Here is a 239,975-nt window from a genome sequence, read left to right as displayed (position 1 = left end):
TTGGTGGCTTGCCTCTTGCCTTTACTAACAGTTTCTTTTAATAAGTAGAATATTTTAACTCTGATGGAGCCTAAGTTAATGTTTTCTTTTATGTAGAGTACAATTTATATCCCATTTAAGAAGTCATTACCTACCTCAAGATCATAAAGATTTTCTTCTATGTTTTTTTTCCAGAAGCTGTGATATTAACCCTTATACTTAGGACTATGATTCATCTCAGATTAATTTTTGCACATGGTGTGAGTTGAGGGCCTAGGTTCATTTTATTTATGTGTGTGTGTGTGTGTGTGTGTGTGTGTGCTATAGATAGATATGTACATATGTAGGTTTCACACCCAGCATAGACCCCAACACAGGGCTTGAACTCGTGGCCATGACACCAAGACCTGAGCTGAGATCAAGAGTTGGACACTTAACCAACTGAGCCACCCAGGTGTCCCTCTTTTTTTTTTTTCTAAATATTGTTCCAACACTGTTTATTGAAAAGACTCTTTTCCTCATTGAATTGCTTTGGTGTCTTTGTCAAAAATCAATTGAACTTACATATGGAGGGGGTTTTTTTGGACACTGTATTGTGTTCTGTTTCTCTATTTGTCTATCTTTATGCCAGAAGCATACTGTATAAGTCACTGTATGTTTAAAATAAGCAGTGATACCAAATACCATTAGTCAAACTTTGTTTTTTTTTTTTTTCAAAATTATCTTGGTTGAGTCCTTTCAATTTTTGTATAATTCTTAGAATTGTGAATATCTTTTTAATTTTTTTTTTCTTAATTTTTTAAATTTATTTTTGAGACAGAGAGAGACAGAGCACAAGCAGGGAAGGGACAGAGAGAGAGGGAGACACAGAATCGGAAGCAGGCTCCAGACTCTGAGCGGTCAGCACAGAGCCCAACGCGGGGCTCGAACTCACAGACTGTGAGATCATGACCTGAGCCGAAGTCGGATGCTCAACCGACTGAGCCACCCAGGAGCCCGTGAATATCTTTTTAAAAGTTACCAGGAATTTGATTAGCATTACGTTCAATCTATAGGTCAATTTTAGAAGTACTGATGTCAACGTTATTGAGTCTTCTTTTTTTAACGTTTATTATTTTGAGAGAGAGAGTGGGGAGGAGGGGCGGAGGGAGGAAAGAGCAAGAATCTCAAGCAGGCTCCATGCTGTCAGTGCAGAGCTTGGTGCAGGGCTTGAGCGCATGAACCATAAGATCATGACCTGAACTGAAACCAAGGGCTAGATGCTTACCTGACTGAGCCACCCAGGTGCCCTGTTACTGAGTCTTCTAATCCATGAACATAGTATGTCCCTCCATCCATTGCCTTATTTAATTTCCTTGTGTTGAGTACAAAGATCTTACCTTTTGTTACATTTATTCCTAAATATTTTATATTTTTATGCTGTAGTATTTTTTAAATTTAGATTTCCAGTTGGTAATAATTTTTTGTTAATTTTTTTCAATGTTTATTTATTTTTGAGAGACACAGAGAGACAGAGTGTAAGTAGGGAAGGGCAGAGAGAGAGGGAGACACAGAATGGGAAGCAGGCTCCAGGCTCTGAGCTGTCAGCACAGAGCCTGATGTGGGGCTCAAACCCACGCACTGTGAGATCATGACCTGAGCCGAAGTTGGACGCCCAACCGACTGAACCACCCAGGCGCCCCGGTAATATTATTTTTAAACTGAGTGTTCAGTTATTTGTTGTTAGAAAGTGGAAATAAAATCAATTTTAGTATAAGGATCTTTTGTCCTGCTGCCTTGCTAAATTCACTTATTGTAGCCAATCCTTAGATTCTTCTGGATTTTCTTTAGCAAACTATCATGTCATCAATATATAAAAACGGGCATCTGGGTGGCTCAGTCAGTTAAGCATCCAACTCTTGGTTTTGGCTCAAGTCTTAATCTCACAGTTTATGGGTCTGAACCCCTGTTGGGCTCTGCACTAACAACACGGAGTCTGCTTGGGATTTTTCTCCCTCTATCCATTCTCTCTCTGCACCTCCCCCACTTGCACTTTCTATCTCAAAATAAATAAAGTTACAAAAAAAAAAAATTTTTCCAGGGGTGCCTGAGTGGCTCAGTCAGTTAAGCATCTGACTTCAGCTCACATAATGATCTCAGGGTTCATAAGTTTGAGACCCACATCAGGTTCTGTGCTGTCATCTGGAACCTGCTTTGTATCCTCTGCCCCCCCCCCCCGCCCCTCCCTCTTTCACACTCTCTCTCTTTCTTTTTTTTTTAAATTTTTTTTTTTTTCTTCAACGTTTTTATTTATTTTTGGTACAGAGAGAGACAGAGCATGAACGGGGGAGGGGCAGAGAGAGAGGGAGACACAGAATCGGAAACAGGCTCCAGGCTCTGAGCCATCAGCCCAGAGCCCGACGCGGGGCTCGAACTCACGGACCGCAAGATCGTGACCTGGCTGAAGTCGGACGCTCAACCGACTGCGCCACCCAGGCGCCCCCACACTCTCTCTCTTTCAAAAATAAAAATAAACATGTTTAAAAAAATGTCCAAATATCTTTTTTAAATAGATAAAAACAATTGTATTTCTTTCTTTCATTTATTTTTTCTTGCTTGATTGCACGAGTCAGGACCTCTAATACGATGGTGATGAGACTTGATTAGGGTCAACCTCCTTGCCTTATTCCTCACTCAGGGAAAAAGTGATGTTAACCGTAGATTTCTCATAGATATTCTTTATCTGATTGAGGAGGTTTCTTTTTTTCTGTTTATTCTGTCAATATGGAGAATTGCTTTGATTTATTTATGAGTATTAAACCAACCCTGCATTTCTAGGATAAACTCCCCTTGCTCAGGATCTCATAGCCTTATTATGTATTGCTGGATTTCATTTCCTAATATTATGTTCAGGATTTTTTAGTTGAGGGTAGAAAAGGAGAGAAACAAGAGGAAAATGGAAGTGGAATAATTAAGATACCAGGAACATAGAGCACAGCTAGCACAAACTATTTAAGTTCGGTAGAGGAGGTAAGAGCTGATTAAAAGTCAACAGTTTATATTAAACACACTTGTTGTGTCGGTGACCAGAGAGAAGGATGTGATGAAATACACTTACCCTGTTCGATCCTACGAAGTCAGTGTCACTGGCAGAATTTCACAGCCAGGAGGCCTCAGGCAGTGGCCGCAGACTCGCATCAGCCACGGACAATTCTCTGAAGTGGGTCGGGGCGTAAGCAGTTAGTGGCTCTCACGGATTTGGGTTTCGGTGCAAAGGGAGATAAGGCAGGCAGATTCACAACAGAAGGCAAAAGAACCCGAGGCGTGTGCCCCCGGACTGGACCGATTCTTACAGGGGCCAAACCAGCTGAACACGTGAGCCATTTGCGGGAGATGATGCTGGGAATGACAGTCTCCTCTGCTGGCTAGGAGATAAAGCTCTCGGACCCCGGGGAAGCTTGTTTGGGGCAGAGGAACTGGGCGAAGACTGGACGACGTCGTGGGAGAGAGAGTGCATCCAAACGCTGTGTGTGCGTGTGGGAGCGCGCTGGGCTGACTGGTCTCCCCACTCGCAAAGCTCCCCAGGCTCCCTGAATCCGTGCCTAGGAAGGTTTGAGGACGTGTCTAAGGGGCAGCAACTTTAAAAGCTGAAGCGATCCATTCCAGAGGCCTGCCTCCCTCATCCTACCATTTTCTCGGGTGATGAGGTGGAGGAAGGGGAGCCCCTGGAAATACCAGGATCCTCAGGGCCACGCCTGCTCTGCTGTCCGAAGAGAGGGTGTCGGATCACAGCCCCTCTCTCAGGGGTACTGGGAGGGCAAGAGAGACACGGGCGGTACAAAAGCCCAGGAGGCGCTGGCCGGCCGGGTCACGCACCTTGGTCCTGGCCTCGGGCAGATGCAAAGTGTGCACTGAGGCGCCTTCCCAGATCGGGAGCAGGAGAACCAAGATTTGTTGTTGAAACGGTCCTGCAACCTCTGAACTGAGGGGCGTAAAATCTTCTCCAAACGAAACAACCTAAACCGTCTAGGGAGCCGGAGGCCTACTTGGCGAGTCCGGGGCTTGAGGCACGCGGAGGGAGCCGTGGCAGAGGCGACGGCAGGCCCCGGAGGGACAGCAGTGCAAGTCTGCCGCTGGCTGTCCGGCTGTGGACTCCGCTCTCCCCTCCGTAGCCACGTGGCACCACGTGATGCAGACGTCACCGGCGCCCAGCCCAGATCCCCTCCACCACCCTGTGCACCCGAATCCCAGAGGCACCAAAGCTGCTAACGGGGACACCTGTGACCCACCTGGAGCATTACCCCCGGTCGGTGTGAGTCTGAGACCACGACCACAGCTGCTGCCACTGCCTCCCCGCTCTTCCCCTGTGGACCCGGGGAGGCCAGACCCTGTCTTTGTTCGGCTCACTCTCCCTGCTGGATGCTCTCCCCTCCCTTGCCACAGGCTTCCCTGAAGAGCAGGACACTTGACAGATCCCGTGGCCCTGAATCCCCGTGCCAGCCTCTGTTGCCAGAGAGCCTAACGGAGTGGTGCCTGGAGTGAGTCACCCGCCAGGCGCCCACCTGCCCTCAGCTACGGGGGCACACAACCCTCCAGAGTGTTGTCGGGAAAAAGTGGGCTGATGTCGTGAGGCACTTAGAAGAGTGTCTGGCCCACAGAAAGGGCTCGGCCACTTTAGCTCTCATTATGAGAGGTTGGTGCCGTCGGATATAAAGATAGGGTGGTTCTTCATGATGATCTTCAGAATGCCCGATCAGTACAGTTGTTTTAGGACGGCTGCTTCTCAGGCCAAGTTCATGTCTGACTTTTACCATGAGTCACAAGGAACACGGTACGTGGCCTCTGTGGTTCAGAACCCACCACCCCACCTGCGAAAAACAAACCCAACGTGCATCCATACTAAGAAGAGGAAAATACACAGCACGTGTATGTCCCTCCCCCAAGTCTGTCAGTAGAGCGGTAATCAAATACATGATGTTTGGACCATGGAACATCGTACGACTGTAGAAAAAAAGTAAGTTGCCTCACAGAAGCAAACTCAAGTTCTTTCTGGAGGAATGCAACCTCAGAATGGGTCTCAAAAACCCACCGATAGAGCCGCAGTGAATATGAGCCTCCATGTAAGGGTCGTAAGACGTCCAGAGTCATCAGATGCAAAAAAAAAAGTACACCCAATATGTTTATAGAAATACAAGAGGGGGGCCACCGAGTGCTCTGTTGGTTAAGCGTCCGACTCTTGGTTTCGGCTCAGGTCATGAGTTCGAGTCCTGCATCAGGCTCTGTGCTGACAGTGCAGAGGCCTGCTTAGGATTCTCTCTCTCCCTCTCTCTCTGCCCCTCCCCTGCTCGCTCACTCTCTTTCTCTCAAAATAAATAAATTAAATAAATATTTTTATTTTTATTTTTATTTATTTTTTTTACGTTTATTTATTTTTGAGACAGAGAGAGACAGAGCATGAACGGGGGAGGGGCAGAGAGAGAGGGAGACACAGAATGGGAAGCAGGCTCCAGGCTCCGAGCCATCAGCCCAGAGCCCGACGCGGGGCTCGAACTCACGGACCGCGAGATCGTGACCTGAGCTGAAGTCGGACGCTTAACCGACTGAGCCACCCAGGCGCCCCTAAATAAATATTTTTAAAAAAAGAAATGAAAGAGGGAATTGAAAACATGGGTAAGGAGCAGCAGATTATAAAAAATAAACAGGCAGATTGGTAAAAGGACAGGACAGCACCTCCAGAAACTGAAAAATAATCACTGCATCGAAAACCATAATGAAATCATTAAACTGCTGACAAAGAGATAATGAACGAACTTGATACACAACCTGTGGAGACTGCAGCACAGAGAGACGAAGACACCAAAGGTTTGCCTAATTCCAGAAAGAGAGAGAGAGCAAAGAGACAGGGAAAATCCAGGATAAAGATGCAGTGGCCGAGACTTCCCCAGAAATTTTCAAAGACTCATAGCCCCAGATTCAGTGATTTAAGGTGGCAATTGCTTCATTAAGCCACAGCCAAACAGAAACGACCAGTGAGTATTCTGGAACGGAGGACTTCCAGACATACTTGAAAAGTCCTTTCCAAATGCCAATAAGAACCTTGGTTTTTTAGGAATGTTCTCGGAGACCACTTCTGGACTTACCTTGTCGGTCCATATTATCTCTTTTAAGGCAGAGGTGATGTAACAGACTCCTTGTAATCAACGCGAAAGAACGGGCTGATGAAGTAAAACACAAAAGGATGTTGAGAGAAAAGAGCAATGCTCTTGTTTTAAAAAAATTTTTTTAATGTTTATTTATTCTTGAGAGAGAGAGAGAGAGAGAGAGACAGAGCATGAGCGGGGGAGGGGCAGAGAGGGAGACCGAGAATTTGAATTGTGCTGACAGCTCAGAGCCCGACGTGGGGCTTGAACCCACAAACTGTGAGATCATGACCTGAGCCAAAGGTGGATGCTTAACCGACTGAGCCACCCAGGCACCCTTTGATTTTTTTTTTTTTTAAGTAGACTTCACACCCAGTGCAGAGCCCAACGTGGGGCTTGAACTCACGACCCTGAGATCAAGACCTGAGTTGAGATCAAGAGTTGGTCACTTAACCCACTGAGCCACCTTGACTCCCCTATTTTTTGTTTTTTAATATAGCTATTGTAGATTGCATTCTTTGGCAAGGAGACTTTCAGGTGGAGACCGTGTGCAGGTGGGTTATGGGACGTCACCCTCAGAGATGACACCTTTCAGCTCCTCACTGTCCCCTCAGAGGTCTTCCCCTGAGCACTGCCAGCAGGTGGCACCCCCAGAGCTGGGGCAGTGAGGGACTCAGCGCTGGAGGCAGATCTGGACACCACAACACATTCACCATGATGGCCAAGGAGGAGAAGGCTTGCTGTAGCCACACATCTCCCCTCGACTTGAGGAACGTACATTCCAGAAAGGTTAAAGGTTCGAGAAAAAACTAACCACAGGAGATGGGTAGCCAGCAGAGCATTCATTCGTTTGACAAATATTTAAACTAGACCTGCGGTTGTTGAACTTTGCACAACAGACCGCACAAGCAATGAATGGTAGACGGATGGCCCTGACCCGTGTGCTGAAGCCAGGGGCTGCCTGCTGGTGAGGGCCGGTCATAAGGACCTCTTCCCAACTCCCAGTGATGTCCAGCTGGTAGCAGGAAATGGACCACAGTGGAAGAGAGCCAACTGTTAAACACGTACCAGCAGGATAATGCGCCTCACTTCTGGGCGGATCATTCGACAGAATGTAAAGGTTTAAAACCGTCCGCTCTGCCGCTTGGGGTGCCTGGGTGGCTCCGTTGGTTCAACATCCAGCTTCAGTTCAGGATGTGAGCTCATGGTTTGTGAGTTCAAGCCCCACATCAGTGCAGAGCCCGCTTCTGATCCTCTGTCCCCCTCTCTCTCTGCTCCTCCCCCGCTCACGCTCGCTCTCTCTCTCAAAAATAAATAAAATGTTACCAAAAAATAAATGAAATTGTCCACTCTGCCTCTGGTTGCACACACCTCGTACGTATAAAAGGGAGGCTATCAACCAGAGCCTTAGACTCACGCTGTCCAGTGGAAATATGTGAGCCACATACATAATTTAAAATTTTCTACTAACCATATTTTTTAAAAAGTGAAAAGAGTGAAATTGTCATTATATATTTTATTTAACTCAACATCTCCAGATTGTCATCGCAACATGTAATCAATACAAAAATATTTCGTATTACCATGTATTTTATAGTGCATTTTCAAGATCTATATGCTTACAGCACATCTCAATTCAGATGCTAAATTTAGGAGTTGGGAACACGTGGAGTAGAAGTACCCTAGGCTCACCTTGAGAAGAAAAGCGAGTAAAAACAAGAAAAAAGGGGCCAGCCAGATGCGCAAGGCTGGACACTCCCCTTGCAGACTTTTGGCTTCTGCCATCTTGCTTACCTCCTGTGCCCACCGACTGCCTGGGTAGCACCACTGATAAGGGCCCCCTGCCCTTTTTCTTTGTCTCTCAACCCCCTACCATCCCAGCCATAAAAGGAGGCCGACGCCAAGGTTCGGGGCTCAGCCTCTGGTGCGCAATAAACAATCTTTTCTGATTCCCTGAGTGCGTGTGGCTTGTCTCCTCCTGGGCGCCGGGTATTTGCTATAACAGCCTTGCCCCAGGAACACAACTAGGTAACTATCAAACCATCCTAAATATCCCAGATCTCAACCTGAAGACCAACAAAACAAACTCCACAACTAAAGGGAGAGAAGAGCCCACAGTGGAGGAGGTAAGAAGCACAAAGACGTGGTTTGGGGAGAAACATCATAGGAGCTGCTGAGGGGAGGGAGCCGTGGTGGAGAAGGGTGAGAGACAGAGGAACACACGGGAGAGTGTACGGGGAAAACGGATCCCCAGAGCAACTGGCTTGGAAAGTGAGAGGGGCTGAATTTCATGAGTTCTTGCCCCCAGTGGGGCTTAAAGCCTGGAGTTCTAAAGTCAACAGGCTTGACGGGAGTGGAGCCCGGCATGCGCTGTGCTGCTCCTGGAGAGAAGGCAGAATAAAGGGCCCACAGACATAATGAATGGAAACAGCCCCCTGAAGAATGCCTGGGGCCCACAGCAGCGAGGTTACTTGCTCATCTCAGAGCATGGCCCACAGAGGCAGCTTCACAGAGAGACCCCTCCAGGAACCAAGGAACCGACCAGCACCATTTCCCTCCCCCACCCCTTAGCATAAGCACAGGCCACCGGCAGGAGCCAGTGCAGCCACACCAGCTACCTAACTTGCATATACCAAGCCCCTCCCCGCCCACCCTCTGGTGGAACTGACCTTCCCAGTCACACCTGCCTCAGTCCCAGGCCCCCTCCTCCAGAAGACTGGCCCAAACCCCTGCCCACACCGCGTCTCCCAACCCAGCACTTTTGCAGGGATTCTGTTCCAGAGGCAGTGGTGACAGGTCTCATTTTACAAGCAGACCAGCAATCGCTAGTTAAAATGCATCACACTCGGGCCAGGGACTAAACACTGCCCAGAGCAGGCAATGAGAGCCTCTGCGGACAACCGGCCTGAAGGATAAAACGGCCAGGACACAAGAGCAGAGCACGTGCAGCACACACTGAAGGGCACTACAGGACCTCCTCCTCATCAGGTCATTCCCCTCAAGCGTAAAAGACGAGGGTGACTTTCTTAACACACAGAAATAGGGAGAGGCAGACAAAATGAGGAAACAGCAAATTATGAAATGAAAGAACAGGACAAAATCATAGCAAGAGACCCAAGCAAAACAGACATAAGTAACCAGCCCGAGAGAGAATTTAGTGTAATGATCATAGGGGCACCTGGGTGGCCCAGTGGGTTAAGCGTCTGACTTTGGCTCAGGTCATGATCTCGCAGTTCATGAGTTCGAGCCCCACGTCGTGCTCTGTGCTAACGGCTCGGAGCCTGGAGCCTGCTTCGGATTCTGTGTCTCTGTCTCTCCCTGCCCCTACCCTGCTTGTGCTCTGTCTCTCTCTGTCTCAAAAATAAATAAACATTAAAAAACAAAAATAACTAAAGTAACGATCATAAAGATACCTGCTGGGCTGAGAAAAGAGTGGAAAACACGTGAGAACACAAAGGTAAGGAATAACAGCAGACATAAAGGGCTCAATAAAAAAATGAGGAACACGCTTGATGGAATGAACAGCAGTCCGGAAGAAGCAGAGAAATGAATTCATGACTGAGAAGAAAGAGTAATGGAAAGTTATCAAGCTGAACAAAAGAGAGAAAAAAGAATTATGCAAAATGAGAATAGAGTTAGGGAACTCAGTGACTCCATCAAGCATAATAACATTCATATTACAGGAGTCCCAGAAGAGAAAAGAAGGCAGAAAATTCAATTGAAGAAATAATGGCTGAAAATTTCCCTAATACGGGGAACGAAACAGAAATCCAGATCCAGGAGGGACAGAGAATGCACCCCTCCACCAAATCAACAAAGGCAGATCCACACAAAGACATATTGTAATTAAAATGGAAAAAGTAATGATACAGAAAAAAAATTTTTTAAAGCAACGAAAGAAGACAGTTACACACATGGGAAACCCCATAAGGCTAATAGGGGATCTTTCAGCAGAGACTTGGCAGGCCACAGGGAGTGGCAGGGTATGTTCAACGTGATGAATGGGAAAAACCTGCATCCAAGAGTACTCTCTCCAGAAAGGCTGTTACTCAGAATAAAAGGAGAGATAGAGAGTTTCCCAGATGCTAAATTTACATCAAAATACTTGAACTGTATTAGATTTCAAAAAATTCATGGTTGCAAAAGATTCACATACCCAAGTTGTTGCATACATACTTAAAATTTTCAAATAACTAAACCAAATACACTTATTTTCTTTTAATATTTGTATTCACATTGACAAAACCATTCATCTTTTCTAAAAATTGATTTTAGAGCAATCAAAATCATGCTTTTTAGAGCAAAAGCATATCGAGTGGCCACAATGCTTTGTAGTTCAGTCTGGGGGGGTATAGGGCCAACACCAAACAAGGAATTGTATTCTTCCCAATCATGGACCCTGTAAGATTTGGATATGTCTTTCATGTTTGACTGAATCTACACAGGGTTCTACAATATGCTACAGTTTTTAGGATTATATAAGAAAACTAGCAAATTGATATTTCTTAGGTTGGCTAATCTGAGAAAAGCCATATTGCCACATAAGCTAAAAGATGGCAGACTTGTGGGGCACCTGGGTGGCTCAGTCAGTTGAGCATCTGACTTCAGCTCAAGTCATGATCTCACAGTATTTGGGTTCAAGCCCAACATCAGGCTCTGCACTGTCCGAGTGGAGCCTGCTTGGGATGTTCTCTCTCTATCTTTCCCTCTCTATCTCTCCAAATAAATAAATACACTTCAAAAAAGTAAGCTTTTCTTTTACTTGATGTTTCAAGGTTTGCTTGCCCATATGCAGTGTGATCTGAGTGAGAACACACAAATCATGCTGCCTGGTTCTGTCTTTGATTATTGACAACTCAGCAAACATCCATGGGAATAAAAGGCACAATACAGGAAACAGTCAGTGATATTGTAATAGTGTAGTATGGCAGCCACACATGTGAGTACAGCATGAAATATAAACCTGTCCAATCACTATGCTGTACACCTGAAAGTAATGCAACATTGTGTGTCAACTATACTCAAATAAAAAAATATATTAAAAAAATAAAATCTTGAATTGGAATAAACAACAATGTAAATCTTTGTAAAATTCCTTTACAAGTCAACCAATGAGCATTGGTAAACAACACAAGACCATCAGATTCAGTTTCTTCTACTTCCCGCAACAGTCCCATCGAGTGGTGCTGAATCACAGCATTTGCATGTATAGATTGAACAATTTTAATAACTGTGTCCTTGACACTTCCCATGAGTCTGATTCAGAAAACTAAGCAAAAATATTTTCACTATGTATCACATGGTAAAACAAAGCAATGAGGGAAACATCAGTCCCTTGTTTTAAAATCCCAATAAATCTGCCTTTTTTTTATGTCATAGCTAGAGCTGTTAGAAGAAACTAATTTTTTTCCCTATTTATCTGAAATCCCTTGATAGTCAGAAAAGGTTCAAATATATCTATGTCAGAGTTTGACGTTTTTGTCTAAGAGTTAACGATACTTCCTCACAGATTTGGAAGTCCTTCAAGATGAAATGTATCCAGGATACTAACTGCACATGATTCATCTAAAACTTAAAAAAAAGTACTTGCAATCTTTCAAATTTTGAATCAACTGATTTTTGAAATTCTTTTTTTTAATTAATGCTTATTATTATTATTATTATTTTTTTTTGAGAGAGAGAGAAAGAGAGAGAACAAGCAGGACAGGTGCAGACAGAGAGAGGGACAGAGGTTCCAAAGCAGGCTCTGCACTGAGGCAGAGAGGCCAACACAGAGCTCAAATCATGAATCGCAAGATCATGACCTGAGCAGAAGCCAGACGCTTAACCAACTGAGCCACCCAGGCACCCCTTGAAATTCTTTAAAAAGGCTTGTGTTTTATGGACGATTGTTTGGTGACTCCACCAAAAGTATTTTACTTTTTATAAAATATGATTTTTACTCTTCTAATAACTTATAACGATGTTTCCATAACTGTAATGATTTCTTTTACCATGTCACCATCTATAAATTATTTTCTTGGGGCACCTGGCTGGCTCAGTCAGAAGGGCATGAGACTCTCGAATTTGGTCAGGGTCATGAGTTCAAGCCCCACATTGGGTGTACAGATTACCTAAATAAATAAAGTTTAAAAATGCTTTTCTTTTCTGTGCAAGAATCTAAGCCATTTAATATCCGGCTACATTGCAAGCTCAGATCCTGTTAAACATGATTTTTAAATATTTCATTGGATATTTATTTCTGATTTCAGGGAACTAATTTATTCTTTTCAAACCTTTTGTGACTGTTAAGTGCAAACATCAAATTCACTACGTATTTGCAGAAAAGGTCCCTACTATTGTCTACTTTATTAGAGAAAATTGTACACCAAGCAAAGAGCTTTTTCATTTTGCTCTGGCACAACAGACTACAACTGTCATTCATTGTGAAATTGGAGGCATCTCTTCTTCCAGTCTTTTTTTTTTAATTTTTTAAAGTTTTTATTTATTTTTGAGACAGGGAGAGACAGAGCATGAGCAGGGGAAGGGCAGAGAGAGAGGGAGACACAGAATCCGAAGCAGGCTCCAGGCTCTGAGCTGTCGGCACAAAGCCCGACACGGGGCTCGAACTCACAGACTATGAGATCATGACCTGAGCCGAAGTCGGACGCTCAACCGACTGAGCCACCCAGGCGCGCCCCTCCCCCCTTTTTGTTTTTCTGCTCTGGTTGTGGGACTGACTTCTGCACTTCAGTTTGATTCTGCATCATTAGGATGCTCTAGTTTTAAACTTAAATTTTTGCCCATACTTAAATGTAAGATTAGAACAATAATATAATAATAATTAAACAGTGAGTATATCCATCTAATTACCAAGTACAGCTTGTATAGGTATCACTATACCTTGCGCCATCCGCATAAGCATTCCGATAATCACGTTACGATGTTACATTGGTGCATAGGAAACAACACTTAGATCATTTTGTTGACACCCACTGGATTGGAGACGTGTGCATGTGTAATCCTAGAAAAGATACCTGCACACAAGGCGTACTACCACATCAAGTAACATTCGCCACGACTCATCACTTACAGTGAAATGAGGTCCTATCAAACAGTAGGGTTCTATTTAATAGAAAAAACTGTTTTACATTGGTTCAATTTGAAATTTTCAACGTATTCGGGCATCTGGGTGGCTCAGTCAGTTAAGCATTTGACTACCGATTTCAGATCAGGTCATAATCTCATGGTTCGTGAGATTGAGCCCCGAAATGGGCTCTGTGCTGACAGTGTGGAGCCTGCTTGGGATTCTGTCTCACCGTCTCTCTCTGCCCCTCTCCTGCTCACACACTGTCTCTCAAAATAAATAAATCAACTTAAAAAAAAAAAACAAAACAGCACAGGGACGCCTGGGTGGCTCAGTCGGTTAAGTATCTGACTCTTGATTTTGGCTCAGGTGATGATCTCACAGTTTGTGAGTTGGAGCCCCATGTCGGCCTCTCTGTTGTCAGCACGGAGTCAGCTTGAGATTCTCTCTCTCCCTCTCTCTGCCCCTCCCCTGGTGTGCTCTCTCTCTCGAAGCGAATAAATAAACTTTAAAATTTTCAATGCAAATTAATTGAAAACTCAGTTCCTCAGCGTGCTAGCCACATGTCAAGTGCTCAGGAGCCCACGCACCCAGTGGCCACCAAATCTGACACCACGGCCTTATGCCACGCTTGCCGGTCCTGACTTGCTTTCCAACCCCCATTTTCTCCTGTTTGCTATGCATTCAATTCTTTATGCCTCCGGTGGACACTAGCTTGGACCCATCTCGCGTCCCTCTCTGCTCGCAACTCAGACTATCAAACTTGGCCCCTCCTCCAGCAGCAGCTACTTGGCTAGCGCGTCTCCAGTCCAGCCTGGCCCCTGCCGGGTCTTGATGGGAACAGAATGGGGCAAACGTTAGTAAGAAGAAAACAGAGGTGAAGATACAAAAGGAGGCTGGAAAAAGCAAGTACCAACTCTAAAAGAGTTTTATTCCTTGTCTTGAACAGATGACTTAGAAAAAAACATGCAGAAGATATTTCGTCGACAAAATTATTTTTAAAAAATCAGGCAAACTAAGAGAACTGAAAATAAGCCATCATTCTCATGTTTAAAAAACGAAAGAAAGGAAATTCTGCAGACAATTCAGAGTAAACCACCATCTGAAGCAAGAGTCTATGATGAATTAGCAGAGGGCAGGACGCACGCTTTCAGAAAAGGAAGAAGAGGTCAGCAATCCTAACGAACCGTCTAGGCCTGACCCACCCACTTCCTGTTATGCTAACTTTCGTAACGCTGTCAGCTTGGTGATGCCGCCCAAGTCTGAATCTCATCGAAGCATCTGGCGATGCCTCACGACGTCTTTGTGGCCAAATGGACAGAAACCGGCTGCGTGTTGGCCTAAGAGGCACTGATTCTTTTTGTAAGTAAAGTCTCCTCTGCCTCCAACATGGGGCTCACACAACCTGAGATCGAGAATCACATGCTCCATCGCCTGAGCTGGCCGGGAGCCCCGACGGGCACTGGTTTTTAACTGATGTGCAATCCAACCTAAGGTTTGACGAAGAGATTCCTTTCTCCCTGCAGCTTTTAATGACGCCTCTAGAGACGTCTTAGCTACTAGCAGCCTACCGTTGACCGGGAGCCATGACATAAAGGGTCGATTAATTGCTATTTCTTGTGTGTGTTATGTACTGGACTCTTACAGTAAAAGTCGGCTAGAGAAAGAAAGTGTGACTCAGAACGTCGTTAAGAGGGACTATGTTCACAGCACTTACTGTACCGCAGGGAGAAAAACCCACGTAGAGGTGGACTCATACAGTGCACACCCGTGTGGGTGGAGGGTCTGCTGTATCTGCCTTGCCAGTGTCCCCACATCGTCCCCCTGTTAACACCAGTGCCTGACTGGTGTTAGGTCTACCCCTCGCCACTCCCGCTCATCGGTAAAGAGAGTTACGAGCTGAGAGCTCGCTAACTTGGGTCTCCCGTCCATACAGGGGATACTTAGTATTGCCAGGATTCTACCCGGCACAGATTACATCTTTCATTCCCCTGGTCTCTGCACTGCAAGGTAAATCTGATCCAAGTGAGGACCTCCTACCCCCAGAGCCTGGGACACAGCAGACACTTAAGAAATACTTGTTAGGTGAATGCACGAAAATTTTGGTTCAATCGAAGAATTTCCTAACCACAGAAGTTTTCAAAACTGAAAAGGACTTCCCCCTAAGGCACCACGTTTCCTGTGAGAGGGGATATCTGCTTACCAGGGGCATGGGCAGTGCACTCAACCGCTAATGGGAAGCAGGGAGGGAACCGGAGAGACTTTACATTTGCAGGAAGTGTGACTACTCCAGCTTCGGGTAAGCGGCCTGAGGCAATCCCTGAACATGGGTCACGATTTACTTGACCCAGCAAAGCCTACAAAATCATGCAAACCAAGAGGTTCAGATCTTGGTGTTCACTTTAAGGACACACGTGAAACCGTCCAGACCATCGGGGGGCGCACACCCCAAAAACCAGCAAGACTCCGAAGGATGTGACTTTGCGGAAGCAGCACGTGCATTCCGGTGCCACGATGGTGGAGTTGGGGGTGCGCCCAGGCCACACAGTGGGGCTGGCCACAGCGTCGGGGGCCCAAAAAGAGCGCGCAAGTTTTACCGCACGTGTTTACAAATGCAGAGAGTGATGCTGGCCTTGAGGGTTGGGACGTAGGCTCTCTGGTCACTGAGTACATCAGGGTGAACAAAGCCCCCAGGGGCAGGGCAGAACTTACGGGGCTTACGATCAGATTAACCCACCCAGGAGCTCTCCCTGCCCCACGGAGAGGATCCTGATGGGAGAAGAGCAGACTGTTCCTAAACCAGAAGAGGAAGTTGCACAGAAGAAAATATTCCCACAGGAAACTGAAGAAACAAAGGCTTATGACCCAGGAGTCAATTCTGCATAAAATAAATGCACATAAAAGTACAAAAATAAAGTGACTATTAATAACGTTAAAAGATAAAGATATATTGGGGCGCCTCGGTGGCGCAGTCGGTTAAGCGTCCGACTTCAGCCAGGTCACGATCTCGCAGTCCGTGAGTTCGAGCCCCGCGTCAGGGTCTGGGCTGATGGCTCAGGGCCTGGAGCCTGTTTCCGATTCTGTGTCTCCCTCTCTCTCTGCCCCTCCCCCGTTCATGCTCTGTCTCTCTCTGTCCCAAAAATAAATAAACGTTGAGAAAAAAAAAAATAAAATAAAAAAAAAATAAAAATAAAAAAAAAAAAAGATAAAGATATAAATGTGGTTGGATTTTTCATAAGCACGACTGATTTCTCTCTCCACTCTCCAGTTCTCTTCACACATGTGCATTTGTCCCTCTCGCGCCCCATCTTTATGTAATCTGGATGTGGCCAGCCGGAGCACCCCACCTCGGCCCTGTCCCTTGAGATCTGGGTCATCCTGAGCTTATGTTTCACGGCCTGGGGGTGTCCAAGATGTCTATGAATTTCTGGAAAGGTGTGTGGTCTCCTCATCTCCGTACCTCAACTATCTCTTCCATCTCAACATGCTATCTCTGTTCAACCAGCACCCACAAAACGTGAAATCCAGCCTTTCCATCATCTTCCGCCAACCTGAGCACATACACCTCACCGAATTGCGGGGTCCATCCAATCACGTGCCGCCCACAGTGACAGGGACACCTCCCTGCCGACCTGTGTGGACTCCGCTCCTTTCCTCTGGAGAGCACTGACCCCGACTACGCCCGGGCTCCGGGGCCCACCACACACCCAAACACTGACCTGGCTGAGGGTCTTTGTTCCAAACAAAAGTAATGGCTTTCCCACGCAGGGCTGTGGCGCAAAGCTCCCTATGATTTTAATTGCCTCTTTTTACTCCTACGACATATTTTGAGCTCATACTATATGACACGCCCTGACTGCATTTCGTTTTTACCCTTTAGCCTGAATCGACACTAACGAACCTAATGCTGGAAAGAATCCAAATGTGGTAACTGATTTCTTCGTTTAGAATAGCCAGAAAATAAGACACTAAAAGAAAGGTATGACCAGTTCGCTTTCTGGGTAAATAAGAATTGACTTACTATTTTTATAGATGGTAACAACTCCTCCCCGGTGAGCTATCTAAAACACAACAACAACAACAAAAGTTTATTATCTTTTCTGATAATACACACATACACACTCATGAAATCAGAAAATACAGACAATTTGGATAATGTAGGACAGCGAATACTTTTTTTTTTAATTTTTTTAATGTTTATTTATTTTTGACAGAGAGAGAGAGAGAGACAGAGCATGAGCGGGGGAGGGGCAGAGAGAGAGGGAGACACAGAATCTGAAACAGGTTCCGGGCTCTGAGTTGTCAGCACAGAGCCCGACACGGGGCTCAAACTCATGGACCGCTAGATCATGACCTGAGCCAAAGTTGGACACCCAACCGACTAAGCCACCCAGGCACCCCGACAGCGAATACTTTCTGAGTACTTGTTATGTGCCGGGCACTGTTCTAAGTGCTTCACCTGTTGTTATGAAGTGTCCCTGCCTCCCCTAGCTGTTGTGGAAACTGAGAGGTACAGAGAGGTCACATTTCTTTCTCAAGACCACACAACCAGAGAATAATGATAACACATAATGACCTTATCTAGAGACCAACTTCATTTGGGTGAGTATTTACCACGATAAAGTCTTACACGGTATTTAAAGGACACCGAGGCGAACACATTATGCATTCATTTTTTGCTCACTTGTGGGATATTTTACCTCGGTATACATTTTAAGAAGCATTGTCACTGAGTTCAAGAATGTGCCTCAGGGGCGCCTGGGTGGATCAGTCGGTTAAGCGTCCGACTCTTGATTTTGGCTCAGGTCACGATCTCAGGGTTCATGGGTTCGAGCCCCCATCCGGGCTCTGTGCTGACAGCGCGGAGCCTACTTGAGATTCTCCCTCTCTCAACCTCTCTCAAAATAAATAAATAAACTTAAAAAAAAAAAAAGAAAAAATGCGCCTTAGGTTATTTTAATACATTTGAGAGACTAAGAGATCATTTTTAAAGTGTATTCCTTCTTTGCGTTACTGTTCTGGATTGAACATCAATAACAAAATTTATGACTAGGTGTCGTCCCATTAGAGCAAAAACAGACTTGTACATGTTGTCTTTTCAAATCAAACTACTATCCATCGATTTTCCAAAAATAAACATATAAATGTATTTCCCCGCGGGCGCCTGGGCTTCTTCATATGGTTTGTCACATTTGAAACTACGTTAAACGGTGAGCTTTCATTTCACAGGGCTGTTGGCACCTTCTAGTGGTAAGAAAGCAAAACCTGCCCGTGATGGTTCAGGTTTGTTGGTTTTTTTGTTTCTTTTGTTTTTTTTTTTAAGTAAAAAGACAAACATAATCTACAGCTTCCTGGTATTTTTACTTTTCTTTCCTTTTGTTTACTTTTCTTTCCTTTTAATTTCACAAAGGCCATGAAATTCCAAAAAAGAGGCTAAAATATTTTGAAGTCAATTCAGAGCACCATTCCGTCGTAAATGTGAAACTTCGTAACGTATTGGTTATAAAAGGTCAAGATAGTTCAGGGAATTTTAGGTGTTTTTGGGTTTTTTTGAATGGTGACTTTTCTCAACGTCTCTGATTGCTAACCAGCACTGGATCTGTCATTGCGTTTGTTTGTGGTTAATGGTTTCACAGCCTCTAGCTCAGCATCACATGGACGGGCGTTTGGACAGACGGGCTGTTGGGAGAGTATTGGGTAAAGCAGAAGAGAAGGTGTGCCAGTGCTCACTTAGTCCCAAAAGGAAGGAGACATGGCCCCACCGAGTCGGGCGAGCGCTGAAGAAGGGGCCACCCTCCTGTTTCTTGCAAAACCATCTCCTACACCTGCATTATGCTGAGACACTTTCACTTCTTGAAGTTTTTTTCTTCTTTTTTTTTTTAATTCATTTAAGTCATCTCCACACCCCAAGTGGATGGAGCTCGAACTCACACCCCCGAGGTCAAGAGTGGCCTGCTCCACCGACCAAGCCAGCCAGGCCGCCCAGTGAGACACTTTAGAACGCCATTTTGAAGGTTTTCTTTTTGACATTGTTCCAAACTCTGGACATAGTTTCCCTCGTGTGGGAAGTCTTGGTACGTTTTTTTTTTTTTTGGTTGCTGAGGGCAGTAAACATTTGGTGAGAGGGCTTCATTGTTCTGAGAGGTGATCTAAGTCTATGGTCGGGCCCACGAGCACTCGCTAAGTCCTTTCCATGCCCAGGGGCTCTCTCTCACTGCTCCTGACATCACGCTCGTCTGTGAAGAACGAGGGACGGTGCAGGGAGTCGGTGGGAGGCACCGTGGGACACGTGGGAGGTTCCCCGAAGGCAGCTTGAAACACACTTTTGGCCGCAGAGAACACGGGAGCCGTGCTTACGGGAGGAGACTTGTCTTCTGGAAGGCCCAGCACAGCTGTTGCCGTGCCCAGACTGTCATCGCTGGTGTCGTGTCCCAGGATGCAGCTCTTCCCCCATTCACTCTAGTCCAGGGACAGGGGTGCAGCCATGAATGAGAGAAGTCCTGCCTTCGGGGAGCTGACCTCGTAGTCGGGGGGCCGAGGCAGACACACAGACAGCGGGCATGCTCAGGAGGAAGAGGAGAGGCAGGCGCAGAGGGCAGGGGCCCTTCTGGACGCGGGGTCAGGGAAGCCCCTCTGAGGCCTGGGCACCGGGCAGCGAGTGGCGAGGCCCGGAGGGGGAGCCCAGTGCCCAGGGCAGCCGGGGCTGAGTCAGCGAGCCCGAGCCGGGAGGAGGAGGGCGAGTGGGAGCGAGAAAGGTCACCGAAAGACGGTAACATTTACAGCTGACGCTTGAGCGGAGCAGGGTTAGAGGCGCCAACCCCCGGGCGGTCCAAACTCGACAGCTGACGCCCCCAAACTTAACCACTAACAGCCTCCTGTTGACCAGAAGCCTTACCAGTAACAAAAACAGCTGACTAACCACATTTCTGTTGTGCGTATTGTACACTCCATTCTTAGGACAGAGTCAGCCAGAGAGAAGAAAATGCTGCTAAGAAAATCACGAGGAAAGCAGCTCTTCCTGCCCATGGGTCCTGTCCCCGTGCTGTAATAAAATGACCTTTTTGCACCAAAAAAAAAAGAAAAGAAAAAAGAAAAAGAAAAGAAAATGACGAGGAAGATGACTACATCCGCGGCACGTACTGTAGTTACTTAACAAAACCCTCAGGTAAGTGGACCCACGCGCTGAACGCCCGTGTTGTTCAAGGGCCGACCGTATCTTACGTCACTTATGATGCACCTTTTATTTTTTTTTTAATTTTTTTTTCAACGTTTATTTATTTTTGGGACAGAGAGAGACAGAGCATGAACGGGGGAGGGGCAGACAGAGAGGGAGACACAGAATCGGAAACAGGCTCCAGGCTCCGAGCCATCAGCCCAGAGCCCGACGCGGGGCTCGAACTCCCGGACCGCAAGATCGTGACCTGGCTGAAGTCGGACGCTCAACCGACTGCGCCACCCAGGCGCCCCTGATGCACCTTTTAAAATGAGATATTCTACGTGGTAAAACAAATATTATAAGACAGCCTCAAAAAAGCACTGATGACTAAACATTTGGGCATCAATAATGAACTAAATGACAAATGTCACACTGTCCCTGAACTATGATTACATTCGTCCTCTGAACGCGTCTGGGATTTAGCCCCTCCAAACCAAGGCATCGTCTGGATAACGTCATTAATGCGCTCAACGAGACGTCTGAGCGCACACAGAATGCTGGGCACTTTGCCAGTTGATGGGCAGATAGTGTTTGGAGTTCCCAGTACGGGGAGGGGGAAAGACAGTCAACAAATAAAGCTGGACTTACACACTGTGGCGCGCACCCTGGAGAGACGTGGCAGGGACAGAGGCCGGAGGGAGGCAGACAAGCCGCCAGAGGGGGGCCGTGAGCATGTCTGGCGCGAGCGCAGACACGTGGCCCGAGTGTGGCGGAGGAGGGCGGGGCAGCCCTAGAAGGGGCAGGGGCAGGGGCAGGGGCAGGGCTCCCCACCCTGTGCTGGGGGCCGGCTTGTGCCCAGGGGGTGTTCAGCCGCCTCCCCGGCCTCCACCTAGTGGACACCAGCAACACTCTCCCTGTCACCCCAGCTGGGACAAACGCACAGCGTCTCCAGGCTGTGCCAGATGTCCCCAGGTGACAAGCACGGTGCCAGAGGCCCCGGCAGGGCCCGCACTGTGTCCTGAGTCAGTGGGAAGCCGTCCAAACGGCCGCTGTCACCACCGCTTTGACTAGAGCCTGCCAGTTGCAAGTGTCTTCCCGGCGTGGGCTCCTCAGCATCCACACGTCCCCCGAGGCTGGCTCCCTGGGGTCCCTTCTGGGGCTCAGACGGCAGCCCCCGCCCGCACGGCTCTGAGCAGGGCAGCTTGGGAGAGCCGGGTGGAAACACACTTTACTCACCCGCAAGGTGGGCATGTCGTCCGTCTCCGAGGGCCGCCAAGCCTGGCGCGGGGCCTGGGCAGAGGAGCACTCACTCTGTGAGTCTGGGAGGAAGCAGAGCAAAGCACGTCTTGTGACGTCTTGTGACGGCTACAGACACGTGCTTCCCTTCGGACCCGCCCTTCGGCTAGTGCCGGCCTCCGGTGGCCACGCCTCCCGGATCTGCGCAGTCCTCCCTGGAGGGGGGCACCGGGGCCCGAGTGTCTCCAGGCCGCCCGTCTCACCGGCAACCCCGGGGTCAGTGCGCCTGTCCAGCAAGCGGAGACCTGTCCCCTGGGCAAGGAGGTCCGAGGCTCCGCGGCCAGCAACGCTTCCTGCTCCATTCTGTTTCTCATCCACACGACTTCCCGGCAAGCCCCCCCGGACTCCTAACTCTGCCTCAGCATTGCTCCCCGAGGCCCCCAAGGACACACTTCCCACGTATGTGGTCTGCACGGTGCTTGCAACTAACTTACAGTCAGCTGCTCCGACCTCCGTGTCCCCACGACACTTGGCTTGTACCCCTATTCCAGAGACGGGAATGGGAGCTGGTATTTACTGAGCACCTGCTGTGTGCTGGGAACTGTACTAAATCACAGATGGAGATACAGATCCAGATCCCGATATATAGATAGATACAGATACAGATAGATATATAGATACAGATATAGATTATATTAGATATTAGATATTAGATATTAGATATTAGATATAGATAGATAGATACAGATACAGATAGAGATTTATCTCCACCCTGAATTTCATACTACCCGAGGACGGAGGCATCAATATTCCTATTTTGTAGACAAAGGCTCAGTGCTACAGCGATCTGTATTTCAGAATAATTTTTCAATTTTTCTGACCAAAAATTCTGCGATTGAGTTTCACTATACTGTACTACAATACATTTCATGTGTTTTATTGATTTCTTGTACTTGATGTGATGGCATTTCAAATATTTGAGGGTTAGAAATACCCTATCTTTATAGACAACTGAGAAGCCTGGTGCTATGCAATAAACACGTAGTAAATCCTTAAGGAACAAATGAGCAAATGAACGGATGCACGATGGCTAGACTCCACTTAGTCCACATCTATGCGAAAAGGTGCTTTTTCAGTAATTGCTAAAACGCACGGGCATGTAACCAACACGGGCCTGGATACAGCAGAGCTGAGAAGGCCTCCAGGACTGTTCAAGGCTAGGATTCCATCAACTAGAAACGTCTGGGTTCCACAGAGGCCTGTGTAATGGGATTTGCAGCTGGGCCTTTCAGATTAAAAAATACTGCCACTTACAGTAAGAAGAAAAGCCAGGTAAACTGGGCCTGAGGCCAAGAGGAGAAAGAAATCAAAATGGCAGACCTATGGATTTGCAGAAAACTCCTCCAGGAGTGAAGAGTAAATGCACCTGCACGACGGGCTTGCCAGGTCAGCAGTGCCGTCTGGGAAATGGGTGAGTGCAGTGGGGCACGTGTGAAATCTCTGCTAGGGGAAATTGTTTTTTGTTTTTGTTTTTTTTTTTTAATGGACAAGTAGCTCGGTGTCTTAGTTTGAGACATCTGAACTAAATCAGCTGCTGAGGACTGAGCCACCACTCTGGGGCTTAAGGTTTGGCAGCCCCCCCCCACTTAGTTGGATTGAAAAATTTGGGAATTGGAAGAGAAGAGATAATATCTAAGAGTACTTACAAAGGGAAAATCTCATGATTCGCTAACCCCTAGCATTTTGGAGGGTTGGTGAGCATGAAAGGGCAGACATGAGAGGCTGGATCACAGAGGTTTGGGCATGTGTGGTTGGTGTGATCCTCCCTTAGAGCCACCTTGCGAGCACAGTTTTGGGGCTGTAAAGAGGCCATCACAGAACCAAAACATTGCCACCTAGTGGCAACTCACGTGAACTTACCATCTACCCACCCATTATCTCCCTCCACCACCCATCCATCCACCCATCCAACAACCCATCCATCCATCCACCTACTCATCCACCCACCCACCATCTCCATGCATCCACCAAGCGATACATCCCTCCACCTACCCAACCACCCATCCACCCATCCATCCACTCACCATCCACCCACCCATCCATCTACCCACCCATCCACCCATCCTTCCATCCATCCATCCATCCATCCACTCACCGTCTATCCATCCACCCACCCATCCATCCACCCATCCACTCACCCATCCTTCCATCCATCCATCCACTCACCGTCTATCCACCCATCCACCCATCCACCCATCCTTCCATCCACCCACCCACCCATCCACCCATCCACCCACCCATCCATCCACTCACCACCCATCCATCCATCCATCCATCCACCCATCCATTCACTGCCTATCCCTCCCTCCATCCATCCATCCATCTATGCACCCACCCATCCTCCAATATTTATGTGTCTTCTATGTGTCAGGTACTGTATACCAGCAAACAGTGAAGGGTTAAAGTAGTCTTAGCCCTGGAGAGACTTATATTCTTTTTTTTTTTTTTTTTTTAATTTTTTTCCACGTTTATTTATTTTTGGGACAGAGAGAGACAGAGCATGAACGGGGGAGGGACAGAGAGAGAGGGAGACACAGAATCGGAAACAGGCTCCAGGCTCTGAGCCATCAGCCCAGAGCCCGACGCGGGGCTCGAACTCCCGGACCGCGAGATCGTGACCTGGCTGAAGTCGGACGCTTAACCGACTGCGCCACCCAGGCGCCCCAAGAGAGAGAGACTTATATTCTAATGGGGGACAGACAGGCCCCAGACCCCACTGTGGTGGTACAGCTCTCTGCAACTGATTTAGTTCAGAAGTCTCAAACTTGGAAGCCCAACATAAAGGTAATACACTGAGCTACTCGTTCACGTTTTTTTAAGTAAAAATTAGGGGCGTCTGGTTGGCCCAGTTGGAAGAGCACGTGACTGAGTCTTGATCTCGGGGTTGTGGGTTTGAGCTCCACGTGTGGAGTAGATATTACTTAAGTAAATAAAACTTTAAAAGAAAACAGAGGAGTGAAAATTATCTTTTAATAGAGAAAAAAATGGACACATTATATGCGTGTAAAGCAGCTTCTGAATGAACCAGCTTGACCTTTTCCCAGGTATTTTTTAGCTACTTAGTACTACATCAATCACCTGCAGGGGAAGGGCAGACAGTGAGAGCGACACAGAATCCGAAGCAGGTTCTAGGCTCTGAGCTGTCAGCACAGAGCCCGACGTGGGGCTTGAACCCACGAACCGTGAGATCATGACCTGAGCCAAAGTCAGACGCTTAACAACTGAGCCACCTGGGTGCCCCCAGAATAAGCCTTTTCACACCCTCTCCGTGTGGACATGCCATCGCCTGTCTAGGGAGCCAAGTGTGGGGGAGGGAAGGGTCCATCCGACCTCCCACCTCTGTGTAGTGGCCACGACAATTCTATTTTTTGAAACAAATAAGAAAATGTGTTATAATGTGTACAAGCACCCTCAGGGACGCCAGCGAGGTAAGATAAACCCCATTCCACATCCCCCCTTCCCCAGGACTTTCTCGGCCTCTCACAAGCTCCCCTCCTCAGTTTCACAGATGCAGGGAGGAAATACATCACCAAAGCAAAGATGGCCCTCTTTTCTATTTTACTAAAAATACCACCCACAAACACTATTACATTCAGTGACTAAAATAGGTCAAAACACAGCAACAAATAGATTTAATTAACATGTCAGGAAAGAAAATAGTTGTGAGGAGGGCACACATTATGATGCGCACCGGCTGTCATACGGAATGGGAACCATTACGTCCTACACCTGAAGCCACTGGGATTTAAATAGAAAGTAAAAAAAGAGGGGGAAAAAAAAACAACGAAAAAATAAAATGCCTGTGTGGCTTTTATTCTATAATTTCATGGTTCCAAATACAGAAAGTGTGAAATCTTTGGTGTGGATTTTCACTGAAAACTCTGGTCTCTGTTGCATCCACTCTATTTTGTCTTTCTTAGGTTTAGGGCCACAGATTTCCAAGCCACGTAACAGAAAGTAGTAAGAGGAACATGCAGAATCGCATAGAAATGCCAGCATTTCGTCTGCACCTGCCCTGGCCCCTTAGCTCCACCCTCCTAGAGCTGAGAGCCAAAGTCCTGGTTCTCACAGTGGGTCCACTGGCACTTTTGGGTTTTTAATGTTTATTTTTGAGACAGAGAGAGACAGAGCATGAACGGGGGAGGGTCAGAGAGAGAGGGAGACACAGAATCTGAAGCGGGCTCCAGGCTCTGAGCTGTCAGCACAGAGCCCGACGCGGGGCTCAAACCCACAGACCGCGAGGTCACGAGTCGGACCCTTAGACTGAGCTACCCAGGCGCCCCGGGTCCACCGGCACATTTTAGCATGCTAAGGTTTACCCATAAAACGCAGACTGCTTTAAAATCCGTTTTGTGTTCCTCGCCAATGATTTCAGGATCAGAAAGCTTCAGGAGATGTGGTCATGTCAGTGGGCGGCGTGTGAGAGGGGATGTGATGTGTAAGAGCACGCTGCCCTCCGTGGGGTTTAATCTGCAAAGACTGCGGCATCGTGCCAGGCTCCTCGGGCTGCGGAAAGTGAGCTGCGTTGGCGCAGGTGAACGAGAGGATGTGGGTTTGCCCTGGGAGCCGGCGGGAAACAGGACCAGAGGCATGGACACGGCTCAGCCCCACAAGCCCCTCTCGGCATCGGGGGTTCAAAATTCCACGTTTCTTAAACGGCATCAACAGCGGGACGGGTCGGTCCTCCGAGCAGCACGGCCCCGGTGCGAGGGCTTCTGGAAAGGGCAGGATGGTTCTGAGTGGAGCAGCATCCTGCCCAGAAGGCCCCCGCCTGCTGCACGCCCCTCCACAGGTTTCCTGCCTTTCTGTCACGGGACACAGAGGGAGGACGGCTGTCGCGTCCGACAGCTCCCTTCCCGTCCCGAGGACGAGCACGTGCGTGCCTCTGCGTGTAGTCGAGCTGCTCCCTGTTCACACCGTACCCCCAGCAGGAGTCTGATGACGCGCCTGGAGTTTCACGCTCACCTCTCAGCGGAAAGTTCCAGTTTCCGGACGGGACAGGCCAGCACCTGTGCCCACAGGACTCAGCAGTCCTGGTGATTCTGCATCCAGCACTGAAACCACCCCCCGCCACCCCAGAAAAGTCGTGTCCAGCTGGAGCCTCGGAACGTGGCCTCCTGTGGAAACAGGGTCTTTGCAGATGTCACTGAGGTAGGGACTGAAATGCCATCGCCCTGGGCTGGCGTGGGCCAGGCATCCACTCACAGTGTCGTTACCAGACACAGAGTGAGGACACGTCCCGAAGCATGGAGAACAGGAGGCCAATCGGGGCATCGGGCCTATAAGCGGGGGATTGCCTGCGGCCAGGGACACATCTACATGTGGCGCCTAATTACTTGAAGGAGGCTGAGCAAACAGCACAAGCAGGACAGTCACCAGGACCCTTGTCCCCTAAAGCAGATCACAACACCGCCCCCCCCCCCCCACCGTGAGAGGCGCCCACACACCCCTGTCTCCGAACACAAAGGGACGGCAAGAATCCAAACCCACAGGCTGTGCCAGCGTCCCCCCGGACGACACGGCCCGTGTCACTTCCCCCTTCGTCACACCCACGGGAGACACTCAAGACAGCATTTTCTCACGGAGGCTCGCGGGTCACATGATGCACGCTTGACAGGTCTGCCGGCCTGTCCTCGATTAGTCGGCTTTGCGTTCGGATCCAGCCCAGGCCACGCGGGCAGGGGAAAAACTCTGTGGGCCCTGTAGCAGCCACGCGTGGACCCTGGGACGGAGGCCCCGGCACGCTTTCTCCGCCCCCCCCCCCCCGCCCGGAGCTCCCAGGAGAGGAGCCCGCCCCGCTGACCCCCGATTTCGGACTGGCGGCCTCCTGGAGGCCGGAGAATACACTCGTGTGGTTCTGAGCCACTCGCTCGGGGACACTTCCCTGTGACAAGGCTGGGGAGTCGGCGTCCACAAGTGGCTTGTCCAGAGTTCCTCAGCTGCTCTTTCGGACGCTGCGGGTCACCCAGCTGGAAGGCAGCCTCCCTTTGCCAACAGAGAACAGGCGTCTTTGGGCGGGCGACACGCCCGTCCTCAATCCTACGTTTCCCAGCCAGGGATGGACGAGGACAGACGGGCGGAGGGCACCGAGAAGGCTCTGCAGGGGAGAATGGATGGCGTCCCCCACCGCGGCCAGCGGCACAGGTGTCACGACTGGGGACCCTGGGGCTGGGACCCGAGCTCCAGGGAGGTGGAGTAAGGGGAGCGAGGGGCCCCGGTGGCTGCAGAGTGGCCATACCAGCCCCGGACCCCCGAACACGATAGAGGAATAACGAGCAACCAACACTTCGTCTCCGCCACCGGGCTCCAGGGGAAACCTGAACCAGGAGCAGGGTCTGAATGGAAACGCACACGACGCTACGATCTGACATTCACTCTATGACCTCACGGCCGGGAGCGCAGGTGTGGGCACCAGCCCGGCTCTGCCTCCGACGCCGTGTGCCGTGAACACTGTGCACGACCCGTGTAACGTTCCAGGCGCCGTGACAAACGCCACACACAAAAGTCCCTGGGAGCGGAGTGTCCCAGTGAGGGGGACATACGGCGTTTAAAAAATATATGGGCGTAGAGCACGTGAGCCGGTGTTGAGTGCTGTGGACAGCAATAGCCCAGCAAAGGCGGCCCAGAGTGCCGGCAAGGAAGGCTCGAGCCTCTGTTGGGGGTCGGGGTAGGCACCCCCCCCCACCCAGGAAGGTGACATTTGGGCCACCGCCTGCAGGAGGCAAAAGCAGACAGAAGGACAACCAGAGGCAGCGCCTTCCAACCCCAGCCCCCAACCTGCGACACGAGATGACCTGACAGGATAGTCTGGAACATTCCTTGCACATGTGATGAGTGCTGCACATATCTGGTCCAAGGACTGGCTGGAACCTTGCTTGAAAACACCCCCCATCCACGAGGAGGTCCCAAATGGAAGCTTCTATGCTAGAGTTTCTCTGAGTCCGATGGCTGTTTACGGGGGGAATGGACGTGGAGACTGTTCCCAGGTCAAGTAAGCTTGGGAAGCTGGCTGAAAAAAGTGAAATAGGATTTACTCACTGCAGGACTTCTCAGGTCCTTTAAAATGCCAGTGTAGACAACGATTGTCCAAAAGCGACTTGTGGCCCGCTGACTCAGACACACTTCTCCAACCGCGGGAGCCGTTTCACACGCAGGGTACCAGACTCTTCCATGGAACACGCTTTGGGAACAAACGCTGTACTCGAGAGTCTGGCAAACACCTTCTGTAAGGGACAGAACAATCAATATTTTAGGCTCCGGGGGCCCAACGTTCTGTTGCAGCTACGTGACTTGCCATTGCAGCCTGAAAGCTACCACGGACAGCGCGCGGATGCGAACGAATGGCTAAGATCCTGCAATTTCGCCTCAGTAGAACTCTTGCCTGTTACGTTACTCGTTTTGATTTTTTGAAACCATCTAAAAATGTCAACCGTCCTTAACTCGCTGGCCCTACAAGCACAGACTGGACTGCGCTGGGCTTGTAGGCCGGATTCTGCCAAGTCGGGCTCTAAACGAACGTGCTTTTATCCTGTGTTTTCCGTAACTGGTACATTTTTTAACGCATCGCTTCAAGTCACATGAAGTCATCCTGGTCAGCAGAAAACGCGGTTGTAGATCACATTCCCAAGTGTATTTGAGGCAGAAGATGGTTCAGAAGAAAAATCACGTGTTTAGACATGGATCCTTTATGATTTCTTCTTGATAGAAAAATAGAGTCTCGGGGCGCCTGGGTGGCGCAGTCGGTTAAGCGTCCGACTTCAGCCAGGTCACGATCTCGCGGTCCGTGAGTTCGAGCCCCGCGTCGGGCTCTGGGCTGATGGCTCAGAGCCTGGAGCCTGTTTCCGATTCTGTGTCTCCCTCTCTCTCTGCCCCTCCCCCGTTCATGCTCTGTCTCTCTCTGTCCCAAAAATAAATAAACGTTGAAAAAAAAAAAATTAAAAAAAAAGAAAAATAGAGTCTAACTCCGCACTTAGATTTTAAGCCTACTTGGATTATTAGGAACTATTGGGGAAAAAAATTCGCGTGTATTTTTCTAGTATTGATGTTTATTTTCCTCTGCCTAATTTTTGAAAATCTACTTATCACTCTTTCTCTAGAAGAAATTCCAAATGCTTGTTGAAGGAATGCATCATCCTTCTGCTGGAAGGAAACGTTCGCATTCAGCCTGGTCTCGGCCAGAATTGAAGTTAAAGTTGTCTTCAACTTGCTCGCCTGCCTCTTTTCCTTCCATGTGGTACATCTACTTACTTATTGCTGCTTTTAAACCAGCATTTCCGGGGCGCCTGGGTGGCGCAGTCGGTTAAGCGTCCGACTTCAGTCAGGTCACGATCTCGCGGTCCGTGAGTTCGAGCCCCGCGTCGGGCTCTGGGCTGATGGCTCAGAGCCTGGAGCCTGTTTCTGATTCTGTGTCTCCCTCTCTCTCTGCCCCTCCCCCGTTCATGCTCTGTCTCTCTCTGTCCCAAAAATAAATAAACGTTGAAAAAAAAAATTAAAAAAAAAAATAAATAAACCAGCATTTCCCCTTTCCCTCTCTTGCCAAAATCTAAATACCTTCACGCTCTTTCCTCTTCCACGTTTTGTTTAAATCTGTGCTCAGGATAAAGAAGAGCCTGGCTCTCCCTATGGTGCAAATGACTTATACAAGCAAACAGTTCTATTATTCTGCTGGACATGTTTGCATTTTAGTGGAAGGAATGGAGCTTTATGTCTGGCACTCAGATCCCGATGGAGCTGGCAGGTGACAGGACCGTGTCTTCCAGGACCTCAGGGAAGTTTCCACTCCCGAAATCACCTCCCTGGCCCTCGAGGGGAGACACTCCCCTTCGAGCGGGTGGTGGAGTCACACGTGGTCCCAGGCTGAGGCCCTACGCAAGGCTAGCCTCCCGGAGACGGGGCTGACTGGGGCCAACAGTGCCCTCCGAGAGGAGCCAGAGAAGATCCGGTGTCACCCTCCCTGGGAGGACGACAACTAGTTTTCCTTCAACTCCTCTGAACTGGTGGCTGACACCCCCGTAACGAGGGGGAAACATGAAGAGGTCCGCAGACGCGTCCCCCCACACTGGTGGGCAAGCTCCCTGAGGCGACCTGAGCTACCAGTGGAAACTCCAGCAGCAGCTACAGACAAAGAGCGGTGTGTGGGTGGGGACAGGCCACCGAGAGAGGCCACGAGGCCGGCACAGGGGTGGCCCCCTGCAGACGACACCGTCTCACGGCCGGGTCACCCTCCTCCCGCATGCAGACAAGGGTCCCTCACGAAAGGCTGACTTCTCTGTTTGCAGGACGTCTTCTGCAGCCACTGTCCCCCAAAACGACCAGCGCGGAAACATCCTTCTGCCAAGCAGTGGGATGTGCTGGCCGTGGCACCGGCGCCCCAGGCCCGAACGGGACGTAGCCCCCGCCCCCCGCCCCCGCGGCCCGAGTCGGTGCTTATTCCTTAAGTTCTTCCCAGCTTCTCGCTGAACTCGGGAGGATTGTTGGGGAGCGGGTCAGGGCTCCCCCCGGTGCAGGGACCCCCGGCAGGCTCAACCTTTGCTGCCCACCAGCATGAACCCCCCGGCTCTGCCCCACACTTTCCTCAACTAAACCTGGACACCTGCTTAGGACTTTGGGGACAGTCTCCGAGCCGCTGGTGGACTGCCTCCCCCGCGTCGGCCTCACTGAAACACGTTCCTTTCCTGGGATTTTGTCCGAACCTGGCCTGCCCGGGGCCCCGAGCCAGGTGCCCCAGCCACAAACCCTGTCAAAAAACATTTCAAACCAGGGACCTCTCCCCGCTGAGACGGTGAAGCCCCAACACAGAAGGGGGACGGATTGGGGTGCTTGGCCAGCGGGTGACAACGTGGGGCATCAAGGTTTGTGTCACCGGCACTTAGCAGGTCTTCCTTGAGTAAGGTGCGGAAAATACACAAATGTGCATTCAGCCCACCTAGAAGCGCTCTCTGCGTGGCCTGTCCCAGGCTTCGGACCGTTGCCCCCATGATGCGGAGCGGAGGGACTCTGAGATGCACCCGGGGATGTGAAGTTCACCCCGGGGACAGTGCGGCTCAGTCCGCGGGTACGACGGACTTCACGCTTCCTTCCCCCTTCTGTTCAGTCACTCTCCACCAGGGGATGCGATTTCTGCAAACCCCTGCTCTTTACGCGGACGTTTCGCAGGGAGCCGCAGAGAGTAAGGCTGGAAGAGAAACAGGACCTTCGTGTTCTCACGTTACATTGTACTTTCCAGCCGTTTGAAGTCCGCGTAACCTTCCCCAAGTACTTGGCAAACTTTAAACCCTACATCTGTGAAGCTGGGGTTTTTTTTTCCTTCCCGTCACCTTTCACCTACTTTGAAATAAACCACTCATTGTTCTCAAGAGGGAAAACTCAAACTTGTTTTCTTTCTTTTTTTTTTTTTTTAAGTAACCTACAAAGGAGTAAAACATTGCTGGAAGGTTTGCAATTAACTAATTTACTGTGCAATAAATCTGTAAGAAATTGAAGTGAACGACGTCAGGGCCTCTACCTGCTGTTTTTAATTAACAAAGCATAAACTCTCCTTTAAATTAGAAAGGTACATGAACCCCATGCTCCAAATGTTTAAATTACACAGAAACTTATATAATCAAAGGGGAAGAGGACAAGCCCACTTTCTTGTGTATCCTGATTTGCTTTAACATTAAAATAATGACAGCAAATGTATGGAAATGAGAAGTGTGTTTGCAAATTTTATTAGATTTAACTTTTACTTTTACCTATATTTTCCCAGGTTTTATCACTAAGAGACGATAAAAACTATTTTTTAAATCATCAAGACATTACATACAGGGTGCCACAGAGAAGAATAAGGCAGGACGCAGGACTCTAGGACAGACGTGTATGGGATGAAAGGGACACCTCCTATTTTGCCTGCTAAGGCCTTTCGTGATCTGACCGCCTGGTTTACGCCGCTCCGTGGACCTGCCTTGCCCTGGAACCACGGGAAGCTGTCTGCAATTCTCCAAACACCCTCACCCCGCCCAGCCTTTATGCCTTTGCAAACACTGACCGCTAAGCCCTCTCCCCTGGGATCGCTTCGTGAACGTCTAGGAGCCCTTCAAGTAGCAGCTCAAATACCATGTAATCTTAGTGACTTCCAGGCCCCCAGTTACTCCTTGGACCCTGAAAGGATAGCATCCAGACACAGTTACATCCCATATGATCATCAAGTTGTTTCTGTCCAGAGAGCTTCTTGAGAGGAAGAGTCGGGGTGGGGGGGGGGGGATGTCTCATCTTTATGCTCCCAACAATCATCCACCTGGCCCAACGCAGGTGGGCGATAATGCCAGGTGGTGGAAACACCAGGGACCGAGCGACTCTGTCGCTGGCTGCAGGGAGGCAGGCCTGTGCTGAACTGTGGCCACGAGTTCCCCGCAAAGCCAAGAAAACAGCAGGCGCAGAAGCAGGCAGACGAGGCTCGCCGAGTGGTGGTGACGAGCCAGAGACCCCACCCGACAACTGTCAGGTGTGGGTTGGGGCAGAGGCAATGCGGCCGGACCGGGGGACCACGGCTCTGCGGCGGGGACGAGAAAGACTGTCTGGGGGCAGAACTGACGCTTGACATCCTGGGGGGGCTGGGGGTCAAGGGAGGGTATCGAGCCTGCGGCGGACGAGGACAAGGTGCTGGAGAAAGAGCACCGTGTGGGGGCAGGTGGGATCTGGGCCCCACAGGGGCCAAGGCCATGAGGAGCAGAATCCCGGCCGGCCATCAGCCACGTTGCACGTTCAGGGGATGCTGGGGGCCTGCCCGTCGACTCCGCCTTCAGGTGCTACCTATTTCCAACGGAAAAGTGATCTGGATCCTAAAGTGAGTTGCAAACACTTCCTCGGAAGGCAGCCCACACGGGGTTGGGACTGCTATTCGGAGGCAGCGGGTACGGGCAGCCGGGGCCAGGCCAAGCGAACTGCGCAGTCCGGATGCACCCGCGACGCTGGGCATCTGGAGAAGGTACCACTTTGCTGCATCAAACGAGTGTGCTTTTCTACTGCTAGCAACTGATGCCCGCCAACTCTCACCAAGCTTCCTGGGCCTGGAAGTCCAGGGGTCCGGGGCCGCGCATTCCTGGTGAATAAGGTCAAGTGTGTGGTGACGGGAAGTGACAGCAGCTGTGAAAACGACACTCCGGTCAAATGAGGTTACAACTTGAAGGCAACGCCTCCCACTGACTTCAGGACAAAAAAGAGTATTTGTCATCACTGCACAAAACAGCATCGTGAGAAGGAACTCTAGCTACAGACGCCGTTTACGGCCTGCCCTGCGGGCTCCCGGCTGCCAGCAGTGATCTGTGCTCCCGGGGTTTATGCACAAGGCACAGGCTCCGGGCTGCTTATCCGGCTGCCGGGGACGTGGCCGGCGGGCGGTGCTCCGGATGGGGACAGGGGTGACCGGGTTCCCGGGACGGTTTCTGGAATCCAGAGCTTCTTCTGCACCTTCCAGGCCCTTCCTCTCACAGCCTAGTGGCTGAGGCAGGCAGGGGCCGCCAGGGCGTTGGTCTGACGGTTGTGCGCAGGAGTTTCGGAGCTGAGGGCGGGAAAGCACCACACAGACAACGTCTGGAAGGTAAAGTGCAAGTGTCTACCAAAAGGGAGAAATGGAGACGTGCAGAGAAGGCTGTGTTCAAGCCACAGGAGGAGACCTGGACCGTGCACATGGACAGGCCCCGGGCAGGTCACAGCCGCTGTCACGATGGGCCCTGGGCATGTCACAGGTGCCATCATGGTGGCCCCAGGCAGGTCACAGCTGCTGTCATGATGGCCCCGGGCAGGTCACAGGTGCCATCATGGTAGCCCAGGCAGGTCACAGCTGCTGTCATGATGGCCCTGGGCATGTCACAGGTGCCATCATGGTAGCCCAGGCAGGTCACAGCTGCTGTCATGATGGCCCTGGGCAGGTCATGATGGCCCTTGGCAGGTGATGTCGCGATGGGCCCCAGGCAGGTCACAGGTGCCATCATGGTGGCCCCAGGCAGGTCACAGCTGCTGTCATGATGGCCCCGGGCAGGTCACAGGTGCCATCATGGTAGCCCAGGCAGGTCACAGCTTCTGTCATGATGGCCCTTGGCAGGTGATGTCGCGATGGGCCCCGGGCAGGTCACAGGTGCCATCATGGTGGCCCCAGGCAGGTCATAGTTGCTGTCATGATGGCCCCGGGCAGGTCACAGGAGCCATCATGGTAGCCCAGGCAGGTCACAGCTGCTGTCGTGATGGCCCTGGGCAGGTCATGATGGCCCTTGGCAGGTGATGTCGCGATGGGCCCTGGGCAGGTCACAGGTGCCATCATGGTAGCCCAGGCAGGTCACAGCTGCTGTCATGATGGGCCCTGGGCATGTCACAGGTGCCATCATGGTAGCCCAGGCAGGTCACAGCTTCTGTCATGATGGCCCTGGGCAGGTGATGTCGCGATGGGCCCCGGGCAGGTCACAGGTGCCATCATGGTGGCCCTGGGCAGGTCACAGCTGCTGTCACGATGGGCCCTGGGCATGTCACAGGTGCCATCATGGTAGCCCAGGCAGGTCACAGCTGCTGTCGTGATGGCCCTGGGCAGGTCATGATGGCCCTTGGCAGGTGATGTCGCGATGGGCCCCGGGCAGGTCACAGGTGCCATCATGGTGGCCCAGGCAGGTCACAGCTGCTGTCACGATGGGCCCTGGGCATGTCATAGGTGCCATCATGGTAGCCCAGGCAGGTCACAGCTGCTGTCATGATGGCCCCGGGCAGGTCACAGGTGCCATCATGGTGGCCCCAGGCAGGTCACAGCTGCTGTCATGATGGCCCTGGGCAGGTCGTGATGGCCCTTGGCAGGTGATGTCACGATGGGCCCCGGGCAGGTCACAGGTGCCATCATGGTGGCCCTGGGCAGGTCACAGCTGCTGTCACGATGGGCCCTGGGCATGTCACAGGTGCCATCATGGTGGCCCCAGGCAGGTCACAGCTGCTGTCGTGATGGCCCCGGGCAGGTCACAGGTGCCATCATGGTAGCCCAGGCAGGTCACAGCTGCTGTCATGATGGCCCTGGGCAGGTCACAGGTGCCATCATGGTAGCCCAGGCAGGTCACAGCTGCTGTCATGATGGGCCCCGGGCAGGTCACAGGTGCCATCATGGTGGCCCAGGCAGGTCACAGCTGCTGTCGTGATGGCCCTGGGCAGGTCATGATGGCCCTTGGCAGGTGATGTCGCGATGGGCCCTGGGCAGGTCACAGGTGCCATCATGGTAGCCCAGGCAGGTCACAGCTGCTGTCATGATGGGCCCTGGGCAGGTCACAGGTGCCATCATGGTAGCCCAGGCAGGTCACAGCTTTTGTCATGATGGCCCTGGGCAGGTGATGTCGCGATGGGCCCCGGGCAGGTCACAGGTGCCATCATGGTGGCCCTGGGCAGGTCACAGCTGCTGTCACGATGGGCCCTGGGCATGTCACAGGTGCCATCATGGTAGCCCAGGCAGGTCACAGCTGCTGTCGTGATGGCCCTGGGCAGGTCGTGATGGCCCTTGGCAGGTGATGTCACGATGGGCCCCGGGCAGGTCACAGGTGCCATCATGGTGGCCCTGGGCAGGTCACAGCTGCTGTCACGATGGGCCCTGGGCATGTCACAGGTGCCATCATGGTGGCCCCAGGCAGGTCACAGCTGCTGTCGTGATGGCCCCGGGCAGGTCACAGGTGCCATCATGGTAGCCCAGGCAGGTCACAGCTGCTGTCATGATGGCCCTGGGCAGGTCACAGGTGCCATCATGGTAGCCCAGGCAGGTCACAGCTGCTGTCATGATGGGCCCCGGGCAGGTCACAGGTGCCATCATGGTGGCCCAGGCAGGTCACAGCTGCTGTCGTGATGGCCCTGGGCAGGTCATGATGGCCCTTGGCAGGTGATGTCGCGATGGGCCCTGGGCAGGTCACAGGTGCCATCATGGTAGCCCAGGCAGGTCACAGCTGCTGTCATGATGGGCCCTGGGCATGTCACAGGTGCCATCATGGTAGCCCAGGCAGGTCACAGGTGCCATCATGGTGGCCCCAGGCAGGTCACAGCTGCTGTCATGATGGCCCTGGGCAGGTCATGATGGCCCTTGGCAGGTGATGTCGCGATGGGCCCTGGGCATGTCACAGGTGCCATCATGGTGGCCCCAGGCAGGTCATAGCTGCTGTCATGATGGCCCCGGGCAGGTCACAGGTGCCATCATGGTAGCCCAGGCAGGTCACAGCTGATGTCGCGATGGCCCCAGGCAGGTCACAGCTGCTGTCATGATGGCCCTGGCAGGTGCCATCAGAGTGGCCCCAGGCAGGTCACAGCCGCTGTCATCATGGCCTCAGGTAGGTCACAGGTGCCATCAGGGTGGCCCCAGGCAGGTCACAGCTGATGTCACAATGGGCCCCGGGCAGGTCACAGTTGCCATTATGGTAGCCCAGGCAGGTCACAGCTGCTGTCGTGATGGCCCTGGGCAGGTCATGATGGCCCTTGGCAGGTGATGTCGCGATGGGCCCCGGGCAGGTCACAGGTGCCATCATGGTAGCCCAGGCAGGTCACAGCTGCTGTCGTGATGGCCCTGGGCAGGTCATGATGGCCCTTGGCAGGTGATGTCGCGATGGGCCCCGGGCAGGTCACAGGTGCCATCATGGTAGCCCAGGCAGGTCACAGCTGCTGTCGTGATGGCCCTGGGCAGGTCATGATGGCCCTTGGCAGGTGATGTCGCGATGGGCCCCGGGCAGGTCACAGGTGCCATCATGGTAGCCCAGGCAGGTCACAGCTGCTGTCGTGATGGCCCTGGGCAGGTCATGATGGCCCTTGGCAGGTGATGTCGCGATGGGCCCCGGGCAGGTCACAGGTGCCATCATGGTGGCCCCGGGCAGGTCACAGCTGCTGTCACGATGGGCCCTGGGCATGTCACAGGTGCCATCATGGTGGCCCCAGGCAGGTCACAGCTGCTGTCGTGATGGCCCCGGGCAGGTCACAGGTGCCATCATGGTAGCCCAGGCAGGTCACAGCTGCTGTCATGATGGCCCTGGGCAGGTCACAGGTGCCATCATGGTAGCCCAGGCAGGTCACAGCTGCTGTCATGATGGGCCCTGGGCATGTCACAGGTGCCATCATGGTGGCCCCAGGCAGGTCACAGCTGCTGTCGTGATGGGCCCTGGGCATGTCACAGGTGCCATCATGGTGGCCCCAGGCAGGTCACAGCTGCTGTCATGATGGGCCCTGGGCATGTCACAGGTGCCATCATGGTAGCCCAAGCAGGTCACAGCTTCTGTCATGATGGCCCTGGGCAGGTCACAGCTGCTGTCACGATGGGCCCCGGGCAGGTCACAGGTGCCATCATGGTAGCCCAGGCAGGTCACAGCTGCTGTCATGATGGCCCCGGGCAGGTCACAGGTGCCATCATGGTAGCCCAGGCAGGTCACAGCTGCTGTCATGATGGGCCCTGGGCATGTCACAGGTGCCATCATGGTAGCCCAGGCAGGTCACAGCTGCTGTCGTGATGGCCCTGGGCAGGTCATGATGGCCCTTGGCAGGTGATGTCGCGATGGGCCCCGGGCAGGTCACAGGTGCCATCATGGTGGCCCCGGGCAGGTCACAGCCGCTGTCACGATGGGCCCTGGGCATGTCACAGGTGCCATCAGGGTGGCCCCAGGCAGGTCACAGCCGCTGTCATCATGGCCCCAGGTAAGTCACAGGTGCCATCAGGGTGGCCCCGGGCAGGTCACAGCCGCTGTCACGATGGGCCCTGGGCATGTCACAGGTGCCATCATGGTAGCCCAGGCAGGTCACAGCTGCTGTCGTGATGGCCCTGGGCAGGTCATGATGGCCCTTGGCAGGTGATGCCGCGATGGGCCCCAGGCAGGTCACAGGTGCCATCATGGTAGCCCAGGCAGGTCACAGCTGCTGTCGTGATGGCCCTGGGCAGGTCATGATGGCCCTTGGCAGGTGATGTTGCGATGGGCCCCGGGCAGGTCACAGGTGCCATCATGGTGGCCCCGGGCAGGTCATAGCTGCTGTCATGATGGCCCTGGGCAGGTCACAGGTGCCATCAGAGTGGCCCCAGCCAGGTCACAGCCGCTGTCATCATGACCCCAGGCAGGTCACAGGTGCCATCAGGGTGGCCCCAGGCAGGTCACAGCTGCTGTCACAATGGCCCCAGGCAGGTCACAGCTGCTGTCATCATGGCCCCAGGTAGGTCACAGGTGCCATCAGGGTGGCCCCAGGCAGGTCACAGCCGCTGTCATCATGGCCCCAGGTAGGTCACAGGTGCCATCATGGTGGCCCCAGGCAGGTCACAGCTTTTGTCATGATGGCCCTGGGCAGGTCACAGGTGCCATCAGAGTGGCCCCAGCCAGGTCACAGCCGCTGTCATCATGACCCCAGGCAGGTCACAGGTGCCATCAGGGTGGCCCCAGGCAGGTCACAGCCATGTCACGATGCCCCAGGCAGTCCAGGAGAAACCAGCTGCTAGAGAGGCTCCATCACACCTGAGGGGCCGGGCTGGCAGCTTTCAGGCCTCAGGGCCCTGGGACGTTAAGGCAGAGAAGGCGGGTTTACAGGGAGACAGGCACGAACGACGGCAGAAAAGCGCTCACAGGCACTCTTGTTCCCCAGTCCCCGGACAAAACCGTGGAAATGCAAACCCGATGACCGTGTGCAGCTGATGGAGGGCTCAGTGGCCAGCCGCCGGGGCACTGTGGCCCCACACAGCCTGCCTGAGTGACGAGGGCCATGCTGCCTTCCCAGAGAAGCCACCTCGGTCGCTGACCAGATTGGGCCCTGCGCCCACACCCCTACTCAGGACGATCCCGGAGGCCCTCCTGACTTTAGGGACCCTGCTTTGCTGCTCAACCCAAACGCCCTTCCTGCCCTCCTCCCCTCGCCTCTATAGGAAGTGACCCCAAGAGCCTGCACCGGTTACCTACTCTGTACTGACCGCCGGCTCCGAGTGGGCCTCCTGGGGACCCCAGCCCACACTGCGTGGTACCAGAAGGACCAACAAAACTGGGATGGGGGAGGGGCTGGACCGGCCACCACCCACTCGGAAACGGGGACCCCATCCGTGGAAGTTGAGGGTACACACACAGTCCAGCACGGGCAGTAAGTGGACCAGTAAAAACTGGCACCAATAACAAAAGGGAATGGGTTTTATAGATGGATGTGCACTAGGTGTGACATAGCAGGTGTTCAAGAAATATGGGGGAAATAGTCACTTACAGGCAGCTCTTATGAAGCAGAAGTCGGGCTTTGGAAAGAGAAAACAAACGGCCAAGGGTAACCAAATGCTTACTGTGAAAACCAGAGGGCCTCGTTGGCAGCATAGAAAGAGGCTCGCGCTGCCCGCAGGGGGACCGGGGACAGAGCCAAGGACCAGACTAGGACCTACTCACAAGAGGAGAAGGCAAGTGGCAAGATGAGCGGGGAGGCCAGGGAAGCCTGACGCACTGAGAGTTCCAGAAAACTCAGAGGTAACAGAACACAGCCTCCTAACGGGCAAAATAGATGCGTAGCCAGAAAGTCTCTATACAGGACACACTACTCTATCTGTACAGTCAAAAGAAATCAAGGATGGATAAAAAGGAAGTGAAAGCCAGCCGCTCAATAAAAAGTCACAAATTCTTTGCCAATATCTCAATCTGAACCAGTTTTCCAACTTGGAAGCCAATGACCAAAAGAGAAGCCGGATCCCCAAGAGGAAGCTCCAGGAAACACCACATCTACACGGTAAAGATCCCCCCAGCCCAAGAGACCAGCGGCCGTGGACTTACCTAGCTGCGTGCTGGGGAAAGGGAATGACCAGATACTTGAAGAATCCTCGAACACTGGGTCTGACATGAATAATGGAGACCTGAGGTGACAGCACAGGTCCCCTTACAGAGGGCCGCAGAGGGTGGAGGACAAGTGGAGGCCAGCTCACAGGGGCCCGCCCGCTCTGCAGGCCACCTCAGCATACACGTCCCTCATCCCCAAAGGGGTACCTCACGGTGGGGGCTTGGCCTGGGGGGGGAAGGACCACTTTCGTGGGGAAGTCGGAATATGAGCCCTCTAAGCTCCCTCCCTCTGCTCCCAGCCGAGACACCGAGTCAACGCCGGCACGTCGGCCCCAGGAAAGCGGGAGAATGAATCAGGGCAGGAAAGGAGTCCATGGGAAGGTGACCTCGAGCCAAGACTTGAAGGATGTGAGGGTTGGACGGGAAAGAGAGTAACAACTCCAGGTTCTGGGTTGAGCGTCTGGACAGCGTTGTCGTCTATGAAGATGCGGACGCGAGAAAGCGGGTTGGGAGGCCAGCTGGACCCCTGAGCGTGGACTTGTGGAGGGTCCCGGGCTGGACACAGGCGGCGTGAGGGCTGAGCGGTGACAGCAAGAGCCTGAGGGCACTGCACACAAGGGAACCAAACCCCGACCTTTGGGATGGAAGTAAAAGCAAGGGAAGAGGGAGAGAGGAGCCCAGGAGGCAGGAGGGAAACCAAGAACCTTGCGGCGTCTGGAAACAAAGTCGGGAGAGTCTGTCCACCGTGTGGGGCCGACGACAGCCCTCCGGACCCACAGGGCGGGTGTCACTGGGGACCTCCACAGAAGCGCTGCTGAGGTCCAAGGCCTGACTGGGACGGAGTCAGGGAAGAAGGGGAGAAGAGTGTGCAGGACGGGCTGTAACCAGGGGAAGAAGGGGAACTCGGGGTTTCCGAAGAAGGGACTTCAGTGGTGCACATGGGGGAGGGAAGACCGCGGAGGGAGGGTGTCGCATCCCCGCGGGGATGGGGGACGGGGACACAGTAGGGGGCGAGGGCAGGAAGGGCGGAGCACGTGGGCAACAAGCAGGTGCGTGTGTGGTGGGGCAGGAGCTGTGACACTTGTGTGCGGCCACAGAGGAAGACGCGGCCGGTGCAGCTGGTCCACTGGGACGCGAATGTGACACGAAGAGGTACAGAACCAATGATCCGGGGTCTGGACGATGGGAAGGAAGTGACATGGAGCAGAGATGCTGCGGGGACACAAGTACGGTCAGATTTCCTTAAAGCCCCCCCATTTCCTAACCCGTGTGCATGTTTCTGCAGGGTACAGACTGTCACCTGACCGTATAATTTCCTCTCGCTTGTAGATGGTGTCCCTGACTGGACAACAAAGAGTGGGAGTGATGTCAGGACACAGACTCGGTCTTGTTGTCTGTTCTGGCTCCACCCCCGGTGAGTGCTGCCCGGGACCGATCGCCTGGCCCTGGTCCCGCACCTGCCAGCGGCGGCCGGTAGTGATCGCCTGGCCCAGGTCCCGCACCTGCCAGCATGCCCGGGACCGGTGGCAGCTGTAATAAACACCAGCTGGACGAAGGAGGGACGTGAGGTACAAGGTACAGGAAAGGGTCTGGGATCAGCTCAGAGCCCGGCCTTGGTGCCTGGGGAAGTGGCGGTGTGCAGACGGTGACAAATTCTGCAAGTCCATTCGACCTTGAAGTGAGAAGGAAGTGAACTTGGAGCGGCTGGGAGGCCTCGCAGCTCAGATGCGCACAGACAGCTTCTGTCTGTCCGTGCGGCCTGATCCCCCGGGAATCTGGCCGAACCACAGTGCCGCCTGGGAGATGACACTCCGCGCCAGCTGAGACGTGACCCGGGGCTGCCGCGCGGAGAATGCTCCCTGTGTCCCAGGCGCGTCTCTCGTCAGTTTACACGTCTTACCTCGCTGGATCCCGCAAGGAGAAGGCAGAATGAGACACGACGAATATTTCCTGTGGCTGCTGCTGGGAGGGTGTGGGCAGGTGTGGGCAGCCCGGCCACTCTTCCTCCAGGGCCCCCGGCGAAGCTCCGAGGCCCCTGCACTCATGTGGTTCCTGTTGGCGCGTCTCCTGTGGCAACGCCACGGTAACGGCTTTCGTGTGTAGGTCATGTGCCCTTGAGGGAAAGGAGTACTTTTTGTTTTTCTTTTCATCCTCGATACCGCTGTTGAAAGGGAGAAGCCACCGAACGAAAAGCCGAGCTGACGGCTTGTTAAGCAAGGGAGCGTGCAGTCTCTTCGAAACAAAGCGTAAAGCTCATTTGTTTTCTTTATTGAGGTCTACGTGACAAAAATCACTTCCATACATGAAGGCACACAACTCGGTGTTGTGATATGCGTCTCCACTGCAAAATGATCACATCAAGCTAGTCAACACCCCACATGGTTCCTCCCCCCCCCACAACTTACTCTTCTCTAGAAGCTGGGGAAATATGAACTTCAGGGACATGTGCAGGGATTGCCTGACCTCCAGCTGTACAGGTGTGCTCGTGGGAGGGACACCAGTGGCTTGCGGGCCTCACAGGTGCGATGCTGTGACCAGCCTCTGGTTTGCAGAGCTCTGGTCCCTGACGCTGTCGTGGATTAGCTGGGGCCAGTCTCACACCGGGCTGGCATTACTTGCGCGACGAGCAGAGAACAGGTGGGCCTGTCCTGGGAGCCTTTTACTCTCAGTGCCTAACACGGCATCTTCTTCAGTTAGCGCTCGTTTAGAATGGGTAATAAAATCACTTTGTTCTCCCACTTCATCATAAACAATACTCCTTAAAAGCCCATAAAATCAGTATCTTAAGGGGCGCCTGGGTTAAGCGTCCGACTTCAACTCAGGTCACCATCTCACGGTTGGTGGGTTTGAGCCCTGCCCGCGTCGGGCTCTGTGCTGACAGCTCGGAGCCTGGAGCCCGCTTCACATTCTGTGTCTCCCTCTCTCTCTGGCCCTCCCCCGCTCACTCTCTCCTTCTCTCTCAAAAATAAATAAACATTAAGAAGACAGATTTTACACAAAATAATATCTTAAAAAGACAGAACCAAACAATCCAAGCCATCTAAATGTCTACTGATAACATAAGGAAACTATGATTTTTTCAGCCAGGACATTATGAGCCCTCTGACCATATTGCAACATGAAAGTATGTTTTTGGTAGAATAAGTGAAAGAAAAAGATACAAAATTTTAAAAAGAAGCAAAAGGCATACAAAAAAAAAAAATACACCAAGATGATAACATGGGTTGTAGTTTAGGGAAGGTGGAATTAATGATTTTTTTAAATGTTTATTTTTGAGAGAGAGAGAAGAGAGAGACAGAGACAGAGAGAGAGAGATAGAGACAGAGGCAGAGACAGAGACAGAGAACGAGCTGGGAGGGGCAGAGAGAGAGGGAGACACAGAATCCAAAGTAGGCTCCAGGCTCCGAGCTGTCAGCACAGAGCCCGATGCGGGGCTCGAACTCACGAACCACGAGATCATGATCTGAGCCGAAGTCGGATGCTCAACCAACTGGAGCCACCCAGGTGCCCGAGGGAAGGTGGAATTATTAGGTGATTTTCGTTTTATTCTTTCTATTCTGTAAGTGATCTTACAGGTGTCAATGTTACTTAAAAATAAAGTAATCTCTACATCCAACGCAGGGCTCGAATGCACAACCCCAAGATCAAGGGTCCCGCACTCCACTGACTGAGCCGGCCAGGGGCCCCTAACTAAACATTTTAAACTGTACTTACTGTCTTCTCACCGTGGCTCCTGGAAACAGAGCAGTGGTGTGAACGATTTCACACTTGGTCTGGCCCTACTAATAAACCTGTCATCATCACCACCATGCACGACACTGCCCCAGCTCACTGATGTCAGAAAAGAGAAAGCAGGTCTGGACAGAAAAGAAAGATGAAGGAACAACTTTGCATAAATTCATACGTTCAGTCTCCCCTGAGAATGTGAAGGGAGACAAAAAATAAGCATGAGTTGCTACTCCTCACCTTCTGTTCCCCATCTATTTAAATATGGCATGTTTCCCAGTGAGCCTGGGGGGCTCCATCGGTTGAGCGTCCAGCTTCGGCTCAAGTCATGATCTCGCGGTCTGTGAGTTCGAGCCCCGCATCGGGCTCTGGGCTGACAGCTCAGAGCCCGGAGCCTGTTTCAGATTCTGTGTCTCCCTCTCTCTCTGCCCCTACCCCACTCGCACTCTGTCTCTCTCTCAAAAATAATAGACATTAAAAATAAAATAAAATAAAATAAAATAAAATAAAATAAAATAAAATAAAATAAAATAAAGTAAAATAAAATACAGCATGTTTCCCATAGTCCCTCTTCCCTTCCCTGTTCTCACCAAAACTCTGGCCTGAATGGACTCCCAAACCAGGGAACGTAAATTCAGAATGTGCTCCCTAGACCTGCAAAGACTGAGACTTATTACTCGTAGGTCAGTCACTCCTCCTGGAGTCTCCCCCTCCTCACAGCTTGGCTCCCATGTCCTGACCAATCCCTGGATACCACCCATCCCAGAAGCCCTTCCCTTCCCCCGCCTCCACGCCCCTGTGCCCAATGTGGGGCTTGCACTCACAACCCTGAGAATAAGAGTCACATGCTCCACAGACTTAGCCAGCCAGGTGCCCCCACACCTCGACTTTTAGCTATGATCATAGCAACTATGCGTAGTGCTAATCAGATGTGAGTATATGAAACTGTTAAATACACACATATTTATATATAAAAAACACATAAAATTGTCACATCCATGACTGATAGCTGTATATATAACACGTACAAAATTTACACATATAATTTAAATACATAATTTCTAAAATAAATTATATATATACATACACACACACACACACACACACACACTGTCTTATTTAATGTGGGAAATTTACCAATTAAAAATGCAAATTAGTAGGCAAAATAGATTTTAAAGATGAGGATCATGAGAGAGGTATTAGGAAATGGATCCCTTTGGTGGGAAAGAACTTAAAATATATTGATAATCAATGGAGAATGTTAGATATCTTAGATTCTTTTTGAAATAAGATGGAAAAGGGGCACCTGGGTGGCTCAGTCGGTTAAGCGGCCGACTTCAGCTCAGGTCATGATCTCACGGCTCATGAGTTCGAGCCCCGTGTCAGGCTCTGTGCTGACAGCTCAGAGCCCGGAGCCTGCTTCGGATTCTGTGTCTCCCTCTCTCTCTGCCCCTCCCCTGCTCATGCTTTCTCTCTCTTGTGTGCACAAAAATAAATAAACATTAAAAATTTTTAAGAAATGAAGTAACATGGAAAATTAGCAAATACAGGCGATACTGGTATCCAAAAGCAGCCATCTAAAATGAACTCTAACAGGAAACCAAAATTGCACAGAAAAATAAGTATTTTTGCATGTTATTTTGAAAAACACAGTGAAATAAAAATAAGTACCTTGTCTCTTAGTTTCGAATTCCAAAGAGTCAAGAATTTACTGTATTATTGGCATCACTCTCTGAAAACCTTCATCATATTTGCCCTTCCCAACATCATCACAGAGAGGATCCTTTGTATAAAAACATAAAACGGCTTCTTGAAATTTTCCCCAAGGTCTGCATGAAATCTGTTGCTAATTAAAGCACTTACCTCATCACCACCCCGGCTGATTTTGCCTTGTTTCCAGGTAATTTCATCCAGCTCAGTTCTCGTTAGTCAAACACTTTGCCATCTCCAACATTACCATGGTCAACTTGGTGTAATCCTGTCAATTTGACAAGATTTAAAATTTCACTTAGAAATCAATTTCCAATGACAAGAAGGCCTGACAGGCAAGTATGTAGATGTAAACAGGTGTTTGAGGAGGAGGGGTCACTGGATTAGTTTCATGCTCTGCCCTCAAGGGCAGGGATGTGACAATGACCGCTCCGATGACCCGCTCCGCCTAGATCAGGAAGGAAAACTTCCAGCATTTGGTCAAACTCGCATTTTAATTTTTTAATGTTTATTTTCCAGGGGGAGAGAGAGAGAGAGAGAGAGAGAGAGTGCATGAGCGGGGGAGGAGCAGAGAGAGAGACACACAATCCAAAGCAGGTTCCGGGATCTGAGCTGTCAACACAGAGCCTGACCTAGGGCTTGAACTCGCGAACCACAAGATCATGACCTGAGCTGAAGTTGGACACTCAACTGACTGAGCCACCCAGGCGCCCCTCAAACTCTCATTTTATAATTCAGCCTTAGGGAACTGAACGAGTAACCCCAGATCATGCAACAAATGAGGAATAGCTCAGGGTAAATTCCAGATCTGCACTGTGTCCTATGTAATCAACCAGGTGGAAAGAAAGCGGATTTGATGTTGACAAGACTCAATCTCTTACAACACCCTCCCCCAACCTGGAGAAACCAAATAGTTCATCCCCAAACCTGCTCAGTCACCCTCCCCATGCACGGCCAGGGCTAGGCCCACAGGGCCCAAAGCCTGTGCTGAGCAGCGTGGGATCAAATCACTGTTCACTGGGTCTAAACAAGGGCGACAGCATGGTTATTAGCTAATCCTGAAAACTGCTGTTTCAAAAGCAATATTCAGGGGCGAATCACTGAAATCAAAACAAAACCAACCAACCGACCATCCACGCATCATCTAACAGGAAACAAAGGGAGAGGAGCAAGCCGGCTTACTTAGGGCTTCTAACCCACCAAGCCAGGCCTCAAATCCCAGCCCGAAGCCTCAGCCCGGCCCAACCCCACCCTGTTCGGCTTTCTCTCCAGAACATCTTTAGGGAGGGACTGGTCTTATGCAAGGCGGGTAGCACCTTTCATTGCCTCCTGGCCTCTGGAACTCAGCAGTAAGGAGCGTGGAGGAGAGCGAGAAACCAAATTTACACAGAGGCAGTTGAGCAGGTATAAAACTTTTACTTCTTTTCCCGCCTGAGGGATACAGTTCACGGTGGAACCACGGTTGGTTTGTAGAGGAGATACTATAAACCAGCTCAATCTGGTTTGTAGAGGAAAAACCAACAAATCCTTGCTGTCACTTGTGAACTCAGGATTACAGGGCCTGACCTGAAAAATTCCAAATAGTCTTTTCAACGCTCTGGAAGAATTCTTCATTTGGCCCCGGAAGCCGCTAACGGCGAACCTGGTGTTAAACTGCACTTGCATGGACCTGATCCAGGGACTCCAAGAACCTTCCTAGAGTCCAAATCGGACTCTGCTTTAGACCATTCGGTGGTTATTCTTTGAGGGCTTCCTCAATACAGCCTCCAGCCGCACCTTTCCAGCGGGTGTGAGCTCCTACCAGCGCCCTGGTCCTCCTGCTCAGCCCACCTCCGACCCACTGCAAGCCTGCCTCCCTCCACAGCCCTCTCCACTCGTCCATGGCCTTCTGTTGTTTCTTCTTGCGGGAAGCCCTCCTGACACCTTGAACCTGGCCTAGAGGCCTCTCTCAAGTGGCCCGGGAGCAATTCTGCCATCACAGCTCTCCCCGCGGCCACCTACTGGTCCCTCCTCTCCCCCGCACAGGCTTCTTGAGTGTTATTTTACACTGTGTCTCCAGTGCCTGGAAGCTAGTGGACGCTCAGCGGCCGGGGGTTGAATCAGATGGGGTTTGGAAAGAGATTAATGCCAATGAGAACCTACCGGTGCTAGGCACGCCGGTAATTTAGATACATCTTTCTTTTAACCCTCAAACAGCCCTGAAGTGGCTCATTCACCCCATTTCGTGGATAATGAAATCGAGTCTCCAGAGTTCACTTTGGCAAAGAACGCACGGGGTACGATGGAGCGGTCAGCAGCCACAACGCCCTCTTGCCCAGTGGACCAGCCACTTTGTGCAAGCCTGGGAGCAGGTGTCAGAGCGCAGCCCCCGCCCACTCTGCCCAGACCCCGCCCACCACCCGGATGTCCCACCCACTCCTGCCCAGGGCCCTGTCATCACCCAGATGCCCCGCCCACCACCTGTGTGCCCCGCCCACTCCTGCCTAGGGGCCTCACCCCCCCCAGGTGCCCCGCCCACCCAGCCTGAGGTCCCATCCTCCCCTGAGTGCCCACCCACCTTGTCCAGGTCCCGCCCACCACCTGGATGTCCCACCCACTCCTGCCCAGGGCCCTGTCATCACCCAGATGCCCGCCCACCACCTGTGTACCCCGCCCACTCCTGCCTAGGGGCCCCACGCCCACCCCCAGGTGCCCCGCCCACCCAGCCTGAGGTCCCATCCTCCCCTGAGTGCCCGCCCACCTTGTGCAGGTCCCGCCCACCACCTGTGTGCCCCGCCCACTCCTGCCCAGTGCTCTCCCCACTCACCCAGGTGCTCCGCCCACCCGCGGGGCCACCCAGGGCAGTAGTGCTTCCTCCACACCCTGGGCTGCTTCCGTAGGAAAGTGGTCGCGCGCCCTAGGTGTGCGGCCCGGAGACCGTGGGAAAGGTGGTCAGCAAAGAGGGGTCTCCCGCGGCCTGCCCCGGGAACAGACGCGGGCGCGGCTGGCACCGTCCGGGACGGCAGCATCTCCACCTTGTTCGAGGGCGGTCACGCTCTGACGGCCACATTTCCCCGACAGGGGCCAGCCCTCGACCAGGCGCCCTGGGGGGGGGGGGGGGGTAGTGCAGCTGGACACTCTGCCCGGTGCGAGGGTAGTTGGGGATGCCCGGTGCAGGGCTGGGAGCAGCTGGGCGCTGTGCCCTGGCGTTGGAGGGGGAGGGCAGGTGGGTGCTGTGCCCTGGAGCGGGGGGAGGGCAGGTGAGCGCTCTGTCCCGGAGGGGGAGGGGAGAGGGGAGCCGGGCGCTGTGCCCGGGGGTCGGGGGTGGGGGGCCGGCGCAGGGCTGTGGGCACAGTCACCCAGTCCCCGGGCGTGGCCTGGTTCGCACATCTGCGCTCCTGGGCACCTGCCAGCGGTGCACTCTGATGTCCTGCTCTGAGCCCGAGACACACATCTCTGCACACGTCCCCCTGGGACACGGAGTTCGCGGGGTCAACTCACCTGTGGCGCTGCCTCCCCGGAGACGGGGAGCTCCTTAGGTCAGGGCCTGCTCTGCTGTCCCTGCGTCAGCACGGTCCTGGCACTCAGAGGCAAGGCTGTAGGACGCCCGCGTCTCTCCAACGGTCACCAGGGAAATCTTCCAAGCGCGTGAATTGTCCCGTGGCCCATGCAAGGCCGTGTGGGGGACACCAGAGAGGAAGATCAACCTAAAGGAAGAGGCGTTGCAAGCAAGCAGGTGAACGTCTCCTTCGTGTGACCTTCTATGCATCCAAGCTACTCAGCTAGATTCTGAGGCAAACAGCTGGAAATTAAAGCATTTTGCATCCAGCATCCTCTCCTCCCCATTTCTAACCCACGCTGACAGTACGTATAAATTACCGTGGGAATTCAGAAACGGTCATATCACTTGCATTCATGGAAGAGATTTTTATCTCGATCGACCCCATCCTCCTCCACCTGTCCCTATGCAGAAGGAGCCCTGGGCAGTACGGGAACTGGGCGCTATTAGTTTCAATGACCGCAGAGGCCCAGGTATGATTTTTCACTTTTCAAAGGAAGGAATTCGTGCTTAACCTCATCTACAACATTCATTCGGTTACAGATGCTTACATTTTAACTTAAATATTCAGATAAGTGCTGCCTTCTTGGGAGGAGGCTATATGTTTATTTAACAGTGCTGTCATTTCTCAAAACATTTTCTGACATGTTTAAAGGTCATGAGAAAAGCAGCCTTGTTTCGTTGGGGTAATACCTCAAATACCTGGGATTCTGAGCGCAGGACGAGCAGGCTAGAAACCTTTCTGGTCCCCACTCCCCTCCTAGTTTCTTAAATTCACAGTTAGTGTTCTTTCAACACAAACAGACGAAAATGCCTTTTCTGAAGCAAAAAGGAGCATGACTGACTGACCTTCTTTCACCAGAGGAAACACATGGGGTCATGGCTCCAAATCCCTGAGGATACGCGTTCACTTTCCTTACTTTCCTTTTCCTTGAAATTGTTTCGGGTAAGTTGCAGATTCTCTACCCTAACCTGTCGATCTCAGTCAGAGCTCAATAAATGACCTTCAGGAGAGCTGGGTAACTGTGACCTTGGCTGTGTTGGTCTTCATCATTCTAGTTCTCTCCACCCTACCTCCCACCCTGTCCTGTCCCATCCTACCAATGTGTGTCCTTCTGCCCCCATGTTGTCCTTCTGTCCCGTGTGTCCTTTGCTCTCCTATGAGTGTCCTTCTGCCCTATGTGTCCTTCTGTCCCCATGTGTGTCCTGCCCCCACATGTCCTTCTGTCTCCTCTGTGTGTCCTGTCCCCTGTGTGTCCCTCTGTCCCCGTGTGTCTTTCTGTCCCCATGTGTCCTTCTGTCTATTTGTCTATGTGTGTCCTTCTGTCCCTTCTGCCCTTCTGTCCCCATGTGTGTCCTTCTGTCCTTAATGTGTGTCCTTCAGTCCCCTATGTATGTTAACAACAAGAGGCTCATCTAAAGCTCACAGTAACTTTTAAAGGGTGTCTCTTTTCTTAGGCGCCCTTGAGGACCAAAATTATGCCAAACTGTTAAGAATTCTCTTTCTTTTCTTTCTTAAAAATGTGTCTATAAATACCTAAGTATTGTGGGTGACACTCATGGTTTCAGATCATGCTGTCTCGTATTGGGTGTCCCTTTCCTGACAGTGTCAATTCTCACACAGCCACACTAGTCTGTCCCAGTTAGCACCCCTGCCCTGACCCTGTTTACGCAGCCCTGCACTCTCTGCAGCACTGCTGGTCACCCCTCCATCTCCTTTCTGCGGACGCCCAGCTGCCTTGCCCTCTTTCCTGTGGAGACAAGAGCTGAGAGCCTGAGCTGATCTCTGCTGCAGTCTGCTAGGCAACTGCTGCGTTTCCCCCCTTGGCTAGGGGTGGACACAGCTCACGACGCCCCTTCATATCATCGTTAAGCCCTCCTCCTCCAGTTTTTGCACAAACCTTGAGAAAATCTCAAGGGGAAACTTTCTAAAATCTAAAACTAGGACCACGTTCTAAAAATACTTGGAATATGAATAGAGATGATGGTCTGAAGGGTGGATATAGTTGACCCTTAAATAATGTGGGGGTTGGGAAGGCATCAGCCCCCACCCAGTCGAAAACCCACGTCTAACTCTGGACTCCCCCCAGAACTTAACCACGAATAGCCTACTGCTATCCAGAAGCCTTAACAATAACATATACGATCAATTAACCCATATTTTATATGTTACATGTATCATACACCATATTCTTAATCCAAACTCGACTAGAGAAAAGAAAATGTTATTAAGAATCACAAGGGAGGGGCGCCTGGGTGGCTCAGTCGGTTAAGTGGCCGACTTCGGCTCAGGTCATGATCTCACGGTCTGTGAGTTCGAGCCCCGCATCGGGCTCTGTGCTGACTGCTCAGAGCCTGGAGCCTATTTCGGATTCTGTGTCTCCCTTTCTCTGACCCTCCCCCGCTCATGCTCTGTCTCTCTCTGTCTCAAAAATAAATAAACGTTAAAAAAAAAAAAAATTAAAAAAAAAAAAGAATCACAAGGGAAGTACTGTGTGGCTCAAGGATCAACTCTACTGTTAAAAGCTAACAACCACTCCCACAGCCCCCAACATGAGACCAGGTGGGGCCGGAAGGACTGGTCACCGAACTCTGTATGCTCTATTCTAGGGAATCAAGACTCTAGGGAATCAAAAGGCAGCATCCAGGAAGAGAGCAGATAGGCCCAAGTAGAACCATCTCTGGGCAGATGTATGGTTCCCGCGTCCACCGAATACATCGTTTACAAGGAACAGGCAGCCAGGCCGGTGGAAAGTGCAGAGAACACAGGACCGGGGACCGGACTCTGAGCCTCATCAGTAACAATGGCCCAAGTCACGTTTCCTTTCCGAATGCACAGTAACTTAATGCTGGGTCTTGTAAGCATGCAATGAAGTCATACCAGCACGGGGCAAAAGTTTTAACTTAAACACACGTGATGCATATTAATGGCCTAATGTGACATCAAAGCAGCAGTTTGAGATTATTTTCTTTCTTTTCCCAAATGGGCTTCGATCTGGCTCCTTCTCTCACATCGTCAGGCTTGGTGTGATGTCTAGAGGTTCAGTGTTAGAAACAGACTGTTACTTAAGGACTCGCCATGTGGCTGTGACTGCCACTCGCTAAGTCCAATTTCCTGCGCAGAGGTGGGACCACGGTCAGCTCTACCTAAAATAAAACAAAGCAAAATGAACTCAGGAAGCCTTAGGATATTGTACCAACAAATATCAAGAGTAAACCTTTCTTTAAAGAGTCTGTTTCTATCACTTTATTTTACAACTGCTGTTTTTCAAACATTTTAACATACAAGAAATAAAAAACATTTTGAATTAATCTGTGTAAAATCTAATACTTGAAAACGGGATACGTTCTGTAGATCAGTAAAGTACAAAGACAGAATAAAATTTAATAATTTGATATTTAGAATCTTCCTAACCCCTACTGTCGTATTTGGGGAAAATACAGAAAGATAAGCAAAAACGCACTGTAGACCAGTAAATAAAATGGAGACTTTATAAAATGTTTTTAATGTGTATTCATGTTTAAGAGCGAGGGCGTGTGAGTGGGGGAGGGGCAGAGAGAGAGGGAGACGCAGAATCCAAAGCAGGCTGTAGGCTCCGAGCTGTCAGCACAGAGCCCGACGTGGGGCTCAAACCCACAAACTGCGAGATCATGACCTGAGCCAAGGTAGGATGCTCAACCTACTGAGCCACCCAGGCGCCCCTAAAGTGGAGACTTTAAATGCCCCTTTTTTAACACTGAGGGGCTTGAAAGAGAAATTTCTTCTTTTTGTAAATGGCAATCGATCTCCTAAGCCGAGCTGGACACACACTATTCCTTTTGGCTTTCCAGCCTCTGAGCAGTAGGTGCTGTATTCGCAGAAGCCCCGTGCGCACCACGAAGCCTGGAGCGCTGGATATCTGCTTTCTGGGTCTACTGTGTGTCCGGAGAGGAGGCATGTGGCCAAAGTGTTCCCAGTAGAAGTCCTCTCCAGGACTCTGAGTTGGAAACCAGCGACACACAAAAAAAGAGACCACTCTGACTCCGTTCTGGCACAGGTGGCCACGGAGGTGGCTGCTGTGGCCACTTCACAGGGGCAGCAGTGACAGACACTTTGTGTCCTGGTCCAAGCTGGGTGAGCCATGGAGGTGGCAGTGTGTGCCCAGCACACCCCCTCTAGGGCACGTCTGGGCATAATTCCCAGCTCAGCGGCAGCCTCTAACTCTGATGGTCTGGCTCCTGCAGTCTGTGACCTACTCGATGTATATTTTATATTATATATATTTTTTTATTTAAAAAGTATATATGTTTTAATCTGTTTTCTGCAGAAAATAGCTTAAATTTGTTTTTGCTGCTGATAACAAGAAACCGAGGACAGGAGCAGCTACAGGCAGCAGGCTTTCAGGAAATCACTCGAATCTGGGAGTCCTCGTTTGGACTCTGGGGACAGCAGGAAACGTCCAGCTAGTATAAAGGACAGAGCTCTGGACACATAGTGGCGAGCTATTAACCAGAAACGCGTCTCAAGTGCTCATGAAAGGCAACACTATGGAGAAACGGCGGTGACCCACACAGAACAGTATGAAAGCCACAAGGAATGCATCTATGGGAGTGGGTAGTGGCTGCTGGAGTCCTACATTGTTGGCCACGGGCCAGCTGAGAACAAGAGCCTTTCTATGATGGCCCTGAAAGGGAAGTATGTGTCTTCCAGCGACTGGGCTGAGGCGGATGAAGCCAGACTCGAAGCTGATCTTGCTGGTTGCTGCATTAGTCGAATTCAGAGTCCCCAGTTCTAAGAAGTGAAAGTCAAAGCTCCGGGCAAGCATGTTGCCAAAGAACTGAAATGTGTCTCCAACGTATCGTGAGCCTCCCTTGCTAGAGGACGTTGCCTGGCCTCCCTTCTCACGAACTATCTCACCTGCTGGCTTGCAGGCCGTACAACCACATCACCTGTGTGACCAGTTCTGCGTGTGCCCTGTCCCTCCACCGCGTGACAAGCCGTCGCCAAACCCAGAGCCCAGCGCGCCCTGCGTGGTCGGCTACGGAGTCAAACCGATGGGAGATGATCTTGCCAGTTTACGAGAGGAAAGAAAGAAGAGCTTAGCGGTGCTCTGATGGTGTAAAAATGGAACCTTTAGGTTAGACTACGACAGTCAATGTGGGTGAGGTTACCCGAGATCCTGCCATCACTGGGCTGGATCCGGCAGCTGGGAGCCATTCCAAATGTGCTGTTTTTATAGTAAGCGCTGCGCTGCTGGGCCCGCTCCTGCCCAGGCCTGCTACAGTACAGTTTCTCACAGGCCCAGCAATGCAGAAAGCCATGAAAATAGCAGGAACCATATCATATTTCTGCAGTTGACTAAGAAATTCCTTTTATGGACATAGGTGGACCCTTGAGTGATGACCTGGGCTTTCCTTCTTTCAGCCTAAAGCGATATGAAAGGCAGCTTCCTGGGGTGCCTGGCTGGCTCAGTGGGTGGAGCAACTGACTCTTCATTTCTGCTCCGGTCGTGCTCCCAGGGTTGTGAGTTCGAGCCCCGTGTCGGGCTCTGGGTGTGGCGCCTGCTTGGGATTCTCTGTCTGTCCCTCCCTTGCTCGCTCGCTCACCAAATAAATAAATAAACTTTAAAAAAGAAAAGAAAGGTGCCTACCATGCTTCTATATTCGGACGACTTGACGAATTCGTTAACTGTGTGAACACTGCGGAGGGTACCGAACTTAGGCTTCACCTCTGTGATTAACGGGGAGGGGGGAGGTAGGCTGAGGCGTTTGTCTACGCACACCAGCTTGTACCCTGAATGAACTGTGTACGTTCTGAAGCAATTGTAAAGTCAAGTCTTAGCGAAGTCTCAGCTGCCATTCCCGGGGCTGCAAAGACACGGACCTGCCCATGGGGTCCGGCCCAGCTGACCCGGGCTCATTGCCCTTGATATGCTAGCGATTCCCTGGTGTAATGGGAAGGAAACGAGTCAAAGACCTGGTGGGGGTGGGAGGGCTGGTGAACTGCTCACTCTTCTCCCGGCTATGTCCCTTGAAGGGCAGGAAGACACCATTCAACAAAACCCTGAGAAGTAGCAGCAAGCAAAGGACCGGAGCCTCGCGTAGGGCCAGAGTGGCTCTCCGGAATGACCACACTTGAAGTGAGCGCCCTGATTTCCACAGGGAGGACGATCCCAGGGCAGAGGCGAGAAGTGTCAGATGCACAGCGAGTGTCACGACAGAAGTAGGCAGCAGGGTCGGGCTCATCGTCAGAACCATCCAACCTACAGGAGCAGCCAGGGACTGAGTGAGTTCCCTGCGGCCAAATGATACGGCAGCCCAGGCAGGTCCTGCCTGATCCACATAACAACAAACAACAAAACACCAAATCTCTAGGTCTGGTGAACAGAGGCGTGGCGTGAATCACTCTTCCGGTGAGTTACAGGTTCACAGCTGGTAGGACCCGGTGAGGAGGACCCAGACACCTCAGTGAGATGCCTCCGTCCCCAAAGGGTGGGTAAATCCCACATGAGCCCAGGGGCTGACGTGATGTTCCAAAGGGTCTACAGGTCTAGAGCACATTGGCATATTCTCTCCTAAGTAAAGGTTAAGGGATTAATAAATACACCTGTAAAAACAGATATTCACATGTTAACGTAGTATCTTATGCAAAGTCAGAAGACTAGTGATAAATGGGGGAAATTTTCTGTGACTTTTGTCAGAGACAGAGGGCTAATTTTCCATAAAGAATTCCTTTGTATTCATGGCGGGGGGGGGGGGGGGGCGGGGAACCCAGCCACAAGAAACCACTGACTCAACAGAATGGGAAAACGACCCAGAGGACAATTCAGCGTAAAACAAACACAAATGGGTCTTAAATATCTGGAAGATGCTCAGCCTGATTCACAACAAGTGACATGCAAATTAGGATCACAGAGATACCATTTCTTACCGAACGAGGTGCCGAAATGCCACGAGGAAGACGTGAGGCTCTGTTGGTAAGGTGGGTGCAAAACCGACACTCTCACCTATTACTGGCAGGAGCATAAAAGTGGAACTTCCGTGCTCTGCAACGTGTCTGTACTGATCACACTACAAGGGCACACGCCCAGTGATTCGGCGTTCTCACCTGGAGGACTCTGTCCGACAGACGCACCTGCACACGAACAGGGTCCTGCACGGACCAGTGCGTTTGCTGCAGCATCACCGGGAAATGGCCCGAGACTGGGAAGGGCACACGTCCACCGATCGGGGCTGCTGCACCAACCACGCGGTGTGCATACAACACAACATCGTGCAGCTGTGAAAACACTCGCGGCCTTCAGTGCTGATAGAGGAAGTACGTAGGTTACATTGATCAGTGAGAAAGCAAGGGACAGAAGAGCGTGTGCGACGCGCTACTGTCTGTGTAAGAAAGGGGGTGGGGACAGGACTGTGTGCTGCTGCTGCTGCTTCCAGACTCAGCTGACGGCAAGGAAGTACGTGTGCACACTGCCCCGTGTACGGACCCACGTCTGCACGAGTGTGCCAACAGCTGTGTCCACATTGAACCAAACCCGAGTTCGTGCCGATGTCCCCGGTCTAGCCCGGTACCACACACACCCTCGTCTTGCGTATACAAGCCCGTGCTCCAGCAGCGGGAAACCCGGCCCTCGTCACTGTCATCCATCTGGTTAATCGCTCAGTTCCAGGGCACAGGAGCAGGAGCATCGGAAGGGAGCAACATTATCGAGTAGACCGCGGGGCTGTGCACAGACTTCCCTTCACTTCTGAGGCTACTTAGGTCAGCAAAGTTTCCCCCACCCGCTTCAGAGAGGGAGTTTCAAGACTTCTGGATTCCATCCTGGGACCCCCTTAAACTCGTAAATTTAAGCTTGTAAACTTAAATTTGTAAATGGTCTTTTACAAATGTGCAGACATTACGGACAAGTCTTTGTGATTCACAGTTCTGTGGGTTTTGACAAGCGCGCCATGTCACGTATCCACCGCTGTAGTATCACGCAGACTTCATCATCCTTGGAAATCCAGACGTAACATTTGAAAAACAGCTTGAGAAGCTACAAATCACGTGTAATGACCAGGTTTCAGACTCGAGTTGCATCCTGTAGGAAGATAAATTCTCTCCTGCAGGAATAGTGTCTACTCAGACGTTCAGATTGTAGAGACTTATAAATCACAAGTCCGACACTTTTTCACTGATATAGCGAGGCCAAATAAGGATTTTAAAATAAAGATATATATTTTATACCCACTTCCTTCAGCATCTCCGATTAATACCTTGGATATATTCTGTATTATATAGACTCGATCTCCACGGCTGGGTTATATTCTAAGAACTCTCTGCCAGTTGCTTGTTTGGAACCAGAATGAGATTAGCCATCAAAAGCAAGGTAATGAATACTTCTCAGTCCCTAATTCAGCACATCAGGTCTGTCTGATTTGTGGTGCAGCTGCAATATTAATGAGGAGTTCTGTGTTCAAGACCCCAACGCTCACCCTAAAAATTATGCTGGGTTATGGAGAGTTATGCCAAGAAGTGGGGCTCGTCAAGCCAGCCAGACCCCGTCTTCCTGATAGCCACTCCTGATCAGCCCCTCCTGGAGACACGGGCTTCGCTGCTGACCACGGATCCAGGCAGAGAACAGACACCTCCTATGGGGTATGAAAACCTTCATACCTGGTGCCTGGCCCCTTACCCCCAGGAGAGCCAGTCTGACCCTAACTGGCTCGGGCGGGACCAACCAGCAGCTGTGAATCAAAGCAGCCCGATGGGAAGGGAGACTCCCCTTGAACACACTTGCCCAGGGAGAGGCCTCAAGTGGCCCTCTCTCACGGTTACTTCCTCTGACACTTTCTGACCCACAGTATCTGGGTCAGGTGTCCCCACTATGGTTTTCCTTGGCCCACGGGGATGACCCAGACCATGGCACACTGAGCCACCCCTACCACTTTCCATGTCTGCCTCCTCACGTAGCCCAGGGGTTCTCAACCCTGGCTGCACATTAGAGTTGATGCCCAGGCTCTATACGTGTCCAATTAAGGCAAAATCTCTGTGGCGAGAACCCACACATGAAGGTTTTTCAAAGCTCACCAAGGTTAAGAAAATAATCCCATTAAGAGGTGCACCAAGAAGAATGAAATACCCAGAAACAAACTTAATCAAGGAGGTGAAAGACCGGTACTCTGAAAACTGTAAGACATGAGGAAGGACACTGGAGGCGATATAAGCAAATGTAGAGATACACCAGGCCCATGGATTGGAGAACTAATACTGCTAAAAATGTCCATGCTACCTGAAGCCATCTACAGATTCAACACAATCCCCATCAAAATACCAACAAAATTTTTCACAGAACTGGAATAAATAATCACAAGCTTTATATGGAATCAGAGAATACCCTGAATGCCAAAGTCATCTTGAGAAGGAAGAACAAAGTGGGAGATATCATGCTCCCTGGTTTCAAACCATATTACCAAGCTGTAGTGATCATGATAGTCTGGTACGGGCACAAACACAGACACAGAGATCAGTGGAACAGGATAGAGAGTCCAGAAATAGACCCAGGACCATATGGTCAATCAATCTTCCACAAAGCGGGACAGAATATACATTGGGAAAAAGGCAGTCTCTTCAACAAATGGTGATGGGAAATTTGGACAGCCACACGCAAAACAATGAAACTTTCTTGCACATAAAAAAAACCTCAAAAGGATTAAAGACCTAACTGGGAGACCTGAAACCACAAAACTCCTATAGGATAACACAGGCAGTAATCTCTTTGGCACTGGCCATCGCAACATTTTTCTAGATATGTGCCCTCAGGTAAGGGAAACAAAAGTTAAAGAATTGTTGGGACTGCACCAAAACAAAAGACTGTGCACATCAAAGGATACCTTCAACAATACGAAAAGGCAACCCAACAGAATGGGAGAAGATATTTGCAAGTGATCTAACTGAAAAGGGGTTAGTATCCAAAATATATAAAGAACTTCTAAAAGTCAATGCCAAAAAAATGAATAATCCAATTAAAAAATGGGCAGAGGACCTGAATAGACACTTTTTCAAAGAAGACATCCAGATGACCAGCAGACAGAGATGCTCATTATCACGGAAATACAAATCACAACCTCAATGAGGTGTTACCTGATACTTGTCAGAATCACTAGAACCAACAGGACAGGAAAACAGCGAGTGTTGGTGAGGATGTGGAGAAAAAGGAGCCCTCTTGTACTGTTGATGGGAATGTAAATTGGAGCAGCCACTGTGGAAACAGTATGGAGGTTCCGCAAAAAATTAAAAGTAGAACTACTCTATGATCCAACAATCCTACTAGTGGGTATTTTCCCCCCCAAAGCCCCAAAACACTAATTTGAAAAGATACATGCACCTCTACGTTTATTGGAACATTATTTATAGTCACCAAGCTAGGGAACCAACCAAAGTGTCTACCGACAGATGAACGGATAAAGAAGACATGATGTGTATATATGTGCAATGGAATATTACTCAGCCATCAAAAAGGATGAGATCTTGCCATTTACAACATCATGGACAGAGCTAGAGGGCATTATGCTAGCTGAAATAAGTCAGACAAACATCATATGATTGCACTCACATGTGGAATCCAAAAAACAAAAGAAACAAAGAAACGAACCAAAAACCAGACTCTTACGTAGAGAACATACTGGTAATGGCCAGGAGAAAGATGGGTGGGGAGAAAGGGAAAAAATAGATAAAGGGGAGTAAAATGTACAAGCTTCCAGCTATAAAATAAATAAGTCTCAGAGATAAAAAGCACAGCAGAGGGAATAGTCAATAATATGATAACAACATATGGGGACAGATGGAGACCACCCTGATCATGGTGGGCACCGAGTGGAACTGTTGGATGGAATTGTTGAATCAATATGTTGTACATCTGAAACCAACATAACATTGTATGTTAATTACCCTTCAATTTAAAAAAATACATACAGTGAAGATTTTTAAAAAACGGGCACCTGTGGGTGGCTCAGTCGGTTAACCGTCCAACTTCTGCTCAGGTCATGATCTCATGGTTCATGGGTTTGAGCCCCGCATCAGGTTCAGCACTGACAGCTCAGAGCCTGGAGCCTGCTTCAGATTCTGTGTCTCCCTCTCTCTCTGCCCCTGCCCTGCTCATGCTCTCTCACAAACATTAAAAAAAAAATCTTACAAAAGTGGGGTGCCTGGGTGGCTCTGTTGGTTAAACGTCTGACTCTTGATCTTGGCTCAGGTCAGGATCCAAGGGTTGAAATGGAGCCCCACGCGGTCTCTGCATGGAGCCTCCTTGGGATTCTTTCTTTCTCTGCCCCTCTCCCACTCACTCATGCCCTCTCACTCCAGCGACTCTAATATTCAGACAGTATTTGAAACTACTTCTCTAAACAATGAACTGGTTGGAAGCAGAGTGTGGGCTCGTTCATCATTGGTATTAGATGAGTCCTAACACTCTCAGACCAGCGCCCGGTGTGCCCAGCTGTGTGGCTGGCAGCAGCAGTTACCCGCCAAGGCCCTCTGACGGGCATCTTCCCACAGCCCGAATTTGCATGAATCAAGCTACGTGCGCTGAAGACAGAGGAGAGGGAACGAGAGGTTTCCGAGGCTGGGTGGCTGCACGGACCCTCCCCTCCGTGAGCACAGGTCCCAGAGGGATGCGAGTCTGCTGTTCCTCCATCAGGCTGCATGCTGGGTGTCTGCCAAGGTGTGAGCCCTTGCTGTACTATATACACACAATTTGAGTTTTTGAGATTAATTTTGACTCTGATTTTTACCTATGTGGTTACAGGATACATTCACGGGGAGCCAAAAGTCTCAGGTTCTACTCCTGGCTCGACTGCTCTAAAGGCTGTGTGGCTCTGAGCAAGGGTCCCTGCCTCCCTGGGCCCCGTTCTTCTCTGGAGACTTCTATTCTGAGTTTGGAAGCTGGACGCACCCTGTCTTAACGCCTCTCGTCTCGCTCTGAGGCCTGGTGGATCTGAGTCCCCAGTCATGACTGCATGGGCCTCGCCCTTGGCAACCCTGCCGGGGTGCCTCTCAAGACCCCAGGAGGCCTCTCCGCTCCAGGGGTTGGTGAGGGGGTTGTCGGTACCGGCCCGAAGGCCCAGCAGCCGTGGGGCTGAGTAGCCAGTATGGAGACCAGTGGTCATTTACATTGTAACCCAAGGGACAAACACTCTGCCGTACGGAGGGGAGGGCAGACCACAGGTCTCTTTCCCAGGTGCCGTCCTGGGAACAGAGCGCTCCAGCAGGTCTGGCCCAGGCTGCTCTCTGGGGTTTCGCTGGGCCTGACCAAGGGGTCTCTCGGCCCGGCAGCTCATCAGGAACAGGCCCTGCCCCCCACGGTGTCATCAGACACACAGGTGGTTCTGGTCCACTTTAAGACGCAGAGAGTGAACTGCAGAAACGAGGTCTATTTCCGTTTGGGATGAAGTAACCGGATTGCCAACCTTCCCTCGTCACGTGCGTTGCCTTACATGAGACTCTTGGTGGCACCAGGTCTTAACCATATGCAGATGCGTGCTAACGGGGTTTAAAACAGTGGAGTGATGGGGCGTCCGACTTCAGCCAGGTCACGATCTCGCGGTCCGTGAGTTCGAGCCCCGCGTCAGGCTCTGGGCTGATGGCTCAGAGCCTGGAGCCTGTTTCCGATTCTGTGTCTCCCTCTCTCGCTGCCCCTCCCCCGTTCATGCTCTGTCTCTCTCTGTCCCAAAAATAAATAAACGTTGAAAAAAAAAATTAAAAAAAAATAAAATAAAACAGTGGAGAGACAAACGTTTGAAACCACGTCGTGCATCTTGGAGGGCTCTGTGTTGGTTTTGGTTTCTTCGGGTGGTTTTGCTCCGGATTCTAAAGGCACTGTGGACTGGTCTTGTCGTCTGTGGGGTTTCCTGGGTGTCGAGTTCAAGTTGAACGGGGTCAGACACACCAGAGAGTCGCCTTGGGTTAAGGTGGTGAGGTCACTTGCGCCTCGTGACGACCCAGGATTAACACAGAGCGAGCTGCACTTGGCGAATGCTCTCTCCGCACCTGCCCGTCCTCCGGTCACTTGCCCGGCCGCATCCACCTCGGGCTCCCCACACGGTGCTCCGTTTGCGCCGTCCTGGGGGCGGACTCCCCCTCACCGCTGCCTCAAGGTTGTGGGGGACACGCCGGTCCACTTGCCCTGGCCCTCGGTCCGCACCCGTGCTCTGGGTCCCCATGCGCGGCCTCCCTCACTCCCTGACCAGATGAGGGCCCTCGGGCTCTGACTCTTCAGGGGTTGAGCGACCACGGCCGCAGGTGGCCGCCACGCTGCAGGGAGGGAGGCTGCCCTTCGCTACCCTGCCCACGCGCCCTGGAGCAGTGAGGTGTGAAGGGTGCCACCAGCACCGGGCACTGGGGTTCCTGCTCCCTTTGTGGCTCCTCCGCGGGCACCAGCTGGAGAGCTTCTGAGCCACGACTCTCCCCTCCCGGCCCAGCTGCCAGCTTCCTGTCACCACCGGGGTCCACGAAAGCCGGGTGAAACCGAGGTGCACTTGTACGCTAGGCCTGCCTGGCCCCAGCTCACGCTGGTCTGCACGATATGCCCGTCTGGACATAGGGAGGAGCCAGGACCGTCCCCATGCGCCCAGGAGTCGGGCTTTGCTGCCAAGGAGCCTCCCCTGACACGGGCTTGTGGTGGCCTCGTTTTTCTTCACTTGGGGTAAGTTTCACAAGCTAAGAACGTGCTCAGACAGTACCGGCTCGTGTCTGTCCGATGAACAGACTCTCTCCTACGGTAACTCTCCAAACAGACAGCCTTCAAGGTCCCCTCCCGTTCCTGTCCCCCATTTCCCAGGTGAGGAGAACAGACCCAGGACGCGGGGGGAGCGACTCCACCCCACCCACAGTTTACATCTGGGGAGGTGCGTCTGGAAACCCGTGACTTCACTTGTGTGTCAGCCTCCTTCTGTTGCTCTTTGGGTGAGTTCGATCATGACTTTCTTCAGATTCGGTTTGAGAGTCTGCCCTTCAGTAACTTTTGGGAGCAGTATCCTTCTGCGCAGAGGACCTTCCAAGGCCTCCGCTGCTCCTCGGGTGCACACCTCTCGCTGTGGGATCCGACTCGGAAGCGGCGGGCGGCAGAGGTCAGGTCAGAGGCCAGGTCCGGAGCAGCCAGCCCGAAGCAGCACTGGGGTGAGCGAGCACTAAGCCAGTTTTACCTGCCAAACTAGGGCAGACCTTCCGCCACCGGCCTGCTGCCAGGATTCACTAGGCCAGTACGTGGGAAGAGCCTGGCAGAGTGAGCACTCAGTACCCGGTCCTGGCCCGTCCAGCATCCTAAGACTTAATGCCCTGCACACAGCACTCAATTCTATGACCCACTGTCCGCAGCCCGAATTGAAACAGCCCCACCCCCACACGTCCCGAGTTCTCCCTCCGCGCTATGTCCTCTGCCCACACCTGTGCTTCAGGCGGCTCCATCACAGCCCCTCGACGCCAGGTTCGGTCCCACAGGCACGGAGCTTGAGCTCGTCGTCTCGGGAGGAGGGCAACTTCGCAAAGACTCTGCTCTCGCGGCACATCGTGCGGACCGTGCCGGTCGGCACTTAACCTTCTCGTCTCTTCGGTCTCTTAGGCGACGTGAGGAAGGTACTCGAGTGTTACCCAACGGTGTGTTTGCTGAACCGACGTACAGGACTTCAGAGAAACGGGACAGATTTAATGACCTGCAGGACGGAGCATGGTCAGTGTCGCGCGGTCCCTTTAGGACTGTGTCTGCACGGAGAGCAAGTCACAGCTGCAGTGGAGCAGGGAAGCCCAGAACCAAGAAGTAAGGACAGTCGTGAGCCCCAGGGAGTATGACCTCGCGCACACACATTTCCGTTGCAGGCTTCCCGCTCCACTGGTAGCCCCTGTAGGACGACACCACTCAGTTCAGCATGGCAAAAACGCCTGCCTCTTTAAGGATTTGGTACGACCAACGAAGGTAACAGGTGCAAATGTTCCCGTAAGTTATGATTAAAATAGTTACTGAAAACAGCATACTTCTGTAGAACTGGGGAGGGGAAGGGACTCGGTGTGTACACTGATGACAGGGCAGACCTACTCAGATTTGAAGGATTCTGAACGGACCCGTATGCCTCTATTGAAGGGTATGCTGAGAAAGACCACGGTTATGTGAAACAATTTTGCTTTTAAGGGTTAGCAGTGTGCCAGTCATCCTAACGTTTTGTTTTGGTCCTCACGCCCAGTGTTGGGAGCCTGCACAGATTATTCCCGCAGTAAGTGACGACAGGAGTGCATGAACTTGATTAATTTGCTTTTGAAATTTGCCACGTTTAGCAGAACCCAATGGAAACTCTTGTAAATGTTCAGGCCTTGAGATCTGTGCTGTAATGACTTTGGAAGACTGAGAGATTCGGCCAAGAGTTAATTTTTAGTTCAAGTTACTATAAAATTCCCTCAGCAATATTCCAGATCTGGCCAGGGCTTGCCACCCCGTTCCAGATGAACCATGTGTCCTCCCAGGGGAGTTCTGAGCTGGTTAACACACACGTGCCCCGTGAGGCACCGGCCAGGCTCACGCTGTTCTGCAGATCCCCTTGCAGAATCCCACAGAAATTCCTCTGGCCTAGAATGTAGCAAGAGGTACATCGTTGTTCCTGGTGTGGATTATAGAAGATAACCGAGTCTCAAGGCCGAGTTCCCCCCCCCCCCCCCCGCCGCCAACGTACAATCCCATTGTTACCATTTTATAAGGGCGCCCAGAGAAAAACATTGGAGCAAATGTGGGAGCTTTTACAGTATGACTTCAACCTCCTCAACAAATAGGATTCTTTGTACCCTTCATAAAACCTAAGGTCTTGATTCATGGTCACCCTAGTGATCTGAGTGCCACAGGTTGCGAACCTCTCTCATTTAGGTCCTGCTGAATCACAGCCGAGACCCCTGCACCGAACCCCAGTTGGACACACGCTTCTCTCCATCGGCAGGGAGAGGTGCTTAAATACAACTTGCTTCGAGGCTCCCTCGGGGAGAAACAATCTCCAGCCACTTGTCACGATGTTGGCTTGGAGCAGCAGCCTTCGGTAGCTTGTAGGGGTGTTCCTGAGATGACCTTTCCTCAGATCCTGCCACTTGATCCACAGCTTTGAGTAACTTTCAGTCAGCTGGAGCATCTTGTTCAGCCTGTGCAAATCCCTATAACCCAAGAACTTGCTCTGTAACTGAACCAAGGGCCTTAAAAGGGACTCAGACGTGGTCTCCAATATCCCACAACAAAAACTACATCCAAAAGGTGCTGTTTAAGTCGTAGACTCTGTGGAGGTCACAGGAACTAGTTTCATCATAAAATACACATGGGGACAAGACAGGAAGAAGTATGCGGGTAAAGGTGTATCCTAGCCTAAGAAGCCAGCAGGCTTCAGTATCATGCTACCTAAGGGTACCCTCCTGCTTTAGATCCTCTTTGTTTTCTTAAAGAAGTTCCTTTTACTGAGAGTCAAGACCTGTCCACTCATCCACTTGGAGTACTAACTGATCACAAAGTTAGAGTAACTAGTTTTTAATAGTTTCCCCCCCTTTTGGAAAAGGCATTCTAAGCACCAGATTAGCTGTTCGGGGATTTTGCAAAGTAGGCTCTTGGCTCAGGTATCTCCAAATACTGCTTTGAAGAGCAGGCAGATATTCAATTTTTTCCCTTTTTTTCTGGTTGTTGTTTTCTAAACTTCTAACAGGTTCCTAGCAGCTTGGAGGTCAGGTATCCTGCTCCAGAAGTTTGTTTTCTGCTAAAATATGGCAGATTTTAAAATCAGAATCTCTTCTTAATACCGTCTTGTTTTGGGGGCGGGCGCCTGGGTGGCTCAGATGGTTAAACGTCCGACTTCCGTTCAGGTCACGGTCTCATAGGGCATTGGGCTCTGTACTGACAGCTTGGAGCCTGGAGCCTGCTTGGGATTCTGTGTCTCCCTCCCTCCCTCCCTCTCCCTCTTTCGCTGCTCTTCCCCTGCTCATGCTCTCTCTCTCCTACAGAAATAAATGTTAAAAAAGAGTGAAAAAAAAAAATGCCACCTTGTTTCGCCCATGCCTCTATTCTGCACCTGTTTTCAACAGTGACCGTATTATGGTGGCTGTGTTTACGCTCAGGAAGTTATCAATTTTACATAGTTTTTTGTGTCCAGATAATATGGCCAAAAATACTCCATGTGTGATGCGGAAAAACTGCAGTAAGAGATATCATGGAATTCAATTTCAATTTCATTTCTAATTAATTAGATTTTTAATCGAAAAAGACAAACCTTTACGAAGTTTCTTGTGATCAGTGACACAGAGCAACTCCGTGTCCAAAGAGCGGAAGCGAGACGACACGCGGCCGGTTCCCCACAGCACACAAATTTACCTGGCAAGCCAGACTTACAAAACTGAATATAAAGCTAACATAACCTGTGGTTCCCAGGGCAGGGATGGCTGGCTGTTCCTGCAGAAGGTAAGGAGACGTGATGGGGTCCTCGGGGAGGACCTCAGCTGACAGGATGGCGGCCGCGGGCACTGGACAGGACTCACAGGTCTACTGACCACTCCTGCGGTCGTCACGTAAGGCTTACTAGTTACTGTTCTTTCTTTCTCTGGAAAACCATTTTTCTGTTCACCAGCTAAGCAATTCACTTACTGGCATATTTTACTGTAGTTCTGGGTCTATCTTAAAAAAAAAAAAAGAAGTAAATTACTGCACATCGGGTTCTCAGTAAGACACCGAACCCTTCCGCAAACACTTAGAAGGCACACCCTTGCTCTCCCCCTAGAGGCTCTTCTTCCCACATCCAAATTAATATATTCCTGAGTATTGTGCCACACACACTCACTAAACCAACTATTTAAAGATTGTACAATGAGGACCCAGAGGACGCAGAGTGAGGGAAGCACTCCTATCACCGGGCTTCCAGCTGCCGGCAAGGGCATGGCCTCTCAGAGCAGCCCCCGGGGGTCAGGCCATGCTACACACACGAGGCTCGGTTCTGAACTGAGAGGCACAACCACGACACGTTGGACAAGGTAAGGGGAATGCTAAGGTTCCAGGGCCACAAAATTAGGATTCCTCCACTGTCAAGAAATTACACATAACAAAAGATGAAGTTTTCAGATTTCCCTCTGCAATACTGATGTGTGACAGTTTAACTGAAAGATATTACTACATACACAAGCACAGAAATAAATCATTTTCAAGGACAATCACATCTACTTCTTATTCAAAGTTCAGGACCTACCACCTAAATTTGTGAATGTTATTATTTATAAAACAATAACTAATAATTTTCATTAACCTAAGTTTTAAATTTTGGAGACCGTGAGAAAATACCGTGGAGAAAGAAAAACCAAAGGCTATTTTGAAAGACTGCATAAAGCTCCTTTCAGTTTCTTCTGAACACCACCAACAATGGCCATGGTCCATGTGAAGAGCACACAACATAAAATTCAAAGAATTACGTCCAGGGGCGCCTGGGTGGCTCAGTCAGTTAAGTGTCCAACTTCGGCTCAGGTCATGATCTTGCAGTTTGTGAGTTCGAGCCCCGTGTCGGGCTCTGTGCTGACAGCTCAGAGCCTGGAGCCTGCTTCGGATTCTGTGTCTCCCTCTCTCTCTGCCCCTCCCCTGCTCACGCTCTGTCTCTCTTGCTCTCAAAAATAAATGAAGCATTAAAAAAAATTAAACAAACAAAAACCCAAAGAATGACATCCACGCTTCAAAAGGTCCAAAAGCCAAACCAGCCATAAGTTTAACGTGTCTACTGGTCACAAGTATAATCACTTTATATTTCCTTGTCGTTAGGACTTGCTCTATTGGAAGACCAGTAAGAAGCCAAAAGGTCTTAAATATATTAATTGTTAAAAACACCAAAGAAGAGTTTAAGGAAAGAATATATTTGAACCACATAAACAAAAAAGTATTACATAAGAAAAAAAAAATGTAACAATTTATGTAAGTACCTAACATTTGAGCATGCTCTTACATCTAAAACAGATAACAAAAAGGTAACGGGGACTATATATGTACATTTCACAAGTGTGCGTTAAAGAATTCTCTAATATAAAACATTTAAATTGTGGAGAATACGTTTCATGATACAGAAGACAACTGTTAAGACAGGCACACCCACAACCCTTACAAAAACATGCTTGCCGGAGATAAAACACATCTGAGTACTCACTTCTCAGATGTGAACACTCCACGCTCGTCAGTCAGTGGACACCGCTTCTCGCTTGTGCACCGTGAGTGTCAACACTGGTGTGGGGTATGAATTACAATCAATTACCGTTATTTTTCAATGTTTCTGCCAAACTCCCAATAAAATGCACCTATTTAGTATGAATACTAGAAACAATATTATTTGTATATAAAGTCACTTCCTTAATGCTTTTTTTTCTTTTTTAAAAAAGACACTATATTTATTAGAAAATAGTTATGACCACACATAGTGCTTTGGAAACTCTGAAACCCCAAATCAACACGTTCCATCAAGTGTGAGTAGCTCTAAGAAGCCCTAACTGAAAAGAACACAGAAGGTAAAAAGCTGATAAATTTAAAGATTATAAAATTGGTTTATTGTGAAAGCAATTCAAGAATACCCAGTTAAAATCTTATCCCGACGCTACCCGATACAACCAGGAAGCACTTAAACACTTTTACGTTAGGAATGAGGACATACAACAAGAAAGGCCACATCAACGCTGTGATCAGAGGAAGGACTCCTAGGTCTCTGTCAGGTCATCAGTACAGAGGGCATGACAAGGTCAAATATGGCGGCCGTCAGGTGTCTCAGCACCAAGGTGTAACTGGGCGAGCTAAAGTCGAGGCGACAAGAACTCCTATTCCTGTTTTGTGGCTGTACTGAAGTGACTGAAACTTTAGGAACAACCACCTTTAATGACAGCGAGTTGCAAGACCAGTCTTTACGGAAGAAAAAGAAATTCATCAAGTCCCCTACCAAGGTCCCACTGAGTCCTCGAGACCCCTGCCATGCCCCCCCCCCCGCCCCCCGCCCCCGGGCCTAAGCCTACTCTGTGGCTGTTTCAGATGCAGCTTACTGGCAAACTGGGAGTGCCTTCCGAGTAGCTCTGACCTTCAGCACAAGAGAAAAAACAACATGCTGCATCGTCCATTTACTCAATTATGCATTCTAGGTACAATTTCATTATTGCTCTTAAAAAAAAAAAAAAAAAATCAGTGAATCTGCACAGTGGCCATTTCCCCTCAGGTAAGTCAAGATTTACTCTTTCTGTTGTCTTCTTAATAAAACCCTTAGATCCAGTAATTGCAAATGATCAACCTAAGGATCATTATGTACAGCACAGCGACTGCATGTTTGAGCACTGGAGGTACTTAATCTAAAATGTCTCACTCCTGACTTCTGCTCTCCTCTAAACTGAAGGGTCAAAATACTCTGATTTTGTAATTAAAAAAAAAAAATCTATCTTCCGAAGCATATCTTCCATTAACAGTTTTAGCCAGGAAAATAGATTTTTATGTCTGTCACGAGCCCTTGAAAATAAGGGCTTATTCTAGAAACAACAAAAGACCCTTAATCACAGAGGCGCTAGCTGGTGCCACTATAATTCACAACCAACTATTACCTTCATAGCTTATACTGAAGAGTTGATTCATGCTCATTTTGTTCCTTTAAAAAATACTCTTTGGAAACCATTATGACTCCTGTAGACACATACTCTAGTTATATCTCTTCCTGTAAAAATAAAAGTATAATCAGGATTATCTCTATTTCTTTGCGAAACTCAACTACCAATATACATTTCTTAAATCTGATCACTTTACCAGCTAACTCACAACCTCGACAGAATTCTATGTACTGTCCAGGGTCAGTTCTCAGCATACAGAAGTAGGAGCAAGTCTTTTAAGAACTATCTTGTAGGCAATATTTCCATGTAGTCTTTAATGTGTTTGTTACAAATGAGAACTAAGGTACTAGAATTTACTCCCAAAACTAGGGCGAAGGTAAATTTCCAAAGCTAAAGGAAGGAAAAGCACTATGTAAAGCTTACCTCTGTCACGTATATTATGAACCTATTCAGTGATTTCCCATCAAAGCTTAAAATTAGTCCCAGGGATTATCAAGGGGAAAATAAAGCCCTATCTTGTTTTCTTCTTTCAAATTCATCAGACAATACTGTGTGCCAGAGGGCAGACTGTGCTCCTCTCAACACTCTACGTAAAAACAGCCCTTTCTAGAATACTAAACTACCCAAATGTCTGCAGACTGCCCCAACCAGGTTTAAACTACCTCTGAAATATAAACTACTAGTCATGTATTCTAAATGCATACATTCAAAACTACCATTTTAAAATAAATTGGAAAGTAGGGAAACCTTAAAAAAAAAAAAAAAAGATACATTCTGCTATCACACTATTACAAAGATTATAAGTGTGTGTGTGTGGGTATATATAGAGAGAGCAGATAATCATGATTTAAATAAGATGTTAAAAAAATCAGGAAATGTAGATTTTTACCAAAGGCACTACAATAGCCGCCCCGAGATACAACTATAAACAGATTCTTCGCTACTATGGTAATTTGTCTAGGTTGGGGGGTGGGGGTGGGGGCAAAAACAAAAACAAAACAAAACAAAACAAAAACACAACCCAACCAATCAAAACGGAAACAAACAAACAAGAAGCAAACCCACAATAAACCCACCCAAACCTATACTAGAGTATGTGGCAATAATTAATATATTTCTATGGAAAAAACTCTCTCATGCCTTATAAGCTCCTAAAATAAAATCAAGGTCACTATGTGACTAACGAGAACACTAGGAGGGGAAAAAAAAAACACCGAAAGTAAAACAGTCTTCAGCCTCGGTTTCAGCTAGCTCATCAAATCCGCGCGAAGTACGTAACATCAGACCCGACATTCCTGGCCTGGCAGACGAGCCAGTTGTGGTTTTCCACTGGCCACACCACACGCAGCTGAAGAAACAACTGCCTGACAGAGTAAATGCTGTGACACGAAGCATCCGAGTTCCAAGTCTGAGTATTCAGTTAGGGTGATGGGCGAATGTCTAACTGGGCAAAAGGAAAGGCGTCCATCGTCCAAACAGGCTCACTTCCCCCAGCCCCCAAAACGAACAGTAGTTATAGTAGCAAAAGAAACAACAAAAGTCTCGAGTCTTTAGGGCCAACTAGGATAGAGGTCAGCAATATATTAACAGCAGCAACGGACAAGGAAGAGCGAGACAGTGGGCGAGAGAATCTTGCTGGACGTCTGTTCATCGTTCTCTGAATCAGCCACAAGACTGCGACCGGCTATGCCTGGAAATTTCGGGCACATCTCCTCAGATCCTTCACAGATTTGGAATTCGGTCTACCTGAGGGCTCTATAGCCACGTGAGAAAGCTTTCTTTGTCGAGCTTGGTGGCGGCCAGCACGGACTCCATGTCGTTGAGGATGTCTGAGCTCAGGGCTTCCTGCAGACTAGGCATCAGCTCTTCCCCCTCTATGTTCATCCCGTCCCCCTCCAGCGTCCCGAGGTCCACGTTCGTCCCAGGAATGGCTTCTAGGTAGTCTGGGAAGCGGTTCTGCTGAGAGGGGAGGGTGCTTTGGTTGATAGTGTCGCCTAATTGGGACGGAGAGGAGAGAGTCGGATTTGAAACAGCGGACATCAGAGCTGTGCGACGCGAGCCTTCAGACACGCCGGACTCACCCCCGAACCGATGCCCAGAGTTGATTTCAGGCTGAACAACCCACCGAAGACAAAATAATGCCAAGTTTACTTTTGCTTCAACATGGGTTCAGACACTAAAGCCGCAGCTCGACTGCTTGTTACTATGTACTGAGCAGTGAAGGGGGTCACGGGAAAAACCGAAATCCCTTGAAAAACTATCTCCAGTAAGAGAAAGAACACGTACATCACACCCGTGCATCGCTACTGGATGCTCTTCTAGAGAGAAACCACTAAGTGAGATAAATGTAAAAGTCACGGTGTGGAGTGAATTCAAGCACACTTTATGGCAGGTTGAAATCGAGGTTTTCCCGGTTTTGAAACAGCGCGGGCAGCTTAAGCGCTCTTTGACCAAAACTGGTAGCGTGCCTTATTTGAGCACTTAAAACACTGAGGTAGCTGGCAAGGCCCTTGAGGACCCTCTCCCATGACTCGTCATCTTAAACCTGGAGGGAGGCTTCTCTCTGTGATCCTCCTGTTGCACGGGATTCAGTGTTACACCCTGGGGAGCACCAGTGTAAACGGACTGGATGCAAACTCTATTCCGGCCTTGGAGATTCCCGTTCCTCACGGCAAAACAAGCCTCCCAGAAGCCCGTGAATAAGTAACCGTCCCTTGCCTTCCCTCTAAGGGTTCCCTGATGGACCTGGCCAGGAAACCTTTTTCTGAGCATGACCACGTTCGCATTCCTTAGAGCTCCCGGGCACATACCTCCCGGGAAAGCAGCACAGAGCATGGAGGACACAGGGGTTTGGAGAAGAGCCAAGGGGAGGGGGGAGGGGCAGGGGAAGCGCGCTGGGCATGAGATGGGTCTCAAGAGTGGGCACGGGAAGGGGGACCAGAGTCTGAGGGAAGCAAAGAAGGTGGCAGGGCGCACTCTCAGGAGCACTGAAGCCGTGAGCTGGATGAGCGACCCGCCAGCAAGGGAACCGGCCGCTGGAGCCGCCGGGGGGCTGCTCCGTCTCTCGGCCAGTGCACGCCCTGCGCTCGCTGCCAACTCCAGGGCCATCGGTGCTCGCCAGTTCCTTGATTACCCTTCTCGGCTCCTGCAAGATGCCCCGCAGCTATTGTGACAGTAAGCAGGTGAGCCCCGCAGCCTCGTCTTTCCCCCTGGTTTTCTGAGCCCCTAACACCTAAGTTGGAGCAGAACCCTCAGGGAGGGGCAGGTGCACACCGAATCGCATTCGATAGAGGGCGAGCGGATCGCAGACAGAAGTCTCTCTCCGAGATTAAGAACACGAGCCATCAGGACGCCAGGGGGCTCAGTCGGTTGAGCGTCCGACTTCAGCTCAGCTCATGGTCTCACAGTTCGTGGGTTCGAGACCCGCTTCCGATTCTGTGGCTCCCTCTCTGCCCCTCCTCCCTTGCTCAGGCTCTGTGTCTCAAAAATGAATAAATGTTTAAAAAAAAAAAAAGTTGGGGCGCCTGGGTGGCGCAGTCGGTTAAGCGTCCGACTTCAGCCAGGTCACGATCTCGCGGTCCGTGAGTTCGAGCCCCGCGTCGGGCTCTGGGCTGATGGCTCAGAGCCTGGAGCCTGTTTCCGATTCTGTGTCTCCCTCTCTCTCTGCCCCTCCCCCGTTCATGCTCTGTCTCTCTCTGTCCCAAAAATAAATAAACGTTGAAAAAAAAAAAAAAAAAATTAAAAAAAAAAAAAGTTTTTTAAAGGAAGGGAGAGGAGGGAAGGAAAAAAAAAAAGACAAGAAAAGGAAAGAAAGAAACTGAGTCATCAGAGAGGGTCCTCAAAGGCCTTGCCAGCTAACTCAATATGTAAGTGCTAAAATAGGTCACATCACCAGACGTCATCAGAGCTAAGTCGTCCAGGATATTTGAAAACTGGGAAACAGATTACAAAGTGCCATGGAGAAACAAAGCAGGCTTGATCTGAATCAAGTTTTCAGGATTTCAGCTGGTTTTATTTTTTTAAGGGTATTTACTTATTTTGAGAGAGAGAGAGAGAACACGAGCTATGGAGGGACAGAGAGAGTGGGAGAGAGAATCCCAAGCAGGCTCCATGCTGTTGGCACACAGCCCGATGCGGGGCTGGAACCGTGAACCGCGAAACCACGGCCTGAGCTGAAGTGACAGGTTACCTGACTGAGCCCCGCAGATGCCCCTTAACCGGTCTTCTTCCGAACTGCCTTTGCTCAGCTGACAGACCTGCCATGTCTTGCTGATGGATCGCTAAGAATGAAGCACACCCACCTGTGTCCATCTCATCAACACTGTTCAAGAAGTCGTCAGGGGTTCGAGGGACGCTGTAGCTGCTCATGCTCAGTCCGCTGTCTGTACTCTCGTCGCGGGAGTGGTAGGTGCCACTACAAAACAGGACAGTTACAGAGCAACACGAGGGTTTCCAATGATTTCCAGGTAAACATGGAACGCCTGCTGAGGACCAACACGGTTCTCCAAGAGGACGAGTAACCATTCTTGCAGCGTAAGAAACGAGCCCCTCCTCCTCTGGGATCTTACACAGCCCTGGAGGGAAGGGAGGCAGACAAGTCCATCCTTTTCTTTCGAAGTCTGTCTGTCTATGTATTTGAGAGAGAGTGACAGAGACATTTCACGCGTGAGCACAAGTAGGGGAGGGACACAGAGAGTCCCAAGCATGCTGCACTACCATCGGCACACAGCCTGACATGGGGCTCAAACTCATGAACGGTGACATCACGGCCTGAGCCCAAAGCAACAGCTGGATGCTTAACTGAGCCACCCAGGTGCCCCAGACAAGTTAACCCTGACTGAAGCTGGCAGCTTCAAGGAACCCAAACCACTCTGAAGGTCCTGGGTCAGGTGTCAAGAAAAGAAAAGAAGAGGGTGCCTGGTTGGTTCAGTCGCTTGAACATCCGACTTCAGTTCAGGGCATGACCCACGGTTCGTGGGTTTGAGTCCTGTGTCAGGCTCTGTGCTGAAAGTGCCAAGTCTGCTTGGGATTCTCTCTTCCTCTCTCTCTGCCCCTCCTCTGCTCTCTTTCTCTATCTCAAAATGAAATAAGCATTAAGGAAAAGAAAAGAACAAAACGTACAGCCACAGTTTCCTAGATGACAGAAATTCTCTGTGTAGGTATGCTCTCTGCAACCTGCAACGCCATCTCTGTCTGGGGGGGGGGGGGGTGCGCGGAGCGGGTGCACAGTCTGCTTATTTCAAGGTCTCCATCTCCCAGGTGGGACAGCACAGGCATCGAGTCAAAATGCAACTCCGGGTACTGGCGGGACAGGTTGGCACTACACTCAGATCCCCAGCTCGCGCAGAGTTCAAGCGAAGGAAACACCAACCCAAGACAAAGAACCAGAACTCCTTTTGGACTGGGCCAAAACAGACGGAGTCACCGCCGACAAGGTGAGAATTTCCTTAACCAAATCTCCTTGCTTCTGTGTAGGGGAAAAAACCCCAAACACCTCAGCTTAAGACAGGAACCCTTATCGTTCCAGCTCAAGGACACATTTAAGAAAACAACTACAGGGCACACACCCTGGGGAAAAACAGAAAAACACGCATCAAGATTTTAACTTTAGGCTAATGAAGTTAAACACAGCCAGTCTTCATTGCCGACATGAACGCACAATCTCCCCTCACTGCCCGCATGAGCACACAGTCTAGCCTAAACATCGTCACTGCCTGTGTGAGCACCCAGGAGGAGATCTCGCGGCCTGCTCGAGCACACAGGACAGGAGATCTCCTCACTGGCCGCGTGAACAGAACATCGCCCTGAGCTCGTGGCACTCCAGCGGCTGGCATGGACAGCAAAATCTGGGTACTGCTGATTTTTAAAAATCTATGGTAAAGTGGGGTTCCTGATGGTCTCTGACAGGGATGTGAACCGTAACTTTTCTCAACGCCTGGACACTTGGGCAGCTCTTTAGCCCGCACAAAAGTGCACCAAAAAACCCACCTAAAGCTATGAAAACCAGCTTCCACGGTCACTTGGGGTTGAACACCCAATCCCCCCACATTTCCTCATTACCTGATGCAGGTGCTCTGTCCTCCCCCCAACCCTGCACCCCGAAACTGCTGGATTACTCCGATGCTTCTGCCAGATTCTGGCAAGACGCAAAAGCCTCACAAAGACGCAAGAAATCACAGATGAGCGTCTGAGACGGTCTGTGTAAGATACAGCTGCCTTGGAGCAGGCAGGCCTCCCTCAGGATACGCTCGGTTTCCCTTCCACCAAAAGCGCACGCACGCACCACGCACAGGGCACTCGGGGGCAAAGGGCTGACTCACGGGGCCGTGCACAACTCTTCCCGAGGAGGCCGCACTCCCGGGGCCTGCAGCCCACCACCTCACACGTGCTCCCTGGGCACCTGCTCCCACGGGATGGGCCCGAGCCCAGGCCCCTGAAGACAGAGAGGGAACAACAAAAACCTACGAAGGATGCTTTCTGAGAGGCTCTTGACGTCAAGGAGGGAGGTGAACAAACACGGTGACGAATCATACTCCGGCGTTAAGTGAGCAAAGTGTTTTTAGAGCGGAGAGAGGGGTGTGGAAAAGTCTATGGAGAGGACACGAACCTGACCTCCGAGGGTGTCAGGGCAGAGGGGACACGGGATGCCACACGAGGGACAAGAGTCAGCATGGTGGCAAGGTGGGGTCCCAAGTGTTTGGAGCTAAGATACGTTTGAATTGAACACTAGACAACAGGGAAGCCGTCCAGTTTCTGTAAGAGAAATGCTACAGTGAGATGGGTTTTAGAAGCCGGGGTACTTCACCGAGTGGAGAAAGGACTGCCCCCACAACAGCAGCATGGATGATCGGACACCCCGTGACCTTTACCAGGAAAGTCTCCAACTACAGCCCAGCCTTCAGTGAAGTTCTAAGAGAATCTTCACGGACAGCTGCCAGAAGGACACGCCGTCCACCTGCATCCCTACAGTCCAACTGTACCCCGGGGCCAACACAGGTCTCCAAATGGGCCCTGGATTCTACTGATCTGAATTTTCCTGGTGGGGAAACAACAAAGTTCTGGCTTCAACCTTTCCAAATTAACCTCGTTTAAGTTCACAACTGCAATCTGGTGTAAATACACTCAACTTCCGGCCCAACTTTAAACTGGATGTGTCAAAGGAGCCAATACAAACTTGAAATACATTCTCCATGGCCTTCGAAATCAAGCCTGGGAAGCAGGGCACCAGTGCCAGTCTTACCACCAAGCAGACTATGGGATTTCTACGGTACTAAGTCTTTTGGTCACATGAGAGAAATGTTGTTTTTCTAAGATCATGAAGTTTTCAGCCTAGCTGGTGTTGACTGAAAGCACGGTACGATAGCTTTCCTAAAACCAAACATTTTTTAAATGGTTTAAAAAGTGCATTGCTTAGAACTGGTTACACACACACACACACACACACACACAAAACCAAAAGTAAAAGTACACAGACAAGACAGCATTTGTTCCTTATTTTTAAAAACCGAAACTCCATAAATATCTTGCGACCCAGAAGAATGAACCGTAGTCAAGCCTTCGTTGTAAACGGTTTTCCTGGCGCAGAGTGTGACCCGCTTCCATACACGGCACCGACATTTCTGCCGGAAACCCATCTGGGTGAACTCACTGAAAAGGACCTGTGGGCTGCGTGAGTTTGAAGCAGTGTCTTTGATAGCTGTGTGTTTTTACAAAAGGCACAACCTTACGTTTCATGTCCTTGAACTTCCTGTAGCGAAAGCGCAGGGCCCACACTCATGTGGGAAACTCCTGCCCAGGATCCTTCAAACGCAGGCCTGAGGACGTTTAGGACCACGTTCATCTGCTTTCGTGGAAGGGCACGCACGTGCCCGCCGACTCTGTGGTGTTAAGTCACCGTCAGTCAACAGACAGAAGCCAACACGTGACTGGGAAAGTGTCCCCAGGTCCCCACGGCCCATGTCCTCCCACGGGAGCCGGCTCTGAACCTGGAGTTCCACTGTCCTCGCCATTTACAGCAATGCTGTCTGGCGTCCCCCCCCCCCCCGACGCTCCTGAAGCTGCTCCCCTTCTCAGTGGCCGGGAACAGCCCTCACCCACCTGTTAAGAAAGGGATCGGAGCTAGTGGTCGTCATTGTCCTCAGCTCCTGAGACATCCCAGGCGAAGGCACTGGGTTCTGAGTCCCACCTTCCTGGTCCAGTGTTGGTAACTGGCTACGAAGAGCTAATTCCTAGAGAAAAAAAACACAAACAGGATCAGTCTACTGACAACAAATGTACTGTTCGAATGAAAGAAAGAAAACGCACACTAGGGGCCAAGTACATACAAAGTTCAAGTGTTAAACTGTCTACTTCAAAGCTAACAGTTTTCCTGGTCAGAAAGACCAAGTTCTCACATGCATTTCCAATGACTGAAATTTAAGTTGCATAAATTCAAAGTTGATCTAGTCTTATTATCCCCCAAATGTACACACTTTCCTACCTAACTTCATTTTGTTATTTTTTCTTACTCTGGCAGACACTCCCAAGCCCGCCCTACCGGGCACGACGGCAAATCTGGTCTCGCGAAAAAGAATTCTTCAAGTTTACTTCTACGCGCCAACTGTCCTCTGAGTCTGCACCAGGAATAAAGTCAGAAACACGCCATCGGAGGGTTTCTGAGCAGCCGCCATTGTCTCTCTGCTGGACTTGGGGTTGCACCCACGCACCCAGACAAGCCCTGCCGAGGCCACGCACCTCTCTCTGCTGCTCTGTCCTTTCTCCTCTACTCCCCTTGGGTCCCCGCCCTGCCTCTCAAGCTCTCCTAAAGCTCAGGTGTGCAGCTTCCTCTCTCTTGGCTTTCTGGTTTGACTTGAAATGTAGCTTTTGACTCCAAAGGACGCCGCCCCCACAGAGCGCACCCTCCTCCCTCCTCTGCAGTCTGAGCCTGCACCACCTCCCACTGAACCAGGTCTATGCCTGCTGAATACAACAGCCTACGAACAGGGGTTTCTTAACCGGAAGATCATGACAGAACGCAGAGGGTCTGTGAACTTGGGTGAAGAAAAGAAAATGCCACCTTTATTTTTCACCAACATCCAACTGCAATTTAGCATTTTCTTCAGTTACAAATACAGGCAACTAAACAGCAGTGTTTGTTATACCCTCTGGCTTTCCATCGATGGAAAACATGTTCATATCATAATGTAGTTGCAAATATCTTAAATTACCACTCATGCTCATCACTACTTCAGTGCTACTTAGTTATAAGACACGCTGTTATGTCTGGTTACTTACACATCAATTACCAAGTGAAGGATCCGCTCAACAGGACTGCTCCTCAACCTTCCACATTCCAATGACCCACGCCCACCTCCGTCACCCACTTGTACAGCTGAGACTGTGTCGTTCAAGACCAAACCTCTAAAACCTCGAGTCACGTTTGGGACAGTGATCACTGTGTCACCCTGGCTCACACTGGCTCACCCCGGGTCACACCCGTGCACAACGCCTACCTAATCATCTGTCACCAAACTGTTGGATCTCTGAATTGCAGTGAAAGCGACCACCATTGTACTCCAACCCCTAAACCCCTCTGCGTCACCCCGGAGCAGGCACGGACAGTCCTCCCCCAGAAATCTCACACACACTCCTCCTGCCTTCTGGGACCACAAGGGCTCTGCCCACCAGCTTCCTGTGTGACCTCCACCCACCTCCCCTCTCCTCCTGTTCCAGTTGAGTGGCTTCCCCTTTCTCTCCCATTAAAAAAAAACCCTCAGGTGTAAGTAACACACGACATTAATCTCCAGCGTGTAACAAAGACTCAGCGTTAGTACACATTGTGAAGTGACCCCCACAATCACCTGAGTAGATGCCATCCCTACACAGCTATGTTTTTTTTTCTTGTGATGAGGACGTTTAATATTTATTCTTTTAGCAACTTTTAGATATGCGATTATTATCCCGTTAATTATTCACTGTGGTCACCGTGACCTGTTTTATACCTGGAAGTTTGCACCTTTTGGTCCCCATCCCCCAACCCCCGATGTGTTCTCTTTATCTACAAACTTGGCTTTTGTTTTGGTTTTTAGATTCCACTTCGTAAGGGAGACCATGCGGTATGTGTCTCTGACTGACTTCTCTCACTTAGCGTAACACTTTGCAGGTCCATCCGTGTTGTCACAAATGGCAGGATTTACACACACACACACCCCTTCATCCATTCAACTGTCAAAGGACACTCAGGTTGGTAAGTGGTGGGCAGCGAAATGGACCCTTCGACAGATCTCAGGTCTTGGCCACCGTAAGTAATGACGCAGGGATACAAGCCTGAGCTCTGAGCTGATCGTCTGAAATACACAAGAGGCCACCTCACAGCAAACTGCCACCACGAGTCAGTACCACACACGTGCTTCCTCCATTTCTACAACAGGATTGCTAAGAAATGCAGAGAAACACGCAACTGTCCAGACTAGTCTAAATCGATGGTCTCTGGCCTTGAATGGCCACAGTCCCACTCTGTGATGTTCTGTTTTCTCACGTCCCCACCGTCACTGTCCCGCACCCGGCACACGCTCTCAAGCTCGACGCAGTCAAGGTCGTCCAAACGTCGGTCCCACGTCGGTAGGAACGCACAGGCCGTCCAGGCGTCTGGCTTTCTGCCTCCTCCTCTCGCAAAGCTCTCCCCAGTCGCACTCCTCTTCCTAACTCGTCCCCGAGTCTCCCCTGTCCCTGTCGAAGGCCAAGCCACTCTCCCAGCAGCCTCTGGGGACTCGCTGCATCTGTCCCCTGTCCATGCTCTCCACCCTTGCCAACCCCTCCCGCTGAGTGACCAGCACTTCAGAACCGCGAGGGTCTGTAGCACGGCCCTGCTGTCCACACCGCCTTTTGACTAGAGTGCTTTGCTGTCTTCTCTGTTATCTAAGACCCTGTTCCCTTCCCCGGGGAGGGGAGCTCTCTGCCATGATCCCATCTCCATCTTCGGGGAGACTGGACAGAGAGAGGTTACATCTGTACTAGTTTGAGCACAGGTATAACATGATCTTAACACTTATCACACAATATTGTAGTTCCTTCCTCCCTCCCTCCCTCCCTCCTTCCTTTCTTTCTTTCTTTCTTTCTCCTCTGTTCCTTGAGGGCACACTGAATGAATGAACAAATGGACGGTTTTGGAGCCTAATACCTTAACTTCTGAGGCTCTGAAGAATTTATGCTGCCATTAAAACATGAGGATGTACATAGGAAGAAATTTGAAAACGACTAGGATTGTAAGCTCTGGATGAAGCTGATGCTTAGAGTTCTCTGAGGGAGGGAGCTGGAGATCTGTCAGAACACGGCAGTACCTCGCAAATATCGTAAAGAGAGCCTCATGTGCTTTCTACTTCCTATCAAAGAAGGCAGGCACCAGTTTCTGCATAGCAAACACAGGACATGACACTACTCCGACTCGTTACTAAAATAACCAATAAATTGGCTATGATTTTTATGTTAACCAATTTTTATTTTACTTTTGTTTATGAAGTTCCCACTTTTTCAACATCGTTTTATGAAGCTAAAGCTAACTGTCAGGCGCAGATTCTCCATGCTTTTGCTACTCTGGATTTTCCCACTTTGCCGAATCTCGTCGGCTGCGGTCTCTGACAGCTGAACTGCTGTTGTCAGCGGCCGCCACAGACCCGCCGCCAACACTCGCAAAGAAGTTCATCTGGAGATGTGCCTGAAGCCGCCTGAGGGCTACAAGGGACCACGGAGACGCGCTTCTCATCCAATCTGTGCGGGGGCCGTGACAGGGGCCGTGTCGGGTTCATGTGAAGTGAGTCCGAGAGGCTCAGGAGAAAATGCCAGTTTACTGCACTGGTGTCGGTGGGGTGGGGGCGTCAGCATTGCCAGCGGCATGAAAACAAACATAACGTGCTAAGGCCAGTGACACATATACACACAGATCACAGAAACCAAAGCAAGGTAGGAATATTCAGCCCAGTTTTGAAACTTCTAGACATAGCAAAAAGAACAGAGTTGATTAAATGCCCTACGTAATTTCTGAACAGTTTTACTGAGGATAAATGATGTATAAGTACTTATACACATATTACCCAAAAATGGATATTCTTAACACGGCCTAGTATTCGCTGAAGACAAAACTGCTTTAAGTAATTAAAGTCAACTTGGTAGCCCCCTCCCCAAGTCATTAATTCTCAATGTTTGTATTTCCATCTGCTGTTAATATAATTTATTCCACTGGGTTCAATAAGGAAGATGGAAAAATTTTGTTGATATTTGAAACAAACTGTCAAAAACAGGGGAAGGAAACCAAACGCATTTACGCATTTACGCAGGGTAACAGACCAACTTACTTCCCCCTTAACTCATGACTGGGGCTCAACTGAGCGCAAAGAGAACAACCTATGTGCTTCCCGCGCAAACACACGTGCACGCACCACACACCCACACAGAGAGTCCTGTGAAGGCAGGCCTCAGAGGTGACACGGAAATTTGGGGAAGTGCTTGACTCCACGCTCTGCCTCGTCAGATTCTGGAGGAAAGGGCCTGTGGAGTCAGCAGGGACTGATAAATCCTGGCTTTTCACTGAAAGCAAGCTTACAACTGCTTGTACCCTTGGCCAAGAAATGGAAATGTGAAAGTGAACCAACTTATGTAAAATCAAGAATTTTAGCGGTACAATACTGAACCGTGTTTCAGAGCCATATAGACCTTTTGCAAGTGACTTTAGAGAAAAATAATTGTAACTGGATAGGTATGAAAAAAGCTACATAAGCTGAATGTTTTAGTCACAAAATATATTCCATAGAAACCTTTTGTCCATTATACGGCATTTAAAACTACGCCTGCATGCAACGATACGAACCTGTATAGAATAAGCCTGCTCTAGTGCAATAAAGTAGTTTTAGCAGAACTCACTCTGGACAAATATGGACAGTGAATCTGGCATAGACGTTTCAAAACAAGTTTGGGGACATAACTGGATCATCTATAAAAACTGATTTCAGTTGAGACACTTCATGTTGAAAGTTATGTCTATCTCTGAGGAGTCTTTTACTGTGAACAAATGCCTAAAATTAGAATACTAAGCTAAAAATACAAGTTTGTTAAGCTTCTCTTTTTCCCAAAGGTAGTTAGAATAAATAGTTTGACAGACTTTCAAAAACGGAGAAACAAGTTATAGGAAATTTGGCCAAAATTTAATCATGCTTCTGTATTTCAAAGGTCAAAAAGTTCTTTTAGAGCATTTGACTTTTTCTAAATGAAGCAAGTATTTTTAGCTCTTTTTCTTCTGTAATAATAAAAAAATGCGGCAGCTCTTCCCAGCGAGCTTCTAAATCTTAGCTAATGTGGCACAGACACATTGGGAGTCACAGCTATCTGCACTGTGAGTAACACGGATGGTCCCAGCTTGGTCCAAAGGGAACTTTCCGGGGTGGCTTGTGAGGGCAAACTCAAGTTGGCCCTCGTTACGTCGTGGACTTTTATGGACTTGGGGTCTCGCCAGAAGCCACTGGCCCTTTTTACGTTTCCCTCCAGTCGCTTAAATAGCAGTATCCTTCCCCACAGGGTGAAAAAGACACTTTAAGATAATATATATCTGGTAGTTAAAATATTTTTCCCCCATAAAAAATGAGTACTTTGCTTCACATCATTTAGAAAAATAAGGAGAAAGGCAGCAGAAGCAGTCATCAGTCTGGAAACATTTAGAACATTTCTGGGTTACTGACTTCTTAGGGTATCCAAGAAAAACGAAAGCACATGTCTACACAAAGTCGAAATTTGGAACAACCCAAATGTCTGCCAAAAAGTGAAAAGAGAAACAATCATAGGATAGCCCTACCATGGAATACTAGTTAGCAATAAAAAGAAAGAAGACAGAGGTGCCTGGGTGGCTCAGTCAGTTAAGCATCCGACTCTTGGTTTTTGGCTCAGGTCATGACCTCACAGTTCATGGGGGGGGGGGGGGGGAGTCCTGTGTAAGGCTCTTCGCTGACATCGCGCAACCTGCTTGGGATTCTCTCCCTCCCTCTCTCTCTGCCCCTTCCCCACTCACTCCCTCTCAAAATAAATACGTACACTTAAAAAAAACAAGTACGGACACAACACGAGTGGATCTCAAAATAATCACAGGTGAAAAGTTACAATTCCACTTAGAGAAAATTCTATAAAATATAATGTCAACTTCAATTACTTTTTTAAATCAAGTCTGTCTTTAAGCAAGCAAGCACTGAGCTGTGTTAACAGTGCATCCACTTTAGGGTAATACATGGTGCGTGATTGAAGGCGTGTTTTTTTCAGGGTAATCAACTTGTTTAAGGAAGGTTAGTTCAGTGAACCAGAAATCCAAACTTAGAAGTGGAGAGTAACTCTAAAAATATACATCTTATAATAGTTTGTCTTAGTGATAGCAGGTTATGTCCATAATTTTAAAAACAGGGGGTAAAAAAAGGCCATTTCTTCCACTGTTCCAGAGACCTTGCCAGACCCCGCTTCCCAACCCAGCTATAAACACAGAATATTTCCTTACATTTTAAGTGACGAAAACATTCAGTCAATGATTAGAATGCTTTTGGTGTTTTAGTATGTGTGCCATTCACCAAATTATCTTTAGCTGCAGAACATTTTTTACTAAAAAACTGTACACGTGGATCTGGGGCAGTTTGGAGCACTACAGTATGATAACAAAATCTGAAAGGGGTTGTCCAAAAGAGATTTGTAGTCTGGTGTTCCCAGCATTCTCCTGAGATTCAACACTTTTTCTGAAAGATCTCCAGAATTAGGTCTTCAGTAATTTGTTAATTACGGTGTCAATTCAAGTAATACACATTATTTTCACATTCTTCAAATAACAGAAACCTCAGGGCACCTGGGTGGCTCAGTCACTGAAGAAGCATCCAACTTCAGCTCAGGTCATGATCTCACGGGTCACGGGTTTGAGCCCTGAGTTGGGCCTTGTGCTGACAGCTCAGAGCCTGGAGCTTGTTTCAGATTCTGTGTCTACCGCTCCTTCCGACCCTCCCCTGCTCGCACTCTGTCTCTTTCTCTCTCTCAACAATAAATAAACGTTAAAAAAAAATTATAGAGACCTTAATGGGTAACACAAATGAGATAACATGTTAGAATACGCGGGTGTGAAGGATATCAGAATTTTCAACACGCTTATTAAAAATACAATCTAAAAATTGATGAGGAAACACCTAAATGAATTTATGGTTTATTCAGTACTAGGACTTCAAAAAGAGGAGAGATTATCTTGGGCAAAGTCAAGTCTGAAACAGCTTTAACAAGAAAGACAACTTGGAGAAACAAAAAGCCAAATTCTTTACCGTTCTTAAATTCTAGGAAAAAAAGACGGCCATTGTTTTCATGTGACCCTGAGCAGTGGTATTACGTTGCTCCATGTGGCTAAAACTAGGGACATCCAACCCTCTTCACCACTGCAGGCGACCAGTGTGGCGTCACGTCCTCCACACAGACACCGTGGGTCTCACCCTCGGGTGCATCTAGCACTACCCGCAAGAAATGGCAAGTACGCCAAGTCATTAGCGGCAAACTACTTACAGCTATCATTTCCATGAAGACTGAAGCAGCTATTTGCTCAGAAATAAAGCTAAGATACCTACGCACAGCTGTCTTGTTTCTATTTCCTGAATGGTCTCGAGGACTCTGAGAAGGCCACGTAGAACGGGTTTTGACGTCCAGGCCTCAAAGAGGAACGGGACAGTCTCACCGGGCAAGAGGGAAGGGGGATCACTCACGAGCGGGATCAGGGCCACCGGACGCAAGAGTGCACGCAGCCAGCGGGGCGGGAGTCAACAGGAAAAGGCAAAAGCGTCCACACTCGGGGCACAATCTTTCTCAAAATATGTCTTTCAAAAGACCCCGAAACAGAATTGGAACTGAAAACCACAGACCGCGCACACGGCACCGACCCTCTCGGAAGGTCTCCAACCGATGGACGAGAAAGAGACGCGGCCAGAAAAGTGAGCGTTACAGGCTCAGCCTCAGGAGCGGACGTGACGCTTGTAGTTGCAAAAAGTGTTTTCTGAGGATACAAATGGCTTTTCCAACATAAAAACAGTGAATAATCCAAATGAAATTAAAATTTTTAAGTGCTCTGAAGACAACTTTTTCCAAAATTCTGCAATCAAATCCTAATAAATTAAGGTGGTTATTTCCCATCTTTAACTAAGATCTACCAATCCTTTTAAAGTTATCTTACTTTTTCAGAATTCTGCATTAACCTCACGCATACTGTCATCGGTTTACACGACCAGAGAACCCTGCTGTCCAGATCTGTTTAGTTAATCCTATTTGGAAAAAATGAAAGACAGCAACACTGTGAAGTTTGGTACCTTCCCACATCCCACGGCGTCTGAACGCAGTATATGATCGTATGTAAAATTATAAAATAATGACACTGACTTCCTCTTGCTTGGGAACTCATCTGCGCTTAATTTCTATTAGAAAAGTAAAAGAAAACTTTGAACAGTGACTGGCACTGAACTACTGAACAACCCGTCGCCTTTCCTCCACTATTCCTTTACAGGTCCGGTTCCTCCAGACGGGAAAGGTCTTCCTGGCTTTCTTGATCATCCTGGAAACCCTGCAGGAAGCCATCCGCACTTAAGACAAGGCTCCTCTCTGTGAGCTTGTTCCTTGGCTCTATCAGGTCATCTAGAAAACACGCAAGAACACACACGCCTGCTTGACACCAACGCTACCATGTTCTGCGTGTTCTGAGCTATTTCGAATTTAACCCCGTGCCAAATACCTAACATTTATTGACATTTCCACAACTGTCAGGGAAACACAGGGACCGAAGCTCCTGTAACAAATCCTATTTCATCCTCCAGCATATCCGAGGTTGATTTTAAAACACCTCTTCCAGGTTTCTTGTTCTGGCTTAAATAAATCTCAGGCATCAGCTGGCCTTCTTTCACAAACACTGCGGAGAAAAAGCAAGGGCACGGATCTTCTCCTTTTAGAGGTCCACAACCGTGGCCTCCAGGCACACGCGCGAGCAGCGGCTCTCGGGGCAGGATCGTGCTCCGCTGTCGAAGCAAATGTCCTGACTTACCCGCCTCACACAATCTCCTGATTCAAGAAGACATTTGTGGGATAAGGAACCGCTTTCCCTCTCACATAGTTACCTAGTCTCTGGGAGGGTGGTATCCCACGGTCAAGGTGACAACATCCAAACCAAGAGGGGCCCTGCCAAAGCCCGCTTCCGCCGCTAACGCTGACGCAGCGGCCACATGGCCCCTCCTGGTTGCTTCTGCCCACCTGAGACACAAGCCGCGTCCCCTAGGCTTCAGTCCTTCCGATCTCGTGAACCCTGAGCACAGAGGTCTATCTTCCCATGAACCAAACAAGTGCTTGCAGTCAAAGGGACACAGGGCCACAGTCCTGCCGTCCCCGTAAGATGCCTTCTCAACCAGTGCCCTCTGGGGTTCATCAGGGAGAAATGTGGATAATGTCAACAAAGAAACCCAAAACGCTACCCCAGCAGACCCTCCTCTCTTCTGAGAATCGTGATCTTCTTCCTATGAAATGCTCTGCAAAAACTGTTTCTGCTAAGAGCGCCATTATGACTCTTGAGATTTCTTCCAGTGGCCTAAACAGGGAAATAATCTGTCACCCTGTTGCTGTTCTAATGATTAATTCCTATAAATCCTAAATCATCACAAATACTATTTTAAGCTATGCGAATGAAAATCAGGCACACCTGAAGGCTGATGGGATGTGCAACTGAGACATAATACGCTTCAAATGTGGAATAAAACAAGAGTTCCGTGGAATCAAAATGACAACTAGCAGCTTCCTGGGAGGAGTGAGCGGGAAGCAGGCAGCACAGACTTTCCGGGAGCGGCAATATGAACCTAAGTTATTTTGGGAGAAAGATGGCTCAAAAGTTACACCTGAGCTAACGTTCAGTGTGGACAGGCCCCTTGAGCACAAGGATCTCACTTTCCTAATTTAATATCTTTTGTTTCTTTTTTTCAATGCTAAAACATCAGTAAGAGCCTACCTGACATTTTGGAGAATTTGCTGAGCTGGGATTGATATTCCGCATTGCCTAAGAGTAAAAAATAAGATGGATAAAAATTACTTTGAGCCGCATGGTTTGGCTGTGTAGGCTGACTTACAAATTTCATCCAGACACATGACCACAGCACAGGATTCCCAAGCCAGCCCAGGAAGCAGCAGACCGAGGAAGACAGGAGCCGACGGAGTCACAAGAAACCAAAACCTCCCCGAGGACTCAACAGCAAGGACAGGACAGCAAGGCTTGAGGTGTCAGGACCCAAATAAAATGCGAGTTGGTCAGGTAGATTGTTTGCTTCTGAGAATCAGAAGCAGGAAAAAATATATAATTTAATGTTTCAGTGATAAGAGAAACTAACAAATTCACAGGAAGCCAAAAGACTTAAGACATAATGAATTTATACTGATTGCCAAAAAACAAAACCAAAAAATCCTAACAAACGGACTATTAGTATAAGAATAGAGGAGATCTGTCACTTCCACATTAAGAAAAGACAACAACACAGTCAGTAGTAAAGTAGAAACAAAGAAATTACCCATAAAGGAAGCTAAGCTATGTTGGCCAGGACCCATCACCCACAGGAAGAGTGAGAGAGAGACTTGGAAAAACTCTTTGGGAGGAAGAGTTTTATAAACAGCAGCATCGCCCATCACAAAAAAAAAAACAAGACAATACAACAGACAAACAAAAAGCCCAGGCCGATCTACGGAATGCAACATAATGATGGACGGCCCATTTCTAGACTTTAAAAAACTCAGGACACTTTAAAATAGTTAAGACTTTGACACTGGCAATTAACTAATTGTTCTTAGTGAGATTTCTCAGTTTTGATGGTTTTCACCCCGTGTGTGATACTGAGCCTCGTCCTTCCTTGGACCACCTAGGACCCATCAGTGATGGAGTGAAACGCTGCGTTCTTTCTTCTAACAGAGACATGATTACATCCTTGATGGTATTTCCTTGTTCCGAGGATAAAGTTTAATTTAAAGGAAAATTATTTTCCCTTTCCAGTAACTTGTCGGAAAGAGACACAGTGAACTGCGTCGGCTTCCTTTCTGCACCCTCTCGAGGGCAGGTAAGCACTCCGTCCGTCACGACGGCTCCCTGACACCCGCCCTGGCACAGCCCTTGCCATGAGGACCCGCTGTGGGCGCCAAGCACGCTCGAGTTACACGACAGGTCGCGGGCAGCACGGCCTCAAGCGGAGTCTGTCTGGGGCTTCCCCGGCTTAGGTTCCTTCCCCAGGGCTCCAGTTTCTCAAATCACGGTTTCCAGGAACACTGGGAGCGCACGGCCCTCAGAAGCGCCCGCACCCGGGTCGAGGCGGTCACTTCCACACGTGGCACACTGCAACCGCAAGACGAGTAGCGGATGCACGTGTTTCACGTCTGTGAACACGGAGGATGTGTCTGGAAACACAGAATGAGAAACTGGTGGGGACTGACGCCCGAGAAGAGAACTCAGGACACGGAGGAGGAGGAGGAGGAGGAGGAGGAGGAGGAGGAGGAGGAGGAGGCGGCTTTGTCCTCGCGGACCCTCGCCTCCCGCACTTTCAGAATCGCACTCCCTGTCGTGTGGACTGTCACAACAGTTGACGTAAAACTTCAACAGTAAGTGACTCTAAGACCGCATCCCCGGTGTCTGAACCCTGTGGCCTCAGCTCGCCTTCCGGAACAAGGCGGGGCCCAGCGCATCCTGAGGGGACGGACCGTCTGCCCTGGTGGAACACGAAGACCAGCGGCACTTTCTGAAGGGAAACTCCGGGGACAGGTCCTGACAGGTTCCCAGCCATCCAGGGGTAGGCCGCACCCGGGCCTACCAGCGCAGGGACCTTCTCAACGGGGGGCAACGTGTATTACGTTTTAAGTCAAACACCCTGGATTCGGCCACGCCGAATCCCATGCGTCCTCTGAGAAACGCCTTAGTGACCTATCACCCCTGACGGACTTCCGTCTCCGGGAAAAGGGGTCTTCCGAGGGACGCGCCAGGGTCCCGAGGGCAAAACGGTCCGAGCCGCGCCGTCTACGGCTCTGCAGCCCAGGGGGGACAGGCGCCCACCCGCGATGGGGGCCGGGTCGGGGAAGCAGGACGAGAACGGAGCCGGCGCGTCGTCTGCGTCACCCCAGCCGTGACAGAGCGCCGAGCCCCCCGACCCACGCGCGGCAAGCGAAGCCCGAAAAGCGAAGGCTGGCCTCTAACCTGGGGCCTCACCTGCCGGAGCAGCTCCTGCTGCTTCAGACGCAGCCTCTCCTTCTCCATCTGCAGCTGCTGCAGCCGCATCTGCTGGTTGGAGCCGCCGCTGCCAAGGACGCCCCCCGGTGGGCTCTGCGGGGCCAGGGGCGGGGGCTGCTTCGCCGGGGCGCTCTGCCCGACCCTCTGGTTCACGGCTAAAATGAAACAAAACATCGGTCCTAAAAATCTAATCGTAAATGCAAAGGACAGGTTTTCAAAAGCATCTGGGCACAGTCAGTGCAGCAGGAAAGCCACCGACAGGATGACGGTTAGGTTAATTTACTGTTCTCGCTGTCACCCCTGCTGCCGTTACAAGATGCCAGCCAGGTGAGAGCCCGAAACAAGAAGACGCTCTCACCTGCAGCGACAGGGGCAGACGACATGCCACGTAAAAGCAAAGCATGTCACAGGAAGCACAGGACGCGTTACACGCACATCCAGAGAGGATCGAGCGCAGGCTGGGGACCCGTCTTGTCCGCTGCCTCTAGAGCTGGGAGGCTGACAAAGGACTGAGCGGCAGGGACGTCTGTGGTGACTTCTGGAGTGTCAATGACGTGAGCACAGGGTTTATGACAAATATAAAGATGCAAGTCCCACAAAATGACACTCAGCATTCAGAGCAGCAAAGCCCATTAAAATGATCAACCCTTAACACACAAGCAGATTTCCACGACGGGAGGCTCGCTCGTGATCGAACAAGCCCCCGCGATCTGGACAGCAGAGGCTCATCTCCAGCAACACCGCCGTGTCCCCTCACACAGCCCAGGGAGACTCAGGAGCTGGTTCCTAGTTGAACCTGTAACCATGTGACAATCAGAAACGGGTGGATCCTTATTCTACTGGATTTCCCGCGGAGGAAGTTTTATTATGTGAAAATGGGAAGGACACATCACCTTTTCAGACACGCGTACAACTGTTCAAGGTGAGACTTTGGGTCCCTGCTTCTACTAAATCGTTAATACACACTGACCAACAAAACCTCAGGCCCAAACAACTTCACAAATGTTGAATGAGAATACCAATCTCACACCACCTTCTCCAGACAACAGCAAACAAGACACACTTCACACAGCATTCACGAGGCCAACACAATCCTGACACAAGGGCATTCGAAGAAAGGAACGTTACAGACCAACCTCTCTTGTGACCCTCACCACCAAAATCCGACCTAACGTACGCAGACAGCTCCTGCGACCCACTGCTGCCCCAGGCAGGTACCCAACTCCTCATGACAATTTCTCATGCATCCTCGGCTGTGCCACAGAGGCCGCCTGGTAAGTGCCAACTCTGGGAGATCTGAGTGAACTGCCCGGCATTTCGCGGCATCCACGATGCGCTAAGACCCTCGTCCCTCCAGGCGCCAGCACAGGAATGGCCTATGTATCCTCGGGGCTCTGCAGCATCTAGAACAAGGTCGGTGCTAAAAAAACTCGAGTTGAGTATTCACTGAGGCAGAAATGTAAGTAGTCACCCGAAAAACAAATAACCCAGTGAAGAAATGGGCAGAAAACATGAATAGACACCTCTCTAAAGAAGACATCCGGATGGCCAACAGGCACATGAAAAGATGTTCAGCGTCGCTCCTCATCAGGGAAATACAAATCAAAACCACACTCAGATATCACCTCACGCCAGTCAGAGTGGCCAAAATGAACAAATCAGGAGACTATAGATGCTGGCGAGGATGGGGAGAAACGGGAACCCTCTTGCACTGTTGGTGGGAATGCAAATTGGTGCAGCCACTCTGGAAAACAGTGTGGAGGTTCCTCAGAAAATTAAAAATAGACCTACCCTATGACCCAGCAATAGCACTGCTAGGAATTTATCCAAGGGATACAGGAGTACTGATGCATAGGGGCACTTGTACCCCAATGTTTATAGCAGCACTCTCAGCAATAGCCAAATTATGGAAAGAGCCTAAATGTCCATCAACTGACGAATGGATAAAGAAATTGTGGTTTATATACACAATGGAGTACTACGTGGCAATGAGAAAGAATGAAATATGGCCCTTTGTAGCAACATGGATGGAACTGGAGAGTGTGATGCTAAGTGAAATAAGCCATACAGAGAAAGACAGATACCCTATGTTTTCACTTTTATGTGGATCCTGAGAAACTTAACAGAAACCCAAGGGGGAGGGGAAGGAAAAAAGAAAAAAAGGAGGCTAGAGTGGGAGAGAGCCAAAGCATAAGAGACTCTTAAAAACTGAGAACAAACTGAGGGTTGATGGGGGGTGGGAGGGAGGAGAGGGTGGGTGATGGGTATTGAGGAGGGCACCTTTTGGGATGAGCACTGGGTGTTTTGTGGAAACCAATTTGACAATAAATTTCATATATTATAAAAAAAAAAAAAAAAAAAGAAATGTAAGTAGTGAAGACAATGTATATAACTCGAGCAAATTCCACCAAAGACGGGCCACCTGTGCTGTGGCACCAGGTGTGTTGATACGGAGCTGAGGACATCGCAGGAAAGACCGTTACAGGCCAAACTCATGCACAACGGCCTCGTTCAGTCCGGCCTACGGGGTGGGCAGGGTGCAGTAGGTGATGAGGCTCCCGCCTTTTCTCTCCAGGCTTTCTCTAGTTCTTTTTCTAACTTCCTGACTTTAGGTCGTTTAGTTTAAATCTTTTCTTGGAGGACTTAAGTCAATAAATGTACCCTTAAGTCGTGCTTTTCCTGAGTGTCCTACATCTTCAAATAGTGTAATTCATGACTGTTCCATTCCCAATACTTATAGTTTCTACTGAGATTTCCATCTGACTCATGAGCTATTTACTACACTGTAATGCTTCCAAACAGGTTTCAAAGTTTCCAAATAATTTCCACAGAGAGAGAAGTAGAAAAAACACAGATGACAGATCTTCACGTGCTCATCAGGCAGCACCCTAATCCAGGCACATGGAGTCCCTTCTATCCTGCTGTCTCCCCGATTATTCTGAAGCAAACATCATCGCCTTTCATCCAGACGTAATCTCAGTACCTACCATTCGGGGTGTTTACTTGGATTCTGTGATCTTACGAGCATTTTCTCTTATGCTGAGAAACCTGTTAATTAACAACATTAATAGGTATTGCCCTCCCCAGACTGTTAAACTTATGCCCAACAAAATGACTATTACAAGCTTCTAATTTGTCACTGTTGACTCAAAACATTCATTAGGTACATACGGTCACATCACTGTGGGTTAGTTACCTAAGAGTCCCTCTCCCTGTCACACGGCCACCAACTCAATTTACAGATTCACTTGTGACACTGTGCTGTGGAACTGGAGAACCCTGCCCTACTCCCCCCACCCTGACCAGCTCGCAGCCAACAGTCACCAGTGTCTGCAAAATCACACGCAACCACACGCACACTTCTTACACACAGGGCAGCGCGTACGCTAAGGCTACTTTCCTGCTCGTCTCCACTTTGCCTTTTTTGTTATTTCCTCACCAACAACATATCCTTGGGACCACTCCAAAGCAGGATAGAGGGGTTTTCTCTCATTCTCTTTTTAAAATAGCTTATTAGTATCCCGTTCAACCAATTTCCTGTTAAGTTTTCACTATCCTAGAATAAGCTCATACACACATTATTTTGTCTCTTTGTTACTGTATCTTGGGGTGGAGCCCTGGTTGGGAGAGGTGGCTGACTTCATGTTAAAAATGAGTACTTTTGCCAAGTCTCCCTGCTTCTTCCCTCCCACACCAGGGTTGTATCTGGCTGTATCCCTACCAGTGACGTAGGACAGTCCTTTTTCCCCATGAAATCCTTGCCAAGCTTTTGGACTTCTGCCAATCTGAAAAGTGAGAAATGGTTGGTCAATGTAATTTTACTTTGCTACGTTTTATTTCAAAAGTTTGATCCATTTCCCTATTTTAAAGGGCCATTTGCATTTTTCATGCCAATTGTGTCTGTACCTTTTCCAAGAGACTTGCTAGTCTTTCTTTACGTTCTCTATTTCAGATAATCTTTATATACGAGGGGGAGACAGCTGTGGTCACATATATGTTACAAATAATCTCCCTCAGTTTACCATCTCTCTTTTTAGTTTGCTTTTTCCATATAATTGCATTTTTTAAACAAATTTATCAGTCTTTTTGAAATTTGGGCTATGTTTTCCCCACTCCCTGATGACAAAGCAATTCATCAACTTTTTAATTCAAAAGCTATTCACTTTCTTTTTATGTATTTATTTGGCAATTCAATCCACTCCACTCGGAATTTATCCTGGAATATGGAGTGAATAAATCTGATTTTATATTTTCATGCCTATTTGCCCAACACCACCCACATAAAGTATATCCTTCCCCCAAAGACATCTTTATCAGACTAAATTGCCACATTACGTTGCTTCTGGACTTTCTATTCATTAATCTTATCCCAGGTGCCACAATTTTAATCCCAACATTAATGATATGTGTTAATGGCTGGTAGGGCAAACCATATACATTTTTCGAAGCTGACTTTTTTTATCGGGACTATTTTTTTTTTTTTTAACACGTTCATTTATTTTTGAGAAGGGGGGTAGGGGAAGAGAGCAAGGGAGACACAGAATCTGATGCAGGCTCCAGGCTCTGAGCTGTCAGCACAGATCCTGAGGCGGGGCTTGAACTCACAAGCCCCGAGATCATGACCTGAGCTGAAGTCGGACGCTAAACCTAGTGGATGCTAAACCTAGTGCGCTGAACCTAGTGAGCCTAGGCGCCCCATAGGAATCTAATTTAACTGCACTGTAGTTAAAAGAACAGGGTCTGTGTACGGATTGCTGAGATTTGTACTTGATGCGTGGTGAGTCCTCGCTCTTGGACTAGGCCAGGCCCACAGCTGTCCTGTCTCCCTTGTCCGTAACACTCTGAGCTCCTGACATCCTCAGGACCCGAGGCCCCTAAACCTGCCTGCCCTTGCTCACTGTATTATGTGGGTTTTACCTTCTGACCCACAGAGATTATTTTCCCCAATTTATGACCCTAGTCATGTCTTTCTGGTGATCTCTTTTTAGTATTTTGTCTGGCAGAGCAGAGACGGGACGTCAAAACAGGACCTGCCGCTCCATGCTGTTCAAAGCCGGATTAGTTGTCTTATACTGCCCAACAAAAATCATATTTATTTATGATCTGTCTTTAGAAAGAATAAATGGCTTAAAGTTTCATAATCACGGTTGTAGTTTAGCATTTTGTAGGGGAATGGATACAAAAAAATAAGCCGAAATTTTAAGTGCTAAGATCTGCCACAATCTGTATTGTGATTTCCATTTAAATCATAGGCTATTCAGGACACCGTTATGCTTCCAAACACGTTTAAGTCTGGAATCAACAATCTCATTTAATACAACTGCTTACATCTACTTGTCACCAACAGGTATTGTCACAATACCAAACACATTGCCTCTGTAGTCAAACCAACCCCACAACTCAGTCATTCCTCTAATCCTCAGCTTCTTCAACTGTGTCTGGGGATACTGTATGTCCCTTTCGGAGACACTGTGGAGATTAATCTATGCAGAGCACACACTCTGGCCCTGGGGACAAGAGGTGCTCCACAAATGCCACCTTGTTCCTTCCCTGGGGCACTTCTTCCTAAACTTTAAGATTCCTAGTCCTACAGATAATCAGGCTGCCCTCTGCCTTCTCCCACTTTACCAGGCCACTGCCGGTTTGTCAGTACACTACAATTCAGAGATACAAATATTTATCTTTCCAGTAAGATCTAAACGGAAAAAATGGGTAGTGGAGTCTTAACTCAACCCTGAGACATCCTTCTCCTTTAGTGAAACACACTCCTGGCATTCCAGCACAATACTCAGTAGTCGATATATTTCCCCTCAGAAATGTTCTATACATTTGCTATTTCAGTGTGGAGGAGTTGAGGGGATGATCTGAGAACCGATCACATGCAGTGAACACCTCATAAAGTGCAACTTAGAACAAACAGCTATTGGGGTTCCAAGCAATTAAATAATTTAAGCAAGAAACTGCTACGAAATAGCCCATTAATAACTTGACTGATTGCAAAACTGACTCTCGAGCTATACACTTACATATTTCATCTAGTAAGAAGCATGTGAAAATTCAGCTTTCCCCACTGGATTTTTATTAAGAAATACAACATTTAACAAGTTAATATAAATATGTACTGTTGTGAAAATGGACAATAACAAATTGCTTGAAAATAAAGAGGGAAGGATCCTGTGCTTCCCTTCAGTTTTCCAGAATTAAATACTGTTAGCGGTGATCATCAAGGACAGTGAGGGCTGCTGAAGGCTCCTGAATTGGTTGGTAGGCTCTTTTTCAGATCTAAGCTTATTTAACTATTCAAAACCCACATAAAGGGAGAAACAGGAGAGCAAAAGATGAAGGAAAAACAACTCTGCAGAACTGAACAGAAGTTTGCACAAAACTAGCAACAGATATGGTCTCTCTGGCTGACAGTGGTGAGGACTTAATTGTGTCTGCCCAAATGCTGTTACCTGTGGATACAAACAGTGCTACAAGCTTTCCCTATGAAGAGCGTATTTCAGTGACCAACTCAAACAACCCCGCTGATCTACGGAAGCTGGAATGATTCCCTCCAGAAGCATCCTGCTCTTTACCTTCTTAGTATCTCTCGCATTTCGACAAAGCAGAGCAGCGCACCCACAGGGGCCTGGCAGAGACCTCACAAGCAGGGGAGAAACAAAACAGGCTTTGTTTCCCAGGAAAAGGGGGCAGGGCGGCTAAAACAACAACAACAACAACAAAAAAAAAACAGAACAGCACTGCAAAGTTCTTCTCTCCGTGATCAACTACTGAAATCCCAAGGTCTCCTCCATTTTTAATAACATTTCTAGAAGGTAAAGAGAAAAAAAAGTCCTTAAAAAATATGACAGGATTTTAAAAAAATATTCTGTATTTTAAAATTCAGAGTCTGTGCAGCTTGGACTATGAAATAGTAACTGTTTCAAGTTTCACTTAACAAATCAGTCCTGTCAGCTTTATGGTAGCAAGCTATGGTCTCAGCAATTACTGAAAAGACACCACCTTCTCAACACACAGGAGGCCATGCCCCTGGCGGGTCTCTTCCCAGACTTCATCTTCAGGACCTGCATTTTCAAATTTCAGAATGTTTTTAAGACTTCATAATTGCTAACCTCAATCTTGAAATATTACCAAGTATTACAGAACTGACAATCAACCATAAACTTTGGGAAAATACATTCAGTCCTAGTGATACCTTCATTAAGCATAAATTTAAAATTGGAACCAGTGTCTGAACCTTTAAAACGTTAACTTACACCCAGTCCCTCATGACTCAAGAAGGCACGTTTTACTTTGTCTAATATTTTATCAAGTCTCGGACACTGCATGCCTACATATTAGTTTGTTCTTAACATTTAAAAACAAATTTTAGGTTTTGCACATATCTACAAGGATACTCAAGACTATAAAATAATAGACTTGTTAAAAGAAATGAATGCTCTTGATTAAGCTATGTACTCAAATGGCAGTGCTGTGCCAGGAATGATTTCTTAAAAAGTAAGCTTTACTGGGGTGCCTGGATGGCTCAGTCGGTAGAGCGACCAACTCTTGACCTTGGGATTATGGGTTCCAGCCCCATGTTGGGTGTAGAGATTACTTAAAAATAAAATCTTGGGGGCCTGGGTGGCTCAGTCGGTTAAGTGTCTGACTTGGTTTTGGCTCAAGTCAGGATCTCACAGTTCACGAGCTTGAGCCTCGTGTAGGGCTCTGGGCCGACAGCTCCGACCCTGCTTGGGAATGACCCTCTCCCTGTCTCTCTGCCCCTCCCCTGCTCATGCTGTCTCTCTCTCAAAAATAAGTAGACTTAAAAAAAAATAAAATCTTAAAAAATAAGTTTTACTGACCTATGTCACCCTTTTAACAGCTTGTATAGATTCACAGAATTGTGTAGCCATCACCAATTTCAGAACATTTTCATCCCCTGAAAGAGACTGGGTATCCTCAGCACTACACTTCCTGTGCCCCCAACTCCGGGAGACAGTGACAGATTTCCGTCTGTAGATGTGCTGATCCTGGACAGAACGGATCAACAGAGTAAAACAGTACGTGGCCTCTGGGACTGGCGGGTTTCACCGTGCACGTGTTCAAGGTTCAACCATCTTTGCAGTGCGTACCAGCATCTCCTGTCTTTTTGCTGCCAAGTAACATTCCACCATGCGGATGTAGCACCCTTTTCATCCGTTCATCAACTGACGGGCACCTGTGTCATTTCCACTTCTTGGCTGCTGTGAAGGACACCGCGGAGCACTCGTGTTCAGGTGTCTGTGCAGATGCTCGGTTTCCACTTCTTTTGCATAAACACCTAGGAAAGGACCTGCGAGGCCCTAGTGCGACTGTGTGTCCGACTCAAGGATCTGCCAACACCGTTTTCCAAAACGGCTGTATCAGTTTTCAGTCCCCTCAGCACCCAGTGAGGGTTCCAACTTCTCCATATTCCGGTCAACTCTTGCACAGTCTGTCCTTGATTTTAGCAGTCTGACCGGCTACCGGCCGGCATCTCACTGTGGTTTTTTTAGGTGACAGCAGCTCACCTCCTCCAGACCCCGGCTCCAGGCCCCAGCTCAGGGCTTGGCTGCAGGCTCTGAGCCCCAGGGCCCAGGTCTCATCACAGGCAGGGGGTGGGGAGTCCCTCATCCCTCAGTCCCTCCCTCTCACACTCTGTACTTTGCTCCTTTCCCAAACATCAACCCACAGGCCCCAAAACTGGGTTTAAGACTTTAAATCTTTAAACTGTTTAAAAAATACTGACAACAAACCATTAGTTAGGTCAATTCAACTTCTTTCAAACATCTATCAAGAGACTGGCATGAAAGGGGCTCCTGGGTGGCTCAGTCGGTTAAACGTTTGACTTCAGCTTGTGTCGTGATCTCACGGTTCGTGAGTTGAGCCTTGCACTGGGCTCTGTGCCGACAGCTCGAAGCCTGGAGCCTGCTTCGGATTCTGCATCTGCCTCTCTCTCTCTGCCCCTCCCCCGCTGAAGCTCTCTCTCTCTAGCTCTCAAAAAATGAGTAAACATTAAAAGGAAAACATTTTTTTTATAAAGATTTTAAGTTTTAAAAATTCCACATGGATAACTCCCGTAAAACAAAAGATGTTTCTTCACTGTGTGATTGCATCCGTAAACCACCATCGAATACAAACTACATGCAAACTCACTAACACACGTGTGCTCACCGTTGGTGAGACTGCTTTTATCATCATGGATCAAGTTTTTGGGCACCATCCTCCTGAATGTAACATTAAAAAGCAAAAACCAAACATGATAACACAAACCACACGTACACAAATAAAACAGTAAACCTCCGGTACTGAAATCATTTTGATATTCTACAATCTTCGGCGTTAAAACACTCATTTCAAAAAATAGATACTCATTTCACTAAGTGCTGACTTAAGTTTAAAAAAAAGCATAAAATAAGGGTAATAATTGCTAACAATCTCGAACTGTGTTTTAAGTCAGACTTCACTACGTACACAGCCTGGGATATTACTTCACATCAGCTTCCATCAGGCTTTTGCCTTTTCTCTCAGAGCAGCTTTACAGGAGTTCTCCATTTTTGAAACAAAGCATACCAAAGATGCACCATCTTTAAGGCAGCCAAGCTGAACCCTGCTAATGTAAGCATTTTTTTTTTTCAACGTTTATTTATTTTTTTGGGGACAGAGAGAGACAGAGCATGAACGGGGGAGGGGCAGAGAGAGAGGGAGACACAGAATGGGAAACAGGCTCCAGGCTCTGAGCCATCAGCCCAGAGCCCGACGCGGGGCTTGAACTCACGGACCGCGAGATCGTGACCTGGCTGAAGTCGGACGCTTAGCCGACTGAGCCACCCAGGCGCCCCAAGCATTTTTAAACTCCTCTGCATCCAGAGACTGAGTGAGGACCAAACTGTTCGACGCAGAACGGCCTCCCCCCCCCCCCCCCCAATCAGGTCTGTTTCCTGGGCATACGCACCATGGGATCAGGCTCGTCTTTAGGTTAAGGGCTGAAAGATTTCTCTGTCTCCTCTTCAAAAGTACTTCCCAGCTGTGACCGGAGGCCCAAGTGCTAAACTGAGATGATGCAATAAAAAGTCCAAAAGTGTCTCTGAAAACTCACGGGCTTGAGTCCGTAAGGCTGCTGGGGAGTAGCCTTAAGCAAGGGTCCAAAGCAGTCACTGAAGAACCCACAATCTAGCATCTTTATTAAATTTTAATTAAGCGCCAGAAATAATTCTCAAAAAGCATCCAGTATAATCTCATCACATGTAAGTCAAGAGAAGTCAGGTACTCTTCTGAGTGAGCTGGGTTATTCTATGGTACCAGAAAAGCTCAGATCTCGATTCCCGATTGAGCAGGTAACATCTTCTGCATCAGAGCTCACCTGAACTCAGCACATTACGGAATAACCACTACACAGTAAGCGGGAGGCTAGCTACCTTCTGTCCTTCTGTGGATGTGAAAACAGGATGTTTGGAAGGCATACAAAAGTTGAGACACACCCTAATTATCTTCCTCAGTGGAAAACGCACACATAAAAAAAGGACTACCTTGCATGTTACATTTAAAGAGTCAGTAGTAAAACGGTGTCCAGAGAAGGGGAGCGACCTGGTTGAGATCCCAGAACTCTTAGTGCACGAAAGAAAAAAAAAATGGACAAGCCACAGTAGGACAGAGAATGCTTCTGGGATTGAACTGTACTCACAAATCTGACGGGAAGTAAATTTCTAGGTAATAAAGGGACACATACTTTCTGGTCATTAGAACTTTCCTTAAAGAGAACCAACTGCTAAGCTCCTACTCTAGGGAAAGGCCAAAACTGAGGCTGGAAGACAGGCTCTTAAGAACATGATAGAGACGGCATGATAACCCATCCGGACGGCTTCACACTCCGCTGCCATCAGGCCATCTCTTCTGTAACTGGAAACCTCGGAGTAATTTCCTCAAGGTGAGTCACAATAGAAATGCATTAACCATTGTCACCTTCTTCCCTCTGAAATGTCCACGTATCAGTGTTGATGAATTAGGGGTCTTTCTAAAACAGTAACTGCTTGAAATCTAAATTTCAAAACACTTCTAGGTCTGAAAAGATCAAGTTCAGACTCCAGTTCTGTCACAGAACTATAGAACCTTTCCCTACGTCCCAGAGGAACACCTATTTGGAGCAATTCTTCGTATGTCTTCCCCCATTATTTTTTGTTAAGCACGTATGTGTTGGTGTGGGGAGTCAACAGCGACTGAGTGGCCCTGGTGAGTGAGGGCCAGGGATGCTGAGCGCCCCCGGCCCCAGAATACCGCTTTTCCCCGCCCAGCTACAGCTTGACAAACGCGGGTTAGAGGCATTATAAATTTCTTTCCAGGGCCAAATTTTGGGAGGTTTATCCATTGAAATTTTTTCATTAGCAACAGTTCTTCTTACCTAAAATACAATGAATTATCTTTTTCCCTCTCTCCTAAGGAGTGAAAGATGCAGTCTACAACCCAGTATGTACAATTTGGGATCACCAGGAAAGATTTAAAAGAGTGTAAGGAAAAAAAATACTTTAATGCAGGATTATCCAGACACTTGTTTTAGTAAAATTCAAATGGTTAGATGTTGACATTCTATCCACCCAAGACTCCATTCACGGAGATACAGTTCAGGGTCCACGGCCTTCAGTGCATTTTCCTGTGTCCACTAGAGCAGACTTAGGTATTCAGTTGGTCATTAGGTACATTTTCATCAAAAGTAAAGTACCACTTCACTTATTACAACAGCTATCGAGAATGTTTGGTGTTAAAAAGAAAAGGTTAATGTATATCTAAAAAGTTAAAATTTTTAATAAACCTCTCATTATTGATGCAAAAATTTAACCTTGATGAAGAAATATGTGCTTGGGGTGCCTCGGTGGCTCAGTCGGTTAACCGCCCGACTTCGGCTCAGGTCATGATCTCGTGGCTTGTGAGTTCGAGCCCCATGTCCGGCTCTGTGCTGACAGCTCAGAGCCTGGAGCCTGCTTCAGATTCTCTGTCTCCCTCTCTCTCTCTGCCCCTTCCCTGCTCATGCTCTGTCTCTCTCAGTCTCAAAAATAAATAAAACATTAAAATAAAATAAAATAAAAAAATACGTGCTTAACTTTGGCTATGAGTCTTAATAAATTATCTATTCTTCCTTTTTTCATTTTAGTTATCTTTATTTTAGGAAATTCCCTCTCTCTCTCTCTCTCTCTCTCTCTCTCTCTCTCTCTCTCACACACACACAAACACACACACACCAAGTTTTGGGAAACTGAAACAAAGAACCAAAATCAACATCTGGGTTTTAATTACCTGTCACATTTCTGTGCACGGAATTTCTATGCACAGAACTGTTAGGAATTAAAGACTATTCTGTTTTTGCCACACCAGATTGTTCATTACATCGTTTAAGACTCAAAAGATCTATTTTTTAGCCCAAATCTCTAGTTCCAATATTCCATTTACACCAAACATGTTTTTTTCCAGTGGTACCATCAGCACTTATTTCCAGAAACACAAATTGCTAACATTATTTAATATGTCCTTTCATATAAACAGTAAGGACAGTAACATTACACAAAAGATGAGTCCCCTGATTATTAGTGTTTTGGAGATCTTTCATTCTAAAAAGAAATGATATTTTTGTGTGTTTTCATTAGGGCTTTTACCAGACACTATTCGTAGGACCATTACATAACAAGGAAATGTTTAAAACTTGAGACTCTTCATGTTTACAATACATTTACATATTTAAAATCTCCAGGAAAGAGTCATTATATGAAGTAATGTAACAGCCTACATAATATTCAGGCACCAATTCCTAATTGGATTAATTCAAAATTCCTAACAGGAATCCTTAAAACCAAACAAAACCCCTTCTTTTCTCAAAGCCAGTAAGTACCAGGGAATCCTTATTGTCAGTGATGTCACTTCATGATTTGTTACAAATTACTAGTACATTCTCTAAAATAACGTAAATGTCAAAAATGTAGAGTTTTTAAATGTTAAACAAGAAAATCGGATGAAAGAAAAGCAATCCACAGATTACTCTTTACTTTCCTACAGTCACATGGATAATTTATGAACTTTCTGCAGGAAGGAGGACGGACACAGGATTCTAAAGTGTAAGAGGCTGGTGTCTGAAGAAGGGAAGGGATGCCAAGCTCACACAGCTTACACAGAGGTGGACCCTTCTACCAAGAGAAGATTAACTTGACCCAAGCTAAACACACGTAAATAATACAGATTTGGGGAGTACAGGAAAGCAACCTCACAACCACCAAAACAAGAACCCACCGTTTGTTTGTACGCGCACAGCTCAAAGGGTCAGAAAGCGGACAATCTGTATTTTTCTGGCAGAGATAAAACCCACTCCTGTCTCGAACCTCAGACTTCATGAGCACCCCCGCACGCAGCAGCCTGGCTCTAACCGGCAGAGCCCCAGCCTGGAGAAGCCCCCGCCCCCCTGTTACACTGGGGCTCTGACTGAAAAGGTCTGGAACAGATTAAAAGTCAGGCCACAAAATAAAAAGCTCTGGCAGGCTATCAAGCCTGTCTGGAAGACACACACACAGTGGGCCCAAACAGGGAAACTGTGGGCAGTAAGAGAATTTTATGGAACTTTTCTTTGGAATATGCAATTGAATGTGCGTATGCACGTGCTGAAGGCAGGGTGGGAGAACTGTTTTCAAAGACCAAGCTCTGTGTGTAATGGATCTACCTAGGGTCACGGTCAAGTTGCTTTATTTCACTATTTTAACTGAAAGCACTTACAGAAAAAAACAAAGCAAAAACAACAACAACAACAACTTTGTCCCAATTCCTGATTTCTGGAGTTAGCCAAGAGTTAATTATCATCTTTCATAACCTTATGTTGGGGGGGTGGGGGTGGGGGGGAACCACAGACCACTTAAAAAAAGAAAATCTCCAAAATGTGGACAAGGTGAATCCATTTCATTAAATATGACTTAAGGAAACATGGCTGTTATCGCTCCAGTCCATACAAATGGCAACATTTATTAAAATTCTCTACCTTACTTGGCTTCCTATTTCAACCACAAGGCTTACTGAAGTATTAAATAAAATCTGAAGTTGCAAATTATTAACATGCCACATTACTTTTTTAACACCCAAACAGACTTTGAGGCTCAAAAGTCTAACATTGAAGCCAAGCGGCTGTCAAAAGGACAGTCTGTTCTCTGATCCACCTTGGCTTCGTGTGAACAGGGGGTCCCAACTAGCCCACCAATGACCAGTCAGCTTGGGGGGAACCCAGATGTTGGAGGTTTCTGAAGGTATACATACAGACAGAGCCAAACCGTTCACAATGTTTCTGAGAGGGAAGTAATTTTACCCAAGAAGCTCTGGGCAGAGTTTCTTTTCCCCCCAGGATTGTGTTTTGAAGGCATTCACAGAGTTAATTCCTCCTTCCCGTAAGAGTCCCCACAGTTGTTGTTAGGTCAACCCCGCAGAGCTTCAAAAGCCCCACACTCCTCAGGCTGACCTACTCGATGATCTGCACGTTGTTTTCATTTAGCTGTATCCAGTCCAAAATGCAAACTTCAAAACCACAATGCTTTGCTCCTTTTTAGATTCAGTTTTCCGTGGCTTTGGAAGAGTGTCTCAGAAACCCCACTGAAATAATAGAACAGCGGAAAAACACGGGATAAAAAGGCACTAAAGAGGTTGTATATGATTATCAGAATGTGAATGTGTGCTTTTGGGAGGGGAGTGTTCCTTTGTGCAGAGGGTGATTTAGAAGGGAATACGGCTTTGCTTTTTTTGTTTCCTGAATAAAAAACTAAGGAACCTTCCTTAAAAGAAAGAAAGCCAGTCAGAGGGAGAAGAACAGAGAAAATGCCTTCACTGGCGCCTCCCCAGGGTGACAGCTCCAGCCCAGTGGAGGACAGAAAACCAGACAGCCTCCAGCACAGGCCACTCCTCGCTGCAGGCGCACAGAAGCAGACACTGGGTCAGGACCAAAGCCGGCATCCCAGGCCTTAGAGCAGTGTGGCAGCCGGACTAGCACTGCAGTTAGAAAGACCGTTTTACGCACATTCACTGCGTCGCTCAAAGGGTGAAAGGAGCAGGACTCTGGTTAGTAAGCTGCCACAAGCCGTCCCACCCCGCCCCCAGCCCAGGCGCCCAGGCTGCAGAGCAGACTCACACCTGCATGTGTCAGGTGCAGAGTGAACATATGTAAGGAGGTATAAAAGCAGGACTGGAAAAGCTGGCTGGGCAGTCCTCCTGTTCAATACTAGAAAGCAACGCAATTTTATTTCAGGGGATGTTCCCAAATTCACACACACACACACACACACACACACACACTTATCAAAAATATCTAAAAAAGGTTTTGAGTTGAACCTTTACCAAAACGAGGGTCAAGCCTCGGGTCTAGCCAAGAGGTGGTCTTGTTCTTATGGTTTATATAGTAGATTTCTCCATCCTGAGTCATGGCTTGTTCCCATCCGTCAGGCAGAGGACCTATAAATACAGAAAGAAAAAAAAAAAATCACCGTTGGTTTTTACTTGCTAGAAACAAAAAAACAAGGGGGGTGGGGGGAGTGCATATTTAAAAACAAAACGCCACAGAATTGAGCATACGTTCAGAGGAGAAAAGGAAACCTGTATCCCGATTCCGGACCCGTCTCCACCTCTTTATACAAACTACTAATTAACAAATGACTACAAGGCTCTTCGGCGAGGGGAGGGGCACTGCAGTCCACAAGTGTCAGGAAAAGGTGCCGTTTCAGCAACCCAGAAGTGGCTGGGGGAGGTGGGCGAAGAAGGGGGCAGGGTCCCCCATCTGAAAGCTATGGAGAGAGGGAGCAGCACCCGGGAAGGGAGCTGGGAGATTCCTGCACCTTCCTGGGGGGAGGAAGCTACAGGACGGCTGGGCTGTGGGGGCTGCAGCAGGAAGAGGGGGGCCCAGGGCAGATCTGTGAGTTCCAGGTACCTCTGGGCCCACCCGCGCGCCTACCCCAGGATCCGGGGAGGTGAGTCAGGTGGAGACGGGAGTCGGAGCGCTGGCTGGAATTCCACGAGGTACAGGTGTGGATGGGCGGAACCGAGGGCCATTCCAAGTGGATGGTGCATGTGCGCTGCCCGAACCCCCACAGCAGCGGCGCGGACCCCACTCCGGCGGCAACACTGAACCACGACAGGGCTCCGTGTGCTACCGCATCGCACAGCTCACTCCACCCCGCACGGCCTGAGTCCTCTTTTCCTCCACGTACCAGCCCTGGCAGGTGCCGGCCAGCCCTAGGAGTGACCCTGAGGGGGCTCCGTGCATCCCCCCACCGCCCACAGCCACAGGCCAGTCGGCTTCGTGTCTGACACCGGGCACTGATGGGGTCGCACGCACTCCTCAACGGCCCCCCCGCCCCGCCCGCCGGCTTGGGGCACCCAGTGCCAGCCGCGCCCAGGGCAGCAGCTTGCTGGCGGGGCCGGTGTCTACCAGCAGGCGAGTGGGAAGTAACCTCGGTGAACACGACAGACCCAACCGCTTTTCTCAGCGGCAGTCACTGTCGGTGGGCTCGACGCCACTGCTCGGAAGGCAGAACCTCCACAAATGAAGCCCGATGGCTGGGCTCCACCTTTTCTTGGGAAGAGGGCCCGGTGGCAAACTGCTTGTGACATTCCAAGTTCCTGAGCAGCCGAGAGAGGAACGAGTCAGCAGCAGTCGCGGGATGGTTCCGCACACCTCCCCCAACAGGCCCTGCCACCGTCCCCGAGCCTGCCCCCGTGCAGGTACCTCTGCCTTTTCTACCGGTTATGGCTCTCCACCAAGAGCACCATCCTGGACACACACCTGCCTCCCCTGTCCCCTCCACCCGCAGGCAGGCGCCACTGCACCGTCTCTGCCTCGTCTGCACGGGGGTATCGCTAAGAACTCAGCCTCCCAGAGGCAGCAGCTCTTCCTTCACCACCACTGGGGAGCCTCGTTCAGAGCCCAACTTCTCACCACGCCCCCCATTTCCAGGGTCTTCTATCGAACAGCCACCAGGCTTTCCTCCTTCAGATGTCACCCCTCCCATCAGCCTTCCCTGACCACACACGTTAGTCTTCTCTTCAAGGCTGCGTGCCCATGTACGGGACAGAGCTGCAATGACCTGTCTGTCCTGCCAGTGACCTGCTCACCCGGCCTTTAGGGCACAGGCCGGCAGACCCTGCACAGTAAATACCTGAGGAAGAATGGAGGGCCTCCCTTTGAACATTCCGAACCTTCTGTAAATGAGCTTAAAATCACGTAGTACATACACTTCAATGAATAGGTTTAGAAACAAAAACGACGTTATTAAATTCAGTACTTTGTGCTCCTTAAAGCAAACTTTTTCTTCCTAAGCGTATTTATTTTTACAACTCTTTTTTTAATGTTAACGACTACAGAAAGGCAGAATGGAAAAAGACTAAGGAACGCCTGGGTGGCTCAGTCGGTTAAGCGTCCGACTCTGGATTTTGGCCCAGGTCTTGATCTCACGATTCGGGAGTTTGAGCCCGGACAGCATGGAGCCTGCTTGAGATTCTCTCCCCTTTCTCGCTCTGCCTCTGCCCTGCTCGCTCTCTCAAAAATAAGTAAGTTAAGAAAAAAAAAACTGGAAAGAAAAAGCCTAAGTTTTGTGTGTCCTACTCACCAGGGAAAAAACTAAACAACTTCAGTTTCCAGTTTTGTGGTATGTTCTGCATTTCTCCCTCATGCATGTGTTTTGATAACACATGTATACCCACACATGTCATACTCTACCTGTCCCATACTGGCTTTACTCACTAAATATATTATTGGCATCTCTTCTTGACACAGCACATAGATCTTTTTCTTTTTAATGCTTCATATGTATTTCAGAGACGTCGTGGGCTCCATTCCAGACCACTACAATAAAGTGAGCCAAATGAATTTTTTGGTTTCTTGGTGCATGTAAAGTTACGTTTACGGTAGTGAGAAATAGTGTTATCTCGAATAAAAGTAACAATGCGCATACCTTAATTAAAAAATATTTATAGCTAAAAAAAATGGTAACCATCAGCTGAGCTTTCAGCAAGTTGTGCCCTTTTCGCTTGTGGAGGTCCTGCCTCAGTGCAGAGGGCTGCTGACTGGTCAGGGCGCTCAGCATGGCCACGGCAAGTTCTCAAAATGTTCTCAACAATGAAGTTGGCTGTATCAACTGACTCTTCCTTTCATGAATGATTTCTCTGGAGCACAGGAGGCTGTCAGACGGGACGGCATTTTACCCACAGCAGAAGTTCTTTCGAAAGTGGAGCCCATCCTCTCAAACCCTCTGCTGCTATATTAACTAAGTTCGTGCCCTATCCTGAATCCTGTGTCGTCATCCCAACAGTCTTCGCAGCGTCTCCACCAGGAGTAGATTCCATCTCAAGAAACCACTTCCTTTGCTCGTCCGTTCGAACCAAGTCTTCACCCGTGGACGTTTGATCCCGAAACTGCAGGTCAGTCCGTCTCCAGGCTCCACTCGTGATTCAAGTCCTCTTGCTGTGTCCACCACGTTGGCAGCAACTTCCTCCCTGGCCTGGAAGTTCTGGGCCCCGCGAGTCATCCCCGAGGGCTGGAATCAATGTCCCCCAAACTCACGTTAACGCCGATGCTCTCTAACTTCTTCCTATGAATCACGACTGTTCTTAAGGCATCTAGAATGGTAAAAACACTTGCCAGAGATTTTCAGTTGACTTTGCCCAGATTCAATCAGAAGAACCAGTGCCTTGTGAAATGTATTTCTTAAATAATAAAAGACTTGAAAGCAGAAATGACTCCTTCCCTCCTTAAACCTCATGAACCAACCTCCACTCGCTTCAGACTTTTCTTCTGAAGCTTCCTCATGTCTGTCACCCTTCACGGAATTGAAGAGAGTCAAAGCCTTGCTCTGGATTAGGCTGTGGCTCACACGAACACTGGGAATGGTCTGATCGGCGTGGAGGCTGCTTGGCTTTCCTGTTCATGTGTTCACTGGAGAAGCACTTTTCAGGTCCTTCAAGAACCTCTTTGCACTCACAACTCGGCTGACTATTTGGCACAAGAGTCCCGGCTACTGGCCTGTCTCAGCTTTCACGTGCCTTCCTCACGGGGCTCGATCATCTCCAGCTTCTGACTTAATGTGACAGACGTGTGACTCTTCCTTTCACTTGCACACTGGGAGGCCACTGTAGGGGCACTAATGGACCCAATGTCCCTACTGCTGTGTCTCAGGGAAGAGGAAGGCCGAGGGGGAACTGCCGTCAGTGGGGCAGACACAACACAGGGTTTACTGATTGTGTTTGCCGTCTTACGTGTGCATGGTTCACAGCACCTGAAACGGTTCTAACAGTAACATCAAAGATCACGGATTACCAATTGCCGTTAACAAATACAGTAATGAAAAAGTCTGAAATATTATGAGAACTGCCAAAATGTGACAGAGACATGATGTGAGCAAATGCTGCCGGGAAAACGTGTGACAGACTTGACTGATGCAGGGTGGCCGCAAACATTCAGTCTGTAACAAACACAGCGTGTGAGAAGCCCGATGAAGTACAACACGTTAAAATGAGGCATGCCTGCATCAGAATTCACTTCTCCCTTTTCACAAGTTTAGGGGCCACAGGCGTTTTTCAATTTTGTCAGCGTAACGCACAACCGCTGGGGCAGCTACGGCAGCGCCAGTAAGGACACGGTCACACAGATGAAACACAGGGACATTTGGAGATGTCATCCACCCAAGGTCGACCGTAAACTTGCTCAAGGTAAAATCTGAACTCAGATCTCTGACTTGAGAGCTTCCGCTTTTAAACCATACAATATGCTCCTTCCCAAAGACATAAAACCTATTTCCCAAGACTTATGCATTTCCATACATTAAATTTGCAAAATGGAAAGAGTGACTTTATCGGTTTATATCCAAGTTAAATCATTAAGTACTTACCATATTTATTATACGTAAATATTATTTGTTATATGTAAATCAATAAATGTTTAGTATTTCACTAAAAACAGCAAACTTCAAAAATTAAGTTCAGGAAACTTCTCACTGATACCATTCTTATGCACCATCAACAATCAAAACTGAACCTCTGATGGCCCTCATTTTAGACACGAAGGTACAGAGGAGAAACAATCCCAGTGCAAACTACTGACTGCTGCCGATTCTCACACCTATTTCTACTTGAGGAAGGTGCATATGAAATACAAATACTGGGGGCGCCTGGGCTCAGTCAGTTAAATGGCCGTCTTCAGCTCAGGTCATGATCGCGCAGTTTGTGAGTTCGAGCCCCACATCAGGCTCGGTGCTGACAGCACGGAGCCCACTTCAGATCCTCTGTCCCCCTCTCTGCCCCCTCCCATGCAAGCGCTCTGTCTCTCAAAAATAAACATTAAAAATGTTTAAAAATTACTGTACAATTAATTTTAGAAGCATGCTAGTATGCAAAACAGAAAAGAAAATAACGCTTTATATATTCATCTGTATTTTTCGTTTAACATTCTGGGTAAATACGATGTTACATGGAAAGAGATGGTTCAAAATAGGATACCGAGAAAGGTACTAATCAAAGGCAAAGGCACAGATGAGCAAAGATTACCTTCAAATAGTGTTGTACCACAACTGAATCCTTAGTAGGAGAAAAAGATAACAGACAAGAAACAGATCTTCAACCTTAAATGTGAATGAAAGAAAACAATATATCGGGGTGCTGGGTAGCCCCGTCAGTTGAACGTCCGACTCCTGGTTTTGGCTCAAGTCATGACCCCAGAGTTGTGGGATTGGGTCCCATGCTGGTCTCCATGCTGAGCATGGAGCCTGCTTGGGATTCTCTTTTTTTCTCCCTCTGCCCTTCAAATATATACAGACATATAGTCAGATCTGGGCTACACGCACACGCACGCACACACACACACACACACACACGCACGCACACACACGCACACACACAGAGATTTTTAGTTAAGTAGTCCTTAGAAGAAATCCAGTGACTTGATCCTTAATGCAGGATTTTAAGTCATTCTGCTAAACTAATAAGCTAACTGTTGAATAACCATGAAAGGGGCGCCTGGGTGGCTCAGTCAGATGAGCGTCCAACTTCGGCTCGGGTCGTGATCTTGTGGTCCGTGAGTTCGAGCCCCGCGTCGGGCTCTGTGCTGACAGCTCAGAACCTGGAGCCTGCTTCTGATTCCGTGTCTCCCTCTCTCTCTGACCCTCCCCCCATTCATGCTCTGTCTCTCTCTGTCTCAAAAATAAATAAACGTTAAAAAAAAAATTAAAAAAAAAAAAAAAAGAATAACCATGAAAAGCACAGAGAGCAAGAGCGACAGACTGAGTCACTGGTTACACAGGCTCCTAAAAGTTTGACTCAAACATGTGTTTGGGCTAACCTTAAGACACAGTAAAGTACTGAGTCCAAGGGGGAAATCTGGGTTTCCCACAAAACTACATTCTTAAGAGAAAACCACAGGAATTGATCAAAATAAATTTAGAATGATCTTTGAGTTCAATTTATATTCTGATTTAATGTGTTATAAATTTCTTCAATATGGAGCACACGAAATGAAGCAAATGTAAGTAGCCAAATTTTATTTTATTTAAATCAGATGATCTTAAATCTGTGATCAAAATCACCAGGAAAGCCCCACCCTTAGGAGTCCAGGTTCAGAAGGCTCGCCCATAGGGCACTGATGGTGCCGGCCTGGGGACACTTACAACCGCCGAGGGCTGGTCGGGCGGCACCTCTACACCCCAAGTGTCCGCTAGCAGGTACCGTGGGCGGCTCAGAGCCCCAACCATCAAGCGCTGCAGGTCTGGGAAAGGCACCACCTTTGCCGGGAGAGGGCGACGCGAGCGGCTATGTCCACCAGGACCAAACAAGTCCTGAGTGGTGCTCTTCCTGTAAACACGTGAAAAACCCGAATGGCTCCAGCAACTACTAAGGAGAAGCAGCTCACAGGTCTTCTGCCTGTGAGAACTACGTGGAACTGAAGAGCGGGGACCCTGGAGGTGAGACGAGGAGATGAGATCCCCAGATTCTCACCGGTGACTTGGCCCGACACCGTGTCTGGCTGAGAAAGCTTTTCTGTCCCAGTGGAAACGAAGAGCCCTCACTCGTCATCTGGCTCTAACTGGCTGTGCGTTTCTGTCCAGGCCAGACGGGGAAGTGCCGGCACACAGCAGGGTCCGTTTCTGTGCACACGGTGCATTTTTCTATTCTATTGTCTAGCAGAGGGCCGAGGGCCCTCTACTCAGAAAGGGGAATAAATGTCTGAAACTAATCAACATGGAATTCAATTAAAATCCTTGATTTACGCTCATGAAACAGTGTTTTTTCCGTGTAAGTTCAACCTCTCCATTATCCGGCATGACTTAAACCAAAGACACAGAGATAGTTACCAAGGTCCTACTACATCCAGACACACACTTCTGGGACTGGAGATGTACAGCTGTGAGCAGACCAATCCCTGTCTCATGGAGCTTCCGTTCTAGCCGGGAGGACAGACAGATACGGACAGAAGAGTGCTGGCTAATGAGTGCACTGAGCAAAAAGACATAAAGCAACACGGATGCAAACACCTGGAAAGGGTCTTTTAGACACATGGGCCCACATGGGCTGCTCGGAGGAAGCAGAGAGTCCAACAGGGTGCGAGCTGCAGTCTGTCATGAGCCGGGGAGGAGCATCCCAGTCAGTGGGTCTGGGTGGAGGGCAGAGGTACGTGGGGCATGGTTTTGAAGGTCAAGACTTGACCAAACAGCTTTCATCGTTCCAACCAGGAGAGGGCTGCACGCATAATACCTGACACAAATTACCAGTGCTCCAGGGTGATACCAACTCTCCAAGCTCAGGGAGAACCTCGAAACGAGTCTGAGTGGACAATAAACATTTTCATGCTACATCATGTTCATGTGTGCTGAAGACAGGCCCTCAGACACAGGGGAAGATATGGGAGCTTTTCAACCTATCACACCTGACCACTGCACCGAAGTCTTTTGGGGAAGAAGGGGAAATAAAAAAAAAATAAAGCACTAATCAAGAAGGCAGAAAGATGTCAGCATTTTAATAAGATGTAAGGAGGGTGAGAATTTTTTTTTAAGTAAGCTCTACACCCAACTCACGACCCCAAGAACCAAGAGTCGCGACTGAGCCAGCCGGGCGCCCTAAAGGTGAGAAATCCAAACTGGGATAAGCAAGAGGAAGAAGAGTGTTAGGCTACTGTTAAAATAATTCATAAGTCAGAGTTACTTATCCTCGGGGAAAATAAATTTTTAGGTAGGATTTACTACTGGTTGAACGATAACTTATCTGCTACGGCAATATAACTTCCTGCAATATTTTAGGAATAAAAAACACTCCAGGTCCTAACATGGATGGTGACTCAACATCCACTTTTGCATTAGTAATGACTGCCATTTGCAATGTCTTATCAAACAAGAAAGTCTGGATAAGCCACCCCGCAAGCTGAAGAGCAACCTGTCCTACTGGCCTGCCCCACGATTCAGGGGTAGAGTCGACACCCACGACTCAGAAAGGTCACTAAACACACCCTGATGAGTGGTTCAAAGTACAGAATTCTCAAGAAGTCACTTCCTCAGAACGCAGGAGGAGCCACTGTAAAAGACGCCGTGGCCTCTACAAGGAATCTGCTGCTGACCTCTGCGAGTTCCGCATTCTGGTCCTAAGCTGGCACTTAGGACAGCTCACAAACTCTTACTCTACGTGGGGGCATTCGACGCTCTTTGCAAGCGCGTGTTAACTCCTTTACCAGCCCCGCAGTACAGGAACTATCATTTCCCCCACCTTACAGATGAGGACACGATGGCACAGACGGGCCGCCCAGGATGCGTGCCCGCCAGCACCGGTCACACGCTTTCTTCTGCAGGTGCCAGTGCCATGTGCACGATGGCTCCCACACCTTCCGCGCTTCACCCGAGGCACCAGCCTCTCTCTCTTCTCCACCAAGTGGACACGACACACTTTACAAAACATGTTCCCATATTCTGAGTGGCTTCTACTTAAAAAAAAATTTTTTTTAATGTTCATTTTTGAGAGAGAGAGAGAGAGAGATAAAGGGAGACAGCGCACAAGTGGGGGAGGGGCATAGAGGGAGGGAGACACAGAATCCGAAGCAGGCTGCAGGCTCCGAGCTGTCTGCACAGAGCCTGATCCAGGACTCGAACTCACAAACCGTGAGATCATGACCTGAGCCGAAGTCGGACGCTGGACCGACTGAGCCACACAGGCGCCCCTGGATTCTACTTTAAAGTACCACCCGCTGCACTTGCCCCTGAAACCAAACTGGCATGCAGACTTTCACAGCTCCGGGATGGGGTGGTATTTCAGCGGCAGCCTCCCAGCTGGCCTTCACCCGTGTGGTGGCGCAGTGTGGAGCCTATTTGGGAGTGTCTGTCCCCCTCTCTCTCTGCCCCTCTGCCACTTGCACAGTCTCTGTCTCTCTCAAATAAACTTAAAAAAAAAAAAAAAAAAAAGAAATTGCACTTGTTTAGATTTCTTGGAGGTTTATACTGCACACTGTCTTGTATTTACTCTTTTACACTGAGTTTAGCTAGAGGCCAGTCAGTGGCATGGGAAGATACATCATTCTGCCCCAGAACACAGAAAAAGAGTTTTGTTTTTGTTTCTATAAGCAAGTGTGCTCAATTCTGCAAGGTGGATGAGAAGAAACACGGCAACATTTATGAGAAACTAGCACTAGGCCTAGCGTGTAACACTCTGCTCTGCAGACTTGAGGTTTTCAGAATATGTGGGAACCGAAATATATTCACCCCTGACTCTTCAGCAGTTCTGTGTCCAAAGGAGTCTTCCATAGACATACGCGTCTGAAATCCCTCTACCTGGTCTTCTAAACCCTAGACAGTCCCTGATAAAACCTTGTCCACACGAGAAAGATTCTTAGGTGGACACACTCAAAAAAAACTGTCATGTACAATCATTAAGTTTTATTGTCACTAACTTTTTGTGTGCCTTCAATAATCTAAATGTGGGACAAGTATTTATAAATGTATTGGTTGAGGAAAACAGCTTATAAAATCAAGTTTTGGTAAAAGAAATAGGATTTCCCTTCTGGTATCTACAGCAACAGTGGACTTAAAGCACACAGCCCTAGGTCACGCGGTCAAAACTATCATTTTTGGGTACAGGCCTAGAAGCTAAAAAGACTATAAATATACCGATTAAAATCCGTTTCACAAAAGTAAACGCAAGGGTGGTGACGAGCCGTTTCTTCTTCTCCTTCAAGTTCGGATGTGCTCCTATAGGCCGCTGGAAGATGCTCGTGCCCAACGACTAGACACACCGCCAAGCCCCAAGCCAGGCTGCTCACCTGCACGCAGTGCACCACTCACTCGCCTACCCCCCCACCCCCGCCTCCCCCATCAGGCCCAGAGTCTTCAACAAACACCCTGATTTCTTCCTCTTGGTACCCCCACAGCTGAGCACAGCCACACTACACAACCAAAGCCTGTTGAGTGAAAATGATTAAAAACCTACCTGTGGAAAGAATAATTGATTGGTCTTGATCAAGTCACAATCTCTCGGATCTTTAGTCTGTGCTTTTATAAATCATAGGTTTTTTAAAAGTGGGTGCCTGAGTGGCTCACTTGGTGAAGCATCCAACTCTTGATCTCGGCTCAGGGCATGATCTCACAGTTCATGGGTTTGAGCCCCATATCGGGCTCTGTGCTGACGGTGTGGAGCCTGCTTGGAACTCTCTCTCCCTCCTCCTCACTCTGCCCCTACCCCACTCACGCATGCTCGCGCTCTCTCTCTCTAAATAAATAAGCAAACATTAAAAAAAGTTGGTACCATTTTTACAGAATTTTTATATTAAATAAGCTGTCAAATGAACTGATGGATTCCTATCTATCACTTGTGTAGCTTTTATTCCAACAGAAAGTAGGAATAATATGAACACAGAAGTAACAAAGTAGACCTTAATAATACTTCCGTGGTCTCCAGTCCACCATTCTAGAGCCTCTGTTCTGTGCAGCCCATGAACCGGCAGCATGGACACTACTTGCAAACGTGTTAGAAACGTGGAGCCTCAGGTCCAGACCTACTGGGTTACCGTCTGATTTTAACACGCCCCCGGCCGGTCCCCCCTCCAGCCACAAATTATGAACCACTCATCCATAACACAAAAAACTAGTAAGGCTCACCTGTGTTCACTCAACTCTTATAGAACGACCTACCATTAGCTCAAACATCACCAACACAGCAACAGTGCAATTCGGTTGGTTAGTAAAAAAAAAAAACAAAAACAAAACACCCTTGACGCATAAAAATGCAACTAAGTATGATTTCAGCTCTATATTAACACTGTAGAAAGACAGCCTAGTTTAGAGAGAAGAATAAAAGGGTTCGAGATTCAGATGGACCTACAGTCAACCCTGTTGGATCCTGTATTAACCTTCTAACCTTGGGCAAGTTCCTTACTCTGCTTGGAACTTCCTTTCCTTATCCACAAAGTGGGAGATGAACACTCCATTCAATGGGAGAGGTTTACAAGAAGAACTTGACGTCAAGTAGGGTAGGTACTTTTTAAAAAAGTCAGTTCCCTACTCTTTCCTGGAATAGTTGTGTGATTTTGTTCCAATAATATATTTACTTTACTAAAATCCATACACAATGCAAAGAGTCAGGTTGATCAGGAAATAAACCTGGGTCTCAAAGATGCAATGAAGGGCGCCTGGGTGGCTCAGTTGGTGAAGCATCTAACTCTTGATCTCAGCTCAACTCACAATCTCAGGGTTAGGAGTTCAAGCCACACCCAGTGTGGAGTCTACGTTAAAAAAAAAAAAAAAAGTTGAAAAAAAACCCCCAACTTTAACCTAATTGAAGTTTTGCCACCTCCTTATCTTACTGATTAAAAGAATAAATATTTTGGAAAACTCTTTATTGTTGCAGGATTCTTTTTATTTCACTGATGCTGCCTATATATGGTAGTTTATGGATATCATTTTTAAAGAATTAGCATTTTAATCTTTCACACAAATATTCCTCTTATGAGTCATAAAATTACTGTGGCAAAAGAGTAACCAGAAGTATTTAGAAATCAGTGGGAAAGACAAAAATAATATTCCAACACTTGTCAGCAGAAGAAATAAAACAGGCATTTATTTTTTTATTCAATGTAAATAACTCAATCTCTTTCTCATCCTCTCTACTCCAAAGCCAAGCAACGTTTCCAAAATTCTACAAATGATCACTGAAAACAAAGTTGAACATGGCCGCTTCTATCTGTAGGCACCAATATCCAACAACTCATGTCACAGAGAAGCTGGCAGCAAAGACACTCACATGCCAACTTTCTCCTGTATGTTCTTTAACAATATCCTCTTACTCTACAAGTTAGTCTGTTGGGTAAAATAACAGAACATTAGGCTCAGTATTTACACTAAAATCTTAGCAACTTCCAGAATTCAAATGAGCTTCACTTTCCCAAACGATTACTTCAAAAACTCCTAGAATTTTAAAAATATCTGTTATTTGTGCCCTAAGACCAGGTCAAGGAAACTCAACAGCCTTGAGTTTCTGTATATTCTCCAATCACTGCACAAAGAGAACCTCTAACATGAAGCAAAGAAGACAGGAAGGAATTCCTTTATCTAAAGCAGAGGCATTATGAAAACTTCTGATCCTCAAGCTATTGAAAAATGAAGAAACTCTATAGATCTACCTTTCAACATGATTAGCTGGGTTGTCTCCAATAAAGGAATGAAGAAATGGATACTTTGAAAATGCTACAGATTGTACAGGGCAGCACATTAATATATAAACACATACCTCAATTCCAGAATAAGTGACCTCACAGTTTTGCTTCTGTATTTTGAGGACTGGGAGATTCCTACACAGGGTGCTTATTTTAGACTCAACATAAAGGAAGACGATTTATCAGCCAATATCTATTGTTCCATTTGCCAAATGTTGCTGCCTTGTCCAGGTGAATTCTGAGTTTTAGTATTATTTAGAAAATAGTTTAGCTTTCCCCATCAGAGCACGACAGAGGCCATTAGCTGACTCGACACCAGTGGCGCACTCCATTGAGAGCAAAGTCCCAAAGCCACCAAGATTGAGAAGTGCCCTATGTAGTACGTCACTGGGTCTAACAAGACTTCAGAAGGACAAACTACAAGACACGTGATAACTGCAAGCTATTGTCACTTGCAACCTGGTTGGACTTTCACACTGAATTAACTATTCTTGTTTTTTTTTTTAACGTTTATTTATTTGAGAGAGAGCACACGTGTGCCTAAGCAGGGGAAAGGCAGAGACGGGAGAAGAGACAGAATCCCAAGCAGGCTCCGTGCTGTCAGCGCAGAGCCCGATGTGGGGCTCGAACCCACTAACCATGAGATCATGACCTCAGCCAAAATCAAGAGTCAGGTGCTCAAGCAACTGAGTCACCCAGCCGCCCCAAGTTAGTTTTTCTATTTCACAAATACTTTTATCTTCATAGTTCCCATATATTGTTTACTTGCGACTTTTTTTTTTTTAATTTTTTTTTTCAACGTTTATTCATTTTTGGGACAGAGAGAGACAGAGCATGAACGGGGGAGGGGCAGAGAGAGAGGGAGACACAGAATCGGAAACAGGCTCCAGGCTCCGAGCCATCAGCCCAGAGCCTGATGCGGGGCTCGAACTCACGGACCGCGAGATCGTGACCTGGCTGAAGTCGGACGCCTAACCGACTGCGCCACCCAGGCGCCCCTACTTGCGACTTTTAATAATATGAACTAGACACGCCCATGTTTTTAAAGCAAAAAAATGGCTGCTTCCATATTACCATTTTCTAGGAACTTCATTATCAAATCAATCAAGACATAAACTATGTACAGAAAAAAACCCCAAGTTTCCAGAGAATTAGTTATACTGGTCTTGGATTATTATGTTTTGCTTTTTACTATTCTCTTATCCTGTGGCCATCTTTTCCTAATTTACCTACATTTCCAAATGGAAAAAAAAAAAAGCAATTTTGGTTTAAATAATGATAATCTGGGATAGGAGGTTGAGAGTAATGAATGAAACACGGTCTCTGTCATTTACGCCATTCACTGCTCTGTCTTTGGGCTTTGTTGCTGTTTTATTGTTTGATATATTTTAGTATACTCTCAGTCCATATATAATCACTTCAGGTTAACAAATAATTTCCATCTTATAACCGTCAAGACCTTTCAGAAGAATCAAAAAAAAATTTCACTCTGTAAAAGAAGAAAACCTTATTTAACAGTCTACCATCTATACTAGAGAAATGTATAAGAATCTAAAAGCCAGAAAATAACACATGACTGGGATGAGAGCCAATGACCTGTATTTGAGCATAAAAAATTATTTTAAGGGTGCCTGAGTGACTCAGTCAGTTAAACATCTGACTTCAGCTCAGGTCATGATCTCAAGGTTTGTGGGTTAGAGCCCCACGTCGGGTTCTGTACTGACAGCTCAGAGCCTGCTTGGACTTCTCTCTCCTCCTCCCTCTGCCCATCCCCACTTGTGCATGTGTGTGCTCTCTCTCTCTCTCAAATTAACTTACAAATATATACATATATATTTGTGTGTGTGTATATATATATATATATATATATGTTTGTATATATATATATATATATATATATATATATACACACACACACACACACACACACACATTATTTTAAAGGGAGAGTGGCTACCTGTTAATATCAACTGCTTAAAATGTAAAATATCAGATCAGATCACACTTAACTTACCTCTTATACACCTGACAGATACCAAGCGCGATGTATCTTGAGTAATTTTTAACTATGCACAACCACGTTACGTGGACTGTGTTAATCTTCACAGCAAGCCTACTGTAAGTTCAATGTTAACTGCTGTTCCCATTTTCCAGGTGAAGACACTGGCCGCTCCTGCAGCCCATCCAAGATGGCGCAAGCAGTAAGTGACAGCGCCGGGATGCAAATCCACGTCCGCTGGACTTTAGCCCTTATTCTCCATGCCTCCGTTCACTCAGAAGGTGAAAAGCAGGATTCAAAGCTGATGAGCTACAGTCAGGAAGCAGGAAGCAGGAAGCAGGAAGCAGGAATTAGCGGCTCCTAAAGCTTCGGTCAGCTCTGCCACTTGGCTCCACGCCCTTTGCTTTTTAAAGTTAAAAACCTTACACCGATCTACCCTTTACTGGTCCTTTTACCTCATCACATCCACTCTCTGCCTGTCATTTTTCTTGGTGACCCTCTCTCTTCCCCACGGGTTAGGAGGCCCCGACAGAGACTGCATGAGGCCAGCAAACGTGATGGCAGCTTCATGTGCCTCTCTCCGCCTGCTTCCAAACAGTCTCCCCCACCGCCAAGAAGGGGGTCAGCACATTCCTCTAACACGTATCATCTCTGGTGATCAGGAGGCCATTTTCTCCACCCACCTCGAGGCATTTCCTAGGAGTTCCATGCAGGTTTTCATAGCAGGGAAATCTCAAAGAGCTGCACTGGTAGATCTGGACATTGGTCAAATAAATGCCTCACTTTAAAACATACAATGAATTCTTTAAAATGTACCTGTAAAATAGGACATCTGACTCTGCATGGGTACCAAAGGTACATTTTTAAAAAGCAGATAATTGGATTATTGCTTAATTTAAATCAAGGCTGATGATTTTTAATGATTTCGAACAGTCACCAGCCTCTGGCATTCAGTTATCTGTGGATCATCACATGGTATACTTGTCCTTGACTTTACCATTACTCTAAGATTCCACAATCTTACCGGTTATAGTTAACGAGCTACTACTCAACATTTAATATCTTCACATAAATAAAGCTGGTTAAGGAAGTATCACGTTGTCTATCATAAAAGTCACTAATGTCCCACAAACTCTCCGTATGGAGACCAATTTTACACAGATCACGAGCATGCACAAAAGGCTGTTTGCATGCTATAAACATAACACACTTGACAGAATTTCTCAAGGGCAATCATCTCAAGGAATGTTTTTAAAGTAATCTCTATGCCCAAAGTGGGGCTCAAACTCCTGACCCCGAGACCAAGAGTCACCTGCTTCACTGTCTGAGCCGCTGGGCGCCCATCATCTAGAGTAATGTAAGAGAGTAGGGCTTCTACATACTTTTATATAGGTACACGTTATTATAGATTTTTACGTAAAACGAAATAGGAATATTATCTTACTGAATGGCTCCAATCTCCTTTTAGTTTTCTTTTCCTCACTTATCAAATTCCTTTTACAAAGTTCACTGTCATTTATATGCCAATTAGGTGGACACTTAAAGGATATGAATTAATCTACTTCATAAAATCTAGTTAAGTTGGGGAACCTGGGTGGCTCAGTTGGTCCGACTCTTGGTTTCAGCTCAGGTCATGATCTCACAGTTCACGAGTTCGAGCCCCATGTCAGGCTCTGCGCTGTCACTGTGGAGCCTCCTTGGGGTTCTCTGTCTCCCTCTGTTCTCTCTCTCTCTCTCTCTTTCTCAAAAATAAACAAACATTTAAAAATAAAAAAGAATCTAGTAAATCAGGTCTCTAGAACCCTCTCCCGGTGTACCATTTAACTGGCAAATCAGTGATTTCTCAATGATACATATTAAGAAATTTGGCCAATTACAAACCCCGGGTATCCAGAGTAGCAATGGGATCCATCACTTCGACCTCATATTTTGAAAAAGAACTTACGAAAACAGAAGTAAACTGATCATGTTGCTAAACTAAATTAGACTGAATGCAAACAATAGGATTTCATCCACTCTCAGACATGGAGAGAATTTTAAAAGATCAGTCAGTTCGGTGAACCACTGAAAAGTGATACAGAAAACGGGTCTGGAGAGTCTAAAGAAAATGAGAGTTTTAAGGAGGTGGTCTGATTAGAAACAGACCAGAACACAAAGCTAGACTCGAATATTTGAAGGAGGAGAATTCTTTTTTAAAAAGCAAAAGCGAAAAAGTTCTTGCTTAAATGATTAAGGACAAAAGTGTAAGTCAAGCTGCATTTAGCATGACCGACCCAGGAAAGTGCTTCAGGAGAGACGTGCAGTGACCACTGTGTGCGCCCTGCTGAGCTGGAAGCCCCTTGCTGTTCTGTTGCAGCGAACATTCTCGAATGTATTTAAATACCTACCCTCACAATTCTTCTTGCTCACCGTCTCCAGGCTCAAAACTCTCCTGAAGAGATGACCTTGGTAGCACAGGGGGGCAGATCCGGCCAATCTCTCTTGTGGTGATCTGCGGAACCGGCACGTACCCCCCCACTCCGGAAAGCACAGCCACCAAGCACCGTGCGTGCGTCCCAACAGAGAAAGGGGAGCCCCTTGCGTAAGACCTGACTGAGGTGACATGAGAGCTGTCGTTTCACAGGAAGGGAGGATGTGACATTCGTTCCAAAGCATTTCAATACCGTGCACAAGTCCCCTATTCTTAAATGTCCACTAGCTCGGAAAAAATGAAAGCCAACCACGGAGTCGTGTGAATTCACACCATACACATGCCATCTACAGCCTCAGCACTTGACGCGGCAGTTACGCCATTTGTGTCTGTGACCAAATACAGAAGAATCTAGATTTAAATTTGTGCCATTGTAAGAATTTTCACATCCCCTTAACATCTTGCTCTCATTCTGAAACTCTGTGTGACTCCTTTTCTTTTTTAGGATCAGTTTTTGTCTTTGAGTTAAAACAAAACAAAACACTTTTTGGTTTTACCCTGTCTCTTCCTTTCTTAAAGCATCGTTCTGCGCCACCAGCCCACTGAAGACAATGACCTTGCATGCCCTCCATAAATGTTCTCTCTTCTTAAGGTGCAGTATGTACTCGGCGGCGTGCGGTGCGGTGCGGAGCCTTGTTCGGCGAGCCCCCCACACCCACCACCTTCTGGAGAAGAGCTGTCCCGTGAGCCGGGCGCACTGACAGACCGCCTCCAGCTGCGTGGAGGCTTTCCTCGGACACTGACTCTAAGCCTGGTTCACGTGTAGATTAAGAGGATGGGCTCTGGGCCTCCACCAGCAAACCCTGAATCCTGGCTTCTACCGCTTATCAACCGTGTGATTTGGGGACAATTATGTAAGTTTCCTCATACGGGAAGGGAGTCTAGTGAAAGCACCTAACTTAAGTGGCCACTGTGAGAATTAAGGGAGATGGTACAAAAGGACCCCAGAACCCTTCACATGTCTTCCTACCATTCTCTCCGACCACCCGACACATGCCCACATCTCTCTCAGGGGCCTGTCCCATTTCAGGTCAACTCTGTTCCCCCCACTCCTAACCCAGCACGCCACTTGGCTGGACGCCACTTGGCTCCAACAGTCCCTGCCCGAGTCACTCTGTTCACCAAACAAAGCTCCAGGCAAGCGTGCCTACTGGTTTATGTGCGGTATATAAAACATACTTTACAACCAAAACACGGAGCTTAAAAAATACAGGCAAATATTCTAAAACCCACTATAACCAATTTGATATATACTTTTGAATTTAAACACAAGTTTGAATACAAATTCTCCCTACTTGCTCAGGCCGTTATCATTAGAAAATGTAATAGGAAAAAATTAAACCCATGTTCTAAAGAATCACAATCAAACTTGTTACGTGCAAAATGCCTAAATCTTCCAAAATAAACTTTAAATTAATAACCTACTTATTACTGGCTTCCAGGGCATGGTTTTAGGTGGAACATGACAAAATGAATAATGTGAGTCATCTTCTTGGGACTATAAATACAAGGCAGCTTTCACAACTTTTATTTGGAAATTTGATAAAAGAGAACTAGATGTCAAGTAAAAATATCAGCCAAATACATAATATTTTGCCTTAAGACTTAAATTAAATATCACACTTAAGTTTCTGCAGAATAAGTAAATGTATTCACATTAAAACAAGCTAAATGGAAGATTAAGGGAATGAATTTTTCAACAGTTTATATAAACAAAGTTTATGACAAGAAAAGCTTCGTCATGAATCTTTCTTCATGTTTGTTTTTAGCACGTAACTCTTCAGAATTCAAGTGTCTGGCCCAGCAAGGGCAAGGACAGACCAGAGACCCCACACGCCAGCCCCGCCTTCCGGGGCAGAAGGATGATTCCAGTCCTGGGCTCTCCTGGGCCCGGAGCCGGTTGGCTGGCCTGTTGTCCCCACAGGCCAGCAGTCCTTTCCAAAGCCTGCTGCCGAAGACAGTCTACACTGCAGCCACCCACGTGGGCTGGTCAGTCTGCCGGGTGAGCAAGAGGAATGGGCCGTGACAGACACACCGTCACAGCCCTGAAGGTGGCCCATTACGGCCGCTGCCTTCTGTGCTCCGAACCGGGGCCGAGGCAGAAACCCAACCCGAAGGCTCCAATCCCAGATGCAAACACAGAGCCATGTCTTGCCAGGGCATCCCTTCCCCATCTGCACGAAGAGGCCCAAGGGGGTAGCTGTGGCCTGGGGCCCACACAGCAGAGGTACCTGACTGACTAGGAAGTCACTAAACCTTCACTCAGTACCTATTCTGCACTAGAACTGTAAATAAAAGCTTTATATGGATTATTTCCTTTAATATCTCCCCCTCTGGAGTAATGGGCAACAGAATCCCCATTATGTAGATGAGAAAACCAGCATGTTTCAACACACTGCCAACCAAGAGAAAAGAGCCATCCTCAGGTCTATCACCAGGGAAAAGGGCAGATTGCCTTCAGTAACGCATACTAGTGGTTTCTACATTGCGACCTTCCGGTTACTTTCGAGGTAGAACAAATACGCTCGTTAAAAGGTAGTCAAGAACACCACAGCTTGGCTTCCCACGCAAACCACTAAGAGAAAAAAGAAACCTCCAACTTTAAGACCTCAGACAGAAAAAAAGCAGTGGGTCAAAGTCGACTCAAACACAAGTGTGTCAAAATTAACCAAACAGAATCGGGAGACACTGACTTCAGAACTGAAACTGTAAGAACGGTGCCTTCTGGTTGCAGCCCTTCTATAGATTAGTAACTGAACAAGGCTTGGGTAAAGCATGTGATTTTGAAATAAAGGACGAAGTCTCCCACAAAAAACCAGGTAGAAACGGGGCGCCTGGGTGCAGTCGGCTGAGCTTCCGACCTCAGCTCAGGTCATGATCTCGCGGTCCGTGATTTCGAGCCCCACAGTGGGTGCTGTGCTGACAGCTCAGAGACTGGAGCCTGCTGCAGATTCTGTGTCTCCCTCTCTCTCTGCCCCACCCCCCTTCTCAAAAATAAATGAACGGGTTAAAAAAACAAAAACAAAACACGGGTAGAAATGAACGGTCGCCCATGCTCCAGTTTTCTCACAAGGATGATGACTATTTTCCATGGAAGGTCCTTGTGGTGCCCAAGCCTCTCCTCCACGTGCTCCAACGACAGGGTCTCACTCACCCGAGGCCGAGTTCATCATGTTCTGCTGCACCGGTGGGCTGGTGGGTGCCGTGACGCTCATCTGGGAGAGCATGGCCTTCCTGGGGTCCTGCCATGTTGTCGTCTGATCGATGTGACTGGGACGAAACAAACCACCGCGTTAGACGACGAACACCAGGTCCTCAAAGCAACAACCCCACCTCCCAAAGCAGAGGAGATCTATGTGCACCCACGGAAGGCCTCTCCCACGGTCACCGGCCCGCCCGTCCTCTGTGAGAACCTTCCTCGGCCTGTGCCCACTGCACTTTCACCACCCAGGTCCTACAGGAACAAGATGTGAAAAACCATGCCTGGAATTTAAGGGAAGGGAACACCATTTTCACCTCGGAGACTATTACCGCCTGCTTCTAATTTACACATAAAAGGCAATTTATAAATTAATCACCTATGACGTAGTCACATGACCAGAACCCAAAATTCACAAGAGAACCACCCACTTTTTCCTCTGGGAGCTAAGAATGCCAGTTAACACATACTTTTTTAGACCTTCAGGTAAAAATACAAAGAGGGGAAAAAATATATATGTTAATGTATATTAAAATATATATTATATATTAAAATACATATTAAATATTTAAATTAAATATTGAATTAAAATATATATTAAATATTTAAATATTAAATATATATTAAAATATATATTAAATAAAACTTATATATTATAAATATATATTCCAAAGCCAAAACAGAAGTAAAACCTAGATCTATTAAGTTTTCAGTGTCTCGTGACCATCAAAGGCCTTTGTTAAGTTGCTAAAGAAAACATTTAAACGTTTTCTGCATACTGTTAACTTACTGCAAAATATCTTATTACATAGGCACGTGGATATTTTTAATCTGTAAAACTGAGGGTGCAAAGGGTCGAAGATTCTGCGAACTAGAAGACTCCAACGTGTCTAGCACAGTATCCGACATAGGATGGTTCAAGTTTTCTTCTTCCAGCAAAGTCTGTTTCAGTGAAACAGTAACTAGAATCACTATGAATATAAAACTACCTAAGAAATTATGTTTAAGGAATACCCAGAGAAGTATTCAAACATGTATGCAAAGTTCTCTCTGTAAAATTTATAAAAGCAAAAATTTGAAAGCCAGCTAACATCTAATCAAAGGGATTGGCTAACTAAATATTATATCGTACAGCAGACTACTATACAGGCATTGAAAATATTTTAGAAGAACATTTAATAACGAAAATGTTTGTAGTACTGCTTTTTAAAGGAGGTCCTAAAACAGTATGCACAGTGTGAGGCTAACTTTAAATGTGCTGAAAACATGAGAAGGACAGACATCAACAAGTTTTAGTGTTTATTTCTGGATGGCAAAATTACAGAACTCTGCTTCGCTAATGCTAGGTTTTCCTACCATCAAACAATCATTTACAAACATTGTTTTTGAATGGGAGGTGGCCAAAAATAAGGGCTATTTTTAAAAAGTACCCCCCTCGATCATTTTTTGTGCAGCTGTTTAAATTTCATATCTGAGTCGTCTCTTCTTCAATCATTTCAAGATGAGCTGCCGTGTCAACGGTAAGGAAATGATACGCGGTCGTTAACTTTTCTGAAATGGAGCTAGAACAGATCTCCTCAATAACGTGATCTTGCCGGGGCGCCCGGGTGGTTCAGTCGGTGAAGCATCCAACTTCGGCTCGGGTCATGATCTCACGGCTCGTGAGTTCGAGTCCTACGTCAGGCTCTGTGCTGACAGCTCAGAGCCTGGAGCCCGCTTCGGATCCTGTGTCTCCCTCTCTCTCTCTCTGCCTCTCCCCTGTTCAAGCTATGTCTCCCTCCCCCTCTCTCTCTCCCTTAAAAATGAATAAACATTAAAAAAAAAACAAAAACAAAATCTTACTGACAAGACAGGAAAAAAGGATCATTACGCTCTGGCTAGAACGAACCTTAGGTATTACCTACTGGCCGTGGGAGGAGGGGATGAAGCACACGGAGACTGCACAGCTCAGAGTGACAGTGGCCCCTGTCAAGTGGAGGCCACTGCAGGCCGACCGTCAACAGAGGGAGTGTTTGTCTCTCTGGCGGAGCACACGGCTTCTCAAACCCCAGCCTCCCGCCCAGCACGCCTTTCTCCAGCAGTTGTGGGCTGTTCAGCAGCAGCACCAGCACTCGCTCAGGTGCAGACGACACAGGCACAGCCTGCTCTCTGTCTTGCCGGGGAAGCACCCCATTCCAGAAGACCAAGTCCTTCGCAAACCCACTAAAAGCTTACTCCTCCTCCTCTCCAAGCCTCCCTAGGAGCCACCAACAAATTAAAGCGTAAAATGTCTAGATGTGCAGTGCTCCTCACACTTGCAGATCTTACACATGGTAATGCATGTAGTCATACTGGAAACAAGCTTAACATCCACGAGAACAAAACGGAGAGAAATGTTTCTCACCGCCTGTTTAATGTTAAGAAAGCAGGAAAGGAAATGGCCAAGTGATTACGACGGGCCGATAAATTTCAACGTATGTGTCACTGCATACTCCTGGTCTCCAGGCTTCCTAAAGGCCCTCCACTTGCGAGGACCAAGGAGAAGAGTGGGGTGCACTGGAAGCAGGCTCAGGATGCGGACTGCTCCAAGTTTCTGAATACTCAGCAGTTGGGTTTCTCTCAAAACTAATCAATGACACAAACCATCTTAACCGACTTATAATTAAGTTGGCCTCTACGTGAGAGCTGAGAAGATCCTGTTCTGATGGCCAACCATAACCACCACATGAACATTCTGGAATGTGGGCACCAATGTGTAAATATGCTCTCAATGCACCTTTCTCCTTGAAATAAATTATGGTTTTGAATATAATACAGAGAATGTATACTTTTACTGCTGTCAAGAGATCAATTATTTTGCTGAAACGTTATGTAAGCACACAAATGCTAAAATTTCTCTTCCTGAAAAAGCTCTTAAACCCCAGTTAATTCAGAGCCCTATCAAGCTGTACTATGTCACCTCAGCTAATGTCCCATTTGCTTAAAAAGTATCTACATCTTCGGGGCGCCTGGGTGGCTCCGTCAGTTAAGCATCTGACTCTTGGTTTCTGCTCAGGTCATGATCTCATGGTTCATGGGATTGAGCCCCTCCCTTCCCCGCCCCGTCGGGCTCTGTGCTGACAGTGCAGAGCCTGCTTGCTATTCACTCTCTCCCTCTCTCTCTGCCCATCCTCCACTCTCTCTCAAAATAAATTAAAAAAAAAAAAAAAAAAAGACCATCTAAATCTCCTTAATAAAGATGGCATTATCTAAATTGCCCGACCATAAAAGCATGTAATCATTTAGATGCCAAAGAAAATATAAAATAAAATTTACCTTAGAATTTGCTTTCACTTAGTCTGTAAGATTAAATCATGAAAAATACTGTTTTATCCTAATAAGTCAATTTGAAACAGTATACCCCAAAATATCCAGCCTTCCTTTTTATCCTAAGAACAAGAATCTTTACCAAAACATTTCATACCACACAGAAGTATTCTTGAAAACTCCAAGCAACAGTTTGCAAGCCTCCTATCCCCCCGGACACGCGCGCGGCACCCCCCCTCACCTCCGCCGGTCCCTGGGCCGGAGCCGTGTTCTCTGAGGCCCTCCCCGTCCACGCCACCTAAAATGTGTCCTGTCTAAACCCAGTCTTCTCCCTCTTCTTTGTTCTATTTTTTTCCTGATAATCTGACATATGTTACTTATTTTGTTTGCCTGTCCCCTCCAACGAACAAAAAGCTCCAGGGAAATAGGGACTTTTATCCGTTTTATCAACTACAATCATCTTCGGTGATTAGAAGCGTGACAGATATCTGTCAGTGAATTAATGAAAAGAAAGCTTTTTTTCTTTTTTGCCCCAAGAACATCAAACTTTCTCTCAAGGTCACCCACCCACCTCCTCCAGAAAAGAAACCACTCGGGATGAGAGATCCAGCAGAACGAGCAGCAAGGAGGGCACGGGCCACGATGGCAAGAGGGGCGGGGGCGGCAGGAAGAGGGCAGGGTAAACGGGGGTGAGGCGGCCGAGCGAGCTGTGCCCAGGGAGGCAAGCGGAGCTACGACCAGATGCGGAAGAGGTTTGGTGTTTAAGAGGAAAACAGACACATTTAAATGTGGACAGAAAGAGACAAGCTGAAGATGTGCTAGGGGGTCACTGCACACGGTAGGAAGGAACGGACTGTGGGCCCGGCTTCCACTGCATCAGCCGGCGGACGGGGCGAAGGAAGGAATCCTGGCTGGTCGGAGCAGGAGTTCTGGGGTGAGGATTTCCATTCTCTTAAGTAAGAAACAGCAGGACGACGGATGAGGCTGGTATTACTGGTAGTCCCGCTACGCAAATGAAAACTGGGGGACTGGCACGAGGTCGCACGTCCAGTACACAAGAGGACTGCACGTGGTACCCAGGAATTCTGAAAACAATTTATGTACCAAATATATGAAAAGGACAGCACTCAAAAATGTTAAGTTCTGGGTCATAGATACCAAATGACAAAACTATTGTAAAAATGCTAAGAGGGTAGAATAAAAAGACACGGGCGTTGAAGATTCAATAGAAGACGCCAGAATATTACAAAACACAATCGCTATTACCACTAGGATGTGAGCTTCTTGAAGGAGGTGCACCCGAAGAGTGCGGGGAACCTAGCGTAGCTCGGCACGTTCCCGAGGGAATCATATTAAACCAGTGTGCGTTACTTAAGAACAGGGGTGATGAAGAGTCCACATAAATGCTAATATGAAAAGGGTTTGAAAAGAATTGTCACTCACACTACACTGATTCTAAAAAACGTCAAATTATAAATAGCAATCAAAATATATAAACCAAGAAAATCAAATCAAGGGAAACTCCTAGAACAGTATTTTCCGAGTTTTAAAATATGCGTGGTTATACACCGCATAGAAACAAAGGTTCAGTTCATCATGTTTCTACAAAGTCTGGATGCTGAACTTATTACAGGAAACAAGAAGTGTGAAATCTTATAGCACCTTAAAAATATGTAAATAAACCTTTGCTATTATTTTGGAACAGAAAAGCAACTGGATTTATGACCAAGATAAACCCTATGATCTCACTCTGGAGCGGCAAAAGCCGGCAGACAATGAACTTGTCAACTTTGGGACTGATGAAATGTAAGCGGCTGTACTTGACGGAGGTGCACGCCTGACAATGGTCTCTCCCGCATACACAGTGGCTTGTCGGTCTTACTTTACATGGCACAGTCTGGTCTCACGTACCAGATGACTTAGCAAAATGTATACACAACCAAAAAAGGGGCAGAAATACTGAAGTAAATAAACCACTAGAAAACGGACGTTCTGCGTAGTCCCACAAGTTCATCACAGCTATGGTATTTACAAATATTTATGGAGCTCAGGGCGCCTGGGTGGCTCAGCTGGTTAAGCATCTGACTCTTGGTTTCTGCTCAGTTCATGATCTTGTGGCTCGTGAGATCGAGCCCCACGTCGGGGCTTGGGATTCTCTCTCTCTCCCTCTCTGCCCCACTCCTGCTTGCACTCACTCAATTTCAAAATAAAATAAACTTAAAAAAAAAAAATCTGTAAGGAGCTTTGTATTTACACTCTCCCGTCCGGAGTACATCTTAAGAAGCTCAAACCTGGGCCTTGAAGATGCAGGGACTCTGACCTTAAAAAGAATAAGACTATCATTGCCACACCTCCAAATTACCGGGGAAACCATAAGAACAGGAAGCTACGATGGGAGGGCCCAAGCCCTCATTCCCCCAGGACCGCTGTTCAGCAAGGAGGATGACAGCGTGCCATTGTGTCTGGACTCTCTCGGAAAGGTTGGAAAAAACACTAACAATAACAACAACAAAACAATAAAGACAACAACGTACAGTTTATTAAGATTAAGAGACTTGTCCAAGGGCAGATGAGCTGGGATGTACTCAGAACTAGTATGAAATCTCCAGTCTCTGTACTATCGACGCTTCCTCTTATGACGTGAGAGCATCTGGGGTGCTGTTTAGATGCCTTAAGACAACCTCGCCATCACCACCTCCGTCCTCCAGTCCTCGCATAATTAAGCGCGAGTAGACAAATATCTGCAACGACACCCAGCACAGAAACCCAGGATCACATTCTTCTGAATCTCTCCGGCTCACATACAACAGGACCGTGGTAGATGAGAGCAGTTGCCAGGATTTCGGAGGATGGGCTCAGGGACACACAAACATGACCTCTCCCAGACCCCTTGGATACTACGGGAAGAGGGGAGGAGAAACCCTCCATACAGGTTCTGAATGTCAAATGTCCCACAGGAGTGCCCAGCTGCCTCAGTCAGAGGAGCAAAATCTCGGAGTTGTGAGTTTGAGCCCCACGCTGGGCATAGAGATTACTTAAAATGAGTAAAATGTGCAAGAAGAGAAGAGGAGAGGAGAGACGAGACGAGACCCACCGACACTTTCCCACACGTCAGATACCACGCTGGCTCCCCACAGAAGCCCTAGGATTTACTGTGCAGGGGAAAGTTGCCAACCTCTGCTGACTTCTCCCAGGACGCTGTAGCTCTTCCACGGAGACGGTGACCACAGTGACAGGGACCGCACGGGAGAAGCCGGTGCTGAGAAGCAGGCAGCGGGCCCGATCAGGACTTCCCTAGCTGAGAACGGAACCCCCCACATCTGCCCTCGTCCCCTGCTCAAGAACAGTCCTTCCTTAACAAAGAGGACAGCAGAGCTGGCCCTCAGTCACCCTGCCGGCAAGCAGCAGAGCCAGGATTAAAACGTCTTCTACCTTCTGGCTCAGTGCTCTTTCCACCTCATCTTACTGGTCTCTAAGTAGAAAAGGGTTTTCTAAAATGCTAAACTGCCACTCTAGCACAAGAGAATTTCTTCAAGGAATGTAATTACAAGAGAGACTCGGGCGCCTGGGTGGCTCAGGTGACTGAGCATCCAACTCTTGGTTTTGGCTCAGGTTACAATGTCCCAGTCATGGGATTGAGCCCCACAGCAGGCTCCGACCTGCCAGTGCAGAGACTGCCTGGGAGTCTCTGTCTCTGTCTCTCTCTCTCTCTCCTTCTGTCCCTCCCCCACTAGCACTCTGCCTCAAAATAAATAAAACTTAAAAAGAGGGAGAGAGAGAGACTCAGAATCCTTTTATTTGTTTTTTAATATTTAATGTTAATTTTTTTTTTTTAGAGACTGAGTGTAAGCGGGGGGGTGGGGGGGGGGGTGGGCAGAGAGAGAGAGAGAGGGAGACACAGAATCTGAAGCAGGCTCCAGGCTCTCAGCACACAGCCTGGTGTGGGGCTCGAACCCACCCTGAGATCATGACCTGAACCAAAGTCGGACATTTAACCGACTGAGCCACCCAGGTGCCTCTCAGAATCCTTTTAAATGCTTTCTTTTCACGGCCCGCCTTTGGTTCAGTTAAGTGACCAACTCTTGGTATTGGCTCAGATCACAATCTCATGGTTCATGAGTTTGAGCCTCGCATCCAGCTCTGTGTTGACAGCGCAGAGCCCATTTAAGATTCCCTCTCTCTCTCTGCTCCTACCCTGCTGGCTCTCTCTTTCGAAATAAATAAATAAAAACTTAAAAACAAACAAAAAAAAAACCCTTAAATGCTTTCTTTTCCAATTCATCAACTATGAAGACTAAAAATTCAGGACTAGCAAATGAGTTCTGCCATCAGAAGAGAAGGTGACCTTTATTACAGAGAAGGCACGATCATCATTAAAGAATGGTAATGATCAGTTAATTGGTAAAGACATAAATTGGTTTTGGGGTACTATGTGTTTCTATTCCTTTAAATTGGTGGTTTGTACTCTAAAAATTTATGCTGGTTTTGTTTTCCCTGCTGTGTTTCTTACTTTAAAACAAGCTTTCTGGCACTGGTATAACCTGAGATACATGCTAACACACGGTGCTTCCGTCTCTAGGCACGGTCTTCTTGTTACATGACAGTTCCTGAGCGCCAGTAAAAATACTGGCGTCAAAGACTCCGGTTAAATCGTCCTCAGAATCTACCAAAAGTAACTCTTCCTAGTGTTTACCTCAACAACACAAATGCGTTCCATGATGAGCAGTGAGCCACACACAATGGCTTAGACGACACATATTTCTTTAAAAACCCATGCAAACCAGGTGCTGTCAGCACCATATAATCAGCAGCCATCTAGCCTAACAGGAGTCTCTTACTCTTTTGAAACATCTGGAGGCAGGGCCTGGGTGGCTCAGTCGGTTGAGTGTCGACTTCGGCTCAGGTCATGACCTCACCACTTGAGAGTCTGAGCACCGAGTCAGGCTCTGTGCTGACAGCTCAGAGCCTGGAGCCTGCTTCCGATTCTGTGTCCCCCTCTCTCTCTGCCCCTCCCTCGCTCATGCTCTCTCTCAAGGAAAAATAAAACAGTAAAAAAAAAAAAAAAGAAAAGAAACATCTGCTACATTTCTCCAGACTACTTCAGGCCATCTTTTCCCCAACTGGACTATAAAACACCTAACTTCCATCTACCCTTTCAGAGACCCAAATCCCTCCTTCTAGAAACCTCTCTGTGGAACAGCAAGAAAAGTTAAAACAGACATGGATTGAAATCCCAGGTCCGACAATGATAATCTGGGTTGTACAGGCAGGTCACTTTTTTTTTTTTTTTTAAGTTTATTCATTTATTTTGAGAGAGAGAGAGAGAAAAAAAATCCCAAGCAGGGTCCGTGCTCTCAGTGAAGAGCCCGAAGTGGGGCTTGAACTCATGAACTGCAAGATCATGACCTGGGCCGAAGTCAGAAGCTTAACTGACTGAGCCCACCAGGTGCCCCAAAGGCATGTCATTTTATCAAAATGTTTCATCTTCACTAAAACGGGAATGATTTATTTACTTACTTCCTAGGGCTGCAAGGATTAAATTCAGTTATATAAAAGCAGTAGTAATGTGGCCCCTCCAACACAAAGGCATCAAATATCTTTCTTGGCTTTGTTCCTGTGTTAGCCCACTATTTAAAATAGGAAAAACTCGGGGAACCGGGGTGGCTCAGTTGGTCAAGCGTCCATCTGACTCTTGATTTCAGATCAGGTCATCGAGTCGGGACTTTGGACCCCAGGTCAGGCTCTGCACTAATAGTGCTTGAGTTCTCTCTCTCTCTCTCTGTCCCTCCCCTACTCACACTCTCTCTGTTTAAAATAAATTAAAAAGAAAAACAAAAGATGCTTTTCTAAAAAAAATAATAATAAAATAAAATAGGAAAAACTTCATAATGGATGGGCCAAGTCAAGAACGTTTAAGCACCTGGGAAAAAGTATGGTTTTCACCTGATGGCGACAAAGAGACACAGCAGGGAGACAGGACAACTTTCAGGGAAGGAAACAGAAATGACAGAAATGTTTCTGGACCATTAATTCAATTTGCACACACACCCAGCTATGAATAGGAAGGAACCAGAACTGTAACGACCCAGGTGTAGACAGACTGACTCCTGGGACAAGAGCAACAACGGAATTTGGGGATAAAGGAGAAATCTCAGTCCTGTAACCAAACGTCTCAGAATGTTCATTGTTGAAAACCTCTTCATACAATCATTTTTTCACATAGGCTGTAAGAGGCTCAACTCTGTTAATCTAAATTCCAAGACAAAAGGGGGAGAGGAAACATTTCTTAAGTAACCAGCAAAGTCCACCCCAACGAATTCTAAAATGCTCTTCCAATTCGTGCTCGTATGCTGTTATCAAACACTGAACACCTAATCCTGTAAGGGATAACTGAGCCAACATCATGGGAAACGGGTTTTACAGTAACAAAAACACTGAGGAGTTCCTTACATCTATTCCCAACGCTTGGGATGAACTTGATGCTGCTCATGAATAAAAGTACTGGAAAAGTAAGCTAGTGAGGCTCCATGCAGCAACTTCAGTAGAAGACACAGATGCTGATGCGGGGGTCCCGGTCAGAAGCCACCCCCCCCCCCACAAAGGGGGGCCTCAGGCCAGCTCCGGGGGGGGGGGCGGGGAGCGGGGGACAGAGCTGCTGCAGCAGTAAATCCAAAGCTTCCCAAGCCCCCTGGAGAGCAGCCTGCACAGTCAAGGGTGAGACCAGACCCCATCACCATCACCTCCATCACCATCACCTCCGCTGAGGGGCTCACGCCTGCAGGGTTAACTCTTCCGTGTCCATGAAGAACTACACGGTTCAGATGCCAGACTTCAGGAAAGCAAAATTCAACAACCTGCAGGGAAAACTCGAAGTTTTTCCCCGTTCCTGCAAAAGGGCACGGCAAACTCCGTGAGTCCCACCCACCTCCCGCTGGCTGGCTGGCCACTCTGCTCTGCGTCCCACTGTCCCATCGTGCCTGCCAGTGACGGGGACCAAAGCTAGAACCACTGCAGTCTTTCTACCTCCCGTCTGACTCCGCACCAGCATTTTACTGGGGGCGGCGGGGGTGGTGGCGGGTGGCATTCTTGGCTATCGCATTCCTGCAAACGTTCGATTTGGAGAGGGGGTGCCGGACGCCAGGTTTCCCGCAACGCCCGCCGTCTCCAACAACTGTAGGGTGTATTAGCAGGAATATCTCCTGCTACAAGAGGCTGACGTGGATTGGCAGCAAGAAGAACCACCAGCTACAAACAAGAGAACAAGTGTCTCTACACCACCAGGTTAGAACTGATCTCTCCTATGAGATCATGAACTTCTCTGCAGGGTAAACCGCCTCACACTCCATTTCTATTTCAGATGTGAACACGGCGCTCAATAAGCATGTGAGGAACAGAAAGCTTATTCCATTGGCTTATTGTTTGGTCCCCAAGTAATACTGTGACTTAAACCCTAAATGGGGTCAACTGTCCCAGAGGGCGTGGCCACTGTGAGCAATGAGTCAGCAAGATTTTGAGAATGAAGACAAATGAAGAGAATGAAGAGAATAAGAGTCTCTTCTGTTTTGTCCCCCTCCCTGTTTTTATATTATTTTGGCATTCCCTCCCTTATGTTCATCTGTTCTGTGTCTTAAAGTCCTCATATGAGTGAAATCATATGACATTTGTCTTTCTCTAATTTTGCTTAGTGTAACACCTGGTTCCATCCATGTAGTTGCAAAAGGCAAGATTTCATTCTTTTTGATTGCCAAGTCATACTCCATTGTGTGTGTGTGTGTGTGTGTGTATGTATATGTGTGTGTATATATATATATGTATATATATATATATATACACACACATATATACACTACACCTTCTTTATCCATTCATCCATCGATGGACATTTGGGCTCATTCCGTACTTTGGCTATTGTCGATAGTGCTGCTATAAACATGGGGATGCCTGTGTCCCTTCGAAACAACACACCTGTATCCCTTGGATAAATACCTAGTAGTGCAGTTGCTGGGTCGTAGGGTAGTTCTGTTTTTAATTTTTTGAGAAACCTCCAGACAGTTTTCCAGAGTGGCTGCACCAGCTTCCATTCCCACCAACAATGCAAAAGAGATCCTCTTTCTCTGCATCCTTGCCAACATCTGCTGTTTCCTGGGTTGTTAATGTTAGTCATTCTGACAGGTGTCAGGTGTTACCTCATTGTGGTTTTGATTTGTATTTCCCTGACGATGAGTGCTGTTGAGCATTTTTTCATGCCTCAGTTGCCCATCTGGATGTCTCCTTTGGAGAAGAGTCTATTCGTATCTTTTGCCCATTTGTTCACTGGATTATTTGGTTTTTGGGTGTTGAGTTTGACAAGTTCTTTACAGATCTTGGATACTAACCCTTTATCTGATATGTCATTTGCAAATATCTTCTCCCATTCCTGTGGTTGCCTTTTAGGTTTGCTGATTGTTTCCTTGGCTGTGCAGAAGCTTTTTATTTTGATGAGGTCCCAATAGTTCATTTTTGCTTTTGTTTCCCTTCTCTCTGGAGACAGTAGAGTAAGAAGTTGCTGCGGCCAAGGTCAAAGAGATTTTTGCCTGCTTTCTCCTCCAGAATTTTGATGGCTTCCTGTCTTACATTGAGGTCTTTCATCCACTTTGAGTTTATTTTTGTGTCTGGTGTAAGAAAGTGGTCCAGGTTCATTCTTCTGCATGTCGCTGTCCAGTTTCCCAGCACCACTTGCTGAAGAGACTGTCTTTATTCCATTGGATGTTCTTTCCTGCTTTGTCAAAGATTAGTTGGCCATACATTTGTGGGTCCATTTCTGGGTTCTCTATTCTGTTCCATTGACCTGAGTATCTGTTCTTGTGCCAGTACCATACTGTCTTGATGATTACAGCTTGTAATACAGCTTGAAGTCCGGGATTGTGATGCTTCCTGCTTTGGTGTTCTTTTTCAACATTGCTTTGGCTATTCAGGGTCTTTTCTGGTTCCACACAAATTTAAGGATCGTTTGTTCTAGCTCTGTGAACAATGTTGGTGTTATTTTGATAGAGATTGCATTGAATATGTAGACTGCTTTGGGTCGTATTGACATGTTAACAATATTTGTTCTTCCTATTCAGGAGCACGGAATATTTTTCCATTTTTTTGTGTCTTCTTCAATTTCTTTCATAAGCTTTCTACAGTTTTCAGTGTATAGATTTTTTCACCTCTTTGGCTAGATTTATTTCTAGGTATTATATGGTTTTTGGTGTAATTGTAATGGGATCAATTCCTTGATTTCTCTTTCTGTTGCTTCATTGTTGGTGTATAGGAATGCAATCATTTTCTATGCATTGATTTTCTATCCTGCCACTTTGCTGAATTCATAGATCAGTTCTAGCAGTTTTTCGGTGGAATCTTTTGGGTTTTCCATATAGAGTATCATGTCATCTGCGAAGAGTGAAAGGTTGACCTCCTCCTAGAGGATCTGGATGCCTTTTATTTCTTTGTGTTGTCTGATTGCTAAGGCTAAGACTTCCAATACTATGTTGAATAACAGTGGCTAGAGTGGACATCCCTGTCTTGTTCCTGACTTAAAAAAACTGACAGCTTTCCCCCATTGAGGATGATATTAGCGTTGGGTCTTTCATATATGGCTTTTATGGTCTTGAGGTATTATCTTTCTATCCCTACTTTCTTGAGGGTTTTTATCAAGAAACGATGCTGTATTTTGTCAAATGCTTTCTCTGCATCTATTGAGAGGATCATGTGGTTCTGGTCCTTTCTTTTATTGATGTGATGAATCACATTGATTGTTTTACGGATATTCAACCAGCCCTGCATCCCAGGCATAAATCCCACTGGGTCGTGGTGAATAATTTTTTTAATGTATGGTTGGATCCGGTTGGCTAGTATCTTGTTGAGATTTTTGCATCCATGTTCATCAGGGAAGCTGGTCTACACTTCTCCTTTTTAGTGGAGTCTTTGTGTGGTTTTGGAATTGAGATAATGCTGGCTTCACAGAAAGAGTTTGGAAGCTTTCCTTCCATTTCTATTTTTTGGAACAGCTTCAAGAGTATAGCTCTTCCTTAAGAGCTATTAACTCTTCCTTAAATGTTTGGTAGAATTCCCCTGGAAAGCCATCCGTCCCTGGACTCTTGTTTTTTGGGAGATTTTGATTACTAATTTGAAATGTTTTTCTTCTAAACCAGTAAAACCTACCTTTCACAAAAGCTAGTCTCATTAAACTGTACCTGGCTGACTGGTTCTTTCCAACTCGGCCAAGATTCTGTGGTGTTTGATTGATGGCACAAATCAATTTTAAGAATTTAACAACATAATAAACTATATGAACAGAAACTATCTAAAAATACATCTGACAAGTGTTTAAACTCCTCAAACACCTTTCAGACCTTCTTCATTGTGTAGGGGAAAACCAAAAAATTTGGCAGGCATGTAGTGACCCTTGATAAAATGCACCTCTGTGAAATCATCTTTGCTGCATGGGCTTGTAATGCAACTATGCCATGGGCACTGTTAGAAATTCCTCATTTTCTGGGACACCTGGCTCAGTCACTAGGGTATACAACTCTCGATCTCAGGGTTGTGAGTTCGAACCCTACCCTGGGGTAGAGAGACTTTAATAAATAAAAGTTAAAAAAAAAAAAAAAAAAGGTTGAAGACAAAGAAAAAACAACCAGTCTTATTAAAAAAAAATTGTTGATTTTTCCCAATAAAGGTAACAAAAATGAAATGACAGAACTATGCTCTGCTTTTATGTTAGAAACATCTAGGCAACCAAATCACTGCCATTCCTAAAGAAAGTAAGCCCATTTGGGGCGCCTGGGTGGCGCAGTCGGTTAAGCGTCCGACTTCAGCCAGGTCACGATCTCGCGGTCCGTGAGTTCGAGCCCCGCGTCGGGCTCTGGGCTGATGGCTCAGAGCCTGGAGCCTGTTTCCGATTCTGTGTCTCCCTCTCTCTCTGCCCCTCCCCCGTTCATGCTCTGTCTCTCTCTGTCCCAAAAATAAATAAACTTTAAAAAAAAAAAAAAAGAAAGTAAGCCCATTTGTACATATATATGAGAAGCCAAGCGACCAAACTAAAGGATTCTTGTTACTAAGAAAAGTTGAACAACAAAATAAGATTATAACCAGAAACCGAGGAATAGCACAAAATGGATACGAAGAACGTTTTAATTTTAAAAGTTGTATTGCTGCTTTCAAGCCCTCAAAGTATTACGACAGCAGGACTGGCTCTAAAATTTGGAGAAGTGGGCAGTCGGCCCAGATTTATTGCTCACTTATCAAGCCCTGTTTGTTGTGCAAGTGTTATTTATAGAGTCACATGCTGGAGGCCGTTCCCAAGCTAAACCTACACGCTTAATTGACTCAGGAACAATGATACATTCTTCAATCTAATCCTTCTCTGAGCTACGATTCCTAAGCCACAACCATACGCTTTTTATAACTGTGCGTACCTACCATGGACTATTTTTAGAACCCTCAAAAGTTCAGAGATATGCACATATTATAATTTCTTGATAAGGATGAGAATTTGCCCTTACAATAACACAGGTTTTACATTACCAGAAATCAGAATCTTCAATTGAAACTTAAATAACTGGGCTGTCACTAAGGCATTAAAAATGGGTTAAAATATGAGCAAGCGTGGGCAGAAACACATAAAACAAACCAGACCACTGATCACACTGTATAAACTGTAATCAGACCCTATACCTTTAGGTTAAACAAAATTAACATTTGCTCCCAAGTATGAAATCAACTTATTGCAGCCTCAGCACATGGCCGTGTGAGAGTAACTTAAGCGTGTCCCTTTCCAAATGGTTGTTCCTCAAGGAAGGGGGGAGAATCTGGCCACAGCTTGAGCGTTCGCTTCCTGAAACAAGCACACCTCTCTGAACCCTCGTCCCAGGCAGCTTTTCTCTGTATTCTGTTCACAACGCCACAGGGACTGAAAACATCTTCCCAAAAGTTCAAGAAGGAGTATTTCTGTGTCCCATTTTATGACGCAGACAGTGAAGATTGTCACCGTACATGCAGAGACTCACATATGTGGTACAAGAGCGAAGACCAGAAGTCAAGTCTCTCTAAATTATAAGGGCTACCTAGTTCCTTTCTTTTTTTTTTAAATTTTTTTTTTCAACGTTTATTTATTTTTGGGACAGAGAGAGACAGAGCATGAACGGGGGAGGGGCAGAGAGAGAGGGAGACACAGAATCGGAAACAGGCTCCAGGCTCTGAGCCATCAGCCCAGAGCCCGACGCGGGGCTCGAACTCACGGACCGCGAGATCGTGACCTGGCTGAAGTCGGACGCTTAACCGACTGCGCCACCCAGGCGCCCCCCTAGTTCCTTTCTTAAGAATCACTGTAAAAAAGAGAGAAAGAGAAAAGAAAAAAAAGGGAGAAGAATGCCACAATTAAAAAAAAAAAAAAAAAAAAGCTAAGAAATTTAAAGGTCCAGAACACACACAAATACTGTTCAAAGTACAGTCCTGAAACCACTTACATGAGAATTAGTGCAAGACTTAAGGGCTCCTCAGTATTTTTAAACACAGTGAGATTGGACAATAAGTGATCTAGCCCCATACATATTCTTTCATAATCTGAGATCCTTACATAGAATAGTAATGCGGTTATTTACCCAGAAGATCCAATCTCTTTAACAGATGACTGTCCTACTCCCCTGTTTTGCTTATATTGATATTCCTGAGCAAATCCAGTTTTAAATGAAACTACCACATATATGCCAGAGGTCAGAAAAGAAGTCAACTTTCTCACCACACGTTAGAGACCCTGGCAGTGTTACCGTTTCATTCGAGAACTGTCCGTCTGGAGCTGGGAAAAGCCCCGTGCAGATCAGCAAACAAATGGTTGTGCACCAACTCTGACTTCATTTGCAGCAAGGTGACTCAGAGGCCTGCGGCCTCAACCAAAGACCGAGAAGGGAGACAGGTTTAGGCGTCCAACAAAGCTATAATCAGCCTTCTGTGTTTCTTCAGACACCAGTGGCTTCCAAATAAGGACCTATTCCCTCTGCTGGCTCACGTGTCTCCTGTGAGAGCCACATTCACTTGGTGTCTACAGCTATGTTCAAGTTTTCAGCTATTCACACGCTTTCAGCCACCCAGAATATGAACACAGGACGAGTACAGCAGCCCCACACACATTAACCAGGTGAAAACCCGCAATAAACCCTTCTAAGCAGAGCAGGCAGATGGCCCCACCGAACAGACATACGGGGAACTTCTAAAAGACTGCTGGTCCCCCGACCCCGGATACTAGAGTCAGCTGAAGAATCGTGCACATCTGTCTTTAATCCCCATGTGCCGTGAACACTTTGACGACACTGCAGGATGTCTTCAATTGCCTGAATTAGCACCCTAACTTGGGGAGGGACCCCAAAACCTGAACATTAACTTGTACTACTCTATGCTGCACTCTCGGGATGAACAGGACGAACAGTGCAAGACGGTTTCTACGGAAATAAGCAGTAAGCACGGTCTTACTTAGCCTTAATTGCAATCCATTACAAGTTATATAAAAAGTATTTTATTTTGATGTTTTGTTATTTAATAGATGTCACATTAGAAGCTCTTACTTGGATAACTCTGAAATCCTGTTAATCACATATGAGTGAGATCATATGATGTCTCTTTCCCCGACTTATTTCACTTAGCAAAATATCCTCTAGCTCCATCCATGTTGTTGCAAACGGCAGGATTTCATCCTTTTTGACAGCTGAGTAATATTCCATTGTGTGTGTGTGTGTGTGTGTGTGTGTGTGTGTGTGTGTGTGTATCACGTCTTCTTTATCCACTCATCAGTAGGTGGACACTTAGAAAAAATTTATCTTGAATGCAGTGATACAACCACTTAGCTAAACTACAGTTATTGGTATTAATCATAAATGAATTAATAAATTTTACATGAAGGACTATTACAGATGATAATAGGGTGGTTTGCCAGACCTGTGTATTTTGGGTTTTTTTTTTTTTTTTAATTTTTTTTTTTCAACGTTTATTTATTTTTGGGACAGAGAGAGACAGAGCATGAACGGGGGAGGGGCAGAGAGAGAGGGAGACACAGAATCGGAAGCAGGCTCCAGGCTCTGAGCCATCAGCCCAGAGCCTGACGCGGGGCTCGAACTCACGGACCGCGAGATCGTGACCCGGCTGAAGTCAGACGCTTAACCGACTGCGCCACCCAGGCGCCCCCAGACCTGTGTATTTTGAATGTGACAAAGGGAGAATAGGATTCTTATTTATGGCCAAGTAGTCCACATCCTCCCTCTATCCATTATGTTTGTGTCATCATGTCATGCTGCTATTTTTTTATTTTGATTTTTTTAAAGAAATCAAATGCTAGACACTTGTTCAAACCAAGCTTATCTTATTACATAGGGCTGGCTCACAGAGACTACTCGGCAATCTATCGACAATGAATTATAAATACAGATTAAATGTCTCTCTTCTGTCTCCTCTGGGCTTAACATGTTCATTAGAAAGAGAAAAATCACTCTGCAAATTCCCCAGTTCAGCAGAATCAGAATATCTGTTCACACTAGAAACTAGCATTCAAACAAAAAAAAACAAAAAAAACAAAACAAAACAAAAAACAGCAGGGGTTGGGGCACATGGGTGGCCCAGCCCATTAGGCGTCTGACTCTGGATCTTGGCTCAGATCATGACCTCACACTTCGTGAGATCAAGCCCTGCATCAGGCTGTGCACTGATAGCACAGAACCTGCTTGGGATTCTCTCTCTTCCTCTACCCCTCTCCCCCCCCCCCCCCACTCACACTGGTGTGCACTCGTGCTCTCTAAAAAAACACAAACAGAACACCTAGCATTCAACTTGCAAGTGAAGTATGATCCTGTCACTGAAAATAGTGTTCCTGGGGCGCCTGGGTGGCTCAGTCGGTTAAGCGTCCGACTTCAGCTCAGGTCATGATCTCGAGGTCCGTGAGTTCGAGCCCCACGTCGGGCTCTGTGCTGACGGCTCAGAGCCTGGAGCCTGTTTCCGATTCTGTGTCTCCCTCTCTCTCTGACCCTCCCCCGTTCATGCTGTCTATCCCTGTCTCAAAAATAAGTAAACGTTAAAAAAAAAAAAAAAAATTAAAAAAAAAAAAAGAAAATAGTTTTCTTCTTTAAACTTTACAAATTAAATGACTCTGGAATTCAGTTATACTATAAAATACATTAACACCTTATTGAAGGGGATTTTTTTTTGCATATAGGTAGGATGTCCTAAAAAGTCACAGTCATGGTCATTAAAAGGAAACTAGCAAAACGGCTATACTGTTTTGTTAACAAAGTACCAAGAGCAAGTAGGAACTGCTTCAACCTCTGGCAGCCTGTCAGTAGGAAGACACACTGCTCAAGGGACAGTTCCCAAGAGTGTGTCGTCATTAAGAGTTCTTGTGTCTGAAGAGGGCATGGCTCCAATCTCTGGATGCCTACCAGTTTACTGAGAACAAATCCAAGCTCTAGGAATCTTAAACATTAACGAAGACACTACTAGATTGTGCGTTTCAATGAAATTCTCTTTAAAATTCTCTTTTGTTAACTAAAATGATTAATAACTCAAAGAGGTTCCCAAAAGCAGCAACTTTATTTGGTTACTGGTGGAATTCATTTTGTTAAAGTTGTAATTCACATTATCATGTACTTACATAAAAACAATGGCTTCTTTAACATAGCGTCAGTGGGTGTCTGGGCGGCTCAGTCAGTTAAGCGTCCGAGGCCTGACCAGAATGCCCCAGTCCAAAAAGTTCAAGTCCCAAGTGGAGACAGGACTACAACACCAAAAGAAAGGCAGATTCTAAAGTTCTTAAACTATGAAAAAACACTTTAGGGGCACCTGAGTGGCTCAGTCGGTTAAGCGTTCGACTTCGGCTCAGGTTATGATCTCACAGTTCACGGGTTCGAGCCCCGCTTCAGGCTCTGTGCCGACAGCTCAGAGCCTGGAGTCTGCTTCTGATTCTGTGCCTTCTCTCTCCGCCCCTCCCCTGCTCACACGGTCTCTCTCTGCTTCAAAATAAATAAACATTAAAACAAACACTTTACACCGGAAGGAAAACTTCAGCCACTGATCACTCCTTCATGTCTCCAAGCCGTCAAAAGCCTGAGGCCAGCTGAAGTGCCCATACCTAGGAAGGCTCCCCCAGGCTCTCCTATCTCCTTGAAAACTTCTACAGAGGTGCCACCACAATGACCGAGGGACGTGCACGTCCAACCCCCACTGTACCGCATGCCCAGTGGAGGCTCAGGACCTTCGACACACGTGCACGAACGTCCTCAGGAACCAAGAGAACATGTCTGCGATTGCGTAGATTTGGGAAGCTCTATGGAAGTGGGAGGCACTGTGGGGAAGTAGAACCAGGCCACCATAACAAATCTAGCAGAGAAGCAATCTGAGGATCTGAGAACTTGTTTCACTAGTAAGTTTTAGGCTAAACCCTGACTCTATTACACAAATCGTTTCAGATGCATGAGTTAAAGTAGAAACACATCTGTATCAAGAGAATTTTTATGTGACCAGGCAAGTACATCAGGGAGAAGACCCAGTATTTGTTAGAAGAGCCTCTCAAGATCTCAGAATTTCCTAATCCAACACAATCAGGTCACAGACTGGGAAAATGCCCAATCAGTGGTAAAATGGACTTGTTCTTCTATAACCAAAGTCCAAATAAGCAACCTTGGTGGCTTCCGTGGGCAGGGAAGTTGAGGTAGGACAGTGAAACAAAAACAACCTGCCAGTTTAAGCAACCTCCAAAACGACTCAAAAAAAGCCCTGCTAAAACCACCAATATTGGGGACCATAAAGATCCCAAATTTGCACAGTAAAGAAACAATGAACAAAAAGACCAAACCTATGGATTAGGAAAAAATATTTGCTAAACTACACCTCGAATAAGGAGCTAACAGCCAAAACATGCAGGGAATTCACACAACTTCACCGGAAAAAAACGCAATTAATCCAACTGAAAACAGAGGACCTAAACAGGCATTTATCCAAAGATCTACATACCGCCAGCGGGTACGTGAAAAGGGCTCAATATCACGGGTCATTAGAGAAAGCAAACCACAAGGCGTTACCACCTCGCACCTGGTAGCATGGCCATCGACAACAGACAAGACGTGACAAACACAAGCAGGGACAGAGTAAGGGACCCTCGTGTCCCACTGGTGGGACTGCAGGCAGGTGCAGCCACCGTGAGGAGCCGTGTGCGGGTTCCTCAAGATATTAAAAATCAAACTACCCTACGATCCGGCAATTCCACCTCTGGGTATTTGCCCGAAGGAATCAAAAACACAAATTCAGAAGATCTGTGCATCCCCAAGCTCCCATTGGTATCGTTTACAGCAGTCAAGACAAAGAAACCACCGGAATATCCATCTACAGATCAACAGGGTGTGTGGATACACATACAAGGGAATATCATTCAGCCACCAAACAACCAAGGAAATCCTGCCATTTGCAACTACAGGGATGCAACGTGCGGGCGTCATGCTAAGTGAAGTCGGTCAGGCAAAGGACAAGACTACAGGAGCTCACACAGTAAGATGTGTAAGATTTTGAGATGTGGAATTTTGAAATGAAAAAAACTAAAGTCCTAGGAAAAGAAATCAGACCTGGGCCACTAGAGGTGGGGGGTGAAGGGAGGGCAAGGGGGGGGAGTGGCCAAAAGATATAGATGTCTGGTGATAAGATCAGGAGTCCTGGGGGCATAACGCACGGGCGAGAGGACAGCAGTGCATGCTGCTCTGGGACACGCGTGAAAGCTGTCGGGAGAGTAAGTTTCTAAGGCTTCTTTGTTTTTTTTTAATTTCTTTTAATGTTTATTTATCTTTGAGAGGGAGAGACCGAGACAGAACATGAGTGTTAGACGGGAAGAGAGAGAGGGAGACACAGAATCCGAAGCAGGCTCCAGGCTCCGAGCTGTCAGCACAGAGCCTGACGCGGGGCTCAAACCCACAAACCGCGAGATCATGACCTAAGCCGAAGTCAGACGCTTAACCAACTGAGCCACCCAGGCGCCCCTCTAAGAGTTCCTATCACAAGGAAAACATTCCTTTTCTATCCCCTGCCCCAACCCCTCTCACAGAAATTGTGTGGCTGAGGTCAAGTTGTGGTTTGGGGAAACCACACAACACCAGTGCGGCCTCGCCCTGGGAGAACCACCTTCGGGATTGAGGCATCTCCCCCGCCTGGTGGTTTTTCTTTTCCTTTCATTTTGTGTCTACATAAGATGATGGGTGTTAACTACACTTATTATGGTGATCATCTCACAATGTACATAAGTCAAAGCATGATGCTGCACACCTTGACCTTGTACGGGGCTGTATGCGAGTTCGAGCTCAATAAAACTGGTGGGAAAGCCCCAAATCTGTGTGTTCTTTCAGTAACCTGTTTAGGTCTCGTGGAGCTGTCCTAATCACTTCAACCCTAATGATCTTTCCCAAAATCTTACAGTAGTTACAGTGTTTTACTCATCGTCCAGTCCTTCACCCATTCAAGGTCCTAACACTGACCACGGTATCAGGTACAGGGGAAACAAAGATGGACAAAAATGCTTCAGTTGTGAGAGACTTTAATCCTACAAAAGGCCTTTTCTAAGTATTTGCTTATTATTCATAAGCAAATGTTTATTTTCCTTTTTTGTACAGACTAAGGCACAGAATAACAAATTCGAGTTACTGAATGAGAGGAAACCCTGAATAGGCACCATCTATTCCAGGATGGCTGTTCAACTTACCCTCCAATCACTTCATCACGACACAACTGACTTCTACCAATTAAAGCAGATGCTAAATTATATTCAGACCATCTGCTTATGTTCCAGGCAGAACCTGAATCTTCTGAATCACTAACTGGTGATTAGGTCAATACATATAAAACAATCACTGAAGGGGCGCCTGGGTGGCTCGGTCGGTTGGGCGTCCAACTTCGGCTCAGGTCATGATCTTGCGGTCCGTGAGTTCGGGCCCCGCGTCGGGCTCTGTGCTGACCGCTCGGAGCCTGGAGCCTGTTTCGGACTCTGTGTCTCCCTCTCTCTCTGCCCCTCCCCTGTTCATGCTCTATCTCTGTCTCAAACATAAGTAAACGTTAAAATTAAAAAAAATAAAAAAATAAAAGAATCACTGAAATCAAAAGGGAAACCTACACAGAATAGAACAATGTTAGACCCAGAAGGAAGCTTGCAGACCAACTGTTCCATTTTATAGATGACGAAATGGAAAGACAGAGTCATTAAGTGCTTGCAACGGGGCTGCAGCACAGACTTGCAGACTCCGAGCACTGTGGCCTCTGGAGGCAACACCAAGACTGACCTCTTAAAGTGAGAAGCTTGGTTTAGAGAAGCCAGGATGAAAGGTGCGGGCCCTGCCCACCTGTCCCAACATCTGCTGACATCAAGGTCACCGGTAGAAGCACCAGCCACGACTGCTTTGATGCCAATGACTCAGAGTTTGAAAAACAACTCACGGCCAAGCCATGTCGTCAGCATCTTGAAGCTCTTCATTACCGGGTGAGCAGTGCTCAATGAAGACTGTATGTGACCCACACTGAATAGAACACTTCGCTTCCCCAGGTCATCAATACACCAGAAAGCACACCCTCAGCTTTCCTATACTGGTAACAGGAGGGGCCTCCTTATTTGGATTCCGAGTGTTTGGTATTTCCTTACCGTTGACTACTGTTTCTAATCCCCCGCCTTAAACTACAGGGGAAATACCTGGAAGTTACACGAAGGCCTGCTCTGTTCCCTTGTGGACACACAGCTGTGTTCAATAAGGCTGCCTGGCCTCTGGCTATGTGGGTTGTGATACCATGTTTACAGGCTGAGCCTTACTCTTGACCTGGGAGGTCCAATCCTCCCTCACCTCACAGAGAACAGAATGGAGATCCGTGATGGACTCAACCCCCTGCCAGAGATCATGACAGAGCACCCAGCAGAGGCAGAGCTAGAATCCAAGTCCCCTTTCAATCAGAGTTTTCTTCTGCAACCCCAAAACTCTCCCACACCAAATGAGAAAACCAAACCCAAAGCCAACAGTAGTATCTGAGTTATGGTCCATTTAAAACACTTGCTGAATACGTGCCAGGTGCCAAGTACTGCTGATGTCAAAATGAAGAAGACGTGGTCCCTGAGGCAGAGAAGTTTCCTACAGGAGGGGAGGAGCCACAACAAAGAAATTTTCATAAACAAGATAGAGAGTGGGGGACGCCTGGGTGGCTCAGTCATTTGAGCATCCGACTTCGGCTCAGGTCACAATCTCGCAGTTCATGGGTTCTAGCCCCACATCGCGTTCTGTGCTGACAGCTCAGAGCCTGGAGCCTGCTTCCGATTCTGTGTCTGTCTGTCTGACTGTCTCTCTCTGCCCCTCCCCTGCGCATGCTGTCTCCCTCTCTCTCAAAAATAAATATAACATTAAAAAAAATGTTTTTAAAATACAGATAGGGAGATTCGCAGTGTTTGTGGAGAGGTTCTTGGCCCACCTGAGGGACACAGAGGACACGCAGAGGAGGCAACCTCTGACCTGTGCCAGGAGCTGGTCAGCGCGGGATCTTGTCCACTTCAATAAAAGAGCCCTTGTAGGTTCCCACTGACCACCCTCCTGGCGGAAAAAGACTACCACGATTCTAGCAATCCAGCTGGTCTCTAGACGTTACCAAATGCCTCCAGGGAGCAAGCAGGCTAAAGCGATCCTGATTAAGTCTTAACAGAGGTCACATTCGACTCCCAAGAGTCCCTTATTACAGAACTAAGGTGCTACATTAAAACATTACCACTTAACAAATACGAGGTTAATAAAACAGCAACATTTTTAAGTGAGAACAGATCGAGGAACACAGGAATCAGCAGGATAAGGACGGCCACGCAGCTGCAGAGAGCGTTCACAGCAGCAATAGGCACGGATACGGTGGCGGAGACCGTCAGAAAACACTCGTCGTCTCAGTCTTTACTGATTAAGAATCAAACACCACAACTCTGATTCCAAATTTACAAGTCTCTATTATCTCTACGTGGCAGATACTTTTACTGATTATCAAAAACCCACCACAGGCTCCTGCGCATTTCTTACGCTCTTTCCAAGCGAGGGGTCTAGGGGCTCGTTCCTGCCAACGGGCTGGAATAAATTCTGTCTCTCTTTCAGGCAAAGCACTGAACAACAGGTGTGAATTTTCCATGTTTCCTTCCCCTTTGTGTGGTGACAACAAAGGCACCGTGTGAAATGGCAAAGTCACGTGAGAGAGACGTATGGCATGGACGCCTGAAACACCACAGGGAAGGGAGCACCCTGCAAAGCCACCAGATCACAAAATGCATTCTGTGAATGAGAAATCGAGTGTTTAGTCACTGAGATTTCTGGGCTGTTTGTTACCCGGCAGAACCTAGCCTGTCATAACACAAAGTACAGGGAAGTGCTGCCAGTATCTGACATGTCCACTCGCACGTTTAAGACATGAGAGCACTTCCTGAGGAGTCTGCGTAGGCTCTGAACTCATCTCGCACACAGAAAAAATAAGGATTCAGAATTTTCAGTGTGATTACGATCCTGGATCAACAAGGTGAGCGAGGACTTAAGTGAGCGCTTCTCCGAAGAAGACTTAAAACGTCAACAGGCACACGAAACGACGCTCCACACGCCCGCTGTTGGGAAAGCACAAATCAAACCACAGCGAGCGACCACCTCACACCCACCAAGGACGTCTACTACCAAAACCACAAGTGTCGGCAGGGATGTGGCACGGTAGGGACCCTCCTGCGACGCTAACGCGAACGTGAGGTGGTGCCGCTATCACAGGAACAGGCCGCAGTTCCTCAAAAAATTAAACTTGCACTTACCGTATGACCTAGCAGTCCCACTTCTGGACATACACCCAACAGATACGCGTACAGCAACACTCACAGCAGCATCATTCACGACAGCACAAATGGGAAACCCGCCAAGCGCCCTCAACGCTGAACGAAAGGACATGCACACGATGAGTATTGCTCGGCCGTAAGAATCAAAGTCTGACACACGAAAGGACAAATATTGTATTTCTTCCTTCTGTGAAGTGCAGAGAACAGCCAAGTGTATAGAGACAGAAGAACAGGTTTCCACCAGGGGCTGGGGGAAAGGAGAATGGAGTTGCTGTTTAACACGCACAGTTTGTGGGGTTACCAACAAACTGGAAATGGACCCTGGTGATGGCTGCACAATCTCATGAACATACTTAATGGCTCCAAACTGTACACTTAAAATGTATATAAAAATGGGAAATTTCAGGGGCACCTGGGTGGCTCAGTCGGTTAAGCGTCTGACTTCGGCTCAGGTCATGATCTCACGGTCTGTGAGTTCGAGCCCCGCGTCGGGCTCTGTGCTGACAGCTCAGAGCCTGGAGCCTGCTTCACATTCTGTGTCTCCCTCTCTCTCTGCCCCTTCCCTGCTCATGCTGTGTCTCTCTCTGTCTCAAAAATAAACAAACATTAAAAAAAAAAAAATGGGAAATTTTATGGTATGTACCTATGTGTTTTGTACCACAGTCAAAAAAAAAAAAAAAAAAAATGATTTCACAGGCAAGTAAGTTAATCATGCAGAATACTGGATGTTTCTCTTTCACAGCCGAAGACCTGGTGAAACTCCTAATACTCTGGAAATTTCTCCAGAATTTTCAATTCTGTCTCCCAACAACTGCAACCAACTTCATCTCAAAGAAGTTCAGCAGTGAGCCTGCAAACAAGGAAAATTCAAAGAAAAGATCTCTGTGCAACTCAGTGGACTCTCCAGATCCACAAACGCCATCGGCAGATCCAGGCTCTGACAGCCGGCACACAAGCGTGGCAGCCAAAAGGGGCAGGGGCTCCTCCAGAGAAGCCACTCGTGGAAACCGGCGCTCAGCCAGGAGATAACTCCTCTCGGGGAAAGGTTCCCAGGCTCATTTCATAGCAACGGCATAATTTAGGGGGCTCTGAAAATAGCGGGTTTGGACACAAGTCCAAGCAGAACATCAAGGTGTGTAGGGTGCAGTGCTGGGGGCACTGGTGTAGAACCTCCCCACACAATCCTCAAAATCCCAGATACATCTCCCAAGTGAAGCCCAAAGCATTAAGAGGGGCACCATAAAGACTCTACGTGGACTGAAAAATGTTTCACAATCTTATCAAGGTAGAGAAAATGAAATTTCACACTATGATCATAAGCACATGAAAGAAAATACAGTTTGGATAGATGTATTTCCGTAAGGAAATACAGACAAAAAAAGATTTGCACGTATAAGAATTTGTCACCCTTTAAAGGTTCTATCAGTAGGGAGCCCAGCCCCAGTCCAACGTGCAGAGTACGTGACTCTTGATTTCAGGGATCTGAACTCCAGCTCCAGGGTGGGTGTAGATGTTAAAAGTAAAATCTTTCCGGGGTGCCTGCGTGGCTCAATCGGTTGGGTGACTGACTTCAGCTCAGGTCATGATCTCACGGTTCGTGGGTTCGAGCCCCACATCGGGCTCTGTGCTGACAGCTCAGAGCCTGGAGCCTGCTTCCAAGTTCTGTCTCCCTCTCTATGCACCTCCCTCACTCACACTCTGTCTCTCTCTCTCTCTCTCTCTCAAAAATAAACATTAAAAAAAAAATTTTTTTTTTAAAGTAAAATCTTTCTGGAATGCCTGGGTGGCTCAGATGGCTAAGCATTCACCTTCAGCTCAAGTCATTATCTCGTGGTCCATGAGTTCAAACCCTGCATCAGGCTCTGTGCTGACAGCTCAGAGCCGGGAGCCTGCTTCATATTCTGTCTCCCTCTCTCCTGGCCCCTCCTCCACTCGCAGTCTGTCTCTCTCTCTTACAAAAATAAACTTAAAATTTTTTAAAAAATAAAGTAAAAATCTTTCTAAAAAAATAAATAGAGGCTCTTGGGTGGCCCAGTTGGTTAACTGTCCAACTCTGGATCTCAGCTCAAGGTCATGATCTCAGGGTCGTAAGATCAGGCCCGGCATCTGGCTCTGTGCTCACAGTGCAGAGGCTGCTTGGGAATCTCTCTCTCCCTCTCTCTGCCCCTCTCCTGCTTGTTCTCTCTCAAAATAAACATTTACAAATACATACATACATGCACACATAAATGTTCTATCAACAGTCTGAATCTGATGAAATAAAAATAGCCAAGGGAACCCCTACTCTCGGGAACGCCACCTCAAAGGAGGAAGAGAGGAGGATCAAACTGTCAATAACCAAATACATCATCTAACTCGGGCTTCATCAGATTCTACATCCACGAAGCGCCACGCAAGATAAGTGAGCAATGACTCATCATTTCAAAGGTGCCAAAACGCTGGTGGACAATACTTCAGTTGGCCGAAGACCAAAACATCCGAGACTTATTGACAGACACGAGACGAGGGACGCTACAGCAACACTGCCAAGCTCTGTGGAAGGACATGGGCATACTGCTTCTCCTTCCCGGCAAGTGGCTGCAGGGGAGCCGACCCCACGCGGTCCCTCTGCCCTCACTTTCCTGCATATTTAGCCCAGAGAAGGTATGTGCAGTGAGAGCCTCAGGTCCCTGCACAGGACCATCGTGGTGTTGAACTATCCCCCAGAAAGGTACATTCTCTCGTTCACGCAATTAGTCCAAAAGCGTCCCTTCAAGTCCCACAGGACCATGTTCTGCCCACAGTGGTCACTTGGACAACTTAAAAAAAACTCACTTCAAAATGTCATAAAAACTACATAGCAATATATGGAGACACACCAGGCAATCCACGAAAATGCCACAAACAGCAGTGAAAATGTCCTGTTCAAACAGGTTCTATCTTCTGCCACCAGGGCAAGCCCAATAGTTGTATCTTCGCTGGGCAGCCATCTGATCACGTCCAAGGACTAGACACAGTATAGAGAGTCTGAAAATACAGACAAATGTTATCAGTGGGTAGTGAGATCATAAGTAACTTACTTGAGGGGTTTTTTTTTTGCCTGTTTTTCTAATTTTCCCCACTTTATTGAACCTCCACCACTTGTGCAATAAAAAATACAACTTTTATTTGTTTTTAAAAGTGGACTGTTCTTAAGTGGGGACCTGGCAAACGCTGAATACAGACGTTGCAGGCACTGGTGAGCAGAATAGTGTCCAGAGAGTAGCAAGGTAGCATTTGTTTTTAAAGTTTATTTAGACAGAGAGAGAGAGAGTGCACAAGCAGAAGAGGGGCAGAGAGAGAGTCCCAAGCAGGGTCTGCACTGTCAGCGTGGAGCCGGACACGGGGCTCAATCTCAAAAACCGTGATATCGAAACCAAGAGCTGGACGCTTAACTGACTGAGCCACCAGGCGCCTGGGGAGAACAGTAAGATAGTACTGAAAAGGGCAACCAAATACATCTGTGATGGTTCCAGTACTGTCTGGCAACCCCAAATTTGATACCAACTAGGTCTCGTCACCCTCACAGGATCCTTAAACCTGGCAGCAATGGCATCCAGAAACCCTAACGTGTGGTGTTAGGGTGCAGGACCCACTGCATCGCACCGACCACCGCTGAACCACGGAGGACTGAGTTGTAGGCCTGGTTTGTTCGGTTCTTATCTATTACACCAGATTTTCCAGACAGATAAAAGTGAATCCAAACCTGTCCGCTCTCTGCAGAAACACAGGTGGATATAAACCTACACTTAAGTTCCGCTTTCAAACCAGTGGTGCTCTTAGACTCCTAAAAAGCCACGAACCAGGTATTTACAGGTAACTCAGGATATTTCCTTGCAGTGTAGAGATCAAAGCTGCGATCTCTCTTACACGTAAACTAAGAAACAACACAGTGTCCCGAGTGCACGCACACCCCATTACTTTCTTTGGTCACGAAATGGCTAGAACTTACAACAAACTAAAAAACATTCCAAATTGTCATTTCTAATATAGACTCTGTATTACTTATTCTAAATAAACAGTTGGAAAACTCACAAGGATGCTTTCAAAGCTTTTTAAACTTTTCTAAAGCTTTATTTTACCCCAATTCCACAAGATATTCAAAGTAACTTCTAAAACCTAAACAGTGAATGGTTTCCTTCTCTTTTTTCATGACTATTATTCTCCTTTCTTTTACTTAAAATATCAGGTTTTTAAAGCCCATGCTGTGACTGGCAGAGAAGCTAACGTTAAATATAAACACAAGGTTATAAAATTTTTAACAGCTATTGAATGATTTCTAGAGTAATTCTCTGGTAGAATAAAAGGATGTTGAGGAAAGAAGACCTCCCCAAAAGCCTAAAACTGAGAATACAATAGCACCACAAGGGACCTGCCTCCTTGAAGGTCCTTCCCAGGGGCGGAGACCCAGCACTGCCCTGGACTCTGCCTGGCTTCCTGTCCACCAGGGCCCCAGTCACTCGGTCTGGAGTCCCTCATTTGTGAACAGGGGCGCTGTTGTCTTCCTTTAGTACAGACGGTGTAGCTCATGTCCTTGAGCACTAGATTCATTTCAGCAAGTGAATTTAATAATTTCAAAAGGTAGGGGCAGCTGGGTGGCTCAGTCCGTTAACTATCTGACTTCAGGTGAGGTCATGATGTCATGGTATGTGAGCTTGAGCCCCACGTTGGGTTCTGTGCTGACAGCTCGAGCCTGGAGCTGCACCATGGAACCTCACCTGTCTGCAGTAGGTCCCAGAACACGGGGACCTTCCTTCACCCAACCTAGCAGTTCGTAAACTCTAAGAAGTACCCTCATTTCAGAGGCTCACATGTGAAAACTACATTAGAATCGAAGAAATGCTACGGAGATAAAAATGAGTGCAGTTTATGCTCCAGAATTTGAGAAAGGAGGTTCCAACACGGTCACTAAAAGCTATGGAAAAAATCAGTGCCGCATCTGAGCCTTACAACAGGAAGTGGCTGAGGAGACCGCCGATGGCAGCAGAGGGATCGTGCCACGCGAAGTCACAAATGCACACGCACGCTCTCTGGTGGTGCACGCTGGGGGCAGTGAGGGCAGAGAGACTGGGCCAGGCCGCAGGCCCCAATCTCTAGGCAAGCGGTCGCACAGACATGTACAAGAACATCACTTACATGCGTCTTAAACGGATTTAACTAAGCAAACTAGTTCCTTGATGTACCTGACTGGACTAAGCCAACCTAACCACATTTCTATTAAGTGACCTGTCTTAACTACCTAGGGGAGTTTCTCTTCTAGATCTCTCCAGTGGACCACTGATTTTGTAACCACTTTTGTCCTGAAAGACTCCAAAATATTCGGGCATCCAAACACTGCCAATTTTAAAAAGCATAAGGAACAAAATGAATAAGCAAACGAGTAGAAAACGTAGAAAAACAGAGAAGGCGGCCTGGAGCAGAGAACGAGAATCCTGAATTTCCGAGGTATGACTCATCCTGTCCATCAAATGCAGACCTAGGAGGCTGTCTTCACTGTCAACACTTCAAACTAACAGGTTCAAGTTTTCGGCCAGGTTTTCACGCCTCACAGACAAACCCACTTCTTGATGCTTTCCAGTAACCTTTCTGTACTGTTTTCTCAGTTCAATACTATGGTTTCTAAGGCTTATGTTCCCAAGCCCGGAAAGACGTAACACGGTATATACAAATGACGCGTTTCTTTTCAAGTGGTTACAGTTCACGTAAATACAGACACTTCTTTCCGCACCTGAAGGTGCCTTCTATGCGGTGAGGACAGTGCTCTCAGGTACGGGCTCCACTGGTCCTCTGCGACTCTTCCCGAGCTCTCTGAAGAATCCTGCACATTCTGTCCCTCCTCCTACAAAGACACAGTTGCTAGTCCACTCGAAAGACATACAAAAGCAGCCAGTGTATCTGGGAATCTGACCAATTCTTGGAGGACGTCACAAGCACAGATTCGAACTCCAATCATTAGGCAGAGTACTTCTATTCTTAGGAAACAGCAGGCATCGGATCCGCTGGCAACACTCCTGGATCAAGAGGCCACAGCCTCACATTTCACATAAGAACTCCAGTTCACACCCCGTGCTGGCCCTCCTGCAGAATAATTCAAGAAGCATTAGATGACAGTCCCATCAAAAACAAATATCCAGCAAAACTTCAAACAGCAAAATACAATGGAAGCAGAATGGACATGCGAATTCCTTTTTTAAATAAAAGCCGGTGTGCTTAAAAAAAGTCAGAGAGACAAAGAGAAAGAGAAAGTGAGTGAGCAGTTTTCAGCCAAAGGCAGAGCCAAAGAGCAGAGCAACATGTGCAATAAAGATTTTATTGGAAGTAAGCTTCTGGTGTCTAAATATTTCTATGAAATAATTCAGCTTCACACTAGCATAGTGGGCTAAAAATATAGGAAAAACTTCTGCAGAATCTGGAGGCTGTATCAAGAGACTTCATGGAGACCATCCACAGCACACAACTCAGACCGGGCGGCACCAAGCGATTAACAGCTCTTTACAAAAATAGATGAAATCATGTTGCAATACACACGCTCTCATGTGAAACACTAGGCTGAATTCCTGAAAGCAGAAGCTTATTCTGTATTTTAAAAATAGGCATCCTAGTAAAATCAGTACACCTCATTTCAAATTCACACAACAGGTGTCTTAACATAAAGAATACCAGAGTTCCTGAAATGTCAATAGGTAAATTCCCTAAATAAAAGCGTTCTTTCTGTGCTTAAAATTATATAATAAAATATTGCCCTGCCACGGAAATAAATCAACCCTAAGATCATGACAAAACTATAGAACTTGAACTAATTTGGGGCAGAGCTGGGGGAAAAAAAAAAAATCATCTGTGTGTGGGTGTGAAAAACTTTTATAATGCCATGAATTTTCAGTTTTTATTTTAAATTCACTCGTCTGGTACCATTGCTTTCAGCGTTCAAACAGCGTTAGTTCCCACTCTCGATCACAGATCTGGAGCCAGGAGGTGCCCAGGAGGCCACGCAGTCTCTCAACGGGAACAGGGACCGCCAGGGCTGGGGTGCCCTCCGCCACGTGCCTGCCAACCCACCCATGTGCTTAGTCGTGTGCTCATCTTTACGAAGAAGGTCACTCTCTCTTAACCATTCCTGCTGCTTAACATTCCCAGAAACAGGACATCCCAACGAGGACAGATCCACTGGGGAAGTCATCATAAACAGTGTAATTTGAATTTGCTACTGTTTTCAGTTATTTTGTAAGAGCAGAGCAACACAAGCCTAAATGAAATCCTTATCAAACCCTAATGCGACGTACAAGCGCTGACAAGCAACGCGTTTGACAAAAACACTGATCTTCAGATAAAGCAAGGGGTCTATGCAACCTCCTCCCCCAACGCCTCCTACGTGACCCGCTCTCAGCGATCAACAAAGCAGGGAATAAAAGAGAACTTACACGCCCCTCCACAATTTACGCAGCACTCTCACACACGCTATCACAAATACACACGAAACAATAAAAGGAACGTGTAAATCAGCAGCAGAGGTGGTGGCAAGAGAGGAGGAAGGGCCAACTTCCACGTGCATAAAATGAAAACTCACCCATTTCACAGGGTGACGTCTGTTTAATAACATGAAAGAATTTGTAAGTACACGCTAAACCCAAGTATTCTTTTCAGGGGCACTCTGGTGGCTCAGTGGGTTGAGCATCTAACTCTTGGTTTCAGCTCAGGTCAAGATCCCAGGGTCGTGGGATGGAGCCCCATGTCCAGCTCGGTGCTGAGCCCAGAGCCTGCTTGGGATTGGGATTCCCTCTCTCTTTCTCTCTGCCTCTACGCCTCCCCAACTCACATGCTCCCATTCTCTCTCTAAAATAAATAAATAATTTTTTCAATTCAGTTAACAACTATTTGATAAGTAGATGTACACATCAGAATCACTCAGGAAGCTGTTGTATACTAGTAATTCATCCTTCCTGGTGTCATTTCTTTTAAGGAACACGGTAAAGAAACCGAAGCATGCTGGTGTGTACTTAAAGGGCAGGTTAAACATGGGCGCCTGGGTGGCTCAGTCGGTTAAGCATCCGACTGCGGCTCAGGTCATGAACTCATGGTCCGTGGGTTCAAGCCCTGCCTCGGGCTCTGGGCTGACAGCTTAGAGCCTGGAGCCTGCTTCAGATTCTGTGTCTCCCTGGCTCTCTGCCCTTCCCCCACTAGCACTCTCTCTCAAAAATAAGTAAACATTAAAAAAAAAACAGATTAAACATCTCTTTTTCTAGGGAAATATATATACATGTATCTATTTGTTCAACAAGTTGTTTATTAGTCCCCAAACGAGTACTCAATATTGAATGAGACTGTATGGGAAATACAGTGTAGATTTAACCCAGTCTACAAAAAAAACTTGTAGGACAGAAACAAAAAAACTTTAGGATCGTAAAGAGAGAGACACAGATTTAACAGAAATAGTTCATGCAATGGAGTGACAGGCCGGGATGGGTGAATCTGTGTTTCCTCACCTCTTCGAGGAAGACCTCCCATCCCTAAAACCGGTAATACACAGAAGATTAAAGGAGTTAAGGCACGGTAAGTGTTCTTGTGGAATATTCACACAGCAAGTATTCAAGAAAGGACTACTGTAACTTTAAAGCAGTAAGAGCAGCAATATCAAAGGTAGTACATAAACCAAATTTCATACACTCAAAAAGACAATTCTCTGAATGTTTTTCTTTCAAATTCAAACTTAATACAAATCAGTATCCAACTCACAAACTATTAACATTCTTCCACACCCTGGAATGGACAAAGCCCCTAAATAACACCAGCAGTCTGTATTCCTGCCTACAATGGGCATAAAAAAAAAAAACAAACAAAAAAAACTAAGTTACACTTGACAATCAAAACAGTCCTAAATTAAAACGGACCGTGAAGGAGAGATCCCCAAAGACATGGAAAATGTCTGATACTGCTATGCTGTGGCTCTGACAACAATTAAAAGCACTTCCCTCAGAAAGCTCTACAAAGCCCTTTTCTAGCTCTAAGGAATAATGACAGAACTCTCCCAGTTTGTGCTAGAAGACACACATGAAAAAGAGCTGGAAGCTTAAATCTCCAAATCCTTCTCTAGTACCTTTTTTACAGTTCAACAGATAATACACAAGTAGTGAAATGTTAGTATTTCCTCAAAGAGAACCAGGATTTCTCAAAATCAGTTTGCATTCTTACCAAAACCATACCCCAAAACTAATCACTGATTCTTTATCTAGAAAAGTCAGCCTTCTTGTGTCCAACTCCTTCACCTGCAAATATCAATTTTCCACCTTAATTTCTACTTAAATCCCTTCATGTCAGTGTTTAAGCTTTTTTACTTTCCATTTTCCTCCAGTTAAGTCCCAATAAGAAAAATCCCTCCTCTAAGTATATCCCTCTTGTTTCCCACATTACTAAGTGTTTTGCTTAGTGGTGGTGATTTATATAGTAAACTTAGTACACTTTATGCTAAATGGAAAATCACTGTAACTACATCACGTCGGAAAATACTTAGCTTGATATTTATATAAAGACCTGAGAATTCACATGAATTTTCTCATTTATCTTCACAGAATGTGAAAGCTGGGCAACTTCTTACAAATCACACATTCCAATCCACTACTTGTACAGAGGAGGAAACCAAGGTTCGGAAGTGGGTGACTCAAGCGGCCACTGGCCCATTACCGGGCCCTCCGGGTGTCTGAGACAGAGAGCTGAACTGACAGGCCTTTGCCTGGCAATATTGCGGGGAGGGGCGGGGGGGGTGCAGACTGGCAGGCAATCAGGGAACTGAAGTAAGAGGGAAAGGCTGTTAAACCAGAAGCAGGATTTTACTAAAATCACACACTGTAAAGTTATCAAACCATTCACAAATAGAGCGAAGTCAACAAAAGGATTCGGGACTTAGTACAGAATGAAAACCTGTCCGTCCTTGCAAACAACCAAAGACCACGCTGCCCCACAAACCCCTAACACGGCAACCTCTTCTTTTCCTGGGTCCCTGGCATGGCCTAGTCGGGGCGCTCGCGCTGTCTGAGGGTCAAGGAGATACCGGCTCACGCCTTCTCTAACTGCTCCCACACGCCTGCCTGCTCACGGAGGAGAGACCACGGGGCTCGAGATTCTTTTGTTACCGGAGCTGGAGCCTCCAGAAGGCAGCCAAACAGAGGAAACGGAGTCAGTATTTCTGAAACGACTAGCAAAAACAGTTACAAGCAATTCCCAACACTGGGTGGTGAGCAGTTTGTGTGTGCTGGCGATGTGCCCGCTCAGCGGGGGACCCGGTGAGGCTGTAAGTGACACCCCACTCCCTGAGCGCAAGGCCCACAGGAGGCCGACGAGGGGACTCCACTTCACACTTGGGGCCAGGAAAAATCTGGAAGACACTCTAGGAGAATTTGTATTTCATCTACATAGATTCTGAAAAGAGAGGTGCACAGGTGACGAAATCCAAAAAGCAGTTCCCAAAAGTCACCGTTGAGCGAAAGACAGAAATGTCTAAAATCTCAGTTTAGGCTGAAAACTAAGATATTTCTCTGAATTCTAACCGCCACAGCTCTGAAGCTCACTGCTTCACACAATCTAACTGTGAAACTCAAAAGGATTACTCAGCGATTAGGGAGCCATTTTTAACAGGCCTAATAATGTGGGGGACATCCTGCCACAACATTGTTCTTTTTCCTTTTAGTCTGTGCTGTTGACAGTCATGGGCTGTTTTGCATAAAGGGTTGGGGGAAGGGGAGACTGACAGAGACCCTAAGTTAGGAAATACTTATCTCTTATTATGTCCATGATAGAAAACCATCTCAAATATCCCACATTATTATAGCTCCAAATGTCAACACTTTCAAAGAACTTGAATTCAAAGCAGAATTCAAAGCAAAATAATTCTGATTTTATCAGATGATGCTTTCTTGAAATTAAAATTACAGGTACTGCAAAAATAAATAAAATAAAATTACAGGTAGGGCTAAAATCCATTTTTCTCCATGATTTAAAATTTTCCTGAAACTGAATCCAGAACAGTGGGAAAATGTTCTTTATAAGGTGGAGAATATTGTGGAACAATGCCTAAATTTTTTAAGACATCGCGCTATAATACAGAAAACCTACTAAGTTTTAAAAGTTTGACACCAAAGAGCAGAAAGGATGTAAGAATCACAAATTAGAAATGCCCTGACGATAAAACCGCTATTAATTTTATCCCGAGCAGAATGAAGTTCACTCGTCCTCACTTCATTACTGCTGTTATCTAATCAAATATAATTTCCAACATTCAATTAACTCAGTTTCACACAGATGACCAAAAAACACAAATGAGTCCATTTTACTTTCTATCACCATTAAAAAAAAACCCAACACTCTAGACAGAGAAAAGAGGTCTTCACAGGTAAGCCATGAATTTATGTAAATCCCCAAAAGGAACTCCTCTCAAACACAGACTACAGGTGTCAGGGTCGCACACACTGAACCGCAGTTCCTTTGACAGGCAGCTGCCAGCATCTGCTCCCTGGAGCCTGAGCAACAGGTCTGGAGTCCTGCCTCTAAGACTGACCTGAGTGTGCGCAACTACAAGGGGGCGGGGACTGGGGGGAGTCACCGTATTCTTGGACGCTGAACAGTTTCCTGAAAACCCCGAAACCAGCTTCTATCGTGTATCCGGTCTTGGGTTTGCACGGACAGCAGTCCTGAACGCTCGCTGCGTGCAGGGCGGGGGCCGCAGTGAGCGCTGGCCTGTCATCACCAACTCACTCAGCAACTCTGCCATGATGGCTTCAAATTGCAGGCCTGAGGAAATGCTCCAGAAATAGCTGCTCTTTTTTCTTGTAAGCCTCATCACAGACCTAATACAACTCCACTACCAAAAATGGAGGGATCACCAAGGACCTTTTTCCTTTTTTTTCCAAGTCCAGAGAACAACTAGGGATATCCTGCTAACCACATTACTCATTTTGGGAGTATGAATCACAGGGCTAAGATCTGATTCACTGTTTCAATTCAACTTTTAGATAACACAGATTACAATGGATTAAACGCATTTTTATAACTGCCCAATTTCACGAAGAGGAAGAAGAGCAGCTACGTTTATAGGCCTTTCAAAAAAGGGATACAGACTAGGTTCTCAAGTTAAATTGTTTGAGAACGTTTTCATGAACTCCCCGTGAGGCAGTGCTCCCCGAGTGTTCGTTCATATGCTACCTGGAGCCTACACGATACACTGTGGTCACAGAACATCATCAACGTTCTGACGTCGCTGTGAGGACTCGCCTCCCTCGCTGCCTTGTTTATGCATTTTTACACACATACCCATGTTTTAACTTGATAGTTCAGACAACTCACCAGTCGGTAAATTCAACCAACAAAAACTCAACCAACAGCCAATCACTAAAGTCAGATGCATGGGCTGTAACAATGGAGACTGCATTCGGGTAGGGAAAGGAAGCAACACTGTAATTAAGCCAAACACAAGGCAGCGCGAGGAAATCCAGGCTCCGCTTGATCTGCGGCCGTTCTCCACGTGGGTTCACGCCTAAGTTCATCTAAAGCTCAGTAACTCCGAATGAGACGGCTTTTTGATAAAATACAAGAGGCAAGTTTTAGAGGATGAGGAGCATTACACTTTAATTGGAATCCATGGTCTTGAACACAAACCCTCAAGTGGAACCAAAAAGCCCATGTTCTAACCCACTGGATGGTTTCAAAATAATGGCTGATCTGATGGTATCCCAAAAGGAAACACCTATCACCTCGTATTATTCACAAAACATGACATTTTATTGAACAGTATAAACTTTTCCCGTGAAATTATGTTCCACCCTCAGCTGTGGTTTTGTTGGCTGGTTGGTTGGTTGGGGTTTTTTTGGCCTCAGATGATAATTCACCCATCCTGAAGATTATTTTTTAAAACGTCCCATCAAGTGTGGTAGACAGGAAGCGCCGGCGGCAATACCCCGCGGCGCCTCCCAAGTAGCAGGCTCCTCCCCACACCCCCGGTCAGGGCTGACCTTGTTCAGAGCTTAGGCGACAGCACGCAACCTGGCAACACTATGGGAGCGGACACCTTCGCCCTGCGGGTTCCCACTCACCTGGAAGGAGAGCTCTGGGCGCCAGGAGGGCACGCGAGCCCGGCGACGGCCCTCGACCCTAGTGCACACACCTCAGCAGGAAGACCACCGTGCTGGCCCCTTGCTCCTGGACTTCAAGCCACCACGACCGCGAGAAACCCTGGATGACTGCTCCCGCTTGCACGCCGGCGGCGGCTGCGTGGCCGACTGGGAGAGCTGCGCCGCGGGCCCCCATTCCAGCTCCTTCCTCCCAAAGCGCGGCGAGCGCGGTTTCCGGGTGGAACTCAGAGCACTGCGCTCCAGCAGAACTGCCATTAACAACGTGAACATCGGGCAGGGCAGCCCCCTGAGCGCCCACTGCGGCTCCGCCGCGATCTCCCGGGTTGGGGGTTTCAAGCCCCGCGTCCGGCTCTGCGCGTCTGGTTCTGCGCTGACAGCCGGGTGGGGGGAGGCCTGTCAGGGATTCTCTCTGCCCCTCCCCCACGCGTGCGGGCTTTCTCGCCCCCTCTCTCAAAATACATAAACATTTAAAAAAATAAATAAAACGCTGGAGTGTTTCAAAAAACAAAACTTAGTTTCCACACTAACTTAAAACGATGATAGGCAGAATATTAGATTTTATCATTTATTTTAATAAAGTTGATTGGTAAACAAGTACTCAAATGTTTATTTCGATTTGGTAACATAAAAGAGATGCAACCATGTGATTCTGCTTGTCTAAAATGAATTCTAAAGTTTAATTTAAAAAAATTCTTGGGGCACCTGGGTGGCCTTGGGTAAGCAGCCAAATCTTAGTTCTAGCTCAGGCGGTGCTCTCATGGTTTCATGAGTTCGAGCCCCAGGCTGGGCTCTGTGCTGACAGCGTGGAGCCCTTGGGATTCTCTAGCTCTCTCTCTCTCTCTGCCCCTGCCCCCACTCTCTCAAAATAAATAAAATTTAAAAAAATTTTTTTAATTCTTTAAATTTCTGAAAGAACATGTTTCATTTATCAGCAGCTTCCCTATGCAACTTTATGAAGTAAAAAAACTGGGGGCGCCTGCCTGACTCAGTCGGAAGAGCATGCAACTCTTCATCTCAGGGTCTAAATTCGAGCCCCACATGGGGTATAAAGATTACTTAAATTTCAAAAAATTAAAAGTAAAAAATTGTAACTTCTTACACCATATTTTACTATTAATTCTATTTGTGCAGCATATAAAATAATGTACGAAAAAGGGTTTGTATTCACTTTGCATGATGCTAATAAAGTTTACTTGGTAAACAAATGAACAGGAAGCTAAATTTAAACAGTATGAGAAAAATGAAAACAAACCCTTTCTTTTTTTTTTTTAATTTTCTTTTTTTTCTTTTTTTTTTTTTTTTAAATTTTTTTTTTCAACGTTTTTTTATTTATTTTTGGGACAGAGAGAGACAGAGCATGAACGGGGGAGGGGCAGAGAGAGAGGGAGACACAGAATGGGAAACAGGCTCCAGGCTCTGAGCCATCAGCCCAGAGCCTGATGCGGGGCTTGAACTCGCAGACCGCGAGATCATGACCTGGCTGAAGTCGGACGCTTAACCGACTGCGCCACCCAGGCGCCCCGAAAACAAACCCTTTCAACTAGCATTTTCTCAGTGTCAAAAAAAAACAAATCTTAAGATACCGTGCAACATCAAAATAAACTTTCAAAATGCATACAGAACAGAATTGTACTAGAAAACATTCACGTAATGGGCAATCCTCACTTTTAAAGCATTTTTTTTTCAAGCAGTGAATAAAACCTAACCTTTTCTTTGAATTATCTTTTTAATGTTTATTTATTTGAAGGAGAGAGAGAGAGAGAGAGAGAGAGAGAGAGACAGCGTGAGCAGGTGAGGGGCAGAGGAGACAGAGAATCTGAAGCGGGCTTCAGGCTCTGAGCTGTGAGCACAGAGCCAGACATGGGGTTTGAACCCACGATCCTGGTGTGTGAGATCATAACCTGAGCTGAAGTCAGACCCTTAAACCGACTAAGCCACCCAGGCACCCCTAGAACGAAACCATTTAATGATTTTTTCAAGTGTTATGATATTGGAACTGGGGTTTTTTTTTTTAATGCCCAAAGTCAGAGTACAGATTTAACCACCATCAATAGGTTCATTTTGATGAAGAGGGGGGGAGTCTTTTTTTTTTAATGTTTACTTAGTTTAGAGAGAGAGCGAGAGTGTGAGTGTGTGTGTGTGTGTGTGTGAGAGAGACAGAGAGAGAGAGAGAGAGAGAGCAGGGGCGGGGCAGAGAGAGAGAGAGACAAAGATCAGAAGCAGGCTCCAAGCTCTGAGCTGTCAGCACAGAGCCCAACACAGGGCTCGAACCCACGATCCTGATGTGTGAGATCATGAACTGAGCTGAAGTCTGACACTGAACTGAGCCCCCCAGGCGCCCCAGGAGGGAGTCTCTTAACGATGCAAAGGCCATTCAAGAGAAGGGCAAACCTTTTGGCTGCTCCCAGAAAACCTGTCTGCAGCTCAGTGTGGACTCCGCACGCCTACGCACGGAGTTGAAAACGCTAACTGCGTGGAGCACTACATGAGTATGCCTCTTCAGGGCCTCACTGCCTATTACCTCTCCCCTGGACCCCCCAGAGCAGTCTTCCCACTGGGATCACTTTTCCAACAATGGAATTTTATTTCTTCATCACTGAATTCTAAACCAGTCAAATATTCATTGTCCATGGAACAAACTTGTAATAACCTGAAGTACAACCATTATTCATTCATATCCAGAAAACATGCAGAATTTTTTTAGGAGTCCTAGTTATTTGAGTGTAAGAAGAGCCTCAAACTTACAAAATTAACTTCAGAATATAGAAACTAAATGCTCTCCATCTTCTTAAGATGGAGTTGAAAAGCCACTGTAATTATGCAGGGACCACAGACACTAATGAAGCTAGGGAGCAGCAGACTCTGCGATCCACGAGCAGTCTAAGTGAGGCCATCCGTCAGCCAACACATCCAGAGCTATATGCACGTGCTGACCAAAGAGGCAAGGTCTGCCCTCAGTGAGCCTCCGAGCAGGCAGCCTCAGCGGTTTCTCCAGTGAGAGAGTTAGCAGCGAAAGGGCAAACAGGATCCCTTTCAAGAAAGGGGAGACTTGAGACCCACCCTGTCCCAACCCCAGGGCGGGACCCAGCGAACCCTCAAAAACGACGCCTGCTACATAAAACCACTCGGCGGGTGTTTATGGAATCAAGAGACCTCTGAGCGCATAAATTGAATTCAAAGACAAGAGCAGGAGAAAGAAACTATTAACTATGTGAACGCACGCGCCCCAACACACACCATCCAGAACCAAGCGGGTCTGTTCTGGGAAAAGAAGTGGAGGTAATCAGACTACTGAGAGATGACGCTGTGCAAATTCCTACCCACGGCGTGATGGACACTAACTGGAAACTTCATAGACAGGTACGCAAGAGCGGGGCTCTGTCTTCGTACACAGAAGACAGTACTGTTAATTTTCCACATTACCGTCTAGTAACCGAGTTTATTCTGTCCCCAATAAGAAGAGATCTGTACCAGTCCTAACAGGAAAGTCTGCACACCCTCTAGCTGGGAGGGGTTAAAAGTGATCCTGTTACATCACCTGGAGCCCATCCAAACTACACGACTTCGGAAACAGAACCTGTATCAGTCTGAACATGTGTAGAGGAAAAACAGAAACATCTGTAGTTTGGCCAACTCTTCCCCAGAGGTTTGCTTTTTGTTTTGTTTTTTTTTAATTGGGGAAAAGAAAGTTATGCAAGAGAGTTCAGTAAATTTTAACTGTGACCCCCACCAATGCTAGGGATTAGTTCCACCCAGGTCTCAGAAATCTCATTTAGCTCATTTCCCACCTTAGCCTACGGCTTGATGTACTTCCTCAGTCTACATACTTAACTAACATGTAATGATTCTGTTCCATTCTTCTGTGCCATTCATTTTAAGACCTTTTACTACCCAGAACTGCCCATTTTTTTGGTATCATTATAACTCTCTTCTCCAATGGCTAGAGGGCTCTGGTCTGGTTTTGCATCGGTCATTTATGATTTTATGTGGTTTTATTAAAAATAAATGAAATTTATGGGGCGCCTGGGTGGCGCAGTCGGTTAAGCGTCCGACTTCAGCCAGGTCACGATCTCGCGGTCCGGGAGTTCGAGCCCCGTGTCGGGCTCTGGGCTGATGGCTCAGAGCCTGGAGCCTGCTTCCAATTCTGTGTCTCCCTCTCTCTCTGCCCCTCCCCTGTTCATGCTCTGTCTCTCTCTGTCCCAAAAATAAATAAAACGTTGAAAAAAATAAATAAATAAATAAAATAAATGAAATTTAAAAAGGGACACCTGGGTGGCACAGTCAGTTGAGCGTCCGACTTCCGCTCAGGTAATGACCTCACGGTTTGTGGGTTTAAGCCCCCCAGTGGGCTCTGTGCTGACAGTGCAGAGCTGCTTCAGCTTCTGTCTCTCCCTCTCTCTCTGCCCCTTCCCACTTGTACGCCATGTGCTCTCTCAAAATAAACAAACATGAAAAAAAAAAAAAAGATTTTATGCAGTTTTTTAAAAAAGTTTGCTTCCTCTTTTTCCACTAAGGACTTCTATACGTAATCAAGGCAGAGGCTGTTCAAATTCCATCAACGCCTCAGACACTACTGTGGGTGAATCCATTCAAAATTAAATCCCGTTGGGGCGCCTGGGTGGCTCAGTGGGTTGAGCGTCCAACTTCAGCTCAGGTCACGATCTCACGGCTTGTGAGTTCGAGCCCCGCACCCGGCTCTGTGCTGACAGCTCAGAGCTGGGAGCCTGCTTCAGATTCTGTGTCCCTCTCTCACTCTGCCCCTCCCCCGCTCATGCGTGTGCACGCACACGCTCGCACGCTCTCTCTCTCTCTCATAAACATTAAAAAAATAAAAATAAAAGTAAACCCAGTTTTCATGAAATTATAACTACTTACACTCCCATAGTTATATCACAAGTAGAAAATACTCTATGTTGTTTTAGGACATATACAAGGGTCTACTGAAGAATGAGCACTTAGGCAAAGCTAACACCCAAACTAACTCAAAGCCAAGTTATGTACGTCTGGGGCTAACCTACATAAGTACGCCAAGAACATCTAATCAATCTAGATATGCACAAATATTCCCATTATCCTACCACTGTCTACACCAATGCAAACCAGGCATGGCCCCACTGTCACATACAGGAATAGGAAATCAGGCCTCCAGTGCTTCTGCCCCACACATTATTTCAGAATCCAAGCCTCTGAACAAAACTCACACAATGCGCAACGCCAACTCAGCTGTCCAAGTATACAGTCCCACCTTTAGGAAAATCTAACACATTAGGATGTAAACTAGCAAAACCATCATTAAACGAGACAAAGGCAATTGATCACATGCCTAGTAAAAGCATGTAATTAAGTATTCATTAAAAAGTGATCCGGGATATTGAGGTCAAATCATATGAAACTGTCAGTCATCATTGTTCTGGGCTTAGAAACGTGGCACCTTTACAGAGTCGACCTAATAATTACAAATTGGATTCACAAAACTTCATTTTACATACAACTTTTTATTTTTTCATTATTATTTTTTATTTGAGAGAGAGTGGGTGTGCAAGCATGAGCAGCGGAGGGGCAGAGAGACAGAGAGAGAATTCCAAGCATGCTCCACGCTGTCAGCACAGAGCCTGACACGGGGCTCGATCCCACGAACCGTGAGATCATGACCTGAGCCGAAATCAAGAGTCTGACACTCAACCGAATGAGCCACCCAGGCGCCCCAACGTAAAACTTTAAAAAAAACTACTGCACGCTCCCCCCCTCCCTGGCCCAAGCAGGAGATGGAAAACTTATGTTACAGAAAGAGGGACCCAGAGACTCTGGATTCAGACACTCGCAAAGCACAACCAAGAAGGGAGAAAACCCCGCAGGCCCCAAACTGTTCTGTCCTCAAATGCTGGTGGTGGGCATTCACACACATCACCATCAACTGTCTGCTGGGGAGGGACTGGCAGGTGTTTATCTGGAGAAACCAGCCACCACAGGAGAACCTAACTAGATACTGACAGGCAGGCCCAGGTGGTCCCAGCTCTCTCCCTCTACAGTGAAGCCCACTTAAGAAATAAAAGCAGATGAAAATTTAAAAAGAAACATCCACCATACTCAGACAAAAAAAGAAAAAAAAAGAAAAAAACCACACCCACTATAAAATCGTCAGAGAGATATTACTACACGCATGAAATTAAGAATGGCATGTCATTACAAACAACAAAGGAACAATGAGTGCAGCAAAAGAATCTCTGGAAATTAAGAATGATAAAGAGCTTTTTGGGAAAAGACAAAACAATGATTAAAAAATTAAAAGCTAAGTGAAAAGGAATCCTCCAGAAGACATAACTAAAGGATAAGTGAAGAAATACAGAGAAAAGACAAGATAACTAAAGAGTTATTTTGATTAGCAGGAATTCCAGAAAAAGAAAACAGAACCGACTGGAAGAAGTTATCCAAGAACTTAATGAGAGAAAGCTTTCCCAGGACCAGAGGGCAGTTCAGACAATTCACCACACACACATCTTCAAGGGGCACATTCACACTGGAGACTGACTTTCCAAGCCATGAAATATTTACAGTGAATAAAAAAAGGCACATACCAAGGCATATCTTGAAGTTCAAGATTCCCCGCCCGCCCCCCCCCCCCGCCCCCGGCAAAAAAAAAAAAAAAAAAGAAATAAAAATACTAAAATCCCTGTGTTGGGCTCTGCACTGAGCGTGGAGCATGCTTAAGATTCTCTCTTTCTCCCTGTGCCCCTCTCCCCAGCTCTCATTCTCTCTAAAATAAAAACTAAAAAATAAAACAAATACACACCACTGAAATCCCCAAAGGAGGCAAAATGGGTTGAACTGTTCAATAACAAAACAGGAAGCTAAACTAAAATGGAGCATGGCCTTCAAAACTCCAAGAGAAAATACCTTACCTACAACCTAACTGCCCACCAAATGTTGACAGAAGTATTTTTAGACATAAAGGATCTCAATGCAGTTACCTACCATGTACCCCTTTCCTCAGGAAACTCCTCAAGGATGAGCCAATTCTAGGAGTGAGCAAACCAAGGAAAGTGGGAAAGAGAGAACCCAACCCTGAAGGGCAATACGGGAACCTCAGGAGGACAGAACGGAGCAGCCAGTCCAGAGCAGGGGCACAGAGCCCTCAGGTCTGTTTCCAATGGGGCAAAACACCAACGAAAATACTAACGAAGAAACCAGGCAATGAACAATTCCAAGAAAATATCAAAGGTGTTCAGAAACTCCTATATAGCGCAAAGGGTCTTAAGAACAAACTTACACAGGGGCGCCTGGGTGGCTCAGTCGGTTAAGCATCCGACTTGGGCTCAGGCCACAATCTCACTGTCCGGGAGTTTGAGCCCCTCGTTGGGCTCTGTGCTGACAGCTCAGAGCAGCCTGGAGCCTGCTTGAGATTCTGTGTCTCTTCTCTCTCTCTGCCCCTGTCCCTCTCATGTTCTGTCTCTCGCTCGTTCTCTCTCTCAAAAATAAACATTTAAAAAAAAATTGTTTTAAGAAAAAGAAAAAGTTACACAAATGACTGTGAGGATTAAGCAACGGATTTTAGGGGATGCAGAAATTTTAAGGACAGCAGTGGGGCACATTTTATAAGTAAGGAGTTTTCTTACATATGTGAGGAGGGAACAGATCTCTAAGGAGTTCCAAGTGTTTGCCTCTGGAGAATGCAAGCCAGAGATAAAGAAAAGTGGGCTAAGGCGCCTGGGTGGCTCCGTCTAAGCGTCTGATTCTTGGTTTCAGCTCAAGTTCGTGGGTTTGAGACCCTCATTGGGCTCTGAGCTGACAGTGTGGAAGCCTGCTTGGGATTCTCTCTCCTTCTCTCTCTCTCTCTCTCTCTGCCCCTCCCCCACTTGAGCTCATAAATAAATAAATAAATAAATACTTAAGAAAAGAAAAGTGGGCGAGAAATGCCTTTTTTTCTTTATTAACCTTATATTACTAAGAGATTTTCTAATTCTACGTATGTGTTCCTCCACTAAAAGTTAAATATCAAAATATATACTTAGATATGAGACTCCCCGTGGTAGAATCTAGGAGTTTCCGCCCCTACTTTCCCCTTTCCTGAATTTTCCAATTCTCTCTAATGAACACGCATTACTTTTATAATAAAACAAACACCTTGGGGCGCCTGGGTGGCGCAGTCGGTTAAGCGTCCGACTTCAGCCAGGTCACGATCTCGCGGTCCGTGAGTTCGAGCCCCGCGTCGGGCTCTGGGCTGATGGCTCGGAGCCTGGAGCCTGTTTCCGATTCTGTGTCTCCCTCTCTCTCTGCCCCTCCCCCGTTCATGCTCTGTCTCTCTCTGTCCCCCCAAAAATAAATAAACGTTGAAAAAAAAAAATTAAAAATAAAACAAACACCTTACTAAAAATCCACGAAATCAGACGCACCGGGAAGAAGAGGAAGGACAGTTTTGTAAGTATAAAAGAAAACCCCACACTCCTGCTCGCACGGAGAGGGAGAGGAGTCCCCACGTCCCCTCCTCCCGGGTGGCAGGGTTTAGATCAGCTCATCATCACCAGCCCTTACAGGCCCTTCAGCACACGTGATGAGGTAAATTCCAAACAACTCTGTGGTCCACACTCGGTTCTGTGGGAGCACCCTGAGTAAAAAAAGCCATCTTTACTCCAAACCCCACACCAAAAGATCTATGCCAAAAAGCACATCTCTCTTAATGCACTTATTGGTCTCAGACAGCCTTTACCCTAAAGACAAACAAAAACCCTGCTCACTGTAGGTTAAGCAAGCAACTGCAAGAGGAAAAATGGAGCTTCTAACAACATGTACCCTCAGTGCTCCCCAATCACAACGCCACTGAGGAATTTGCTAAGTCCAGTGATACGGCACCCGTGCAGAGGGAGACGTGCCGGCCGCAGCCGGATAAAGCTGAAAATGTCGGTATTTTCAGAATCCCTAGCTGCAGTATTTTGTTAAGTTTCCACGTTATTCAGAGAAACATCTGATCAACTGATGCTACGAAAGGTTATGATTCTTCTCATGCTAAGAGCCGAACAAGGATTAAACTACTGACCACTTTTTCTGGTCTAAAACATTAAGGGGAAAAAGCAAAAGGACCATTGTGATTTAAACCAAACTTCTTTGTTTGCTCTTAGCAGGGGTCAAGCCCTCCGCAGACAGAAGCGCTCCCCCCCCCCCCACCCCACTACTTGCTCCCGGGGACACCCGGTGCCGCAGGACCAGGACACAATTCTTCTCCCTAACAACAGCGATGTCCCTTCAGGGCCTGAAGCTCCGGTTCACCCCAGAACCCGGGGCCCCTTCTGTAAGAACCGCTGGCGAACCGCACAGCTCGTCAGGCCTCTCGCCTCCCTTTAGCCAATGCCACTCAACCGTTATTCAACTTTCGAGCCGTAATTCGTGACTAAACTATAGTATTACTGAAGGCAGCAAATTAAGTATAAATAATCTTAAATCTTGAACTGATTTTTAAAAGGACTTCACTTGGTTTTGCTTTAAGTCTGAACTTCAGTTTTTGACAACTAAAAGGTCAGGCTTAAAACGTGCCTGTCTCCAAAAACCTTAAGGTAAAAAGCAATTCAGATTTATGCTAGCAATAGTATTTCACGTTACACTGTGTTCCTGACTATGAAGTGAAACTTACTACTCTACGTTACTTATGGGGACTGATCTCAAGATTTCAAAAACACTTTTTCTTCAGTTTCAACTATTCAAACGCTACCTACCTTTTTTTTCTTAAGTGAATTAATACGAGGCTTTTGGCAAGGAGTATTTTTTTGAATGCTGTTTTTTATAGAAAATTAGCCTACCATCTTGCAGCCAATTGGGAGTTTGCTGTATTTCACAGCTGGCTTGTTAATGATCTTTCTTAGTTCACACAAAAACTGCTCATTATTCTCCTCAGGAAATAAACTAATCTCTATGTTCTATTTACTCTGTCACATCCGCTACCTCCAAAGTGTTTTTCTTCTGCCCCTGTACTCAACGAGGTCTCCAGTTTTTCCGCGTAAACCCCACAGCCTTTCTTCCCTGGATGGCCACCTACTGAGCAGAGGGTGGGGACACACTCCCGTCTCCCTCCTCCACCACCAGGGAGCAGGACAGAGAAGCAGGACAGAGGGATGGGCAGACATCGGCCCTCCCCTCACAGAGAAAACACTCTGTGACTGCAGTTTGAGGGCTTTGTTTTTGTTTTGTTTTTGCAGCTCAATTGACATTTAATGGCAATATTCCAGGCTCTTCATTTTTTAATGGGAAATCATTGGGTCACACTTAACATATCAAGAAACCAGAAAACAGAACAGCCTTATTCTTTATGAAGCTGTTCCTTTGAAAAACATCTCAGCTTTATTATGGTAACCATATATATTATGCTTTTAGTCTTCTACTGGGGGAGGGTGCTGAGAATCGGGGAAGCAAACATCAAATTATAGTAGGAAAGGGTTTAATTCATCTCATTTAACTGATACATTTCTGAGGTAGCTTTAAATAGGGCAGTGGAACATTCACTCCTGAAATAACACATAGCTAAAAAAAAAAAAAAAAAAAAGGAAGAAAAAGAAAAAAAGGAACAAACCAATTACAGTTACCAATAACATCTGCAAGGCAAGTTCATTTAATCTTGGAATACTGGCTGTTTGAAGATCTCCAGAAAAATACCTTCTTAAAACTGTGGATTAAGATACTCAATATAACTTTTGGGGCACCTGGGTGGCTCAGGGCCTTGAGTGTTAGACTCTTGATTTCGGCTCAGGTGATGATCTCTTGGGTTCGTTGGTTCAAGGCTCACTTCGGGCTCTGAGCTGAGTGTGGAGCCTGCTTGGGATTCTGTCTCTACCTCTCTCTGGCCCTCCCCTCACATGTTCGTTTTCTCTCTCTCTCTCTCACTAAATACATACATACATACATACATACATACATACATACATACATACTTAAAAAACCAGGTAATGTAACTTTTAATCAAATCACAGCCACAAGAAACCTTGAACCTTCAAGGACTAAAAACACTGCCCAATTATTCAGAAAATGACAAGTAATATAAATGAAACAAAACGACCTTTAAAAATTAGAATGTTATTAAAACAATGAAACTCACAAACTTTTACGATCACTTTATCAAATTTCTAAAATCATAATTCCACGCGGTACGTTATATACAAGAAATTTTTTGTAACTATTACCATTAGTAGTTACACGGTATTAGATTCAATAAAATAAAATGTGAGAAGTAAAAACACTCCTTGTAAACAACCAGACATGTTATAGAATACTAATTCAGGAAGTTATTCAGCAGCTTATAAAGAAATAGGAAGTTGTTGACCACCTACTTGAAGAACCATTTCCTGTAGGAAAACTCTAAGACAGCTGAAGAAGGCAGCAATTCTCAGAGTAACACAGACCAACGATTCCTGTACAATAAAAGCTCAATATACAATGTTGAAGAAATTAGTTTTAAAACCGTTACCTCGGCAGCACAAATATTACATAAAACATAGACTGAGCTTTCCCACCATCCTCACAATCACGCCAGAGCCCGAACGCGTGTTGCTGTAAGAGTAGCAGCTACTGCACTGGTCGCGCTTGTCGAGCGAAGATCGCTCTTCTCCGGAACAGCTCACTGCGCTATGGGAGGGTGGGGGTCGGGGGGGCTCAAATCTGCAATGATCAATCCTTCAGTAATTATCCTGCCTTGAGACTAAAGGCCAAGTGACTTCAAAAAGTCATTCATCTATGATCACAAGGCAACAATTAGTTTCCAAAGTCAACACTTCTAAGTTTTCAATCAAATTACATCACCTTCCATGTTTGAACCATTCATAGTCAGATTTCTTCAGGCCAAGTATAAATCTCAATCAATTATGTACTTTGTAACTTGAAAACATCAAAACTAGGATAAAAATGAACTTGGACAACAGCAACTTGGCTCCAAAAGCTTCATTTATCATCATCTTTGACTCACAGGACAGATTAATCCCTTTACCTGCACGGTACACCAAAGTAAGTTGTTTATTATGGCAACTCATCCAACCCAGGACATCATGAAAGGAGCTAAGAACTGGATGTGAACTAACTTTTTATAACTTCTTCAAATTACATATTGGTGTAAAGCAGACACTCTTTAAAAGAACATAAAATTTTATAAGCCCACAGGACCTATCTTCCACAAACCAATGCTTAGGGGCCCTCGATACAATTCCTGACAAGTACCAATTAATTCATGATTTGCCCGCTTTTACTGGGAAAGATCTACCTCTCAGAAAAAATCCTGTATTTCTGAAAGGTTTGATAGGAGAAAATTATTCCATGGAGTCCCAAACGCTCACGTTTCGTATCATATAATAAGCCCAAGTTCACTTCCATGGGAGAGACCCTCAAAAATCTTGAACAATCATGTTTGTTTGTTTTTTAATTTTTCTTTTTTTTTCCATTCAAGAACAATCATGTTTTCTCTCTTTTTTTTCTTTTCCGGGTAAGCTTCTCTCCACTCCTACAACCATTTTTCATACGGCATACCTTTCCATATTATTTTGGACTGGTTTACCATCCCTACAGACCCATTCAATTGCGGTATTTAGGGTGGTGTGGTGTATCTGCATATATCCCTCCTTATCATATCTTTATCAATATCGTTAAGAGACGTATTTCTTCCCAAAGAAAAATACATTGGAAACTTTTAAAAATAAATGTATAGAATAATTCTTTCAGCTCAAAGTAACTGAAAATGTAGGCAGATGTCACCTATAAGCAATTACTACAAGATACAAAAGACTAAGATGAGCATAAATGTTGCTCTTTAAAAAAAACCTTATACTTTTAGCTACAGCATCAATTAAAGACAGGAGACAAGCAGGCTATGAAGTGCTGAAAAGAAAAAACAAAAAAAAAACAAGAAACAACTCCCCGGGTCAGCACATGACCCAGCAGGGAGAGGTTCAGAAAGTATAGCTTTTCTGTTTCCTTGTAACAACTTGGTTTGTTTCCATTCCTTCTCCCTTCAAGATGCATCCCTCCCAGCTAGCAGCTCTTTCAATCATTTACTTCGGTCGTCCATCTTGCTCATGCAGATGAGTTTGCCAGACTTGTGTGTACTTTCCAGTCTCAGGCCCTTTGTTGTTCTGGTTGAAACCTGACCCTTTGAAACGGATACCAGGACACCAGAAAACGAATTTTAAAAGGAAATATATTACAGGAAAGGGGGGCAAAAAAAGAGTAGAAACTTCTCAAGATCTAACTTCTTTCTCTGCTCTTCTAAACAAGCAGGTCTCAAAACCCTATCTTACATTACCAACAACCCCACCCTGAAAGACAAACAACATAAAATACTAAGACTCACACAATAAAACAGTATCACTAATTGTATTATCTGAGCTAATAAATAAATGTTACATTTGTCTTAGGAGGAGGTCGTCAAGACAGATCTCCATCAAAACTTAAAGGATCGTTTCTCACTTTATTATGTCAATCTGATCAACAACTTTTTTAAAAACATCGATTTCAGTTTATAACATGCACCAATAAGCCAGATAAAAATAGAAAGGTTTTACCTACAAATTCAAAGCGAAAAAGGATAAAATTCTATTTTGACCTCTTCGGACTTAAAGAAATATTGCCATTCTGTTAATGACAAAAGGGCTCATAAAAATAAATAGTAGCCTTGTTTTTGTTTTCCCAGAAGAGAAGGATTTTGTTTTGAGGTACTGCTACCTTGAATGAAGTTTGCCACGGAGTGACTGTGTCCAACAGGAAAAAGTGAACTTCTCTTTACATGGGGGGGGGGGGGGGGGGGGGGCTGGAGGAGGAGAAATAAATCACATCAAACTGCAGCTAAAGGGTCTGTCATGTCTCCATCTAAAGTGCTGTGCGATCTGACTCCCGAAGTCCTACTGCACCAGCGAGAGGTGCACTTGAAACTCGGAGTCGTGCCCTCCATCTCCCTAGACTTTGCCAGCCTGTAAATCTCACTATTTGAAACTTTTCAAAGTATTGTTTCAGTTTTAAGCCAAGCTCATTAATAGGTTTGGAACAAAGACAAAATGAGAACACCCAAACTGCCACAAAAGATTATTAAAAGTCTCCAAACCAAGAATCAATCGAGTTTTCAAAATATTACCCAAGCTCAAGAATGCAATTAGGTCATATCCAACTGAAAAATACACGTATAAAAAACTAAGCCTGGGGCGCCTGGGTGGCGCAGTCGGTTAAGCGTCCGACTTCAGCCAGGTCACGATCTCGCGGTCCGTGAGTTCGAGCCCCGCGTCGGGCTCTGGGCTGATGGCTCAGAGCCTGGAGCCTGTTTCTGATTCTGTGTCTCCCTCTCTCTCTGCCCCTCCCCCGTTCATGCTCTGTCTCTCTCTGTCCTAAAAATAAATAAACGTTGAAAAAAAAAAAAAAAAACAAAAACAAAAAAAAAAAACTAAGCCTGACATAAATATAAAGTAAAATAAACCTAAGTGACATTTTACATCCCGATATCACCTTACTGTGTTTTCCAAAATATGTTCTTTTTAGAAAACTCTCCCGCCATCATTGCCACTTACTTTAAGAAGTATCTCTGACCAGAAGAGGTCTTTGCCATCTCCCAGCCCGCGGGCAGAGGGACATCGTCGGGTATCTCAAAAGAAGACTGTCGCAGGTGCTGAGCAGTGGGCGTAGCCGCGGGACCCGAGACCACTCCAGTGGGGGTCAGTGTCCCAGGAGACACGGCCCCCAGTTGCAGGGAAGCTGGGGAGGAATGAGCTCGAACGTGCTGGGGAGCCAGCGCTCCGGCACTGCCTGCATCAGTACTGGCCTACGAGGAAGATTAAAACGAAAATTCCTTAAAAACGGTTTTTAAAGGGGTCCCTTTAAATTTCCTTGACAAGATTTTCATTGCAACCAAGTATCTAAGCACCAAGGCAAAATTTAAAATTCAACACAGAGGAATGTAGGTTTATAGTTGTGTATTTTTCAATGGTTTATGTGATTTCAATGTGCACTTTTACAAACATTTGTCACTTTACTGATTAGCAGTCCATCTAACTTCATTTCCACCTAGTATACATTACATGTACCTTCTACAGATTTTAGAGGAGAATAGTACAAAATGGATGGAACATTCCTAAGATATGCTGAATTTTAAAAATCCTAAATTTTCTAAATTTCTAAATTCTCAAATTTCTAAAAGAGCAAGGCAGCATGGGTGCTCTCCTGAGTTCTAAAATGTTCCCGGTAGAGCACAACCCAAAGAGTAACAACTATGCGTTCTTTTTCTTTTCTTTTTCAACTGGGTTTTAAGCAATGTTTTTTTCCTAAGCCAAGCCCTAAACGCAGGACAATTGTCATTTTTTTCTCCCTATGGACAAAGGCCATCAGTAAAACCATCACAAACTACACAACTTTTAATGAATGTGAAAGATTCAGAATCTTTCAAATGTTCTTACAGACACCTAACGAAATGAAAACAACAGCGCAGTTGTACCCAGACGATAAAAATGTCAACAATTTAACTGCAATGTAGTAAGAATATACACACTTACATGTTTACAAGTATAGAATGGCAGGAAAAAACTTTCCAAGCGGACCCCAAAGATCTGAGTTCCAGTCCAAACTGGCCAGTGTGACAGAGATCATATCTCAGTCTCCGCAAGCCTTAGCTTTCTCATTTGCAAACAGCTTCTCGCATACATGTATACATCTATAAATACATGTGTATATATATATATATACGCATACATATACAGATCTGTATATCTATAGATATATACATATATATACACATATATATACACAAATGAACTTATATCCAATAGTTGGTGAACAGCACTGTTTACGATCCACATTCATACTTTTCATAATCTAGCATAGCTAATTCCTGATTAGAATTTGGGTTTGGTTATTAAAGTAAGAATTTCCTAGATTCATATGGGAAAGACTGGAAGCAATCAGCTGAGGCATTTATGCCTTAAAATCAGCTGGGCTGCTGAGTTCTTGATCAGCATAAACTCGAATTAGGAAATCCCTAGCAGAAATAAAAATCAAATTTGCAGATGCACAACACTTGGTTAAGAAACTTACCTAAACCAAACAAAACTATAGATTACGAATAGTATGAATCCATAAACTTGCCGACGGAAATTCTCGTAGTCATTTACTAAAAGATTTTCTTTTTTTTTTTTTTTTTGCAACTTTTCCGTTGCAATTCTTTGTGGCCTACAGATGCCACAAAATGGGAAGTTCATCTTCCTGCGTGGGTTACGCTTTCCAAGCGCAGGAAGTAACCTGCATCGGAGCACACCTCTACCCACACGAGGCTCGGAGGAGGGGGCACGGCACACCTGGGCCGACCTCTCACAAAGGAAGCGGCGGTTCCCCGCTCCGGCCTAACCCGGGCCTTTGCCAGCAACTCAAGGGAGTTCCACTGGGCCCTGAACCCCGAGCTGTGCGGCAGGAGAGCGCCAACGGGGGGACCGGAGGCCAGAACCCTTCCTCCCGATCGAGTTACTGCACCAACTACGTCGCAGTATTTGGAAAACCAATTAACGTTTGGGCTAAGTTCCTACGCTGAAGCTTAGCCTGCAGCAAGTTCTTTTCAAAAAAAAAAAAAAAAAAAAGAAAAGAAAAGACGTGACCAAACCGGAGGACCCAGACCGTCGGAATGCGAACACTCTCCCGGCGGCGTGTCCCCGGCCTCCGGCTGGTCTGCGCTCCGCACAGAGCGCCCGGGGTCCCGGGCGGGGGGTGGGAGAGAGATCCCGTCCCCCGCCCGCAGAGGCGCCCCCCGGCCCCGCAGGCCCCCCCCAGGCCCCCCGTGCCCCCTCCAGAGTCCCGCACGGCCCCCCTGGGTCCCCACGCCCGGCCGCCCCCGCGCTAAGCCCGCAGCGCCTTCCAGGAAAGCCTGGACGCCGCCGGGCGCTCTCGGGAGCGGGCGGGAGAAAGAGCCAGAAACCAGGCGCCCAGCTCCAACCCCCACCCCGAGCAACAGGGCAAAACAAGAGAACAATTATCCGACTCCCCCGGAGACGCGGGTGGCCCGAGGTGCCCCGCAGGACAGGGGCCCGCGCTCCACGCCGCCACCTCGGCCGCTCACCGCGGGGACGCCAGCGCCTCCCACCCCGTTCCCTCGGGACCCCACCTCTCCCCTCTTCCGCCGGACTCCCCCGGACCCTCTTCCCCTTCCCCCTCCCCTCCTAGGCCGGACTTCCCCGGACCCTCCTACCCCCGACCCCCCCCCGCCCCGGCCCCCCCCTCACGACCCCCCCCACCCAGGCCTGTACACTCGGCCGCCTCCGCCCGCCCTGGCCCCTCTCTGCGCTCTTCTCCCCGTTCCCTCCCCGCGGCTGTCCCGGCCGGCCCCTCCCCCCCTCCAGGGCCCGTCTCCTCTCCCCCTCCCTCCCGTCTAGGCCAGCCCCTCTCCTGTCCCCCCAGCCCGTCGCGGCCCCCTCTCTCCTCTCCTCGTACCCTGTCCTGGCCGCCTCCACCACTGACCCACTCTGCTCTCCCCCTCCCCCCATCCCGGCCCCCTCTCTCCCGCCCCCCCCGTCCCGGCCGCCCCTCCCCCCGGCCCCCTCGGTTCTCCCCTCCCCCATCCCGGCCCCATCTCCCCCCCCCCCCCGCCCGCTCTCCTCTCTCCCTCCCGTCCAGTCCTAGCCGGCCCCCCTCCAGGTCCCCCTCTCCTCTTCCCCTCCCCCTCTCTCCCCCTCGCATTCCCGTCCTGACCGGCTACCCCCCCCCGGCCCCCTCTCCTCTCTCCCTCCGCCCCCCCCCCCGCCCGCGTCCCAGCGACCGAGGTGCGGGGCGCGGACGCGCGCGCATTGTGCGAACCCACCGCGGCCTGGCCGCCGCCGCCCCCCACCCTTTCCTTCCTCCCCCTCCCCCGCCCGTCCCGCCAACCCCCCGGGAGCCCCAGGGAGGAAGAAAAGAAGAAAAGAAGAGGGGGCGCACGGCCCCCGAGGCCGCCGCCACGCCGCGAACCTCGGAGGGACGGCAAACCTCGGCGCCGGACTCGGGGAGGGGGCCCCCCCGGCTCCCCCCGCCCCCCCATCCCCGGTTACCTGCCGCGAGTGGGACTTGGGCTCCGGCGGCTTGAAGAAGGAGTCCGGCAGCTTCCGCAGCCTCATGGGCACCGTCTGCGGCACGTTGGCCGTCTTGGGGTTCATGACGGCGTTGAAGAGCGCCTCCAGGTCGGTCTCCGAGTCCCCCCGGACGTGCACGATTTGGTGGCCGGCGGGGGGGGGTTGTGGCCCCGGGGGTGCGGCCGGCCCGGGCGCGGGCGGTGGGCCCTGCCCCGGCGGGGGCTGCGCGGGCGGCGGGCCCGGGGGGCCGGGGGCGGCCGGGGGCTGTGCGGGCGGCGGCCCGGGGTCCATGCTCGGCGCCGGCCCGACGACGCGGCCGAGGGCTCCGCCCGGGGTGGGGGTGGAGGGGGGGACGGCGGCGGCGGCGGCGGCCCTCTGGGCGCTCGCGGGGCCGGGGGGGACAGGCCGCGACCCCGCGCCCCCCGCCCGCACCCCGCGGCCCCGCCGGCTGCGCTCGGGAGGGGCGGCGGGGGCTCCCCTCCCCCGCTGCCCGCTCTGCTCCCGGAGTCCCTTCCTTCCTTCCTCCCTCTCTCTCCCCCGGCGGCGGCTGCGCCCGACTGAGACAGAAACTCGCCGCCGACGCCAAAACTAAAGTTGAGAGAGCCGCCCGCCCGAGCGGCGCGTCGGCCCCGCCTCCTCGCGGCCCTTCCTTCCTCTGCGCGCCCGCCCGCCCCGTGTCCGCGGCCGGCGCGCGCAGGAACTTTCGCCCGCGAGTTGCCGCATTCCTGCAGACGCCCGGCCCGCCCCGCCGGCCCGCCGCACGTGACCCGCCCGCGCGCGCGGCCCCCGGGGAGGCGGGGCGGGCGGGCTGCGCCCAGGTGCGGGTGCGGGGGCACCCCGGGGGCCCGGGCCCGGGTGCGGGGGAATCCGGGGGGCGCGGGGGCGGAGGTGGGGGCAATCCGAGGGGGCGCGGGGGCCCGCGTGCCGGGGAATCCAAGGCGCAGGGGCCGGTGCGCGGACCCAGGTGCGGATGCGGGAGGGCCCAGGTGGGGGGGCGGGCGGGGGCCCAAGGGCAGGATCGGGGGAATCCAGGGGGAGGAGGGACAGGGGCCCAGGTGTGGGGTCGACCCGGGGGCCCAGGCGCGGGTACCGGAGCCCGGCTACACGGGTTGTGGGGGGGCGGCGTGGGGGTAGGGGGACCCCGGGGACCTAGGTAGGGGGCGGGGAGGGAATGGGGGGGGGAGGGGCGGCGGCAGCCCGGGTGCGGGAAGTCGGGGGGAGGGGGACTGCGGGGGAGTGGCTGTATGCCCCCGGATGGGAGGAGTTTGGGAGACTCCGTGTTTATTTTTTTTTAAGTGAAAACTTTTTTTTAATTTGCATTCAAGCTTGGGACCTAGTCATGACATCCTTGGCCGCAGAAAAAAATCAGGGCTGAACTCGGGTTACACGCATTCTTCCCTACGCCAGGCACAGAGGGCTCTGGATGCCTGCTTCTCCTGTGGCAGTGTCCTGTATGCGAGGAGGCCATCGAAATCACTCTAAAGCAATGAAAATTTGCTTTTAAATGCATTCAATCTGCTATTTTAGAAAACAGCTTTATTGGGATGTGATTCGCATACCGTACAGACCGTCCATTTAAGCAATTCAGTATTTTTAGTGTATTCACAGGGTTGTGCAACATCACTCTGATTTTAAAGCTAGTAGCCCGTGCTAGAGAAATCTAGCTTTTTTAATGATTTCTTCTGTAATGTTAGCGCAACAGATGTATAAATAGGACTGAGCAAGAAAAAATTTCCTGAGCAGCGAGATAATGTCTTCCTCCAGCCAGGACATGCCCTGGAGAATTCTGAGCAGGGATCGCTATCACCCATCACCTGGTGTGGTCCGGGCAGGCCAGAAGGGAGGCTGCGCACTCCAGATTCCACCCCACTGCTCCGGACCCCACTTTCTTCCAAAGGGATCTGCGTCAGTAGACCCATGATCGCCTCTGGGACTTCTTCCCAGCCCCAAATGTCAAGACCATTTAAGCACAAACTTGTAGCTTCTGGAGTTAGGGAGATGTGAGTTCAGATCCCATTTCCTCCATTTAGTAGCTATGACACGTTGGGTGCATTACTCATTTCCTGTTCTTTAATTTAACATTGGGGTCAGAGTAATAACACCTACTTCAATTGTTGAAGCCTTAAATGAGCCCGTGGGCATAAAGTCGGCCCTTCCCCCAGTTGAGGGCATCTGGGGAGTTCTGTGTACCTGTCATTGATCACTTGCCCTGTGTGTTGTGCTGTGGCCTCTCTGGGACCCTACTGTCAGTCTCTTCCCCTCACATCCAGTAGTCAATCTACACCAACAAAGCCTGTGGGCAGAAACTGCATTAAAAACTTAAACTTTCAAGAACCAAAGTGATAGAAAATCTAGGGCTTTAATGGAAGCTGTCCCTTAACTAGAACCTCTGTGGCTGGGGACACCAGTTACAGGGCTCAGGGTACAGCAGAGGTTCCTTTGCTCAATATTGTTACATCTCCCATTAAACTGAGAACTAAATTCCTGTGATGAGTGGATTGGAAGAGGAGTGATTTTATGTTCTCTGAGTACTTCTGTACACTAACCAAGATTTTGTCATTTACTATTTTTTATCTATAAAATTTCAGTCACAGGTTAATAATGGATAAAGATAACATGCATTCAGTCCTTGGTCCCCTCTCTTCCTCTCCAGCTCTGCTTTTGGAGCGATTCCCAGTTTAAGGCACTGGAGACGGGATGCTCTTCACAAAAAGATCATGATCTTCAGTGTCCGTGTAGGTCACTGTCTCAAAATGCTACTCCTACAAAGACTTGCACTCCATCCACTCCAGTGGACCTTCCGGTCCGCTCCACCTTAGCTATCAGGTCCTGTGTCCACACGGTCACATTCAGAAATACGCCAGTTGGGAAATCAGGGTCTGTTATACTATTCTTTTTTTTTTTTTTTTTTTTTTTTTAATTTTTTTTTTTTCAACGTTTATTTATTTTTGGGACAGAGAGAGACAGAGCATGAGCGGGGGAGGGTCAGAGAGAGAGAGGGAGACACAGAATCGGAAACAGGCTCCAGGCTCTGAGGCATCAGCCCAGAGCCCGACGCGGGGCTTGAACTCACGGACCGCGAGATCGTGACCTGGCTGAAGTCGGACGCTTAACCGACTGTGCCACCCAAGCGCCCCTATACTATTCTTTTAATAACCACTTGGTTCTCTGGTTTCATCACTCACGCCTCATATAGCATTGTCTCCCTCTTTTCTACCAACCTGTCACTCCCTTGTTCTCACTTCTTTCCCAATTCAGTTTAGAAATCATAACTCACTCCTTCAACCTCATAATCATCCCTGCCTTCAATTCCATTCCCCATGTATTTCACTGAACAAGATCTATATAACTGCACTAGTCCAGTCACCAGTTTACCATCATCCCAGAGATGTACGTACGTGATTACAAGAAGGCATGCTTTGTACAACTCTAAATAAACGTCCTCTTACCAAGTGATACTGTCTGCAATGGGTTATGAATTAATATTTAAGTAAATTTTGTAATTATCTGGTGTATCTGTGAATACAACTATATTGGATTGCAATCAATGCATGTTAAAATCATTAATTTCCTGGGGTACCTGGGTGGCTCTTCCGGTTGAGCATCTGACTCTTGATTTCCTCTCAGGTCATGATCTCACAGCTTGTGGGATGTCGGGCTCGGCACTGACAGCTCAGAGCCTGCTTGGGATTCTCTCTCTTTCTCTCTCTCTCTCCCCCCCCCCCACCCCCCCATGCACTCTCTCTTAAGTAAATAGACATTAGAAACAAATAAGTGTATGGATGGAGACCTCATGAGGGTCTTCCAATCCTCTTTAAAAAAAGAAAAAAATCTCTCCTAGATGAAGAAACAGGCATACAAAAGTTAAATAACTTGACTAAAGTTGTACTGCTAGAACATGGATGTACATCTGAATCTACCTGTCAGATTCCAAAGCTCAAACACTCCATCAGGAATAGTGTAGTTAATTTCAGGCAGTTCAAAAGTTGTCAGATTTACTTATGCAGAATGATAAAGGGGTTTAGGACCCCTGTTCCCTAAGGAAATTTTTATTTATTTCTGTTAACCAATAAGTGGTGGTTTACAGTGATGTGGTCATAATGTTAACTGTTAAGGACAAAGCTGGGTTGATCTTTGGGAAGTCAGGTTGAAAGTATGAAGACACAGAATCTCATTCCAAATACAGAGTTGTTTAGGAAAACAAATGATGGGACAAGATATTTTTAGGGGTTTTCATACCGCAAGGGCTGTGGGTTATGCAGTTAGGGAGGGTCTGACTTGAGACTCGGCAGGGAGAGAGGGAGAGAGAACCCACCCCTGTCCGTCTGAGGGTCCCGAGGCCTCCCTTTCTACTGAACCTGGAGATCTCGCCCGACCACCCTCGGGTTTTTGTGCGCTCTTGGCTTCAATAACCTCCAAGCTCGGGCTTGTTCTGTTTCTGGGTCTTGCGCGGGTGCGAACTGTGCATCTGGCTCACAGCAGGTGAAAATTCGTGAAACATTTGTCTACCTACGTGTAGGGGACCGATTGTGTGCCGGGCCAGGACAGTAATTGGTGTAATAATGACTATTTCACAGCATAATAATGAAGAGTACATAAAATAACGAGCATGAATGAGTTTTTATTATGGCGTCATGCGGCTTAAGAATCCCGAGATCAGGGGCCCCTAGCCCGCTCAGTCGGTGGAGCAGGCCATGCCTGATCTGAATCGTGAGTTCGCGCCCACAGTGGCTATGGGGTCTACTTAAAAATAATCATTTAATTAGATTTCTTTTATTATAAAATCTGTCTCAAGTTATCTGTATGGGAGTCCTGAGAGCTAGATGGGAAAAACTTTCGAGTACGGAGCCCCACCAGCCTAGGGCAGACCCCTGTGGGACACATCCTAGAAGTTTCAAAGAGCCTTCCTGGGGCTGCGTGTAGTACAGAGCATGCGCCTTCCACGTCCAGGCTTGAAAGTAAAGGCTACTAGAGCTCATCATGTACTCTACTTACTAAATTATACTGGAAATGAAAAGGTGACTTCTTTTTTTTATTTATTTTTTATTTTTATTTTTTTAACGTTTATTTATTTTTGAGACAGAGACAGACAGAGCATGAACGGGGGAGGGGCAGAGAGAGAGGGAGACACAGAATCAGAAGCAGGCTCCAGGCTCTGAGCCATCAGCCCAGAGCCCGACGCGGGGCTCGAACTCACGGACCGCGAGGTCGTGACCTGAGCTGAAGTCGGACGCTTAACCGACTGAGCCACCCAGACGCCCCAAAAAGGTGACTTCTAAAAATACTAAGGACACCATGTTCTCTGTCAGTGGTTCTCAAGGTGTGGTGCCCGAACCAGCAGCAGCCTCACTGAAAACTTAAGATACGGACATTCTCACGCCGTAACCCAGACCTACGGAAATTCCAGGGGTGAACACAACAATCGGGGTTTTAACCGATTGAGCCCCTATTAAGCCCCTCTAGGTGGTTCTGATGCGTGCTAATGTTGAGAACTTTATATGACACTTCACATTCTGTTTTTATTCTATAAATAATAAGTAACATGCTTTGTAAATATCATCTTCACTGTTTTATAGGTAAGTATCCCCTTAATCTTATTATTTATTCTATAAATATCTGTATCTAGCACATAATATATCTTTGGTAATTAAAAAAAAATTATGTTGTAAAGGATCTCCAAAAGTGATGTCTTGAATCTTATCAGAAAGCTGACAATTAATCTTATTTTAAAAGATCCATTAAATACTGACTCCAAATTGTTTACATTTTAATATTACGTGAGTATTGTATTTTTTAAATTTTTAGTTATTTTGAGAGAGAGAAAGAGAGAGAACGAGCAGGGGAGGGGCAGAGAGAGAGGGAGAGAGAATCTCAAGCAGGCTCTGCCCCAACGGGGCTCTATCCCATGACCCTGGGATCATGACCTGAGCCAAAATCAAGAGTTGGAGCTCAACTGACTGAGCCACCCAGGAGCCCCATGACTATTGTTTTGATATATGTGTATCTTCAACATGATATGTGGCACAAGAAATGTTTAAAAACCATTAAATTTCTTTGGAGAATTTAATATACGAAACTCTCTGGAAGCGCCTCTCGATATCTAACTTATTTCCTCTTTAACCTATGTTTCTAGTGCTCTAATACGTGGAGAACATCCCCACACCATTTCTAATAACCCTCTGTAAACGTGAATGTAATTTCTAATAAGTCTTCCCTAAGTCTTTGTTTCTGAACACTACCAGTTCCTTAAGCTTTGCCCAGTGTCTTGTTTCTTAATCAAGTCCTCCACCACCTCCTTGCAGGCTTCTGAGCCCTTTGCAGGGACCCCGTGTTCTTCTCAGTCAGGTAACTGTGCTGCACTAAACACAACGTCATCTATATGTGATTACCGTTTGTGAACATCATTATTTACACATTTACTTTACATCACTTACATATTTAAATTATTTACGTATTTTCTAGGTGTGAAAGTGTATCATTTAACGTTCTTTAAGAATAATATTTTGTTTTTGGAGGTCAAAATTTGAACCCTTACAATGTATGCGTGAATTGGTTGTATTGAACTGGAATGACAGCGTTTTTTAACTAAAAGCCAAAGAGATCGCTTCGCCCAGCTCTCTCCTTTTACACAGAGGAACTCAGCGTCTTGAGAGACCTGCACTCTCCAGTGTGGTGACCCCTACTCACATGCTAAAGAGAAAATTCCGTTTCTTAATAACACTAGCCGTGTTTCAAGCTGGTATTATTAGCTCGATAGCTACACACATGGCTAGTAGCTTTGGGATTAAACAGCACGGGTCTGGAACACTCCCCTTATCTCAGAAAGCTCTGTTGGGCAGCAGGGGGCAAATGGCCCAAAACCATACAGCTCCTCCATGGCAGGGCAAGAACATCCAGTTCCTGGTCCAGAGGTATCCCACCATACGACTACCTCAAAAAAAGGAGGAAAGCGTGATAGATTGCCTATCTACAAAGCTTATTGAGTTTTCGTACAAAGCATTGTGCTAGCCGTGGATCTTGACCCCAAGAAGGTTTTAAGAATATTCAGTTAGGGGCACCTGGGTGGCTCAGTCGGTTTAGTGCCCGACTTCAGCTCAGGACATGATCTCATGGTTCATGAGTTTGAGCCTCGCGTTGGGCTCAGTGCTGTCAGCTCAGAGCCTACTTCAGATCCTCTGTACCCTTCCCCCTCCCCCCCTCCCCCCCCACTCTCTTTCTCAAAAATGAATAAACATTAAAAGAAAGAAAGAAAAGGAGAGAGAGAAAAAGAAGAAGAAGGAAGGAAGGAAATTTGGTAAGATTGCTGACCGTGTAGAAAATGGCGGGTGTTTTAGTTACATCTCCTTTCTGGCTGTTTAATATATACATGTATGTTTACTAAATGTCTCCAGTCCCTTTGACCTTCCCAGAGACATCACACGCTACTCGGCTTACACCTCGATTCCTACAGCCAATTCCTGGCTGGTCTCCCAGGCTCCTTCTGGCCTTTCTTGCTCCCATCAATCTTCTATGATTCTATACCCATTTCCCTCAAGTGCTGTTCCCACCCTTGCTCTCCCAGAACAACCTAGAGTAGATTCTTGTGTATCAGACACTAACAACAACTCCGGTAAAGTCAACAACAATGACTTATATTTGCTTGACATTTGCACATACATTATCCCATTTAATTTTTTTAACTTTTTTTTAAAAGATTTTATTTTTAAGTAGTCTCTGCACCCAATATGGGCCTTGAACTCACAACCTGAGATTGAGGGTCCCATGATGTACTGACTGAGCCAGCTGGGTGCCCATATCCCATTTCGTTTCATTCCCATCTTTCTTGGGGTGTCCGGCTTGCCCAGTTGGGTCCCCATGTCGGTTGTGATGACTACTTAAAAAACAAAACAAAACAAAACAAACCCCCAGAACATAAATAAAACATGTAGTTGTGATTAATAAGGCAACTCAGAAAAAAAATAATTTCCATCTTTCTTTTCCAGATTTCAAGGCCTTCAACCAATGTTGCCCTTTTATTTCTAAGATTGTTTCTTGTCAAACCTTTTGAGTTTGTTCTAAAAGTACTAAAACCAGGTACCTGAGAGTCATCCTTGACTTCTCTAATCTCCATTCCCCACCCCTAATACAGTCCATCAAGTAACACTGGTTCTGGGCCTAAAACTCACGTGTAAGACAGCCATTTCCTTCCAGGTCTCATGTGGTGAGGCTTGCAGAATAAAGTAGCACAGGGTGTGATGACAGAAATGAACATTCCCACCGTCCTGGAGGCCAGAAATCCATTCCCAAGGTGTCGCGGGGTGGGTGCTCCCAAGGTCCCCCTCAGCTCGTAGACGGCTAGTTTCTGGCTTCTCTACACGCCTTCCCTTGGGGTCTCTGGGTCCTTATCTCCTTATCAGGAGACCAGTCGGGTGGGGTGAGGACCCCGCCACACTACCTCATTTTACTGTAATTTCCTCTTTGAAGGCCTTACCTCCCGACACAGGGGTTTGGGACTTCACTGTAGGAGCTTTGGAGATGACACAACTCGGCCCATGACTCTCTGTCGTTACTGACACCATCCTTGCTCAAAGTGGCTCCATTTCTCACCAAATGGTGACAGTTTCCCCATGTCCTCTCATGCCTGTTTACCGTACAACAGCCACAGTGATCTTTCCAGTTTTAAAAATGTACACCAGTCCCTTGCTTAAAGTCTTATAGTGGTGGGGTGGCCGGGGGGGGGCTCGGTCAGTTCAGCATCCGACTCTTGATTTTGGCTCAGGCCGTGATCTCACGGTTGTGAGACTGAGCCCCACCCTTGGGCTCTGTGCTGATAGCTGCGGAGCCTGTTTGGGATTCTCTCTCTCCCCCTCTCTCTCTGCCCCTCCCCTCCCCTCTCAAATAAAAACTTTAAAAATAAAGGAAGTGTACTTCAACTCCTTTTTCTTTTAAAAAAAATTTTTTTTTTCAACGTTTATTTATTTTTGGGACAGAGAGAGACAGAGCATGAACGGGGGAGGGGCAGAGAGAGAGGGAGACACGGAATCGGAAACAGGCTCCATGCTCTGAGCCATCAGCCCAGAGCCCGACGCGGGGCTCGAACTCACGGACCGCGAGATCGTGACCTGGCTGAAGTCGGACGCTTAACCGACTGCGCCACCCAGGCGCCCCGAATAAAAATTAATTTCTATTGTCCACATGGTCTTCACTTTACTATTTCTCTCTCGCACCATTCTAGTAATGAAAAAAGTAAGAAACGCAATTTGCCGAGGCCTAGTGTTTGCTAAAGCCCAGCCCAGTGACCAATTTTTTCTCTTTCAAAAAAAAAAAAAAAAAAAAGGACAAACAGGAATGGTAAGTTTCAGCCTTCCTCCAACCCAGTGGAGCCTGCCTGTGCCCGTGAACTCTGACGTGTACCCCGAGTCAGGAGGCGGAAACTTACATCAGAGGCTCTCAGGTGCGCCAGCAGCCGCCGTCTGCCAGGCGGACGCTGCTAAATGTGGCCCTGAACGCCGCTTCTAGTGCTAATTAACGCAGCTTTTACTGGGAGACCGCATACTTCCCTGCCTTTTCTTCTTTCCTTTGTTCTTCCGTTTTCATCTACTCTCTCGTGCTCTCTCTCCCTTTTTTTTTTTTTTCTCTCTCTTTCTTTTAAACTAAGGAAGTAGAGTAGAGCAGTGGTTCCCAACCCTGGGGGTGCCCACGACAATCAATCTATGTGATCAAGAAAATACATAAAATGATGCTCTACCTCCTAAAAGAGCAATGAAAATAATGAATGCCATTGCACACCCATCAGATGGAAAAAAATGAAGACCTGTGAGTGTGGCATGTCTCCAACAAAAGGGCACACTTGTTGAGAGTGATCGGATAGATCTTTTTATCCCTCACCACACCTATCCCTGTGGCGGCACCAGCATGTAAACTCTCGAGCACAGAAACTGTGTCTGTTTTGTTCGTTGCCGTATCTGCAAGTGTCTAGAAAGTGCCCAGCACATAGTAGGCAATCAATAAACATTTGTTAAAGAATAAGTGACACCAGTTCTCAACAAATACTTGCCGGTTGACTAGATGGCTGAGAAGCCTCCGGGCAGCTGTAAGAGCCGACGAGACTCCGGTTTCCAAGCCTGGGGTGGGGACCTGAGCGCAGGCGGGACGAGGGGTTTCCCCTCCCGACCACAACTTCCTACCACAGCCCCACTTCCCCATCCTGCCACCAGATACACAACACACCATAATACAGCCACTTGCTAACTGTTTGGGGCCATATTTGTTTTTTTCTGGTGAGCGTTCCACTGTCACATACTTCGTGACCCACTGAAAGGTTTCCCTTCCTACTCAGATCAGGCAGTTCTGTGCTTTGACAACTATAATAATCTATTTGATCTTTGGATTTTGGACTTTCTCCACCCCGCTTCATCACTGCCAGATTAATCTTTCCAGAATACCACTTTTACGATGCGACCAACCTGCTCAAAAGTCTTTAATGACTGCTATACATCACCTACTTAAAAGACTTAAATTATGGGGCACTGTGCTGGCTCAGTCAGCGGAACACGTGACTCCTGATCTCAGGGTCGGGAGTTCGAGATCAAGAGTTGGGGGTAGAGGTTACTTAAAAAAAATAAAATAAAATCTTTCAAAAAGAGAGGATTTACATTTCCTAGTCTTGCACCCACAGCCCTCAGTGACCAAGTCCTCAGCAATCCGTCTCTATGCTATCGTCCAGAACTCCTGGACAACACCCTCAGTTCCAACTAGCCAGCTATACTCATGTCCCCCAAACCACCTTGTGTGTGTGTGTGTGTGAGTGAGGTTCATTTAAGTCATCTCTACACCCAAAGTGGGGCTGAAACTCATGACCTTGAGATCAACAGTTGGATGCTCTTCCAATGGAGCCAGCCAGGCGCCCCAAAAAGACACTTTGTGTTTCTCTACCTCTGTATTGCTTTTGCTCGTGGGGCCTCGGTGTCCCAGGTTCTCTGGTCTTCAGCCTAAGCCCCCTTTTGAAGTGTCCAAATTGTAATCCTGTCAGTCTTCTTCTCTCAAGTAACTTCCAGAACTTCTGAAAAATTCTCTCAAGTCCCCCAAATCATCGTTGTCACTTGTCACCATGCAGTCTCTCACGCCAGCAGATGACAGCCTGCTTCTGCAGGCTGCGTTCTCCAGGGACCGTTCCGTCCTGGCGCACTCCCGGGCTACGTATTTGCTTCCACACAGGATGGCTGCATCCAGACTATACCCGGGTGTGGAAGGAGCACGGGGCTGCGGGCAGCTGGAGGAGATGTGCGCACTTACGCAGCCGCCCTTCCCCTCCCTCGCTCCGCACCTGCACTCACACCCCCAGGGCCAGCTTCTGTCCCTCCGTCTGAGAACAGACACTGGGTGTCCATCCCGCGTCCCGCACCATGCTAGGCGCTGGGGGTTCAAGGGTGGGCCACAGGACACAGGTCCTGTTTTCAAGACAGACATTGAATAAATTACTAGAAATAGGTCAGGCGAGCAAATAAATTCTTTTTTTTTTTTTTAATTTCTTAACCTTTAAGTAGGCTCCACACCCCACGTGGGGCTTGAACTCATGACCCTGAGATCAAGAGTCACACACTCCACCGACCTGAGCCAGCCAGGCACCCCAGAGGTGAGCAAATAATTCTAAGTGTGCAAAATGCTGCCAGAGAAATTCTTGGGAGTACAGGCTTCTGTCCTCTGCATTCTCTGGGGCCCAGAGTGGGGAAAACTAGTGTTCCCACCCTTTGTATCATATCTAGTCGAGTTAATAATAATATAACCTATAAAAAAACAATTACAGGGGTGCCTGGGTGGCTCGGTCGGCGGAGCGTCAGACTTCGGCTCAGGTCATGATCTCGCCGCTCGTGAGTTCAAGCCCCACGTCGGCTCTGTGCTGACAGCTTGGAGCCTGGAGCCTGCTTTGGATTCTGTGTCTCCCTCTCTCTCTGTCCCTTCCCCGGCTTGTGCTCTGTCTCTCTGTCTTTCTCTCAAAAGTAAACAAAAATTTAAAAAAGAAAAGCAATTCTGAACTTAAGAAAGACAGCTTTTTACATTGTTATGCAGACAGTTTAGCTCCTGATTTTTTCATATTCCTCAACAGAGAATGGAAAGAGCCAAAATTCACACTTCAACTATGTGCTTGGCACTATTCTAACAATTTTCACAATAACCTATGAAGGAGTCCTATTATTTTCCCCACTCTACAGATGAGACAACTCAGGCACAGAGAAGTTTTAGTGAGCCCAAAGTCACACAGCAAGTCCGGGCAGAATTCAGAATCCAGGCAATCTGACGGCTCAGCCCACATTCTTCAGTGGGATGCTATTATACCCCCATGGAGATAATTTGCATAATCACAGATAGATCATTAAAGTGATTGTCCCCAAACAATGAAGCAATCTGTCTTCAAAGGTATTTTGCACCCCCACCTCTACAGCAGAGAGAAGACCGGCCCATCTGTGAGTCCTGGACTTTTGTCCCAGCGCCAGGCTCCAACACCCACCACATCACGCCTCCCCACACGGGGTAGGAGTTGGGGGGAAGGCTCTTCTCTGTTGCTGAGACTCCCCCCTCCTCCCCCCCCCCCGCCCCCCGGTGCTGTGGAACCCCAGACTGAGGCCCTCCCAGGCCCAGTTCACGCTGCCGTCTTCCATCTCTGGATTCAGGCCGCAATCCCCGTCTGAGGACACGCTCTGACAGACAACCTTCACTACTGGGCTCAGGGATGGCACACCTTGCACGGGGCTGATGCACAGACAGAATCGTTGACTGGCTGACCTGGTGACTGAGGGAGAGTCCCCAGGTTGTAGGGTCTGTGTGGTAGGGCAGGACGGGTGCGACACTTCAGTTCTCAACCTGACTTTTCTTACACGGTTTAAAAAATATCTGTGGATGTCATGAACATGTCTGGAAAATATTCGCCCAGTAGACGCGGAACATGCCAAGCACTGGGCTGGGCATCACAGGTGACACAACCTGTGTCACCCCCTGAACTCTCTGGCTAATTGGTGGCTGCTTTTCAGGTACATCCACAGGCACAGATCCAAGGTCATCACTCTTGTCCTTACGACACACAAACACAGACTCCAAACTTGCCTCTCCTCAAAGTCCCAACATTTCTCGCAGGCTCTCTGTTCCTCTGGATACAGGTTGGTCATTTTTACCATGAAGGAAACCTAAGTTATATATTCATTCTTGGAAAGGAACGAGGAAACAGGAGAACGTAGCCTAAGAGACCCGCTCTTTCCTCTCCTGCCACCTCAGTAAGACCATCGGGGCAACTCTGTTCAGAGGTGGATCCTCGGCCAGCTGTGGGGCAGCCGCAGAGGTAACTGACTATGTGCTAAACGACGTCAGAACATGCTACTTTCAGAACATGACTTTTTTTATTGAGGCTTTTAACTGGGACAAACGAAGCAAAGGAATTGTTATGCATTTTACACCCCTGGACGTGTAAATCTCTAGGCGATGAAGAAATGCAATGAAGTGAAACTCAAATTTGAAAAGCTAACAGTTGATAATAATGATCAGTGGAGAGATGGTCAGTTTTCTGCCACAGTTTCAAGCTAAAATAAATTAGCTTCTAAAATAAAATACGTGGAAAATCGAGGCCTTCCTTGAATCCTAATGCGACAAATACGGACCGGATTTTTAGTTCCTTGTAACTCTCTGTAAATTGTCCACAACTATATTGGTGTAGACCGTGGCAGGGATGGAGTTCGGTCCCTACGCTACCGCTCGAGGCAAATTTAAAGACAGGCATCTTGTACTGTGTCCTTCTGTTCTATGCGGCTTCTCTACACTTTACTTAAATTAACTGGCAAAGGAGATGTTTACCTATAAAATGACGTCAAAACAAAAAATTGGTAAAAACCGTAAAATCGATAATCTGAAAGAATACTGTTAAGACATTTCCCCCACACCGTAACAGTGGTATAGAACATGAACATGACGCCTGATCGGATCCACAAGAAAGTAAGAAAATGTCTGTTCGTGAGACTTTGTTGAAGGGTAGCACATGCCAACGGAATCCTGAAAAAGACAAACCTAGGTTATTTAGTCTACAACTACATGTAAGTAATAATCAACATATTTAACTACTATATATTTTCTGCTAAAATGTCATGAAACTTACATCAAATCTTTGACAATTGGTAATTAACTGATACTTTAAAATATTTACTGACAGCAGTCTACTGGGCTAACAGTACATATGTACAATACAAATGCATATAATTCTCGACCTTAAGGAACTTATAGTCTAAAAGGAAATCTTCTCTTTTGAAAAAGTGCTTTTAAAGTGCTAATATTGCAAAAATTTGTTTTGCAATTTTCTTCTATCTTTGCTTTCCTGTAGAATGTGATCTTTACATACTATGAGGGAAGCAACTTTGTTTCTTTTGTTTATCACCACAAAATGCCCAACACAGGGGGGGATACACAACCGGCACTTAACAGTATTTGTTAAGTGATTGAATAAAGATACTTAGAAACCGCTTCAAATGTGCTAACAACAATCTTTTATAGACACTAGAATTCAAGCATCAGATTCTGTGATATACAGACATTTACAGCATCCTTACTTATCTGCCCTAGAAGCTATGGTTCGACAAGCTAGAGAATGTGTTCTACTGCATCTGAGTCACACATTTCGCTCTTAAACAAGGACGGACTATTATTAGACAGGGACAACAGAAAAGAGGCCAGGGGGGACGTTTGTATGGCTCTCCAAATAAAAGCGTAACTTATCAACTTCTAATTTTGACAAAAACACTAAAAATCATCCATCATCTTTTCTCCCAGACATAACATTGCACTAGTTGCTAACTCCCATTGTAACAACCCTGTTAATACCCAGTAATTAAATTGATTGGTTGCAAATTCCCCTTCAACACTTACATATGCCGTAACTTTAAAGATGGAAGAGGTAATTTGTATTTTCTTGGTTTGAGGATTCTTTCGAACACTAAAATGGGGGGGGGGGGGAGGAAGGGATACATTTTAAATATAACAAGCATTTACATAATACATTTATTTTTGTTTATTAACGTTTATTCATTTTTAAGAGAGCATGCGCGGGGGAGGGGCAGAGAGAGGGGGAGACACAGAACCCGAAGCAGGCTCTAGGCTCCCAGCAAGTGTTCAGCACAGAGCCCGATGCGAGGCTCAAACCCACGAACCGTGAGATCATGACCTGAGCTGAAGTCAGGCGCTTAACTGAGCCACCTAGGTACCCCTACATTTTTTTTTTTTTTAATGTTTATTCAGTTTTGAGAGAAAGAGAGAGACAGAGCTTGAGCAGGAGAGGGGCAGAGAGACACAGAGGGAGACACAGAATCTGAAGCAGGCTCCAGGCTCTGAGCTGTCAGCAAAGAGCTCGACGTGGGGCTCGAACCCACAGACCGTGAGATAAGACCTGAGCTGAAGTCAGATGCTTACCTGACTGAGCCACCCAGGCACCCCCCCACCCCCCTGCCTTTTTTTTTAGTGTTTGGCATAATACATTTAGAATACTGATCCCTTTAGTATGCAGGTGTTCTTATGCATACATAATATAGAAATACACAATATCCGACTCAAATGGTTTGAAAAGGACGGACCCACAGTTTTACCCCAGGATGGAGAACTGCAGAACACGTAATTTTACAGTTAGAATATGTGAGGTCTGACCGAGACTCAGGATGAATGTTTCCCAAGCCAGAGACAATTATCAGAAAAATAAGAATTGATAAAAGTCTGACTGAAGCGTAGGCAGCGGTAAGGGGTAGGCAAAAGCGCAACTACAGAATTCAACAATGTAAACACACACGCCAGCTCTGGCACTGATGTGTTAGTTCGTTTTGGGAAAGATTAACCTTTCTGAACATCAATTTCCTCACTCGTCAACTGGGCATACTATGGTTCTTTTTAGAATTATGTGAGAATCGAGTGGGATAAGGTATATGAAAACTATGTTAAATTATGTACTATTAAATTATATCATATTAAAATTATTTTCCTTCAGTACCTCTCTTTCAGTTACTCTCCCCCACAAGATTCCCTGCGGCAGCACCGAGCGGAAGCACAGAGAGGGAAGGAACAAGCTACAGAGAGAGATGCACACGTGTTCCCTTCCTAATGCTTTACCATCTGCAAAATACCTTCATATGACTTCCTTCATGTAAAGACCACACAGCTCCATGAGGCTGTTGGGCACGACTTTACCAGGTTTCGAGACAGTAGGGCCAGAGAAGTCAAACGAGACATTAAAGACATTCCAGCTCAAAGTGGTATTTCTGGGAAGAGACTCCAGGTGACACAGCATCCATCCGGGTCCTCTCCCTGGGTCTCAACCGCTCATCCCCTGCCTCCGATCCAGCAGATGTGCACCATAGGCAGTCCTCCTGGGTGACAGGGGGACGTCACATTGAAAGGAAGCTGGCCCCTTCCTCACTTCACTAGGTGCAAGCATCTTTGTCCTTCACTACATATGAAGAGTGAGGTGGGCCAGGAGGAGAACGAAGGGGGACTGTGTCCAGTGTGTGTGTGTGTGTGTGTGTGTGTGTGTGTTTGCACACCTACTGGAATGGGCAGACCTGAGCCATGTCAGGGTTAAAAGTTCTTAGGCAGTTTTTGGTTTTTTTTAGACAGCTTTTATCTCCAGAAATCATGCAATTAATTTCCATATCCTTCTACGACATGGATTAAGGTCATTTTATTTCTCTAAACGCTTACCATATACTGCTTAAAAACTGAAGACTGTATTTGAAGTTGTGTGCTTATCCAAGGGGTAACTATAGTCACTCCATATAAAACATTTATACTGCACACACCTACGTAACCACCCAAACCAAACTACAGAACATACCTATGGTTATATCCGATTTTAAGTGTTGATCTGGAGAGGGTGATACGGGTATAAATATATAAAAATTCACTAAGCTGTAGGTCCACTATAATTTGTTCACTTTACTGCATGTAAATTAGCCCAGTTAAAAACAAAAACAAAAACAACCTAGACCAACCCTTGTAAAAGTTTGTACTTACCAAATAAACTGAGAAGAAAATTTAGTGTTTGACACTTCATTTAACAATCACTTAACACATACATGTACTGTAGTGTACTACTTACCAAAGAAACTACCATTTGAACATTATTAGAAGTTGGTTCCTGGGTGGCTCAGTCGGTTAAGTGACCAACTCTTGATTTGAGCTCAGGTCATGATCTCATAGCTCTGGAGTTTGAGCTCAGCGTCAGGCTCTGTGATGACAGTGCGGAGCCTGCTTGGGATTCTCTCTCTCTCTCTCTCTCTGCCCCTCTCCCGCTCTCTTTCTCTCTCAAAATAAATGAATAAACTTAAAAAAAAAAAAAGAAAGAAGAATCCCACTGCTTAATTAGCATTTGAGGGCCATAACCTAAGCCTCACAGTTTAAATAATAAAATTTCACATCTCAGGCAGATACGCAGTTTGGAAAACCTCTCCAAAAACTTTGATCAGAGTCTGTGTTTAATATTGACAGCAGAAAAGACAAAGGCTTCGATTAGTAACTACAGAATTATTTCTGCGTAGACATTTTTCAAATGTAATGAAACAACTGGTCATATTTACTCTCTAATGAACCGGCTCTGAAGTATTACCTATGTTATTTAAAAGAACCATAATCCTTGAAAAGAAGGCACTTTCCAGAACGTTTCAAAAGGGTATTTTATGGGACTCGTAATAACGGATGAGGGAAAACATATCTTCAGAATGTTCTCACCCTTTGGTTTGAGCCAGAGACCACTAAAATCAAGCTCTGTGACGTGCCTCCAACACGGACACACGTCAGGGATGCACGTCTTTTCTGGAGCAGATTCGTGATGACGTTTCTCTGCAAGGGCAGGTTAGATAATGTAAAGCAGCTACTGCGTGTACAATTAGAAAGATAGCAGACGTTCTCCTAAAAGATGTGTAAACACCCAAAATTCAAGTAAAGGGACAGGAAAAAACAATATCCTTGCCGGTTAACTTGGCTTGTACAAGTGACTTGTCTGGATATGTGGCTCAGGATGACAAGGTGCTGACGACTGCTGGAGGCCCACGGGGGCTTCCTCCCGAGAAGCTACGCCGATCCACCGGCACCCTCACCTTGACCAAATGCCACCGCCTCTGACCCAAATCAGCACAACCAGCTAGAAAAGCCAGAGGCAGTGCGAGCGATAAGCAAACCGGCACGGCTCTGAAGGGACTCTGTGATCATTCAGCCCGTTCAGCTGCTTCGCACTGGCACTTAAGCCACCTTAAGCGAATATTTACTCTAATCATAATTTTCTTCTAAAGTTGTTTGGGGAAGACAATTTCACATCTCCTCCGCACTTAGCAGAGAAATTCATCAGCACGCTTCAACTTGGGTCATCATGAGAAACAGTTAACGGTTCTCAAATAAGAGCAATGCTGCAATTGGGCTGGTTCCTTCTCAGCGTCCCCTGGAATGGCAGACTAGTGACGTGCGGGTCTCCCCTGGACAGGGGACGGGCTGCCCTCTCTGCTGGCTCTTGGGGACCCCGTTCCATCAAGACTTCCCTAACACAGCCGCCCTAATAATGTCCTCTTTTCAACTCCTGGGGTATTTATTACAGTATCAGGAGCTGCGAACATTTGCCTATAAAAAATCAAACATTTGATTTCATAACAATTTTTCCTTCTAAAACCTTCTAAACTATTACTTAATATGTTAGTTTCTTATAATTTCCTTAAGGTCAAGGGCTGTCTGATGCTCCTCTTGTAGTCTCTTGGGAGCCTGGCGGAGTTCTGGGCACAGTATTAACACTCGTCGGCTGCCCGCCTGAGGGATTCTGAGGGCGTGATTCTCTTCCTTCTGTTGGACGCCGTGAATTTTGACCACTCCTTTTACCAGTGGCCGTTAACCCTGGAGCCATAGTTTCACTTAGCACCCAAGCAGTGTGGACGAGTCACAGGTGAGAATCCGGGACAGGGGAGGTCAGGGAAAACAGTTTCTTCAGTGTTTAGGTTCTAAAGTTACTTCTGTTTCAGACACCTCCAGCAGAATCTCCTCTTGCATAGCACACGATGGTGACGAATTCCACACGTTCGTGTGGCCAGTGAAGTACAACACAATGTCGTGGCAGCAGTGTGCGCGCGCGCGCGTGTGAGAGACTAGGTGTACCACAGGGTATCTGCAGGGAGTGCTGGAAGCAGGCCTACGGGCTTTCACGAGCTGAATATAAGGACAGAATGTTCTGGATGTGAGTATGTATATGTTTTTCTCAAATTCTGTTTCTAACATTTTTTTGGACAATCTTCATGTATTGGCAGAGTAACTTTTCCACAAAAATCAGAGGCAAATTAAAGAAATAATTTTTGTTTTTAAAACTGTATCAGAGGGGCCCCTGGGTGGCTCAAGCAGTTAAGTGTCTGACTCTCGGTTTTGGCTCAGGTTATGATCTCGCGGTTCATGGGTTCCAGCCTTGCCCCCAGCTCTGAGCTGACAGCGAGGAGCCTGCTTGGGAGTCTCTCTCTCCTCTCTCTCTCCTCCTACCCCCCCCCACTCTCTCTCTCTCTCTCTTTCTCAAAATAAATCAACGTAAAAAAAAACTATATAAGAAAAAGAATGAAGTGAAATAACCGCATCACGTAGTTGTCACACAGCTGAATGACAGAGCAGAAGTGAGATTTGAGATGCTGAGTGCAAGTGACGATCGAGAGTTTTACGACAAGCTAATTCTGTTTTTTTCCGATTAAAGCAAAATTTTGTAACTAAACTCTGCTTTTGCTTGTTCCTTTCCCTTTTGCCTACAGACATGATCCAATATCTTCATCACTGAAAAGCCCAACCCAATCAAAGTATAAATAAATGATTATAAAGTTTTTATACCAATTAGATCTTCAAAGAGAAAAAAACAGAACTAGTGGATCACCTAAGCAAACCTGGAATTTAGAATTAATTGAAAAATGTAAAGTTTATGCCTACCTAAAAATCTTTCCACCTCTTTACAAAAAAGGTAATTGTTCTACTACTAGTCAAGCAAATTTACACAACCTGAGGAATCTTGTGTTCTCCTGAAATGTGAAAAGAGACCTGGGGTAAATGTCACAGGAGTTCTGGGGTGGGTGTGACAGGAAATCTAGGAGAAGTGTGAAAAGAGACCTGGGGCCAACATGACAGGAGACCTGAGGTGAGTGTGACAGGAGACCTGGGGTAAAGGTGACATGAGACCTGGGTGAGTGGACAGGAGACCTAGGTATCTGTGACAGGAACCTGGGGTAAGTGTGACAGGAGATCTGAGGTACATGTGAGAGGACGCCTGGGATAAGTGTGACAGGAGGCCTGGGTTAAGTGCGATAGGAAACTGATGTGATAGGAGGCTTGGGGTAAGTGTGACAGAAGACCTGGGGTAAGTGTGAAAGGAGACCCAGGGTAAGTGTGACAGGAACCTGGGGTAAGTAGGATAGGAGACCTGAGGTAAAAGCGACATCAGACCTGGGGAGAATGCGACAGGACACCTGGGGTAAATACGACAAGAGACCTGTGGTAAATGCACAGGACATCTGGGGTAAGTGTGACAGGATTCCTGTGGTAAATGGGACAGGAGCCCTGGGTAGGTGTGATAGGAGACCTGAGGTAAAAGTGACATCAAGCCTGTGGTGAATGTGACAGGAGATCTGCGATAAGTGTGACAGGAGACATGGGTAATGTGACAGGAGACCTGAGGTAAAAGCGACATCAGACCTGGGGTGAATGTGACAGGAGACCTGGGGTGAATGTGACAGGAGACCTGCGGTAAGTATGAGAGGAACCTTGGGTAAGTGTGAAGGAACCCTGAGGTAAAAGGGTAATACACCTGGGATGTGGTGACAGGAGACCTGAAATAAATTTGAGAGGACACCTGGGGTAAATATGACAGGAAATCTGGGGTAAAGGTGACAGGAGACCTGGGTGAGTGGACAGGAGACCTAGGTATCTGTGACAGGAACCTGGGGTAAGTGTGACAGGAGATCTGAGGTACATGTGAGAGGACGCCTGGGATAAGTGTGACAGGAGGCCTGGGTTAAGTGCGATAGGAAACTGATGTGATAGGAGGCTTGGGGTAAGTGTGACAGCAGACCTGGGGTGAGGTGACAGGGGACTTCAGTGTGACAGGAGATCTGAGGTAAATGCGACAGGAACCTGGGGAGAATGTGACAGAAGATCTGGGATAAGTCAGCCGCTAAGGAGGCGAGTAGTCCGTCGGATGGGGAAGGAAGCACAGGCCGATGAGAAGCGGGAAGCGGGTGCTAAAGAGAGTCAGGGAGATGTGACCGCGTCCCAACCCGGAGGGGAAGGGAGAGGCCGGAAAAGGGGTGCGAAGCGGTGCTGTTCTCACACACTTTGGTGGCTGGCGTCAACAGGACCCAACAGACGCTGGGCGAGCCCAGCCCAGTTCAACAATGCACTCCGTTAACCAGAGATTTCCCTCTTGGCATCTCGCAACGTTACCTCACTAGGTCTTTATAGATAAGCTTTGTCGTTTCCAGATATGGATGAAGCACATCTTCATACTGACAAAGGGCTCCACCAAGGCAAAGATGTTTGAAAAGACAAAACAGGAACTCTTCTCTATCAGCTGGGCTAAAGATTTCATATTTTTCTGAGTCTTCCACTAGCAAAACCTATGGAAAATGATAAAACTCACCTTAATCTAACATGATTTAAGGCTCTAATTTTCGTTTTCAAAAGTTTCCGTTTATGAACTTACAAATAATCCTAGGCCCGTGTCAACAACCGATCCTGAACAACCAGAAGGAGTAATCGGTGAGACCTGTGCTCATTTTCCCTCCGTGCTACCGTTAGGTACTGATGCTCAGTTAAAGGAAGAAATCTAAATCTTCTCCTCTTCCCCTTTATACCTTTGTCCTAATTTGTATCTTTAGTAATGGTTTTAGCACTACTGCAATTTTAGTGCTGAGTCACCTTGAACCTTATTTGGAAACAAGGGACCCTAAATAGATGGAGAAACTTCTCCATCCCAGAAGGTCTGCAGCCTTCGCTTCAGTCTGGAAGCTGGCCCTCATTTTCTAAGCCCTACCCCTGCACTTTTGGATGACCCCTTTCCTTACCACCCCTGCCCCGGCCCACCCCCGTTACTCCATTTTGAACTATTCAGGTAAGCGGACCATCATAACCACCTCTCTTCCTGCTGTCCCCTAATAATAGCATCCTACCCATCACCCATCTATACTGACTCTTGCTCTCTGGAGACTTCACCACCTCTTTCAGAAAACAGCACGACAGGGTCGGACGTGGGAGGGTTTCTTATACCAGTGGCCATTCCACACAACTGATTAACTCGATTGCGGTAGATACGAACGAGGTGACGAATGTAAACCATAACACACGTTTCTTTTATTGAGTTGTTTATACTCCACCTGCTTGTAAAAAGAATGTGAAGTAGCTAACAGTAAAATACCAACACAGTACGAAAAGTAAAAGGCAAAAACCTGTAACCAAGAAACAAAGTGGGAAAGAAAATACATACAACAAGGAGTGGGAATGCTGTAAAAATTGTACATGACACTAACACTGCCAAACAGGTAAAGGAGGGAAGTAGGAGTTATACAAAATCACTGTCTAGTAGCAGAAGTGCACTTAAATTAGGAAACTGATCAAGCTTCACATTTGATTTACCCCAATCTCAAATGAATATTCATCACAAGGTCAGCATAAAAGAGGCACTTAAAATAAACTCTGTGGTGTTGCCAGTGTGCAGGTTACTTACAATGAGTTTATGAAAGTCAAAGTCACATGCAGTAAAAGGTGAGGGGAAGTGGTTTACAGTTTATTACTCCCTGGGTGTGCCACACATACGGCTTGGCCCATCTCCCCTCCTCGCCTGCTTCTCTCCTTCTCTCTCCTCTCTCTCTCTCTAAGGAAATGATGTGAGAGTGAAGCCTGAGTCTGTAGCTACCTAAAGACCTGGCTTAACACAAGAGCGACTAAAGCTCTCAGGAATGACGAATGAACGCATTCCTCGCATGAGCACTCTGGTTACCGAACTGATTAGGCTGCGTGTGTAAAAATGACAGAAATGAAAATATTTGGGGAATAAATGTGGAAGCGGGACCCACCTGCGGCTGATCTCCCCGTGTGCTTCCACACGGGGCCCTCAGGGAGGAGGTGTGCAATGTGGTTAAGGAGCCAGACTTGTGAGCCGCCTGCGGAAGGTGGTTATCGGCGGGCCTCAGTGAGGCGGTGTGACGGGCTCGGTGCTGCTGCATGGCGGAGGGCCCTTTTCAGTTCAGGCTAAGGCTGGAGGTGATTTATTGATTTATTTTTTCAGCCAGAAAGCAACCAAGTCAACACCTTGCTTGTCGCCACAGGGCGGCAAAGAACACGAGAGCGAAACGCAGAGGCAACTGGCAGAAAGACAGCGTGGGTACTTCCTGAATTCAAGGGCTACGCATGGAAGTAAAGACGACCAGCAGCAGAGGGGAGCCTGGGGGGCTCGGGCGGTCGAGCGTCCGACTTCAGCTCAGGTCATGATCTCACGGTCCGTGAGTTTGAGCCCCGCGTCGGGCTCTGAGCCGTCAGCACGCAGCTCAGAGCCTGGAACCTGCTTCAGATTCTGCGTCTCCCACTCTCTCTGCCCCTCTGCCACTCATGCTCCCTCTCTCTCGCTCTCAAAAATGAATAAATTCTCAAAAAAATTAAAAAAAGAAAACCAGACGACAAGCAGCAGAGCAGAGAAGGCGCATCCATCTCTCGAAAAGTCCGTTGCCAATGCTCTCAGTGTAAGTGAGGGTGAGCTCTCTGAAATTAGGGGACAGGGCCTTGTGATAGAGAGGTACAGGTGCCAGCAGAGATCGGGGACAGATAAGAAGAGCTGACACAGTGCCCCAAAAGGAAGGAGACCCAGACTAGGCTAGACACTTGGTGGAGGTTAATTTCCAGTCCTTGGTAAGGAAGAGTAGAAATTGGGAGATCCCCAAGGTACGGTGCTTATCTTGTCTTATACATAGCACCTAACTACAGAGCAACTATATATAGTCTCCTCAGTTGTGTTTGGACGTCCTCAGTGAGTAATTTGATGGTCTTCTTCAACTAAGGGTTCTTTCCGGTGTTCTGTTGGTGTAGGAGAACGCAGACACTGGCTGGAGGCCTCCCAGTTTCCCACAGACAAGAGGTCAATGTCCAGAATGGTGTGTCAGGGGCTTCCCTAGGTCATTCCCATCTGGATTGACAATAAATTCAACTTATACATCTCCTTACTCAACTTACACATAGCGACATCTCCTAAATGTAGAATAATAGTAATTAGTGGCTAGTCATTACTATTACTGAAAGCTTACTAAATACTAGGCATTGGGCTAAACACTTTAAAGTGCATTATCTCACATAATTTTTTTTTTTTTTTTTCGAGAGAGAGACACAGTCGAGTGGGAGAGGGGCAGACAGATGGAGACCGAGGATCTCAAGCAGGCTCCGAGCTGTCAGCACAGAGCTCGAATCCATGAACTGTGAGATCATGACCTTAACCGACTGAGCAACACGGGGCCCCTCACGTGATTCTTGCATCATTCTTATTTTATAGATGAAAAAAATGAGGCTAAGTACCACAGTTATTAAGTGGCTGAGCCTGTATTTGAATCTATGTCTATTTGATACCAAAGCTTTATTTTTTTTTTTAGTAATCTCTACACCCACTGTGGGGCTTGAACTCATAATCCTGAGATCAAGAGTTGCCCGCTCCATCGACTGAGCCAGCCAGGAGCCCCTGAAGGCCCTAATTTTTTTTTTAATGTTTATTTATTTTCGAGAGAGAGAAAGACAGAGTGCAAGCAGGGGAGGGGCAGAGAGACAGGGAGACACAGAATCTGAGCTGTCAGCACAGACACTGGCGCGGGGCTCGAACTCCCGGACCACGAGATCAAGACCTGAGCTGAAGTCAGCAGCTTAACCGACTGAGCCACCCAGGCGCCCCTGAAAGCCCTAATTTTTGTCCATTTGGTAAATAGTTTATCTCCATAATTTAATGATAATAAGGGGCGCCTGGGTGGCTCAGTCAATTGAGTGTCCGGTTCTTGATTTCGGCTCAGGTCATGATCTTGACTTTGGATCAGGTCATGAGATGGGGCCCTGTGATGGATTCTGTGCTGAACATGGAGCCTGCTTGAGATGCTCTCTCTCTCCCTCTGCCTCTCTCCCAGTTGCTCTTGCTCTCTCTATAAATAAAATAATGATGATAATAATGCATTTCATTTTAACATGTCACACTTCTTAAAAAGTATATTTAAATGCTCTCTCAACTCATATCTCAACAGTTTCAACAAGATAGAATGGGAATTTTAATCTCTATGTTGTACAGATAAGATCTTGGGGCTCAAGATACTGAATGATTTGCTTAGTTACTATCTTATAAATAATAACTCAGGAATTAGCTAAATAATCTATGTCTTCTGATTCAATACACCTCTTGCTAAAAAAAAAATTAGTTAATTGAATGGTTTTTTAAAAAGTTTATTTATTTTGGGGCGATTGGGTGGCGCAGTCGGTTGAGCGTCCGACTTCAGCCAGGTCACGATCTCGCGGTCCGTGAGTTCGAGCCCCGCGTCAGGCTCTGGGCTGATGGCTCAGAGCCTGGAGCCTGTTTCCGATTCTGTGTCTCCCTCTCTCTCTGCCCCTCCCCCGTTCATGCTCTGTCTCTCTCTGTCCCAAAAAAAAAAAGTTTATTTATTTTGAGAGAGAGAGAGAGGGTGAGTAGGGCAGGGATGGGGGCAGGTGGGAGACAGAGAATCCCAAGTAGGTTCCAGACTGTCAGTGTGGAGCTCGATGTGGGGCTCGAACCCACAAACCACAAGATCATGACCTGAGTCGAAACCAAGAGTTGGACGCTTAACTGACTGAGCCACCTAGGTGCCCCTAAAATGGCTTTTTTGATCTCAGCTGTGAGACAGAATGATTCTTTTACAACAGGGCTATTTTTAAATAGTCATTTGATAGGTTAAGAGCCCCATATCGAAGAAAAATAGCCATGACTTAAGCAGGTCAGGGCTTCTTGGCCTTAGCACTATTGAAATTTTGGGGCAGAGAACTCTGTTGTGGGGGGCTGTCCTGCCCACAGCATGATGTTTAGCAACATCTCTGGCCTCTATGCATGACTGTTAGTAGCATCTGGTTGAGAACTACTGAAATACACAGATAATTCAGTTGATAGTAAAAGTCCCATCCAAGAAAAAAATCTACCAATGTAACTGATATTACTCATCATTAATAATTGATAAAAGGTGTTTTAGGTATTTTACATAGGTAAAAGTTTTTGACATTAAGCATTTCCTGAAATAAAATTCTATTATGAAATTTTAAAAATCTATACTTACTTTTCGTAATTCATCAGATATAGGAAAGGGATCGCAAAAAGAATCTAAACACTTAATGATATGTCCATCATCGCGTACAATATCTTCATCATATAACCGATGAAAAAATGACATTGAAAGCTGTGTACAGGGAACATTTGTGGCTTCAATTTTTTTCACTTCAGATCCTGAAAAAAATTTTATAGAATAGAAACTTATTATTCTCAATTATTTCCAAAACAAATATTACAACGCAGGGATTCTAAGTAGTCAAATAGGGCATATATTTTGGTATATTAAATTCTTAGTTTGCCGTTTGTTCATTTTTATTAGTCACTAAAAGTCTGTAACAAAATTTCACCATTTCAGCCCTAGAGTATGTAAATGAGAAAATGTCTGAAAATGAAATCTTTTTTCGTGTGGTAGGGGGTTCTTACATCAGTTTTAATCCACATATCAGAATCGCCTATAAAAGCATTGGAACTGCTTTGTGTGACTTTGGATTTATATTGGGCTCAATGCTTTATAATTTGTATTACAAAAACTTTAATTAATGTTAAGTAATGGCTGTTTGTAAAGTCCTGAGGATGTCTTGAAAATTCTTCTCTCCAATAAGCAATTTCTCCCTTGTGATCTCATTTACAGTGTTTATGACCCAAAACCAGCTTTTCCAAGTCAAGGTAAGTTTCAAACCAGGCCCTAATCAAGTTATGACAAGTTTGGAATTAGAGAAATTTGTGACCATGATGTTTTGTCTATTTTCGTCTTGCAGCTCAAGTGTTTCCCCGCATACCTTCCCCACCCCAAACTTACTTCCTAAATGTGTCCTTCAGGAATGGATTTTCCGTTACTAGAGGTTCTTCTCAATTACAGAAAGACACAAAGACTAAAATGAATAGTTATTATTGCCTCAGTTTCTTTCCATTTCTCTCTCATGCACTCATATCCACACACACACTCAGATATAAAGAGGTGGTGGTCTTCTTTGTTCAAAGTTCTCCCTAGAACAGCACACCGAGGTGTGGGGGCCCTTGGTGTGACCTCTCCCTGATATGCGTGTTCGGTATTTACGCCGGAAGCAGCTCGAGCTTGAGAAGAGTGAGGCTGGTGATGATCTGCGCTTTTCCTTCTGGTTGCCCACCTGGAGTCCTGCGAGCACCTGCCACTTGTTCTGGGCTCGAGCTGGCCTTGTGTGGACGCGCAGGGGGCGTCTGGAGACAGGCACTGTGTATGCTTCAGTAATTTCAAAAACTACACTTCTAGGAAAAGCTCCTTTTGTTTCAGGGGAAAAAATCCTGTGGGGGATTAAAGGGACAAGAAGACCACAGAAAGTGACAGAAGAATTGTGAGCACTGCAAGAACAAAGAACTAGGGCAGCATAGAGCCAGACGGTCTTCAAAGACAGGTTGGTGGCCACAAGATGAGGGGCTGACACTCGGCGACGTGCCGTTCTTTAAAAAAAATTTTTTTTTAATGTTTCTTCATTTTTGAAAGACAGAGACCGAGCACAAGCAGGGGAGGGGCGGGGAGAGAGGGGGACACAGCATCTGAAGCAGGTTCCAGGCTCCGAGCTGTCAGCACAGAGCCCGATGCGGGGCTCGAACCCATGAACCGTGAGATCATGACCTGCACCAAAGTCAGATGCTCTACTGACTGAGCCACCCAGGACCCCCGGCAACATGCCATCCTAATAAACGACTCTAGCTCTGATTTAGGGAGCGGCAGGAGGGCTGGGTTGGTAAGATAAGGTAATTAAATTCAAACCCCGTACTCCGAGGCATAGAAATAGCATTTGCGAGGGACTGAACGGTGTTCCTCCAAAATTAATATATTGAAATACCACAATGTAATGGTATTTCGAGATGGGGCCTTTGAGAAGTAATTAGGGTTAGATGAGGTCATGGGTGGGGTTAGGACTTCTGTCAAATCAATTCTGAAAGGACACAATTCAGTCCAAAGCATTCTGCCCCTGGTACCCACACCCCCCATTCATGTCCTTCTCCCATGCAAAATGTGTTTATTCTATCCCAACAGCCCCAAAAGTCTTAGCTCATTCCTGCATCAATGCTAAAATCTAAAGTCCAAAATCTCACCTACATATCACCTAAATCAGATATGGGTAAGAGGGAGGTACTCCTCATCCTGGGGCAAAATTCCTCTCCATCTGTGACCCTGTGAATCCAGACAAGTGACATGCTTCCAAATACAATGGTGAGACAGGCAGAGGAGAGACATCTTCATTCCAAAAGGGAGAAACAGAAAACAAGGGGTGATGGTCCCAAGCAAGCCTAAACTTGGCAAGGCAAATTTCATTAGACTTTAAGCCTCAAGAATAATCATCTTTGGTTCAATGCTCTGTCTTCCAGACCCGCTGGGGCGGTGGCCCAGCCTCTGAGGTTCTCCCCCAAAAGGCACAGTGTGTTCCTGAAACCGAGGGTGGCCCCGATGATCTCTGAACTGCCTTTTAGTCCGTCTTCTCTTCTCCTGCAGAACGGCCATGTGTCAGCCAAATGGCTCTATCGTCTGGTCCTGTGGGATCTAAGAGGTCTGACAGCCTTCATTTTGTCTCGTTTCTGTCCCCTTTAGTTCAAACCGGCAGTGTCTTTGCCAGTACAATCCCCAGTGTAACTCTGGCTTCTGTTGACATGGCTGATTAAGTCCATGAATTACACACAGGCTCTTTATCAAATGGTTGCCCAGCCATATTTGTTCTCTTCAAAAGAATCTTTCTCATTTTTTACGATATGAAAAGGCTGAGAATTTGCCGAATCTTCAAGCTCTGGTTCCTTAATGAATCCTTCTTCAATCTGCCTCTTTCCTTTCCTACTTTATTACAAACGTTCGGGAAGAACCAAGCTGCTCCTACAATAGTTTGTTTAGACACGTCCCAGCTAAATATATAATTTCATCACTTGCAAATTCTACCTTCCCCAAAACACCAGAACATAATTCAGCCAAGTTCTCAGGCATTTTATGCATTGTCTTTCCTCCACTTTCTGATAACAAGGTCCTCATTTCTGTGTGAGACCTCACTAGAATCAAGCTTAACGTCCGTGTATCTGGGCTAGCATGCACCTCAAACTCTTCCACCAACACCCGTGATACAGTTTCACAGCCACTTCTAACCTTTTTAGGTATGTTACAGAAACATTCCACTTCTCGGGACCAAAATCTGTCAATCTGCTTAGGCGGCTATCACAGAATACCAGACTGGGTGGTTTAAAAACAGACGTTTATGTCTCACAGTTCTGCAGGCCGGGAAGCCCAAAAACCAAGGTGCCAGCTGATTTGGCTCCCGGTAAAGGCTCTCTTCCTGACTTGCAGACGGCTGCCTTCTTGGCTGTCGGCACATGGCAGAGAGCTCTGGGATCTCTTTCTCTTGATGTAAGGGCATTCATCCCATCAGAAGGGCTGCTTGAGATGTAGTCTAAACCTAATTAGCTCCCAAAGGCCTCATCTTTAAAAAAAATTTTTTTTTTCAATATGTATTTAGTTTTGAGAGGGAGAGACACAGAGTGCAAGCAGGGGAGGGGTAGAGAGAGAGGGAGACACAGAATCTGGAGCAGGCTGCAGGCTCCGAGCTGTGAGCACAGAGCCCGACACGGGGCTCAAACCCACGAACCGCGAGATCATGACTTGGGCCGAAGTTGGACGCTCAACCGACTGAGTCACCCAGGCGCCCCAGGCCTCATCTTCAAATACAATAACATTGGGGGTTAAAGCTTCAACATAAGAACTTGACGGGGGGCGGGGGGCCACAATTGAGTCCACAGCACATGCTATCTATTAGGCAGAAAATATGGTAAAATCATGTCTCCACCATTTATAAGACATGTGATGCACTGCTATGATCACATACAAAGTTAAGAATGTATTTTTTCCCCTTGATATTAGCATAATACACAGGTGTCTATTTACTTGGTGTCCAAATTGGTGTTTTCTGACAACTTCATTAATGCTGAAATGGCAGAGACAGGATAGTGTAGTGGTCAAGACCTTGAATTCTGGAGTCCGGCCAGCTGTGCAAAACTGCAAATTATTTAGCTCGTGAATCTGACTCTTCATTTGGGACATAGGGACATATAATAATACCTCTCTGAGTTGGTCTGAGAATTAAAGGAGGTAATGGGGGCATGTGGTGGCTCAGTCAAGCATACTGCTTTGGCTCAGGTCATGATTTCGTGGCTTGTGAGTTCAAGCCCCACATCAGGCTTGCTGCTGTCGGCGCAGAGCCCCTTCGGATCCTCTGTTCCTCTCTCTTTGCCGTCTTTCTTGCGCTCTCTCAAAAATGAATTGAAAAAAAAAAAAAAAGCCATTTAAAGGATGTAATGAATATAATGCCCTTAACTAAGCACATAGGAAGCATCCATTGTATGTCACCCAAAAAAGGGCACAGTGTGTCTGTATGAGGAGGGCTGCAGCATCTGGGAGACAGGGACGGCGGCAGAAAGCCCTGGCAGTCCAGGCCCAGGCGAGGGCAGCAGTGAGGGGGATCCTTCACCACACTCTTTACCACTGGTTCACTTGCTACAAGAATGTCTTTTCTCTCATTTTCAAAAGCTGTTTATTTTAACAGCTGGCCCTCAGAGGAAAATTGGAGAGAAGACGGCTGATACATCAGAAACAGAAAAGCTGGTGGGAGATACAAAACAAGCTAAAGGAAGAGTACAGCAATCCCCTAGAAACTTCTACTTCGGCAGTAGAGTGCTACCTCTTTTGCCCAATTTTTCAGAGTACTTCTAATGGATTCTGCCAGGCACATGTGGAATTTTAGAACCTCTCTTTTCTGCAATGCGTTTTTTAAAAATCAGAAAAAAGTCAGTACTGTTTGTCAGTACGGGGGAAGATTGAACTTTTTTCAACGAACCTTATTTTTGTAAAAGAATTGACTGAAGTTACTGTAACAGTTTCATAAACTCTTTGCTACGTGCCTGTGATTATTTCCTTCTGAAGATTTTGAACCTGTAAGTACATTTGCTCAGAGAGTCAGTCTAACTCTGAAAGTATTCTGAAGACCACCCTGTACCGGCTTTTTGCTCTATAAATTTTACAGTGGTTTTTAGCCAAAAGCAATAAAATGTGACCTACTAATTCTAACGTCACAAATCTCGTTCTTGAGTAATACTTTCGGCAAAGTCATTTTTGTGTAAGACTACTAGAATTCCAGGAAGATGCAATGTAGGAATTTACCAAAACAACCCCATCTAATTTAAAATCCACTTACATTTTTCTTAAGCGCAAACCCACATTACTAACCAGATTTTCCTCCTAAGTGGAAGAATGACTGGGTCTCTTGTTAAGGCACTTCAAACTAACATTTAAAATATAGTGGTCATGTTTTTGTTTTCAAAACACTCTTCTATTAACTCTCTAGTTTACTCCTTAACCTGAGAGTTATTTAAGAGATTTGAGTGCTATTGTTTGGGTAATTTTGCTTAAAGATTCCTACCTATGTTTCAAGGTACTATGAAATTATTACATAGACAAAATTTTCTTTTTGGGATTTTAAGACTCTCTTCCATGACTTTATATGTTATTTTATGAACATTCCATGAATGGCCACTTTCTCGGTCAGAAATCCGCTGCCCCGCCCTGAATCCTTTTGCTCAAACACCCTCACATCAGCAGAACCCTACCTGACACTCTCCTCCTTTTGCTCCTACTGCTATGGTAGCACACTATTGCACTATTTTTTTTTAATGTTTTTATTTTTGAGAGAGACAGAGAGAGGACACGTGTGCAAGCGGCAGAGGGGTAGAGAGAGAGGGAGACAGAATCTGAAGCAGACTCCGTGCTGTGGGCGCAAAGCCAGATGTGGGGCTCGAACCCACGTCCTGTGAGATCATGACCTGAGCTGAAGTCGAACGCTCACCCGACTCAGCCTCCCCAGGCACCCCTCACACTATTTTTTTTGACATATCAACCAGTTTCTTGAGCATCATTTTCTTGTGTTCACCTCACTGGTCCCTGCATCGAGCAGAGTCCATGGGGGAGACACAATAAATACTTTCCCAATGAATGAAAAGAGAACTGGTGCTCCTGTGCCGTGCCAGGACAGGAGCAGTGGGCCCCAGGAGAAAGTCGCAGGGCAGGCCTGGCACAGCTCATCACGTTTGACCTTGATGTTATCAATCAGGTGAGTCATTATTCACAATGTGTATTTTAATAATGAAAATTCCAAAGGCAATATTTTGTTATAATAATAAAATCATCATCTGAAAAGGTAAAAATATGTTTTACTTACCTAATGTAATCCATTGTCCAGAAGAATCTGAAAGTAACTTCAAATTAGGAATAACATTTGGGTCTTTGAAAAAAGCCTAAAATACAAATTTGAGGAGAATAAGTTGGAAACTGTATTACAAACAATATCAAGAATTAATTTCTAAAACAACTGTAGTAAACTCTCGATCGGGGAAGGACTATTTTATTTTATTTTTATTTATTATTTTTTTAATGTCTATTTTTGAGAGAGAGAGAGAGAGAGAGAGAGCGAAAGAGCGTGAGCAGGGGAGGGGCAGAGAGAGGGAGACAGAGAATCTGAAGCTGGTTCCAGGTTCCGAGATGTCAGCACAGAGACTGACGTGGGGCTCGAACTCATGAACCGTGAGATCGTGACCTGAACCAAAGTGGCACGCTCAATGGACTGAGCCACCCAGGCGCCCCTCATGAGAATTTGTGATCCAAGGGTAGTAAGAACACACTGAACAGATGTAAGCAAAGAAAGAGCTTGAATCAGTCCTATTTTTTACCGCGATTCTGGCAGCAGCGTGGAAAAGGGGCCGAAGGGTTATTAAGAGAATAGGTGGAAGGAAAGGTACTGTTGCAATCCAGGAAGAGGTGATGTTCACATCAGTCAAGATGATAGCGAGGGGGAGGCAGAGAAGTGATGGACTCAATGACTGTTTAGGAGGACAAAGGACAAAGGGCGAGGGAGGAACCGCAGACGATGGATGAGAAACTGGACAGAATGAACGTCATTTCACGAGAAAGGGAACAGTGAAGAGGACCAGGTGTGCAGGGTGAAGACGAATATGTTCCGCAAGTGTTTCTGAATACCTACAGTATGACACACACAAGTTCCTGTGCCACGGAGTTTACATTCTAGTGGTGGAAGATAAACACTTCACAGGTATCATCTATGCCCAATCACAAAAAAGAAAAAAATAAGTTTTCCCCAAAACTACTCCTCAGGAAAAAAAAAAAAAAAGCAAGTTGATAACTTTATAAATTCAAGCTAAAGAGTGTGCAATTATATTTAATATTTTCTTTTCTTTTAAAGTTTATTTCAGCTATTTGGAGAGAAAGAGAGAGCATGGGAGGGGCAGAGAAAGGACAGAGAGAATCCCAAGCACGTTCTGCACCGAGTGCATGGAGCCCAAGGTGCGGCTCAAACCTACGAACAGTGAGATCGTGACCCAACCTGAAATCAAGAGTCAGAAGCTCAACTAACTGAGTGGCCCAAGTGCCCCACAATTATCTTCATTTATACAATATACACTTTGAAAAGAAATAGAAGCTGGAGTTAACCTCAGTTAATACTGATTTTGAATGCCTTTTAGATGTGTTCTGCAAAAATCAGTACAAGGAGAAATTTAATTCAGATTTAGTAATTATCCCTGGGGGGAGGGAGTATCAACTTACAATTACATTTTACATGCCATTATAAATGGAAGCAGGCTAAGTGACCTGCAGTGAAGTGACCTAGAGCCAGTGGAAATAAGTCTTCATAAAGGCCCCTCACATAAAGCAACACGAGAATCATTATGCTGTTGGGGTTAATTATGCACCGAAAGAATAATAATAATAATTTTAAAAAAGCCCTGTCCTAATATATGCACATGGTATTTTGGGTATCTTATAGAATTTCCAGTGGGGCATTAGAAGGAATTCTCTGTATCTCAACTTTAGGAAAGCTGATGGGCTTTGGGAAAATATTACGTGATTCCCAAACAAGTTACAGGATAACAGAGATACGAATATCAAAATGCATGTAAAGATTCAGCTTACTTGTTTCAGAAAATGTGAGCGTTAAAAAAGTATTTCTAAAGTGATATATTATTTGATACAACATAGAATGTTAAATGTATGTCTATTCTATGCCACACGTGAAATCTAGCAGATTGCTGGTTTCTGACCCAGTATCCATTGTCTCCTTCTTCCTTAAGGAATCCGATTTTATTTGGGATGGCAATGTGCTCAGCTAAAAGTCTGACCGCCTAGTCTCTGTGTTATGCGGTCATGAGGTGTGAGCGGAGATGTTGGCAGACCTTTAGAAAGCTCCATAAATTGCTTCTTTCCCCCCTTACCCTTAGTCCCATGGTGAGGATGCCAACACTGTATACTGAGCCCAGAGCTCTCTCTTGACAAAGCAAGATCTCAGATTCAGCAATCTAGGATCCCACTACTTGCGTGCACTTCAAGTTCAACATGCCTCAAGATGAACTCATTTTCCTCCTTCTTTTGCGTTTTCTAGGGCTTTAACGGCATCATCTACCACTCCAGTCAACCAACTCAGACATTCGCTCATCCTACACTCCCCTTCTGCCTGATTCTCAGTATCTTATTAGTCCTGGAGTACTGCCTTTCTCTGAAACGTCCGTCCAGGCCTCCTGGTGCTGCTGCCCTAATTCAGGGTGTCCTATGACAGCGGTTTTGTCTGGTGTCACTGATTCCAGACTCAGTCCTAACAATCTATGCTCCACGTTTCTGCCAGGGTGACCTCGGTAGTTTAAAGTTTACGATCTTCTTGAAAAACTTTCAGTGACTCTTCACTGGCTAGATAAAGCCCAAACTCTTCTGGGAGGCACACAAGGTGCAAAATATGGTCCCACCCATCTAACATTATCCTCGACTTTGTCTACCTGACAAACTCCTGCTCACGTTTCAGTGCCCATCTCAAGTGGCTGGCCTTTTGTAAACCTCCTCTGACCCCTCAGCCAAAAAAACAAAACAAAACAAAAAACCGAACAAAAAAAAAAGGCGGGAAGTTCCCTGCATCAAGCCAGGCGGCCGCGTGCAGTTCTGCGCGAAGCCCCGGCCCAGTCCCCCGCCCGGCCGGCCAGCCGCAGGCAGGTACGAGGAGGACCGTCACCTCGCGGCGGCCCTCCATCAGCGGCCGCGGGGCCGCAGGACGCACAGCGTCACAGACCACAGACGTCAACGCCGTCCAGCTGGCGAGGGAAAAACCGGATTTCAAATAACGTGACTGAATTTTAAGGAATGCACCAGAACTTGTTCTCTTATGTGTCTCCCTCTTTCCAAGCTGCCCCTTCCAGCAGGTCACTGCGGAGAGCCGGCCGGCCGAGGGTTCCCCCCGGAACCCCCTGTGTGCACGTGCGGGGGAGCGGTCACAGGAGCGCTCTGACTCCGGGAGCCCACAGAAGTACCCAGAAGTCCTCTGAAGCCAAGTCGGGGTACACGGAGGACCCCGCGGCGGGGCAGCGGGGGCGGGGTGGTGGGCGGCGGGGGCACTGGGAGACCGCAGGGACACGGGTGGCGGGGCACCGGCGGAGGCCAGGGCACGGGGCCGGGGCACTGGGGGACCGCAGGGACACGGGGGGCGGGGCACTGGGGGATGCCGGGGGGGGGGGGCCCGGGACACCCGGGGGTGGGCCGGAACGCCGGGGACCGTAGGGACAAGTCCCGGCTGGCGCGCGTCCCCACGCCGCCGCGCACGCAGACCCCAGCCCGGGCGGGGCCGCAGCTCAGTCGGCGGACACCCGGGCGCCTCTCCCTCCCGCGCACCAACCATGACGAAGTCGTCCTTGCGATAGGCCTGGAACTTCTGGTCGAAGCCGAACGCCTGAGCCGCGACTCTGCCCAGCATGGACCTGCGGCGGGGGCGGGAGGAAGGTCAGCGCGGGCCCGGCGGCAGGGCGCGCTCGCGGCCGGCCCGCCCTCGCCCTCGCCCTCGCCCTCGCCCTCGCCCTCTCACCACTGGCGGAGCCGGCTGGTGGTCTCCTGGGTGCTCAGACACTGGAAGGTTCTCTGAGGCAGGAATCTGAAGTAGTAGCTGCCCAAATCCCTCGGCTCCCCGGCCGCCATCGCGCTTCTCGCTCGGCTTTAGTGCGTACCGTTTCCATGGAGACGCGGAGGCGGGGGGGGGGGGGTCAGCCCGGAGCTGCGGGGGCGCGGCTACGCGGTTCTTCCGGGGAAGGAAGCCAGGCTCGTGGCGGGGGCGGGGCGAAGTGAGGCGTTGGTTGGGGAGGAGCCACGCGAGTAGTCAAGTCTGTGATTGGGTCGGGGCTCTGCGGTTGGTGGGAGCGGGGCGAGGTGGGGCGGGGAAGGGGCCACGCGGAGGAGGCCCGGGACCCGGCGCAGCGGGGAGACCAGTCTCGCGGCGGGGGCGGGGCGAAGCGGAGCGGGAGCGCGGCGAAGTGGGACAGCGGCGGAGCTGAGCGGAGGAGTACAGGCTCTGTCTGGAAGAGGGACTATACGGTTGCTGGGGGCCAAGAGTCCGGGCTCACGGCGGGGGCGGGGCGGGGGCGGGGTCAAGCGGAGGAGGCAGGGGGCGGGGCTAAGCGAGGCGGGGGCGGGGCCACTCGGAGGGGGCGGATGGAGCGGAGTCGCGTGGGGGAGGCTGGGGACGGGGCTAGGTGGGGTGGAGGCGGAGCCGCGCGCAGGGGGCGGGGACATGCTGCCGGCTGGAGGGACAGGGAAGGGGACCCGTCTCCGCCGTCCGCATCCCTGGGGAAAGGGGTGGCGCCCAGAGGAAGTGCAGGTGCGTGCGTACGGCAGTTGACCCCTAATCCTAATTCCTCAGCACAGGTTAATTTCCTAATCTCAAACTTGCTAGCTTGGATTTATGGTTATCTAAGTTTCATGACTCAAACATTTATGAAGACATTATTTTCAATTAATTAGGCTTCTTTTGGAAGACACATGTCTGTATGACTACTTGGAAAACTATTCTCTCTTACCATCTGCTTTTTATTTTTACATCTGAAGGCTAAAAGATTTTCTTTATAGAAACATATACTTTTAAATTTTTATTATATTTTTAATATCTTTTTTAAGAATTTATTTATTTTGAGAGAGCGAGTTAGCAGGGGAGGGGCAGATGGAGAGAGGGACAGAGGATCCGAAGCAGGCTCTGTGCTGATGGCAAGCTGGATGTGGTGTTCGAACTCACAAACCAGGGGATCATGACCTGAGCTGAAGTCAGATGCTCAACTGACTGAGCCACCCAGGCACCCTGAAAGACTCAGATTTAACATGATAAATGTCTAATGAAGAAAGTAGAATAATAAAAACCAAAAGATTAAACTAAAATATGCTAAAAATAGGGGCGCCTGGGTGGCGCAGTCGGTTAAGCGTCCGACTTCAGCCAGGTCACGATCTCGCGGTCCGTGAGTTCGAGCCCCGCGTCGGGCTCTGGGCTGATGGCTCAGAGCCTGGAGGCTGTTTCCGATTCTGTGTCTCCCTCTCTCTCTGCCCCTCCCCCGTTCATGCTCTGTCTCTCTCTGTCCCAAAAATAAAAAAAATAAAAATAAAAATAAAAATAAAATATGCTAAAAATAGAATTTAAAAGATAAGTATTTTGTGTACAGTTTTCCTGAGAAGTACTTTATTGAGTAACATTAAGTATTAGGAGTGGGAACATGACACTCCTAATTTAACGTTTCCTTAGTTTTTACGTTTGGCAACATAGGCGATCAATTTTCTTTCAATAAATATACTGACATTTCGTTACACTCACAAAATATCAAGTTTGAATTGGCGTGCCAGAATTTATTTTTATTTATTTTTAATGTTTATTTATTTTGAGAGAGAGAGAGGGAGAGTGCGAGTAGGGGAGGGGCAGAGAGAGAGGGAGAGAGAGATCCCAAGTAGGCTCCACAGTATCAGTGCAGAGCCCAGTATGAAGCTTGAACTCATGAAGCGTGAGATCATGACCTGAGCCGAAATCAAGAGTTGGACCCTTAACCGACTGAGGCATGCAGGTGCCCCTTTTTATTATTAAAAAAAATTTTTTAAGACGTACTTTTAAGTAATCTCTCCATCCTACAAGGGGCTCAAACTTACAACCCCAAGATTTAGAGTCTTAACGCTTTACCATCTGAGCCAGCCAGGTGCCCCAGAGCACATACTTCCCATATTCTGGTGAAAACTAACTTTTGTGTCTATAGTTTTCATTGTTTTGTTTCATCTGATAGCAGTGAACTTGGATTTGCAATGGCTCAACCTAATGGTTTTTCAACTTTAGGAGGATGTAGAAGCAATATGCATGTAGTAGAAACTGTACTTGGAATTTTGATTTTTGCTCTTTCCCTGGGCTAGCAGTGTGTGCTCTGATCCTCTTATGCTGCTGGGCAGAGGCTGCACCCGCAGCTGTATCAGCCCCATAATCATGAGGGTAAAACACCCATAGACTCACAACCATTCTGTGCACATGCAACCACTCCGTTTTTCACTTTCAGTACAGTGTTCAGTGAGTTGTATGAGATATTCAACAGTTTATTATAAAGTAGGCTTTGTGGGGGCGCCTGGGTGGCGCAGTCGGTTAAGCGTCCGACTTCAGCCAGGTCACGATCTCGCGGTCCGTGAGTTCGAGCCCCGCGTCGGGCTCTGGGCTGATGGCTCAGAGCCTGGAGCCTGTTTCCGATTCTGTGTCTCCCTCTCTCTCTGCCCCTCCCCCGTTCATGCTCTGTCTCTCTCTGTCCCAAAAAATAAATAAACGTTGAAAAAAAAATTTTAAAAGAAAAAAAAAAATAAAGTAGGCTTTGTGTTGGATGCTTTTGCCCAACTGTAGGCTAATGTGTGTTCTGAGCATTGTTTAGATATGCTAGCCTAAGCTATGATATTCGGTAGGTTACATGGTGTTTGTTTGTTTGTTTGTTTGTTGAGGCAGAGAGAGAGAGCTGGGGAGGGGCAGAGGGAAGAGAAGAGAGAATCCCAAGCAGGCTGCACACCCAGCAAGGAACCCAAATTAGGGCTCAATCACAGGAACCTGAGGTCGTGACCTGAGCCAAAATCAAGAGTCCGATGTTCAACCGACCAAGCCACCCAGGCATCCCGGGGTTAAGAGCATTAAATGTATTTTTGACGCATGGTATTTTCAATTTACCATGGGTCTAATGGGATGTAATCCTGTTGCGAGTTGAGGAAGATATGCTCTATTTTTCATTGTTGATTCGTTTTCTATCACATCACTATGCCACAGCTGATCCTTTTGGGTTGTGTACAGTTTGAGGCTGTGCTGAAAGCAGCTTTCGACACTTTGGAGCATGGCTTTTGATGAATTCACAGTTATTTCTTTTGGAAATATACACAGCATGGGAAGTGTTCAGTCATTGGGTATTAGTAGGTGTTGTTTTACTAGATACTGCCAAATCTTGTGAAGTATATGGGGCGCCTGGGCGGCTCAGTCGGTTGAGCGTCCGACTTCGACTCAGGTCACGATCTCACGGTTCGTGAGTTCGAGCCCCGCGTCGGGCTCTGTGCCGACAGCTCAGAACCTGGAGCCTGCTTCGGATTCTGTGTCTCCCTCTCTCTCTGACCCTCCCCTGTTCATGCTCTGTCTGTCTCTGTTTCAAAAATAAATGAACATTAAGAATAAGAAATAGAAAAAAAAAGTATATCAATTTATACTCCAACCAGCTTACATGAAATTTCCAGTTGTTCCACATTCTTGCCAATACATGGTATCATCAGTTTTTTTTTTTTTTAATTTTAGGCTTTCTGATGAAGTTATATTTCTCATTGTGATTTTTAATTTGCATTTCCTTGATAGTTGTCAAGCAATTTTTATATGTGTTTTAGCCATTCGGGTATCTTCTTTATTGAAGTGCCACTTTAAGTGTTTGTCCCTGAAGAGTTGTGTATTTAGTTTTGGGAAATGATTATTTACCCTGGATATAAGTCCATGCTAAATACATGCATTGCAAATATTTTCCTTTTTTTTTTTTTTTTAAATTTATTGATTTGTTTTGAGAGAAAGAGGACTCGAGTAGGGGAGGGGCAGAGAGAGAGAGAGAGGGAGAGAGAGGATCCCAAGCAGGCTCCACGCTGTCAGCACAAAGCCTACCATGGGGCTCAAATCCACGAATACTGAGATCATGACCTGAGCCAAAATCAAGAGTCAGACGCTCAATCAAGTGAGTCATGCAGGTGCCCCACAATTATTTTCCTTTTTGTGTATAGATTGCTTGTAGCTTTGATACTCACAAATTCTTAATTTTAATAAAGTCCAATCAATTTTATTTTTTGTACCATTTTTTTCAAAAAAAATTTTTTTAATGTTTACCTTTGAGAGGGAGCGTGTGCGTGTGAGAGAGAGAGAGAGACAGAACTTGAGCGGGGGAGGAGCAGAGAGAGAGGGAGATACAGAATCTGAAGCAGGTTCCAGGCTCTGAGCTGTCAGCACAGAGCCTGATGAGGGGCTCAAACCGATGAACGGTGAGATCATGACCTAAACTGAAGTTGGATGCTTAACTGACTGAATCACCCAGGTGCCCCTCAAAAAATTTTTTTAAGTAGGCTCCACACCCAGCATGGAGCCCAACACAAGGCTTGAACTCATGACTCTGAGATCATGACCTAAGCTGAGATCAAGAGTCAGATGCTTAACTGACTTAGCCACCCACGTGCCCCTCAATATATTTTTTTAAAGCTCATTTAATTTTTTCCATATGGTTTCCCAATCTTACATATATTTTTGTAAGTTTTTATTTAAATTCCAGCTAGTCAGCCTACAGTGTGATATTAGTTTCAGGTGTATAATATAGTGACTCGACACTTACCTATAGCACCCCAGTGATCATCACAAGTCCGTGCTGTAATCCCCGTCACCTGTTTCCCTCTGATGACCATCAGTGTGTCCTCCATAGTTACGAGTCAGGTTCTTGGTTTGCCTCTCTCTCTCCCTCTTTTTTCCCCCAATGATCATTTGTTTTGTTTCTTAAATTCCACATATGAGTGAAATCATAGGTGGCATTTGTCTTTCTTTGACTTATTTCACTTAGAATAATACTCTCTAGCTCCATCCATGTCACGGCAAATGTCAAGATTTCCTTCTGTTTATTTTTTTAAATTAATGAATTTATTTTGAAAGCGTGCGTGCGAGCAGGGTAGGGGCAGAGAAAGGGACAGAGAGAGAATCTCATGCAGGATCCATGCTGTCCGCGCAGAGCCCAATTCGAGTCTTGATCCCGTGAACTGTGAGATCATGACCTGAGCCAAAATGAAGAGTCAGATGCTTCACTGACTGAGCCACCCAGGCCCCCCTTCTTACATTTTTACACTCCATCATATACAGGTCCCAAATCTGTTGTTTCCCCAGACCCAGGATTAGGGTTTGGTTTTACAGCTAGAGGGTTTTACATACCATCCAGGTCTCATCTGAATACAGCTCAAAAATGAGTAGGAAAAACACAGCGTCCATGAAATGGGGCAGAAAAAAAAAAAAAAATAGAGTCAGGCCACTGAACGCTTTGAAGGCCAGGACAGGAAATATGGACATTGTTTGGAGGCGAGGTTCGAAGGGTAGGGAGAATACTTGATGGTAATTGAAGGACTAACATGATCAAAACTGCACTGAGGCAGATGGCTAAACATGTTGGGGGAAAAGTCAAATTTCTACCTCATACTGTACAACGATTTCCAGGTGGATTAAAGATATATCTATATATGGATAATGAAACCATAAAATTACTATCAAAATATATAAATGTTTATAAAATCTTGGGTTTTCCTTTAAAGCAGGATACCAGAGGAGTAACCTGGAGGCATTCTTTTTAAACATGGTAAGAAAGAAAGAGAAAGACTGACAGATTTAGATGAAAAGATTAGAAACATATGCACATGTAAAACACCATAACCAAAAAAGAAACTCAAATGATAGTTGGAAAAAAATCTATTTGTAAATAAATCAAATAGAGAAGGATTGCTATCCTGAATATATAAATGGCTCATAAGGGTGAGTTTGAAAATAGAAAACCGGGTAAAGTATTTGAATAACCAATGCCTGAAGGAAAAAATATTAAGTAGTAACCAAGCAAATGGGAAAAAAAACCCCAATATTTCTAATAATAATGGAAAAGTGTAAGTTAAAACAAGATGTCCTGCCTCTTCACTTACCAGCCCGGCGAAGTATGCTAGGCACTGTGGTTTCCGACCCCGGTCGGAGCCTGCCCAGCCTCCTCCCTGCCAACAGGTTCATAGTGACATTTTCAGATTGGGTAGAGGTCCGACGTCCTCAGCCCCACTCCCTCACTTAGGGGTAAACATGAGGCCGGTTTCCGCCGTCCAAACAGAAGGTTAAGTCCGCCGGAAGCCTGCTGGGGAAGACTGTCCTCCCTGGACTCAGCGTTGCTGGCCATCCCATGAGATTTCTCTATATGTTCACGTCTGGTATGTTCCACCTGATGAAAACTCTTCCCCACGACTTTGTCCATCAGCTCTAAACTCTACAGTCTCCCTGCCTCGTATCTGAACAAGCGAAATCGAAGCAATCGGGATCCCGCCATTTTCACACCATCAGCCTCTGTGACCAGCCTCTGTGACTCGCCCCTGTCCCGCACCCTGTCAAACGCCAAACCTTCGCCTGGATTCTGTCCCCTCTACTTCCTCAAGGACTTCCATCCTGCGTTTCTTTCTTTCTCTCTACTTGATTCTACATGATCTTCTCCAGCTGATCAGTCACACACATATCCACTGTTATCTCCCACCCTAAAAGCAAAGCAAGCAAAAACCCATAAAATCTTTTTTGCAGATTCCTGTCCCCTTCTGGCTGACCAGAGCAGAGCACCTGCTGCACTGGCCCGTAGTCACTGGCCTCGTTCAGACTTCTGTCTGCTAAGACTGCTTCTGTCAAGGTCATTCGTGACCGCCAAAGTTTTTAAATCTTATGGTTTCTTCCTCATCCTCCTCTTTCTCACCCTTTTAGGAATTGTGTAAAAGTTCCTCTCCTTATAAGGACATCAGTTCTTTTGGCTTAGAGCCTCACCCGTATGACTTCATTTAACTTGAATTACTTGCTTAAAGGCTTTATCTCCAAAAACAATCGCGTTGGGGGTTGGGCTTTGACAAATGAATTTTGGAGGGGGACACACAATTTCAAACAAAACAGCTATCTTAGTTTGAAATACCCTCTACATGCCAGGTTGTTTTTTTTTTTTTTTTTAAGATTTTATTTTTAAGGAATCTGTACACCCAACGTGGGGCTCGAACTTACAATCCTGAGGTCAAGAGCTGTCTGCTCTGCTGACTGAGCTAGCCGGAGGCTCCCCGCGCCAATTGTTTTTAATCCCGGCTCTGACCTGTGTCTGAAATCTCCAAATGCCCCCTTAACATCCCCCAGTGGATCTGAGGAACACCCCGTGTAACACGGCCCAAACAGGCGCCTCCCACTGCTGCCCTACCACTTTCTAGTGTTTTCGAGCCTACTCAACAGCCTCTCCATCTGTTTTGTAATTTCAGTCCCAAATATCAGAATTACCTTAGATTCTCACCTTTCCCTTATCTTCCACAGCGATCTACCAACGACTTTATCAACTCGATTTGTAAGACATGTTCCCAACCTGTCCACTGCTCTCTCACCCCCAGTGCAGCCCTTCATTCTCTCACCTGGACCGTAAATCTTCTCCTGATTGACCTGATTCTACTTTGGCTTCACTATAATCCATTCTGACTTCGGCCGCGTGCCCTTGTTAAAGGATCTTGTCACCCCTCTGCTTAAACAGAGGCCCGGAACTAAATGTGAAACCGAGGTGGACCCACGGTTTGAACTTCCCCAGAGGTGATGCACGGAGGGCGAATGAACACATGAAAAGTGCTCAGCACCACCGGTCCCTGGGAAGCTCCACCTAAAACCTAGGGAGATCTTGTTCCTCTGCCCCAAACCAGCAAGCTCCCATCACGGCTCACGGGCACTAACCGGTGCTAACCGGTCATGGTCCATTCTCATAGCAGCTGCATGACCTTGTTGCATGGCCCGGTCACTTCCCTGGCTGAAGCCCTTCCCTCAAGCCCTAACGTAAGGGTGCGGGGTTCCGTGGAGAAAGGGCGGCCCTTCAACAGCTGCAGCCGGGACACGGGACAATCCGAACAAAGGGATTCGGTCACACCTTGCCCCATACACAGAACTACCTCACAGTGGGGCTTGGCCCTAAATGTGAACCCACAATCACAAACTCCTGAAGGAAAACATGGGAGGAAATCTTGTTGCCTCGGGATAGGTAAAGATTTCTTAGATAAGACACAAAAAGTGTGAACCTTAAAAAAATGGAGAAGTTGGACTTCAGTTCCACAAAACAGAACAAAAAACTTCTTGGTCTCAAAAGACATCACACAAAGACTTGTACTTGAGTGTTCATGGCACTTTTATCCATAACGGCTCCCAACGGGAAAGGCCATCCGTGTCCACCCGCTGGTAGACGCATCAGTTGTGGCCCGTCCCACAGCGAGTGGCCCTCGGCAGCAGCCATGCACCCCTAGGCAAGTGAAAGATGTGCCCGGCAAGGAAACCACGTACTGAGTAGAGGGCTGGCTCCCTGGCCCTGTGCTCCGAAGGGCCCCCCCCCCGGTGCTCGGCTTAACGCTCTGCTGTGAAGCCTTAAAACTCTTCTTTTTAAAGTTTATTTTTACTAGTCTCTACACCCAGCGTGGGGCTCAAACTCATGACCCTGAGATCAAGAGCCACGTGCTCCACCGACTGGGCCAGTCAGGTGCCTAAAGCCTTAAAATTCATAATAATTGCTAAAGTATGGGCCCCACATTTTTATTCTGCACCGGGCGGGCCCTGCAAATTAAGTAGTTGTCTTCTCTGTGTGACTCCACTGATCTGACCTTCTCCAGAAGTTAAAATTCTAGTGACAGCAGGTTGGAGGGGATTGGCTAGAGGGGCAGGAGGAAACTTTTTTGAGTGTTGAAAGTTTTACATCATAGATCATGATGTTGATTATAGAAGTGTGTATGTTTTTAAAAATTAAATTATGGACTTAAAGTTGGAGGATTTTACTGTGTCTGAATGCTACTTGAGTAAAGATGACACACATGCATTTCATATAAAATAAAGTCCGGTGGATTTCGAATAGAACTCCAGACCCCTCTCCCCTCTGCTGGGGGTACCCAGGCCATCCTAATCTCTTGGCCTCATCTCCCTTCTGGGCTCAGTACTCGGTGGCTCCAGCCTTCTCTCTGTTTCTTACGTGGGGCGAGCTTATTTCTGCCTTAGGCTTTTGCACTGACTTTCTATTTGCAATATTCTCACCATCATCTTTGCATGGCTGCCACTGGTAGTTTGATCTCAACCCAAGACTCTCTTCAACCATCTAACTGAGGGTTGTCTCAGACATGCCATCACATCACCTTATTTTATTTATGAATTTTTTAAAGTAGTCTCTAGCCCAACGTGGGGCTTGAACTCACAACCCCTGGATCAAGAGTGGGATGCTCTACCCACTGAGCCAGCCAGGCGCCCCGCATATCGCCTTATTTTAATTATTTGCACGGCACCTATTAGCCCTGTGGTCCCATTCTCTGCTCATTTTTTGCTTACTTTCTCGTGCACCAGCCTGCCATCTCCTTGAGACTGTGAGCCCACTCTGTGATACTCAGCACCCGATCCTCGGTGCCTCAGACGACACCTGACACGGGGTACCTGCCCTGTGACTATTTGCCGGACGAATGAACGTCTGGTTAAACAGTGTTTACTGATCTGGAAAGAGCTTCTGGATATGCTGTTAGGCAAAAAAGAGGAGCTAAAAAAAGTTATGTAATGATGATCCCGTTATTTGTAAAACTCATAATAAGGAAAAAGACTAGAATATACTGCAAGTTGTGGTTCAGCTGCTCATTAAATGCAAATCTTCTCTGGAAGAGGTAGCCTTTTCTGGTGGACTGTTTCTTCTGGGGGCCGTGGTGGGGGCCAAGGGGGGGGGGATCGGCCGAGGGGGTCTACTGGAGGCCTGGGGTCTGCCAAGGGCCACGGGGGTCTGCTGAGGGTCCAAGGGGGTCTGCGGAGGGCTGAGGGGGTCTGCAGAACTGTCCCCACAAGTGATATTTGGGATTGGATTCTGAGGGTGGCAGTTTCCTCGTTTGTTGCCTGTGTCTCTAGCTTTTAATCTCAGTTGCTTGGAAACCTCCACCCTCCACTTCCTTTCCCTCTGACTTCTGCCGATAGCATCACCTGTGGCTCCCACAAACTGCCATACAACCCACCCTCCATCCCAGCTTCCCAACCCACACGGGCCTTCAATCCTAAACAAAGTTCACCTACCAGAGGATCTTTTCAAACCCTGCCTAAAAGAGTGAAAGAGATCCCCTAAATTGGGGTCATTTTGAAACAGAACTGGTGGCCAGGGTGTGAGTGGCATGGTCCCTTTCCAAGTCCAAGATGAAGTGTCTCCACACTCAGGTAGTTGCGAACTTGTAGAGATTTCATCGGACACCCTCTCTCCCTAGTGCTCTCGTTGTACCACGATTATGGAGACGTTAGTTTAATGAGCACCCTGGATCCCAACCTGTGCTGACGTATTCCCATCTCCAATCCAGACAGACTCCCCAGAGCCTAGGCCTCCGGAAAGCGTCGCCGCGCATTTGGTCCAGAGAGGGCACCTAACAGAAGAGGCACCGCACCCGTTGAGATCGAGGTTTAAGAGGGCGTTCACATACTTTCTAGACCTGACCTTGCCCTTATTCCAGGTCTGGGCTGAAACACTCCCAGTTCATGGCTCCGTGATCTCTCAACACCTGCACCCAGGAGCTGGCCGGTACCTGCCAGATTTGCAGGCTGCTGAAGAGGATGTGCAGGTGGCAGGATGATGCCAAGATGAAATGGTGATCACGTGATGAGAGGATGATAACAAAATACAACTGGCCCTTGAACAACGTGGGGCTTAGGGGTGCCAGTGCCCTGCGCGCTCAAAAATCCCCTTATAACGTTTGACTCCCCCAGAACTTAACTACTAACTGTGTACGGTTGACCGGAAGCCTTACCAGTAACACAAACAGCCAATTAACGCATACTTTGTATATTATATATGTTCTATTCCTTATTCTTATGGTAAAGTCAGCTACAGAGAAGAAAACGTTATTCAGAAAATCAAAAGGAACAGAAAATACATTCACAGCACTTACTGTACTGGACGTAATCACGTAGAAGTTCAAATCTGTGTTGTTCAAGGGCCGACCGCGACAGCTAATATCGTTGCACATGTGCTGTTTTACCAGGCAGCGTCCTAAACATTTTCCGTGGGTTGTCGCTTAATTCTCTTAGGTGAGTTAATACCCATCAGTTGGTGCCACTAACAGTGCAAAGCGTTGCTGTCTCGGCTTCTCCTTCCAACGCGTACACACTGCCTTCCCGTACAACGAAGACACTGCATCAGCCAGTCCTTCACAGCAGCCCAGTCCTGGTCTCACCACTTCCTGGCTGCACTCGGCCAGCTGAACTTGCCCTTGCCTCACACGCTCTTAATCTGAGATGGGTAAGCACATCAGCTGGGGAAAACATTAGATTGTCTTTTAATAATTTTTTTTTTTAGAGAGAGAGAGCACAGAGCCATGCACACACTAGTGGGGGAGCAGCAGAGGGAGAGAGAGAATCCCAACCAGGCTCCACGCCCAGTGCAGAGCCTGACGTGGGGCTCGAGCCCACAACCCTGGTATCATGACCTGAGCCCAAATCAAGAGTCAGATCTCAACCGACTGAGCCACCTGGGCGCCCCCTAGATGCTTTAGACACCAACTCAGTTCAAGTACTTAGTGTATTTGTAAGAGTGCTTAGAAGCTGAAAGAGGTCACGTGAAAACTCATTCACCTCCAGAGTAGCCTGGAACTTTTCACAACTGCGCAATGGGTTAACCAGGAAAATACTGATTCTGCCCTACCTGGGAGAGAATTGGGTCCATTTCCACTCTGGACCTTAAACTTGGCTGTCAGCCCATGCTCCACACCCTGGCCAGCTTATGTCAGCAAAACAAAGGACGGATCTGTCCCAGACCTCTGCTTGTGATCCATGGATGAGTTAACACCTGTCTCCCAGGTTTTATATTCCTGGTGCCTTACACTGGTTTTTGTATATGTTTCTAGGCTATTCAATTTGTAGTTCTCCCTGGCTTCTTGAAGGTTAGTTTCCTGTTCTTTTAATTTGGGCTTTGCCACCCTGTGGTCTTGTGAGCGATCCATTTCTGCAGCCTGGGTAGCAGGGTAGGAATTCATACAATTGGAAAAATCAACTCTGTGCTAGGAGAGAGGTGCGTTATCTATGGGGTTTCTTAAATTTAAGATGAAATTTTGAATGCTTCAAAAAAGATTGCTATGGAAAAGAGTCGGCATTTTAAAAGCATGTTCCCGAACTGCTTGTACCTAATGCTTTCTTTGATTATGTCTGGTGGTAATTTGCAGCTGTTTTCTGTTCTGTTTCCTAAGTAAACCTGCCATGACTTTGTCCGAGCTACTCATGAAAAATGTTGAATGCAACAGGCCCAGATACAAAGTCCTTCCATTAGAGATGGGAAAATGAATATATGGTTACTTAACTGCATTATACTTTATCAGAACATCATAAAATACTTTGTCCACTGAGTTTTGGAAAGTGAGATCTGGGGGCGCCTGGGTGGCTCAGTCGGTTAAGCGTCCGACTTCAGCCAGGTCACGATCTCGCGGTCCGTGAGTTCGAGCCCCGCGTCGGGCTCTGTGCTGACAGCTCGGAGCCAGGAGCCTGTTTCGGATTCTGTGTCTCCCTCTCTCTCTGCCCACCCCCCCCCCCCCCCCCCCCGGCTCATGCTCTGTCTCTCTCTGTCTCAAAAATAAAATAAACGTTAAAAAAAAGAAAAGAAAAGGAAAGGAAGATCTGCTGGGTCTCTGGCAATCTCTGGGTGCCTCAGTGATTTCAGGGTGACTTCCATGAACCCTGAACCTTGGGGAAGTGTGTGGGGCTGCTAGGGATGGGGGAGGAGGAGTGTGGCTTTCCTTTCCTACCATAGTTAGACCAGCACCACTCTGATCTGTTTGAGAAATTCAAGTGCTGGAGAAGATTCTACTTGTAAACAGGATTCTTTGGCTTTGAAATATTTGAAATCCCTCTTTTTTCCCCTCAAAGTAATGACTAATTCCTTTATGCCACGAGTTCCTTCTGGGTCTGCGTTGGCTCATCTCTCATTACAATCCAGGTATGGGTGTCTGGTCTATTGTCTAGACACATTTCTAGGCTTTTAAGGACTAATGGCGGTGACAGTATGGGTCAAAGGAAAATTTATTCCAAATTTTAAGATGTAGTAAAGTAGTTAAGAGTGTAGGTTCTGGGGTCAGATCTCCTGGTTAGAATTCCAGCTTATCATACCCTCTGTGTGGCTTTGGGTGACTTTCTTGAATTCTCTATGCTTCACTGTTCCCATCTGTTAAAAGGGGGAGGAATTATCAGACCTACATTATACGCTTTTGAGGGCCTTAGATGAGATGATCACGTGCTGTGTCTGTCAGAATGCCTGGAGTGTGACAAGTGCTCAATAACTTGTCATTAAATTATCATCAACGTCAACTGACATCACTTATAAAGGTCAAGGAACTGTCATTACAGCAGCTTGTTCAAAAGCTGCTGTGACTGCACAACACTGTTTACTTCTGAAAAGTTATCTAGAGTTCCTTAGCTGAGGACGGCTTGACAAAGCGCAGTCCTCCACACAAGATCAGGGATCTTTGCTAGGTGTTCTCCTGCCTCTCTATCGATGCGTACGTGCGTCTGCTGCCGGGTCATAGATGTTAACCCAACGATCACTTAAATTATTTTTGTTTGACTGCTTTAATCTCAAAAGAGTCTTATCAAGGGGCGCCTGGATGGCTCAGTCGGTTAGGTGTCTGACTTCAGCTCAGGTCATGATATCACAGTTCGTGAGTTTGGGCCCCACATTGGGCTTTGCGCTGATGGTGCGGAGCCTGCTTGGGATTCTCTCTCCCTCTCTCTCTCTGCCCCTCCCCAACTTGTGCATGTGCTCTCTCTCTAAGTGAATAAAAAAAAGTTGTATCAAAATATGTCATTAAGAGAAAATTTGAATTTTACCTTAAAACTAAATATATTCTGGAAATTGTGGGACAGGAAAATGATCACTCTTTTTGAAAGTAGGAAATTCTTGAGGCACCTGGGTGGTTCAGTTGCTTGAGCATCTGACTCTCGGTTTCGGCTCAGGTCACGATCTCACAGTTCATGAGATAGAGCCCCGTGTCTGGCTTGTGCTAACAGCCAGAGCCTGCTTGGGATTCTCTCTCTCTCCCTCTCTCTCTCTCTCTCTCTCTGCCCCACCTCCCTGCCATGTTCTCTTTCTCTCTCTCTCAAAAATAAATTAAAAAACTTAAAAAAAGTGGGAAATTCTCAAAGTAGTATACCCTAATAGAAACATTAAAAAGTATGCTAAGTTTATCTTAACAAGAGTGTGGACACAATAGGTAGATGTTAACATTGTGTTAGCATTTCAAATTCATAATAAAATAGACTCTAGAGAGTCTAGCTGGACATAGCACACTGCTGCCTTCCAAACACCTGAAATGAGGTGTTTGAATGCTCGATTCCTTATAATGATTCTTGTTTTTGTTTTTATCTTCTTTAGACATTTCTAAAAAGTGTTTAAGTTTTATCTGGTGTTTATTTAGGAACCAAAGCTGAAAGATGAAGGTCCATGAGCCCTTGGACAATCAGTCAGTGTCAGTGAAAGCTCCCCATAGGAGAGGAACACCGAGCAGACGTTTCCGGGAAAAGGTTCCCTTCTGTTTATAGCTGACTTACAAACATGACTCAAATGATTAAAAAACCTGCCAATTAAATCCCATGTCATTTCTAGCTTGTTTGTCATGGACATAAACGGGAAAGTGAGGAGATAGTTTTATTTAAGAAGCTGCTTTCGTTTTCTCCCATTTAATGTGATGCTTCTGGCTCATGATTCACTTGGATGAAAGGTCCCCTTGACTTCGCAGCCAGGCGCACCTTCCAAGTCCCTTCACGTAATGTCCTGATAGCATCTCGGCAGCTTTGATGATATTTTTGCCTTCTCAATCCATTTGGTAAAAAGCCATGTGAAAACCTGACTTACTTCAGGTAATACTCACATTTGGAAAGCAGGCTAAATAAATGGAGTATTTTGCACTGGGGTAGATCAACAAGATTCTCTTAGAAATGCAGTATCTACTTGCTAAGTCTGTGGCTTTAATAGTTTTGTTTTGTGTGTGTGTGTGTGTGTGTGTGTGTGTGTGTTTCCCTCGAGCCAAGGAGAAAACAATTCTACTTCTCTATGTTGATAAAATAGATTCTGTGGTAGTTTTTTTTTTTAAGATTATTTTGAGAGAGAGAGAGAGAGAGCACACTAGTGGGGAAAGATCAGAGATGAAGAGAGAGAGGCCCAAGCAGGCTCCACGCTGTCAGCACAGAGCCTAATGCAGGGCTCGATCCCACAAAGCCTCAAGATCATGACCTGAGCTGAAATCAAGAGTCAGATGCTTGAGCTACTGAGCCACCCAAGTGCCCCACAATTCAGTGGTTTTTCATACATTCACAGAATTGTTCATTCACCACCACTGTTTAATTTTAGAATATTTTAATAATTCCATAAAAGAACTCCACACCCAGCCGCAGAAACTCTCTATTTTTCCCTCCAGCAGGCTTCAGCGACTCATACTAACTGCACTAAGTTATTTTCTGCTCCTGTGGATTTGCCTATTCTGGACATTTCTTATAGATGAATTCATATGATATGTGGCCTTTTGTGACTGGCTCCTTATACTCAGCATCATGTTTTCTGTCTTTCTTTTTAAAAAAAAATTTTAATGTTTACTTGTGGGAGAGAGAGAGAGAGAGAGAGAGAGAGAACAAGCAAGAAGCAGAGAGAGGGAGACACAGAATCCGAAGCAGGCTCCAGGCACTGAGCTGGCAGCACAGAGTCTGACCTGGGGCTCGAACTCACAAACTGCGAGATCATGACCTGAGCCCAAGTCAGAGCTTAACCAACTGAGACACCCAGGCGCCCAGCATCAGGTTTTCAAGATTCATCTATGTTGTAGCTTGTATCAAAACTCCATTCTTTCTTATTGCTAAATAATATTCCATTACGTGGATATACCACATTTTATTTATCCATTCTTCAGTTGATGGACATTTGAGTCCATCAACTCTTTTTAGCTATTATGAAAAATGCTGATATGAACATTGTATGCAAGTTTTGGCGTGGACATATTTTCAATTTTCTTGGGTATATATCTAGAAGTGGTATCACTGCTTTTTCTTTTTTAACTTTCATTTAACTAGGTCTTTTTTTTTTTTGAACGGGAATTTTATTTTTTTAACTTCTTTTTTTAATCTTTATTTATTTTTGAGAAAGAGGGAGAGACAGAGTGCAAGTGGGGGAGGAGCAGAGAGAGCGGGAGACACAGAATCCTAAGCAGGCCCCAGGCTTCAAGCTGTCTGTACAGAGCCCAATTTAGGGCTCGAACTCACGAACCGTGAGATCATGACCTGAGCCAAAGTCAGAGGCTTAACCGACTGACCCACCCAGGCGCCCCTCATTTAATTAACTCTGAAATGTAAGGTCTTCATTTTTACTCACATTTTTAGTTCCTTTATTAATCATCTATTTATTTACATAATTTATGTACAGATTATGATTTCCACATATAATTGTCATTTATGTAATCTAATTTTTCACAATTACTTTTCATTTAAACTCTACCAAAATTATATATAAAAACCTACAATTTATTGTAGAAAAATCTACAATTTGTTATGAGATAGTGGTACCAATCTCCACTCCTTCTCACCAGAGATGACCACTTTTTAAGCTTTCAACTTTCCCTTTCATATTTAATTCCATATTTCCAAACAAAATGCCTATACTCTCATTCTTGACAGTTCATTTTAATATGTGGTGTGTTAAACTCCTCTGTGACATTCCTCATAGCACTCATCACCCTTCTCCCCACATTTCCCTTCCTTTCAGCCTCCTAAAATACTCATCAATATATTGTAATTTTTTTAAAAGTTTATTTATTTTGAGAGTAGGGAGGGGCAGAGGAGGGAGACAGAGAATCCCAAGCAGGCTCTGCACTGTCAGCACAGAGTCGAACATGGGGCTCGAACTCATGAACTGTGAAATCATGACCTGAGCTAAAATCAAGAGTCGGACGCTTAACTGAGCCACCCAGGTGCCCTCAATATATTTTATTTTTTGTTATGTTAATATTTACTGTGTGTATTATTATGGCTATATAAATATATATTTTTGCTGTTGTCATTTAGTATACTATGAATATACTTTCTTTCTTGTTCAACTTTTTATTTTGGTAGTTATTAAAAATTACGAATTCGTTTAGATTTTAATGTACTTTATTGCTAGTTCTTACTCTGCCAAACGCAGTAGGTTTTCTGTCATTTTCATCTTTTTTGTGGCCATCCCTTCTGCACTGGTCTGACCAGTTGCTTCCTAGGCCTGGTGCATAGCTGGAATCTTCCTTTACCGTCGTCCCGGGGATTTTTTTTTAGCTTTTTCCTGTGTTGGCACTGGGTCCTCTAAGAGCCAGATGCCAAGATAGGGTTCAATGAATGAAAATTCTATTAGGAAATTCTTGTGAGCAAAACACGGAGAGGGAACTGGGAGAGAGTGGCTGAGCGACCCATCAGAGCACGAGGCAAGTGTGACCCTGAGGGTGGGATGGTGGGGTGGGGGTGTCTAAGACCTCGTGGGCTCTAAGGAAAGTTAAGCGTGTCTTCCTGTGGCCCATCGGTAGAGTCGCGCGTATCCCAGGAATCGGCTTGCCTTAGGAACACAGTCATTTGCTGGGACCAGCGCATCGGAAGTGTGGGCTGTGCTGCAGGACGGAGCACAGCTCTGAGGGCCTGTGGTCAGTCACGCTCCTAGAGCTGTAGGCGCACACTCGTGGCACCACAGCTGCCTTGTTGCTTAGATTTCGTATCTTTCTTTTCTCAGTTTACTCCTTTCCTTTGGAAGCTCACGTCTCCTGGTTAATCTTCAGATCACTATGTCCTATACTCCTGCAATATTTGGTTATTCCCCTTTCGGGGTGCATTCACTGACATGGCACTGAGGGACTAAGGGAATCTTTACAGCATGTATTTGTCCAGGATGCTGTCGGCTCTTTCTTCCCGGGGACCCGGTCATCTCATCATTCAGTGGGTTCCGGATCTGGAAAGTGACTCAGGTCTGGGAACTGAGCCAGGCATTGTGACCTTTTATCGGGACCCCTGTCTTCAGCCTCCTGCTCTACCATTCCTACCCTCGGATTGTAGATGTTCAGTAGTACTCTGAAGGGTGCCTGGCTACTTTGTCCCCAGGAACACCAGAGTTTTTTAATCATCTTGCTGCCGGTCAGGCTCTCCTGGCCGCATCTTTAACCTTTCTGGTTGCCACGGTAACCGTGGTCCTTGGCTTCCGGCAGTCAAGTGCTGCTGCCTGGTCCCTCTTACTCTGAGGGCTCATCGTCGTGTGCGTCTCCCATGAAGCAGGACCAGAGCTGAAGTTCTCGGTGACACCACTCCTCTGCATTAAGAGCTGGCATTTGCCCCGTGTGAGAAGACCCTTCCAGGCCTCTCCGCCGTGAGGCCCTAGGCAACCCCAGTGCTGCTTCCGTGTCCTCTCCCACTGGGCAGGCGGAGGACCGTGGTCAAACCCCAGCTCAATGCAGCCAGGGCAGTGCCGGTCCTGAAAGATGGGGAGGAACCACCTGTATGGTCACAGCGGCCCTGGGGCACTGAGGTGAGTGGCGGCTCCCTTCTGCAGCCCAGGGCTGCTGGTGGGAGGCTGGGCACTGAGCGGGGAATCCGTTGAACGCTAGTTCTTGAGGACGTCCACGCAGCTGTCCCTGTGCCATGTGTCTGAGCTCTGACCACTCCTACCCGAGCATCTGATTGTCTCTGCAGCTCCTCTGTGTGATAAGCTCTGTGACTGTCCCTCAGCTGTGTTGTCTCTTCCATGGCAGGGAGATGAGGGTCTCTTTATAACCACCACAGGCATATACTGGCTCTTGGTTTGCTTTGGTACTTGTCAACTTCCCTCAGTTTCCCATTATTCTTTGCAAGGGCAATTCACTTCACAATGACCAGCCATGACCTTGCAGGCATGGACGCTCCTGTTTTTGAAAGATCTGAATGACTGGATTGGCCTGTTCTTCTTTTTCCTTAGAAAAGGCTTGCATATCTTCTTTTTTTTTAAGTTTTATTTCTTTATTTATTAAACAATTTTTTTTAAGTTTATTTGTTTTTGAGAGAGACAGAGACAGAATGCGAGTGGGTCAGGGGCAGAGAGAGAGGGACACACAGAATCCGAAGCAGGCTCCAGACTGCAAGCCATCAGCACAGAGCCCAATGTGGGGCTTGAACCCACGAGCAGTGAGATCATGACCTGAGCCAAAGTCGGATACTTAACCAACTGAGCCACCCAGGTGCCCCCACATTTTTTTTTTCTTTCTTTTCTCTTTTTAAGGAGGCTTTCACACCTAGCTCGGAGCCCAAGGCAGGGCTTGAACTCACAACCCTGAGATTAAGGCCTGAGCTGAGATCAAGAGTTGGACACTTGACCTACAGAACTGCTCAGGCTCACCTTGCACAGGTTCTAAGAGTCATCTTTGGTGGTTAAAATTTTTGTCATTGGTGTAAACGGTATCTTTTCTTTAAAAAAATTACATTTTACATTTCTTGCTGGCGAATGTGATGCCTTTCAGAATTGTCCTATCTCGAGAGTGGGAGAACAAACTTTGTTAAAATATCTATCCTCCCCAAAGCAATCTATACATTTAATGCAATCCCTATCAAAATAACACCAGCATTTTCCACAGGGATAGAACAAATAATCCTAAAATTCGTATGAACCACAAAAGATCAGGAATAGCCAAAACAATCCTGAAAAACAAAAACGAAACTGGAGGCGTCACAATTCCGATTTCAAGCTATATTATGAAGCCCGAGTCATCAAGACAGCATGGTACTGGCACAAAAACAGACACGCAGATCAATGGAACAGCATAGAAAACCCAGAAATGGATCCACAACTATATAGTCAACTCATCTTTGACAAGGTAGGAAAGAATATCCATTGAAAAAGAGCAAATGGTGCTGGGAAAACTGGACAGTGATGTGCAGAATGAAACTGGACCACGTTCTTACACCAACACAAAAATAAACTCAACATGGATGAAAGAACTAAACGTGAGACAGGAAACCATAAAACTCCTAGAGGAGAACACAGGCAGCAACCTCTTTGACCTCGGCCACAGCCACTTCTTACTAGACAGATCGCCTAAGGCAAGGGAAACGAAAGCAAACATAAACTGTTGCGACTTCCTCAAGATGAAAAGCTTCGGGACACAGAAGGAAACAATCAACAAAACTAAAAAGCAACCTATGGAATGGGAGAAGATATTTGGAAACGACAAATATGATAAAGGGTTAGTATCCAAAATCTATAAAGAACTTATTAAACTCGACACCCGAAAAAACAAATAATCCAGTGAAGAAATGGGCCAAAGACATGAATAGACACTTCTCCAAACAAGACATCCAGATGTCTAACAGACACATGAAAAGATGCTCAATATCACTCATCATCAGGGAAATACTAACCAAAACCACAATGAGATACCACCTCACACCTGCCAGATTGGCTCACATTAACAACGCAGGCAACAACAGGTGTTGGCGATGATGTGGAGAAAGGGGAGCCCTCTTGCACTGTTGGTGGGAATGCAAACTGGTGCAGTCACTCTGAAAAACAGTATGGAGGTTACTCAAAAAATTAAAAATAGAACTACCTTGTGACCCAGCAATTGCACTACTGGGTATTTACCCAAAGGACCCAAAAACGGTGATTCGAAGGGGCACATGTACGCCAATGTTTACAGCAGCACTATCAACAATAGCTGAAGTATGGAAAGAGCCCAAATGTCCATCAACCGATGAATGGGTACAGAAGATGTGGTATATATATAAAACGGAATATTACTCGGCGATCAAAAAGAATGAAATCTTGTCATTTGCAGCAATGTGGTTGAAACTAGAATGTATTATGCTAAACAAAATAAGTCTGAGAAAGACAAATATATGATTTCACTCACATGTGGAATTTAAGAAACACAACAGATGAACATAGGAGAAGGGAAGGAAAAACCAGATGAAAACAGAGAGAGAGACACAAACCATAAGAGACTCTTAAATAAAGAGAACAAACTGACGGTTGCTAGAGGGAGGTGAGTGGGGGGATGGGCTAGATGGGCGACGGGCATGAAGGAGGGGCACCTGTTGGGATGAGCCCTGGGTGTTGTATGGAAGTGATGAATCACTGAATTCTACTCCTGAAACCAATACTACACTGTATGTTCGCTAACTAGAATTTAAGTAAAAACAAAAACAAAAACAAAAACAAAAAAGGATTGTCCTATCTTGCAGCATAGGGGCCTGGAAGGGCTGAGGCTGCCCTCAGGGACCGAGCGCGACCCGCGGGGGTGTCTCTGGGCCCCAAAGCATTGACACCAGCTGGCCCAAGATGCCTCGGCCGAAGGGGTCTTGTCAGAGCGTCACAGTGACCACCAACTGCCCTTTCGCAGGTTAAACAAAGTTCTGCTTTCGTTTCTTACATGTTTCGGCTTTGGTCAGAGAAGGGGTCACCCAGCTGTATGGTAGGGGATGCCGGATGTGGGGTCTAACTGCTTCTTAAACAGACTTTTAACTAACCCTGTTTCAACCTCATTTTACTCCCCCTCCGGTTCCAGAGTGACCTGTTGTCCTCTAGACCGGCTTCCCGGTGCTTGTGCCGGCCGAGCGGCTGTCAGGGCCTCCCGCCGGCCCAGGGTCTGGCCTCCTGGGCCACTGGGTCCGTTAGCAATGGACCACCGCTTCCCAGCCTTCAGAGGGTCGCTGCTGTC

At 47.2% G+C, this 239,975-nt stretch overlaps 2 protein-coding genes and 4 long non-coding RNA genes across 13 annotated transcripts; 2 read left to right on the top strand and 4 right to left on the bottom strand.

Moving 5' to 3' along the window:
- Positions 1–68,177: 68,177 nt before the first annotated feature.
- On the bottom strand, positions 68,178–182,461 carry YAP1 (Yes1 associated transcriptional regulator). 8 transcript variants are annotated; one of them, XM_045486579.1, is made up of 9 exons: positions 181,801–182,461; positions 178,309–178,559; positions 125,474–125,589; positions 105,517–105,636; positions 90,139–90,326; positions 87,922–87,969; positions 78,009–78,139; positions 74,213–74,325; positions 68,178–71,905 (listed from the first exon to the last, which is right to left on the bottom strand). In XM_045486579.1, the coding sequence occupies exons 1-9, from the start codon at positions 182,110–182,112 to the stop codon at positions 71,667–71,669; spliced, it is 1,518 nt and encodes a 505-aa protein (XP_045342535.1). In that variant the 5' UTR covers positions 182,113–182,461; the 3' UTR covers positions 68,178–71,666. The 8 variants fall into 8 exon arrangements, with proteins under 8 accessions (XP_045342535.1, XP_045342537.1, XP_045342538.1 ...); XM_045486581.1 differs by having other exon boundaries at positions 105,523–105,636; positions 181,801–182,460; XM_045486582.1 differs by having other exon boundaries at positions 90,151–90,326; positions 181,801–182,459.
- On the bottom strand, positions 96,099–99,079 carry LOC123602232. The gene is made up of 2 exons (XR_006714420.1): positions 98,019–99,079; positions 96,099–96,982 (listed from the first exon to the last, which is right to left on the bottom strand). It is a non-coding gene; the product is annotated as an uncharacterized LOC123602232 (long non-coding RNA).
- A 12,708-nt stretch (positions 182,462–195,169) lies between the features above and the next one.
- On the bottom strand, positions 195,170–218,427 carry CFAP300 (cilia and flagella associated protein 300). Its single transcript, XM_045486578.1, has 7 exons — positions 218,056–218,427; positions 217,870–217,951; positions 214,363–214,438; positions 208,140–208,306; positions 203,263–203,435; positions 196,705–196,771; positions 195,170–195,837 (listed from the first exon to the last, which is right to left on the bottom strand). Exons 1-7 carry the CDS (start codon positions 218,163–218,165, stop codon positions 195,709–195,711), a joined length of 804 nt encoding a protein of 267 aa, XP_045342534.1. The 5' UTR covers positions 218,166–218,427; the 3' UTR covers positions 195,170–195,708.
- LOC123602228 lies at positions 201,731–203,256 on the bottom strand. The gene is made up of 3 exons (XR_006714418.1): positions 202,761–203,256; positions 202,628–202,649; positions 201,731–202,175 (listed from the first exon to the last, which is right to left on the bottom strand). It is a non-coding gene; the product is annotated as an uncharacterized LOC123602228 (long non-coding RNA).
- LOC123602229 lies at positions 202,440–203,003 on the top strand. The gene is made up of 3 exons (XR_006714419.1): positions 202,440–202,610; positions 202,645–202,788; positions 202,937–203,003. It is a non-coding gene; the product is annotated as an uncharacterized LOC123602229 (long non-coding RNA).
- Positions 218,428–221,634: 3,207 nt separating the features above from the next.
- Positions 221,635–226,283, top strand: LOC123602226. The gene is made up of 3 exons (XR_006714417.1): positions 221,635–221,649; positions 222,957–222,960; positions 225,247–226,283. It is a non-coding gene; the product is annotated as an uncharacterized LOC123602226 (long non-coding RNA).
- Positions 226,284–239,975: the final 13,692 nt, after the last annotated feature.

Source organism: Leopardus geoffroyi, chromosome D1 (genome assembly GCF_018350155.1).
Source record: "Leopardus geoffroyi isolate Oge1 chromosome D1, O.geoffroyi_Oge1_pat1.0, whole genome shotgun sequence".
Lineage (NCBI taxonomy): Eukaryota > Metazoa > Chordata > Mammalia > Carnivora > Felidae > Leopardus > Leopardus geoffroyi.
The sequence above is the reverse complement of the archived record's forward strand: the minus strand, read 5'-3'. Positions and strand labels throughout refer to the sequence as shown.

Excerpts from the sequence above, each read along its gene's own strand:
- YAP1 (XM_045486579.1), bottom strand. The coding sequence starts at position 182,112 with ATGGACCCCGGGCCGCCGCCCGCACAGCCCCCGGCCGCCCCCGGCCCC. Across the intron at positions 125,590-178,308 it reads GGTCAGAGATACTTCTTAAA|TCACATCGATCAGACGACAA; the intron begins GTAAGTGGCAAT and ends GTTTCGTCCCAG. Across the intron at positions 78,140-87,921 it reads CAAATTCTCCAAAATGTCAG|GAATTAGCTCTTCGTAGCCA; the intron begins GTAGGCTCTTAC and ends TTTTTTCTCTAG.
- CFAP300 (XM_045486578.1), bottom strand. The coding sequence starts at position 218,165 with ATGGCGGCCGGGGAGCCGAGGGATTTGGGCAGCTACTACTTCAGATTC. Across the intron at positions 217,952-218,055 it reads ACCAGCCGGCTCCGCCAGTG|GTCCATGCTGGGCAGAGTCG; the intron begins GTGAGAGGGCGA and ends CCCCCGCCGCAG. Across the intron at positions 214,439-217,869 it reads GCAAGGACGACTTCGTCATG|GCTTTTTTCAAAGACCCAAA; the intron begins GTTGGTGCGCGG and ends TTTGTATTTTAG.